This window comes from Pinus tabuliformis, chromosome 1_1 (genome assembly GCF_031772625.1).
Source record: "Pinus tabuliformis cultivar Carrire ecotype Pingquan chromosome 1_1, CPIR1, whole genome shotgun sequence".
Lineage (NCBI taxonomy): Eukaryota > Viridiplantae > Streptophyta > Pinopsida > Pinales > Pinaceae > Pinus > Pinus tabuliformis.
Genome location: NC_142297.1, coordinates 35,282,148 through 35,570,505, shown reverse-complemented (window position 1 = coordinate 35,570,505; position 288,358 = coordinate 35,282,148). Strand labels below are relative to the sequence as shown.

Sequence of the window (288,358 nt, the reverse complement as noted above, 5' to 3'; positions counted from 1 at the left end):
CATACTTTGTAGCATTAGAAATTGCCTCGAAGTTGCATGCATGGTCATCTGGATTGGGGATTGATATTATATTGTCTTAGCCATTCTCTTTTTTTTTATGTTGATCTCAATCGAGAATGAGATCATGGAGTGTTTCTGAGAAAACTAGTGTCTTTTTGATCGACTAGCCCTCTAGGTTTGGAAGCTACCCTAGAAACAACAGTTTAAAGCAATTCAATGATTTCCTCTATGTATAATAGATAAGAGAAATAAAATGGAACCAACTTGGAACTTCCACTTAATCCCTTGCTTGATTTTCTCCCCCTTGACAGATCTTGCAACTCCTCCCCGTACTTGACCCGCTTGGAGAGTACCTGTAGAAACATAGTAACAAAGAACCGTCAAAGCATCTTGATCTATTATAACATAAACATTACAGAATCAAATATATAGTGAACATACAATAGCATTTACAAATGATAGCATTCACAATTGCACAATCATATGGAAGAAAACTTGAATAACTTTATTAAATAGAAGGGAGAATTGCAACCCAGTTGTCTGATCCAGCATCAATCCCTCTTCACCTCATGAAATAGAAAGATCACACCAACAATACAATGCTCTTTTCCTCAATTAAAAACTATCAGCACTTCCTTGCCATTCACAATATTCCAGCCTCCGGATCTCTTAGATGAAGGATCCATTTATAGATGTGTGCAAGGGTGTAAGTCATCTCTGGGGTTTTGATTAGTGTCATTCCACTTGTTACAGTTGGTTCCATTTGGAGATTTCTTGGATCTCTTACTCATCCCTGGGCGAATTCAGAGAGGCAAGTGTCAAAGGAGAAGTTTCTAGAAGATTCCATGAGCAACCACCTAGCAAACTGTCTCGAACATTTGTCCATCCTCTCCCATCGCACCCTATAGAAGGCCCAAACAGTATGCATCGCACCTTGCCAGTGGAGCAGTCAGTATGGTCCAATTTAGGCCATTTCTGGATGGTTTCTCAGGTGGAACTTTTGGAGAATGATGTAATCAGATGACCATGTTCTTTTAGGGTATAAAACAACTCTTTTAGAGGTTGAAAAGCCCTAGTTTATCGACATATAAGTTTTGGGTTGAAGCGCCCAAATATGTCTATAACAGTTGCCCCTTAAAGCATGAATTCGTAAATCTTGATGTCGAGTGAAATGCTTTATCATGAGGATCTGAGGTTTCGAACTGGAAGGTGACCTGCATAAGTTACAATACAATACATCATCATAATATAATTTTCATGATCTAGCTGAGGCAGGCATTCCCATGCTCAGCTTTATAAATTCATTTCATGTACATAGATCAGATGGTCGTTTGTAGATGCAGACTAGTGATTCTTCAGATGTAGAGTCATCGTCCTTGGCTCGAATGACCATCTGTGTAGCGCCTTTGTACATTTGATGTTTTTATATCCCTGAATATATCGCAGCCCGGATGGATGAAACTAGATCTGGGGTCTTCAAACTCGTTCAATCTTCACCCGATGTACAAGTCAATCCATGTGAAGAGATGTTCTGAAGTTGAACATGGAAAGACATCACCTGATTACCAACCAATAATGTGAGTTGTTAACAGATGCGAGAGGAATCACCGATAATGATAATGACCCTCAAGGTACTACAGTACAATTCATGTGGTGTGAATATATGATCTGATGTCGAACACCACGCAAAATCTTTCGGTCGAAGGCCATTGATGTCAACCTGTCGCCGGAAGTGAGAAACTTTCCATTGAGGCATGCAAGCTTCAAAGCACTGAAAGGGGTGTTTCTAAGTCAACTTCTTAGATAATGAGTTGATGTCGACAAGAAGCGACTCGTCATAGGAGGGCCTTGATGTATCCCACATCTACGACACGAAATGAAGCAAATGATTTCTGGAGGTGAAAACGATCTGACGACACAAGGTTCAGGAATGGCAGTCATGAAAAAATGAAGGTTGAAGGTATTGCAGTGGATGAGGCATTAACTGGATTGTGGTTTCTCAACTGAATGACTTCTCTTGAACATGTCGGCGACACTGAGATGGATTGGTAGCGTTAACCCCAAAAGATGGATGGTGTAAATGACCAATGGTGAGATGACTGGTGAATGGAATAACCCAACCCGACTCAATAATAGTGATGGAGTGAAAGTGTCATGTTCAAGAGTGACCTACTACCATAAATTTCTTCAAGTTTTTTTCCTCTTTTTCCCCAGTCATTGCTGACCAGTACCTCTTTATTTTTTTCAAGCTTGAGAAGGATAACATATGCTTGTTCTATAATTTTCCCTTCGGGCAAACCTATCGTTATGTTTTAATGAGTCTAGTGACAGTGAAACTCGATCTTGTCTAGAATGGATAAGTTTGTCACTATAGTTTTAACGAGTTTAACGACAAGGATAACTTGGTCCTTTTCATGTTTAGAGAGTTTGAAAAGGGACGAAAAGAAAACTCCAGAAGTTCTTTTTCGTAAAATAATCCCTTAGGTCTGAAAAAGTATAAAATAATACAAAAGGGATGACCTTTCCAATCACTTTAACGAGCCGAAAAAGACAAGCGCTCACACTTTTTCGTAGGATAATCCCTCGGGTCCGAAAAAGTATAAAATTATACAGGAGGGATGACATTTCCAAGCACTTTAACAAGCTGGAAAGGCCAATTGCTCGACAATCTTTTCAGATTTAACAAGTCTGAAAAGGGTTTAAAGAAGACTCGATTTTGAGGAACGAGTGGTGTCTAGGGTAGCAACTGGTTCCGAGTAAGCTTGGAACTTCTGAAAACATGGTGATTTCTATGAAGAGGTTGGCTAACAAGACCACTCGTCGTAACTGTTCCTCAAAAAGGGTAAACAACCAAGTGAAAGTGTATGATCGGCCAAAAAGAATGGAGGTGATGAGAGGTACACAACCAAGGCTCAAAAGGTTGATAGAAAGGCAATCACAAAGGTTATTTACTAAAGGTGGGTTCATTTTTTAATGAGCTTGAACCATGGGGGAACTATGCTCGGTTTTTAGTTTCATTTTTTATGCAAGCTAGAAATGACAAAACTAAAAAGCTAAAAACGATAAAACTAAAAAGCTAGAAATGACAAAACTGAAAATTGAAAATGGTAAAAAAGGTTTGCATGCCCCCAGCATGATGAAAAGGAGAGTCTCTTGTAACCATATGGAAACTACTGTGGTTAGGAAGGATGGTTTCATCCAGAAGACAAAACACTTCCTTGGCTTCGTCTAGGATAGACAAACGTGAATGGTGTGTCAGACCAATCACATAACCTACAGGGAAACTTATATTTTCAACTAGGTTCGTCCACAGAATAGACAAGGGTGCACGCCCCCTAAGCTTCATTACATTCACCTGACTACTCATGGAAATTAGGAGGATGGAATGAAGGTTCAAGACATACCGCTGATGTAAAAGGACCATTTAGGGATGATGATTGACTTGGAGCTATGCTTGGACCGGGAAATGAAAGCTGGTCAATGGTGACAATTTTGCCTTCATGTGGGAAACACATCACTCGGAAGAGTGTTGAAATAATAGCTTCCATGTTATAAACATAGTCACGTCCAAGGAGTAGATTGTAATCTAATGGTCCTGGGACTACCATCACATTTAGATGAATGGTTTTCCTTCCCAAAGTGATCGGTAACTTAGGAAGGATCCCTAACGGTCGACTGGTTCCTTTGTTAAAGCCTAACAGATTTTGCGTAATAGGCATAAGCGATGGCGAACCAAGCGCTTTCCAAGCAGTTGAGGAAAGGATACTCACTTATGCACCCTCATCTATGATAGTGCCAGGCACGAACATTTTGTAAACTTGTACTATGATCCGAAAAGGTACATAAGAAGGAAGGTGGGATCTTGCTAGTTGATTCCAATCAAAGGAAGGGACTAGACTACTTGGAGGGGGTACCGAATAAATGGGTGAATTAACCTCTTGAGTAACGAGAACTGGGGGGGTTTCCTCCTGTTGTGAAGGAACGGGAAGATTTCCCCCAAGCTCATCGGGATCTGAAATAACAAAGAGAATTTGAACGGTATCATTCTCACTCTCTTCAGGAAGGGTACAATTTTCTGAAGGTAGAACTAGGTCAATTGTCACCTTGACCTGTTGATTTTGGTCGGGTATAGACTCATAAGATTCACTTTCAGAGAGAGTGGTTTCGACCGATGGTTGATTTAAGTCAGTCAGTTTTTCAACTAGTAAAGGACTTGGGAAAAGTTTCTTGTATCCAAATGGAAATCGCTGCGGTGAAGCAGGACGGTTATCCAACACTCTTTTGGCTTCATCCAAAAAAGGACAAAGGTGAAGGGTATGATTCCCTTCACATAACCTACATGGAAACCTATTCTTTCTCATTTTTCCATGAACTTTTTTATCGTTAGTTGAAGGTGTGTTATCAACATGATCTCCAGAAGTTGATGACACAAGATGGTGCGAACGGGGAGACCATTCTCTCAAGATCTGAGGAAAGCAAGGACAGTCTTGAGAAAAGTGGTCACTCGCACAAATTACACATGGAAATTTGGCTTTGGAAAGTATAATGTGCGGATTTTCACCAGATTATGCATTCAAAGCAGTGGTTGCTTGGTTGTCCCCTTGCCGATTTGGCTTCTTCTTCTTCTCCTTCCCTTTCTTCTTCTTCTCAGCCACCTGGTTACTAGCATCACTACTTTCACCAATCGAAGAGGAAGAAGGGGAGGGAGAAACAAACAAAGAATAAGGCGAAGGGTCAACTTTAGTATCAACTAGAGGTTGATTCGATTGCAGAGGAATTACAGCATTTTGAACCACATAGGTTGAAAACAACCATACTGGCAGGCCAATGGTAATTCCTAGAAGGAACAAAGTGGCCATATACAGAGCACCAATATTTCCCCAGGAAGAAAAAGGACTAGGATTCCCCTCAAAAGGGATTCCTTGATTGGTGGATTCCAGATTTGTCTCCATATATCTCAACCTAAGATCGACTCAGGAACAGGGATGTTATTCCAAATTCAATTAATTTTAAAGACGCTTTGACACAACTTTGCTTTTTCAGTTTTTAAGAGTCAAGAAAAAGCTAAAGATGACTCTAGTCCCATTCAATTTTTAATGAGCCTGAAGTGACAAGTGCTTAGATGGACCTTTTATTTTAAAGAGTCGAAAAGGAACGAAAGTGACTACTCTGGAAAATCTAGGCAGAGGGATTACCAAACCAATCACAAAACTGCAATATACACCTTGGTGATAAATTAAAGAGAAATTACCAAGGACTTATGTAGGGCAATCAATCTTCCTGAATGCTATGTTTAGTGCATTGCGATCAATAAGGCGGCAAACTCGGCTTCCTACAGATAAAGGATATAAGCCTATCATGGTCTACCAATATATACGCGACGGTACGGGGAGCACAAGTCCGTGCTAGCACTTGTCGTATCAAGGAGGAGGAATCACCCAACCTTCGATGAAAACGATAGTTACTAGTTTTTACAACGCCGGAACACGTCTCTAGCCTAGACCTCTAGATGTGTTGCGTTAAGTTCCAAAGCGTTGTTAGGTTCATTGAAATTTATTTTAAAGTTGATCTTGTTGAAAGTTTTCCTTTCAATGGTTCACCGCGTGATTTTGATTTTGAAATTCCTAAAATGCAATCTACAATGATAAACAATCTTCGTTTATTTTGAGCAATGAAAATCCTAGCTACTAGGGAAAGAAGATTACAATTCTTTCAAACAAAGAGCAAAGAGCACACACTAGTCCATTTTCCTAAATCATTTTTCGCACAAAAACTAAATGCAAATGAAAGTGCATGTATTTGTTTTCGTTCCCCTTAATGTGAAAAATGCCAAAAAGGAAAACTAAATGTAGCAAAGATCTGAAATATTTTACTCAAAGCGACATTTTCGACAATTTCTTCTTCAAAAGAGAAAGGAAGACTAAACGACACTTTTCAATTTTGAATTAAAAAAAATGCTTTTGACACTTCGAATAAAAACAAATCAAACCAAATACATGACGAAAAGTTCAATCGACTATCCAGGGAAGGAAGAATTCATGACACTTCTCTTTTCGACACAAAACGACAATTACGACACTTTTTGTACCAAAGCAACAGATCGATTTAAGCAAACTTTTCGACAAAGGATTGTAAATGATGGAAAAATACATAAAAACATTTACTAATCCTAATCTATGGAGGCTGATCTATGTGACGCAATCAGGCTTCAGTAAGGAAGTATTGTTCATGAGCAGCAAAGCAACTAAACAAGACTGAAAACAAGGACAAAAACCCCAAATTTCTAGAATGGAAATAGGTTGAGTCAATCATCACACCTAGGCTTCACAGAAACAGGGATGCATCGCACCTTACACACTCAGGAGGTGTGATTCATACTAGTTTATAGTGACAGACAGTGCGATGGGCCAGGGAGTGCAACTGAAGTGGGTTTTGGCTTAGATGCGCAGCTGTTCTCAGTGAATTAAGCTGAGCTATGATGGACAGTAAAGAGAAAAGTATAGAGACAAGTCTTGAGCAGTTACTGAGCTACCAAAAGGGCATCTAGAATGCTTGTAAGTCAAATGTTTAATTCATAAACTAAACCAGAGATTGATTGAAGCAACATTCATCTACCATGCAATTGTAGAGCAAGAGCAGTTCGAAGGCTACCTGGCTGACTTCAGGCTCTATCTATAGTTTATAAAAAAAACAATAACAACAAACAAACATCTATTCATTCCCTAGTGGAGTCGCCAATTTGTTTCTGGGAAAACTAGTGTCTTTTCAATCGACTAGCCCTCTAGGTTTGGCAGCTACCCTAGAAACAACAGTTTAAAGCAATTCAACGATTTCCTCTATGTATAATAGATAAGAGAAAGAAAATGGAACCAACCTGGAACTTCTACTTAATCCCTTGCTTGATCTTTCTCCCCTTTGACAGAGCTTGCAACTCCTCCCCGTACTTAACCCACTTAGAGAGTACCTGTAGAAACACAGTAACAAAGAACCGTCAAAGCTTCTTGATCTATTATGACATAAACATTACAGAATCATATATATAATCAACATACAATAGCATTTACAAATGAAAGCATTCACAATTGCACAATCATATGGAAGAAAACTTGAAGAACTTTATTAAATAAAAGGGAGAATTACAACCCAATTGTCTAATCCAGCATCATCCTCCCAGCATCAATCCCTCTTCACCTCATGAAATAGCAAGATCACACCAACAATACAATGCTCTTTTCCTCAATTACAAACTATCAACACTTCCTTGCCATTCACAATATTCCAGCCTCCGGATCTCTTAGATGAGGGATCCATTTATAGTTGTGTGCAAGGGTGTGAGTCATCTCTGGGGTTTTGATTAGTGTCATTCCACTTGTTATAGTTGGTTCCACTTGGAGATTTCTTGGATCTCTTACTCATCCCTGGGCGAATTTAGAGAGGCAAGTGTCATAGGAGAAGTTTCTAGAAGATTCCGTGAGCAACCACCTAGCAAACTGTCTCGGACATTTTTCCATCCTCGCCCATCGCACCCTATAGAAGGCCCAAATAGTATGCATCGCACCTTGCCAGTGGAGCAGTCAGTATGGTCCAGTTTAGGCCATTTCTGGATGGCTTCTCAGGTGGAACTTTTGGGGAATGATGTAATTAGATTACCATGTTCTTTTAGGGTATAAAACAACTCTTTTAGGGTTTGAAAAGCCATAGTTTATCGAGATATAAGTTTGGGGTTGAAGCGCCCAAATATTTCTATAACATGGAGAAATAGCTCCTTGCATAGTTAAATGCAACAGAATTAGCACTTTCAATGAGATCTTTTTTCTTTTACCATTTATGTATTTAGATCTTTTCTCTTTTCCTTTAGATCTAGCTTTCTTTAGTCTCCCATTGAGTTCTATATGGTCTTTTGGATTCATTTTTATCTCCATTTATATTACTTGCTTCATATCTAAGTTGCTCTTAGATCTGGAGTTTTTTTTTTTGTTTTCTATATGAAAGAATAACATATCTGGAAATTAAAATCAAATTACGGAATTTTTGTAGTGAATTTGATTGAATTGACCACAGATCTGGATTCCTCTCACAATTTCGTCCAAAAAAAAAATAGACCTTGTTTGAATATTTTATGGTCGATTGAATTTAGCTAGCTGAATTTTTTCCCCAATCACTGGCACAACACTTCATACGTGTGACTAGAGCTTTTTGGTCACTCGCTTACCCTTTCATCAGAGCGACTAGTATTTTTTTGCATGGTCAATCTATGTGACTGGCATGTTAGCCTTGAAATTTTGAGATTTACCCTCTGAAAATTTTTCTCTGATGTAGACCTGAGTAAGATTTATGTCTACTTACTGAATCTGAAACAGATCTATTTTTTGGTGTCTCATTTCATTATCTTGGATTTGTTTTGTTTGAGACAATTTTTTGGTTTGTTTTCATCCTTGATTCCTTGATCTTTTTCCAATCTATTGGAGATTTGTTGGGTTTATGGTTTTCTATTGTTGATCAGCTATTGTTTTTGTTTGATTTGATTCATTTTTTATCAGTTTACTTCGGGTCTTCCATCACTCTTGTCTTTCAAGGTGTTCTTGGAGATATTTTGGGTGCTTTGGTTGGGGCTTGGCTTACAACTCTACATCTCATTTTCATATTTGTTTGGTTGCTTTCAGTGACTATTTTTACCTTTTTCATATCTCACTTTTAGCTCTGTTTGGCCTTTGTGGGGCTTTGTCACTTGTTTTCAAGTGATCATTTTTTTCTCTTATTTATTTTTGTCACAATTGGTGATGTTGTGATTAGTTGTGTAGTTGTCATCTAGGAAAGTTCATGTGAATGTGTTTCCATTGTTTTTTATCACTCTCATTTGATATTGTTTAAGCCTTCTGGCCTCTAGGGTCTAGTTTTGACCTTTGTAGAACATTGGCTTTTGTTGAGCCATTGTGCTACAACCCTAGCATGTTGACATTGCCTTCTTTTTCACTTTTGGCTTTATTTTTTATTTCTTGAGTGTGTTTGCCTCTTTGGCTTTGTTTTCCTAGATTTGACGCTTTTAAAGTGCTTGGAGTTCTAGCTTGGGGACTTTTCTTTGGCCTATTTTTAGTTATTTTTCCTCTTTGGTTTGCTTATTGGGTCAAAAAAATTATAAATTTGGGGTATTTTCATTTAAGAATTTAGTGAGAGGTGCATTATCGTAGGCATTGGGGTGTTGTAAAAAACTCTTACCTCCTATAGTTAGAATTCATTGAAGTGAAAAGAAAAAATTGCATATAGTTTCATTAGGGTTACTAATAAGAGTCATTCACACCATCTAAGTTTTGCATTGCATCCCAACTGTGTAAAAAACAACCACTTAAAATTAACGCGATAATAAAATCAACTAGAATCGTCTTTTTCTTTTACTGGTAGTACACAAACAATAGCTTAGTATAGGGTCTTAGAGATAGGTGTGTGAGTCAACTGCTCCAAGATTACAAAACAAACATAGCAGCTTGCGATAGGGAGACAAATCCTTTTACAGTAGTGTGGCCTAGGAATCCCTTCTAAGAAGAGGGTTAAGCATGAGGTCACAGTTGGGCTACGGGAAGTGACATGACCCATTTCACTTAATTTCAGGTGGCACGATATAACGTAATTTCACACATACAAACAATGTTATTAACATTTCTTGTAGCACTTGGGGACCACTTGGGAAGCAACTCTCAAGGGGGTTTCGGTCTTAGATCTCTAAGTTGAGTGTCATGCCCTTGCGTGTGGATTTTTCCTGCGACTGTCCAACCAAGTCGTGTTATTGTCGGTCGTGACCATAGTGGCCTATTTCTTAGGGCTCATACACAAGTGCAGGGTCGAGGTTGTCTTCTCTGTACCTGGGATAAATATTATTAATAATCTCACAGTCCTCTCGAGGGGTGTTCCATGGCTAGTGAGGGAAATTGGACCAAGTTCGTAGATAAAAGGTCTAGGAAGTAGGTCACTAGTATAATTGTTCCACCGACAACTTCTATGTATTTTGGCTTGTGTGTGACTATCTTTTAGGATATTTCTAGTGTGTGTTGTTTGGTCTGAGTCAGTAGTTTTGGTCTTAAGTTGTTTTCACTAACATAATTGTGTTAATTTATCATTCTTCACCCTGACTTAACTTATTTGTCGTTAGTCACGTCATCTTCACAGTTTGGCTCTTGAATAAGGTGGACTTGTCACTCCTACACAGAGAGTGTCTGTCAGTGCTTAAGACTTAAATCAACACATATTTTTGGAATCCTTGCCTGATCCTTCTGGTAGTGACTTGATTTCTATTGAAACTTTAGCAAACAATTTTGCTACTCCTTCCAATCCACTTTTGACCAATCCACTAGGACCTAAGTTGTTTCCGTTGAAGCCCAATGGTTCCACACCTACTTATACTTTTTTACCATTATTAGTAGTTTGTCCTATGGCAGAGTTTGAGACTTCTTTACCTTCTCCATCGACAGTTTCAGCTGCCATGTCATCATTGTCACCTCTTAGTGGGGCCATACCAACTCCTCCATCTACACCTCTCACATCTTCTTGAGGCATCCCACCAATTTCATCTATATCTCCCACAAATTTCTTGAATGTTTCCATGCCTACTCAAGTTTCTATGCCAACCATGGTTATTCCTCCTAGTTAGTCGGTAGGGTCAGGAGTCTTTTCACCTAGCTTTATTCAACCAACGATTCGTATTCCTCAATTAGGTGTTGTAACTTATGGAAATATGTGGCAGGTGTTGTGGCTTCAAATGGCACCTGGAGCACAAGTGCTTTGGGAGACAGAGAAAGCTTCCTAGAGATAGCCTCTGGGTTGATTGTAGACCAGTGCCTAGGACATCTTAAATAGAGGAGTGCATGGAAGATTATCTATGAGGGGGTTTTTGCAGCACTTCAATTGTCACGTAATAAAAAGATAATAAAAGGGGCTTGGTTCAATAGGCCTTCATTAAGGTAGACTTAAGCCAACACATGGATCCAAATGCAGGGGGTATATCGGGACAATATCAAAGAGAAATTTCTTCTTCTGGTGACCGACACACAACAATGAGACAACTTAATACTAAAGTTGTAGTGATGGTGGAAAGGAGGAGAGGAAGGAGGGAAATATATGCATAGGGTTGTAAACAAATAGAATCCTCAACAACCATGTTCCAGCATAAATATGTAAGAGGAAGGAGGTGAAATGGTAGAAACAGCGGTATGCTAATTAAGGTTTCATGCCAGATATAACATGGGTATCATTAGCACCAAATAGCATGAGTAAATCTGGGCTCACACAGGTACTGTAGGTTAATCCAATAACACAAATAAATCTGCAATTACTACAAGTATTGTAGGCTATTGAATAACACAAGTAAATCTATAATATAACTCAGGTATTGTTCTCTATTTAGCAGCCTAAATAAATCCATAAATTAGGGAGAAACCAACAACTTTGATACACTATTTCAGAAATGGGATAACACAAATGAAATGAGATTTACCAAGAGGAAACATGTTGCACATTGATCATGCTTGGAATCACCAGGGAAGTTTCATTAATACTTAGAGGGTCCAAATAACTAGTCCATAACATTCAGCACAACATCAGTCAAGTCCCCCATGAATAAGAAAATAGAACCAAAAGTGGCATCTCAGAATTCAAACCTTGTGGGTGCCTTGAATAAGTGTTTCTTTCCCCTATTTATAAGAAGAGGGGGATCTTGGGCTACAGTTACAAAAATTCCCTTTCCAGAGCTCCATCTATCCTGCTAGACTTGTTGTCTCAACCTTGGTAAGGCAATGTTTCCCAAAATGATTACAATTGGGATTTGATCCCTTCTTGGAAATAAATGGAAATTGAAAAACTAAAAAGAAACCTAGAGGATGATGGAGGAAGTGTCCCTTCTTATGTTCCTATGAATGGCCTCTGATCAAGCCATCTCTCTATCATGTGCGTCCCTCTGCTGCTCAGTCGGTTTCCCTCCATTCTGCCTTAACTGCTTGATTAGTTCTTTCTCTGAAGTCAAGTGGAGCCCCATGTTGAATCATTAAGCACTCCTGAGCCCCCCATATTGGTACACCACCTCACCATACTCTTATTAGATGCTCCAGCTACTGACCCATATGCCTTTACTTCCCTGTATCGTGCTCTTGGAGCCTTGCTGTAATCGGGGCCTTTACTCTTGCAGATGTTGCAGAATGGAAAGTTTCAAAGTTCCTTATCCCCCTTGAGTTTAGCCCCTTATACTATTATTTTCCTCATATGACTAGGGGTTGTGACCAGGGGCTTAGCCTAAGGGTGCTAGAGCCCTTTAAAACCTTTGCGAGGGCCTTTTTCCTTTGTTTCTTGGAATCCTGCATCCTGGTGCTTTCTGAGAGTTGCCACTCAGGTTTCCCTTTGAACCTTGCGATCACTGATTTGCGGGGTCTAGCCCACCGGAGGTATCGCAATCGCACTGTAGGAGTGGAAAGGCCCTTTACCTTTTTTCCATAGCACGGGTTGGCTTTTCCAGGCATGAACTCCTCATGAGATATAACAAATAAAACATATTGCATCCAAGAGGACACAATCACAGGCCGAGAAGGAAAATCGAAGGAGGAATAAACTTTATTTCGTACAATCATTGATTGCTGATCTGTAGGGGTGATGTCATTACTACCACATGTCACCCTATGAGTGGTGACACGATTCACCCATAAATGCCCCCATAGGACCCCTGAAAACGCCGAAACTGAGTGACACATGTCCCACGTATGGCCACATCACCTTCCATACTACCATGTGAAGCAGAGAGAAGAGGTCCGCCCAGCCTTGGTTTTTCCATGAAATTCCTTTGTAAACTGATTTTAGCCTCCCCCAACGCTTTTACACTAGATCACAAAATCGGCAGTATCGCAAGCTTTTTATGGTGGTAGCCCCTTTACTCCGGCGATTGTTGATTGCTGATATCGCAGGACTACAGGACTGCGACATGGTCGATATGTGAGACTGTAGGATGCAGGACTGCGGGAATGTGACATGGTCGATATGCGAGACTGTGAGATTGCAGGAATGTGACATGGCCGATATCGCGGGACTTCGGGACTGCGATATGCGAGATAGCGATGTGCGGGACTAGGAGATGGTCAATTTCTATACCACCACGTGGAGGAGAGAGAAGGGAGTGGCCCGGCCTTGGTTTTTCCATGCATTTCCTTTGTTAATCCTTTTCATCCTCCCCTAATGATGTTACACTATGTCGCAGAATCGCAATAGCGCAAGGCTTTTAAGTTAGACCACGCCAATCATCAATACGCTGATAGTCGATATCACGGGACTGCGATGATGCGGAACTGCGGGTTGCGGGACTGCGATATCAGCATTTAGTGCCATAAACCACCGATAAACCGTGAGCCCGTGCCCAAGACCCCACCAATAGATAATTTTCTCCCGAACCTCTGATTTGCGATTTGCCTTGGTCCTTTGGTGTTTTCTCTTTGTTTTCTGGACTTTCCAAGGGTAACTTCAACATGATCTAACTTCTGATCCCGAAGTCCATTCTTGGACTTCCATATACCGTTGGAAATCTTATCATGAGCATTATGCAATGGAGAGGGACTAATTTGGTTTTGATATTTTTTGTGGCTCAAGAAAGTGGCTTCAAATTTCACTTCTCTTTTTCATTCAGGGCAAATGATAACTTGTAAAGTTGTGAGTGGACAATAGGGGGTCATCAGTTGTTCCTAGTCAACCTAGGGGAAATGTTTCTTCTAGCATGTCACAAGCCTAGTATAGTTCATTGTTTGGAGGGACTCCACCTACCAGTACTTTTCTTGGAGGGGATAGTTTACTTGGAGGAAATCCTATTTCCATTATTTTCACCCACACTGGTTATTCCCCTTATGTCAGTCCTACTACATAGATTAGTCCATCTTATCCTCTTGGTTACAACCCTATGAGAAGTCACGCTCTTAGGGGTCCTTTTCTCTTTGGGGGTACATACCCTGGGGGGGATCCTTTCACCAGTTACTCTAGCCTGCAATAGTCATATGTCGGGGTGAACCCATACCTTCACCATTAATCCATGAATCATAATCCCTATATGGGGGGACCGCAAGGTTGGTCTGGGGCCTATCCTTCCTATTACCCATTCAGTCATCTTCATAATCCCTTCTTATCTTCTCTTGATCTATCGTATTTTTCCAAGTTGACTAATCAACCCATTAGACATTATCACTAGTGGCCACCTATGCCCGCCAAATTACAATCTAATATTCCCAAGTTTGAAGGAAAGCCTAGGGAAAATCCATCCACCCACATTACCACCTACCATTTATGGTGTTCATCGAATTCTTTGGTGGATGATTCTATTAAACTTCGCTTGTTCCAACATACCTTAATGGGGATTCCGCCAAATGGCACATCGAATTAGATACCGCATCCTATAGTTATTTTTCATCTTTAGCTCAAACATTTTTGACACATTTCTGGTTGCCGACACAATATGATATTGATTCAGACCTCTTGTCAAACTTTAAAACAAATGATGGCACACTTATTTTTTACCATATTCGCGAGTGGCATCGTCGCAAGAGAATGGTTAGAACTAAACCCCCTGATGAGATTCTATGTAAATGGTTCATTTTATCTCTCTGACCCCAAATTTCCAAGGATGTGTCCATGTTTTGAGTCATTACCGATGAGAAAGCTATATTAGCTACCCAACAATTGGGTCTGATTTATTCGCAGTCAAACATGCTATACAAAGTCCTCCCTAATGCTCCTAGGCCTTCCATTGACCCACCAAAACTTGTTCCTGGCCCACATGTTGATGGCATGATTGGGCATGTTTCTGATTTCGTGAGCCAACTTTCTTCCCAGCATGGGAAATTGATCATCACATCACAAGCCCTAGCAAGTGCGTCTAACTCTGCTAAAGAAACCTCCCCTGAGTAGTCCATCGACATTCTTATGGTCAAGTCCACTCAACTAAAAAACAACCAACAATCTGGTGGTAAGAAAAACAATAAGAATATACAAAAGAACCAAACTTCTCATGACCCTCAAAATCAGGGAGGGGGCACCAATGAACATCGTCGTAAAATCAAATTCTCTTGTAAAATATGTCAATGTTAACACCTCACTCATGAGTGCTCTCAGATGGATGAAGTCCATAGGCTCCTTTCAGCACCATCTACTCAAAAACCTGTTGTTTTGACTCATCCATTCCTTGCACAACCTCAGCAACAGATGGTTTCTCAACCTCCTCCACCTCCGCAAGGGGGCAACGGGGAGTCATTTTCTCATTCTACCCACAGTTCATCTGTATTTATGTGCAAAGAAGGCATGAATGTGACTAGGCGATCCAAATCATATAATGTTCTTGAGTCGACTTCTTCTTCTAAGGACCCACCCATTACACCTCCTTCCACTAGACCTCTCATGTTAGAATATAAGCCTATGGAACCAGTTTATCGCCCCCCGATGGGTATCATCCATAAGAAAACACACAATCCCTCTGCCTGGGCCACTCAACACTACATTATTGTTGAAGATATTTCCTATGCTCCTTGTTCCATGTCTGCCTTGGAGGTTTTGAAAAGTTGTCCCCAAAAAATGCAAGGCCTAAATGTTTGTGATTAGTGGAGTATATCCTGTTGAATCGAACCTAATCTCATTAAATGCTGACAAGGCTTCTCCTCAACTTTCCCACCATATTTGTTTTTAGATTATCGTGTATGTTTTCCATAAGAATATTCATCGCACCTTGTTGGATGAAATCTCTTCCACATGTGTCATGTCATGTTGGAAGGCTCTTAGATCTCCAGCACTTGATAAGTCTACTACCACTCTTCAAGCTTTTGATGGACACAACTTTGTACCGAAGGGGGTTCTTCCCAAGTATTTCATTGAGTTAGGGAGGGAAATTGTATATGTCAATGTTGAATTTGTCGATACCAAGTTGGATTATAGCCTACTTCTTGGCCATAGTTGGTTCTACGCCATGACCACAATGGTCTCGTCTGTATATCGTTTACTTTTCTTTCCTCATGAAGGCAATATTTTTACCATTGAACAACTTGACTATTATGTGCCATTGGCCCAAATTTCTACTATGGGGAGTTCAATACTGCTTGTGGGAGATAAGCCTAGTCAATTCCAGAGCATTGATGTGGGACTATTTAAAAGTTCAACTCTTATTGGGGTATTTCCTCAGTTATCCCATCCCAACATTCCCTCTACGTCTTCTAAATATCCTATGCATATGATATCTTCTGACACATGTGGACCCCATAGACCTCCTAATCCTTGGGTGGTGTCGCCTATTATTATGGAAGTTGATCAATCTAGTGAGCACCCTTTGCCACCTATTGTGGAAGAGATTGTCTCTCTGGCAGTCCTGTCAGCACCTCCTGATGTTGTTCAAAAACTCCATCGCAATATGGAATATGACTAGGTTCCTTCTCCCATACAGGCCACCTCTCTGCCTGTTCCACATGACTCCCTTGATGACAAACCTCCCCGGCTAGTCAACTTCAAGGTCATGGATCTACCCACTGATAATCTTAGGTAGATTATGCCTCTTTCTACCTCTCGTCTCCCCGATTCGAAACAAGTAGAGATTCGCAATATAAATCTTGAATCAAATAAGGGGCATCTCCTTGACCCTCCTTGGAAGTTACACCCCTAGACCGAGTCAATTCTTGGGCTTCTACTACCAAACTTGCCAACGAATTGTTCAATTCCTTACCACTTGTTGACGAGCTCCTTGTACCTCCTTTATGTTTTGATCCTCCCTTATATCCGCAAGATAATTTTGAGATAATGACTATGTTAGAATGTCCTTGGCATGGTCAACCTTTCTAGATTGGACAGTTTGATTCCTTTGGCATGGCCCCACATTGGTGAGCCATATGATTCACTTGCCTTCCATGAGTTCGCATATATAAACCCTTGGTTTTTGCCCGGTTGTGGGCACACATTAACATGACCTACTGGACTATGTTGCACTTGTACATATTGTACATAGTAGTGTGATGTTTCTACCCTTTTTTAGTTTGGTGTGTGATGCGAGTATTGCCTTATAAAACTCAAAAAACCAAAAAAATATGGTCTTGTTTTTCCCACATCCATGTTTATTTCTTTCATTATGTGATTTAAGCATGGATCTAGTCTTTCTATATGGATTTTATAGGACAAGGTGGCATTTTTACTGTGACATCCATTGGACCTTAGGTTCGTTTCTTTGAACGTGGCATATAGGGGTAGGTCATATATCACCATCATCGATGCATTATTGACTGTCAGTGCCATATTAATGCCTTAGGTCCAAACCTGTCAAGTTGTGACTTTAGAAACTCTCTTTTATGCACATCGTAGCTCAGCATTAGATATTACCTATACGTGGATGCCCTAGTTAGCACCCTTTGGAGTAGGAGTATCCTCTCTATGGACAGAGACGGTCCCCTCTAGCCCAAGAGTGGGTCTAGCCGCAAACAAGACAATCTAATGTAAATTTTGTTAGATTAGAATCGAATAAGCGGGCCTACCTCTTATAACACTAATCCACTTAATGGTGATCTTGCTTCCTTGCTCCAGCTTCCTTTTGTTCCCTTCGTTCAAATACCTGAAAGACACATGCAAGAAACAACAACAAATGTGATAACATAAAATAAAATTCGATCTACTTAAAAGGTCAAGGAGTTTTAAGCTATCAAATGCAATATTACACATGATATAGGAAATAAACCATTATTTTTATTAATATAAACTTTAAAGAGAAATACAATCAGAGCCTTCACGTTGTAGGTTCCCTTTGGCATGTCTGGGTTCCAGCGCCACTATAAGCATCTCATGATTCACCCTCAAAAAAATGGAAGTTCAAGGCCTCTTTCCCTTTGCTCCAAGCCAAACACTATAAGCGTATTCTCCTTTCATACACAAACTAGAAGGCTAAGGTTCTCAAGATGGCTATCAAGATTTGCTGATAATTTCAAGCCCTTTCATTAGCTAGCTGAGGTTGTAAAATGAGGAGTTTATATAACTTTGATAGAGGGGAAATGGATCCTCTTATGGTGGGAAAGGCCTTATCCCTTTTGGTTTGTTCCATTTTAATAGGGGAAAGGAGCCCAAAAAGACTCTCTGAACTCTATCTTGCTCAACCATTTACCAGACTTTCGTTCACGAAGCTTCTAGACCTGGAAGCTTCGACTCCATTTTTAAAACCTTGCCAAAAGAGGGTCGGTGCAGGTCATGAATGGTTGACCAGTTCCATTCAGCAGTAGGCTAAGTGTTAGACTCGGCGCAGGGAAGAAACTGAATGCTATCAGCGGTCTTGAAAACTGAGCTTGAAGGAATATTCTAGGGAAATGATGTAAGAGGGAAATGTTATGCAGATGAAGAGGGATGTAGGGAAATGTTCTTCATGGTAGGGAAACATATGAGGTGTTGAGCAGTAAAAAGGGTCTTTTTAACCTCTATTTACCCTACATTAATTACCAATCCAGGTATGATTTTTTATCTCAAGAGTGTACTCAGTCTGAGGCAGTCACTTGTTCGAGAGTAATGCTAGTAGTATAGTGTTCTACAAAAGTAAATAAATGCTGGAAACAAACTCTGAATGTAATGGCAAGAAACTGAAATGCTTGTAACTAAATCATTCACTTAAGAAACTACAGCAATCATCAGTCAAGGATGCAGTAATGATAACTCTTTCCTTTGTAAACTGATGCAAATGAAAATCAATCAAAGACAAGATCTCCAATCTGGGAACTAGATAGCAATAGTCAATGTTCACTACAGTTGTGGATCTTTCTGTTCACACCAAAGCAAATTCTAGAAATAACAAAAAGGAACAGCAACTAATCTATTAAAAAGATCGAACAGCAAAGCTTAATCTACAGGAATGAATTAAGCAGCAATCTTAACCGAAAGGAATTGAACAGCAACCTTTAGCCAATAAATGAATTGAACAGAAACCTAAGAAAGGAACGGCAAACCTAAGTAAGTCTACGAAATATTGAACAGCAAATTTAACTACGAAATATTGAACAGCAAACTTAATCAAATGGAAACACACAGTGAATCTAGGACGATTGAAACAGTAATCTTATTGTAGCGTACTAAGCATTAACCACAGTTATAAGGGAATAGCAATTGCAATGATAGTGGAATAGCAATCACGGTTATAAGTAAACCATAGCTAAATGAGCAACAATGCCGATCTATAAATGAACAGCAATATCAATCTATGAATGAACAGCAATGTCAATCTGTAAATGAACAGCAATGTCAATCTGTAAAGGAACAGCAATATCCGACTTAGATAGTACGATATTATTTCAGAATGAACAACATAACATTTTTAGTTGCAAATAATAATCTTACCATTCAATTACTAATTCGGCATAACAGAGCAAGTCAATGAAATGTTTAAGAACAGAAGATTACTGAATAGAGCAAGTAAAGGAAATCAAACCACACAAGACTGTAATCGGAAAATAATGATACAGAAAGCAAGTGATCCACTAGGGCCGGGCCCTTAGCCACCAGGGACGCACTGCTGCGGTTACTCCAGAATCAGATAATGGAATAGCAACAAAGTTTATGTATTAATCATAAAAACAGAGTTACAGTGATCGCTCTTTAAGGAGATTCGATGATCAAAGTTCAGATTGCAACAGAAAATTCTATAAATCAACAATAATTTGCCCCTTGGGGTAGCAGCACTGTCCCTTTTTATAGTGGCCAAGTGGAAATACCAAAAATACAGATAGCCTTGAGGTAGCGATCCCTCAGGATCAAAGGATCCTGAGGGATTCACCATATCTTTGATCTTCAGTTATCTTTTCATCCTCTTTCATTGATACTATGTTTCTTCTTCCTTTTCTTGGTCCATGTGCTCCACTCTTGATCTCCTCATCTGGATGTGGTTTCCTATCAAAGGGACAACAGTTGGTTTTTCCTTGTCTTTTCCTCCAGAATGGCGATTTTCTATTTTCTTCACTTTCTGCATAAAAAAAGACAATAATTAATCATTTTACATTAATCACAATTCCCCTTAATTCTATCATAATTCTTTATCATATGATCATCTTAGAATGTAAATAAGTTATGAATTAAATGAAAATATAGAGAAATAAGTGGCAATTACATACCTTTTTTAATGCTCAACACACCCTCCTGCTTACCCTTTTTCATGCCCTCATGAAAACATTGTAATTGATATGCAAGGCAGTTAGGGAATAGGCTGGAGAAGGATTCTCAGTTAGTGGTCTACAACCATGATTCCTAGCTAAGACTTCAAAAATATGCCCTGTTTTACCTTCAGGCAATTCATATAAGGCTCTATACCCTGGTGCAGGATACCAGAGATTGGACTTTGAAACCTACAGCCTAACCAAGACGGGCCTTCTCTCAAAATCAGGTCACCATAGATAACCAAGCAGTCAGCAGCTAGCTTAAAATTCTCATAATTGAATGGCTCTCTGTTTTGGATATTTCGATTGGAAGTCTGGTATCAAGATTTGGCTACTGCTATGGTGAGGTCTTTGATGGTTAGGAAGTATTCTACCCCTTGCTGGATGATTGTTGTGTGAATAGGTCCCAATGTCTGGATCACACCCTTCATTCTCATTAAGCTCCTATGTTTATTCCATAGTTGCAATGGGTTTCTAGGTTCACCCCTTACCCACAGATCTAACCCATTCTCCTGTCTCTGGAAGGTATTGTAGGCTTTAAGCCACTTTATCTGATTAACAGCAAAAGAAATAAATGCCTGAAGCTAGATATCACCCACAAAAGGGCTAGGGTTCTTTTCTGTTTCTCCATCCAACACAAGATTATGTAAATAAAACTCACATAACAATCGTTGGACTTTCACCCCGTAATGCTTACAACAGTTTATGAAATCATCAATGGTTTTTATCTCTATAGGCACCCCTACCTTGACAGCCTTGATTTTCAATTGTAAATACCTTTCCATCAAAAATAAAGCATAGTTTTTGGCAGGTGCCCTACACGCTAGAACATCAGTATACAGAGAACATAAGGTATCCATTTGATTCATAACTGTGTCTAGTCTATGGGTTACCTTTTTAACTTTCTCCTCTACCCTTCGCCATCCATCGAAGGCCTCGCTCTCCGATGCATTGATGTTCTTTAGCTGCTGTTGTAATTTCTGATATTTCTCTTATGGAACATTTTCCTCTATGAGCTTTTCTATCGTTTGTTGGGCCTGTGCCAGATCTTTTTACAGTTTCACTATCCTCAGGTCATTATCCATCATGACATTTTTGGGTTAGAGATCTACTAGATCTCCTTATTGCAACTTTTGGTTTTTATGGTCTGTGTTTCCTTCTCACGAACTGTCCGGTTGGTCATGCTGCTAGAGGACAATGGCTCTATCTAAGCTTCCTTGTCACAAACTGGTGTGTTTTCTGTTTGTGCTTCTACATTTGTAACAGCCACATGTTGTTCCTTGTGGTCCTGGATAACAGGTTTGACTTGAGTCCTCTTGGTCTTCTTCTTATGGGGTTTTTCCTGGGTGGCTACATGCTTTGCTCCAGGGGTTCTTTTTGAGCTTTTCCCCATTTTTAGGACCCTTATTTGTTGTCGAAGTTGTTTAATTACATTAAGCAGTCTCTGCTATTCCTTTCGCAACTTTTTGATTTCATTTGTTTTCTTAGAAGGAACAGCTATTTCTTTTCTTGGGCCTAGGCTTTGTACTTCAGGGATTGTATCCTCGCCTTGGCCAATTTCCATGTTTCCTGTTTGGAACACTTCTTCAGTGTTCTCATCCTGCTGATTAGGTTTTTCAGGGGTAAAAACCCTGGGTTGATCTGCTATCTCCCGGGCAGTGTCTCCTACTTCTTCTTCATTGTGCATTTCTTTGGGTGTACTCTAACTGGGATCAGAGTGATCCTGAGATTGGTCTTCTTCTTCCTCCTTGTCACACATCTCCCCAGTATGCTCTTATCATGAGCAGAGTGTTCCTAGGATTGTTCTCCTTCTTCCTCCTCATCACACATCTCCCCAGATACGTTCTTATCATGAAAAAAGTGTTCCTACGGCCCTTCTTTGGTATCGAGGTTGAGTTGGCTGTGAGGTTGGACATACTCGCCCATATTGGCCAAAATTCGAGCCAATTCATCTTCTTGCAGGGAGTTTTGTACTGGACTCTCACTGGTTTGCTCTGCTTCCTCCCCTTCTTCCTGACCGGATTGCTCAGTTTCCTCTTCCGGTTCCTCTTCTTCATTTTCCTCTAGTTCTTCTTCATTTTCCCCTCCTTCAAGTTGTGGGGGCTGCTCGTCTTCTGAGTCGTGTATTTCTACAAGCTAGCTACTGTTCCCTTGAGAATTTATGAGCATTCCTCTGCTTCTTCCCAATCTGACAGATTGTCTTCGTTTCTGTGGTCTAACTGATGTGCTAGCAATGTGTTTTCGTTTTGGGGTTGGTAAAGCTATTCCCCCATCTATCGAGAAAATCAATTCCTCACAACTACTCTATTGTTGGGCAAGACTGTAACTGACTATCAACCGAATTAAACCATGATGGCTTACTACTAATTCTACATGGTGAGATTTTCTTATACTTTGGGCAACATCATGCAATAAAAAATTTAAGTACGCAGGAAAATTCACAGCACATTTTTGTTTTAATACAGCTAACAGTTTGAGATGGCGTGGTCTTACCACGTCTTTTCTACCATTGCAAGTAATGTAGCTTTGGAAAATTCTAGCCAATTCTGCCCAAGGCTCTCCCAGGGTTGCCAGTAGGACTCCTTTGCCTTTGACAGTAAGGTTCTGCCCTTTGTCCCGGAAGATAGTTATAGTGTCTTGCAGCCTCATCTTTCAGGGTCCATACTGGTCCGACGGCTGGTAGTCCCAAAACTTCAGCAATTATCTCATCTGTTACTACTATTTGTCTCCCTCTCACCATGGAATGATCGTCCTACAAATTCTGTAGAAATTCAATTGCCACCATCTCATTAGATTGTTGTAGACGATTAAGGTAGGCTATCCATCCTGCCCTTACTAGGATTTCGCGTGCAGCGTCAGATACCATTAACACCTATGGTTCGCTGGGAATTGATCTGCCTCCCATTTGTTCAAGCTTAGCAAACTGTAAAAAAAACACAGAGATGTCAATGGAATAGCTAGCTGTTCAAATTTTAGCTCACTGTTAAAAAACACAGAGAAGACAATGGAACAGCAAGTTGTTCAAACTTTAGCTTACTGTTAATTTTTACAGAGCCAACATACAGAAATGGCGTTGGAACAACAAGCCATGCATATTGGGAAATACAATACCGTTAGACTTGCTATTCCCGAGTTTTGATGGAGTCATAATACCTCCAAATGATGAGTTGACACGTATGCCAGTGAATTATGGAGATCACCTGCGCCCCCCTGAAATGTGATAGGTTGTCCTCGGCCATCAAATAAAGGAGCAGCATGCTAAACTGCAATCATACAGTGGAATAAAGGAACAGCGTATAGATCCATGACATGTTTACAAAAATGAGCGGATTACTGAAATCGAGGCTTATGATGGAAATCACTAATAAATATGGAAATGTCATGATATGATGCGAAAAATAGAGGATATGATAGCTGACGTAAGTAAAAGTTCTTATTTTCATGTGTAAAAGGTTCGAAAGGGTTATATAACATAATCTCATTTGAAATCACTATAAAGATATAAGAAGAATGGTTTATAATGACTATTGGTGTATGAAAAATATGACTTCAATACCATCAGCAGAGCTCTGTTGCCCACAGGTGTCCATAACCTTGACAGAGTTGCTTATTTCACCCTTGGAACCATAATCCTTTGTGTATGCGTAGGAAAGTGTTGTGCGATGTCAGATTGGAGGCCATTGTGCTATCTTGGTAACCAGATGAATCACAATTCCATTCACCAGGAAGGAGTGAAAGGTAGGCAGGCCAACTCGTGATAAGACCTCATGTTCCAAGGACTTTTTATTTTTCTGATGTGCCTCTTGGATCATATCCCTGATGTGCCATAGTGGGAATGCCACTTCACTTTCTTCCTTATGATCATGGTAGGCTAGCTCTTGATGAGACCCCCTATCCTTCATCTGGCAAATCATGTTAGTAATCATATAGATATGTATCTTTTATTTTTTCTTTTTTATAGCACTTTCCTATTTATATACAGAGGGTGGCTCAACACTCCTTAAGAGTAGGGATGGTGGAAGAAGTTTGAACATCTCAATAGAGGAAAATATGCCCTTATTCTTATTCAATAATAATGATCAAAGAGAATTATGGGGATTTAGAAAGAACCAACATGATAAAAATAATCAATCAAATTGGTGTTAGTGAAAATAAAGACAGCAAAGTGATATAAATAGTTGTGTCCTTTCTTCTTTTCTCTTATCAATTCAAAGCAATTTCTTTAAAGGTAGTGATTTTTCTTTGGTTCGCTGATTTCAATATCCTCTAGTTTTTGTATTCTTGCATAAATGTATAGCTATGCCTTAAATGACCATCACTCACAAAAATCCTCTAAATGGTGAAACACACATACACACAAAAGAAGAAGAAAAATGCACTCAAAAAGTGTTGTTCTTTAGATGGAATAGCTGCTGACAGCAAAAGAATATCTGCACGCAAAAACCACAATTCCTTTAAGAGGAACAACAAGCAAAAGAAAAAGAAACATACTCGAAACTGCTGTTCGTTAAGAGGAACAGCAGTTGTTCCTTAATTGGAACAGCAAATAAAGTAAGCACGAAGTAAAATAAAAAAAAATGTGAAAATGTTGTTCCTTCGGAAAGGAACTTCAAAAACGGAAGTGTTGTTCCTTCGGAAAGGAACAACAAAAAATGAAAGTGTTGTTCCTTCGGAAAGGAACAACAGAAAACGAAAGTATTGTTCCTTTGGAAAGGAACAGCGAAAATGCAGAAATGTTGTTCCTTTGGAAAGGAACAACAAAAGCGAAAAGTGTTGTTCCTTCAGAAAGGAACAACAAAAATGCAGAAGTGTTGTTCCTTCGGAAAGGAACAGCAAAACATGAAAGTGTTGTTCCTTCATAAAGGAACAGCAAGAAGGTGGAAATGTTGTTCCTTCATAAAGGAACAATAAAAAGGTGGAAATGTTGTTCCTTCGAAAAGGAACAGCAAAATCCAAAAGTATTGTTCCTTTGGAAAGGAACAGCAAAACGGTGAAAATGATGTTCCTTCGGAAAGGAACAACAAAATGCACAAGTGTTGTTCCTTCAAAATGGAACAACAAAACAACGAAAATGTTGTTCCTTCGGAAAGGAACAGCGAAATGCAAAAGTGTTGTTCCTTCGGAAAGGAATAGCAAAACAGTGAAAATGTTGTTCCTTCGGAAAGAAACAGCAAAATGCAAAAGTGTTGTTCCTTCGGAAAGGAACAACAAAACGACGAAAATGTTGTTCCTTCGGAAATGAACAGCAAAAACAAAAAATGTTGTTCCTTTGAAAAGGAACAGAAAAACGGCGAAAATTCTGTTCCTTCGGAAAGGAACAACAAAATGCAAAAGCGTTGTTCCTTCGGAAAGGAACAGAAAAACGGTGAAAATGTTGTTCCTTTGGAAAGGAACAGTAAAAATGCAAAAGTGTTGTTCCTTCGAAAAGGAACAGCAAAACGGTGAAAATGTTGTTCCTTCGAAAAGGGACAGCAAAATGCAAAAAAAAATGCAGAAATGCAAAAATCTGTATAGAAAGTAATTTATACAAGCGAAAAAGAAGAAGTTATGTACAAAATTTAAAAGCAATGAAATTACTTAGTGAACTAATGCCGAGGAAGAATTATTTCCCTCAGCAAGAATCTACATATCAGAATCTTCCCGGAGTTGCTGGTAGAATGATTCCCGAGTAAGCGGTTTATGGTATAGTTGCACTCGGTGGCCATTTGCTTTAAAGGTATGTCCAGATCCGTCAATAGTAGTCAAAGTAATGGTGCCATTGTCATGCACTTTCTGGATTTCATATAGTCCAAGCTAGCGAGTCTGAAGTTTTCCTGGAAAATCCTAAAACCTGGAATCGTATAGGAGTGCCCAATCTCCTTCATGGAAGATTTTCTTTTTAATTAGGGCGCCATGCCATTTTGCTCTTTGTTGTTGGATTAATGCAGTGTGTTGAAGATCCGAGAGCCTAATTTCATCTAGCTCGTTAATTTTCTATAATCTATTAGTTTGGGCCTCATTTAAATCCAGACCGACCTCCTGTGCTGTTCTTAATGTTTGTATTTCGAACTCTATTGGAAAGATGGGTTCCTTTCCAAATACTAGCTGATATGGTGAATAACTGGTGGTGTTTCTCCACGTTGTTCGGTATGCCCACAAGGCTTCCGGCAATCTTGAAGCCCAATCACGCCTGTGTGATGCAATGGTTTTTGTTAATATTGCCTCTATCACTTTATTCGTGCTCTCTACTTGGCCATTTGCCTGTGGGTGATACGGAGTGGTAATTTTGTGCTGAATGTGATAATTTTTTAACGTTGCAGTGATTTTATTACCTGCAAACTGTGGTCCTCCATCCATGATTATGTCTCTTGGGAGGCCATATCGCACAAATATTTGGAACAGGAAATGAATCACAGAGTCCTCTGTAGCTCTTGGAAGTGCCTCTACTTCAACCCATTTGGTAACATAGTCTATTGCTACTAGAATATATGTTTTCTGATTTGATGATGGGTTGATCAGACCAACAAAATTGAGTGCCCAGCGCTCAAATGGTTCGATTACTCGCTGTGGGTTTAAAGGAATTTCATCAGACTGTCCGGGGCATCCTTCTCTTTGGCAACTGTCATAGGCTTGAACAAATTTCTTCGCGTCTTTAAAGATTGTGGGCCAGTAATACCCTGTTTGCAGAACCTTGTGACCAGTTCTTCGGTCTGTGAAATGTCTGCCACATGGTCCGTCATGATTGGCTTTCAGAATGTCAAATATTTCGCCTTCACAGACACATCTTCTGATGTGCATATCTGCCCCTGTATGAAATAGGTAGCCCCCAATCCAAGAAAATCGGGTACTACGTTGCACAATTTGTTTTCGTTCATTGGGGGTCAGATGCTTTGGTAATTTGCCTACTGCTAAATAATTTGCAACATCAGCATACCAGGGTGTTTTGACAGTAACGGCAAATAAATGTTCATCTGGAAATTGATCTTCGACTACTGCTGCATCCACTGGCTTCGGCATTTGTGAGAGAAAATCAGCTACAGGATTCTCTTTCCCAGGTCGATCTTTTATTGTGATGTCAAATTCCTGCAATAAAATCAACCATCTTGTTACTCTATCGTTTGTAATAGGTTTATTTGCTAAATATTTTATAGCAAAGTGATCTATATATAAAACAACAGGATATCCAGTGATATAATGCCTAAATTTATTTACAGCATGTATTACAACTAAAAATTCTTTTTCAGTAACAGTATAGTTTAGCTCAGCAGGAGACAAATTCTTGCTAATATAATAGATTGCATATGGTTTTTTGTCTTCTTCCTGCCCAAGGACTGCTCCAATAGTTGTGTCCGAAGCATCTGATGAAATTTGAAATGGCAGGTCCCAATTTGGGCTTCTGAGCACTGGGGCTGTTGACACAAGCTTTTTCAGATCCTCAAAAGCATGGTCGCATTTATCTGTCCAAACAAAATCAACATTCCCTATTAGTGTGTATAGAGGTGCAGCTATTTGAGAAAAATGTTCTATAAATCTCCTATAATAACCAGAAAATCCAAGAAAACTGTGTACCTTTGTCTGTGTGGTAGGAGTAGGTATTAACAAAATTATTTGAATTTTGGCCGGATCTACCTGTATTCCAGCCGTTGAGATATAATGACCTAGGATGAGTCCTTCAGTCATCATCATATAGCACTTTTCATGGCTCAAGCAGAGCCTGGTGGCGATACATCGTTGCAGCACCTTTTCCAATGTGTCTAGTGCTGGGTCAAAATCATCTCCATATGGTGTGAAATCAACCATATATACTTTGAGCCCTTCATTTATTAAATCGAAAAAGATGTTGAGGATGGCCCTTTGAAATGTGGCAAGGGCATTTCATAGGCCAAAGGGTAGGACTCTGTAGGCAAATGTTCCCCAAGGACACGTAAAAGTAGTTTTGTCCTGGTCTTCAAGGGAAATCTAAATCTAATTGTATCCACTGAAGCCATCCAAGAAAGAAAATAATTTCTTTCTTACTAATGTATCTAATACTTCATCAATGAATGGAAGGGGAAAGTGGTCTTTTTGGGTTGCTTTGTTAATTCTCTATAATCTACACAAATCCTCCACGTTCCATTCTTCTTTGGCACCACTACTAGCGGAGAGACCCACTTGCTATCGGAGATTGGATAAATAAAGTTTACATCCAAAAGTTTTTGTAATTCAGCTTTCACAATGTCTTTCAGGTGAGGGTTGAGTCTCCGTTGGGGTTGGCGAACGGGTCTCACATCTTTTTCTGTATAAATGTGGTGCGTACACAACTGGGGATCGATTCCCTTCATGTCTGGATAATCCCATGCAAAAGCTTCCTTATATTTTCTCAGTAGCTGGACCAGCTTTTCTTCTTGTTCAAGAGTCAGGTTATTATTGATGTTCAAAGTTTTTCCTGGCTCAATCTCTATAGTCTTGCTGTTTGAAACAGAGGTAGTGGGTATTGTTTGATCATGAGTGTCTTTGAGAGGATCTTCTTCTAGTTCATTTTCAAATGTTACCTTTATCATGTGACATTATACATGGGATCTGGATTCAGCTTGGTTAATGAAGTTGTTAATAACATCATCCTCTGTTTGATCTCTAAAATCGAGGGCATCTTCTATGGTTAATGGAGACCTAATTTTTTCTGTGAGGTATGATGCAAGATGTTTGTTAGTTTTTATTATTGTTACACTTGGCTGGGCTAGAGGGTATAGAGCTAGATTTTTGATATTACTCCCTCTACTTATGGTCATACTGCCTTGTCGATAGCCAATGTAAGCATCAGCGGTTGCAAGCCAAAGTCTGCCTAAAATTAACGGGTGTCCATCGAGTCAGTTTTTAGGGTTTATTATCAAAAAGTCAGCAAGATATTCCCAGGAGTCAATGGATACCATGACATCATGCAGTGTACCTTCTAGCCTAACTACTGATCGGTCAACCAGTTCTAATAAGGTGGAGGTTGGTTCTACTGATGTAATGCCCAGTTTTTGACAAGTAGTGGTTGTTAAAATATTAATTGCAGCCCCTAAATCAACTAAGGCATTGGAAAATGTTTGTCCATTGATTTGCACTGTCACTATTGGATTTCCTAGGTCTTCATATTTGATAGGTGCTTCTCTTCCTGATAACAGATCAGATAGGGTGCCAACTACTTGGACTGTTGGGTTATTTGTTATTCTCCTCTTTGGTTTTTTTATACATAGCTTTTTGATGGTTTTTGCATATATGGGGATATCTTGGATAGCTTGGGGGAGTGGGATTTTTACATACAAATTCTTTAGTTCTCCCAGAATATCAAAGTCAAGATGTTCTATAGGGCGCGGTATGATTAATCGTTCTGGGAATGGGGGAGAAGATGTGGTTGCTTGGTCATGAGTCTGTTGTCTGACCACATCTTCTTCCTGTAATGGTTGTTCTGCGGGTAACTGATTTTCAACTTGAGCATGTTTGTCTCCCTCGGTTTCTATAATGTGCCCAGACCTTAATTGAAGGTCGTTGCACTCCCTTAGATCGGTTTCTAGTTCTGGTGTTTCGATTATTTGAACGGATTGAACCGGTCTGTTATTTGGGTTCGGGTTGGGTTGGGCTGGGAGTTGCGGTCTTAGGTTGGACTGGGGATTTTGTTGTAGTGCTGGCAGTGTAGGTTGAGGGAGTGGAATGGTTCCTGTTGGCTGATTCATCAGTCTTTGCCAGTTTGTCTGCCAGGCTTGACTCTGCGAAGTAGGAGGGGACCATTGTGTTGGATATGCATTGTTTTGCCAATATGGTGGAGCGTAGGGAAAATTAGGCCAATTAGATTGGCTTGTTTGATTCAGCCATGGAGATGATGAAGGAAATGGTTGTTGTGACCAATTTGAGAAGGGAGGTTGATTTTGCCACATTGTATTATATTGTTGAGCATGATATTGCAGAGGCTGGAAAGAAGAAGACAGATCGGGGGACATACCTGATTGTCATGGCTGCCATTGACGGCGCTGGTTAAGTAGGTACACCGGTTCTGATTCTTCTTCCGCTTCTTTGTATACTGCTTTCAGACTAGGAAGTGAGGGGCAGTTTTCCATAGAGTGGTCTTTTGTACAAATAGCGCAGACTTGAACTGCATCTAGTGGGCACTCTTTGTGGCTATGTTTCTTTCTGCACCTGGGGCAAAATATTGCCAGATTTTGTTTTGCTTCTGCTTGTTTCTGTTTTGCTTGCATAATATCGAGCTGCATTGTCAGAGTTCCCAATATATCAGTTTTGAAATTCTCCAGTAAATTTCCAATTTCTGCGTGAGTTACTCCTTCTCCAATGATCTTATTATCCCTTGTGAACCTGTCATGTTCCACTGGTTTTAGCCTTGTGTTGCCTCGCGAACTCCTGATACATAAATCAATGATGTTAGCAAAATATTCTTGATAGATGTCTCCTTTTCCCATAATATTTAGTGTTTCAATCCATTGTTCCTTCATGCCTTTAATTAATGTTGTTTTTAATACATTGTCAGGTAAGGGTAATGATGCATAAGGAGATCTTTGAAGATTATACTGAAAACGTTCAACATATTCTTCTAGTGTCTCATTAGGTCTAGCTACCATCTGAAATATTTCATCCTTTAACTCTCTAGACCTACAATAATCCTGATATTTTTTCAGGAAAGCACCTTTCATCTGATCCCAGTCGTTTATAACACCTCCACCTAACCCCATAAACCATCGTAAAGCAGCCCCTTTTAATGTAGAGGGAAATAATTTCAGCTTTTGGGGATCGGTGGTATAGTCGTACCCTCTGCACAGCACATTGAATTCAAACAAGAATGCGTCTGGATCTTCCGATGTTAGGCCATGGAATGTAGGGATATGCTGGAGAGGAATGGCCTTCATAGGTGCATTAACTGCAGTATCTACAATGGGATATTGCAGTGTGGAGGTTTGGGGGGTTTGCTGGTTCTGGGCCATTTGGTCAAATATGTGCCAATATCCTTCTGGGATTTCTAGGAGGGTATTCCTAGGCTGGCTAGAAGGAACAGGAATGGCTTTAATAGGGATGGCCTTAACAGCACTTCCTTTGTCTGGGATGATGAGAGTTCCTTGTTGAACTAATGTCTGGGGGGATTTTATCTCTTCAGGTTCTTTAGCTTCGTTCTGGGTGATTTTTACAGCACTTCCCTTATCTGGGCTACTTAATGGCTGAACTATTCCAAGAGGAGATCTTGGTTCTTCAGTTTCCCCTGTTTCTCCTCTTCCTTCGCAGAGATTACTAAGGTTCCCTTCTTGTAATGATTTTGGGCTAGAATTCTCAATTTCTTGAAAATCTTACTCCTCTGTTTGGCTATGTACCTCAGTAAAGGCTACAGATCGTGATTCTGTGGCCCGAAGGGAACTAGTAGGTTGTCTAGAAGCAACTTTTCTAGTTCCTACTGAAGGCTGAGATTCTGCTTTTTCAAGGATTTCATCTATAAAGGTTGATCGGTCAAGGGTCACCGGCCCCTTAGCTTTATCAGGCTTGGGTAGTGGTTTAAGATTCTTTTCAGGCTTTTTCTGCTTAGTCATGCACACAAATCAAATACTTATTTCTACTCAAAATAACAACAAATCTATAGGAAAGCAGGCAGGGGAGCAGGGCTGTTAAATCCTCCATACGCAGGTTCTTACCTTCCATTTTTAAAACCCAATTCTCTCCTAGCAGGTACTTACATTACTCTCTCTTCAAAAGAAACAAATGGCTACACTCTTCCCCGGCAACAGCGCCAAAATGTTGAGCAGTAAAAAGGGTCTTTTTAACCTCTATTTACCCTACATTAATTATCAATCCAGGTATGATTTTTTATCTGAAGAGTGTACTCAATCTGAGGTGGTCACTTGTTCGAGAGTAATGCTAGCAGTATAGTGTTCTACAAAAGTAAATAAATGTTGCAAACAAACTCTGAATGTAATGGAAATAAACTGAAATGCTTGTAACTAAATCATTCACTTAAGAAACTACAGCAATCATCAGTCAAGGATGCAGTAATGATAACTCTTTCCTTTGTAAACTGATGCAAATGAAAATCAATCAAAGACAAGATCTCCAATCTGGGAACTAGACAGCAATAGTCAATGTTCGCTACAGTTGTGGATCTTTCTGTTCACACCAAAGAAAATGTTGGAAATAACAAAAAGGAACAACAACTAATCTATTAAAAAGATCGAACAGCAAAGCTTAATCTACATGAATGAATTAAGCAACAATCTTAACCGAAAGGAATTGAACAGTAACCTTTAACCAATAAATGAATTGAACAGCAACCTAAGTAAGGCTACGAAATATTGAACAGCAAACTTAACTACGAAATATTGAACAGCAAACTTAATCAAATGGAAACACACAGTGAATCTAGGACGATTGAATCATTAATCTTATTTTAGCGTACTAAAAGTTAACCACAGTTATAAGGGAACAGCAATTGCAATGATAGTGGAACAGCAATCACGGTTATAAGTAAACCGTAGCTAAATGAGCAACAATGCTGATCTATAAATGAACAAAAATATCAATCTATAAATGAACAGTAGTGTCAATCTATAAATGAACAGCAATGTCAATCTGTAAAGGAACAGCAATATCCGACTTAGACAATGTGATATTATTTCAAAATGAATAGCATAACATTTTCAGTTGCAAATAATAATCTTACCATTAAATTACTAATTTGGCATAACAGAGCAAGTCAATGAAATGTTTAAGAACAGAAGATTACTGAATAGAGCAAGTAAAGGAAATCAAACCACACAAGACTATAATCGGAAAATAATGATACAGAAACCATGTGATCCACCAGGTTCGCGCCGTTAGCCACCAGGGACGCACTGCTGTGGTTACTCCAGAATCAGATAATGGAACAGCAATGAAGTTTATGTATTAATCATAAAAACAGAGTTACAGTGATCGCTCTTTAAAGAGAGTTGATGATCAAAGTTCAGATTGCAACAGCAAATTCTATAAATCAACAATAATCCACCCCTTGGGCTAGTAGTGTTGTCCCTTTTTATAGTGGCCAGGCGGAAATACCAAAAATACAGATAGCCTTGAGGTAGCGATCCCTCAGGATCAAAGGATCCTGAGGGATTCGCCATATCTTTGATCTTCAGTTATCTTTTCGTCCTCTTGCGCTGATACCGTGTTTCTTCTTCCTTTTCCTGGTCCATGTGCTCTGCTCTTGATCTCCTCGTCTGGATGTGGTTTCCTATCAAAGGGACAGCAGTTAGTTTTGCCTTGTCTTTTCCTCCAGAATGGCGATTTTCTATTTTCTTCACTTTCTTAGAATGTAAAGAAGTTATGAATTAAAGGAAAAGATAGAGAAATAAGTGGAAATTACATACCTTTTCTAATGCTCAACATGAGGGTCACCGTAGAGGTGCTCCAGGATTGAGGAATGGGGAGTACAGGGACAGTGACAAAATTTTGTGTAATAGATGCCCCCTAAAGCATGGAAGCTAAACAAGAGTGAGGGGTGAAATGATTTATGAGTAGATGCATGGAACCGGAGACCACCATCAGAAGACCTGCAAGCAAGCATAAACACATACATCACTGAAATCTCTTATACATGAATCGTGGTATGTACACATCCATCTAGAAGAAGACCATGTAAATGGATCCAAGGTATGGGTGCAGCCATCCAGTAAGAAGGATCATATCAAACACCAAGGTATAGTTGTAGCCACCCAATAATGAGAAGGATCACATATAACAAACTCATGGTATGGTCGTAGCCATCCATCTAAAAGAGACATATATGTAAGCATGATCATGTCACATTTCTCTGCAACTTGGACTTATGTAATCGGAGCCCAAGGTCTTGCACTCCAACACGACCCGACCAAAGTACAACTTCTAGCATGCAAATAGATGTGTTGATGTCGAACATGCTAGAAAATTGCTTGATTACCAGTCAATGATGTGAATTGTTAACAAGTGCGAGAGAAACCACCAATAATGACAATGGCTCTCAAGGTACTAGAAGCACAATTCACGGAGTGTGAATAAGGAACTAAAGTCGAACATCCGTGAAGTCAATTGATCAAAATCCAATGATGAGAACTTGTTGTCGAGTGCGAAGAAATTTCCATTAGGGCATGCAAGATCTAAGGTAATGGAAGGGAGTCTCTCGGCCAACTTCCCATATAATAAGCTGAAGTCGATAGGAAGTGACCTTGTCTAAGGAGGGACATGATGTATCCCACATCATCGACACGAGACAAGGGATGAAATGATTATGAGATGATAGATAGAATCAGGAATGAGTGTAAACTGCAAAAGGATTAACTCTTGTTCATATCAGCAACACGACTCCAAAGTTTGGCAGCTCTTGGATCCATAGGATCGAAGGTAATGATGACATGGCAGAGATCAGATGGAAAGGAAAAAAATGACGGCACAAACCCAGGAAGGTCAATGATGAAGTGGGAGATATCCCAACCCGACATGAAGCAGAAGAGTGTCATGTTCAAGAGTGACAACCTGCTGACACAACTGGTAAAAATTTCCCATTTTCCCCCACCATTTCTGGCAGGCACCGCAATTATTTTTTATCGCAAGCTTGAAGGGGATAACATATGCTTGCAGTGTAAGTCAGTCCTTTGGATGAATCCAAATTAGTAAGGTTAATGAGCCCTAGGAAAGAGAAGCTCATGTCCGTCATGGTGATGAATCCGATGTCATTTAAATTTTAATGAGTTCGACAAAGGGAAAACTCGGTATCTTTTTCATGTTTAGAGAGTTTGAAAAAGACACAAAAAATAAAACTCCAAAAGGTCCCTTTTCGTAAAATTGTCTCTCGAGCCCGAAAAGTTAGAAAACAATACTCGAAATAACCTCTTGACCATGTCAGTCAAGGAGTACCTTTTTCATAAATAGTTTATCCCAGCCCGAAAAAGGGGTAAACGTATACTAGGTAAATGATGTTTCAAAACCATTTTACAAGGTCAAAATGACAAGAGCTCAGCAATAATTTTTTGTTTCAAGAGTCGGAAAAGAGCTTAAAGTAGACTCCCCATTTTTATTTTATTTAACGAGTCAAAAAGGGAAAAATACTTCGACAATATTTTCATTTGAATTTTTACAATTTGGAAAAAGAGCTTAAAGACGACTCTAGTTTTACATCATCACTGACAATCCATCACCTGTTGCTGCACAAGAAGCAAACGTATTATCCGTTTCAAAGGTAAAATGGCGAAAAAATGCTTTTAAAAACCCTAAAACATGGCTAAAAATTTATAAAAAGGGAAAAAGTAAAATATTTTTTACCATTTACCTATTTTACCTCATTTGGAGAAATTTTTACCCACTTGTGCCCTAAATCTTCAGGAGCATATTGCAGCAGATCGAGGAGGCCGATTGACGAACCGACTGTTGCAGGTAAGAGCTGGGACCCTAAGCTTTGTATTGATACCTCTTTTTCATGCATTTAACCATTTTTTCAAGTTTTTGAGGGATTTTTTGCAAAAAAATCGCCCTCGGTCGACGTGGGATCCAGGCACGAGATCGCGCCAATCGAGGGTTTATAACTCGGGCACTCGCACTGTCGGGGCAGCTATTTTTAAAACAATCGCGCTTGTGGAGAGAATAGAATTTTTTCCATTTTCACCCAATTGTATTGCTTCAAATCCGAAACCTCCTTCAAAGACTGATGTAAAGTTGAATGTAGGTTTTTCACAAGAAAATTACAACACGAAAGATGGTGATCAAATGGAAATAATGTGAGCATGAAGGAATTGATTCATTGGCATTGGAAGATCCAAATTGTCTGGATGCATTGAGGAACTGTGGGCTCCTCAAATTCTTTCTTACACCAGGCCTTCAGGATCAACCTAAGCTGCTACAATACGTGATCATTCTGTGGGATGTTGGATGGGAAGTATTTGTGATCCATGATCAAGAGTTGGAGCTAGAGACTTCAGACATCTACTTCATTACTGGACTGTCCCGTAGAGGGGAAACAGTCCAATTGTATGCAGGAAAACCCATTGGGGAAAGTGTGAACATGCTCCTTGTAGAACTTTGTCCAGAAGCTCTGAAATCTAAAAGCATCAAGGTTGACATCATGACCATATGCGACCTTGTACTCAAGGTGCTTCTCTTGAACATTAACAGGGTAGTTGGGGCTCAAGAATTACATGAGTCAAACAAATCTAAGTTCCAGTATGCCATAGACTACATGGTGCCCACTGTATACAACTGGGCGAAGCCATGAAAGTTAACTTGAAATGCTAATTATCCAAATGCAAGGCAGGGAACCTGAAGCAATTCAGATATGGCTCCATTCTAGTGACTTTCGTCTTGGAACGAATCTCACTATTCCACTATCAGCTAGTGAAGGTGAGCCCCCCGATGCCACAATATCCACGAATGATCCGTTGGGGCGAGCTGATGCCCAGGACTAGAGGGGGCCAGTACATTTCATACAAGCCCGCTTTATTTGTGTGGCTAAGGCATCAGCTAATTGTTGTGGAGGATTGGGCATATAGCAGTATTGACTTTTGTGGCGATCCTGACATGCTGCTCCCATAACGGGAGGATTTTGATGATGGAGGTGAGAAAAACAGTCTTTTGTTTTTATTTTTTATTGTTTTTGAAATATATGCATTCGTGACACTTTGATTTTGTAATTGCAGATGTGGGACCAGAGCAACAAGTTGGGATGTCCCCGATCACTAGACGTGTTTCTTGACAATTTGAGATCGCTCCTTATCAAGAATGAGTCGACAATGAGGAGGAGATTGCATGGAATATCGATAAATTGACCAGAGGCATCCTAGAGTATGCCTAGATGGAGGACATTCCATGCCATTATCAGGGTCACACAGTTGGAGTATCAGATCAGATCCGTCGATTATTGACTTGCATAGTACGAGCAGTAACGTGTTATCATGAACACAATGTCGAGTAGTCCATAGTTTTAGCATTTACAGTTTTGAGGCCTGCGAGCCACGGATGTACTTGGAACACATATATTATTTTTTGGGTTTTGATGTATGACACTCAAAAATTATCGACACACACACACACATATATATATGCTACATTTCCTATTTACGATGATATAATGTTTTGTTTTTCACATATTGCGTAAATGTTTGTATAACACATAATTAGCCAATGCATCTATTAATGTATTCATAAGCCTAGGAATGTGATTATATCTGATATAATCAAAATTTATTTCCAATAAACGAATATGCAAATACATTTTCAATATCTAAGGGTTTCTGACAAAATATTTCCCATTGAGCTGAAGAACAACAAGTTGCAAATCAAGGTTAACAACCATTTCTCGTATGTCAAGAGCAATGGCTTCTGACAAGAGTTCGATAATTGCGCTATATTTAGAAATGTTATTAGTTGTTTGACCCAAACAAATACCTTGAAGATCAATCAACTCACCATGAGGGTGATAAATAACCCATGTCATGGATAATATATTCCGGGAACTATGGGAAGCACCATCAGCGAAACTGACGTAAGGAGTCACAGACATCTGCAAAGCAGGTGAATACATAATAAGCATGAAAGCTTCTTGAAAAACACACCAAACCAAACTGCACAAAATTGAATAACACACTTATGTACAAAAGTAACCATGCGAGATGACTTAGGCATAGTACTTTTTTAGGTACATCCCATTGCGGGGCTTGTCCAAGGGGTTGCCCTCATAATCAATCATCTCATAGGCCCCTTTTTGTAACACACGCTTGAAAATATAGGGCCCATGCCACATGGGTTCAAATTCACCTGCCTCTAGCTTATCATTAGCTTGGTCATATAGCAAGACCATATCACCCTTAGAAAAATCACAAGGAGATACCGATTAATCAAAATGGGACTTAACTCACTTTTTTTGTGCTTCAATGACTAAAGCAACGAGACGGCGGGTTTCATCCAGTCATTCCAAATATGGGAGATGCTCTTCTTGTGGTGAGGCTTCAGTGAGTAATTCGACAGCCAATTTGAGTGAGGTAATTTCACATTCAATTGGTAGGGTAGCTTCTAGACCATAGACAACCTAGAAAGATGTTAATCCATTTGCATCTTTAGTCGAGGATCAGTAGGCCCACAGAGCTGAAAAAAGCATGAGATGCCAATTGGATTTGTGCATCCCAGTAGTGCGTTGAAGCATAGTAACTAACACTTTGTTCACATCTTCAACTTGGCCATTGGCCTGAGGGTAATAAGTGGTTGAGCCATCATGACGCAAGCCCAATGTAGAAGTCATCTCAACCATCATGTAATCGTGAAAATGGGAGCCATGGTCAGTGATAATGGCTTGAGGCACTCCAAACCTAGAAATAACATGATTGAGGATAAATTACATCATCGTTTTACTGTTAGCTGAATATGTAGGCATCGCCTCAGCGCATTTGGTGAAGTAATCCACGGCAACGATGATATAACCATGCCCCTGAGTCGAATTAGGGTTACATGTCATAAACTAAATGCTCCATTTGGCAAAGGGGCCAATGGTAATAACGGGGTGAAGGTGAGCAGGTGGGGTGCGTATTTTTCAATGATAAATATGGCACTTGTGGCATTTGCAAACAGCAAGGATGCAATCCTTAAAGATAGAGGGCCAAAAATAGCTAGTGCGGAGTATCTTTTGAGTAGTGACGTAACCAAATAGATGACCACCACATGCGCCAAAATGGAAATCATTCAAGACTCTTTCAGCCTCATCAAGAGTTAAACATCGGCGAAGAATTGAATCAACACCAACGTGTTATAAAGTATCCTCAATGATGCGGTAAGGTTGGGATTGATGCCGAATGTGTTGGCAATCATCCTTGGACAATGCAAACCAGAAGGTAGAATTTTGGAGATACACGATAATATCACCGTACCAAGCATTGAGAGTGCTAATTAGAAAGAGATCTCATCGGGGAGCTGCTCATCAGCACCAGTAGGAAGAGAAGCAAAGGGAAGAGAGCAAGTCAACTCAACAAATACAAGTGATTTCTTGGATTTGGCCATAGTGAACACCAAATCAAATTCCTGGAGGATGACAATCCAGTTAGAATACTTGCCCCCAATTAACTAATGAGTCAAAATGTAAGTCATGGGGTTACACTCTGAAATCACAGTTGTAGTGTGGAGGAGAATATAATGCCGAAAGCATTGAACAGTAGGCAAAGCCAATTTCTTAACATGATCATAATGGATCTCAGTATCGAGGAGGTTGCGGCTAAGGTAATAAATGACATGTTCATGACCTTTGTCGTCGTCTTGCACCAGCACCATGGAAATAGTGCTAGAAGTTGCAGCTAGATAGAGGAAATAATTGCGATGATAGTTCAGAGGATGCAACAAAGGAGAAATAATGAGGACAGATTTCAAGTCATTAAAATACTTTTGGGCAGCCTCATCCCAAATGAATGGAGTTCCTTGCTTAAGTAATCAGGTGAACCCTGATGCTAGCTCAGCATAGTTAGGCACAAAGCGACGAAGGAAATTCTCTTTCCCTTGCAGACTATGTAACTGATGTAATGAAGCAGGAGGGGGTAGATTAACAATAGCCTCGACTTTGATAGGATCAAGACAAATTCCATCTTTCGAAATGATAAAACCGAGGAGTCATCTGGACTCAATGCAGAAGACACATTTATGTGGATTCAACCGAATTTTATAGTGCCTACAACGAAGAAAGATTTGTCGAAGATGATCGGGATGGTCATGGCGCTTACGTGAATGAGCAGGAAGATCATCAAAATAAGGTTGAACGATGTTTTTAAAGTCATGGAAAGCATAGGATATCACTCTTTGACAAGTAGCCCTAGCATTCTTAAGGCCAAAAGGGATCTTTTTATATGCAAAATTCCCCCATGGACAAATAAAGGTAGCCTTATCTTGATTAGCCAATGCAATTTTTATCTGGTTATAACCAGAAAAATTGTCCATAAAGGAAAAGATCTCACTCCTAGGACATTCATCGATGATCTGGTCTATAAAAGGAGTGGGATAATTATCCTTTGGACAGGCATGATTAAGGTCACGGTAATCAACACAGAGTCGAATGGTGCCTTGTTTCTTAGTCACCGGTATGATATCGGACACCCAATTTTTCTTAGTTTTTCAACTTCCCCTTTAATGGCAATCGCTTTTCTAGGGTGCACTAGGCGAAGTCGTTGATGAACAGGTTTCGCATTAGGATAAGTCGTAATTTCATGCACGAATATACTTGGGTAAATGCCAGGCATTTCTTCATACGACCATGCAAAAACATCTCGAAACTCTTGAAAAAGACAAGTATAGATCTTGATCTCATCAGGAGAACAAGTCACCCCAATATGAACGTTTTCAACGATACAAGGTTTAACAGAAATTTCAATAGCCATCATTTGGGTAATATCACCCATTTCCCTTCCAACCAAACTTCATGGGTCATGATAAGCATCTCAAGTGGTTGGGTCGGGAAACAAGAAGAGAACTTCTCAAGACAAATAGACATGACTGTCGGGCCAGGCAAGAACGAGGAACGATGATGAGTATCATTCCACGGTGCTTCTTCAAGAGACATAACTTCCATGATACTTTCATTAGAGGGAAATGTCTCATTTGAGGGATCAGGAGAATCCGAAGAACCAATCCACGGGATTGAGAATACGAGTCAGGAGATATACTCAAAGCAGTGTGATTAGTAGGTACCAAAGCTGAAGCCGACACAATCTCCACATAATTGATCTCGGCAAGGCTTAACGGCATGACATCACCCCATGTATCCACAAGATCAGGAGAGGGAATGACCCAAGGATCAGACTTAACTAAGATCATGTTGAATGAGGAAACATGTGGAGGTGGGAGAGGAAAAATACCCATCAAGGTGGGATATTTAGAAAGTCTAGCCCCCACACTCTCATATGGAGCACCGGTATGCTTCACGTAAGTAACATTGCCATCCGAGGAGGAAGAAGCAAAGAAGAACAATTGGTCAACCGTGACAATTTTCCCTTGATGAGGAAAACAAAGCATGCAGAAGAGAGAGGAGGCTACAAAATGCATAGCATGGGTCCAACTCCATCTGAGTAGAATATTATAGTTAAGATTTGCATCAACAAATTCTACCTTGGCATGAACTGTCTTACCTTCCAAGGTAATGGCAAGATTAAGAAGGACACCGAATGGTCAAGAATCGCGTCCATGAAAGGCTTCCAATGTGTTAGGTGATTGGTTCAGGATAAGAGAACCAATTTCCTTCCAACAAGACACCGACATGATGCAGGTAGAAGCACCTTCATCAATAATGTTCCTGTGAATTGTCTTCTCAGTAATGATCACCTGAATGAGAAAGGCAACCTGATGAAGTAAGCGCAAAACATGGTTTTCCAGATCAAAACAAATGAGATTGGAATCAAATGGATCAATACCTCCAATAGCCGACAGCAATGCTTTCCACTGAGAAGGACAGCTTTGAAGGACCTCGAGAGTAGACATAGCTAATGGCGCTTGAGCCAAATCCTCAACAATGTTATAATGCTGAGCAGCTCGAGCATTTGGATTATACGAGGACTTTCGCAGCACACCCCGAGAGGGTGGTCGAATAGTAGAATCAAGATTAGGTCGCTCTATATGGAGAGGACCGGAGGTAGACGAGATAGAGGAGGAAGGGGTACCTTCTTTCTCTTTCCCTGCCGTTGGAGTAGGTGTTTGATAATCTTTTGATCTGGTAGCCACATTTATAGGCGTATTCATCATGAACACTTGGGAACCTGTGGAAGCAAAACACTAAGGTTGGTCTACCATTTGGGTCTACTCGGACAGAAAGGTTCTTTCAAGACAGTCGGGGTCCCTTTGAGCAAGCAACTAACTTCGGATCATCGAGGACAATCTTTAGTGTAGTGATCCTCCTCACAGATGAGGCATGGATACTTCGTCTTTCTGTGAGAAGCATCGCCAACAGACAAATTAGGAGGGCCCTATTTCGGGGCATCAGCTTTGGCCTTGCCTTTTCCCTTCTTTTTACCCTTAGAGTATTTTTCCGTTGTGGTAGACTAGATAGTGTGAACCTCAAAGGTTTTACCAGGACCAGGTGAATTTCGAGAGGGATCATCGGAACCAATGTTCAAGACCGATTTCTGCTTGGAAGAATATTTCGCAGGGGTCTGAGACACAGAACCAATCACTCCATCAACGGGTGGCGTATCTGGAGACTTCAATGTTGTCAGATTAGATGATGGTCTTGGAGCATCAAGTAACATCTCATACAATGTGCCATATTGCGAGTAGACGAGGTCTAAATACTAGGCACGAGCAATGGTTTTCTCCTCAGTAACACATCCACCCATGGCTATGTCTTTAGCAATTTTTTTGATGAATGATTTGGTGAACCATTCTATCAACAACTAATCACCAATTTCAAACTTGATCAGGAAATGCTGACGTCTCCATTCGTGGACGTGATCGGAAATATGGTTCACAATATCTTTCTTAAGTGACGTAAGCAGATAGGTGCCAGTTTCATAGCAAACCGACAGCTAGAAATGAGTGAGGAAAGCCATAGCGAGAGTGTTGAAGTCACTATAGGTACCTCGAGGCAACTTGATGTACCATTTCGCGGCAACCCCTATGAGAGTTCTTTGAAAAAGTTGAAGACGAATGGAATCATTGACATACGAATTGGAGAAGCACCAGAGGTGATATGTCATTTTTGTCTTGATGGATCCTGACCCAGGTTCAATGTTAGTCAGCCAAGCAAATCCCTACACTACTGGCCCTTTCGGCATCAATCCACGGAGTGCGGACTGAAATATCACCCAAAGCAATATGGGGGGATGCAGGAACAAAGTTTTCACACCCTAAGATGGTTGTGATGTCGCTTTTACACCCTTACTCTTCCTTTGCACAAATTGATAAGCCCTTTAGGGCTTAACAAAGTACTTCTCTTCTTCAGCTTTAAAACCTTTGCGGAAACCTCCGATCGTCCTTCGCAGACCCTAAATAGTCAATTCAGATACTTACACACCTCTGTAATTACCCTTACTTCTGTGTCTACCTAGATTAACTTAAGTATTAGTTAACTTTAACTTGTACTACGATTATCTTCACGTAAAAAGATATTCTTACTTGCGTTCATATGACAAAGTAAAATACGTAGAATCACACATCAATATAGCATTAAATCATAAACCTAGTATTCAACATAACATTATCACAACATTCATAACAGAAGAAAAATAACTCATACACAGATATCTCCAGAATAATTCTCTTTATTTATGGTTCATATCTCCAGTACAGACGCTAACTTCCCTACGTACACAGCTGCAGGGGTCCGCGCACTCAGCTGTGGACTTCTACCCTAGGCCTCTGCGCACTCAACTGTAGAGCCTCTTCCTATGCTAATACCCTTCACTCTTAGCTCTCACAGACCCAAAAACTTTCTTAGAACTCCACTAACTACTTCCACCCCTTTAGACTCTTCTAAGACTCCCTTTTTATACATTCCCATGGCCGGCAGACCAAGGGAGGATCTCATCAAGCTGACACAAGCTATCTAAACTAAGGGCGGAAACCCTTAATGACACTTTACATCTTCGCGCTTCGCGACCACAAGATGTAGAGACTTTACATTCTTTCATACAAAATTTGGGCCTTTAGCCCCAAAACTTGAGCTCTTAACCCCAAAATTGACCCCAAGGGACCCATTCCCAATAGGCCCCCAACACAAACATGGTGACTTGCCCTCGAGTCACTCTGTTGATGTGAAGATCTTGTCATGAATACCTCCCAGCTCCACCTATACCATTGCGACTTTGGCGGTGCACTGTGTTGCCGCTTGCTTCACCTGATCGACCAACTGCTTCATCATTGGTTCTGTGTTGTCTGCCTGTATTTTCTATTGTGTCACCTGCAGACTAGCCAATTTCCCTTCAATGATGGTCGTGAGCACATACACTTCATCTAGCCAAGGCTTCAATCGAGCCTTCAGAACTTCCTCCTTGTGATGTGTTGTGTCCACCTGTTCTTGGAGCGCCTTTGCTTCCTATAGCTTTGCTAACCTTTTTGTAATGGTGATGGTGCGCACCATCAATTTAACCTCATCATATCTCTGTTGCAGCTCCCGCACCTCAATTTCTAGCCTCTACACATTGAGATCCTCCTGTAAGCTGGTGACTACTTCGAGCGATTTCTCGAAGAGCACAGTGCAATCCTGCATTGCAGCATCTACAGCTACTACTACATCTTTGACAACGACCGCGCGCTGCTCCTTCACCTCTGGCGGATTCAATGGTTGGGCCCTCAACACGAGTTCTATAATATTAAGGTTCAATTCAAACTGAACCTTAACCATCTATGTTCTTGCTTCGCGCACTCTGGCAGCGAGCTTTCAAATTCTCACATCCACTGGCGCATCTTCAGGAATATCTAGCTATGGAACAGTCCTGCATGCCTCAACTAGGACCTTGGTCATGTGCTCATTCTTTTCCGTGGTGGCCTTAAGGAGATCAATGGAAGAATTCTTTTGTACATCCAACTGAGCATTGTTCACCTTCTTCTCACTGATAACGTTCAGGGCGCGCTGTTCCCGAGCCCGAAGTTCCGTGATCACACCATCTTGCAAGGTGTGAAGGGCTTCACTTGGAAGCATGGCCAAATTTAGCCCAACTCTCTTAAGGTTGTTGATAGTGGCCCTGTCAGCTTCTGCTTCTATATTCAACACTCCATCTGGCAGTGCTATGGCCCGGGGATCCAGCGTGTGTACCATTTATGCTGCCTCTAAAGTTCTAGGCGCCAAACTAGTTGACACTGCATTGCCTCACCTAACACTGGTCTGTACCTATGACGCCTGGATCTGTAGCTCACGCAGACCCATCTAAATGGCGCCCAAGGCCTTTTTCTGTTGCTACTCAAACTGCTACAGCAATTCCGCGTCACATCCCTCACCGTATCGCCAATGTCATTCAAATCACCTTCTATCAAGATGATTGGGTCGATGGACATTTTTCTGGCCTTGGACTTCTTTCGCAGCCCTACTTTCTCCTCCTCCCTATTTCGCTTAACCTAAAATAGAGTAGTCTTTGGGTCTGCTCCTCCCTGTTCGGATCACTTCTCTTCCTCTTATGTCTCTGGGGAAGGAGATTTCTCACTCCTGTCAGAGTCGTGCTCCTCCTCTTCTTCCTGCCCTTCTGTCTACTTTTTGGAAGCGCACTCTGCTTTGGCTTTGTCCTCGGCCTCTTTCTTCCTCTTCTCAGCCAATTGTTCCATCTTCAATCTGGCCTCTTCCTTCTTTCGCTTCCATGCAGACTTGCTAGACCCAGCTGTCAAGTTTGAGGTCATGCACCACTCTACTGGCTAGTGGTCGAGGACCGTTGCGATTGCATCGTCTGTGGCCAGGTATGGAAGGTCATACCACTTTTGATTGGGATCCTTCTGCACTCGCATGGAGACACAGTGGAAGTTTTCCTTAAACTCCTCATACTCTGACAATTGCTCAAAGACAGTCAAAGATAACCATGGCTTGTGGTTGATGGCCATGTTGATACTCACCTCCATCAAAATCCAAAATATATTGCTATCCTTGACCCTTTTGGGGTCCTTGGTAGCCCAGAGTGAAGCAAACTTCGTTGCTTGCGGTAAATCCTATGTGACAGGAGGAAACTGACTATCCTCTAATAACTCCCACGCAACCAGTACTATAGACAGCAACAGCCATGCATAGTGAAAAAAATTTCTCTAATCCTGTGCCTCTCTGTAGTTCTCAAGGAACTCACTGCAAAGGTAGCACACCTAGTTGAATTGTACGCCCTCCTCCCACGGGGCCGCTAATGATATTACTAGTGTCTGCACTTCATCTGCATGACACTTCCTCATAATCTTCCCCGCCAAAATCTGAGTGGCTACTTCAACTGCGGGACCCGTTATGCTGGAGATGGAGTAGCCGTGCGGCTTCGTAGAAAGCTTGAAATTTTCCTTCATTTTCTCAGCGAGGTCGTGCTCACCTGTCTTTCCGCCAAATTCCATCACAGGATTGAATCCTGAATGTAGCAGCCGAGTGATCTTATGGATCAGCATGTCAATAATCAGTATTGGTTCTTCTAACCACAGGAACCGATCGTGCACCAAGCATAGAAATTGTTTGATCATTATCATGGTTATGAGGGTGTGGTTGTAATGCAGCACCCATAGCATGTTTAGCAGTCTTGCCTTGTCCACCCCTTTTATCTACTGTCTTGGCTCAAGCGGGATCACACCAGAGTCTTTATAGCAGACATGGTGCATGAATTGATTGGTCACCAAGTGGGGAAAGCACTCTGTATCAGTCAAATCCCAATCCTCCAGCTTTAAAGGGGGCACATGCGCCAGGCGTGGTCCTTCGAATGTGATCTTATCCGGTAACAACGGTGTATGCAGTATGAATTTTCTCTCATCAATGTCCTTCGGGATCTTTGCCTTGCCTCAGCGCGAATGAATGTATTCAGGTAGTTTAGAGGTAGGGTCTGATCCCTCAACGTCAATGTCCTTTGCTCCCATGTCAACATCTTCCCCACCCATATTTATTTCTTCCATGTCCTCTTTAAGTTCCAGGTCAACTACCTTTCCCTTCTCCTGCGCAGTGGGCTTTTCCTTCTATGGGTGTTTTCTAGGTGACACGTGCACCGGAGATGTCGTTTTCTGCTTATCTTTCTTTATTTTTGGACCCTCCTTGGTCGGCATAGACCTCGACTTGGGAAACCTCGGTGATTTGGGTACCTCTTCAGGTACTTCAACACTTGCAACCTCTGGGGCAGCTCCCTCAACTACCATTGCTACCTCCGAGGCAGCTCCCTCAGCTGCCATTGCTTCTCTAGCACTCGCGGTTTCTGCGGGCGTTGACATGATTCTAGTCAAAAACACCTGTGTTTCCTTCAGCAACCTCTCAAACTTTGAACTCACTATCAAAGCTTCAAAGTACTCACAGCTCATACGCGCCTGAGAGCTCAACACCTCAATTCTCAAAATGCCAAGTGTTTTTTGTTGGGTAGCCATCTGTAATTTATAGGCATTTTTTATTCAAATCCAACCATTCCCCCCAAAATTCGTTCATAAATGCTAGATTGGCGGCATATTTTTAAAGATCTTTCCCTTAAATTACGACTTAAGTGACGCCTCCCCCCCCCCCCCCGCCGCTCCATTTACTTGTTTTTTCATCATCAAATCATGAACAGTGACCATAACGGTCACTTTTTGGCTGCCCTGCGGTCCCTTCTTCGATAGCGCAGTTCCCCAATAGCACAGATCCCCAACCCGAGTAGTGTAGTTTATAGTCCCGCGCCTCCTTTCAGCTGCCTGGAGCGCTAAGATTGTGCTTCCATCATGTAGTCATCTAGTCACATCGTCGGTGTATGGCTTCAATCGATTGTCATTCACCTTTCCTAGGAAGGGTTCTCCATTCAATTTTACCAACTGAACTGCTCCACCATCGGTAATCTCCTTGATGATATATGGGCCCAACCAATGCATCCTAAATTTACTTGGAAATTTATCAAACTTAATTTCATATAATAAAACTAAATCATTTACCTTGAAGGTGCGCATTTTGATGTGTCGATTGTGCTATGCCTTTTCCTGCTCCTTTTGAACTTGTTGATGGAATCCAGCTAGAAATCTATCCTCTTCAAGCTCTATTAGTTGTGCGAGCTTCTCCTCTAGGGCTCCGTGATCCGCCATTCCTGTGAATGCTTCTATGCACGGACTAGATACAATGTATTCCATCGGCATCACAGCTTCTATGCCATAAACCAGCCTAAACAGTATTTGTCTAGTCAACTTCTTGCAAGTCGTTCTATAAGCCCATAGCACCACAGGTATGCGCACATCCCAATCATTCCTTTGTGCATTGCAAACATTTTTCAGCATGTTCTCCAATATTTTATTAAACGCTTTCACCGTCCCATTAGCCTGCGGGTGATATGGCCTACTTTTCTAATGGTAAACTTGAAATTCCTTTGTCAACGCACTGATCGTTTCATTAAGAAAATGCATACCACAATCGCTCATCAAAATCCTTGGACACCCAAACCTGGTCAGCACATACTCAAAAATGAACTTCATTGTTGTTTCGCTTGTACAGTCCTTCACGGGCTATGCCTCCGCCCATCTGGTTAAATACTCAGTCACGACACAAGGGGCTATGGCACGACTGTTCAATGGTAAATCGCGTTGGTCGGCGCGACTGTTAAAAAATAAATAGCGCTGATCGAGGGATTCAAAGAAAAAAAAAAATAAATAAATAAAAATTCAGAAATCAAAACTAGGCTTGTCACTCTAAATTCAAGAAGCCAGGCAGTAGATAGTGTAAAGCACAGAAAATCAAAAATAAAGAGTGATGCGACAAAATTCAACACAAATCATGAAATGCAAATAATCTAAAGAGAGGGATGGTTCCCCAGTGGAGTCGCCAATTTGTGGAGTAAGAGTATCTTCTCTGCAGACAGAGGCAATCCCTCTAGCCCAAGAGTGGGTCTAGCCGCAAACAGGACAATCTAATGTAAATTTCCTCATAATAGAATCGAATAAGAGGGCCTACCTCTTATAACACTAATCCACTTGATGGTGATCTTGCTTCCTTGCTCCAGCTTCCTTTTGTTCCCTTCGTTCAAATACCTAAAACACACATGCAAGAAACAACAACAAACGTGATAGCATAAAATCAAATTCAATCTACTTAAAAGGTCAAGGAGTTTTAAGCTATCAAATGCAATATTACACACGATATAAGAAATAAACCATTAGCTGTATTAATATAAACTTCAAAGAGAAATACAACCAGAGCCTTGACGTTGCAGGTTCCTTTGGCATGTCCGGGTTGCAGCACCACTATAAGCATGTCATGATTCACCCTAAAAACAATGGAAGTTCAAGGCCTCTTTCCCTTTTCTCAAAACCAAACATTATAAGCTTATTCTCCCTTCACACACAAACTAGAAGGCTAAGGTTCTCAAGATGGCTATCAAGATTTGCAGATAATTTCCAACCCTTTCATTAGCTAGCCGAGGTTGTAAAATGAGGAGTTTATATAGCTTTGATAGAGGGGAAATGGATCCTCTTATGGTGGGAGAGGCCTTATCCCTTTTGGTTTGTTCCATTTTAATAGGGGAAAGGATCCCAAACAGACTCTCTCAACTCTATCTTGCTCAACCATTTACCAGACTTCCATTCACGAAGCTTCTAGACCTGGAAGCTTTGACTCCATTTTTAAAAACTTTCCAAAATAGGGTCGGTGCGGGTCATGAATAGTTAACTAGTGCCATTTTGTGCTAATCCCAATGTTAGACTCTACAAATCAGCGCAGGGAAGAAATTGAGTGCTAGCGTCGGTCTTGAAAAATGAGCTTGAAGGAATATTCTTGGGAAATGATGTAAGAGAGAAATGTTCTGCAGATGAAGAGGGATGTAGGGACATGTTCTTCATGGCAAGGAAACATATGAGGGTCACTGTAGAGGTCCTCCAGGATCGAGGAACGGGGAGTACAGGGACAGTGACAAAATGTTGTGTAACACACCCTTCTTGCCTTTTTTTTGTCCATGCAGTTATTTTATCCTCTTTTCAAAATCTCTCCTTCTGACCTGTAATGACCTAGAATATGAGCCTCATGTCCCCTTCTTCGTCATTTTTGTATACACCCCAGGAGGATTCCACCACTTTTATCCCTTGTTATTTCCACTCTTTATCATCCAATTTTTGCATGATGAGCCTTGTTTTCTTCTATTCCATCATCATCATCTACTTCACCTACCATTCGCTTTCACTTGGTTCTTTTCACTTTCTTGGAGGAACCGCTTCAATGAGTGGTCCTATTATCTAGCCTCTTGTCCTCTTTATCATGAGTATTTCCATCATTATCGGAACTAGTTGTTATCCTCTATACCACCTGTTCCTCCAATACGAGGTTCCTTTAAGCTCTTTTCAGACTCGTTAATTTAGAAAATATTATCAAGAGAACTTGTCCCCTTCACGCTTGTTAAATTACTTGAAGATTCATCTACCAGATATAAGTTTAACCCTTTTCTGGACTAGGATAGACTAGTTACAAAAAAGGAATACCCTAGTTCTCTATGGCTAGGAGGTTCTCCCTTATAAACTTTTATCTCTTTTTCAGACTTGGGGGACAACTTTACAAAAAAGGGACTTTTAAAAAGAGAAAGGGAGGGAACATTTATTTATGTTAGTCATCAAATGGAAGCATCCTTTGTGTCACCCTTGAACATGGCACATGCCTGCTTCATTATATCACAATTGGGTTTTAGCTTGCCTAAGAGTTGTACCATACATATGAGTTTGTCTACTCCTCTGGTTGGTTACTCTTCCAATCATATGGAGCATGCCTTGATGCCTCCTTCATCGTCATGTGATATCATCTAGTGCTCATTAGTAATGTTGTGAAGTGACTTTTGTGTTGTGTCAATATGTGTTCAAGGGAAGTCTTAGCCTATGTCGGCCATATATAGTAGCTTGTTGAAATTTTTGCGTCAGTCATCCCTATTTAAGTTGTACTTCATCACTTCATGACTTTATCCATACATCACATCATCCTGGTTTGTTCTATGTCGATTCATGGGGGATACATCAAGGCCATCCTTTGACGGATCTTCTCCCATCGACTTCAGCTCATTATCCAGGAGTTTAATCTAGGAACCAATAGTACCTTGGAACTTGTAGACCTCAGTGTTAGGCTTCCTCGCAATCAATAGTGGGTTTACATCATTGGATTCTGATTGACGAAGTTTACTCGTGATCGACGTACTAGGTACCTCGGGGTCCATTTTCCTCATTGGTGGATTCCCTCGCGTATGTTACTAGTTTACCTCATTGGCTAGTAATTAGGTGGTTTCTACCATGTTTGACACCAGTTTACTTATTCACATGATGTAGATTTGTACCATCTGGGTTATGTCGAAGACCCTATATTAGGGACATATCACTCTTCTATGGAATCCTTCCCAGGCTACGTTGGAGTTATGTATCATTGATGTACTTTGACGGCTATCTAAGACACTTCTTTTTCTATCATGTGCCCATAGTCCTGTTGATGTTTACGGTGACATAGATCCACATTGTATTTATCTGTGGCTATGCTATATCTATTGAGCCACATAGATCCAATGTGTATGTCTTTGTGACCATGTTCTATAATTTCATGTCATGGATCCATAGTGTATGTTTTGACTGTCATGTGCAGTGTTTATTTATGACTGAGCATAGGTATTGATCCCAAATGGATCCTAAAAACCCTCTAAGTCTTCAAAAATCAAAAACTATTGCAAAGGAAAAACCTTCACAAAAGGAGGATTACACTATCGGGCAAGAAAAACACGTGGAAACAGTGAAAAACAGAGCCTATCAGAGGCCAAAACAATGATGCACAGGAGCCGTCAAATCTAGTCGATCAACGGTCCAGATCTGATCGGCATATCGCAATCAGCAGTAGGAGGCAGAGTTAATTGGGTGCGGCCTTATGGAAATTGTGATGGCGATCAAGCGCGATTAGACAAGGACCGTCGATCAAGCACACAGATCTGACGGTCCAGATCTATCCACACTATATCGCATCACTTATATGCATGTACAAAGGGACTTAACCGTGACCCGAGGGATTAGCGGTATGTGATATCGCAATATCGCATCACAACTGTATAAAGGGGTGATGCTAAGGGGCCAGCGACCATGCGATGCACCGATAGCCGATAAGGTCGATCGGCGTAATCAGCGATTGAATGCCAAAAGAAATATGCAACTTGCGATATGGCCGAACCCGAAAGGGTTATGAATGCGATATTAAAATATTTGAAGTCCAGAATGAAGCCATTTTGTTGATATTTCTTTGTATTTGGGATTTTTCATAATAAACCCAAATACAAAGGAACCCGCGACTAAGCGACTTGCGATAGCGATCTAAAGGCGGACCCGATGGAGTTTAGGGCAAAGTTAGTAACATTTCAAGTTCGGAAAAAGGCGTTTTGGCAGATTTTTACAGTGTTGTTGTGTATTTCTCTGTGTAAACAGAAAACAACTTTTTTGGGAATTATAATGCACCGAGCATCCCTTCCATTACAAAATAGGTGGCCACCATACCCAGAGACGTTTAACAGTGATTTTTTAATGCTCATAGGGGATTTGAGCAGACAGAGACCAGGAGCCAGAGAGCCCAAAAGGGAAAACGAACAGACCAACGTTGATTGGCTTAAAAGCCACAGAATGACAGAGACAGGAGTAGGCAATGCTGAGACAGAGAGAAGACAGAGACAGAAAATGAGAGGGAGAGTGTGTGTACCCAGAGAGACTTGAGGGATTCAAGTAAACTCTTGTTGTTTTGTATCTGTTGTGTTGAGACTCAAATTGAGCTCACTTTTGTAAAACTCTGCTCTTGAAGACATAATAGAGAGGTCACCACTGAAGGCTGGACCAGGAGATGTAGCCCAAGAGTTTTGGGTGAACTCCTTGATTATATTGATGTGTTATGTGTGTATGTTTATTATGTTTCTCTAACTTCTCATTGTCTATATTATTCTCAATCGTATCGATCCGTTGCACTAATTAATATAGGAAAATCCATGCACATGAGTTTGTAATACCTTAATATTAATCTAAGATCTCATTTTCAGATCAAGTGGTATCAGAGCTTTTGGGTTTTGGTTTGTTAAGGTTAGACAAGCTTGTGCTGGATTTTTTTTTTGAATGCTAACTAGGTCAAAGCTCAAACTAGGAAAAGGAGAACTTGTTGAGGCCAACCCAGAAATTGGAAGAGTCTATCCTAGGAGGAGAATGGCAGAAGAAACTTCATTGGAATCAGAATCTCAGTTCATGGACAGTTTTATGGCCATGCGAGCCATGGTGGAAGAGATGTATCAGGAATTTAAGAAGGGTCGAGGTGAGAGCACTTCGACACCCAAACAAGACAAAGGAGCAGAGGAACCTTCTCTAGATGCCCCTCCAGAGGGCAAAGGGAAAGGGGAAATGCCTCCTCCATCATCTCCTCCACCATCTCCTTCATCATCCTCATCTCCTAGCCCTGATAAGAAAAAGAAGAAGACTTCTTTGATTAAATTAGATGTAAAGTTTGATTTTCCAATTTATGATGGAGAATTAAATGCAGAAAAGCTAGATAACTGGATTAGACAGATTGATGTATATTGCAGGGTGCAGAACATTGATTTAGATAGGAGAAATATTTAGCTAGCTAGCCTTCTCCTTGGAGGAACTGCCCTAGTGTGGTGGGAAGGCAAGACACAAGCTGATTTGAAGAAGCATGGTAAAATTCTTTCTACATGGAATGAATTTGTTTTTGCCATTTAAAAAAAAATCTATCCACTAGCTTATATGCAGCAAGTAATGATGAGTTGGCAAACTCTTCTCCAATTAAAGGGCCAAAGTGGACAAAGCTATACCCAGGAATTTAGAAAAAAAGATTTTAACTCTAGGCATATCTCTAGACTCACCTGAAACTTTCTTGAAGTATATAGGTGGTCTGCATAGCTATTTGAAGCACACCATTCTCATGTTTAACCCCACTAGCCTAGATGATGTATCAGTTTGGGCTACACATCTAGAAGCTAGAGGCAAGAATGTGAACCCAGAGGTTGGGGGATCATCTAAACCCTCTGCAAGCAAGAACAAGGAAAAGAAGAAGCTGAGATGGAAGGAGAGGAAGACAAATGTTGTACAGAAAGACAAACCTTCATGCACTCACTGCAAGAAGGATGGGCACGATGATGCACACTGTTGGTCTTTGCATCCGGAGCTGAAAACCAAGAAGTTCGGTGGTAAGAAGAACAAGATTGTTGCTATTCAGAAAGACTTGGGGTCAGACTCAAGGGATGAAACAACAGTCACAACCACAGGTATAAAAGGTAAAAATTTTGAAGCATCTACAAGTAATTCTGTACAATCTATTGATAATGAAGATAATGAGAGGAAAAGACATGAGCTTTTTCATATTAGAGTTATTTCCAAGCACCAAAATATTGATACTTTATTTGATAGTGGATCACAAGTAAACTTGATTCTTGAAGCAATTGTAAAAAAGTTGGGATTGTAGGAATTTACAGGGTAAGTTCCTCAGACATAACACCAAAGGACACCGCTCGCAAACAGATCACAGATCAATACACCAGTATTGTTGACATGGTTAAAACCATCAAAGAGGGAAATAGTCCACGGCCTGAGCCAACGCGACCACTTCAGGCAATTTATTAATAAAAGAATGAAAATTTACATAAGCTTATCTCATGAATGGTTACCCTACAAATGACCCTCCATGCTGTTTAAATAGAGATCATGGACCAATTAGGTGTTAAGCCACGGATCAAGTGTTGGTAATACCGAGGAGAGAATGAACCGTCGGATCACTTAATGTCTAGAACATATCGTGACCGTCGGATTGTAAGTTACAAAAGTACATAGTAAAGAAACACACTTTACCTAACTCTACACTAGACCAAGTTATACTTAACTATTTCCTATGTGTCGGAATATCCTAACATCCCCCCTTAAGAACAGCTTGGGATAGGATTGAAGGATGTACAAATATGACACAATAGGAGAAGGAAGGAGGCACTAGAGCCTATCCCCCCTTAGTGACAACTTCTTGAACTCCAACCATAAATCGAAGTTTAGTAAACTTCGCCTCTGTGAGAGCCCTTGAAAAGATGTCTGCAACTTGATCATTTATTGAACAATATTTCACTTCAAGAACATGGTCGTGAATGAGCTTTCTGATGAAGTTCATGTGCAGTTCAATGTGTTTGTTGCACTGATGTTGGACTGGATCTTTACATAGTTGAATGGCACTTTGATTATCACACCAAAGTGTAGTCGGATGCTGCTGCTGAAAGCCAAACTCTGACAGGATCTGACGAAGCCACAGGGCTTCCTTACTAGCTTCTACGGCACCACGATACTCTGCTTCTGCTGAAGAAAGAGAAATGGCACTTTGTTTCTTGCAAGCCCATGTAATAGGTCCTGAACCAAGAGTGAACACATAACCTGCAGTAGACTTCCAATCATCAGGGTCACCAGCCCAATCAGAATCAGTGAAACCAACCAATAGAGGAGATGCTTCTGCACTGTAATGAATCCTAAACTAGACTATACCTCGAACATAATGAAGTATTATTTTAGCTTCTTTTCAATGACTTTCATGTGGGTTTTTCATAAACCGAGAAAGAAGGCCAACAACAAAGGAAAGGTCAGGACAAGTATGGGTCAGATACAAAAGTTTTCCTACAAGTTGACGGTATAAGGTAGCATCAACTTCAGGGGAAGTACAAGTGACTGAAAGTTTGGCTCCAAACTGAAAGGGAGAAGGGGCTGGCTTACAGTCTTCCATGTGAAAATGGCATAGAATATCACAGGCATACTTGGACTGGGAAAGGGAAATACCTTCCTTGGATTGCAAGACTTGAAGACCAAGAAAATAATGCAAGTGTCCTAAGTCTGTCATTTCAAACTTCTTTTTAAGGCTGGACTTCACATGGTTGATAAGTTTGGGATCACTACCAATGAGGATAATATCATCAACATAAAGAACAAGAATGATAAGAGACTTGCCCACTTTCTTGGTGTAAATAGTATTATCAGAATGACACCTAGAAAAGCCAAATTCTAAAAGAAAGCTATCCATTTTGGCATACCAAGCCCGAGGAGCTTGCTTGAGACCATAAAGGGATTTCTTAAGCCGACATACAAGGCTGGAGTTTGTTTGTATAAAGCCAGTGGGTTGTTCCATATAGATTTCTTCATGCAAGTCCCCATGCAAGAAGGCAGATTTAACATCCATCTGATGGACTTCCCATTTGAAAGAGGCGGCAAGGGAAAGGACAAGGTGGATAGAGTTCATTTTGGAAACAGGGGAGAAGGTTTCCGTATAGTCAATGCCTTCAACTTGTGAAAAACCCTTAGCAAAAATACGAGCTTTATGTTTATCAACTTTCCCATCTGGTCCATACTTGGTTCTGTAAACCCATTTGCATCTAACAAGTTTTCGTTCCTTTGGTAGAGGAACAAGATCCCATGTATCATTTTCTAATAATGAACGATATTCTTCATTCATATCTATGTCCCAATCTGGATAGCCGTAAGATTCTGCAAAGGTGTCAGGATCATAATTCACTGAAGCTTCAGCCAGTAAAGAAGAGGCTCTATCGAACTGAGAACGTGTACGTCGCTGATCTGTAGGATCACTGGCAAGAGTGCCTGTTGCATCCCGAGTAGCACGGACCCATATTGGAAGCTGAGGAGCTGAAGAAGGATCCTAAGAAGGTTGGGGAGGATTGTTACCCTCGCTTTCATCATCTGAAGAAGAAATATTTTCAAAAGTAGAAGAGATAGAGAGAGGTGGCACATCCGCCGAACTACGCTCGTAGGCCAATATATTTTTAGCAAACTTTACATCTCTTCTAATGATAACATTTTTGGACTTAAGTGGAATAAGTCTATATCCTTTGACATCTTCAGAATATCCAACAAAAATACATTTTTCACTCTTAGGTTCTAAAGCTTTATGTTTCTCATCTGGAATATGGGCCCATCCAAAAACATGAAAGTGACTTACATTTGGTTTAATTGAGCTCCATGCTTCTTTTGGAGTGATATTCTTTAAAACCTTAGTAGGAGCTTGATTTATTATGTAATTTGCACAGTTAATTGCTTCTGCCCAAAAATTAAGATTAAGTCCTTTAAATTGAAGCATACAATTAGCCATTTCCTTTAAGGTGCGATTCTTCCTTTCAGCTACACCATTTTTTTGTGGAGTATATGGAACAGTATGTTGCATTTGAATTCCATTCTCAGTGAAAAAGTTGATGAATTTGTTGTTAGCATATTCTCCACCATTATCAGATCTTAGCTTAAGAATTTGATGTCCAGATTGTTTTTCAACAAAGGCCTTAAAGGCCAAAAACATGTTAAATACTTCACTCTTGAGTTTTAAGAAGTATACCCAAGTGCGTCTAGAGAAATCATCAAGGAAAGTTAAGAAATACTTGTAGCCAGAGAATGAAACAACTGGAAGTGGACCACATAAATCACTATGCACAAGCCGTAAAGGGGCTGAGGCGTGCCAAGAGGTAAGTTTTTCAAAACTATCTCGATGATGTTTTCCGAGTACACATCCGAAACAAACACCATCTCTGCAAGATACCATTGGAAGACCTGTGACCATATTCTCTTTACATATATTCTGAAGGGAGCGATAGTTTAAGTGACCAAATCGCTCATGCCAAAGTTTGCTCACTTCATCATTATGAGCAACAAATACCGAGGGAAGATTTGCTGACCCAAAGTTGTTAAACTTATACAATCTTGTAGAATCATCAGCAATGCCAGTGGATAAAATCTGTCTATAATCTCTTAGGTCCTTAATTACAACATCATGAGGTGAAAATTCAACGATATTACCTTCACCTGAATGAGTTATCTGATATACAGATAGAAGGTTGCAGGATAAGGTTGGAACACATAATACATCATTAAATTAACCATTGTCTATATGAACAGTTCCAGTTCCTACAACACTAAGAGATCTATCAGCACCAACATATATATTTTTGGTGTTACAATCATTTAAAGAAGAAAACATGGCTTTATTTTTGGCCATGTGATAAGAAGCTCCAGAATCAATGAGCCACTCATGAGAATTAGAAGAAGAAGATACATTTAGTGCATATCCAGACCAAGATGTTTGACAACCACATGCAGAGAGTGCCATTCCTGAAGATGAAGTTGAAGTTGAAGAGTGTTCAAAATGGATGTTATGCTTCTTCATTGCTGCTTCCAAGGCTTCCATCTTCTTAAAGCATTTGGATTCTAAGTGGCCATCTCGATTACAAAAGTGGCAATGTCTATCAGTCTTCTTCCCTTTGTTTTTATTTGCCTTATCATTTTGTTGAAATGATTTTTCATTTTGAGACTGAAATTGCTTAGGAACCTTGTTTGGTTTAGGACCATTCTTTTTAGAATACGGCTTCTTAGGATTCTTTGAATTTGGTTGCCGCTGGGCGGCTAAGGCTTTCTTAGAAGAGTTTCCAAGATTAAGAAGACCAAGGTGTAAGAATTTTTCTTGTTCTCTTATTAAAGAATCACAAAATGAATCAAAAGAAGGGGAGTTGTAGGCTTGTCCTTCAGAAATGAAGGCTTCTCTTTTAGAATGGAAGGTGGAAACAAATGTTGGCATTATGTTTTCTGGTATGACTGTATGTTACAGATGTTGTACTTGATGGCAACTCCAGTGGTAAGGCTCTCAGTTTGTTGGAAATTAAGAAGGACGCAGGAAATCGGTTCAGAAAGTGCGTCCCCGCAGGTATACCATGCAGAACCCGCGTCCAGGGACGCCGGCCAGCCGTTCAGGGGGTGCGTCTACCCAGTGCACACATTTCAAGGCAGAGAAAAGCACGTGGGGGTTTCTTGTGTGGTATCTAGCCGACGGTTTTGTGTTTCTATGGTGTCGGCTCGTGGTATTGTTCCATGTTTTGGGGAGGAGCTTGCCTATATAAAGCAAAGGAGTTCATTTGGATTTAGCATTGTCTTTGGTTGAATATCTTATTTGGTGAGATCTAGTCCAGATCTAAGAGGGCGAATCTTCTAATGGACTGTGATCTCTATGGCGCATGATCAGATCTGTAGATCTGACTGTTTGGGTTAGTCTTGAAGTCTTCATATCATTTATATCTGAAGGGACGCAGGTTCAGTGGAAGAAAAGTGCGCCGGGATGCAGGTACTGTAAAGGGCAAGTGCGCCGAGACGCAGCACAGTAGAAATAGACCTGCGTGGGGACGCAGGGCGATCAAGGTTCAGGTGCGTCTCTGAAGTAGAAGGACGCGGCGCGATAGTGTTTTCAGGTGCGTCTCTGTAGCGAAAGACGCGGCGCGATAGTATCTTTGGGTGCGTCCCTGAAGCAACAGAACGCAGAGCAGTCAAAGGAACAGTGCGTGGGCACGCAGCGGAGCAGAAGGATATCTGCGTGTGGACGTAGAGTAGCAGAAGGTTAACAGCGTCTGGTCGCAGGCCACAGAAAGAAAAACTGCGTCTCTGTTTTTAAGATGTTCTGTTGATTGAATTTCTCTATTGATAAGGTGTTCTGGGTTAGTTCTGTTGTTGCTGATCTGATATCTGTAGTGATCTATACCTGTTATGTACTTGTTGATTATCTGATGCTTTATGAAAAGAAGTAGGGGGTTGTAGCTCCCTTCCAGGAGTAGACTGGAAAACGAGAGAGAGAGAGAGAGTTGTAGCTCTCTGCAGGTTGCAGCCTGCGTACTGGTAAAGGACTGCACCAGTACGAAATCATTGTAAAAGAAGTTTCTAAATTGAAAGAAGATAGAGACATATTGCAGCAGGTGGTTTTCACCCACATTGGGTTTCCACCTTACATCTTGTGTTCTTTGGTGTGACTATCTGTTTTTCATGCTCATTATTTTATGGTACTGACATGCAAAAATAATTCAAAGATCAAATAAGGAAGATTTATTAAATTGCTAGATAATACTGATTCCCCCCCCCCCTCTCAGTATTATTTCCAACAATTGGTATCAGAGCAGGTCCTTCAAAGAAGCTTGATCGCTTGAAGGTAGATCGTTCATCATGAGCAACTACGAGAGAGAAGCATCAATCAGGCCACCGATTTTTGATGGGACAAACTTCAATTATTGGAAGGTAAGAGTTACTGCATATCTTCAATCTCTTGGTACAGAAGTTTGGGACATTGTAGAAACAGGCTATGCTTTTCCTTCAGCGACTCCTACAGATCCAGCTGAGAAAAAGAAGTATGAAACAAATGCAAAAGCAGTCAGTACTCTATTAGGAAGTATATCCCAAACAGAATTCATGAAGGTAATGCACTTCAAATCAGCAAAAGAGATATGGGACAAAATGGTCACGAGCTATGAAGGAGATGAACAGGTAAAACAAGCCAAACTTCAAACTCTCAGGATTCAATATGAGACTCTCAAGATGTATAATGATGAAAGTGTTGCTAATTATTTTCTTCGGGTAGATGAGATTGTTAATTGTATGAAAAATCTGGGTGAAGAAATAAAAGAGGCTATAGTAGTTCAAAAGATTCTAAGATCATTATCCCCCAAGTTTGAATCTAAAGTATCTGCAATAGAAGAAAAGGAAAATCTCCGTGTTCTCACTATGTCTCAGTTACATGGAATTCTAACTGCTTATGAAATGAGAAAGGGAGGTCCATCAGACAGAAGGGAAGCTGCTTTTAAGGCATCAGGCAAAGAAGATTACTATGAAGCAAGCCATGTTCCAGAAGAAGAGGAAGAAGAATCAAATTTTGTCAGAAATCTTCAAAGGGGTTCTGGAAGGTTCAGAGGTAAGCTACCTTTCAAATGCTTTGCTTGTGGAAGAGTAGGTCATTATGCTGCAAAATGTCCTTATAAGGATAAAGGAAAAGAACCTGCTAGATGGAACAGGAAACAAAGTGCAAATAAGAAAAGCTACTACACCCATGAAGATAGTGATGGCTTATCAAACAGTGATGAAGATGAACAAGGTAATAAATATAAGTTATTAATGGCATTTGAAGATGATGATTATGAGGATGCTGTAGATGTGGATAATCTCTATGATGAAATTACTAGACTCAAGAGATGCATAGAAGAAAAGAATGTGATCATTGATACTTTGCAATTTCAAATTGATGAAAAGGAAAAACATCTTGAAAAACTAGAAGGTGAAATTGTTGGTCTCAGAAAAGAAATTGAGAAAACAAAAGCTATTAATCTTAAGTTTGTCAAAGGATCTGAAACTTTGGATGAGATTATCAATGTGCAGCGGTCTCCTCTAAACAAGACAGGTTTGGGCTATAATGGAGAAACCTCTCAAGCATCCACCTCAAAAAGTTATCTTGATGCAGCAAGAAGAAATGAGCAGAAGAACAATGAAGATAATCAGGTAAAGCAGGGACGAATTACAAACAGAAACTATCAGGGACAATCCATCCTAAGGGTGAACAAAAGCTACAACCAGCCACAGGTAAAATCTTCTCAGTTTGGTTCAAGAATAGATGAAAATAGAAATTACAATCAGTTGGCTGGTAGATTCAATAACCGCAGAAGCTTCTTCAATGGACAATGTTTTTCTTGCCATAACTTTGGTCACAAAGCAGCTCAATGTGTTGCATATAAAACAATCATGACTAGGGAAGCTCAAAAACAAAGAAGTATGACAGGGATTACAAAGAGGACCTATAACAACTTTTCGGTTCTTGAAAATGAAGTTCAATGTTCTATTTGCAATAATTTTGGTCATGAAGACTCTGAATGCAGGAGCAGGTTTCAGGAGAAAAAGGAACAAGCCACAAGCACCAAAACATGGAGAATAAAGGAACCTCAAACTGAAAGATGTGGGATAGCATTTTATGCAGAAGGACAGGAAAATCTATGGTACATTGACAGTGGATGTTCGAAACATATGACAGGTGATAAAGAAAAACTTGAATCTTATTCTACTTTAGAAAAGGGAAAGAAAGTTTCTTTTGGAAATGATACTCCTGCAACTATAAAAGGAAAAGGTATTGCTCTTTTGAAAGAAAAGGTCAAGGCTGGAAATGTTTTGTATGTTGATGGATTGAAGCATAATCTACTAAGTGTCAGCCAGATGTGTGATCAAAAAACCGAGGTTATTTTCAGATCGAATGGATGTCTTGTTCGTGATCTTGATACAGGTAAAACAGTACTCAAAGGCAAAAGAACTCCAAATAATCTGTACATATTTGAAGAAGGAGAACAACAATGCTATCTTAGCAAGGATGAAGAGCACTGGTTATGGCATCGAAGGTTGGGACATCTAAGCTTCTCACAAATAAGGAAAGCATGCAAATATCAGGCAGTTCGCGATCTTCCAGATATCAAAATTCCTGACAACACCATATGCAGATCATGTCAGTTTGGAAAACAAACCAGGACTAACTTTCCAGAGAAAGAGGGATCAGCTAGCATGCCTCTTGAGCTAGTACATACAGATACATGTGGCCCATTCAGGAAAAGAACACCTAGAGGAGAGGAATACTTGATATTATTTATTGACGATTTCTCCAGGTTTGTCTGGTTAGGACTTATGAAGCACAAAGATGAAGCATTCGAAAAATTCAAGACCTTCAAAGCCTTGGTTGAAAATGAATCAGGTCACAAAATTAAGTGCCTCAGATCCGACAGAGGTGGGGAATTTACTTCAAATGAATTTTTCGATTTCTGTGATGAACATGGGATAAGGAGAGAATTCTCTACAGCTAGAACTCCTCAGCAAAATGGAGTTGTTGAAAGAATGAACAGAACAATCCAACAAATGGCTCGTGCTATGCTTGATGAATCAGGAACTCCCGCAACTTTCTGGGGTGAAGCTGCACATGCTGCGGTTATTATTCTCAACAAAACAAATGTCCGGGTGAACAGCACTCAAACTCCTCATGAGCTCTGGAGTGGTAAAACTCCTTCGGTAAAGCACTTCAAAATCTTTGGGAGCAAATGCTATATCAAGAATACTGATGAGCAGCTTGGCAAACTTGAACCTAGAGCAGATGAAGGCATTCTTCTTGGCTATTCTCCACATAGCAAAGCATACAAATGCTACAATAAAAGACTTGGCAGAATTGTTGACAGCATTGATGTAGTGATTGATGAGAAGGGATATATTCCTAGGCAAGTACATCATGAAGATATAGAAGAAGATGAAGGCTACCCTCAAAGACAGAATGATGAAGAAGAAGAACCCCAAGGAGAACCTCAAGAAGAACCAGAGGAGCAGACAAGAATAGAAGAGAAAACTCCATCCAGATATGTTCAGAAGAATCATCCAGAATCTCAGATTGTGGGGCAGAAAGAAACAGGTGTACAAACAAGAAGAACAGTTGCAGAAGCCTCAAGCTATTTGGCATTACTCTCCTCTACTGAACCACAAAATGTGAAAGAAGCATGCAAAGATGAATGTTGGGTAAAAGCAATGGATGAAGAACTTGAGCAAATCGAAAAGAACAACACTTGGGAGCTGGTTCCTAGACCAAAGGATAAGAATGTTATCGGAACAAAATGGGTCTTCAAAAATAAATTGAATGAAAATGGAGAAGTAATTAGAAACAAAGCCAGACTTGTTTGTAAAGGGTATGCGCAGCAAGAAGGAATAGACTTTGAAGAAACTTTTGCTCCTGTTGCAAGACTTGAGGCCATCCGAATGTTCCTTGCTCTCTCAAGTTTTCAAAACTTCAAAGTATTTCAAATGGACGTGAAATCAGCCTTTCTGAATGGAGACTTGGAAGAAGAAGTGTACATTGAACAGCCAGATGGGTTCATTCTTGGAAATGATCCAAATCTTGTATGCCGATTGAAAAAGGCTCTCTATGGTCTCAAACAAGCTCCAAGGGCCTGGTACTACCGGTTGGACAAATATCTTCATCAACAAGGCTTCTCAAAAGGTTCAGCAGATAGCAATCTGTATATAAAAATTGAAAATGACAAATTACTAATACTTGTTGTGTATGTAGATGACATTATTTTTGGCAGCAATGAAGAAGCTATGAGTCAAAACTTTGCCTCGGTCATGCAGAAAGAATTTGAAATGTCCTTGCTAGGAGAACTGACATATTTCCTTGGTTTGCAAATCCAACAAAAGGAAGGAGGAATCTTTTTATCTCAAGCAGATTTTGAAGAAATATGGCATGGAAGATGCAAAACCAGTATGTACACCCATGGTCACAGGATGTAGTCTCAGTGCAAATGATGAATCTGCAGCAGTACATCAACCAACCTACAGGTCTATGATTGGAAGTTTACTATATTTGACAGGTACCCGACCAGACATCATGCATGCAGTTGGAATAGTTGGAAGATTTCAGGCAAATCCGAAGGAGACTCATCTTCAGGCAGTAAAGAGAATTTTCAAATATCTTCAAGGGACTCAAAATTATGGCTTATGGTATCCTAGAGATACAGATCTTACTCTTCATGCTTATACAGATGCAGATTGGGCCGGAAGCGTGGATGACAGGAAAAGCACAAGTGGTGGTGCGTTCTTTATGGGTTCCAGACTGGTATCTTGGTTCAGCAAGAAACAGAGTTCGATTGCCTTGTCTACAGCTGAAGCAGAATATGTTGCTGCTGCATCTTGTTGCACTCAACTCCTTTGGATGATGCAGACTTTGCAGGATTTTCAAATCACTTGTACACCACCTATCCCCATCTTATGTGATAACACAAGTGCAATCAGCATCTCAAAGAATCCGGTTATGCATTCAAAAACCAAGCACATACCAATCAAGTACCATTTTCTCCGGGAACAAGTGCTTGAACAGAAAGTCAAGTTGGAGTATGTTCCTTCCAAGGAACAAGTTGTTGATATTCTTACCAAACCATTGCCCAGGGACACGTTTGAATACCTCAGGCAAAAGCTGGGGGTTGTTGATGCATCATCTTGTTGAACTTCTTCTTATTGGTGGTACAGGCTCAGGGGGAGCACATAATGCATTGTTGGCATTATGGAGAAGGAGATCTTGGAAATAGCTGCAATATGTCTCTATCTCTTTCATGGTGGTGCGTTGCTGCAGATCTGGTTCATATTCAGGGGGAGCATGAGCTTAGGGGGAGCATACCCTTTGCCCTTGATGTCAAAGGGGGAGAATGAAGCTGAAGTTTGTAAGGTTGCCATCAAGTCCAAAGGGGGAGATTGTTGGCATTATGTTTTCTGGTATGACTGTATGTTACAGATGTTGTACTTGATGGCAACTCCAGTGGTAAGGCTCTCAGTTTGTTGGAAATTAAGAAGGACGCAGGAAATCGGTTCAGAAAGTGCGTCCCCGCAGGTATACCATGCAGAACCCGCGTCCAGGGACGCCGGCCAGCCGTTCAGGGGGTGCGTCTACCCAGTGCACACATTTCAAGGCAGAGAAAAGCACGTGGGGGTTTCTTGTGTGGTATCTAGCCGACAGTTTTGTGTTTCTATGGTGTCGGCTCGTGGTATTGTTCCATGTTTTGGGGAGGAGCTTGCCTATATAAAACAAAGGAGTTCATTTGGATTTAGCATTGTCTTTGGTTGAATATCTTATTTGGTGAGATCTAGTCCAGATCTAAGAGGGCGAATCTTCTAATGGACTGTGATCTCTATGGCGCATGATCAGATCTGTAGATCTGACTGTTTGGGTTAGTCTTGAAGTCTTCATATCATTTATATCTGAAGGGACGCAGGTTCAGTGGAATAAAAGTGCGCCGGGACGCAAGTACTGTAAAGGGCAAGTGCGCCGAGACGCAGCACAGTAGAAATAGACCTGCGTGGGGACACGGGGCGATCAAGGTTCAGGTGTGTCTCTGAAGTAGAAGGACGCGGCGCGATAGTGTTTTCAGGTGCGTCTCTGTAGCGAAAGACGCGGCGCGATAGTATCTTTGGGTGCGTCCCTGAAGCAACAGAACGCAGAGCAGTCAAAGGAACAGTGCGTGGGCACGCAGCGGAGCAGAAGGATATCTGCGTGTGGACGCAGAGTAGCAGAAGGTTAACAGCGTCTGGTCGCAGGCCACAGAAAGAAAAACTGCGTCTCTGTTTTTAAGATGTTCTGTTGATTGAATTTCTCTATTGATAAGGTGTTCTGGGTTAGTTCTGTTGTTGCTGATCTGATATCTGTAGTGATCTATACCTGTTATGTACTTGTTGATTATCTGATGCTTTATGAAAAGAAGTAGGGGGTTGTAGCTCCCTTCCAGGAGTAGACTGGAAAACGAGAGAGAGAGAGAGAGTTGTAGCTCTCTGCAGGTTGCAGCCTGCGTACTGGTAAAGGACTGCACCAGTACGAAATCATTGTAAAAGAAGTTTCTAAATTGAAAGAAGATAGAGACATATTGCAGCAGGTGGTTTTCACCCACATTGGGTTTCCACCTTACATCTTGTGTTCTTTGGTGTGACTATCTGTTTTTCATGCTCATTATTTTATGGTACTGACATGCAAAAATAATTCAAAGATCAAATAAGGAAGATTTATTAAATTGCTAGATAATACTGATTCACCCCCCCCCCTCTCAGTATTATTTCCAACAACAAACATAGAGTAGGCTGGTCCCAACTTAGTAAGAATGGAATAGATAAGGTTACCATCTTCTTTCTTAACCTTAACACCTTCCAAGAGAAGTCTAAGGGTCTTGAATTTGGACAGCAAATCTTCAATGGAAGGAAAATTAATGGGGTCCAATGTAAGAAACTCATTTTCGAGTTGATGGGCTCTAAGTTCATTTTTAATTCCAAAAACTTTAGTGATCTGTTTCATTGCTTCATCAGGAGTATCAAGTTCTGCGATATGGAATCTAAGGTCTAGAGAAATAAACATTCCTATCAACCCACATGCTTGATCTTTCCTATTTTCCCATTTGGCTGCCTTATCTTCATCTTTCAGTTTGGTTTCTTGGCCTGAGGCTATTCGGTAAAGACATTTACTTCTAAGTAAATCCACAATGTAGGAAAACCATTGGAAGTAGTTGGTGCTGTCAAGAATAACTTGGCATGGAATTTCCATTTTTAATAGAAATTGAAGCTGTATATGCTTGAAAAAAGTGTTCGAATGGAAAGATCTCAAAAAAATAGGCTGATTCAAAAAAAACAGCTCTAAAAATGGCTTCCGGATGAAGAAGTTATGGCTTTTTGAAGAAACGTTGTTGAAGATGACTACGAAGTGCGGGAATGTGTGGAAATGAATGATAATGTTATATGAAAAAAAAATCCGCCCCCTTTCCAAACTTAATCTAATAAAGTAGCTTTGGACCAAGAAGGACTTGAACTCAAGACCTCTATTCTCATAAAGTAGCTTTGGACCAAGTGAGCTAGATTAAAAGGTTAGTAATTTTTGGAAAAGAGGAAGACCTCTATTCTCATAAAGTAGCTTTGGACCAAGTGAGCTAGATGAAAAGGTTAGTAATTTTTGGAAAAGAGGAAGGGGTTTTTTTTTAGTCACTAAAGCTTTGGGCTGCGTGCTTACTTGAGAAAGCTCTTTTTCCCTACAAAACAAAAAATACAACACCCAACATGGACATACCTTACGGCTTGAAGTTAGCTTTAGCCGGAAACTGAATATTTTCCTCAATGTTTCTGATTTTCTGAGATCACACTAAGGCGCGGCGGAAAAGAGCATACGCATGAGAAAAATCCTTCCTTTATGTTTCTGATTTTCCCAGATCGCATAGAGTCACAGGGCAAAGAGCATATGCAGAAATGAAAGATATAGATCCAATAATAAAAAAAATCAAAGAGCTAAATAAACCGAAATATACAGAGAGAAAATAACTAGAAACTACAAATAAACACTGTATACCTCCAGATCTTAAAAATGACGTAGCTGGGGCTACCAGAAAAATTTTCGCGTGAAACGAAAGGGGTTCCTCACTGGAACAAATTCTCCTAACACAATAGAGCAGTCCTCTTGGCCCAAAAGCAGTCAGAAATAGTAGATCTAGGAAACGACAGTCAGATGCAGTTCTACCGACTTCAGATTTGGATCACCAACGGATGCGGCCCTCAAATCGCTCTAATACCATGTACGAATTTACAGGGTAAGTTCCTCATACAGAACACCAAAGGACACCGCTCACAAACAAATCACAGATCAATACACCAGTATTGTTGACGTGGTTAAAACCCTCAAAGAGGGAAACAGTCCACAACCTGAGCCAACACGGCCACTTCAGGCAATTTATTAATAAAAGAATGAAAATTTACATAAGCTTCTCTCATGAATGGTTACCCTACAAATGACCCTCCATGCTCCTTAAATAGAGATCATGGACCAATCAGGTGTTAAGCCACGGATCAAGTGTCGGTAATACCAAGGAGAGAATGAACTGTCGGATTACTACATATCGTGACCGTTGGATTGTAAGTTACAAAAGTACATAGTAAAGAAACACACTTTGCCTAACTCTACACTAGACCAAGTTATACTTAACTATTTCCTATGTGTCGGAATATCCTAACAGGGATTACTTACCACACCTTACAAGAAGCCATATCCATAAGGTTGGGTATGTGATAAAGAAAAGTTACAAGTGACAAGACAATGTAAACTTAGGTTTGCTATTGGGTCAACATTTGTAGATGAGCTTGAGTTAGATATAGTTCCCTTGGATATATGTGGTATTGTTTTAGGAATTCCTTACTTGTATGATAGAAAAGCCATTTTCTATAGAGCTGAAAATAAGTATCAACTCACTAAAGATGGAATAGAATATATTGTAAGAGCTCATAAGCTCAAAAATAACTACTCTCTCATAAACTCAAGGCAAATGAAAATAATTGTAAATTCATGCAAGCAATTTTTACTAATGGTTGTAAAGGAAAAGAACCCTGATAAAACCAATGTATTTGAGGGCTGTGATGCTAAACAGAAAGCTGATTTAGTTAAAGTTGTTTCAGAATATGATATCCTATTTCAAGAACCTAAAGCTCTGCCACCCAAAAGGGAAACAGTACATGATATTCATTTGCAGCAAGATGCTCCATTGCCTAACATCGGAATGTACAAGTTATCTGCTTTTGAGAATGCAGAGATCAAGAAGCAGGTACATGAGCTGCTCGATAAAGGGTTCATAATACCAAGCACATCACCATGTGGATCTCCAATCATGTTGGTGAGGAAGAAAGACGGTTTGTGGAGGATGTGCATTGATTACAAAGCACTGAATAAAATAAAAATCAAGAATCGGTATCCTCTTCCTCGCATTGATGATCTATTAGATCAGCTGAAAGAAGCAGTTTACCTTTCCAAGTTAGACTTGCGTAGTGGCTATCATCAGGTCAGAGTAGCAGAACAAGATGCATGGAAGACTGCTTTCAAAACAAAGCAAGGGTTGTATGAATGGCTGGTTATGCCTTTTGGCTTAACTAATGCTCCTACCACTTTCATGAGAATTATGAATGATGTACTCAGACCTTTTATTGATGATTTTTTAATTGTATATATAGATGACATTCTTGTTTTCAGTAAAACATGGGAAGAATATTTGAAGCATGTAAAGCAGACTTTAGATTTTTTGAAAAGAGAAAATATCTATTTGAAGTTATCAAAATGTGAATTTGGCAAAACATCTTTAAATTATTTCGGTCATATTGTAGGGGGTGGTGAATTGAAGATAGATCCCTCTAAGGTTGAAGTCATTGTGAACTGGCCTAAACCCAAATCTACTACAGAAGTTAGGATTTTCCTAAGAGCAGCACAATATTGGAGAAAGTTTATTGCTAACTTTTCCTTGATTGCAGCTCCCTTACATGCTTTAACAGGATTGAAAAAGGTGTTTTAGTGGGGAGGCAAACAGCAAAAAGCCTTCGACACTTTAAAAGAGAAAAATAGTATAGCACCAATACTAGCACTGCCAGATCTTCAACGTCCATTTGAGATTGAAACAGATGCCAGTGACTATGCCATGGGAGCAGTGTTGATGCAACACGGTAAACCCATATGCTATCATTCTAAGACATTTATTTCTGCAGTAGTTAATTATCCCACATATGATAAAGAATTGTATGCATTAGTACAGAGTGTGACAAAGTGGAAACATTACCTAATGGGCAAAGAAACAATTATACATACAGATCATCAACCACTTCAATATTTTCACTCACAAACTAAATTGCAGCGATCAAGACACTATAGGTGGATGGGTTTTCTACAGCAGTTTCATCTTGTCATCAGATATAAGAAGGGCACACACAATAATGTTGCAGATATGTTATCCAGAACGATCATAAATGCATCTACTATACTTAAGCATAACTCAGTAATGCATGAAAGCTACATTGAACAATATGCTCAAGATATAGATTTTAAAGATGTATATGCAACTTTAAGTCATGGAAAACAAGTAGAAGAATTGGATTATTATTTGAAGGACCAACTCTTGTATCATTTTGGAAAGTTATGCATTCCACAAACTGAAAGAGTTAACATAATCCGAGAAGCACATACTTCTCTTATATCAGGTCATTTTGGTGTAAGTAAAACAGTTGCACAGCTGCAAAGGTTCTATTATTGGCCAAGAATGCATGAAACAGTTTCTAGATATATTAAAGGGTGTACCATGTGTGCTAAAAGCAAGCCCAGCAATAGAAAAATAGGTTTGTACACTCCAGTTCCAGTTCCTTCTCGTCCTTGGGAAAGTGTTTCCATGAACTTTGTTGGGGGATTGCCAAAATATAGAAAAGGTCATGATTATTTATATGTTATTGTGGATATGTTCAGCGAAATGTGTATTTTCATACCTTGTAACAAGCAAATTACAGTTGAACAAATAGCGAAGTTGTTCTTTCAGCGTGTCTGGATTCATTTTGGGTTACCCAGTTCCATTGTATCTGATCGAGATTCCCGATTTGCTAGGAAGTTTTGGTCAAGTCTGTGGGAATTGATGGATACCAGATTGAAGAAGAGCACAACATTTCATCCACAAATAGTTGGCCAAACAGAGGTGGTCAACAGGGCAGTGATCCAGTTGCTCAGGGGCTATTGCAGCAAGCATCCCAAGCTTTGGGATGAACATTTATGTTATGTGCAACATGCTTACAACCGTGCTAAGCACTCTTCTACTCAGAGATCTCCTTTTGAGACTTGTTTTGTTTTTACACCAAAGTCTCCCTTGGATTTTGTCTTTGGAAAAGACATAGCAGTTGATGGACACAGTGATGTGGACAAACCAACCAAGCTCATTGAACATATCCAAGAAATTCACCAGGCAGTGCAGGAACAGCTGGAAAGAAGCCAGGCCAAGTACAAGCCAAGGCATGACAAGCATTGAATTGAGCATAGCTTCCAAGTTGGTGATCAAGTCTAGTTGTACATCAGTAAAGAAAGAATTCAAGGTGAAGGTAAGAATCTGAAACCAATAAGGTATGGGCCTTTCAAGATACTTGAGAAAATTAGTGAAAACACTTTTTGCCTTGATTTTCCAGCTTACATGCATATCTATTCAATCGTTAATGTAGAAAGCTTGAGACTGTATGAACCTTCATTGATTGAAGATCCTGAAGAGCAAAGTTAGTTTCCTTCTATTGATGATCTGTTGACTAAATATATCAATGAGTTGCAGGAATACACAGTTCTGAACAGGAAGGTGAGATCTACACGTAGAGGGGATGTTGAGTACCTCAGAATCGGACTCAAAGGTTCAAAACCAAGCAGTGCATGATGGATAGAGATTGGACAAGTGAGGAAGTTGTATCCTCACTTGATTGATGCTTAAAAACCAACTTTTGGTGGTCCAAAAGCTTTTTAGTGGGAAGGCGTGATCCCAAATGGATCCTAAAAACCCTTTAAGTCTTCAAAAATCAAAAACTATCGCAAAGGAAAAACCTTCACAAAAGGCGGATTACACTATCAGGCAAGAAAAACACGCGGAAATAGTGAAAAACAGAGCCTATCAGAGGCCAAAACAATGATGCACAGGAGCCATCGAATATGTTCGATCAACGGTCCAGATCTGATCGACATATCGCAATCGGAAGTAGCAGGTGATCCAAAATGGATCCAAAAGCTCTCTAAATCTTCAAAACCATCGCACAAGAAGAAGTTTTAGAAATCTCGTATTATACTATCGGGAAGCAAAAACATGAAGAAATGACCTAAAAACAGAGCTATCGGTGGCTTGGACAGTGATGCACAGGAGCTGTCAGATCTGGTCGATTAACAGTCCATATCCGATCAGCAAATCGCAATTGGCGGTGGCAGGTGGAGGCTATCGAAGGTTACTACATGGGAAATGTGACAACGATCAGTGGGGTCAACGAGGATCGTTGATCAAGCGCACAGATCGATGGCCCACGTTGCATTGCAATATCGCATCGGCAAACCACAGTGGAGCGCTTACCAAACGGCCCGAGGTTATGTGTGATATGCAATTGTGATCAATTGCATCGCAATATCGCATCGGAGCTGCACAGAAGAGTGGGGCTACATATATATGTGCGATGCGATAGCCGGACCCGACGAGACCATAGGTGATATACGATATATTTTGAGATCCGCCCAACGACATTTTTCTATGTATTTTCGCATATTTCGTTTAATAAACGAAATACGAAGGGAAGCACCGATGTGATGAAACCGGACCCGAAAGGGTTTATGAATGCATATGTATAATATTTCAAGTCTGCATAAAGCCATTTTTGTGATATTTTCAATGTTTTTAATGTATTTTAAAATACAAAGGGAAACCACGAAATGGGCACTTGCGACATGCGACAAGCGATTTCAGGCAAACCCGATAGGAGTATAAAGCAGATTTTAGGACTTTTGAAGTCCGGAAAACTGTGTTTTGGAGGATTTTTCCCATGTTTGAATGTATTTCTCTGTGTAAATAGAGAATGGCTATTTCGGGGATTTCGAAGGCCCGATCGAATTTTTTGTTGCAGAACAGGTGGCCACCTCCCCTGAAGGCGTTATGCCATGATTGCTAATGCTTAGAAGAGGGATACGAGTGGGCAGAGGCCGAGAGCCAGAAAGCCCGAGAAGAGGAAATGAACAGACGGCGTTGATTGGCTTTAAAGCCACAAAATGACAGAGACAGAGGGAATCAGTGCTGAGACAGAGAGCAAACAGAGACAGAGAATCAGTGAGGAGAGTCTGTGTACTTAGAAAAACCTAGGGGATCCAAGTAAAGCCTTGTTGTTTTGTATCTATTGTGTGAGACTCAAATTGAACTCACTTTTGTAAAAACTCTGCTTCTGAAGACATAATAGAGAGGTCACCACTGAAGGCTGGACCAGGAGATGTAGCCTAGGAGTGTTGGGTGAACTCCTTATTAAACTTGTTGTGTTTATGTGTGTTTGTCTATTATGTTCTTTAACTGCTTCATTGTCTATGTATTTCGCAATCTTATCGATCCATTGCACAAAGTAACATAGGCAAATCCATGCACATGAGTCTGTAATACCTTAATAATTTTCTAAGATCTTCATTTTCAGATCAAGTGGTATCAGATCTTTTGGTTTTTGATTTGTTAAGGTTAGACAAGCTTGTGTTGGACTTTTGTTGAATGCTAACTAGGTCAAAGCTCAAACTAGGAAAAGGAGAACTTGTTGAGGCCAACCCAGAAATAGGAAGAGTCTATCCTAGAAGGAGAATGGCAGAAGAAACTCACATGGAATCAGAATCTCAGTTCATGGACAGTTTTATGGCCATGAGGACCATGGTAGAAGAGATGTATCGAGAATTCAAGAAAGGTCGAGGTGAAAGTATTTCAACCTCCAAACAAGATAAAGGAGTAGAAGAACCTTCTCTCGATGCCCCAGAGGGCAAAGGGAAAGAGGAAAATCCTCCATCATCTCCTCCACCATCTCCTCCATTATCCTCATCTCCTAGCCCTGATGGGAAGAAAAAGAAGAAGACTTTTGTGATTAAATTAGATGTAAAATTTGATTTTCCAATAAATGATGGAGAATTAAATGCAGAAAAGCTAGATAACTGGATTAGACATATTGATGTATATTGCAGGGTGCATAACATCGATTCAAAAAGGAGAAAGATTCAGTTGGCCAGCCTTCGCCTTGGAGGAACTGCCCTAGTGTGGTGGGAAGGCAGGACACAAGCTGATTTGAAGAAGCATGGTAAAATTCTTTCTACCTGGAGTGAATTTGTTTCTGCCATTAAAAAACAATTCTATCCACTAGCTTATATGTAGCAAGCAATGATGAGTTGGCAAACTCTTCGCCAATTAAAAGGGAAAAGTGTACAAAGCTATACCCAAGAATTTAGAAAAATATCTTTAATTCTAGGCATTTCTTTAGACTCACCTAAAACTCTGTTGAAGTATATAGGTGGTCTACATAGCTATTTGAGGCACACCATTCTCATGTTTAACCCCACTAGCATAGATGAGGTATCTGTTCAGGCTACACATCTAGAGGCTAGAGGCAAGAATGTGAACCCAAAGATTGGGGGATCATCAAAACCCACTGCAAGCAAGAACAAGGAAAAGAAGAAGCAGAAATGGAAGGAGAGGAAGGCAAATGATGTACAGAAAAACAAACCTTCATGCACTCACTACAAGAAGGATGGACATGATGATGAACATTGCTGGTCTTTGCATCCGGAGCTGAAACCTAAGAAGTTCGAGGGCAATAAGAAGAAGACTGTTGTTGCTATTCAGAAGGATTTGGGGTCAGACTCAAGTGATGAAACAAAAGTCACAGCCACAGGCATAAAAGGTAAAAATTCTGAAGCATCTACTAGTAACTCTACACAAACTATTGATAATGAAGAAAATGAGAGGAAAAGACATGAGATTTTTCATATTAGAGTTATTTCCAAGCATCAAAAGATTGATACTTTATTTGATAGTGGTTCACAAGTAAACTTGATTTCTGAAGCAATTGTAAAGAAGTTGGGATTACTAACCACACCTCACAAGAAGCCATATCCATTAGGTTGGGTATGTGATAAAGCAAAGCTACAAGTGACTAGACAATGTAAACATAGGTTTTCTATTGGGTCAGCATTTGTAGATGAGGTTGAGTTAGATGTAATTCCCATGGATATATGTGGTAGTGTTTTAGGAAGTCCTTACTTGTATGATAGAAAAGCCATTTTCTATAGAGCTGAAAATAAGTATCAACTCACTAAAGATGGAATAGAATATATTGTAAGAGCTCATAAACTCAAAAATAACTACTCTCTCATAAACTCAGGGCAAATGAAAAAGAATTGTAAATTCATGCAAGCAATTTTTATTAATGGTTGTAAAGGAAAAGAACCCTCATAAAACCAATGTATTTGAGGGTTGTGATGCTAAACAGTGTTAATTTTAGGTATGTTCTATGCTAGAGCAATTTATTTAAATTTTCACAATTAGCAATCACATCAGCATTAAGATAAACTACAGATATAACATAAATATAAATCACAGAAGACAAGAGGACACAAGATGTGGCACTAGCCTGGGAAAAACCCCACAATGTGTGGGGAAACCCTTGATCAATTCTTCTTTTATGTTCTTCAAAGTTCAGCAGAGAAAGAGAGAGAGAGATAGTACATTTACAATAGAACTCAACACTTTGACTTATCTAGATCTAGCATATATCATTTCGTATAATGATGAGATCAGTTGAAGACATTCTACTTCAACTGATTCTCCAAGGTGACGGCTTCACCTATCATAGTGCTGCATCTAGTCCACTTGCTGCACCATTGCATGCTGCACTAATCATGATTATCATCATGATGCCCATGTCCATGATCTTATCCATTCTCATGCTTCATGCTGCCCATGATCTCATCATGCTTCATGCTACCCATGATCTCATCATGCTTCATGCTACCCATGCTGCCCATGATCTCATCATGCTTCATGCTACCCATGATCTCATCATGCTTCATGCTACCCATGCTGCCCATGATCTCATCATGCTTCATGCTACCCATGATCTCATCATGCTTCATGCTGCCCATGATCTCATCATGCTTCAACACAATTATACAGCCAAATGTATATCTGCCTTAGCTACTTGCTATGGCTTGCAGCCTAGCAAAGCAGCTAGGCTATGTTCCCGATCACATATAACGTTGCTGCCCATGACTGCATCATATATATATATATATATATATATATATATATATATATATATATATATAGATATAGATATATATATATAGATATAGATATATATATATATGCCCAGATCACACATAATAACAACGTCCTTATCTCTATGCCACCAAAGTTTATATACCTAGATAATATCATTGTTGTTCATTATATTAGGGCTGCGAATGATTCATAATGAACAGCGTATTTGTACCTCCATGAACAGTGTATATACAATCCATGATGACAGCGTTCTGTATGTATATAACTGCGTTCTATAGCATATATATAATCCATGATGACTGCATTCCGTATGTCATCAATATAATTGTGTCCCATAATGAATATGACCTGTCTAATTAAGATCCTTCATTACAGCGTTGACTTTCCACTGTGGATACTGCGGCTACCCTGCATGGTATATTATATTGTCATGACTGCATGTAGAGTAGGGTGTCTAGCGTAGCATATAGGACCTATGCATAGTGTGTAATGCGTTGTACACCTGCATATATAATCTCTTCATGCTACATTGTGTCATTGCAGCTTCATTCCCTATACCCTGCGTATAAAGAGCAGCATATATATATCGTATGTTCAGGGGCTTTCGTGGCTAAGTATATGGCTATAGGCCAGCATTTACCTCATCATCACTGTGGCTATAACCATGACTGTGTTCCATCATGTGACTCCATGATCTGCATGATAGGTCTTCATGACTGCGTGGATATGGTCACCATCTTCCGTGTGGATAGATGTCACTTCTTGTTAGCGTATTAGAATCTCTACAACTACATTGAATATTCAGTGTGTTTTACAGCGTGTATATATATCATTTACAGCGTATTTATACTTCTCATATGCATTGCGGCTTCATCAACTGTGTATACCATAATGTGCATAGATATTGTTTTCATTACAGCGTATGGATAGCATGGAGTTACCATACTATGTGTAGATATTGCCTGAATAGGAACTGCGTGGATGTCTTCAATGTCTGTGGGATTATGACTGCGGCTCCCTCTATTACAGCTACTCCTTATTGTGTTTATAACATCTGTAGCTAGGGCATCCAACGTATTCTTTTTGTGTCTTCTCCTTCTCCAAAAACCCAAGACATGGAGAGGAGGAGTTCACATGAAGAATGTGTCTCTAAATAATGTCTAATCCTCTTCTATTTATACCAAAAACATATAGGTTGAATAGACATGACGTTTGGGCTTCTTGATCCTACGTAAGAGCTCGTCGACTTGATAATAATTACATAATCGAAATAAATTCATATCTCCATAAATACTTATCGGAATTGGATGATCTTTGGATCAATCCTACACCTCTCGACGAGAGGGATCAAATAAAAATATCAGCTACCATAAATAAGTTGACCCACATGGAGTTTGGCCCTAGTTGCCAAATTTAACAAAAAAAAAATTGATTTAGTTAAAGTTGTTTCAGAATATGATATCCTATTTCGAGAACCTAAAGGTTTGCCACCAAAAAGGGAAATTGTACATGATATTCATTTGCAGCAAGATGCTCCATTGCCTAACATCGAAATGTACAGGTTATCCACTTTAGAGAATGCAAAGATCAAGAAGCAGGTACAAGAGCTGCTCGAGAAAGGGTTCATAAGACCAAGCACATCACCATGTGGATCTCCGATCGTGTTGGTGAGAAAGAAAGATGGTTCGTGGAGGATGTGCATTGATTACAGAGCACTGAATAAAATAACGATCAAGAATCATTATCCCCTTCCTCGCATTGATGATCTATTGGATCAGCTGAAAGAATCAGTCTACTTTTCCAAGTTGGACTTGCATAGTGGCTATCATCAGGTCAGAGTAGCAGAACAAGATGCATGGAAGACTGCTTTCAAAACAAAGCAAGGGCTGTATGAATGGCTAGTTATGCCTTTTGGCTTAACTAATGCTCCTGCCACTTTCATGAGAGTTATGAATGATGTACTCAGGCCTTTTATTGATGATTTTGTAATTGTATATTTAGATGACATTCTTGTTTTCAGTGAAACATGGGAAGAACATTTGAAGCATGTAAAGCAGACTCTAGATGTTTTGAAAAGAGAAAATCTCTATGTTAAGTTATCAAAATGTGAATTTGGCAAAACATCTTTAAATTATTTGGGTCATATTATAGGGGGTGGTGAATTGAAGATAGATCCCTCTAAGGTTGAAGTCATTGTAAACTGGCCTAAACAAAAATCTTCTACAGAAGTTAGGAGCTTCTTAGGAGCAGCACAACATTGGAGAAAGTTTATTGCTAACTTTTCCTTGATTGCAGCTCCCTTACATGCTTTAACAGGATTGAACAAGGTGTTTCAGTGGGGAGGCAAACAGCAGAAAGCCTTCGACACCTTGAAAGAAAAAATTAGTACAGCACCAGTACTAGCATTGCCAGATCTTCAAAGACCATTCGAGATTGAAACAAATGCCAGTGACTATGCCATGGGAGCAGTGTTGATGCAACATGGTAAACCCATATGTTATCATTCTGAAACATTTAATTTTACAGTAGTTAATTATCCCACATATGATAAAGAATTGTATGCATTAGTACAGAGTGTGAAAAAGTGGAAACATTACTTAATGGGCAAAGAAACAATCATCCATATTGATCATCAACCACTTCAATATTTGCACTCACAAACTAAATTGCAGCAATCAAGACACTATAGGTGGATGGGTTTTCTACAACAGTTTCATCTTGTCATCAAATATAAGAAAGGCATACACAATAAAGTTGCAGATATGTTGTCCAGACCAATCATAAATGCATCTACTATACTTAAGCATAACTCAGTAATGCATGAAAGCTACATTGAACAATATGCTCAAGATATAGATTTTAAAGATGTATATGCAACTTTAAGTCACGGCAAACAAGTAGAAGAATTGGATTACTATGTTAAGGACCAACTCTTGTATCATTTGGGAAATTTATGCATTCCACAAACTGAAAGAGTTAACATAATTCGGGAAGCACATACTTCTCTGGTATCAGGTCATTTTGGTGTAAGTAAAACAGTTGCATAGCTACAAAGATTCCGCTATTGGCCAAGAATGCATGAAACAGTTTCTAGATATATTAAAGGGTGTACCATGTGTGCTAAAAGCAAGCCCAGTAATATAAAATTAGGCTTGTACACTCCACTTCCAGTTCCTTCTCATCCTTGGGAAAGTGTTTCCATGGACTTTGTTGGGGGATTTCCAAAATCTAGAAAAGGTCATGACTAATTATATGTTATTGTGGACAAGTTCAGCAAAATGTGTATTTTAATACCTTGTAACAAGCAAATTACAACTGAACAAATAGCGAAGTTGTTCTTTCAGCATGTCTGGGTTCATTTTGGGTTACCCACTTCCATTGTATCTGATCGAGTCTCCCGATTTGTTGGGAAGTTTTGGTCAAGTCTGTGGGAATTAATGGACACCAGACTGAAGAATAACACATCCTTTCATCCACAAACAGATGGCCAAACAGAGGTTATCAATAGGACAGTGATCCATTTTCTCAAGGGTTATTGCAACAAGCATCCCAAGGTTTGGAATGAACATTTATGTTATGTGCAACATGCTTACAACCATGCCAAACACTCATCTACACAGAGATCTCCTTTTGAGACTTATTTTGGTTTTACACCAAGGTCTCCCTTGGATTTTGTCTTTGAAAAAGACATAGCAGTTGATGGACACAGTGATGTGGACAAAGCAACCAAGTTCATTGAATAGATCCAAGAAATTCACCAGGCAGTGCAGGAACAGCTAGAAAGGAGCCAAGCCAAGTACAAGGCGAGGCATGATAAGCATCGAATTGAACATAGCTTCCAAGTTGGTGATCAAGTCTGGCTGTACATCAGCAAAGATAGAATGCAAGGTGAAGGAAAGAATCTGAAGCCAATAAGGTATGGGCCTTTCAAGATACTTGAGAAAATTGGTGAGAATGATTTTTGCCTTGATTTGCCAACTTACATGCACATCTATTCAGTGGTTAATGCAGAAAATTTGAGACTGTTTGAACCTTCATTAATTGAAGATCCCGAAGAGCAAAGTCAGTTGCCTTCTATTGATGATTTGTTGCCTGAATATCTCAATGAGTTGCAGGAAGATACAGTTCTGGATAGAAAGGTGAGAACTACGCGTAGAAGGGGTGTTGAGTACCTTAGAAGCGGACTCAAAGGTTCAAAACCAAGCAGTGCACGATGGATGGAAATTGGACAAGTGAGGAAGTTGTATCCTCACTTGATCGATGCTTGAAAACCAAATTTTGGTGGTCCAAAAGCTTTTTCAGTGGGAAGGCGTGATCCAAAATGGATCCAAAAACTCTCTAAATCTTCAAAACCATCACACAAGAAGAAGTTTTAGAAATCTCGTATTACACTATCGGGAAGAAAAAACACGAAGAAATGACCTAAAAAGAGAGCTATCGGTAGCTTGGACAGTGATGCACAGGAGCTGTCGGATCTGGCCGATCAACAGTCCACATCCGATCGGCAAATCACAATCGGCGGTGGTAGGCGGAGGCTATTGAAGGTTACTGCATGGGAAAAATGCGACAGCGATTGGCGAGGTCAACGAGGACCGTCGATCAAGCGCATAGATAAACGACCCACGTTGCATCGCAATATCGCATCGGCAAACCACAGTGGATTGCTTACCAAACAACCCAGGGTTATGTGCGATATGCGATTGTGATCAATCGCATCGTAATATCGCATCAGAGCTACACAGAAGAGCGGGGCTACATATATATGTGCGATGCGATAGTCGGACCCAACGAGGCCATAGGCGATATTCGATATATTTTCAGATTCGCCCAACAGTAGTTTTCTATGTATTTTTACATATTTCATTTAATAAATGAAATACGAAGGGAAGCGCCGATGCGATGAAACCGGACCCGAAAGGGTTTATGAATGCATATGCATAATATTTCAAGTCATCATAAAGCTTTTTTTGCAATATTTTCAATGTTTTTAATGTATTTTAAATACAAAGGGAAACCACGGAATGGGCACTTGCGACATGCGATAAGCGATTTCAGACAGACCCGATAGGAGTATAAAGCGGATTTAAGGACTTTTGAAGTCCGAAAAACTGTGTTTTGGCAGATTTTTCTCGTCTTTGAATGTATTTCTATGTGTAAACAGAGAATGGCTATTTTAGGGATTTCGAAGGCCAGATGGACTTCCGTTGCAGAACAGTGGCCACCTCCCCTGAAGGCGTTATTGTTGGACACAGATTGTCATTGATGTCAATATGGCAATATTCAAGAGGAGGAGACAGAGCATATCGGAGCCAAGAGGATCAAATGCAGCAAACAGAGCCATATATGTCACAGATAACACTATCGGGAGCCATCGGAGGAGAAAACCCAAAGAAGAGGAGCTATCGAAGCATATCAGAGCAAGAGGAGCCATCGGAGGAGCAAATGCAGCAAACAGAGCCATATATGCCACAGATAACACTATCGGGAGCCAGAAATCATATAAACATGCACATAACAGCTATCGGGAGCTATTGGGAGCCATATTAACACTATCAGCGACCAGAAATCATATAAACATGCACACAACAGCTATTGGGAGCTATTGGGAGCCATATATGCCATAAACTCATATATCGGAGGCCAAAACTCATAAAATTCATATATAGACCGGGCTATATACACTATCGGAGGAGTAGAGCTATCGCATATCGCGTATGGCAATAGCAAGGTTCATAAGCGGAGCAACATATATATATATATATATATATATATATATATATATATATATATATATAAACAAAGTAAACAACAACAGAACAATATATATTGCATACAATAAACACTATCGGCGGATTTGAGACCTTATTCACGGAAATATAAACCATGGTTAATATCATATCGCATCCGCAGTGATCGCAAGTCATAAGGGATGGCGCTATAATCTGCCGATTGCGATAGAGGCATGGACCCGATGGACTCATTAAAAACAGTCTATAATATATCGCATCCGGCATTTCGGAGCGGGTATCGGGAGTGGTAAAGGCCCTGCCTCCGATTGCGACAATATATGCGGACCCGACGGGCATATAAATTATGGTTTAATACCATATCGCATCCGGTCCATCGCATCGGCCATCGGCCATTGGTGACTGCAGTTATGTTGCGATCGCCGATAGCGATAGGAGCAGTGGACCCAACAGGCATATACAATATGATTCAATGGAATATCGCGTCCATAGGAGGATCGGCCCATCGGCCATCGGCCCCTTTGCGATCGTCGATTGCGATGAATACTGCGGACCCGATACATTATAGATACGGGTGATATGATCCTTGAAGTCCGCCCTTTAGCACTGTCGCCTGTTTTTTCATATATTTCCTGTGTAATTTGATATTTGGCCTGCGCGTGCCTCTGAGGAAAAAATGCATACGATAACGCTCTCGATAGTTCAGGAGACTGACTCAAGGCGATAATGTTTGCGATTGGGACGTGGCTGTCCGTTAAGCTATATCAACTTTGTGTATGCGGCCTCTCTTTCTCCTGAACGTGTCCTGTGAATATTGGAACGCCCGGATAAACAAAGGAAGCCATGGATTGGGAAGTTGAAGTGTCAAGCGAGCATAGAAGACTAAGCGAGTCAGAGGAAACGATAGCCACTGAGGAGGAAGCCAAAGAGCCAGCGTGTAAGAGGAAATGAATGGTCAGAGGCACAGGAATGTATAAAAACAGCAAAAACAGAGGACTGTGGTGTTGTTGTTGTGGTGAAAAACCAGAGAAGAGGGAACAGAACCAGTGGAGGGTGCAGAGGCAACAGAAGCAGCAGAGACTGTAGAGGCAGCAGAAGCAACAGAGGCAGAAGCAGCAGAACCAGTTTATATCAAGGTTGGGTTGGAGCCCAAGAGGTTGGAGCCCAAGAGGTTGGAGCCTCAGAACTGAACAGGATTGAAGTCCTTGGGAGTTGGTGCTCCTAAAGTCCAAGATTGGTGTCTTGGCAAAACAGAGTTGGTGCTCTGGAGGTTGGAGCCTCACTGAATTCCAAGTTGGAGCTTGCAAACTGTTCACAGTCAGATATACTTATATTGTATTTATTTCATTGCACTGTCTTGAGTCTTAATAAAAGCATTTATTCCAGCTGTCGATTTCTGTGTTCTGTGTATACATATACATATCTATGTATGCTTTTGACAATCATTAGAACAAAAAATAATAAATATTGATTCACCCCCCCCCTCTCAGTATTTCCAACAATTGGTATCAGAGCTAGCTTCTTCATACTAGCCTAACAGCTTGAAGAAGGATCCGCAGCCATGATGAGAAATCACGAAGCATCAGGAAAACCTCCTCTGTTCAATGGCACTAACTTTGGTTTCTGGAAGAAAAGAATGACTTACTACTTAATGTCCCTTGGACCTGAAGTCTGGCATTTTTGTCAAACTGAATACCAAGCGACTTCCACTCTTCCAATAGACCAAGACGAGAGGAAAGCCTACATTGCAAATGCAAAGGCCATGAACTCTATCACTAGTGGAATCACTGATTCCGAGTTTACAAAAATCATGCACTGTACCTCTGCCAAAGAAATGTGGGAGAAGCTAGTTGGTTTGTACGATGGAGACTCAAAAGTAAAAAAGGCAAAGCTTCAAACTCACAGAAGACAATTTGAAAGTTTGAAGATGGAAGATGAAGAAGATATTGCAGCATACCTCCTTCGAGTAGCTGAAGTAGTAAATTCCCTGAAAGGATTGGACGAAAAGGTGGAAGAAAGTACCATTGTTCAAAAGGTATTAAGGTCTCTTCCAGACAGATTTGACTCCAAAATAAGTGCTATAGAAGAAGCAAAGGATCTAGATACCCTCAAAATGGATGAACTCCATGGAATTCTCACTGCCTATGAAATGAGGAAAGGTGGCCCTAGCTCCAAAGATGCAGCATTCAAGGCCTCAAAGTCAAAGGAAGTGAAAGAAAGGAATGACTGTAGTGATGAGTCAGATGTGGAATCCGAATTGGCTCAATATGTACGAAAGCTGAAGAGAGGATCTAAGCTTAAAGGCAAGTATCCTCTTATCTGTTTTAAATGTGGTAAAATAGGTCATTATGCAGCAAAATGTCCTCATAAACATGACAATGATGATGAAGGAAATTCTAAAAGAATGGCACATAAAAAGAAAGGGTTCAATAAGAAAAACTTCTTCTCCAAGAAAGATGAGTCTGATGAGGATGAGTTTATGGTCATCAAAAAGAAATCAAATGAGGAAATTGATCATGATGAAAGCCAAGAAGCATTATTCATGGCACTCACAGATGATGATGACTCAGGACTGGAAGGAAATGTAGATGAACTGTTAATAAGCACCATTGAAGAAAATGAGAAACTACGGAACAAAATCATTTCTATCAAAGTGGAAAACGAGGAAATAAGAAGGAGAGAAGATCTCTTGGTAGCAAAGCTTAAAGAAAAAGAAGAGACTTGTGAGGAACGCGAGGCTGAAATAGTGTCTCTGAGAAAGGAGTTGGAGCAAATGAAAAAGGGCTGTAAAAGCTCTCAAATACTTGAGACTATTCTGAAAAATCAAAAACCTCAACATGACAAGTCTGGAATAGGTTTCAAAGGAGAATCCTCAAGCACTAAGAATAGTGCGAAAAGCTATGCCGATGCACTTTCCTGCAATCCAAAAGATGAAAAAGTATGTTATCAAAAGTGCATCCCAGATTCCAAGAATGAAGAAAGAATTACTCCAAAGAAGAATTTGGAGTCGAATCATGGACACTACAGCAAATACAAACCTGTACTCCACCAAGGGCCCATCAAAAATCCAAAGAACGAGGGAGGAGTAATTCCCAGGAAGGAAATCAACTCAAACTATGGTTGCTTCAAAGCCATCTTTCTTGGACACTGCTTTCACTGTAAAAACTTCGATCACCAAGCTAGACACTGTATGGCTCACAGAAGTGAAAAGATAACGCAAAAGGTACGAGTAGTCAACTCATATGCCCCCAGAAGACAGGGACAAATCAAAACCTTCAATTCATTTGATCCCTTGACCAAATTTGATCTGATTTGCTCTTTTTGCTACAATAATGGACACTATGAACAAGACTACCCACTCAAAGGAAGAAAGACGAGTAGCAAGAACTCCAGCATGGACAAATGCGGCCTGGCTCTATGTGCTCAAAATAATGGAAACCAGTGGTTTGTAGACAGTGGGTGCTCCAGACACATGACAGGGGACAGAGGGAAGTTTGTCTCACTGAGCAAAAAGGAAGGGAATGTGTCTTTTGGAAGCGGATCTGGCAGAATTGCAGGAAAAGGAACAGTTACTCTGATAAATGGAAAAGGAAAAGCTCAAGATGCTCTGCTAGTTGACGGACTCAAACACAACCTTCTGAGTGTCAGCCAAATCTGTGATCAAGGACATAAGGTTGTTTTCAACACCGAAGACTATGAAATAAGGAACTCTGTCTCAGGGAAACTTGTGGCAAAAGGGGTGAGAACACCAGACAATATTTACATTCTGAACAAGATTCAGGAAAATAAATGCTACTTGAGTAAGACATATGAGAGTTGGCTGTGGCACAAGCGACTTGGACATACAAGCTTCGAAAATCTGATCAATATCAGCAAGATCAAAGTTGTACAATACATCCCAAGGTTGTTCAAACCAAATCAAGCAGTGTGTGGTCCATGTCAACATGGAAAGCAGACCAGAACCAGCCACAAGACAAAGGAACACTGTACATCGAAGCCCTTGGAGATCATCCATGCTAATGTATGTGGGCTAACTAGAAATCAAGCACTCCAAGGAGAAAGGTACTTTGTGTTATTTGTTGATGATTATACTAGAATGATGTGGATATATTTCATATAGTATAAATCTGAAACTTTTGAGTGTTTTAAGAATTTCAAAGCCCTTGTAGAAAATGAAAAAGATTCAAAAATTAAGTGCCTCGGAACAGACAGAGGAGGAGAATTCACATCAAACGAGTTCAATAAGTTCTGTAATATTCATGGAATTAAAATGGAATTCTCGGCTGCCAGAACACCTCAGCAAAATGGGGTAGTTGAAAGACGAAACCGAACAGTCCAAGAGATGGCAAGAACCATGCTATTAGCAGCAGACTTACAGCCTAGATTCTAGAGAGAAGCAGTAGGGACAGCTGTCTATACACTGAATCGGACTCAATTGAGACCAAATTGTGATAAAACTCCTTATGAGCTATGGAAAGGAAGACCTGCTTCGGTGAAGTACTTCAAGATATTTGGAAGCAAGTGCTTCATAAAAATAAATGATGGCTCACCCAGAAAGTTTGATTCCCGGGTTGATGAAGGGATATTTCTTGGATACTCTACACGGAGCAAGGCTTAGAAGTGCTACAATTATCGACTGAAGAAAATAATGGAAAGCATTGATGTAAAGGTTGATGAAGATCTTCCAGAAAAGGAAATTGAAGAACATGAAGATGACTTTCTCATTGAAGAAGAAGAACCTACAAAAGAAGAAATAGATGAGAAAGAAGAAGAAGAAGAAGAGGAAAGAGAACCACCTAATACCCCTTCAAAGTTGAAATATGTCCAAAAACATCATCCAGAAGAGCAGATCATTGGCGATAAAGATGAAGGTGTGCAGACCCGAAGAAGGATATCAATCACACCCAAGAGAAAAGTCATTGCCCTCCTATCTATGATAGAACCAGAAACATTTGCAGAAGCAAGTAAGGATCCTCATTGGGTAAAAGCAATGGAAGAAGAAATGTCCCAAATTGAGAAGAACAAGACATGGGAGCTGGTACCTCGTCCAAAGGACAAAAACATAATAGGAACCAAATGGGTGTTCAAAAATAAAATGAATAAGGAAGGACAGGTTATCAGAAAAAAGGCAAGACTTGTCTGCAAAGGCTATTCACAAATTGAAGGAGTTGACTTTGAAGAGACATTTGCACCAGTGGCCCGTATGGAAGCTATCAGGATGTTCTTAGCATTTGCTTGCTCAAAAGGATTCAAAATCTATCAAATGGACGTGAAATCAGCATTTCTAAATGGGGAACTCAAGGAGGAAGTCTACATGGAGCAACCAGAAGGTTTTGATCTAACAGCAGGAAAGGACTTAGTCTGTAAATTGAAAAAGGCTTTATATGGGTTGAAACAAGCTCCTAGAGCTTGGTATGCAAGACTGGATAACTATCTCCAACAACAAGGCTTCAAAAAGGGAGTGGCTGGAAGCAATCTATACATAAAGACAGATCAAGGTAAGTTACTAGTTACTCTTGTTTATGTCGATGATCTGATTTTTGCTAGTAATAATGATGAAATGAGCCATGAATTTTCTCAAAGCATGGCAAAAGAGTTTGAGATGTCAATGATAGGAGAGCTGTCTCACTTCCTTGGACTTCAAGTATCTCAAACCATAATAGGATTGTGTATATCTCAAGCCAAATATCTAAAAGACATGCTCAAAAAATATGGAATGGAGGACTGTGCACCCGTGAGTACACCTATGACCACAAACTGCAAATTGAGCAAAGATGATGACTCCCCTCTAGTAGATGCAACTCATTACAGGTCAATGATTGGAGCCCTTCTATACTTAACAGCTACACGACCAGACATAATGCAAGCAGTAGGAATGGTGGGAAGATTTCAATCTGCTCCCAAACAATCTCATTTATTAGCTGTAAAAAGAATTCTCAGATATTTGAAGGGAACTTCTGATTTTGGTCTTTGGTACCCAAAGGACTCAACACTTACGGTAACTACATACACCGATGCTGATTGGGCTGGAAGTATAGATGATCGGAAAAGTACTAGTGGAAATACATTCTTCCTAGGAGACTGTTTAGTATCCTGGCTCAGCAAAAAACAGTCATCCATATCATTATCCACAGCCGAAGCCGAGTATATTGTTGCAGCATACTGTTGTTCTCAGATACTATGGATGAAGGAAGCTCTAAAAGATCTCGACATATGTACATATCAACCGATTACCGTCTATTGTGACAACACAAGCTCTATCAGTCTCAGCAAAAATCCAGTAATGCACTCAAGAACCAAACACATACCAATCAAGTATCATTTCCTCCGTGAGCAAGTAGCTGAACAAAACATCGTTCTAGAATATATCAGTACTAAGGAGCAGATAGCTGATATTTTCACAAAACCTCTTCCTCGAGAAGCATTCGAACATCTGCGTCAAAAGATGGGGGTTATTTGTTTATCATCACTCAAGTTCATTCATAAAGATGCAGCAAGACAGGGGGAGCAGTTTGACAGGGGGAGTTCGTATGCATTCGTTTGCCATTGATGTCAAAGGGGGAGAGAGGAGAAGAATATTGCCATCAATAACAAAGGGGGAGATTGTTGGACACAGATTGTCATTGATGTCAATATGGCAATATTCAAGAGGAGGAGACAGAGCATATCGAAGCCAAGAGGAGCAAATGCAACAAACAGAGCCATATATGTCATAGATAACACTATCAGGAGCCATCGGAGGAGAAAGCCCAAAGAAGAGGAGCTATCGGAGCATATCGGAGCAAGAGGAGCCATCGGAGGAGCAAATGCAGCAAACAGAGCCATATATGCCACAGATAACACTATCAGGAGCCAGAAATCATATAAACATGCACATAACAGCTATCGGGAGCTATTGGGAGCCATATTAACACTATCGGCGACCAGAAATCATATAAACATGCACACAACAGCTATCGGGAGCTATTGGGAGCCATATATGCCATAAACTCATATATCGGAGGCCAAAACTCATAAAATTCATATATAGACAGGGCTATATACACTATCGGAGGAGTAGAGCTATCGCATATCGTGTATGGCAATAGCAAGGTTCATAAGCGGAGCAACATATATATATATATAAACAAAGTAAACAACAACGGAACAATATATATTGCATACAATAAACACTATCGGCGGAGTTGAGACCTTATTCACAGAAATATAAACCATGGTTAATATCATATCGCATCCGCAGTGATCGCAAGTCATAAGGGATGGCGCTATAATCTACCGATTGCGATAGAGGCATGGACCCGCTGGACTCATTAAAAACAGTCTATAATATATCGCATCCGGCATTTCGGAGCAGGTATTGGGAGTGGTAAAGGCCCTGCCTCCGATTGCGACAATATATGTGGACCCGACGGGCATATGAATTATGGTTTAATACCATATCGCATTCGGTCCATCGCATTGGCCATCGGCCATTGGTGACTGCAGTTATGTTGCAATCGCCGATAGCGATAGGAACAGTGGACCCGACAGGCATATACAATATGATTCAATGGAATATCACGTCCATAGGAGGATCGGCCCATCGGCCATCGGCCCTTTGCGATTGTTGATTGCGATGAATACTGCGGACCCGATACATTATAGATACGGGTGCTATGATCCTTGAAGTCCGCCCTTTAGCACTGTCGCCTATTTTTTCATATATTTCCTGTGTAATTTGATATTTGGCCTGCGCGCGCCTCTGAGGCAAAAATGCATACAATAATGCTCCCGATAGTTCAGGAGACTGACTCATGGCGATAATGATTGCGATTGGGACATGGCTATCCGTTAAGCTATGTCGACTTTGTGTATGCGGCCTCTCTTTCTCCTGAACGTGTCCTATGAATATTGGAATGCCTGGATAGACAGAGGAAGCCATGGATTGGGAAGCTGAAGTGTCAAGCGAGCATAGAAGACCAAGCGAGTCAAAGGAAACGATAGCCACTGAGGAGGAAGCCAAAGAGCCAGCGTGTAAGAGGAAATGAATGGACAGAGGCACAGGAATGTATAAAACAGCAAAAACAGAGGACTGCGGTGTTGTTGTTGTGGTGAAAAACCAAAGAAGAGGGAACCGAACCAGTGAAGGGTGCAGAGGCAACAGAAGCAGCAGAGACTGTAGAGGCAGCAGAAGCAGCAGAACCAGTTTATATCAAGGTTGGGTTGGAGCCCAAGAGGTTGGAGCCTCAGAACTGAACAGGATTGAAGTCCTTGGGAGTTGGTGCTCCTAAAGTCCAAGATTGGTGTCTTGGCAAAACAGAGTTGGTGCTTTGGACGTTGGAGCCTCACTGAAGTCCAAGTTGGAGCTTGGCAACTGTTCACAGTCAGATATACTTATATTGTATTTATTTCATTGCACTGTCTTGAGTCTTAATAAAAGCATTTATTCCAGCTATCGATTTCTGTGTTCTGTGTATACATATACATATCTATGTATGCTTTTGACAATCATTAGAACAAAAAATAATAAATATTGATTCACCCCCCCCCCTCTCAGTATTTCCAACAGTTATGCCATGATTGCTAATGCTCAGAAGAGGGATTCGAGCGAACAGAGACCAGGAGACAGAAAGCCCGAGAAGAGGAAATGAACAGACGGCGTCGATTGGCTTGAAAGCCACAGAACGATAGAGACAAAGGGAAGCAGTGCCGAGACAGAGAGAAAAAAGAGACAGAGAATCAGTGAGGAGAGTCTGTGTACTGAGAAAGACATGGGGGATCCAAGTAAAGCCTTGTTGTTTTGTATCTGTTGTGTGAGACTCAAATTGAGCTCACTTTTGTAAAAAATCTACTTTTAAAGACATAATAGAGAGGTCATCACTGAAGGCTGGACCAGGAGACGTAGCCCAGGAGTGTTGGGTGAACTCCTTAAACTTGTTGTGTTTATGTGTGTTTGTCTATTATGTTATTTAACTGCTTCATTGTCTATGTATTTCACAATCTTATCGATCCATTGCATAAAGTAACATAGGCAAATCCATGCACATCAGTCTATAATACCTTAATGATTGTCTAAGATCTTCATTTTCAGATCAGCAGGAAGTGTTAATCGGGTGCAGCCTTATGGAAATCGCAATGGTGATCAAGCGCGATTGGACGAGGACCGTCGATCAAGCACGCAGATCCGATGATCCAGATCTATCCGCGCTATATCACATCACTTATATGCATGTACAAAGGGACTTAACCGCAGCCTAAGGGATTAGCGATATGTGATTGCGATATCGCAATATCGCATCGCAACTGTATAAAGGGGTGATGCCAAGAGGCCAGCGACCATGCGATGTGCCGATAGCCGATAAGGCCGATCGACGCAATCGGCAATCGGAAGCCAAAAGAAATATGCGACTTGCGATATGGCCGGACCCGAAAGGGTTATGAATGCGATATTAAAATATTTGAAGTCCAGAATGAAGCCATTTTGTCGGGATTTTCTTTGTATTTGGGATTTTTCATAATAAACCCAAATACAAAGGAACCCGCAACTAAGCGACTTGCGATAGCAATCTAAAGGCGAACCTGATGGAGTTTAGGGCAGAGTTAATAATATTTCAAGTCCAGAAAAAGGTGTTTTGGCGGATTTTTACAGTGTTGTTGTGTATTTCTCTGCGTAAACAGAGAACAACTATTTTGGGAATTCTAATGCGTCGAGGGTCCCTTCTGTTACAAAACAGGTGGCCACCATACCCAGAGATGTTTAACAATGATTGTTTAACACTCAGAGGGGATTTGAGCGGATAGAGGTCGAGAGCCAGAGAGCCCAAAAGGGAAAATGAACAGACCAGCACCGATTGGCTTAAAAGCCACAGAATGACAAAGACAGGAGCAAGCAGTGTTGAGACAAAGAGAAGACAGAGACAAAAAGCGAGAGGGAGAGTCTGTGTACTCAAAGAGACTTGAGGGATTCAAGTAAACTCATGTTGTTTTGTATCTGTTGTGTTGATACTCAAATTGAGCTCACTTTTGTAAAACTCTGCTCTTGAAGACATAATAGAGAGGTCACTACTGAAGGCTAGACCAGGAGACGTAGCCCAGGATTTTGGGTGAACTCCTTGATTATATTGTTGTGTTATGTGTGTATGTCTATTATGTTTCTCTAACTGCTCATTGTCTATATTATTCGCAATCTTATCGATCTGTTGCACTAAGTAATATAGGTAAATCCATGCACATGAGTCTGTAATACCTTAATATTAATCTAAGATCTCATTTTCAGATCAAGTATGCCCACCTCGAGGATGCTATCAACATAATTGAGACTTCAGCACTTGAGTTACTCCAATCAAAATTTATGGTATTGGATCCTTCCTCCCATTTTGAGCATTGGGTATTATTGTAATGCATTTCGGCCATCAGTTTCTCTTCTGACCTCATGCATTAGGGGGCATCTGTTATAACCCTATTTGCCACTGCATTATAGCGATAGAAACCTAATATCAACTTACCTCAGTTGTTTGGCTAAAATGCATCCCTTTTCACCCTTTCTTTTACTTATGTTAGATTTACCCCATGATCAAAGGGCGGAATTACATGATTGAGTTATTTCTCACAACTAATTTTCCAAAATATTATAATTATGAGATAATAATAATTTCATAATTGAGATAATTGAGAAAAAGCTCATAATTTTGAAAAAGGTTTCTAGAGTTTTTCATTCCCAAGGAGATAAACTTGACCCACTTGTGTATGAGTTGGTTAAGGGACCATTATTCTAGAAGTTTCCTAACTTCTCAAGCCCCTAGGTGTCTAGATACATTCTCCCAAAGGATATAGTTGTTGAAAATAACAACAAGAAATGCTAAAAATAGAAATACTAAAAATAGCATTGCTATAAATAGCATTTCAGGATATACTCCAACTCTGTTGGAAATAGAAAAAAATAGAAATGCTAAAAATAGCATTACTATAAATAGCATTTCGGGATAGATTCCAATTTTAATTAGTCCCTGAATTAAAATTGATAATTAAAATTTGAATTTAGTCTCACTAGCTGTTTAAACAATAATTAATTAATTCATCTTGAGTTAATTAGTTGGAGAAAATCAAACATGAAGTCTATGTGAAGACATGCAACAGTTATCCCTTTGATTGAGGAAGTTATCCCTTAATTAAGGAGATAAGGATGAGTTGTATTTGAGTTGTAATTAGTTAGCTCAGTTAACTGAGTTAAGTCAAGTTAAATTAGTTCCAAACTGTTTGTGGAACTAATTGTGAGTTCAGTCAGTTAATGCATGCATGCATGCAACTAGTGTTCTCTAGATAACTGAGTATTCTATCATAAATAAATCATGCATGTCAGTTTAGAGAAAGACCCAGTTGAGATTAAAGGAAGGGACAATGTACTATCAGTTGGAGGAATTTTCCTATAAAGGAAACTCATCCATGCAGAAGGAATTATGTTCTTTAGGATTGCACAATTATTTCAGAGGTCAGTGTTGTGTGTGAGGTGAGAATCACACAGGTTGCAGCTAAAGGACCCAGGAGAAACTGCGCAAGGAAATAGGAGGCTTGGAGGACTGAGGGAAGGCATAGGTGTTGTCTATTATGTCTATGAGCAGCAGTGAGGGATTGTACTGAGAGCTGGATAGCTTGTGAGCTAAAGATTTGTGTAATCCTGAGATATTTTCACTTGTATGATAATACATATAGCGGGGTTTTTAGTTGAGGCTTTGCCCTGAGTATTCTTCTGTGTTTCATGTGTATGATTTCTTCTTCTCTGTTATATGTGTTCCGATTGATCTTGCTCAAATTGATTAAGCTTCCACAAAGTTTGATAGTAGAAGTAGATCAAGTATTTTGCATTAGTTACATTGCATTATCAGGTGATCTACGGTGAAATTTCTACAATAATGAGCCTTTATAATCTCACCAAGAGGAAAGGGGGGAGAGGAAGTATCCAAACTATAGCACAAGAGCTTTGTTGTATTAGGAGAGGAGACCATATTACAAGCTTGAGGAGAGGATCTCCTTTACTGGAAGGTATATATTGATGTACTTTAACTTATATGGTTAATAAAAATCTATGTTTTGCAGTAATTTATATGTGTGATTTCTAGATGTTTTGAGTTGGCGATCTTTTGTGGAAGATCACTTGTCATCTCTATTTGGTTGTGTTTATGTGCAGGCTTTGGATCAGGATTGGATGAAAGAGATTGCTTGATTAGATAACAAGGATTCTGCATCAGGCCAAAAACCCTTCACCAACCTACGAGGAGGCAAGGTACTTGCTCATACTTTGTAGCATTAGAAATTGCATCGAAGTTGCATGCATGGCCATCTAGATTGGGGATTGATATTAGATTTTCTTAACCATTCTATTTTTTTCTGGTAATCTCAATCGAGCATGAGTTCATGTATCAATATCTCCTTGCATAATTAAATGCAATAACATCATTTAAAGTTACAAACAAAGGGAAAGAAAAGGAAGAGCCTAAGGAAACAGATTATATTTCAGATGAAGAAGAAGCAAGTTTTGTGAAGAAACTCCAAGTAGGAACTGGCAGGTTCAAAGGTAACCTTCCTTTTAAATGTTTTGTCTATGGAAGAGTAGGTCATTATGCCGCTAAATGTCCTTATAAAGAAAATCATGAGAAAGGGAAGAATGTTCCAAAGAGGAATGTTAAAAGAAATTTTGATAGCAAGAAAAGTTTTTATACTCATGAAGATAATGAATATTCTTCCAATAATGAGGATGATGAATCAGATCAGAATTATCCATTACTTATGGCATTTGAAGAACAATGTATAAAAGAATTTGATGATCTCTTTGTGGATTCTCTAGAAGAAATTGATAGACTTAGGGTTATAAACAAGAATCAAGAAAAATAAATCAATATGTATAAGGAAAACACTATAACTCAACTAAAAAATTGTCTAGAAGAAGCTAAATTAGCTAAAGAAGCTTTGAAGAAACAAGTTCTAGAAAAAGAAAGGCATTGTGAAAACTTAGAACTTGAAATTGTGAGTCTAAGAAAGGAACTTGAGAAAAACAATTCTCTAAATCTTAGATTTGCTAAAGCATATGAGACCTTAGAAGAAATCATTAAAGTGCAACACTTTCCTCTAATCAAGATAGGTCTTGGATACAACCCAAATGGTGAAACATCAAAAACTATGAAATCTTCTGAAACAGGTACAGGACGCTACGTTAATGCGGTAAAAGGAAGCAGTCATCAGAATTATAGAACTCGGAAAAAGGATGAAGGATCAAATCCTTCCCATGCAAAACAACATTACCATGAAAAAAAGGAAAGCTACACAAGAATGTATTATACTCCCAGGTATTCTTACTTTAATGGTCAATGCTTTACTTGTAACAATTTTGGTCATAAAGTAGCCCATTGTCTTGCTTATAAAACAATTATGACTAGAGAAGCAAGAAAGCAACAGAATGCAATCGCAACAAAGAAATCTTCTTATAATGTTTTCTCACCTCTTCAGAATGAAATTGAATGTTCTATTTGCAATAACTTTGGTCATGAAGAAACTAAATGCAGAAGCAGGATGAAGTCATCTTATCAACATGAACAAAAGACAATACCACCCAAGGTATGGAAAAAGAAAATTATTGCCTCTGAAAATTGTGGTCTAGCATTATATGCGAGAAATCAAGAGAATCTATGGGACACTGACAGGGGATGTTCAAAGCATATGACAGGTGAGAGTGGTAAGTTTGTTTTTTTTAATGAAATTAAGAAAGAAAATAATGTGACTTTTGGTAATAACTCACCTACTGCTATCAAAGGGAAAGGATCTATGATTTTAAAGAAAAAGGTCAAGGTTGGGAATGTATTATTTGTTGATGGGTTAAGACATAACTTGTTAATTGTTAGTCAAATGTGTGATCAAGGGCATGAAGTTATTTTCATATCAAAGAATTGTGTGGTAATAAATCTGGATACAGGTAAGATCATAATCAAGGGAACGAGAACTCCAAGTAAATTTTATTTCCTAGAGGGCGGCAAAGAGCACTATTATTTGAGCAATAGTGAAGAAAGTTGGCTTTGGCACAAAAGGTTGGGGCACCTCAGCTTTTCTAAATTATACAAATCAAGGAGGATTGGAGCAGTTTGTGACTTGCCCAACATTTCTCCACCTGAAAATAGCATTTGCAAATCATGTAAATTTGGTAAGTAATCCAAAGTTTAGTTTAAATATAAAGAAGGTACTTCAAGTAAACCCCTTGAACTTGTTCACACTGATTTATGTCACCGTGTGAGAAAAAAATCTCCTCGTGGTGAACAATACTTCATATTATTCATTGATGGCTTTACAAGAATGTGTTGGATTGGTTTACCAAAGTATAAAAATGAGGAATTTGATAAGTTTAAAGTATTCAAGGATTTTGTAGAAAATAAATTAGATCTAAAAATCAAATGTCTTAGATCTGGTAGAGGATGAGAGTTTATATCAGATGATTTTTTCAATTTTTGTGAACAACGCGGCATCAAAAGACAATTTTCCATAGCTAAAACTCCTCAAGAAAATTTAGTGGCAGAAAGAAGGAAATGAAAATACAAGAATGGCAGAAAACACCCCTTCAAGATATGTTCAGAAAATTCATCTTGAATCTCAAATTCTAGGTGATAAGGAAGCGGGAATACAAACTAGAATATTTTTTGTTGGATCATCTAGTCACTTAGACTTATTATCCACAATTGAAACTCAGAATGTGAATCAAGAAAGCAAAGATGAATGTTGGGTTACGGAAATGCATGAAGAACTTGGTCAAATAGAAAAGAACAATACAAGGTAACTGGTACCAAGGCCTTATAATAAAAATGTAATTGGGACAAAAAGGATGTTTAAAAACACGCTGAATGAAAATGGAGAAGTAAGTCAAAAACAAACCAAGACTTGTATGCAAAGGTTATGCTCAACATGAAGGAATAGACTTTGAAGAGACATTTGCACCTATAGCTAGACTTGAAGCCATAAGAATGTTTCTTGCATTTTCCAGCTTTTGTAACTTTAAAGTATATCAAATGGATGTTAAATATGAATTTTTAAATGGGGACCTAGAAGAAGAAGTTTATATTGAACAACCTGAAGGATTCATACTTGGAAATGATAAAAATATTGTTTGAAAACTTAAGAAGGCATTATATGGGTTAAAACATGCTCCTCATGCATGGTATTATCATCTTGACAGGTATCTTCAACAATAAGGGTTCAAGAAAGGATCTGCAGACAACAATTTATATATCAAATATGACAAGGACAGATGTTTGGTGGTAATGGCTTATGTTTATAACATCATATTTGGAAGTAATATTGAATCTATGAATCAAGGATTTGCTTCAGCGGTGCAACAAGAATTTGAAATGTCATTACTTGGTAAGCTCACATGTGTTCTTGGTCTTCAAGTTCAACAAACTAAAGATGGTATATTTCTTTCTCAAACCAAGTATTTCAAGAAGATTATGAAGAAGTATGGAATGGAAGACTGTAAACCTGTATTCAAACCAATGGAAATAGGATGCAATCTCATTCAAAATGATGATTCTCCTTCAGTTAATCAACCCGAATATAGATTTATGATCGGCAACTTGCTTTATCTTACTAGTACAAGACCAAACATTATGCATGTTGTTGGGATAGTTGGATGATTCCAAGCAAATCCCAAGGAAATCCATCTCAAAGCAATCAAGAGAATATTCAATTATCTTCAAGGCACTCAATATTTTGGTCTATGGTATCCCAAAAATACAGATTTTACACTTCATGCTTACACAGATGCAGATTAGGCAGGTAATGTTGATGACCGCAAAAGTACTAGTGGAGGAGAATTCTATTTGGGACCTCGCTTAGTTTCTTGGTTTAGTAAGAAACAAAGTTATATTTCCTTATCGACTGCTGAAGTAGAATATGTTGTTGTTGCCTCTTGTACTCAACTTCTATGGATGATTCAAACATTGCAGGACATTCAAGTCACTTATCCTCAACCTGTGCCTATTCTCTGTGACAACACTAGTGCCATAAGTATCTCTAAAATCCCTGTCATGCACTCAAAAACCAAGCACATTCCAATCAAATACCATTTTCTGAGAGAGCGAGTGCTTGAACAAAAGCTCAAACTGGAATATGTTATTCAAAGGAACAAGTTGCAAACTTATTTACCAAGCCACTTCCACGTGATTCCTTTGAACATCTCAAACAGAAATTATGAATGATTCCTGCCTCTTCACTTTTATTGTCCTATCAGGCATGTCATGTTCAAGGGGAGTTGTGGCTATAAACTCCTACATGTTACTTTCTTTACGCAGATGGTATGAAAGACAGTGGCGTATATACGCGGTTTTTGAACTAGACAGTCACGTATACCTCTCAGTAACAAATTCAGGGGGAGATTCCTATATGCTTTCATCATTTCCTTATTGAATTAATGGTGAAAAGTTTGCACAGGTTCAGGGGGAGCATCTGTTATGCTTTTAATAACTCATTGTTGGCATTATGGTTTCTTGAGCATTTCTTATTGCATGATGGTTTAGAGAAATTGTGCTTAAGACATTAATAAATATTATTTATTGTCACTTGTTTGTCACTTAGATATATGTTGTGTTCTCAAATGAAGGACCTGGAGACTTGGTTTTTTACTCTTAATACATGTATGACCAGAACATCTCAGAATTACATTTGTTACTAGATACAAATGATGAATGAAGAAAGCTTGAAGGAAAAGTTAAAGATAATATGCTGATTTTTCACAGAAACTATTATTCGTCACTTAGAAGAATTATGAAAATGAGAACTGAATCATAGACAATATGTTGCTTAACACGGAAACTACTATCTATGACCCTTGAAGAAGTTAAAGATAATATGCTAGTCATTCACAGAAACTATTATCAATAACTTAGAAAGAAGGTGGAAACTTCAAGTATAGGAGCATTCTTTAAGGAATTTTAACTTTATCTACATAAGAAAATAAAGACCTGCAACTTCATTACTATACTTGAAAGAAGAAAACATAAGATGACACATAACAAAGAGGGTTACAAAATTATACCCGACAATTCATGGAAAGTTCTGATTATTTCATTAATCAACAATTATATCAGGAATATAGTGGCCTAGTCTTTGGGTTCTCCAAAGTTCGAACCCTTTCTTAGTAAATTTTCCTCTTTTTATAGATTGTGGAACAGTTTTTGATTTCTGAAACTGCCCAAATTATCTAACTGCTTTTCTAACTATATGAAGTAAAAACTATTACAGAATTTTACAGAGGGTAAAAGACACTTCAAAGAACATGAAATAACAAAAACATAACTGGATTTAGAAGGGGATGATAACTACTGGCTTGCTCTATTGATCCACTGCCAAATTCCTCTGTAAATGTCGTAATGATGCTTAATTTGTTTTAGCTGTAATGAAATACGTTTAATTTGTGTAATCTTGGGCTTACATAGGCATTTTGATTGACCAAAATGCAAAGAAACATACCAGATTGTCTTCCTGTTCAGCATCGGCTCTAACCCTGATTTTCCACTTTACACAGTGAAATTAACACGAACCTTTGATTAATACAGAACTCAAAAGACTTAATCATGCTTTATAAACCTGTCAAATCCGCCTGTTCAGCGCTTCGTTGACTTCCATCGCAAATCGCAATCGGCCCGATAATCCCTGTAAAACTTAACTTACGCACCCTTATGCCGCATAACTATGGAAGTGTTGGACTTATGCGTAAATCTTTTATACTTGTGCTTTTCTATTGTAAACCTTTTATAATGAAAATATATTATAAAACATGCTTTTTCCGCTTTCAATACAGGCTCTGCACAATTTTCGAGGTATACCTTTCCACCAATACATCCCACCGTAGATCTGCGCTTTTCAAATCAAACGGTCTGTAAAGGTTTCGGGTGGGACATAGGCCCGGAGAATACCTGCCTGAAATGGGTGGTTTCCTCTCTCCACCCGGCTGCTACGTGTTGAATGATAAGTGGGATCGGGTGAGTTCCAATAAAAACCATTTACCGTTTTTGCTTCGCCCAAAAACCTGCCTTATAACTTGAAATCTGCTTTTTCGTACGCCTTGCGGACCTACCGAACTTATATAACATAATATATATCAACTATCGGATCCGGCCCATCGCAAATCGCAATTAGCATGCCATATACATATATATAAAGTGTCATGTGATGATCGTGGACCCGTCGGGCTTATAAATCATAATATGTATATGCTTCGGGTCCGGCCTTTCTATTATAACCCTTTGCAATAGAATACATATAAAACTACGTAAACAAAAATATATATGGAGGGCTTTTATTATAGCGGACCTGCCAGACTTTACAATAAAACATATATATATTTCGGGTCCGCTATCGTGAATTGCGATCGGCAAAAGAACCAACATATATGCATAAAGGCATTGCGGACCCGCTGGAGCTATTAAACACATTATATATACATTCGGGTTTGGCCCTTATCGCAGATCGCAATTCGGCGGGATCACATATAAACGCTCTGTGTTATTTCGGACCTGTCGAAACTTTGCAATGTAATACATATATGTGTCGGGTCCGACCCGCAATCGTAAATCGCAATCGGCGCTATCAACGGAACCAGTCATATATATATCATTGTGGACCCTCCGAACTCTATAAAACACAACTTATAGTATTTCGGGTCCGGCTTTAACCCTTTTAACACTTGTTCCTTTTGCAACTCCGATATATTACTTTGTTTCTTTTGTGCTTTGATTCCGATATACAATTTGTTACATCTCCCTCTTGCCTTATCTTTTTTTAAAATATTTTTCAAGTGATTTTTTGAATGAAACAAAAAGATACATGTTACAACATCTAGCTCCACCTGGGGATAGTGCTTTTGCCACAGAAGCACTAAGAACCGCAGATTAGTGCCTTCACTTCGGGCATGGAGTCATATATTGTTTTGCATAAACTGAAATGCTATGGCATTTGTACACTGATTTCACTCCGGTATTTACAATGAAATGATGCTTATTCTTTAGAACTGGAAGTAGTGCTTTAAGTATTGCCCATTAACAGGCAGTTGTAGAGTTTCACCATCAAGATTCTCAAGGATGAAGGTATTATTGGATCTCACTTTAGAAATTCTAAAAGGACCATACCAAAGAGGATCAAACTTCCCATGTTTACCCTTATCTTCTCTTTTGGTATCCCATCTCAATACTAAATCTGCAACTTTAAAATCAATTTCCTTGGCTTTCCTGTCAAAAATATTTTTCATCTTGGATTGATACATAATCAAGTTGTCTCTTACCTTGTCCCTGTTCTCGCTTAGCTCCACCACTTTGTTCATTCTTCTTATCAAATCATTTGGTTCTTCTTTCGCCTCTTGAATCATTGCAATCACTGGCTTTACAAGTTGACTCGGAAATAGAGCCTGAGTTCCATATATTAATTCAAAAGGTGATTTCCCTTTGTAGTTACTCTAGCATCCCACAGAGCAAACTTTAACTTAGAATCCCAATCTCTTTGATTTTCTGCAATGGTTTTCTTAAGGATCTTCATCAAAGTTTTGTTAGTAGATTCAGCTAATCCATTTCCCTGAGGATGGTAAGTTGTTGAATGGGACAAAATAACATTATACTTGTGACAAAAAGTAATGAACTTACTTGAGTTGAAGACTTGAGCATTGTCTGTTATAATTTTAACGGGGCATCCAAATCTGCTGAAAATATTTTCTTCCAGGAACTTCATTACTATCTGATCATTTGCTCTCTTAGTAGGAATTGCCTCTACCCATTTGGTGAAGTAATCAGTTGTTGTGAGAACCCACTTGTGTTGTCTGCTTGAAGGTGGATTGATTTCTCCAACAAAGTCCAATCCCCATTGTCTAAATGGCTCCTCTATGAAAATTGGAATCAAAGGTAAAGGGGCTAACCTCTTTTTCTCAGCAAAAAGCTGGCACTTCTGACAACTTCTAACAAACTTATATGTATCACCAAATAAAGTAGGCCAATAAAATCCTGCCTGAAGGATCTTATGTGCAGTTACTTTCCAACTGTAATGTCCTCCACAAAACCCCTCATGACAATCTTTGATTGTTTCTGTAAATTCATCTTCTGTTAAACATAGCAATAAAATTCCAGTAGGATCTTTCCAGTACAATCTGCCTTCCACAATCACATATGGTTGTGCCTTGATCTTTAGTGCCCTATATTTTGTGCTATCTAAGGATTGAGGACAAGAAAGAAAGCACAAATAATGAATTATATGCTTATACCATTCTGAACACAAAAATTTATACCTGATCTTCATACCTGGATCTTGCTCTCCTTCACTTTCTTCAGCTGCTTTTTCATCCACAAGTGCCAACAAGTTAATTCCCAATGCCTGAAAGTTTGATTCTGTTAACATTTTTGCCAATCCTTGTCCCTTCACCAACTTTGTGGGTTTTATGTCCAAATCATATTCTTGGATCTTGGCAATCCACTTTCCTCTTATGCCTTCTACATCTCCCTATAATAATACATCTTTCATTGCAGCATTTGGCACATAAGCAATGATTTGGGACTGCAGCACATAAGTTCTAAAAGCTTTCAGGGATTTTACTAAAGCATACACCTGTTTCTCAAGAATATTATATTTCAGCTCAGAGTCCCTAAGAATCTTACTGAAGAATGCAACTGGTTGTTGTCTCTCTTCATCATTCTTCTGCAGTAAGACAACAGCTATTGAACTTGATGATGCAAATGAAAAAACTTGAAAAGGCTTTTGGTAATCAGGACTGATTAAGACTGGAGCTGCCTGTAATGCCTCTTTAATCCTGAAAAATGATTCTCTAGCTTCTTTGGTCCAACTCACTTCATTCTCCTTCTTTAGCATATTAGTAATTTCTTTTAAAAATTTTGCATAGTTGGATATAAATCTTCTCAAGAAGTTTGTCTTTCCCATAAACTTTTGAATATCCTTTTTACTCCTGGGCAATGATATTTTCTGCACAGCTTGTACTCTAGCTGGATGTATCTTCACTCCTTCTCTGGAAACAATGTGTCCCAATAGTTTTCCTTCTTCCAGAGCAAAAAAGGATTTCTTGGGATTTAAGGAAAGTCCAAATCTTCTACATTTATCAAAATTCCTTCTCAAATGATCCAAATTTTCTTCATAAAACTTTGAGAAAACAGTAATATCATCTAAATATATTACTACAAACTTATCTCCAACAAAAGCAATGTCCATAGCCTTTTGAAATGTAGCACCTGCATTCAACAATCCGAAAGGCATTCTGGCATACATAAATGTTCCCCAGGGAGTTGTGAACATTGTTTTCTTTTGATCCTCCTTATCCACAGCCACCTAGTTATAACCAGAAAACCCATCTAGCTTTGACATTCTAAAAGATCCTGTTACCTTTTGCAACACATGATCCATCTTAGGCAATGGATAGTTATCTTTCAAAGAAGCCCTGTTGAGATTTCTGAAGTCCACACACAACCTTATTTCTCCATTTTTCTTTCTCACAGGTACTAAATTAGCCACCAAATCAGAATACCCGAGTGGGACTATTATTTTGGCATCAAGCAACTTCTTGACCTCCTTTTCAATTGATGGCAGAAGCAGAGGATTTATTTGTCTAAGCTTCTGTTTGTAGGGTTTAACCCCCTCCTTCAAAGGAATCTTATGTTGAATAATATTTACATCATAGGTTTTGAGATCTTCATAGGACCATGCAAAGACATCAACATAATTATTGAAAAGTTTAATATATCTTTCTTGAAAATTAGGTGAAACTCCAGCATATAATTTGACTAACCTGGGATTCTCCTGAGTTCCAATGTTGTGATCCTGAATATGTTCATCCTGTGATATTTTCCCTAAGTCCATAGCCACATCATTGGAATTAAAAATCCTTTCAAGAGGAACAAGTCCCTTTGGCAGAATATTATCTTTCAATTGAAAGATCTTCTAATTTGCTATTGAATCTTTTAAACCACCGGCTTCTGCAATCTCTATTGTCTCTTCTTCATCCTGATCAATTTTTGTGCCCTAGAACTCTTCAACCATAGTCAAAAACTCCTTAATCTGTTGGTCAACTTCAAAAACTTGTCAGTTCTTAACATTATCAGGAACAGAAGGTTTGTGTCTCATTTATACCTCATATCTTAGTCTTGGATTAATAGGAGGCTTGAAAGTGCTAGCAGCCACAGCCAATGAATCTGCCAATCTATTCTCATCTCTTCGAATGAATTGAATGTTAAAAGCTTCAAAGAAGTTTTCAATCAAATCCCATACTTCATTTCTGTATGCCCGGAGCCTAGGATGCTTTGTTTGGCAGTGATCTTTTATCTGCTTAATAATTAGCTTCGAATCTCCAAAAGTAGAAATTGACTTGACTCCCATCTGTTTGGCTATTTGTAGAGCAATAATCAAGGACTCATATTCTGCCACATTGTTAATTTCCTCAAACTCTAATTTAAAATAAAAAGGGAACATATTACCTCTAGGTGCAATTAGAAGAAAACCAGCACCTGTTCCTTCCTTGGAATAAGCTTCGTTAAAGAAACATTTCCACACTTCTTCCGTTTGCAGCTCTGTAATTACATTGGTTGAAGCAAGTTACTTTTGATTATCTTCAGCCAGCTCTGCATTATCATGCAGTGTGAAATAAGCAAAGTCATCCTTCTCCTGACTATATACAGGTGAATTGCTTGCTCCATTTTTCGTAATTGTTTTTACAAATCTAGTTTCTCTATACAATCTCCTATCCTCCACACCAAAAATCGGTATAACAACATTTGTAAAATCTAGTTTCAGAACACCTCCCAATTTAGCCCCCCAGGACCTAGATAGAAGCATTCCAAATCTAGTAGGAATATATGCTACTACAACATCCATGAACAACCTTCTAGCTAGAATTTGGGCTAGTGACACTGCCAGATCCTTAATAACACCCAGACACTTGACCTTGTTCGAATCGAAAGAATACAAATCCCTATAAGGTTTGGTCACTTGTAGATTTAGTTGCTTCATCACTAACAGAGGCATAAGATTATGTGAAGCTCCCGAATCAAACATACAATTATGTAGGAGGAAATCATGAACCAATAGGGAAATATAAAAAGGAGGTATTGAAGAATCTACTTCCTCTACATGTGGACCAAAAACCACTACTAGTTTATCTTCCTACAGATTTATAGTGTCACTCTCATTTTCTTTTAAATTAATAAACTCAGCAATCTCCTTTTGATAAGTAGGTGTTTTTGCCAATTCTGTAAGGGGAACTTGTATTCTTACCTTTTCCAACTCCTTAGTAAGACTAAACAAGTGACCCTGTTTAGCAGTCTTTTCATTCTCATCTTCACCTTTCTTCATGACTGGAATTACTTGAGGAATTGAAACAAGTTTCTCCAAAGGAATTTTTCCAGTTTGATCTTGTGAAGGCTCACCTCGAAGTATCTGTGTCTTGTCATTTGCATTATGTTTCTGCTTCCCTTTATTTACTTGTTTTATAGGCTGAGATTCTTGTGGAGTCGCCTTTGGTGAGGAAGTTGAAACTTGTTGCTCACTTTCATTTTCTTGATTTCTTGATCTTTTCCTAGATCTCAGGTCGTATTTCTTATGTAGTTCAGCCTGCATAAAATCAGAGAATTGTTTCCAATATTCATCAATTTCATTTTCATCACGAATAGCATCTGCGTCATCACACACATACTCTTCTCCTTCAATACCAAGTTCATCTTCATCTACTGCCTATAATGTAGAAATTTGATCTTTAGGTTGTTCTTCACCAGGACCTTCTTCTATATATAATGGTGCTTGAATTTGATTTTGATATTTTCTTTCCTTTTGCAAGATTTTCAAAGGTTGTCTTCTGTATTGGGGATTAAAGTTCTTATTATACTGTGTTTGTCTTTGAGAGTTCTTATTTCTAACTCTAATTTATTTACCTTATTTGACAAAATTTTAATTACATCACACATATCCTCCAATGATTGACTCTGAGAGGATTCTATCTTTGCCTTTCCCTTGTCTTTGGTAGGCTGTGTTTCTAGTGCTTTTCTTGCAGCCACCAGATTCGCTTCTATCTCTAAAGCATCTATTTGGATTTGATCAAGGGTTGGAGCTCTTCTTTCCCTTAATGTGAATCCAAAATTTGATTCAAAAGCCCCTGCAAAAGTTATTTTTGCACCAGCAGGAGGAGGCTTAATCTCTGCTGGGAGACTATTGTACAATTTGTTAAATCTTCTGACAAATTCGGCCACAGTTTCATTAGACTTCTTCTTTATGGCATTAAACTCTGTTAATGAATATCCATGGTCTCTTTTTTCTCCCCATCTCTGAATAAACACACGTTCCATCTCTTCCCAAGAAGGAATGATATTATTGGGAAGTCCTTTGAACCATTTCCTTGCTTCTCCATCCAAGGACTGAACAAAGAGTCTTAGAACAACATCTAAATGTTCAACATTTAGGCTTTCTGCAAAATTACAAAATACTACTACATGATTCTCTATTGTTTGTTCATCTTCTCCTGAAAAACGAGGAAGAGTTTTGAGGTAATCCTATGGAATTTGATTGAACGGTTGTGGTAGTTTAAGAGGTGCATACCTATTCACTAAGAATGCAGGTGTTGCCATGTTTACTGAACTTTGATTACCAACAGATGTGGAACCTGATTGAGAGGTAAATGAAATGTGCACAAGTGGTAATGTGGCTATTGGTTGAGGTTGAATGATTATAACATATAAATGAAAAGTAACAGATTCTAAAGATTGCTCTTGACAGTTAGGTTCCTGAAATGAAGATGATGAAAAAGATGACTATTTATCAGATGAATGTTCAAGTGATTGCTGCCTGATGCAGAGAATGTAGGAATTGGTGTAATTGGAATCCTAGACCTTCCAACCCTCCTAGAAACTAGCCTTTCAGGATCTGAAAGAGCTTGAACCTTTTGTTATGAAGTGTCTGATCTAGTATGGGGCATTCTTGAAGCCAGAGTTATTGATTTGATTCAAAATAGCCAAATATTTTCTCCTTACTGAACAACCAGAGGAAAGTATTGAAACCCAGGGAAAGGTCTTCTTGTCTTCTCTCCCCGGCAACGGCGCCAATTAAAGTTGTACCTTAAGAAACCAATTTCCTAGCTGTAGAGAAATTGTGCTTAAGACATTAATAAATATTATTTATTGTCACTTGTTTGTCACTTAGATATATGCTGTGTTCTCAAATGAAGGACCTGGAGACTTGGTTTTTTACTCTTAATACATGTATGACTAGAACATCTCAAAATACCATTTGTTGCTAGATACAAATGATGAATGAAGAAAGCTTGAAGGAAAAGTTAAAGATAATATGCTGATTTTTCACAAAAACTATTATCTGTCACTTAAAAGAATTATGAAAATGAGAACTGAATCATAGACAATATGTTTCTTAACACAGAAACTACTATTTGTGACCCTTAGAGATGTTAAAGATAATATGTTGGTCTTTCACAGAAACTATTATCAATAACTTAGAAAGAAGGTGGAAACTTCAAGTATAGGAGCGCTCTTTTAAGGAATTTTAACTTTATCTACATAAGCAAATAAAGACTTGCAGCTTCATTACTATACTTGAAAGAAGAAAACATAAGATGACACATAACAGAGAGGGTTACAAAATTATACCCGACAATTCATGGAAACTTCTTATTCTTTCATTAATCAACAATTATATCAGGAATACAGTGGCTTAGTCTCTGGGTTCTCCAAAGTTCGAACCCTTTCTTAGTAAATTTTCCTCTTTTTATACATTGTGGAACAGTTGTTGATTTTTGAAACTACCCAAATTATCTGACTGTTTTTCTAACTATATGAAGTAAAAACTATTACAGAATTTTACAGACAGTAAAAGACACCTCAAAGAACATGAAATAACAAAAACATAACTGGATTTAGAAGGGGATGATAACTGTTGGCTTGCTCTGTTGATCCACTGCTGAATTCCTCTGCAAATGCCCTAATGATGCTTATTTCATTTTAGTTGTAATGAAATACGTTTAGTTTGTGTAATCCTAGGCTTACATGGGCATTCTGATTGGCCGAAATGCAAAGAAACATACCGGATTGTCTTCCTCTTCAGCTTCAGCTCTAACCCTGATTTTCCACTTTACACAGCGAAATTAACACGAACCTTTGATTAATACGGAACTCAAAAGAGCTAATCCTGCTTTATAAACCTGTCAAATCCGCCTGTTCAGCGCTCCGTTGACTTCCATCACAAATCACAATCGGCCTGATAATCACTGTAAAACTTAACTCACACACCCTTAGACTACATAACTATGGAAGTGTTGGACTTATGCATAAATCCTTTATATTTGCACTTTTCTATTGTAAACCTTTTATAATGAAAATATATTATAAAACATGTTTTTTCCGCTTTCAATACGGGCTACGCACAATTTTCAAGGTATACCTTTCCACCGATACATCCCACCGTAGATCTGCACTTTTCAGATCAGACGGTCTATAAAGGTTTCGGGTGGGACATAAGCCTGGAGAATACCCGCCCGAAATGGGCAGTTTCCTCTCTCCACCCGGCTGCTACGTGTTGAATGATAAGTGGGATCGGGTGAGTTCCAATAAAAACCATTTACCGTTTTTGCTCCGCCCGAAAACCTGCCTTATAACTTGAAATCTGCCTTTTCGTACACCTTGCGGACCTGTCGGACTTATATAACATAATATATATCAACTATCGGATCCGGCCCATCGCAAATCGCAATCGGCATGCCATATACATATATATAAAGTGTTATGCGATGATCGCGGACCCGCCGGGCTTATAAATCATAATATGTATATGCTTCGGGTCCGGCCTTTCTATTATAACCCTTTACAATAGAAATACATATAAAACTGCGTAAACAAAATATATATGAAGGGCTTTTAATATAGCGGACCTGCCGGACTTTACAATAAAACATATATATATATATATATTTCGGGTCCGCTATCGTGAATCGAGATTGGCAAAAGAACCAACATATATGCATAAAGGCATTGCAGACCCACCGAAGCTATTAAACACATTATATATACATTCGGGTCCAGCCCTTATCGCAAATCACAATTCGGCGGGATCACATATAAGCGCTCTGTGTTATTTCGGACCCGCCGAAACTTTGCAACATAATACATATATGTGTTGGGTCCGGCCCGCGATCGGAAATCACAATCGGCGCTATCAGCGGAACCAGTCATATATATCATTGCGGACCCGCCGAACTCTATAAAACACAACTTATAGTATTTCAGGTCCAGCTTTAACCCTTTTAACACTTGTTTCTTTTGCAACTCCGATATATTACTTTGTTTCTTTTGTGCTTTGATTCTGATATACAATTTATTACATCTCCCACTTGCCTTATCTTTTTTCAAAATATTTTTCAAGTGATTTTTTGAATGAAACAAAAAGATACATGTTACAACAGTGTGGATGAGGATGTTCATGTTGCTTTCTATGTTGTTGTTATCAGATGATTATGATGCAAATTCCAATATGGTGTATGGTAGCTATTGATGCTTATCATAAAGTTGTTGCTTCATTGTTGAGATCCTTGTTTTTGGTTATAAGTGTCATATATGTCTCCTGATGTAAAGGTCGTAAAAAGACCCATGTTGTAAATCAATGTAAAATTTAGTCACGTATGGGCTATTGGAGAAAGTCATGTCATGTATGTAATTCTATTATGTTGGGACATTGATGTAAAATTTTGGTTTAATATGTAAACCCCATATGTTGGGTAATTGATGTAATCATGGCAGCATAGAGTCATTGGTCATAGGAACAGTCATATTTGGTTGACTCATCAAGTCTTGAAAAGGTTCAACATATGCTTAGGTGGGAGAATGGTCAATGTGCATATTTCATGATTTAGATTCAATAGATAAGTCCTACAACAATCAACACTACAAGGGAATTTCTTCATTCAGCCTGATTCATCCCTTTGCCCTTGATGTCAAAGGGGGAGAGAAGTTTGGTGTTTGGTGTCTGTGGATGTGTTTATAGGTGTTTGTAGGTGGTATCCAAACACCAAAGTGGTTGTCATCAAGTCCAAAGGGGGAAATTGTTGGTGTTATGGCTAATGTGTTGTCCTTGATGGCAACCTACTTGATAAAGATGTCAACATTGTGATAATATGACGATTATGGAATTCATGCAAACTGGTGTAAATGTTGTAGATAATATGGACAAAGAAATGGCAGTTCAGTGACAATGGATGATAAAAGTGAAGTTTGAGAAAGTGTAATTGGATCTTATGAAGGGTCATGTACATACGCAAGACTTGTAAGTGAAAGTTGCATACAAAATCTGAACCATGGTAATCTAGATATTGGGGGTATTTACCATGGTATTGGCCCATAGTAATTGGAGTTACAACGGTTATTTGATCCCGTCAAAGAATACTAATGACATTACCAAGGGATTTACCTAAGGTATTGGCTAAGGCTAAAGCTACGTAAGGAGATGGAGATAAAAGTGTTAGGTGTGCAAATAAATGATCTATCTATGTGCAATTTGATCTAGAATAGGTGTGCACCAAGAAACAAAGAAATGGTTCGGATCTGATAGATCTGAAATTGTTGTGAAGACTAATGAAAATACTTGTTTGATCTATGTATGCTTGTAATGTTAAATTTGTAGTTATGATGATGGTTTGATCTAAATATAGAGATGTGTGTCGAGATCTGGGTTTAACAGATGTTGGGAATTGCATAAAAGATTTGATTTGGTAATTTTAAGATATGTACGCTTGTTTGCTTCTAATTTGTCAGGTATATGTGGCCCTAGTTTAGTAAAGTAGCGTATAAATTATGTGATAATTTACTTAGTAGATTGAAATATATGTGTGAATGCCATGCACGGTGGTTGTGTACATGCATTGATTTGTTTTATGGAAGTAGCGTATATATACTATGGTTTGTAGTGCTACTTGATGATGACTTCTTGGTTAATGAATTTTGTTCTATATTTTACTATCTATCAATGATGTCTTGATCGATATCTGGTAGTGGTTGGGTTAATTGGATTGTGGCTTGGTATATTGATCATTGGTGATGTTGCATTATGATTGGGCTTTTAGTGAGACAATATTGATGTAACTGTTGTGATTCAGTGACTCGGTTTGACAATAGTTTCAGTTGTCAATGATTTGAGATCTATACGCAAGTTTTGTGCAGAGGAAGTGTCTATATACATAGGTTCTCTTAAGAACAGTCACGTACATATTCTGATATTTATTTGTTCTGGTTGGTTTCTACATTCAGTGGTTTGATGCTTCATAAATTCATTTGATTTATAAGTGCTTCAATGACTCAGATTCAGTGTTTCAATTTGTCATGTTGGTTTGGGTTTATAGTCTATATGGGTCCAATTTGAAAATGTGTTGAAAGATATCCTACAGATTGTTTGATGATTATTAGATAGGTGGATCCAGTCTGAAACATTCTGAAAAGTGGTCCACAAGGAGCTGAGGGTTACAACTTTTAGTAGGGGGGTAGGAGCTCCCTTCCAGTAGTAGTCGGTAAAAGAGATTAGGGGATTGTAGCTCCCTTCTAGTAGGAGCTGGAGAACAAGTGGAAGTTGTAGCCTCCTACAGGTGGGTGCATGCGTACTAGTAAGAGTTTGCATCAGTACAAAAATGAAATAAATATTTTCTTTATATAATAAGAAAGAAAACAAAGACAGTGGCAGTGGTGATTTTCTCCCACATTGGGTTTCCACTAAAATCTTAGTGTTCTGTGTGTTGCTTATATGCTCTGATTTTTCTGTTCTTTACTGCATACTAGAAAGTTATTTATTTACTAATGCAATGGTTAAAGACAATCATTTGATGGAACACATGAAAAATTAGTAAACTGGATATATGTTGTTTTCCTTTTTTGAAGTCGTGTGCATACACAGGTTGTTTTAAGAATAGTAGCGTACATAATTCTATATATAGATCTGAAAGTTAAAGTGAATTAAAATACTAATTCAACAACCCGCCCCTCTGTATTTTTCACAACACTTGGATGAAGGGAACATGACAAAATGATGCCTTGTAAAAGAGTGTAAGCCTTCATTAAATTATCAGATAGCACCCCCAACTTCTATGCAAATTGTCCTTCAATTGTTCCTCCAAGGTGCAATACTACCTCTCTTCCAATATTTGCCTCCCCTATATTATTATTATTATTACTAATCAAATCTTGAGTTTAATTCATTAATTTCTTAATTGCTTTAAATCTTAACTAGACTGATGTGATACATGTTTATTTCATTAAGGCTAGATCAACTTGGATAAGGTATTACATCATTGAAGCATTGGATCCTTTACTTTTTACGTGTTATATCTTTGTGGGGTTCATTCATTCTATTATTAGGGTGAATATTGACATCACTTTGGTTAATCATAATTATTTACTCAAAAGCTCAAAAAAGGTATTTTTTCCATCGGTTTTCAACAATTTCATCACAGTTTCCCTTTTCATAGCTTTATGGTGCATTGTGTTTCAGCTCATGGTTTTTTAATTTCGGTTAATGAATTAAAATTGGACTCTAAACGAATTAATGGATTATGGGTTTTAAATGTTGTAAGATCCTATATTTTGTATTGTAAAGTGCAAGAAAGTATTGTGTACTCAAATCAAATTAACAGATTAGGGGTTTTAAATGTTGTAAGATCCCATATTTTGTATTGTAAACTGCAATATATTACTTTATATTGTAAATAAGGAAGTTGGTTAATGATTAAAAAAAATAAAGTATGACTAAACAATTTGTTAGTTTTCATGATTTGAATTCTAAAGTAAATCTCTATGTAATAGATGATTGTGTGTGTGTATATATATATATATATATATATATATATATATAAAACAAGAGAATATGTATATGTATTACATTATTGTAAATTGTTAATTACTTATATAAAACAAATTTAAATTATATTAACATAATATAAGTCAAATATGAAAATTCCCTCAATATGATTATTGTTTAACTTATTATTAAAAAAAAATGGTATTGTCTTTTAAAATTCATATTTTGTATCTAATGGTAAGTTGATTTTATTTTCAATTGGCATTGATTTTTAAAATTCATATTTCTTATCTAATGGTAAGTTGAATTTAGTTCTATGTTCATAATATCCACATACCTTTCATTTAAAGTTGTTTTATTTTTATTTTTTCTTTAAATTATAATTTAGACATATTTTAGATTTCATATGTTCATAATATCCACGTACATTTCATTTAAAGTTGTTTTATTTTTATTTTTTCTTTAAATTATAATTTAGACATATTTCAGATTTCATATTTCTTATCTAATGGTAAGTTGACTTTATATTTGTGTTCATAATATCCACCTACCTTCTCAGATTTCATATTTCTTATCTAATGGTAAGTTGACTTTATATTTGTGTTCATAATATCCACCTACCTTTCATTTAAGGCAATTTTATTTTTTTCTTTGAAAGTATAATTTAGAAATATTTTAGATTTCATATTTCTTTACTAATTTATTTTTTTTCCAGGAAAAAAGCGTAATTTTCATTAAGTTATTAAAAAAATTATTTCTTTACTAAATTATTGTTAAGCACTTGTCTTTTAGTTAGGTGATTCCTTATTTTTTGCAAATCTAAAATTGTATAGTATATCACCAATAGATTTGTAATCTAACTCTAAATTTTAATGCACTATCTTTAAAAAAATGAAAATTTGCCTTAATTAAATATTATAAATGAAATCTAAGTTATGAAACTAGATCAACTTACATAAAGCATTAAATCCTTTATGTTTTGCATGTTTTATTTATATGGGTTCTCTTCATTATTTTGGTTAATTATATTTATATTTCTTTGCTCAAGTTTTTATAATAATCATTGATTAATTAAAAATGAAAGGATTGTATTGAGATAGTAATATAACTCTATTCATTATCTCAATTTTATTTTTTTATTAGAAATTTTCCACTTTAATATTACATTATTTATTTGTATATATCCCCTTTCCTATAAAATAAAATAAAATTAGTAACATATTATATATAAATTGTTTTTAAATATTATTAACCCATCAACATAGATCCATGTTAACCCTACATCTATTAAACACTAATAAAATGCCCATCTTGTTAACATGCTAAAATGTTTTAATCATAACAAGTTTTTTATTTCATCTATTTTATATAGCATATACATAATTGATATTAAAATATTATACTCAACATAGGCATTGAAATATTTTATTATCTACCTTATATTATGCATTGAAGAAATTACAAATCTCCCTCATACCTACAAGGCACATATCCATATAAATAAGAAAATTCTATAGATATATATATATATATAAATACCCTCTCATATATATAACAACTCCATATTAAAAATTGAATAAATCATACATCTTCTCAACTTGGAAACTGAAAAGGCAAAAAAAACATTAATTTCATTTACTTTATCCTTTTTCTATATGAAGTTTGATATATATATATATAGAGAGAGAGAGAGACTGGTTTTTGGAAAAAATAACATTATTTTATATCATTTTTTGGTATATGTAATTGAAAACTGAATAAATTACACACTACATATTTTCTTTTACCCAAAAAAGATATAAAATAATGTTATTTTTTCCAAAAACCAGTCTCTCTCTCAGCTGGTAACTAGGCCAAATCACAAGTATATTCATTTAAGAGTTCACAAGACTCAAAGCCAACTACAACAGTGTTTATCGGGTCATTATAGCTCATGTCACTAGCATGGATTTGAACCTAGGTGGAGAAGATAATAGTCATTCTACCCAAACACCCAAGATAACCCCAATTGACATAAAATTATGTTACTTAATATAAGCATTAAAATATTTTATTATAATCAACACTATATATATATATATATATATATATATATATATATATATAGATATAACCAAAACATAAAATGAACTACACCTCTTTCATAGTAAAAAAATATAAAATAATCATAAATAAACTCAGAAATTTATTATTTTCAGTTATTTTATCTATAATAAATTATGTAAAATTATAGTGAAACTTTATATATGATTGGCACATAGCTTATTTTTAGTTTATTAATGTAAATATTATTTTATTTAATTTATTAAGATAATTTTACTAAACATCATCTTTAATACTTTCATTATTTTGTATTTATTATTATCTTTTAATTGAGCCAATATTTACTTTCCTCCCTACTAAGTTGTAAACTATAGATTAACCATTCTTTAAAATTTTATAGCTATTTATTTAATTTCCTTAAACAATTAATCTAAAATTTTATAGGTACTTATTTAGTTTCCATAAACTATATATATATATATATAAATGTGGCCACTTACCAAACAAAATTTAAGGAACTATAGATTAACCATTCTTTAAAATTTTATAGCTATTTATTTAATTTCCTTAACAATTAATCTAAAATTTTATAGGTACTTATTTAGTTTCCATAAACTATATATATATATAAATGTGGTCACTTACCAAACAAAATTTAAGGAGTTGTGAGACTTTTTGGAGTTTCTGGCAGATTTCTGGCCGAAATCCAGCGAAAAAAATTGTGATAAAATCTTAACTTGTGTTGTTTACACTGGTTTTTTTACTTCATATATGGATTCAGCACTATCAAAAACCTTTGAGGCACTTTGATTGTGAAGAGTTCACTTGTCAAATTTGTAATTTCAATGAATCCCTACTAGATTCTAAAAAAAATAGATTAGAAAATAAACCAGAAAACTTTTCAAAAAATCTCATTTATAAACAACATCAAAATTTAATCGCCAGTGCTACACAGCTTATACTACACACTGCTTATATACTACACACAGCTTATAGACCAAATAAATCTCAGTGCTTCATATATTGGCTCATGGCTTCAACAGCTTTCAGCTTGAAATATCAAACCTCGTAAAAAACAAAATTCAGCTCTCTTAAAAAATCACAATTTAACCCGCTTATCAAAACTATTCTTCACCTTTTTCATAAAATAATTCCATATAACCAAAACAAAAAAGGGGTGGATTTTACATTTTATAAAGTTTAATTAACCTCCACGTAGGTCAACTAAAATCTAAGGTGCAGGCTGTTAAGCTCCTTTATGATCAGGGCTGTCACGCCACGGAGAATGTGCTGTTCCTCTGAAATTATTGCCATAAACAGGGTTAAGGCAGGAGGGTTCCCACACTTCGGAACCTTCATTCTACTACAGCAACACCAAGTAGCATGCCACTTATTTGAATAGTCTACACAAACAGCTGCCGTCGACTCAACCGCAGCTGGGGCTCACAATACACTGCCATTAGCCTTTGCTATTTTTTTAAACCAATGAAGCGACGTCACATGAATATGATTTTTTCTCTGCCTTCACAGATCGAATACTGGACAGGTGTTTAATTTGCCGCACGACTGTAAAAACTCTTCACGATTCTGCCATAACTGCAAGGTGTCTCACGACTCGACAACACTTCGAATTACACCATGGAGAAAAAATATATTGCAAAAGTCGAACGCATCCACGACAGACCAGGTCATAAAAGGGCATAAAACAGGCCAAGAAATACATCTGCAGTACAAAACAGCAAGAGCCCTCCAACGTGAATCCTCGTGATCGCCGAACAATCACAATGCTAAAAATGCAATGCTCACATAGCCAATATATATGCAGAGAAAAAAGAAGGGCATACAAGAGATATAGAAATCCTTCCAAAATTAGGAATGCACCAACTCTGATACCGTGTGAAATAGAGTTAGAGTTGCAGTTAAAATAAATAAATTTTACAATTATACCAAAAATAAAAACATGTAACTAAAGCTGGAAAATATATTCAAATCCCCATAAAGAGTACATTTGAACATCAACAGTAACTTTTCTGACTGATCGAATCCCCATGTCCATTTGGATTCATTTTCTATAAGACACCTCGTCTACCTACGTCACATATATAAACAAACACACACACTATTTTCAAAGGTGATCAATACAGCATTTTAACAATCCAGAGACAATCCTGAAACATAGGAAGCCCTACTAGTAAAAAGCACTTTAGCGAGAGCCAATTTGTCCAAATGCTAATATATTATATAACACCAATACCCAGGCTAGAAATTTCGAAGGGTGTAGCAATGGGAATAATTAACTATGAATGCAGTAACGGCAATGCAGCGTCTCGACGCCATAACGATTCCTGAAAATGCATTCAAACATCTTCTATTTGAAGACGGAAAAAACTGTCGCTAGAATTAGCAAGTTCAGAATTAATCTCACCTCCCCTGTTATTGTCTCTCTAAATGAAACCATAAATCGGCCATCTCTGTTGGACATCCTTCTATTGGTACTTGATACGTGCCATATCTGTTTATGAGAATCTATGTACTTTAGTTATATCCATTGGAGAAGCTAAATAGACCATTAGTTACACTTCGCTGATATCAGTTAAATAATCACAGAAGTTTACTCATTTCTCTTGACAGAGAATTGAGATATAGGGATCTGTGAAGACATTCAAATTTATGAAGAATAATTATGCAACTGATTTAAAGATGACAAAGGACCATATATGACAGTAGAATATTCCTTTTTTTTCTTGGAAATAGTTATTTCTCCACAAGCTTTTCTGTCCCTACCCTGAACTGTCTTGAAATTTTTTAACTCTAATTACGGATTATTCGATTTCGTATGTCGTGTCCCTATTAAATGAACTAGCACAATGTGTATACTACACTTAGAATTGGCATTTTCTCAAAAGGATAAAAACATGATTGGCATAAATAAAATATATTAATTCGGTTTCAACTTCTGCGTTGGCTTTGTTCAGACACGATATTGAGGCATAGGGACTCCCACCTTAGAATTAGAAAAATGACTTTGTAAACAATAAGATCCCTTTTCGACTAAACAATGAGGTCAGATACATACCAAGACGGCACTGTTAGCCATATCTAAAGCCTCTTTGGCAATGCTTGTATTGATCTCCTCCATGGATCCAAGCAATCCTATAATACATTAAGAAAATACTAACCCGCATCATTGCTTCCTTAATCTCTTTATTCTCTCAAGTGCACCCATTGGTTCCTCTCGTTCTCTCCGCTTTGCAACATCATCACCATCCTTATCATTTTTGTTCGCTTTGTTTGCTAAATCTCCATAAACAGCGGCTGGCACATCCTTTTGTGCAACTTCAACTCTTTCCTCAGAATCATCCTCTGCATCACTCTCCTCCTGTAATTCAATATCCTCTGGGTTAGCAGTTATCTTCCGGCCCTCATCCGCAGCGCGTATCACCCCTGCCTGTGATTCTACTCCAGCACTAACAAATCCCAATGCTCTCATGCCATCTTTCTGAGCCGTGTTAGAAGCAGCTGCAGGGGCTAACTGTCTTTCCAGTGCAGCCATTTCATCTTCAGGCACACCAGCCCGCTTAAGTGTGTCAACCGTCTCCTCGAGAGTTAATTTGCCTTGATCCTTTTGCATCAAATACTCTGGAAGTATAAAATGTGTCTGTACAAGATAGCACGCGCAAAGTTAATAAAAACAGTTTTATCAACCATAATAATCGTGATTATGTTTATTAACTCTGATAGGAATGGCAGAAAGCTGGAAGCAAAATACAACTAGGCAAAAATTCAAATAAAGTTCTTATAACAAATCAAAAACCGATTAGAGTTTCAAGCATATTTATCAAATGATAGGCATTCCATTAAAAATTCTATACACTGGTATAAATGCAGTGCATCATAATTCTTTCCGAATTTTTATTTAGAGAATAAACATATATGATGGATTATTGAAGAATACAAACCTGGCTGTAGCTAGCTGATACACTGCGCTTAATTCGAAGCATTTCTCTGAAGGTATCCTCATTTCCATGTTGCACTTCAAATTCATGCCATTTATTCCAAAATTCAGGGTCAGAACGAGGATCAGCCAACTGTGAAGCATAGACATAAATAGCCCGAGCCCTATCAATCTCTCCCAGTTTCCTCTCCAGATCAGCATAATTCATACTCATTATTTTGACATATTTATCTGGAAGCCCTGATTCAATGGCTTGCTGCAATAGAAAGACACAATATTAGAACGTGCCAAATTATCAATGAAAATTAAACTCTATTAAATTTATCTTCGCTAGCAATAAAAACACACAAGTTCTTACAAAATAGCCCAGTTGTAAAATTAACCTCGTATATTTCCCTAGTTTTTGGAACACCAAAGTTTTCTGCTGCACGTGCAATATAAAGGTCATAAATCTCCATCTTTTCGTGGTCAGGAACAGCCTTTGTAGCACGATCGTAAACCTTCATTGCATGTCGTGCAAGTCCATAGTCCTCTTCCAACTTCGCATATTGCAAATACAACAGTTTCACATCTTCCGCAGGTGCCTGAAAGGGTATAAGAAAAACAGAAATACATGAGATGTCAGCATAAAAGTCGAAGGCATGAACTCTTCAATAAAATAAAAAACACAGATTAAGAACTTAAAGGTTAAGAGCGAGTCATATTTATAAGACCTCATATGTTGTCAAAAAATCAATAAATGAGACTTGACGAGAATAAAACAGCAAGTCGTTAGAAAAGGGGCATATTACATAAAGATACAAAAGTTTGGAAGCAAAAGCCACACAAATGGCATATTGGGTCTAGTTCAGGTGGTTGAGATGAGTATTATTCTCCTTTCCCAGAATTGATTCCCACAAGTGACATGTTGAACTCTTAATGAAATATATTGTTGTATCAACCTTGAGCCCTGAAGAATCCAGTTTACCTTAGGTACCATCCTCGGAAAGGGGATGAGCTCGGTGGGTTTCCCCAGGAAATATATTTCATAGAAAGGAAAAATAAAGAAAAAAAAATGGCATTCTATGCTGTGGTTTCTTGATTCCAAAGGGGCTTTAAAGAAAGGAACGAATAAAACTGTACTTGATAGATTGAGCAAGATTTATCAAATGTTTGTGGGGTGGGGATTCTGTCATGGATGAGAAGTGAGAACCAATCTGGATGAGTGCAGAAAAAACAAATGAAAGGAAAAGTTAAAGCTGTGTGAAAATAAGTGCAAACCAGATGCATAGAATAGTAAAATATTTTCAATATATAAATAAAGGAGCAACACCTAACTTTGAAGAAGTGAAAATGTAATCAATCTAACGCCAAGTTGCTTGAGTTGTGAACATAAGTGCAAACGCGCAAGTGTCTCACCATTGGGGTGTTAGCCATCGTAGTGGATTAAAAAAATAATTAAAGTAACTACAGCTGAAATTTATAAAAAAAACGTTTACTGGAATATCTGAATTCCTTATATAAAATAAAATACCAATAACATTATATGATAGTCAAACTACAGGGGCACCTAACTTTGAAGAAGTGAAAATGTAATCAATCTAACAGCAAGTTGCTTGAGTTGTGAGCATAAGTGAAAACGTAAATGTCTCACCATTGGGGTGTTGTTGGCCATCCTGGTGGATTAAAACAATAATTGAAGTAACTACGGCTGAAAGTTATAAAAAAAAAGGTTTATTGGAATATTTAAATTCCTTATATAAAATTAAATAGTAATAATATTATATAGTTGTCAAACTCCATGACAAGTCAAACAAATGTTAGAATATGGAAGAATGTGCTGCAAGGCCCACTCGAGAAGTCAGTAAGTGTGCCCTCCCAGATGCACAAGAATAAACAATATAATAATCCCCCTGGAAGAATACTTCACAACAACACTTGCAAAAATAGCAAGAGGTCCACAAAGAAACATGCTACCAATCCACGTGTGAATCCCAACTCAAAATGCCAACTAGATGGAATGCTCCACTAGAAATGTAGTTAAACCCCCAAAATTGCATGAAATAATAAAATATATATCTCCAAGACTAAGTTGCAGGAAAAGTTGGAGAAGGGTCCGTTTCCAGCCGGAAACGAAACAGAAATGAGGAAATTCGTATCGTACGACTCGTTTCCAGCCGTACTGACCCGTTTCTCGAGGAGGAAACGTGGCCAGTGCTGCCAGAAATGAGTTTCCAGGCCATATGGCAGAGTTTCCTCTTCTAACTCGACTTTTTCTTGTAATTTCTTTTTTATTTTTTGGCTTCTAATTTTTTATTGGGCGACTAAAATATCTTATGGATGCTTCTAGATGCCTCAAGTTATAAAAAAAAATGAATTTTTTTAGTGAGGCAACCTATGGCCAGCGACATTCTCCTTTATTTTTCATTTTCATCTACTTAAATTTTTAACATTACCATGAAATGACTCAGGATGTTTGAGAGTGGTTTTGCCCTCATTGGATTTCATATGCAGAAAGTAGAATTTTGGATCTCACTCAAAATCCAGCAGACTTACCTGTTTTTCAAGATTTCAGCATTGGGGGGATTGCAATGTTTCCATTGGATTTTATAATGTACTAGGATATGGAACTTGTATTTAATCAAGAGAACCAACCCTTCTATGCAGGGGAGACTCCCAATAATCAAGAGCACGTAGGGTACTAGGGTATGGAACTTGTATTTAATCAAGAGCACTAAAGTCATTCAACCATGTAGGAGGAGACTCCCAATCAAACACGAGACAAGAAATTAGAAATTTCTCGTGGCTGATTTTGAATATTGTTATTTTCATTATGTGATCATTCATGAGTAATAAATGTGATGTAAATTTAGAGACTTATAATTTATGCATTGACAATTGACAATTTAATCATAATGTAATAAATTAGAATGCATCATATATGCTTTATGATTGCACATTATTTCTTAAATGTCCTAATATATATATATATATATATATATTGTGTTTCCCCGTTTCCAAAATTTGGAGGGGTCACGTTTCATACCTGTTCCCATTTCGGAAACTCGTACCCGTTTCCCCATTTCGTGCAACTTAACTCCAAGAGTAACAAGAAGTGTCTCCAGGTAATATGTTCAAAAATAATATGCAAAAGCCACACATGGCCCTCCAAGTATGCCACATGCCCTCGCATAAAACTCCTCCCTAACCACCTCCAATAAAATAATATATAATGACAAATCAAAAGGTGAGGGCATTCTTCTAATGAAGGTAAAATGATGACAAGTGTAGCTGAAATATCCATTCAATAAAGATGAGAAAGCACCTTCAAGAGGTATAACTTAGAAAAGTGTGCCATGTAACTACCTCAACCACCCCAAATAATAAAATACTCTCCAGTGAAGTGTGTGTGAAAATTCCAAAACTGGAATCCTATTGCAGCAACTGGAATTTATTTTTCTAATTGTTAATTATTTTAACAATTTATCTGCTACAGCAAATATCAAATAAATCACACTGCAACCTTCACAAATAAAATTGAGGAAACAATAGCGCTAGAAACTGAGAAAACACTAGCAAACACAGTAAAATTGACATCGTTATTTTTGGACAATTGTCCCCGAAAAAACCCAACTTGGAAAAATCGATGTAGCAATGAGGATTTTATTATTATGCAGCAGTGAAAATCTAAGTACAATCTATGGATGCCCAACTAACAATCCAAACAGCAAGAAAATCTGGGAAAAATTATTTTAAGGGAATTGCCCTTCTTCCACAAGCAATCCCGAAATAATTTCCTTCAGAAACTCGACCTCCTGGACCCTCTGCATTGCTCTACGCAGACCCTATGACGTCAAGCCTCCAACTTGCCTCTGATGAAGTTGTTATGCCTGTCTCTCTTGAGGAAATCGCCTATCTAGCACTCTAGACCCTCTGCGCAGCTTCTGGCACTGAGACCAAATTTCTCTCCAACAAATCGAACTGCTTCTCTGAAGCAACTGCACAGTCCTCTGTGCTGCCTCACTGGGAATAACTCGACCCATTTGATGTTGCCTCTCTGGATCTGGAAAACTTCCTTCGAATCATTGTTCCTACCCCTCACTATCTTTGTTGCCTCACTGAAACTCGAACTCTCTGGAAACTAACTGTTGCTACTCTGGAAAATCGAATACTCCAAGTGACTCTTTTTCCTTCTCCATCACCACATCGATCTCTTCTTATATCTTCATGTTGGGACTCCAATGGCCAAGATTAAATCTTAATCGATGGCCTTGATCATTTTTGGATCGATCCATGGGAATTTCTAGAGAATTCTCACCTTGACATAATTAATTCTGATTAATTAACTATATTCCCTAAGTTTAGAATTAGGAAATATTTAAAAATTGGCTAATAATCTAATTAAGCCATCTCTAAGTGGAATTTCCAAAAACGATTTCCGGGTTTTGGAGATCTCATGTATTCTAGCCTCTCCACCAAATTTCATGGCTAGAACACATCCAATGCTACAGAAACTAATACTCCCTCTTAGCGAGTACTGTGTTCTCGCTAGCGCTGCACATCCTGCCACAATACCATGTCCCTGTATCACCTCCTGTCACGCAGCTAATGTCTGGTAGTTGTTGCCCACCCGAACTACTGCGCAACTCTGATGTTGCATTTGTGCTACTGCTGACACTGCTATATTGCTGCCAACTTTGCATCTGCAATGCATCTCCTCTCATTTGTTGTTGTTGCAACTACAACTACTGCAACTCCCTCTCATTTGTTGTTGTTACAACTGAGAAGCATCCAAAATACTAAATCAACTGTGTTTAGTATGATGCATCTGTCTTCCGAGTCTTGACCGCTACTAGCCTCTGCACTGTCTCTGAAAAATCTGCGTTATTGCTGACTCTGCACTGTGCCACTCTGCATTGATGCCAACTCTGCACTGCACTCTCCAGCATCTGACTGAAACTAGTCTACAACTGCCACTTCGGAATTTTGACTGCATCCTGCTACTAAATATTATGGGCCCCTATAGCCAGTTAATGATCCCTGAGGTGGACTCCTCAAGGACCTTGCATGAACTTTGTAGCTCTTTGGGGCTACAACTCCAAGTCACCCCACCTCACTCCTGGAGTTATGGCTGCCAACATCGCAAAGTCTTCTTCCAACTTGGAGGACAACTTGTCGATCTCAGCAAACGCTGCCCACTGGTCTCGCTTCTCCGATTTGTCCTTCTTATTCCTTCTCTGTTCCCCTTGGCCCTGACTGGGACCCTTAGATGCGAGGGCCACATTCTCCTCTTCTTTCACCAACTTTGATCCGTTGCTACTGCTCCCACTAATGGAGCTCTTCAGCAGAACTCGTCTCAACTCCTCCTGCTGCAAATCAACCCACATTTTGTCCCATCCTGGTAGCGTGTCTCTACCCAATATACTTTGGACGAAGACCTTCCAATCCTCTGAGACACTATTGAGTGCCAATCGTACTAGCTCTGAAGGTTGAGGTGTTGCCCCAACAGCAAAAAGTTGGTCTCAGAGTCCCTGAATGTTGGTGAGGAAAGGATCTATGCCTTCCCCCTTCTGCATCTCAGTTTCTCCTCTAGGAACATCTTCCGCTACTCGAAAGTACCCTGGTATAACGTGGAGAGAGCATCCCACATCTCTTTGGTTGTTCCCTTGGCCGCTATATGTGAGACTATATGATTCCGGACTCTATCCAGGATCAATCGCTTCGCCCGTACCATCTCTTTCCTATATTCCTTGAGTTGGTTTGCATCCTAAGGAACTACCACCACATTATCTATGTAGGCTTTCAGGCCATTGTCATCTAGAAGGAAGGACATCCTAGCCTTCTAGGTAACATAGTTGGAAGCACAATCCAACCTATCCTGATCTCTAAGCCCAACTGTGGCCATCTCTGAATCTGTGGAAAACTCCCTCTTTCCCTTTGCTTGGCTCAGCGCAATAGACACCCATTCAGCGCATTCAACATTTATATATTGGCATTCGTCCTCTCCCTTTGGGCATCAATTCAAATCACTTTTGTTCACACGTAAGGGATGAAAAGGACGAATCCGAGGCAAAAATAAGAGGACTGAAATTTTGGGCAGCAAGATGAGTTTCTGGGAAGCGGATCAAAGTTCTTAGCAAAAGGTCAAAATTTTGGATGGATTTATCTTTCGCTGACCAAGTTTAAATTGGGTTTGAATACTGGTTAGTTTTACTTGATTTGACTAGAAAGTTCAGATGGTATTCCTTGTTGAAATGGAAAAATTCTCTAAGAAAAGATTGTTGGGTTTTTCCCCTGGTTTGGGGTTCTCCCAAGATAAATTTTGAGTCCCTTGTGTTTGGTTGTCTCTACTTTCATTATTATTTTACTGTTGGTGATTTTCTTGTATAATTACTTAATGATGAATGTGGTATAAGATGAATTGGTCTAAGAATCATTGAAAGTAATTATCAGTTCAGAAAATCCCTAAAAATCAACAACTAACACATCTAGTCCAACTCAGATGACTCACCACCTTACAACAAATCATGTATTTGTCTAGATCAATAACCCAAGCAGACTTCCACATCTTGTTAGAAAATTATATATTACAGAGCAATGGAACACATAAAATATTGCAGAAATATAAACATAGAAAATACATAAAACAAGGAAAGACACAGTTATACATGATTCACCCAATTTGGGCTACGTCCGAGGAGACACAGTCAATCCTTCCTTTTATATTATCCAGCAAAATGAAGAGATACAACCTACATCCAATCCGCTGTAATTTCCTCTTCACTCTCACACAGTCTCTTCTCTCTTTCTCGCTTAGAATACACATATTTCTAGCTGCAATACAATTCCCTCATATATAGTGAGGGGTTGCTTTCTACGGAAAAAACCCTAAATTAAACATAACCTCTACTGTCAGATCGTCTACCTAATTAACAGCCCAGATTTACTATGAAATTACAATATTTTACATGGCAATATTACATCTATTTTTAGCTTCAGGGGCGCTGCCCCTGAACCCCTGCTAGGGGGCGGGGCTCAAAAAATCACCATCGCCCCCCTGAGGGCAATTAAATGACAGGCAGCGTTGTTGCCTCATTATGAACTGAGGTCCAATGCAGTGATACCTCTGAATAAAGAAGATAATCAGGCTCCACACCCAACAATCTCCCACTTGGAGACTGATGATAGCAACTCCATCATTACTTCATTTGCTGGACAATGACTCCATTTTGGACCTGGTTGTTTCTCATCTTCATCATCAGACTTGAAGACAAATTGAAACTAAAAAGAATCTCAGTTTCTCACTAGTTACAACTTTTGTTAACATACCCGCAAGATTCTGGCTAGTGTGTATCTTTTCCAGCTTCAACTGTCTATCTTCCAACACTTAACGTATGAAATGGTATTTGAGTTGTATATGTTTAGTCTTAGAATGAAATGTTGAGTTCTTTGCAAGATGAATGGCACTTTGGCTATCACTGTATAACATGCCCAACTCCTGCTTCTCACCCAATTCATCCAGAAACCTTTGTAACCAAATCATTTATTTACTAGCCTCTATAGTAGCAACATAATCTGCTTCTGTCGTTGAGAGTGCAACAACACTGCAATTTTGAAACTCAACTGACAGTTGTTCCACCCAGTGTTGCGAAAATCGCAATATTACCACGATAATATCGGAAAATCGCGATTTTTTGATATTGGCGATATTATCACCCAATTTTTACGTTGATTTTTTTTCAAAAAAAATCGCGAAAAAATCGCGATTTTTTCGTAAAAATCACGATTTTTTGGGAAAAAATCTTTGGAAAAAAAAAAAATAAAATAAAATATATATATATATATATATATATATTTCTTCTCTGATTTTTTGATGAGGAGGAGCAGCAGGAGGAGGAGGTGACACAACCTACCCAGGCTACCCATGTCACCAATAGAGGACGTGGTCTACCTCCTGTAGCTCGTAGTTCTTCAGCTTCTAAAGCACAGCAGAGTCGCCTGCCAACTCCACCGGCATCTACATTTAGAGGGGCAGAGGAAATCAGTCGTATTAGACTTTAGTTATTTGGTTTATTTCATTGTATATGACATTATGACTCATGATATAAGATACATTATTATATTTTTTGTTGATATTTTGAGATTGAGTTGGGACTCAGGAGTCAGGACTTACAATTTAGGGCATGATTCACTGTTATGTGTGATGTAGCACTAGAAATTATATTACACATCTTATATATTAGTTCTTTTATCATATTTAAGTGTCAATGTATTTATTTATGTTGTAGATGCTTTAGATATTAAAAAAATTGAAAAAAAATGAATATTTTTTATGTTACGATTTTTTCCCTAACTTTTACCGATTTTTTTTTTCCGATTTTTACGATTTTTTCCGATTTTTTCCCCTCGCCGATAATATCCCGATAATGATTACTGTGAAGCGAACAAAGTTCCTTCTATAAATTAATTACTCCAAAAGACTTGGAATATAAATATATCCATGAGGATACAAATATTATATATTAAATATGTGAATAAGAATGATAATGATAATGATTTACAATGAGAACGAGAAGCTTGCTTATATACCACACGTGTCTCTTCATGAAGAGTCATGTCCTATTAGACATGCCTTTTCAACCTAATTACTAGCTTAACTAACTATTATTTATGATTATTATCTTTTACATTATATTTATATTATTTATATATTTTATTCGTTACATTGCTTCCTTCCTCAAAAAGCTTTGTCCTCAAAGCTTGTCAATGAAAAAAGGCTTGATCTCTTTTTCAGCTTCGAAAGTCTTTCTGTCTCGGAATGGTCATCCTCATCGATACAAGTTGATATGATCTTCTTAGTGACAAACAAAATTGTCGCACCGAGAAGGGATCAGACCATCCCAGATTAATTTTCTGTATAGTACTCTGATCACTGGAATTTTGTAACAACTTGTTAGCATAAGACTGGATTGATGTTATGTCATTATTCTCTGGAACATTAGTTTGTTGTCTCTAGTCTGAATGGTCCCAATATGTAGCTTGGTTGAGTTGTCTAATCTTGTGATTCGGATGCCGATATAAAGTTTTTAGATTTTCTTCTGGTGAGGATGTTATTGAATTAGTTATGGAACATTCACTTGGGACGTCCATTGTCTAAACTGCAACATCTAAGTGTGTTGTTTCTTCAACTGACTTGTCTTCTTGAGTTGTCATATTAACTGGATTGGTATTCGTTCCCTTTTTTTCAACTTGAACGGTTGCGACTGGAGATTCTGATACTTCTACTTGAGTGGATTGCTCCAACTTATCTTTTAATGCTTTCTTATCATCCTTAAGCTTCTTAATTTGAGTGAGTAGACTTTGATTATGGTTTTTTAGTCGTAAAATTTCTTCGGTTTCTGATTTATCAAACTTTTTTTCAGCGTTTTGAATTTTAAGATTTTCATCTTTTAGATCTCTGATTTGTTCTAATAAATTTTTATTAAGGTTCTTTAAACGCAAAGTTTTCTCTTCTTGTTCTAATAAGTGCTTCTTGAGTTCATTTTTTGTGACTTTAGTCTTCTTCACTTGTGCCAGTAATTTTTTGACGTGGTCCTTAAGACGAGAAATTTCTTCGTCCTTTTCCATTATTTCTTTGTAATGTATATCCACAAGATTTTTATGTTCGCGTTCTAACACTTCCTTGCTTTGTTGAATTTTGGCTATTTTGTCATTCTCTTGATCTTTCCGCTGCACTTTCTCGGTACACTAGATAACATCATTCTGTGGTAGGGATGATGGATGTAGAGAATGGAAGAAGGAATCCATTCTCTTTCTCTCCTCAGCGTATCGCTCCATTATTGTAATTAATTGTTCTATATCTCTTGCGATTGATTGTTTTTGTTCCATACTCGAAGATTCCATATTTTTTCTTTTTCTTCACTTCTTTTAACTTTGTATGGGATTTTCCCCGGATGCGGGTGACACGACGGATAGAAGTGAGGAGCCACATGGAAGCCATGTGCTGCCTCAAGCCTAAGACAGGCATTCAATGTGAAACGCCGCCAAGGAATATATGTGTGGGTTCTCATGGACGACAATTCAATGCTCTGTCCGGGGTTCAGGTGCGACTGCAGCGAGCAGTTATGGCGTTCAGGGTTCGAGGAGGCGATGAAGAGTTTAAGAAAGGTGATGGGGCGGATTGTAATGTGCTGGTTCACGCTCAGAATCTGGTGTTTGGTGTTCAGGCTCCTGCCTGGTCTATGGTTTACGGAGCAACAGCTCTCGCCATCCCTCTGTCAGTTGAACGATGTATCAAGTTTGAAAGGTTGGTTGGGTGGTGTTTCAATTCCTCCTATTCTGCTTTGTTCTATCCCCCTGGTACTTTTGCAAAGATGGTCAGGCCTCGACAGCGCCTGCTCAGCCGTCGAGGCTCTGGCCGAGGTGGGTCTTCTCGTCCTTCAACTGAAAATCCCCAATCCCGCTGCTGTCGATGCCTTTGCCATCGAATTGCTGAAGCCAACCCCCTCCAATCAAGCCAATTCATGGACTCCAGAAGCCCAGATTCTGACTCGGCACCTCTGCCTGCTTTTGGTACTGCCATCTTCTCCTTCAGCAGCTCCCAGGAAAAATCTCGTATCAACGCCCACGTCTCGGTCCTCTTCCTTGAAGAACCTCAGGATGATGGCGAGGAACACCCCAGCAAGGGGATGCACCAAGCCGGGAGCTCAAAGGACGTCGAGGAGACACCAGAGGCTGCTCCAGAGCATGCCGCCAACCCACCTTAGACTCAGGCAGTGTTTTCACCCACGGGGGACAAGAACAACATGGATTCTTTCCCTACGGCAGAGGAAATGGAAGAATATGGCTGGTGCAGGATCGTCGAGGAGAAGCCGGACGATTAGCGTCCATTCGCTCAGCATCACTCGCTCAGGCGCTGCTCAGGTCCTTCTTTGATTTTCTGTGTTTGTTATGTTGGCCTACTGTATGCTCTTGCTATGTTTGTTTGGTTCGAAAGGGATCTTGATGAAGGTTTTTTGATGCCCCTGCGTGGGATCTTGATGAAGGTTTTTTTGAGCCCCTGTGCGGGTTGGGTTGTTAATTATGAACTGGTAGCACTTATGTGGTTTAAAGCCCCTGCGTGGGCGATTTTGCTCAGTCGCGGTGCCCCTGCGTGGGCTGCTCTATCTGATAACTTTCAGTCCAAAGCGCCATCTGTGGCCTTTGGCAAAATGACTCAGTGACTGTAAATGTTTTTCCTGTTCCTGTATATAATAGAATAGTATAGTTTTATCGAGAAAAAAAAAAAACTTTGTATGGGATTTATTTTTTTTTGTAACTTCTTTTATCTCCCTTTTATATATATATATATATATATATAAATACTTTCTTGATAAATTTTTAATGTCACCCCCTTAATAAATATAAAGGTCACGTCTTTTCATATGACACGTTCACGATGTTAAAATACCATGGGCTATTACCATGGGTTGTTTCTAAAACCTCTGTTAAAATGTTCTCCACGTAAAAAGTAAAACGTATTCCTTTTGTTTTTGTTTTTTTTTAACTTTTTAAAATACCATGGGTTGTTTTTAAAACCACGGGCTTCTCCACGTAAAAAGTTTTAAATATACTTGGTATGAGATTTTGTATCCGTTTTGTTTTTTCTTTTACTTTTTTTTTCTTGGCTTCTACCAGGTGATTTTAATTCTTTTTTTATCTTTTTTAATTTATCTATTGGTTCCACCTACAGTGAACAAATACCATGTGGTGCTATTCCTGTTATCTCTATCACCTGCCATATCTGCATCAACATATCCCTGTAGAGCAATGTTTGAACCACCAAAGCATAATGTTTGATTTGTGGTACCTCTCAAATACTTAAGAATCCACTTCACTGCTATCCAATGTTCCTTTCCTGGATTGTTCATGTACCTACTTACAACTCCCACTGCAAGTGCAATATCGAGCCTTATGCAGACCATTGCATACATTAAGCTTTTGACTGCTGATGCATATGGAACTTTAGACATATAAGCCATCTCTTCCTAAGCCTTGGGACACATCTCCTTAATTTGAAATGGCTAGCCAAAGGTGTAGTAACTGGTTTTGCATTTTGCATATTAAATCTTTTCAACACCTTTTGTATGTACTCACTCTGAGACAATGTTAATTTGTGATTTTTCTTGTCTCTAGTTATTCTCATACCAAGGATTTGCAGTGCAGCACCCAAATCCTTCATTGCAAATGAATTTGTCAATTTTCCTTTGAGCACATTTATTTCTTGCATGTTAGAACCTGCAACAAGCATATCGTCTACATACAATAACAATATAATATAGTTGTCATCATTTTTCCTTTTGAGATAAACACAATGATCAGAGTGACATTTAGTATAACCTTGTTCAGACATAAACCTATGAAATTTTAGATACCACTGCCTTAGAGCCTTTTTTAAGCCATACAAGCTCTTCTTCAACCTGCACACTGGTTTCTCCTTCCCTTTGACCTTATATCCTTGTGGTTGTTGCATATAAGCCTCTTCCTCCAAATCCCCATGGAGAAAGGTTGTCTTTACATCTAATTGCTCAAGACGCAAATCTTTTGCTGCTACTAGACTTAAAATAATTCTGATTGAAGTCATTTTAACAACAGGCGAAAATATCTCATCAAAATCTATACCTTTTTCTGTGCAAACCCCTTCACCACAAGTCTAGCCTTATACATTTTTCTACCTCCATCTTCTTCCTTCAACTTGTAAACCCATTTATTCTGCAATGCTGTTTTACCTGCAAGCAACCTGACTAAGTCCCAAGTTTGGTTATGTACCAAGGAGTCCATCTCTTCTTTCATTGTTAGCTCCCACTTCTTCCTGGTTTCTCCCTGCACTACTTCTTCATAACATTCTGAGTCATCAGAATCAGTGAACAATACATAATATAATGAACGAAAGTATCATTCAGAGAGTCTACTTATCCTGGTAGATCTTCTAACACCACTTTCAAGTGTTTGAGGTGCTTGTTGCTGTTGTGGTTGTTATTGTTGTTCTGGTTGTTGATCATTATAATTCTCAGGCACCTTTATTTTTTCTCTGATCTCATCAAGCACTGTGTATTCTACGTTTTCTTTTTCCTGCATATGATCCTTATACAAAACCTTTTCATTGAATATGTCATCTCTGCTCCTAATGATTTTGTGTTTTTCATAATCATAAAAGCGATAACCAAAATCATTAACACCATATTCAATAAAGGTACATTTCTTTGATTTTGCCTCAAGCTTTGTTCTATTTTCTTTATTAATGTAGGCAAAGGCTTCACAACCAAAAAGTCTTTAAAAATAAGTAGTTTACATTTTTTTCATGTCCATGCCTCCTCTGGAATACCACCATCCAAGGAACTTGAAGGCCTTTGGTTTATTAGATTAACAACAATATCTACAGCATCTGCCCAAAATTGTAAAGGCAATCCTGCATGCAATCTGATGCACCTTGCATGCTCCATGATTGTCATGTTCATCATTTCTGACACACCATTTTCTTGTGGTGTTCCCGGAACTATCTTCTCTCTGTGAATTCCATGCTCTGAACAGTGCTTATCAAACTCTTTGCTGCAATATTCTCCTCCATTGTCTGATCTGAGACACTTCAACCTTTTTCCTGTCTCATTCTCAACCAAAGCTTTCCATTTCTTGAAAGTATCAAATACATCAAAGTTATTTCGAATACAAAAAATCCAGGTTTTTCTGGTTGCATCATCAATAAAAGTAACATAATAGCGAGAGCCACCGAGAGATGATATTTGAGTAAGTCCCTATACATTTGTATGCACAAGCTCTAATTTTTCACTCTTCTTTTCTTTCCCAACTCTGAGGAATCTGACTCTCTTTTGTTTTCCATAAACACAATTCTCACAAAATTCTAAATCAACATGCTTCAAACCTGGCAACAAATTTCTTGAGTGAAGAAACTGCATCCCCTTCTCACTCATGTGTCCGAGCCTATGATGCCACAATGTTGTTTCTACTCCTGTAGAGGTAAAGCATTAACAAAATTAGAAATACCAGTGCATAAATACAATGTAACAACATTTTCTTCTTTTGTTATTACCAAGGCTCCTTTGAAGAAATTTCAACCCCCACTCCGGTTATCAATTTTCCTTATCACTCCATGCATTTAGTTTTAAATCCAAACATGATAAAAATTCTAAATTCTGGAAATGACAATATTTTCTGAAAACACAAATTTAGAGATTTTACAATCACTGAAATTGCAGAAATAGAACACAGCAAAATTATGACAGCCACACACAGAAAATAACACAGTGATTTTTGGTTTATGTGATCCTTAAAAAACCCCCTACAACTCTTGGGGAAAACCAGTTTGAGAGCTCTTCTTTACTTCTGAAAAAGCTTTTACAGAGAAACTGAAATACACAGTAAAAATTCCAGCATCCACAAATTACAACTTATCTCGATTTTTGTGCTTGAACTCCACCTCGAAAATCATGTCAATCAGCAAATAGCCAAAAATAGAAATTTTACAGCAATAAAACAGCGTTAAATGCAATACGGCCTGCGTTGAAAAATGTGCCCATAACTTGTAGTACAACCTGTACAAACCGTGCGGATTTCAGCAGTACAGCTGCCTTGAAATTTCTGCCCTTGTTGTTGTCCCTCTTCCTCAATATCCGTGCCTTTCTCCTACTATATGATTTTTCCTTGGGATGCATGCCAATAAACGTTGTTGCCCAAATTTGTTGAAATGTCTTCTTGGTGCTCTCCTTGATCTGCAATTTATCGAAGACAAAGAATTAAAGGTATTACAGACTCGCGTGCATGGGTGTGCCTATGTTACTTTATGCAACAGATCGATAAGATTGTGAAATACATAGACACTGAAGCAGTTAGAGAAAACATAACAGACAAACATATAAACACAACAAGTTTAATAAGGAGTTCACCCAACACTCCTGAGCTACGTCTCCTACTCCAGCCTTCAGTGGTGGCCTCTCTATTATGTTTTCAAAGCAAAGTTTTACAACGGTGAGCTCAATTTGAATCTCACTAAACAGATATAAATCAGTAGGATTGGACTTGGATCCCCCAAGTCTCTGGAGTACACAGACTCTCCTTACTAAAATTTGACCTCTACTGGTCACAGTCGTATGAGCCCAATTTGAGACTCATACATGACAGGCTATATACAGAGGAGTTCGCTTGAATCTCTCAAGCCTTCTCTGGAGTTCATAGACTCTCTGACTCTCTCTAGCTCTGTCTGGCTCGATGTTGCCCTCAGGTCAGCTTGGCGTTCTTCTGTTCTCTGCTCTCGGCTTCCTGCCTTAACTAACTCTCTTGCTTCTTCCCTGCTTCTTCGGTCAGTTCATGGCTTTAAAGCCATTCTACTTTCTAATTGTTCGTTTCCGCTTCCCAGCATTCTGGTTCTCCTACCTCTCATCCGTCAGAATTCCTCTGTTCTGCGTCATCATCACTGTGTAACGCCTCACAGGGAGGTGACCACCTGTTTCTCAACGCACTGAGTGTCAGTTCTCTTGGAAATATTTGAATGGTCGTTATTTCCGTTTAACTCCTCGATTGCCTGCGAACATGATTCCTCTACCAACTCATCATTCACGCCGAACTTCAAACCTTATACAATTCGGTCTATTTACCCTGTTGGGTCCGGTCATCCGTCGGATCGCTCGTCCGCCGTTGATCTGGAGCCTCCAGATCCTACGGTCTCCGTCCATATCGGGCGGGTAAGTTGCATGATGTTTACCCGTCAGATGTGAGCGGTTTTCTCTCTCTTCCACCAGACGCGTGGCACCCGTTGTGTGGCATCGCGCAGGACTCGGTTGAAACCGCTTACCGCTCGAAGCCCTTCCAATATCCTGCCGGTTTTTGCGTAGGACCCGCCTCTGACGGAATCGGCGAATTCCGTGCAGTTTTTGACTTTCAGGTTGGGGTCGCTCGGGGCCTTTTCTTCACCAAGGGTTTTGCCCGGCGATATGTGATTAGCGACTTGTTATGCGATTAGAAACTTCCCCCGTTCTTCCAACAGGCTCCCCGTTTTGCTGTTTTGTGACAGCGCGCGTTACCATGGGCCAACGATTTGCGCACTTGATCGAGGGTCCTCGTTGCTCAGCGTTGCTCACAATTTACAACTGTTCAAGGATACTTCTGATAAGCTCGACCTTTGTAGACTTAGAAACTTTGGCATGAGTTTTACAGAGTTATGAAAACTTAGAGAGTTCTTTAGGATCCAATTCGGATCACGGCCTTCCCACTGAAAAATCTTTTGAACCACCAAAAGTTGGTTTTTAAGCACCAATCAAATGAGGATACTGTTTCCTCGCCTGCTCAATTTCTACCCATCGGACACTGCTTGCTTTTGAACCTTTGAGTCCAATCCTCAGGTACTCAACATCCCCTCTGCGAGTCGTTCTCACCTTCCTGTCCAGGACTGTCTTCCTGCAACTCATTGAGATATTCAGGTAACAGATCATCAACAGAAGGCAATTGACTCTGCTCTTCGGGATCTTCAATTAACGAAGGTTCAAATAATCTCAAGCAGTCTGCATTAACAACTGAGTAGATGTGCATTTAAGCTGGTAAATCAAGGCGAAAAGCATTCTCACCAATTTTCTCAAGTATCTTGAAAGGTCCATACCTTATTGGTTTTAGCTTCTTACCTTCACCTTGCATTCTCTCCTTGCTGATATACAGCCAAACTTGATCACCAACTTGGAAACTATGCTCAATCCGATGCTTATCATGCCTTGCCTTGTATTTGGCTTGGCTCTTTTCTCGCTGTTCCTGTACTGCCCGGTGAATCTCTTGGATTTGTTCAATGAACTTGGTTGCCTTGTCCACATCATTGTGTCCATCAATTGCTATGTCTTTACCAAAGACAAAATCCAAGGGAGACCTTGGTGTGAAACCAAAACAGGTCTCAAAAGGAGATCTTTGTGTAGAAGAATGTTTAGCTCGGTTGTAAGCATGCTGCACATAACACAAATGTTCATCCCGAAGCTTGGGATGCTTGCTGCAATAGCCTCTGAGCAACTGGATTACTGTCCTGTTGACCACTTCTGTCTAGCCATCTATTTGCAGATGAAAAGCTGTGCTCTTCTTTAATCTGGTGTCCATGAATTCCCACAGACTCTACCAAAATTTCCCAACAAACCGAGAATCTCGATCAAATATAATGGAAGTGGGTAATCCAAAATGAACCCATACATGTTGAAAGAACAACTTGGCAGTTTGTTCAGTTGTAATCTGTTTGTCACAAGGTATTAAAATACACATTTTGTTGAACCTATTCACAACAACATATAAATAGTCATGACCTTTCTTAGATTTAGGCAGTCCTCCAACAAAGTCCATGGAAACACTTTCCCAAAGATGAGAGGGTACTGGCAGTGGAGTGTACAAGCCTAGTTTTCTATTGTTGGGTTTGCTTTTAGCACACATGGTACACCCTCTTACATATCTAGAAACGGTTTCGTTCATTTTTGGCTAATAACAAAATCTTTGCAACTGTGCAACTGTTTTACTTACCCCAAAGTGACCTGATATTAGAGAAGTGTGTGCTTCTCGAATTATCTTTACTCTTTCAGTTTGTGGAATGCATAACTTTCCAAAATGATACAAGAGTTGGTCCTTTATGTGATAATCCAATTCTTCTACTTGTTTGCCACGACTTAAAGTTGCATATACATCTTTAAAATCTATATCTTGAGCATACTGTTCAATGTAGCTTTCATGCAATACTGAATTATGCTTAAGTATAGTAGATGCATTTGTGATTGGTCTAGACAACATATCTGCAACTTTATTGTGTATGCCCTTTTTATATCTGATAACAAGATGAAACTGTTGTAGAAAACCCATCCACCTATAGTGACTTGATTGCTGCAACTTAGTTTGTGAGTGCAAATAATGAAGTGGTTGATGGTCAGTATGTATAACTCTCTCTGCCCATTAAATAATGTTTCCACTTTTTCACACTGTACTAATGCATACAATTCCTTATCATATGTGGGATAATTTACTACTGCAGAATTAAATGTCTCAGAATGATAACATATGGGTTTACCGTGCTGCATCAACATTGCTCCCATGGCATAATCACTTGCATCCGTTTCAATTTCAAATGGCCTTTGAAAATTGGGCAGTGCTAGTATTGGTGCTGTACTAATCTTTTCTTTCAAGGTGTCGAAGGCTTTCTGCTGTTTGCCTCCCTACTGAAACACCTTATTCAATCCTGTTAATGCATGTAAGGGAGCTTCAATCAAGGAAAAGTTAGCAATAAACTTTCTCCAATACTATGTTGCTCCTAGGAAGCTCCTAACTTCTATAGCAGATTTGGGTTTAGGCCAGTTAACAATGACTGCCACTTTAGAGGGATCTATCTTCAATTCACCACCCCCTACAATATGACCCAAATAATTCAAAGATGTTTTGCCAAATTCACATTTTGAGAGCTTAACATGCAAATTCTCTTTTTTCAAAACATCTAATGTCTGCTTTACATGCTTCAAATGTTCTTCCCATGTTTTACTAAATACAAGAATATCATCCAAGTATACAATTACAAAATCATCAATAAAAGGTCTGAGTACATCATTCATTACTCTCATGAAAGTAGCAGGAGCATTAGTTAAGCCAAAAGGCATCACTAACCACTCATACAATCCCTGCTTCGTTTTGAAAGCAGTCTTCCATGCATCTTGCTCTGCAACTCTGACCTGATGATAGCCACTATGCAAGTCTAATTTGGAAAAATAAACAGCTTCTTTCAACTGATCTAATAGATCATCTATGCGAGGAAGAGGATAACGATTCTTGATCGTTATTTTATTCAGTGCTCGGTAATCAATGCACATTCTCCATGAGCCATCTTTCTTTCTCACCAAGACAATTGGAGACCCACATGGTGATATGCTAGGCCTTATGAATCCTTTCTCGAGCAGCTCTTGTACCTGCTTCTTGATTTCTGCATTCTCTAAAGCGGACAACCTGTACATTCCAATGTTAGGCAATGGAGCATCTTGCTACAAATTAATATCATGTACTATTACCTTTTTGGGTGGCAAACCTTTAGGTTCTTGAAATAGTATATCATATTCTGAAACAACTTTTTCTAACTCAGCTCACTGTTTAGCATTATAGCCCTCAAATATACTAGTTTTATCAGGTTTCTTTTCCTTTACAAACATCAGTAAAAATTGTTTGCATGAATTTACAATTCTTTTCATCTACCCTGAGTTTATGAGAATATAATTATTTTTGAGTTTATGAGCTCTTACAAAATATTCGATTCCATCTTTAACGAGTAGATACTTGTTCTCAGCTCTATAGAAAATGGCTTTCCTATCATACAAGTAAGGACTTCCTAAAACAATTCCACATATATCCAAAGGAATTATATCTAACTCAACCTCATGTACAAATGTTGACCCAAACGAAAACTTAAGTTTATATTGTCTAGTCACTTGTAGCTGTGCTTTATCACATAACCAACCTAATGGATATGGTTTCTTGTGAGGTGTGGTTAGTAATCCCAGCTTCTTTACAATTGCTTCAAAAATTAAGTTTACTTGTGAGCCACTATCAAACAAAGTATCAATCTTTTGATGCTTCGAAATAACTCGAATATGAAAAAGCTCATGTCTTTTCCTCTCATTTTCTTCATTATCAGTGGATTGTGCAAAATTACTAGTAGATGCTTCAGAATTCTTACCTTTTATGTCTATGGTTGCAATCGTTGTTTCATCCCTTGAGTCTGATCCCAAATCCTTTTGAATAGCCGCAGCAGTCTTCTTCTTCTTGCCATCGAATTTCTTGGGTTTTAGAGCCAGATGCAAAATCCAGTAGTGTTCATCATCATGCCCATCCTTCTTGCACTAAGTACACGAAGGTTTGATCTTTTGTACAATGTTTGTCTTCCTCTCTTTCCATTTCTGTTTTCTCTTTTCCTTATTTTTGCTTGTAGTGGGTTTGGATGATCCCCCAACTTTTGGGGTCACATTCTTGCCTCTAGCTTTTAGATGTGTGGCCTGAACAGATACCTCATCTATGTGCTTTAAATAGCTATGTAGACCACCTATATACTTCAACAAAGTTTCAGGTGAGTCTAAAAAAATTCCTAGAATCAAAGCTCTTTTCCTAAATTCTTGAGTGTAGCCTTGTACACTTTGCCCTTTCAATTGGCGAAGAGTTTGCCAGCGCATCATAGCTTGCTGCATATAGGCTAGTGGATAAAATTGTTTTTTGATTGCAAAAACAAATTCACCCCAGACAGAGAGAATTTTACCATGTTTCTTCAAGTCAGCTTGTGTCCTGCCTTCCCACCATACCAAGGCAGTGCCTCCCAGGCGTAGGCTGGCCAGCTAAATCTTGCTACTGTCTAAATCAATATTCTGTACTCTGCAATACACATCAATCTGTCTGATCCAGTTATCTAGCTTCTCTGCATTCAACTCTCCATCATAAATAGGCAAATCAAATTTAACATCTAATTTAATCAAGGATGCTTTTCTTTTATTTTCAGGACTTTCAGGAGGAGTGGGCAGTTTTTCTTCTTTCCCTTTGCCTTTAGAATGGTCATGGAAGAAAGATTTTTTTGTTTCTTTATCTCGTTTTGATGAATCTTCATCTTTCCTTTTCTTAAATTCTCAATACATTTCTTCTACCATGGCTCTCATGGTCATGAAGCTTTCCAGGAACTAAGGGTCTGATTCTAGGGGAACTTCTTCTTCCGACATTTTCCTCCTAGTATAGACTCTTCCTATTTCTCGGTTAGCTTCAACCAACTCTCCTTCTCCTAATTTAAGCTTTGATCTAGTTAGCATTCAACAATAAATCCAGCACCAGCTTGTCTAACCTTAATAAACTTTGAGCTCTGATACCACTTGATCTGGAATTTATCCAAGACAACGAATTAAAGGTATTACAGACTCGTGTGCATGGGTGTGCCTATGTTACTTTATGCAACGGATCGATAAGATTGCTAAATACATAGACACTGAAGCAGTTAGAGAAAACATAACAGACAAACATATAAACACAACAAGTTTAATAAGGAGTTCACCCAACACTCCTGGGCTACGTCTTATGGTCCAGCCTTCAGTGGTGGCCTCTCTATTATGTTCTCAAAGCAGAGTTTTACAACGGTGAGCTCAATTTGAGTCTCACTAAACAGATGTAAATCAGTAGGATTGGACTTGGATCCCTCAAGTCTCTGGAGTACACAAACTCTCCTTACTGAAATTCGACCTCTACTGGTCACAGTGGTATGAGCCCAATCTGAGACTCATACATGACAGGCTATATACAGAGGAGTTCGCTTGAATCTCTCAAGCCTTCTTCGGAGTTCACAGACTCTCTGGCTCTATCTGGCTCAATGTTGCCTTCAGGTTAGCTCGGCTTTCTTCTATTCTCTACTCTCGGCTTTCTGCCTTAACTAACTCTCTTGCTTCTTCCCTACTTCTTCGGTCAGTTCATGGCTTTAAAGCCATTCTGCTTTCTGACTGTTCGTTTCTGCTTCCCGGCGTTCTGGTTCTCCTGCCTCTCATCCATTGGAATTCCTCTGTTCTACGTCATCATCATTGTGTAACGCCTCACAGGGACGTGGCCCCCTGTTTCTCAACGAACTGAGTGTCAGTTCTCTTGGAAATATTCGAATGGTTGTTATTTCCGTTTAACTCCCAGATTGCCCGCGAACATGATTCCTCTACCAACTCATCATTCACGTCGAACTTCAAACCTTATAGAATTCGATCTATTTACCCTGTTGGGTCCGATCATCTGTCAGATCGCTCGTCCGCCATCGATCTGGAGCCTCCAGATCCTATGGTCTTTGTCCATATCAGGCGAGTAAGTTGCATGACGTTTACCCGTCCGATATGAGCGGTTTTCTCTCTCTTCCGCTAGACGCGTGGCACCCATTGTGTGGCATAGGGCGAGACTCGGTTGAAACCACTTACTGCACGAAGCCCTTCCGATATCCTGCTAGTTTTTGCGTGGGACCCGCCTCTGACGGAATCGGCGAATTCCTTACGGTTTCTGACTTTCGGGTCGGGGTTGCTCGGGGCCTTTTCTTCACTGAGGGGTTTGCCCAGCGATATGTAATTAGTGACTTGTTGCTAATCGCATATTAGAAACTTCCCCCGTTCTTCCAACAGGCTCCCCATTTTGCTATTTTGTGACAGCGCGCATTACCATGGGCCAACGATTTGCGCGTTTGACCGAGGGTCCTCGGTGCTGCTCACAATTTACCACTGTTCGAGGATACTTCTGATAAGCTCGACCTTTGTAGACTTAGAAACTTTGGCATGAGCTTTACAGAGTTATGAAAACTTAGAGAGTTTTTTAGGATCCAATTCGGATCACTCCTTCACTTCCTCACTGCTCAAAAATTTTCTCCTTGCTCTCTCTTCTCTTTCTCTCAAATGCTCATGAAAGAATGAATTGATATTTTCTTCTCTTCTCATTTTATTCTCTAAATGACCTTTTGAGTTACCTTAAGATCTAATGGCTGAGATTCATTTAGATCTAGGGATGAAAATAAATTTGCATTTAATTCTCATTTTCTATTTTTTAACTTACTCACTTAAATAAAAACCCACTTAGCCTTTTATTTCCATAGTCACTTTTTCACTTTCTAATTCGTCATTGACTTTAATAAAGTCACCTTTAAATTAGAATGTAACTTTACCACCTATAAAGTCACGTTTAAATTAAAATGTAACTTTACCACTTATAAAGTCATTTTTAAATTAAATTGACTTTACGACTTATAAAGTCACTTTAGAAGAAAAGAAAAAAAATAAATTTGGACACTTTTCCTTAGGCCAAAGATCAAAGCCTTAGGGAACCACTTGTCCTCTCTTACCCAAATTTTAACACTCCCTCTTACCGAAGAAAGTGTTCCTCAACACTCCCATCTTGTATCTGAAGTAGATACGCTTGCCCCATGGTAAGGCTTTGGTGAAAATGGCTACCTGCTCATTTGTCGAAATGTACTCAAGCTTGACAGCGTCATTTTGGACATAATCTCTAATGAAGAGATACTTGATCTCAATATGCTTTGACCTGTCATGAAAAACTGGATTCTCTGTGAGTTTTATGCAACTCTGATTATCACAGTAAATTACTGAAGGTCTTAATGCCTGACCAAATAGACCAAACAACATCTTGCGAAGCCATATGGCCTCACAACTAGCCAAACTAACAGCCATATACTTTGCCTCAGCTGAGCTCAATGCAGTTGACTGTTGTTTCCGGCTGATCCACGACACCACTACCGAACCCAACCTACCAATCTGAATCCGTGTACCCTACCAGTCTCACTCCATCACCCTGTCTATAATCCAGACCAAAATCCACAGTCCCCTGCAAGTAATGAAGAATGTGTTTTGCAGCCACCCAGTGCACTCTCCTGGGCTCAAACATGAACTGACTCATAGTGTTAACTACAAAACATATATATGGTCGAGTGTTGAGCAAATACATCAAACAACCAATCCACTGTTTTTATAGAGTGGGATCCACCAACTTGGAATCAGAAGCGTGAAGCTTCTTCCAATTAGTGATCATAGGTGTAGACATGGGTTTGCAATCCTCCATGTGAAATCTGCTAAGAATATCCACAATGTACTTCCCTTGTCCCAGAAAGAAATGCCCCTCCTCCTGCCACACCTCCAATCCCAGAAAATAATGCATCAAGCCGATATCCTTCATCTCAAACTCTGAAGCAAGATCTCTCTTGCAGCCCTCAATGAGTCTCTCTGCACCAGTGATGATCAAGTCATCAACATAAAACACCAGAATGAGAGGCTCCTCACCCACCACAATGAAATATAGGTTCGGATCAGCCTCACTCTTTGTGAAACCCAACTGCTGCAAGTATGTATCAATCCTAGAGTACCAAGCTCTAGGAGCTTGCTTCAGGCCATAGTGCCTTTTTCAATCTGCATACATGGCACTCCTTCCCATGCACCTCAAAGCCCTGCGGCTACTCAATATAAACCTCCTCCTGAATGAAGCCATTGAGAAATGCGGTCTTCACATCCATCTGGTGGATCTTCCAACCCATCTCTACTACAATCGATATAATGGAGCGAATAGATGTATACCGAGCTACGGGAGCGCAAGTCTCCTGTTAAAATTGGCAACTAGGGCCAAACTCCATGTGGGTCATCTTATTTATGGCAATTGATATTTTTCTTGGATCCCTCTAATCGAGAGGTGTAGGATTGATCTAAAGATCATCCAATTACAATAAGTATTCATGGAGTTATGAATTTATTTGAGTTATAAGACAATTCGTCAAGGTCAACCAACAACCAAATAAACCCCACATGTGCTCAATGTTTTAGTATAAAAGGAGATGACTTGAGAGTCATTTCTCACACACACTTCTATCTTGATTTCTCTCCACTTGTCTTGGGTTTTAGTGAAAGAGAAATCTAGGAGTTGAAGCCCTAGATTTTGGAGGAAAAGATGATGCCCTAGACTCAGATAGAAAGCAGCCCTAGATGCAGATGGAAGGCAACCTAACACTATCCTAAGGCAGCCCGAACCTATGTTATCTCAAGGGTAACCTAGCCGCAGTCAAGATAACAATAGACGTTGCCCTAATAGGTCCTAGCCGCAGTCAAGATAAGGATATACGTTGCCCTAATAGGTCCTAGCCGCAGCAAAGTCATGGGCCTTTTGGAGGACTGAGCTGTTGTTAGGAGGGCCTAGGAGTCGGGCTAGAAGGCAGCAATCCAAGGCCTACTTCAGCGAAGGAGAAGGGACGTTAAGGTCACCCTTGTGACCACTTGAAGTGGCAGCAAGGTCCGTATGAAAGCCGCAAGCCTGTAAGTATTGTTTTGATGGTCAAAACAACCCTCTACATGGAGCTCTAGGTGTCTCCTCAACCAGCGAGGTCACCTACCTTGTAAAGAAAGGGAGGTCGCATAATTCAAGGTGAGTTATGGGCTGATCGTTGGACTGTTGTAGGTTACAGGAGGGTGCCCTAACCAGTGATCGAATTCTGTCCATGAACAACAGTACAGAGATGTTGGATACTGCCACATAGGAGTTGCAATGTCACTAACAAATAGGACAATGGGACAGCAACTTTGATGGGACAGCCCAATGACATAGGACAACTATGAAAATTGTGCAACAGTGGCACAAGTGGGACAGCTGCTAACTAGTGCAGCAAAGTAAATAGGACAACAAGGTACATAGTCTTGTATAGATACATGGGACAGTTGTGACATGGCAGCAAAGGTACATGGGACAGCAACAAGCATGGTGAAGCATGGACAACAACAAGCATGGTGAAGCATGGACAGCATGGCAAGCATAGTGCAGCATGGAAAGCATGGACAACATGGATAGCAGTGGCAAGCATGGTGCTGCAAGCACATGAGACATGTTGTATAACAACATGGTTATGATACATGACACAGCAGTGTAGCATAAAGTGCAGTAGTATGATGTGTACAACATGGTCATGAGGTCCATCATTGTGATGATGGGTGCAGCATGGTGCAGCACGGTGAGGTGCAGCATGATGACAAGATGCAGCGAAATGATAGGTGGAGTCACCTTGGAGAATCAGTTGAAGCAACATGTCTTCAACTGATCTCATGTATCATCTTCTTAGAGACGATCTATGCTCTTATCTTGATAAGTCAAAGTGTTGACTTCTGTTGTAAATGTACTATCTCTCTCCCTCTCTGCTGAACTATTGAAGAACATAAAAGAAGAATTTATCAAAGGTTGCCCCACATTGGGGTTTGTCCCTGGCTTGCACCACATCTTATGTCCTTTTGTCTTGGCTTGTCTTCTATGATTTATGTTTATGTTCTATCTGCAGTTTATTTTAATGTTGATGTGATTGCTAATCTAGAAAAGATATTGATCTAATTGTGAAAATTGAAATAAATTGCTCTAAGCATAGAGCATACCTAAAATTAACATGGTATCAGAGCTGAGGTAAGGACAATGCCCAAGCAAGAGTGAAAGAGCAATCACCGAAGACAGTTGGGAAAGGACAAAAGGATCAATGGATTCCTCATCCCTCTTCAAATTCGCCAAGGGTGAAGTCGAAGCAGAGAACATTATCAAAATGGCGCAGCGGAAGTTTCTAATGGCCTACCTAAAGACCACTTCATTGGGAAGTCTGGATCTAAGGGTGGAAAGAAAGACAGATGCCTTGTTTGTAATAAGTTTAGCCATTATGTGAAGGAGTGTCTAAATGGCAGGGACACATCTCTTGATGAAGATAACAATCATTCCAAGGACATCTTCAATGATCAGGGGAATGACAGGTAATGCGGGTCATCAAGGAAACGGCCGACTCTTCAAGAAAAAAAGGAACCCCAGGTATGAAGAATCAAATGTTGTTTCTGATAAGATAAAGAAGCGTTATCTTGTATTGGCCCTCTCCTTCAGATTCTTTGGGAATCTAGCTTATTGATTGTAGTGCTTCAAGGCACTTCATCGGATAGGAGGGTGCTCTCTCTAATTTAGTAGAGATGGAAACAATCGTGGGATTATACTTGGAGCCGATGCCACCTATCCCGGAAAGGGTGTAGGGAATGTTACCCCTCAATTGAATGAGGGTAACTCGATTCATTTACAAGAATCTCTTTTGTGTACCTGATCGCAAGAAGAACCTGGTGACCATTTCGGAAATGGAAGTCAAAGGTTTCAGGGTGGCATTCATCGATGGAAAGGTACGTATTTGAAAATGGAATTTTTCACAGATGCTTTTGAGTTCAGGGTTGTATCAAGTTGCAAGAGGTCCATTGGGGATCATGTCAGTTGTCACATCTCATCTATAGCACCAAAGGTCTACTTATCATGGGACCCTACCCGATGTGAGTCAGATGATGACAGGAATGCTTGAATTCAAAAGGAGCATGAAGGTACATGTCTGAGATGTGCTGAAGGAAAATCTTACAAGGGGACCATTCCCCTCATGTAGCAAGTCCACAGGTTTGGAACAACCCGAGGGGTCTGAGATTCATAATCGATAATCTCATGTATGCAGGTGGAAGCAAAACACCCCAGGCATAGTATGAGAGGATTGATAGTTGTCTGATGAAGCTGAGACTCACTAGCAATGAAGTCGATCCAAACTATTGCTCGAAGGTTGTGGATGATAGACCTCTCATACCGGCACCTTCTGAGGACGACCAATTTATGTCAGGCGCAGACCCTCTCATTTGCAGAAGTAAGAGGGACTTAGATTCCAGATTTGGGATGGTGAACAGCAAGCCCGCAACTACCTCGATGGAGCTTAACTTTCAGAAGTTATGTGGCAGGGATACTGAACCTGATTTGGGAAATGCCTCTGAGTTTCACAAACTCATACTAGCATTGATGTTCTTGGTGAACTCCCGTCCGGATATATGTTTTGCAGTTAGCATGATGAGCTCATATATGGTTGAGCCTCACTGGATTGGTGCCAAGAATTTTTTGAGATATCTTCAGGGCACAATCTCTCATGGATTGAGATACACTACCGGAAATGTGAAGCTACATGATTATTCGAACACTGACTGGGCAGGCAATGTGGAGAATCGCAAGAGCACTTCCAAGTGTTGGTTCTCTTCAGGTTCTGTTCGATATCCTGGATGAGCAGGAAGCAAAAGTCGGTTGCTATAAGCACCGCTGAGACAGAATACATAGCTACGAGTATGATCTCGTGTGAAGCTGCCTGGTTGTGGAAGCTCTTCAACAAGCTGTTTGTACACATGATGGATACCACCAGGATCCTCTGTGTCAACCAGGGGGGGATTCGATTGTTGAGGAATCCCGTATTCTATGATTGCTCCAGCATATAGACATCAAATACTACCTTATATCTGGCATATGGTATGTCGATGAGCGAGGAGGCTCTATCGCATTAAGACTGATGTACAGGTCACAGACATTCTGTCAAAGCCCCGGGGAAAGGTCAAATTTGCGACTTTCCTGAACGACTTGGAGTCGTTGAGAGACCTTATAAAGGACCTGCATGATGCATGCATTGAGCTCTGGCAGCTCCGAGGGGCTTGGGGAACTGCTTGGAGCAACAAGCGACCATAGGGCGACTCACCCTCCCCTGATGGTGCGTCGTGTATAGGGCATAGTTTTAAAAACCGGTGGAAAAAACCGGTTACCGGCCTAACCGGCCGGTTGGAAGCCTAGCCGGTCCGAACCGGCCCTTCTAACCCGGTTTAGACCCCCTCGTGCCCAAAAAAAGGCCCTAACCGGTAAAAACTGGCCGGTTTAGGGCGGAATCGGCCGGTTTATGGACAGGCCGCCGGTTAAAGCAAAAAAGCGCAGCGGTTTTGGAAATGAGGGCGGTTTAGGGGTTTTGGGGGTGAGGGAAAGGTATTTTCCCTCCAAAAACACCCTCACACTTGCTATAAGACACCCCTCTCACTCTCATTTGTCTCACACAACTGATTTGGAGTGTTTGTGAGTGTTTGTGAGTTTGTTTGTGAGCTTGGAGAGTGTGGAGTTTTTGCTGAAGTAGTCATCTTGGAGTTGGAGTTGGAGCTATTTTGGAGATAGTGTGTAGCTGTCAGTGGAGTTGCCATCATCAAGAGGAGGCTAAGGGAGCTACTTTGCATTTCCAGGTAAGGATTTGCACTTGATAATTCCTCATTTGAGTCTGCTGTCCATGAATTATTTTTTTTGTGCTATAAACTTCTCACTTCAATGATCTATCATCTATGCTAAGCCTATGAACTCTCTAGCTCTATGCTATCAAATTTTGTAGCTTGCATGTGCATTTTTTTCCTACATTTATCATTGGTTTTCCATGTTCCTTAGCTGCAATTTTTTTTTTAAATGGCAGATTTATTTGCAAATTGTTATTATTTCAAGCAAACATGGCTCCAAAAGGAAAGGACAGTGCATGGGTTCATTGTGATGTAATTGAGGGAAAAATGATATGCAAATTATGCCATAAATCTATTGGAGGTGGGGGTATTCTTAGGTTGAAACAACACTTGGCTGGGGTAAGAGGCCAAGTAAAGCCATGTGATGCACCAAAAGAACTGTTAGGTCCTATTAGGGCAGAATACATTGCCAAGCTTGAAAAATTTTATGAGGAGAAGGCTAGGGAGAAGGCCATCCAAGATGAAATTGCAAGGAAGAGGGAATTAATGGAAACCATGAATGTTTTGAAACAGAGTGGGTATGATGATTATGAGATTCAAGACTCCACTTCTATCCCTTCCACCAATGACCCCTTTCACTATGTTCATCCTTCTGTTGGAGTTGGCCAACCATCAAAAGGAACAAAGAGACCAAACATCCAAAGTTATTTCTCATCTTCTGCCACCATTGCCTCTTCTAAATCTAATCCCACTTCCTCCCAGCCAAGTTCTCAACCCACTTTGGATCAGCATTGGAAAAAACAATGCAAAGAAACTTCTCACCAATACATTGCTAGATGGTGGTATGATTCAGATATCCCATTTAATGCTGCTCGCTCACCTTATTACCAAGCTATGTGGGACTCTGTTATAGCTGCAGGAAAGGGCTTCAAAGGCCCTAGTATGCATGACTTGAGGGGAGCTCTTTTGCAAAAAGAGATATCTTCCATTGATGAGTATTTGGTTGAGTTTAAAGAGTCATGGGTCAAAACAGGTTGTTCCATTATGTCAGATGGATGGACCGATGGAAAGAACCGCATTATCATTAATTTCCTTGTTTCTTGCCCTCAAGGAACCATGTTTTTGAAATCAGTTGATGCATCTGATAGGGTAAAGGATGCAAGCCTTCTATTTGAGCTTTTGGATAACATTATTCAGGAAGTTGGGGAGCAGCATGTTGTGTAGGTCATCACTGATAATGCCTCAAACTATGTTCTTGCTGGAAAGATGCTTGAGGCCAAATATAAGACCATATTTTGGACTCCATGTGCTGCACATTGCATAGACCTCATGCTTGAGGATATAGGCAAGGTGGAGTGGGTAAAAAACACTGTAGAGCATGCCAAGTGCATTACAAAATACATTTACAACCACTCATGGGTATTGAGCCTAATGAGGAAACACACTGGAGGCAAAGAGCTTGTTAGGCCTGCAATTACGAGATTTGCAACTCACTTCCTCACGTTGCAATGTCTCAATGGTCAACATAGAAACTTGCAGAAAATGTTTTCCTCTGATGAATGGTCTGAATCTCGGTGGGCTCGTAGACCAGATGGAAAAGACACCAAAAAGAAAGTGTTAGACACTTATTTTTGGAAAAGGTCTGTAGAGCTTGTGAAAATTACCGAGCCCCTTGTTAAGGTGCTAAGGTTGGTGGATGGGGAAAGATTGGCCATGGGCTACATTTATGAAGCTATGGATCAGGCAAAGGAGCAGATACGGGCAGCTTACAATGACAGGTTAGCTAAATATGGCCGTATATGGGAGATCATTGATAACAGATGGAACAATCAACTCCATCGTCCTATACATGCAGCCGGGTATTTTTTGAACCCAAGGTATCACTATAAAAATCGGCTAGGAGATCAGCATGATGGGGAGGTCAGAGCTGGATTGATTGATTGCTTGGAGCGCATGGTCCCTAACCATGTAGACCAGTTGGATATACATAGACAGCTTACTATTTTCAATCAAGCAAGTGGTACTTTTGGCAAAAACTTGGCAAAGATGGCAAGAGATGTGGACCAACCAGGTAAGCAATTCCAATTTCCATTTTGTTTTTCATTTCAAGTTAAAATTGTTTACGTTCTTTACAATTCAAATTATAAACTAAGTTACTAATTATTGTCTTTTTCTTTGCAGCACATTGGTGGGAGTCATTTGGTGGCCAGTGTCCTCAATTGCAAAGGTTTGCAATTAGAGTCCTCAGTCAAACTTGCAGTGCTTCAGGTTGTGAGCGCAATTGGTCTGTTTTTGAGCGCATACACACGAAGAAGAGAAACCGTTTGGAACAAAAACGGTTAAATGATCTTGTTTTTGTGCAATACAACCTTCGACTGAGGAGGAACCAAATGATGAGCAAATCACCTGATCTAGATCCCATTGTGTTGGACGATATTGATCCAACATCAGAATGGGTGGAGGAGACTGAAGATCCTGTGTTTGAGGCTGATTTTGATATCGACATGGCTTTAGCGGAGGATGAGGCAGATTATGTGGCGGCATCAGAACCAGGATCAGTAGCGGCATCAAGGAAAGGCAAGGAACCAATGGAAGGCACTAGTCGTGCAGGTCGACAGACTCGTGCTTCCATTAGGTCCACTTCTATTGTCATTGGTGGCATTGATACTGATGTTGCAGATGAGGCAGAGGCATCCTCAGACTCTGAACCAGATGATGTCTATGTAGCTCCTGATGATGATCATGTGTCTAGTAGTGGTGATGGACTTGATGATTGATCATGTGTACACTGTAGACTTGTAGTAGGCCAATGGCCTCATAGCTTGCAGCATTGTTTTTGGACTTTATAGGCCATTTAGAGCCTCATTTCTTATGTATTTTGCTATTTTGTCGATGATATGTATTGCACTCGGTGCCATTTTGATATATTCACCTTTGCATGGTATATAAATGAGCAAACTTTGCATATTTTGTCTCTATTGGCTTGGAATCATGGTTTTACATCTTAAAAATAGTTTTGTTTCATTAAAAATTAATTATTTAATGTATTTTTTAAAAACCGGTTCGTTTAGACCAAACCAGTCCCGGTTAGACCGGTTCCGGTCGGTAAACCGGTTCATTAGGTGGACCGGTTCGGTCACCGGTTCCGGTTTTAAAAACACTGGTATAGGGTGAATGGCTCAGCCTTCCCCTGCGATACCACGAGGCGACTTAATGACAAGATGACTGGGTCTCCTGTCGAGGCATCCTACCCATGGAGTCTGGGACTCATGGGAAGTACCTCTCATCTGGCCAATGATCAGGGAAATGGGGTTAGGGACCATAGTAGTACTATCGATGGACGCATCGTTGTATCTACCATACTCCCTATGCTAGGATGTCCTCCATTGATCTGGGATCAATGAAACTGATTTAAGATCAGTATGAGTGGTTTGAGACGCTCTCTTGTGATATTGATCTGGGATCAATAAAACTGACTTTAGGCCAGTAGAGAATGGTATGAGACATTCTCAAACAATTCTTCTTCTTCATGGTTCAGCAGAGCAGTGCAGGGCACTGATGGCAGAGATAGTACAGTCAGACATATGGATCAGCGGATGGAGTTCTCCCTAGTTGAGAGGGAATGTTAAAATTGGCAACTAGGGCCAAACTCCATGTGGGTCATCTTATTTATGGCAGCTGATATTTTTCTTGGATCCCTCTAATTGAGAGGTGTAGGATTGATCTAAAGATCATCCAATTCATAAAAGTATTCATGGAGTTATGAATTTATTTGTGTTATAAGACAATTCGTCAAAGTCGGCCAGCAACCAAATAAACCCCACATGTGCTCAACGTTTCAGTATAAAAGGAGATGACTTGAGAGTCATTTCTCACACACACTTCTATCTTGATTTCTCTCCACTTGTCTTGGGTTTTAGTGGAAGCCCTAGACGTTGGAGGAAAAGATGTTGCCCTAGACGCAGATACAAGGCAGCCCTAGACGCAGATGGAAGGAAGCCCTAACACTATCCTAAGGCAGCCCTAACCTATGCTATCTCGAGGGTAACCTAGCCACATTCAAGATAAGGATATCGTTGCCCTAATAGGTCCTAGCCGCAGCAAAGTCATGGGTCTTTTGGAGGACTGAGCTGCTATTAGGAGGGCTTAGGAGCTGGGCTAGAAGGCAGCAATCCAAGGCCTACTTCAGCGAAGAAGAAGGGACATTAAGGTCACCCTTGTGACCACTTGAAAGGCAGCAAGGTCCGTGTGAAAGCCACAGGCCTGTAAGTATTGTTTTGATGGTCAAAACAACCCTCTACATGGAGTTGTAGTTGTCTCCTCAACCAGCGAGGTCACCTACCTTGTAAAGAAAGGGAGGCCGCATAATTCAAGGTAAGTTATGGGTTGATCGTTGCACTGTTTTAGGTTACAAGAGGGCGCCCTAACCAGTGATCGAATTTTGTCCATGAACAGCAGTACAAAGATGTTGGATTCTGCCACATAAGAGCTGCAATGTCACTAACAAATAGGACAATGGGACAGCAGCATGTTGGGACGGCAACTTTGATAGGACAGCCCAATGACATTGGACAGCTATGACAATTGTGCAGCAACGGCACAAGTGGGACAGCTGCTAACTAGTGCAACAAAGTAAATAGGACAGCAAGGTACATAGTGTTGTATAGATAAATGGGACAGCTGTGACATAGCAGCAAAGGTACGTGGGACAGCAGCAAGCATGGTGAAGCATGGACAGCGTGGCAAGCATGGTGGAGTATGGCAAGCATGGACAACATGGATCGCAGTGGCAAGCATGGTGTTGCAAGCACATGAGACATGTTGTATTACAACATGGTTATGATACATGGGACAGCAGTGCAGCATGAGGTGCAGCAATATGATGTGTACAGCATGGTCATGAGGTCTAGCATTGTGATGATGGGTGCAGCATGGTGCAGCACAGTGAGGTGCAGCATGATGACGGGATGCAGCAAAATGATCGGTGAAGGAGTCACCTTGGAGAATCAGTTGAAGCAGCTTGTCTTCAACTGATCTCATGTATCATCTTCTTAGAGATGATCTATGCTCTTATCTAGATAAGTCAAAGTGTTGACTTCTGTTGTAAATGTACTACCTCTCTCTCTCTTTCTACTGAACTATTGAAGAACATAAAAGAAGAATTGATCAAGGGTTTCACCACATCTTGTGTCCTATTGTCTTGGCTTGTCTTCTGCGATTTATGTTTATGTTCTATCTGCAGTTTATTTTAATGTTGATGTGATTGCTAATCTGGAAAACATATTGAGCTAACTATGAAAATTGAAATAAATTGCTCTAATCATAGAACATACCTAAAATTAACATCTCCTCATAGTCAACTCCCTCTAACTGTGAGAACCCTCTCACCACAAATCGAGCCTTGAACTTCTCAATGATGCTATCTGCAACATGCTTTATCTTGTAGAGCCATCTGGAAGTAATAACTGATTTACCTTCAGGCCTCAGCACTACCTCCCAAACATCGTTCTTCATAATAGAAGAATACCCCTCCATCATGGCCTCTCTCCAGACCTGCTGGCAAGCTACCTCTTCATAACTAGAAGGCTTAGAGTCAACAATGCTTGTTACCAATGCCATGTAACTACAAAACCGCTCAGGTCGTTTACTCTCTCTAACCTGTCTCTTTGGCCCAACAACTGATGTGGCCTCGTGCAAGGTATCTTGAAGCCACTTGGGCTGCCTCTTCCCTGAGCATACTTTTCCCACCGGAGTGAAGGAATTCCCATCATCATCAGAAGCCTGAACTCCTGAAGGCCTACCAACTGACCTCATGCCTGAATTTGTGCCTATAAATGTTGATGTACTGTGCAAACTGTCCATTAGAGGACTACCCTGTGAACTGCTCTGCGGACTGCCCTACATGCTCCCCGAAGAACCACCCACCTGACTCTGAGAGCCACTGCTTACTAATGGACCTGACACTGTAATCGATGTACCCTTTGATCCCTGACCACCGGATCGGTATGATTGACTCAACTTCTCCTGAGGGTCTGGTGACTCTGGATACTCTAACTCCAGTGACCTCCTGAAAGCTCTCTCCTCCTCGAACTTCACATCCCGCCTGACAACCACTTTCCTCTGCATAGGAATATAAATCCGATAAGCTTTCGAGGTCTCGCTATAACCCACAAAGATGCCCTTGTCTACAGTGGGCTCTAGCTTGGTCTTGTTCTCCTTGGGGACATAGGAATATATAAGGCATCCAAAGATACAAAAGTGCCCAACATCAGGCTTCTTCCCAGAAAAAGCCTCCTCCGGAGTTACATTCCCCAAGGCACGATGTGGACTCCTGTTCTGCAAGTACACAGCAGTGTTGCAGGCCTCTGCCCACAAAAATAAAGATAACCCCTGCAATGGATCTGTTCTCTCTCTCTACAACCCCAATCTACTAGGGGTAGTAAGGAACTGTGAACTCCCTCCTAATCCTTGCCTCAACACAAAAATCAACAAACTCACCAAGGGTATACTCCCCTCCATTGTCCAACCTGAGGACCATGATCTTCCTACTTGTCTGAGTCTCCACAAGAGCTTTGAACTCTTGAAACTGCTTGAAGACTTCACTCTTGGTCTTCAAGAAATAAATCTAGGTCTTCCTGGAGTGGTCATCAATGAATAAAACATAGTACTCATAGCCACTCAAGGATACATGAGACATCCGACCACTCACATCGGTATGAATCAAGTCAAGGATCCCAGTTGCTCTGTTGTCACTACTGGGAAAAGGGGATCTGGCAAACTTCCCCATAGCACATCCTCTGCATACATCAAGGTGATTAGAACTGAAATTTGGCACACCAGTGGTGATCTCCCGCAATGTGCTCAAGGCCCCATGATACATGTGCCCCATCCTGCGGTGCCAAATCTCACACAACTCTGAACTGCTAGATCTGTTGTCGGTCTTGTCTCGGGTGCTGCTACTCAATGCCATCAGGGGCTGGAATGAGAACTTGTACACCTTGGCATGGTGCACACCAATCTCTCTAGCTGAAGAAGCTGGAGTTCCCCTAGGATATATAAGCACCTGCCCTCTCCTGAACAACACATCATACCCTTTGTCCTCAAGTGCTGAGACGGATATCAGGTTCTTCATTCCAGGCACATATAGAACATCTGACACTTTCAAGGGAGGTTTGGGTCCCCTATCAAATGTCAATGTCCCCACACCGAATACTCTAACAATGTTTTCATCACCAAGTACTACCTCCATATCAGTATCACCGTCTAAAAGCTCTGAGAAGTACTCTCTGACTCCTGTCATGTGGCAGGAAACGCCACTGTCAACATACCAAACGCTAGAAGATGCTCTGCTAGTAGCGGGGAATGCACACTCCCTCTGAACGTGTATGGCAGGTGATCCTGCACTAGTGGCCTCACAAGCTATGAACCCAAACTCCCGATCAAAGCTCTCTAAAAATCTCTCTATCTCTGCAGAAGCTGCCATGGGTTTGCCTTTCCCTTTCTTGTTCTTCTTCTCTAGACACACAACAGCATAGTGTCCCAACATTTGACTTTGGAATAGTCCTCCTTGTTCTGTTGCTTGCCTTTACCTTTGCCTTTGCCTCCACTATTGGAAGCTTGCTTCTTTACTCTGCCCTTCTTGCCTCTTGCTAACAATGCCACATTGTCATCCTCCTCCACTTGTTTCGCTGCCCCAAGATGGTTCTTTCTGATCTCATTCTGAATGCAATCATCCCACAACCTCTCCCAATCGGGAAGGTTTTCCCGTGCAACAATCCTATTCACAAAATTCTCCCAAGTCTTGGGAAGACCATTCAAAGCAATCCTCACCAACTCAGTGGATGCAATGATCTCACCTACGGCTGCCAACTCATCTCTTGCTGAAGTGATCTTTGTGAGGTATGTTGTAGCACTGTCAGTCTTAGCCATTCTAATGGCCTTCAGTTTCTCCTTTAGGACCATTTTTCTATTTTCATTTGAGCTCTGGTAAAGACTAGTCAAGGTTGTCCACATCTCATGTGCATAAGTCTTTCCTCTCACATGAGGAATGACATGGGCTTCGATTCCTTCCAGAATCAATCTTTTTGCCTTAGCATTATTTTTGTTAAACTCTGCCAACTATACAGGGTCAGCAGGTACTACTACTAGGTTCTGTGTGGTAATTACCATAATGTCGTAAACTTCTGCTTCCTCAAAGATGCTCTAGATTTTCTCCTTCCATGCACTATAGCTGTTCTACCCATCCAATCTGTCTTCCACTCTCAAACCCAAAAACATGTTTCACTGTCCTACCAAACTGAAATTTTCAAATCTGTGGTAAAGGTTTCTGTTTTCTGTGTAAAAATCAGCTTGCTGTAATTTTCACTTTGTTGTCCCAAACTGCACTTTTCAGCCAACCAAGCTCTGATACCATGAAGAAATTTCAACCCCCACTCTAGTTATCAGTTTTCCTTATCACTCCATGCATTTAGTTTTAAATCCAAGCATGATAAAAATTCTAAAATCTGGAAATGACAATATTTTCTGAAAACACAAATTTAGAAATTTCACAACTGCTGAAATTGCAGAAATAAAACACAGCAAAATTATGACAACCACACAGAAAATAACACAGTGATTTTTGGTCAATGTGACCTTGGAAAATCCCCCTACAACTCTTGGGGAAAACCAGTTTGAGAGCTCTTCTTTATTTCTGAAAATTCTTTTACAGAGAAACTGAAATACATAGTAAAAATTCCAGCGACCACAAATTACAACTTATCTCGATTTTCGTGGTTGAACTCCACCTCGAAAATCGTGCCAATCAGCGAACAACCAAAAACATAAATTTTACAACAATAAAACAGCATTAAATGCAGTACGGCCTGCCTCGAAAAATGTGCCCAAAACTTGTTGTACGACCTGTACAAACCATATGGATTTCAGCAATACGGCTGCCTCGAAATTTGTGCTCAAATCTACCTCGAAATTTTTGCCCTTGTTGTTGTCCCTCTTCCTCGATTTCTGTGCTGCCCTCTTCCTCAATATTTGTGCCTTTTTCCTGTTGTACGATTTTGCCTTAGGATGCTTGCCAATAACATTTGCTTAAATGTCTTCTTGTTGCTCTCCTTCACTTCCTCACTACTCAAAAATTTTCTCCTTGCTCTCTCTTCTCTCTCTCAAATGCTTATGAAAGAATGAATTGATTTTTTCCTCTTTTCTTCTCCTCTCCTTTTATTCTTTAAATGACATTTTGGGTTACCCTAAGATCTAATGGCTGAGATTCATTTAGATCTAGGGATGAAAATAAATGTGCATTTAATTTTCACTTTCTATTTTTTAACTCACCCACTTAAATAAAGACCCACTTAGCCTTTTATTTCCATAGTCACTTTTTCACTTTCTAATTCTTCATTGACTTTAATAAAATCACCTTTAAATTAGAATGTAACTTTACCACTTATAAAGTCACTTTTAAATTAGAATGTAACTTTACCACTTCTAAAGTCACTTTTAAATTAAATTGACTTTACCACTTATAAAGTCACTTTAGGAGAAAAGTAAAAAATAAATTTGGACACTTTTCCCTAGGCCAAAGATCAAAGCCTTAGGCAACCACTAGTCCTCTAGTACCCAAATTTTAACATCCTTTAGTGATCTTCCAGGTTTTATATGTAAAAGTAGTTACACAACCTTCACTTCCCAACTACCTTGTTGAAATTAGATTTTTCTTCAGATCTGGAACATGTCTTTTCTCTTTTAATAGCCATTGGTTTCCATTCTACTGTTTTATGGAAACTTTACCCATTCCAATGATTTTACAGGGTTTATCATCATCCAAACGAACTTGTCCAAAATCTCCTTGAACATAATCATGAAAATGTTTCCTATCAGGGGTGGCATGGAATGAGGCTCCTGAATCTACCACCCAGGCATCAATAATATTTTCTAAAGAAAGAAACAAAGCATCTTGCAACACATCACCTATCACATTCGGTTCATGATTGTTTTTTTGTTGCGCGTCTCCTTATTTTCCCTTCCTAGACTTACAATCTTTCATCAGGTTTCAATTATTCCCGCATTTTCAGCACACTATCCCTGATCTAGACTTGGATCTGTCTTTCCTTGACTTACTACGAAATCCTGGGCTCTTTCCTCTTTCCATTTTTCTTCCCCTAGTCTTTGCAGTCAAAGCATTACCTGATGTCTCACCAGAGCTTTTCTGTCGCATTTCCCTGCTAAGAATTGTACAAATTTACAGGGTAAGTTCCTCAGACAGAACACCAAAGGACACCGCTCACAAACGGATCACATATCAATACACCAGTATTGTTGACGTAGTTGAAACCCTCAAAGAGGGAAACAGTCCACGGCTTGACCCAACGCGGCCACTTCAGACAATTTATTAATAAAAGAATGAAAATTTACATAAGCTTCTCTCATGAATGGTTACCCTACAAATGACCCTCCATGCTTTTTAAATAGAGATCATGGACCAATCGGGTGTTAAGCCACGGATCAAGTGTCGGTAATACCGAGGAGTGAATAAACCGTCAGATTGCAAGTTACAAAAGTACATAGTAAAAAAACACACTTTACCTAACTCTACACTAGACCAAGTTATACTTAACTATTTCCTATTTGTCAGAATATCCTAACATCCCCCCTTAAGAACAACTTGGGATAGGATTGAAGGATGTACAAATATGACACAATAGGAGAAGGAAGGAGGCATTAGAGCCTGTCCCCCCCTAGTAACAACTTCCTGAACTCCAACCATAAATCGAATTTTAGTAAACTTCGCCTCTGTGAGAGCCTTTGTAAAGATGTCTGCAACTTGATCATCTGTTGAACAATATTGCACTTCAAGAACATGGTCGTGAATGAGCTTTCTGATGAAATGCATGTGCAGTTCAAAGTGTTTGCTGCACTAATGTTGGATTGGATCTTTGCATAGTTGAATGGCACTTTGATTATCACACCAAAGTGTAGTCGGATGTTGCTGTTGAAAGCCAAACTCTGACAGGATCTGACGAAGCCACAGGGCTTCCTTACAAGCTTCTATGGCACCACGATACTCTGCTTCCGCTGAAGAAAGAGAAATGGCACTTTGTTTCTTGCAAGCCCATGTAATAGGTCCTAAACCAAGAGTGAACACATAACCTGCAGTAGACTTCCGATCATCAGGGTCACTAGCCCAATCAGAATCAGTGAAACCAACCAATAGAGGAGATGCTTCTGCACTGTAATGAATCCTAAACTGAACTGTACCTCGAACATAACGAAGTATTCTTTTAGTTGCTTTCCAATGACTTTCATGTGGGTTTTGCATAAACCGAGCAATAAGGCCAACAGCAAAGGAAAGGTCAGGACGAGTATGGGTCAGATACAAAAGTTTTCCTACAAGTTGATGGTATAAGGTAGCATCAACTTCAGGGGAAGTACAAGTGACTGAAAGTTTGGCTCCAGACTGAAAGGGAGAAGGGGCTGGCTTACAGTTTTCCATGTGAAAATGGCGTAGAAGATCACAGTCATACTTGGACTGGGAAAGGGAAATACCTTCCTTGGATTGCAAGACTTGAAGACCAAGAAAATAATGCAAGTGTCTTAAGTCTGTCATTTCAAACTTCTTTTTAAGGCTGGACTTCACATGGTTTATAAGGTTGGGATCACTACCAGTAAGGATAAGATCATCAACATAAAGAACAAGAATGATAAAAGACTTGCCCACTTTCTTGGTGTAGACAGTATTGTCAAAATGACACCTAGAAAAGCCAATTTCTAAAAGAAAGTTATCCATTTTGGCATACAAAGCCCGAGGAGCTTGCTTGAGACCATAAAGGGATTTCTTAAGCCAACATACAAGGCTGGAGTTTGTTTGTATAAAGTCAGTAGGTTGTTCCATATAGATTTCTTCATGCAAGTCCCCATGCAAGAAGGCAGACTTAACATCCATCTGATGGACTTCCCATTTGAAAGAGGCAGCAAGGGAAAGAACAAGGCGGATAGAGTTCATTTTGGCAACAGGGGAGAAGGTTTTAGTATAGTCAATGCCTTCAACTTGTGAAAAACTCTTAGCAACAAAAAGAGCTTTATGTTTATCAACTTTTCCATCTGGTCCATACTTGGTTCTGTAAACCCATTTGCACCTACTAAGTTTTCGTCCCTTTGGTAGAGGAACAAGATCCCATGTATCATTTGCCAATAATGAACAATATTCTTCATTCATAGCTGCGTCCCAATCTGGATGGCCTGAAGCTTCTACAAAGGTGTCAGGATCATAATTCGCTGAAGCTTGAGCCAGTAAAGAAGAGGCTCTATCGAACTGAGAACGTGTACGTCGTTGATCTGTAAGATCACCGGCAAGAGCGCCAGTTGCATCCCGAGTAGCACGGACCCATTTTGGACGCTGAGGAGTTGAAGGAGGATCCTGAGAAGGTGGGGGAGGATTGTCATCCTCGCTTTCATCATCTAAAGAAGAAATATTTTCAAAAGTAGAAGCGATAGAGAGAGGTGGCACATCCGCCGAACTAGGCTCGTAGGCCGATATATTTTCAGCAAACTTTACATCTCTTCTAATGATAATATCCTTTGACATCTTCAGAATATCCAACAAAAATACATTTTTCACTCTTAGGTTCTAAATCTTTATGTTTCTCATCTGGAATATGGGCCCATGCTTCACTTCCAAAAACACGAAAGTGACTTACATCTGGTTTAATTGAGCCCCATGCTTCTTCTGGAGTGATATTCTTTAAAACCTTAGTAGGAGTGTCATTTATTATGTAATTTGCTCAGTTAATTGTTTTTGCCCAAAAATTAAGACTAAGTCCTTTAGATTGAAGCATACAATTAGCCATTTCCTTTAAGGTGCGATTCTTCCTTTCAGCTACACCATTTTGTTGTGGAGTATATGGAACAATATGTTGCATTTGAATTCAATTCTCAATGCAAAAGTTGAAGAATTTGTTGTTAACATATTCTCCGCCATTATCAGATCTTAGCTTAAGAATTTGATGTCCAGATTGTTTTTCAACAAAGGCCTTAAAGGCCAAGAACATGTTAAATACTTCACTCTTGAGTTTTAAAAAGTATACCCAAGTGTGTCTGGAGAAATCATCAATGAAAGTTCAGAAATACTTGTAGCTAGAGAATGAAACAACTGGAAGTGGACCACATAAATCACTATGCACAAGCTGTAAAGGGGCTGAGGTGTGCTAAGAGGCACATTTTTCAAAACTATCCCGATGATGTTTTTCGAGTACACATCCGGAACAAACACCATCTCTACAAGATACCATTGGAAGACCTGTCACCATATTTTCTTTACGTAGATTCTGAAGGAAGCAATAGTTTAAGTTGCCAAATCGCTCATGCCAAAGTTTGCTCACTTCATCATTGTGAGCAACAAATACCGAGGGAAGATTTGATGACCCAAAGTTGTTAAACTTATACAACCTTGTAGAATCATCAGCAATGCTAGTAGCTAAAATCTGTCTAAAATCTCTTAGGTCCTTAATTACAACATCGTGAGTTGAAAATTCAACGATTTTATCTTCACCTGAATGAGTTATCTAATATATAGATAGAAGGTTGCAAGATAAGGTTGGAACACAATACATCATTAAATTGACCATTGTCTATATGAACAGTTCCAGTCCCTACAACACTAAGAGATCTATCATCACCAACATATATATTTTTGGTGTTACAATCATTTAAAGAAGAAAACATGGCTTTGTTTTTGGCCATGTGATAAGAAGCTCCAGAATCAATGAGCTACTCATGAGAATTAGAAGAAGAAGATACATTTAGTGCATATCCAGACCAAGATGTTTGACAACCACATGCAAAAAGTGCTATTCCTGAAGATGAAGTTGAAGAGTGCCCCAAATGGATGTTATGCTTCTTCATTGTTGCTTCCAAGGCTTCCATCTTCTTAAAGCATTTGGATTCTAAGTGGCCATCTCGATTACAAAAGTGGCAATGTCTATCAGTCTTCTTCCCTTTGTTTTTATTTTCCTTATCATTTTGTTGAAATGAATTTTCATTTTGAGACTGAAATTGCTTAGGACCCTTGTTTGGTTTAGGACCATTCTTTTTAGGATACAGCTTCTTAAGATTCTTTGAATTTGGTTGCTGCTGGGCCACTAAGGCTTTCTTAGAAGAATTTCCAAGATTAAGAAGACCAAGGTGTAAGAGTTTTTCTTGTTCTCTTACTAAAGAATCACAAAAGGAATCAAAGGAAGGGGACTTGTAGTCTTGTCCTTAAGAAATGAAGGCTTCTCTTGTAGAATGGAAGGTGGAAACAAACACAGAGTAGGTTGGTACCAACTTAGTAAGAATGGAATAGATAAGGTTACCATCTTCTTTCTTAACCTTAACACCTTCCAAGAGAAGTCTAAGGGTCTTGAACTTGAACTAAAAATCTTCAATGGAAGAAAAATTATTGGGGTCCAATGTAAGCAACTCATTTTCGAGTTGATAGGCTCTAAGTTCATTTTTAATTCCAAAAAATTTAGTGATCTGTTTCATTGCTTCATTAGGAGTATCAAGTTCTGCAATATGGAATCTAAGGTCTGGAGAAATAGACATCCCTATCAACCCACGTGCTTGATCTTGCCTATTTTCCCATTTGGTTGCCTTATCTTCATCTTTCGGTTTGTTTTCTTGGCCTAAGGCTATTCTGTAAAGACCTTTACTTTTAAGTAAATCCACAATGTAGGACCACCATTGGAAGTAGTTGGTGTTGTCAAGAATAACTTGACATGGTCTTTCCATTTTAACAGAAATTGAAGCTGTAGATGCTGAAAACAAGTGTTCCAATGGAAAGATCTCGAAAAAATAGGTTGATTCAAAAAAAAACGGCTTCTAATGAAGAAGTTATGGCTTTTTGAAAAAAAGTTGTTGAAGATGCCGACGAAGTGCGGGAATGTGCGGAAATGAATGATAATGTTATATTTAAAAATAAAAATAAATCTACCCCCTTTCCAAACTTAATCTATTTAGCTCAACAAAAAGAAAGACTTGAACTCAGGACCTTTATTCTCATAAAGTAGCTTTGAACCAAGTGAGCTAGATTAAAAGGTTAGTAATTTTTGGAAAAGAGGAAAGGGGGGGGGGGGGTTTTTTTTTTAGTCACTGAAGCTTTGGGGTGCGTGCTTACTTGAGAAAGCTCTTTTTTGCCTGCAAAACAAAAAACACAAAACCCAACACGGACATACAAACAAAAACAAACCTTATGGCTTGAAGTTAGCTTTAGCCGGAAATTAAATATTTTCCTCAATGTTTCTGATTTTCCGAGATCACACCAAAGCGCGGCAGAAAATAGCATACGCATGAGAAAAATCCGTCCTTTCTGTTTCTGATTTGCCCAGATCGCACAGAGTCGCAGGGCAAAGAGCATACACAGAAATGAAAGGTATAGATCCAGTAATTAAAAAAACAAAGAGCTAAATAAACCGAAATAAACAGAGAGAAAATAACTAAAAACTGCAAATAAACACTGTATACCTCCAGATCTTAAAAATGACGTAGCTAGGGCTACCGGAAACCTTTTCGCGTGAAACAAAAGGGTTTCCTCACTGGAACAGATGATCCTAACACAATAGAACAGTCATCTCGGCCCGAAAGCAGTCAGAAACAGTAGAAACGACAGTCGAATGCAGTTCTACCGGCTTCATATTTGGATCACCAACGGATGTGGCCCTCAACTTGGCTCTGATACCATGTACGAATTTACAGGGTAAGTTCCTCAGACAGAATACCAAAGGACACCGCTCACAAACATATCACAAATCAATACACCAGTATTGTTGACATGGTTAAAACCCTCAAAGAGGGAAACAGTCCACGGCCTGAGCCAACGCGGCCACTTCAAACAATTTATTAATAAAAGAACGAAAATTTACATAAGCTTCTCTCATGAACGGTTACCCTACAAATGACCCTCCATGCTCTTTAAATAGAGATTATGGACCAATTAGGTGTTAAGCCACGGATCAAGTGTCGGTAATACTGAGGAGAAAATGAACCGTCAGATCACTACATATCGTGACCATCGGATTGTAAGTTACAAAAGTACATAGTAAAGAAACACACTTTACCTAACTCTACACTAGACCAAGTTATACTTAACTATTCCCTATGTGTCGGAATATCCTAACGAGAATTGCACCGACAACATCATCAAACTTTGAAGTACTAGATCCAGAGACGGAATTACTAATGGCCATAACTAAACCCTTCCAACTTTCTGGCAATGAGCACAGAAATAACAAAGTCCTAACTTCATCATCAAAAGTTACCCTACAGAAATTAACTGACTGGTAACTGTATTAAATTCATTTAAATAATTAAAAATAGATCCACCTTCCGACATCTTCATATTAAATAAACGCTTCATAAGAAATACTTTATTTGAGGCCGAGGGTGTTTCATATAATTTGGCCAATGCCGACATTAAACCCTTTGTTGTCGTTTCTTTTGAAATATTAAAAGGCTACCAACGCTGCTAGGCACAGTCGTATTGTTCCAAGTGTCTTTCGATCGAGAATATCCCATTCTGTCTTTCATACTCGTCGGCTTCTTTGTCTTTCCACTCAATGGTAGATATAGATCTTTCTGATACAAATAGTCTTCCATCTACATCTTCCACAACTAGTAGTTTTGGGCGTTAAATTTTTCGACCCTAAACCTACCATCTTTTGCCATTGCTCCCACTCGAACCAGGAACCCTTATCTCCTGCGAGTTTATTAGCCAAATAGCCCTTCGGCTCCGATACCAGTGGTTAGAAAATTATATATTACAGAACAATGAAACACGTAAAATATTGCAGAAATATAAACACAGAAAACGCATAAAACAAGAGAGACATAGATGTACGTTGTTCACCCAATTTGCGCTACGTCCACAGAGAAACAATCAGTCCTTCCTTTTATATTATCCAACAAAATGAAGAGATACAACCTACAGCCGATCCACTGTAATTTCCTCTTCGCTCTCACACAGTCTCCTCTGTTTTTCTTGCTCATAATACACATATCTCTAGCCGCAACACAATTTCCTCATATATAGTGAGGGATTGCTTTCTAGGGAAAAAACCCTAAATTAAACATAACTTCTACCGTCAGATCATCCGCCTAATGAACGGCCCAGATTGACTATGAAATTACAATATTTTACAAGGCAATTTTACATCTATTTTTAGCTTCAGGGGTGCTGCCCCCGAACCCCCGCTAGGGGGGCTCATAAAATCATCGTCACTCCCCCTTGACGGCGATTAAACGACAAGCGAAGTTGCCTCCCCGTTACGAACTGAGGTCCAACGCAGTGATACCTTTGAATAAAGAAAATAATCAAGCTCCACACCCAATAGTACTTAGTCTCTCAACATCTAATAATACTCAAGAACACATCCTAGTAGGCTCATATGATCATAGCAAAGGTTTAAGACAATACAAGGAGGTTGTGTAACTTCTTGACAAACTTTTTCACAAACAATTCTGTCCAAAACATCTTACTGTTGAAGATTAGAAACGTGCTTAGATTTGTTTGAACCTTAGCCATACATCACATCCAATTATCAATGTTGATATTATACTAGGTGTCTAGTGGCTGGAAATTCTTGGCGTTTTCAAAAAGATTTTCTTATTGTCTTTCAGTCTGCCTGTTGTCACAATAGATTCCAATATTAACACCTTCAGAAGGTAACCCTTCTTCTTCAGCAAACAGATGAGACATGAATCCAGAACTTCATTTACAAGGCCTTACAACAGCGTACTTGATCAACAAACTATGTTATGCACAGTTGTAAACAAAATCCAATCTGTTAGACATCATCGCCTTGCGCTAAGGCTACCTTGATTTTCATGAGGCTTCAATACCGTTGGAACGTGAGCGATGAACAACTTTATGAACAGGACCTCTATCAATATATAAGAGTAACTCTAATCTTACTGCAATGCGCCCACAGACCACTCCTTTAGCCAATCAGTCAACACATCTTGCCATTGCAGCAGCACTCACTGCCACAGGAGTACATTGTTTCAAGTCTAATCACACTTCAAGTTACACATGGAATATGAGTGACCAAAAAAATTAACATCCCAAAATATGCATGCCAGCGTAACTGCAAGTGCTCTGCCAAGTGCAGTGAACATAGGTTATTCCTTGAATTTGTCAACAACTGTTGGAAGTCACGTGTCAGAGTCTATTATTTTAGCTCGTATATATTGAAGCCCGTCATATTCCTTAGCATGTCGTTGTATTGTCAATTCCAGCGTACCCAAGATCTGAGTTTTACTTTGTGGAAACGAAAAATCTTCTCAGCAAGTTGAAACCGGAATTAATCCTTAAAACCTCAGTGAATAGAACCACAGAAAGGAACAAAGATTTGCCAACAAAAAAGTGCAAGAATTTTCAGATCACAGTGCCAAAAACTGATACCACTGAATTCGCATTTAGGACTCAGAAAGGGCTGCAAGTATGTGGTCTTGGAAAATCAAAATGCCCTCAGACAAGTTGCTTCAGAAACCCACAACACCCAATATCCAAAAATAAAATATAAACCAAAAATATTTCTTCAAATTCGCGCCAATAAGCAAACATTAATCTTCAGATGCCCAGAACTGTTCACCAAAGAGCTCGGCCCATTCCTTTTAGAAACACACAGAAATATGCTTGATCAGTCGTTGGATGCTTGTATTATGAGGGAGACAAGTTCAATTATATAGATTTTGAAGAGGAGCCAACTAACACAGCTTGGAGGGATCAATTGAAATTTGAATTTTGTTTTGGAGCCAAAACCCATCTTTTGATTTTGGAGCTGATTTGTATTTTGGAGTGTTAAAATTGGAAACTAGGGCCAAACTCCATGTGGATCACCTTATTTATGGCTTCTGATATTTTTCCTAGATTCCTCTCATTAAAAGGTGTAGGATTGATCTAAAGGTCGTCCGATTCCGATAAGTATTTATGGAGATATGAATTTATTTTGATAATGGACAAATTGTCAAGGTCGGCCAGCGAACTTATGTAGGCTCAGAAGCCCAACAATCATGTCTATTCAACCTCAACGTTTGCATATAAATACAAGGAGCATTCTCCTCATTTGGACAATTCAATTCACTCATCTTCTCTCTCTCTCCTACGCATAAAAGGAGCCTCTCTCTCTCTCTCTCACGTGTGGCTGAAAGGAAAACGTCCTAGGGCAAAGAAGACGCAGAAAGAAGGACATTAGGGCAGCAGGTCATCTCTTTGACTAGTGTTGACCTTCCAGAAGTGCGGATTGGGTGTGGTTGTCTCTCCTAGGTAGGCCGCAATTTTTCGCACGAAAATTGAGGCGATCTGACCTCTAGTTTGACCGGTATTGACTACCCTACTTTAGGGCTACAGTTGAATTTAGAAATCTGCAAATTGACTGAACTTTGGGGCTGTTCAAGGGCTGTTTCTTCAAGCTGTTCGAGGACAAGTTGACCGGAAATTGACCAAGTATTTTAGAGGTCAATTTCAGCTAGTTTGACCAAGTTTGACTTTGTTGATCTAGGGTTTGCTGTTGCTGATATAAAATTACAGAATTCAGATTTGTACTATTTCCCTCTGCTGAACTATTGAAGATAAAATAAGATTTGATCAAAGGGTTTCTCCGCATTGGGGTTTGTCCTTGGCTAGCCGCCACATCTTGTGTCTCTTGTCTTGGCTTGTTTTCTGTTGATCATTTAATGTTCTATCTGCACTTTACTTAATGTATATGTGATTGTTAATCTGTGGATAATAAGAAGAAAAATAAGTAAACTGCTCTAAGCATAGAACATACCATAATTTAACATGGTATCAGAGCTAAGTAAACTGCTCTAAGCATAGAACATACCATAATTTAACATGGTATCAGAGCTAAGTAAACTGCTCTAAGCATAGAACATACCATAACTTAACATGTTATCAAAGCTGGGGTGAAGACAAAGCCCAAGCAAAAGCAAGAGCAAGAGCAATCACCGAAGAGAAGGTAGGAAAGGCTAAATCTGCAAATTGACTGAACTTTGGGGCTGTTCAAGGGCTGTTTCTTCAAGCTGTTCGAGGACAAGTTGACCGGAAATTGACCAAGTATTTTAGAGGTCAATTTCAGCTAGTTTGACCAAGTTTGACTTTGTTGATCTAGGGTTTGCTGTTGCTGATATAAAATTACAGAATTCAGATTTGTACTATTTCCCTCTGCTGAACTATTGAAGATAAAATAAGATTTGATCAAAGGGTTTCTCCGCATTGGGGTTTGTCCCTGGCTAGCCGCCACATCTTGTGTCTCTTGTCTTGGCTTGTTTTCTGTTGATCATTTAATGTTCTATCTGCACTTTACTTAATGTATATGTGATTGTTAATCTGTGGATAATAAGAAGAAAAATAAGTAAACTGCTCTAAGCATAGAACATACCATAATTTAACATGGTATCAGAGCTAAGTAAACTGCTCTAAGCATAGAACATACCATAATTTAACATGGTATCAGAGCTAAGTAAACTGCTCTAAGCATAGAACATACCATAACTTAACATGTTATCAAAGCTGGGGTGAAGACAAAGCCCAAGCAAAAGCAAGAGCAAGAGCAATCACCGAAGAGAAGGTAGGAAAGGCTATCTTAAAAAGAAATCATGGGGTTCTCAAAACACTTCCCTGCTGAAGACAAACTCTGTGAGAAGTCTGACTATCACGGATGGAAGATGTCTCTCGATCTAACATTAAAAGAGCAAGAAGTGTTGGACCATGTGAGAGGGGGGATTGTTGAGCCTCTATCAAATGCATCCGTTGCTGCTAGGAACAAATGGACCAAGGGAGAAGTCAAAGCAAGGAAGATCATCCGGGACTCTATCGACAAGCGCTTGGTGGCCTATGTTTCCGAGCTGAACACCTCCAAGGAAATCTACGATAGACTGGTGAGTTTATTTAAAGTTAATAATGCAAATCAAGTCTTGTTTCTTAGAAATAAGCTGAAGGAAATTAAGAAGGGCAAAAATGAGAGTATGCAAGCATATTTCTTAAGGACCACCGCAATCAAGAACGATCTCCTATCTATTGGGGAAGTAATTCCTGACAGGGAAATGACACTCACAACTCTTGGAGGACTGCCATCTGAATGGTATATATTCAGGACTACTCTTCTCAACAATAACGTAATTCCTGGATTTGAGGAATTAATGGCCAGATGCATTCAAGAAGAAACGAGGATGGAAGAGCAAGAAATGCCCAAACTTAAAGGTCATCCCTCTGCCTTTTCTTCTCATACTAAAAGAAGAAACAATTCCGAGGCTAAATTCAAAGGAAAAGTTGGACCTAAAGGTGGAAGAAAAGGACGATGTTACAATTGCAATAAAACGGGTCACTATGCAAGGAAGTGCCCTGATAAAAGGGACTCACATCGGGACGATGATCAAAATCCCTCTCAAGGCAATCAAAGGAATCGCAGGTCAAATGGCAGAGGTAAAAGAAGTGCTGGAAATCAAGGAAGAGGACAACCATTCAAGAAGGCAAGAAATTCCAGGTATGAATCTAACACTGTTAACAATAAGCAAGATGAATGTTATCTACCAGCAACTCTATCTACTACTACTCCCCCAGACTCCCTGGGAAATTGGCTTATTGATAGTGGTCCCTCAAGGCACTTCACTGGTTACAAAGAAGCTCTCTATAATCTCATAGAAAAGGAAACCAACCTGGAAATTGTTCTTGGAAATAATTCAAAATATCCCGTGGAAGGCGTAGGAAATGTCACTCTTCAATTGAATCAGGGTAATACCATCCACTTACAAGATGTATTATATGTACCTGATCTCAAAAAGAACCTGGTGTCCATTTCGGCAATGGAAGACAAAGGCTACAAGGTGGCCTTCAGCAATGGCAAGGTACGTGCATGGAAGAATAATTTTAAAGATGCTTTTACTCTTGGGTTTCGAGTTGATTCATTATATCAGGTCGGTGAAAGTCCATTGGGTGTCATGTCTTGCAACACATCTCTTCAGTTCGAACTATGGCATCGAATGTTTGCTCACCTTCATTATAAATCTCTACCCGATGTAAGAAAAATGGTGACCGGGATGCCTGAGCTCAGATTAGAGCAAGAAGGTGTATGTCCAGGATGTGCCGAAGGAAAGCTCAAAAGGGGACCATTCCCCTCAAGCCAAAGCAAGACCTCCGATATATTACAGTTGGTTCACTCATACATATCCGGTATGATGCCTGTGAACTCCTTGGGAGGATATTTATATTACCTCACTTTTACAAATGATTATTCTCGCAAGACTTGGATATACTTTTTGAAAAAATAAGGATGAAGTGTTCCCCTGGTTCCGACACTTCAAAGCCTTGATCAAGAATCAAACCGAAAAGAAAATCAAGACCTTAAGCACTGATAATGGGACTGAATATGAATCCAATGAGTTTCATGACTTTTGTAAAGAGGCTAGCATTAAGAGGGAGACTACTAAACCATATACTCCTGAGCAGAATGGTGTGGTGGAAAGGAAGAATCATACAATTGTGGAAGCTGTCCATGCTATGCTCCATGATCAAAGACTTCCGAAGTTTCTATGGGCCGAAGCTGCAAATAGCGCCGTATATGTACAAAACCGATGCCCTCATCAAGCATTGGGTTCCAAGACTCCCAAAGAAATGTTCACGGGTAAGAAACCTAACGTATCTCATTTTAGAATTTTTGGAAGCCCTGTATAATTTCATGTGTCGAAAGAGAAAAGGAATAAATTGGGTGCATCTGGAAAGAAGGGAATCTTCGTGGGCTATAGCAAAAATACTAAGGGCTATAAAATCTATGTAGTTGGTCAAAGGGAAGTCGAGATTAGTCATGATGTCACCTTTGACGAAGATATGGCTCTTAGCAAGGTAGACAATATTCCTACTTTAAGGGGATCTAAAGAAGTTGACACCAGGGAACCGAAGGAAAAAGAAGATGAGACGATGCCCGATGTGCAAGAACGTATGGATCCTATTGATACTCCTCCGCAAGAGCCTTCGTCTTCTAGGAAGAGGCCTTCATGGCTTAGGGGGACACTTGATGATGCTGAAGGACACATTGCACCCCGAGGAACCTTCTGTGAAAGTAAGAAGCCAAACAAGTATCAGGGATACCTGACCATCATGAGAACGATCATCCAAAATGAGCCTTCATCATTCACAGATGTCGTCAAGCATCAAGTATAGAAGGATGCTATGACCGAGGAATATGAGTCCATTATGAAAAACGATGTTTGGGATGTGGTCCCCAGACCCCAGAACAAAGCAGTTGTCACTTCAAAATGGCTTTACAAGATAAAGCATGCAACTGATGGAAGTACGGAAAAGTATAAGGCTCATTTTGTCGCTCATGGCTTCTCCCAGAAGGAAGGTATAGACTATGACAAGATATTTGCACCTGTTGCCCGATATACCACCATCTGCTCAATCATAGCCCTTGCTGCTTCGCAAGGATGGAACCTACATCAGATGGATGTCAAGACTGCGTTCTTACATGGTTCGATCAAAGAGGAGGTCTATGTGGAGCAACCCAAAGGATTTGAGATTTATGATCGAGAATCTCATGTGTGCAGGTTGAAGAAGGCCCTCTATGGGCTAAAGCAAGCACCCGGAGCATGGTATGAGAAGATCGATAGCTACTTGATGAAGCTGGGATTCACTAGGACTAAAGTCGACCCTAACCTTTACTTTAAGGTTATAGAGGACAAGCCTCTCATACTGGTGCTATATGTTGACAACCTCTTTCTAACAGGTGCAGACCCTCTCATTCACAAATGTAAGAGGGAGCTGGCTTCTGAGTTCGAGATGAAAGACCTAGGACTTATGCACTATTTCCTAGGACTGGAAGTCTGGCAGAAACCGGGGGAGATTTTCCTATCTCAAGGAAAATATGTGGTGAAGATATTGGAAAGATTCGGCATGGTGGACTACAAGCCTGTAACTACCCCGATGGAACTTGACTTCAAGAAGTTAGGTAGTAGTGCGGCCGAACCTGTTTTACGAAATGCTACCGAGTATCGTCAACTCGTCGAAGCATTAATGTTCTTGGTGAACTCCGATCCGGATATATGCTTTGCAGTCAACACTTTGAGTCAACATATTGTTAAGCCTCACCACTCCCATTGGATTGGTGCCAAGAATCTGTTGAGATATCTTCGTGACACAATCACTCATGGGTTGAGATACAATGCCGAAGATGTGAGACTACTTGGGTATACTGATGTTGATTGGGCAGGTAGTGTGGTGGACCGAAAGAGCACTTCTAGGTGTTGTTTCTCTTTGGGATCTGCCTTGATATCTTGGATGAGCAGGACGCAGAAGTCGGTGGCTTTGAGCACCGCCGAGGCAGAGTACATTGCTGCTAGCATGGCCTCCCGTGAGGCAGTCTAGTTGCGAAAGCTCTTCAGTGAGCTGTTTGGATTGACACTGGATACCACCGTGATTCTATGTGATAACTAGAGCGGGATTCGTTTATCAGAGAATCTCGTATTTCATGATCGCTCCAAGCATATCAATATCAGGTACCACTATATTCGAGATATGGTGCGGCGAGAAGCAATAAGGCTCCAACATATCAGTACAGATGAACGAGTCGCCGACATTCTGACAAAGCCCCTAGGAAAGGTCAAATTTCTAACTTTCCGAGAACGACTTGGTGTCGTTCAGAGACCCTCTTATGAGGGTCGAGTATGATGTATTGAGCTCTGGGAGCTCCAAGGGGCGTGAGGTACTTCTTGGAGCGACTTGTGACCACAGGGCGACTCACCATCCCCTAGTGGTGCACTATGTACAGGGTAAAGGTTCAACCTTCCCCTGTGACACCCCGTGGCGACTGTGGCACAGGATGATTAGTTCTCCTGTGGGCCAGGATGATTCGTTCTCCGTGGTGACTGTCGAGCAGGATGATTAGTTCTCCTGTAGGCCAGGATGATTAGTTCTCCGTGGCATCCATTGGACAGGATGATTCGTTCTCCTGTGGACAGGATGATTAGTTCTCCTGTCGAGGCATCCCACCCATGCAGTCTAGGACTCATGGGAAGTACCTCTCATCTGATCAATGAGAAAGGGAAATGAGGATAGGAACCATAGTAGTACTATCGATGGACGCATCGTTGTATCTACCGTACTTCCTATGCTAGGATGACCTCCATTGATCTGGGATCAGTAAGAGTGGTTCACACTCTGAGATTGACTTCGGGTCAGTGGAGGATGGTATGATACATCCTCGATCATTTCTTCTTCTTCATAGTTCGAGCAGAGCAAAGCAGAGCAGAGCAGAGTGGGGTCAAGTTGTACAGGTCAGTGCATTTGATGGATGGATAGCAGCGACCATCTGACAGATGAAGTTCTCCCTAGTTGAGAGGGAGTGTTAAAATTGGAAACTAGGGCCAAATTCCATGAGGATCACCTTATTGATGGCTTCCGATATTTTTCCTAGATTCCTCTCATTGAGAGGTGTAGGATTGATCTAAAGATCATCCGATTCCGATAAGTATTTATGGAGATATGAATTTATTTTGATTATGGACAAATTGTCAATGTCGGCCAGCAAACTTATGTAGGCTCAGAAGCCCAACAGTCATGTCTATTCAACCTCAACGTTTGCATATAAATACAAGGAGCATTCTCCTCATTTGGACAATTCAATTCACTCATCTTCTCTCTCTCCTACGCATAAAAGGAGCCTCTCTCTCTCTCTCTCTCGTGTGGCTGAAAGGAAGACGTCCTAGGGCAAAGAATACTCAGAAAGAAGGACATTAGGGCAGCAGGTCATCTCTTTGACTAGCGTTGACCTTCCAGAAGTGCGGATTAGGTGTGGTTGCCTCTCATAGGCAAGCTGCAATTTTTGGCACGAAAATCAAGGCGATCTGACCTCTGGTTTGACCAGTATTGACTGCCCCAATTTAGGGTTGCAATTGACTTCAGAAATCTGCAAATTCACTGAACTTTTGGGGTTGTTCAAGGGTTGTTTCTTCAAGCTGTTCAAGGGCAAGTTGACCGGAAATTGACCAAGTATTTTAGAGGTCAATTTCAGCTAGTTTGTCCAAGTTTGACTTTGCTGATCTAGGGTTTGTTGTCGCTGATATAAAATTACAGAATTCAGATTTGTACTATTTCTCTCTGCTGAACTATTGAAGATAAAAAAAGATTTGATCAAAGGGTTTCCCCGCATTGGGGTTTGTCCCTAGCTAGCCGCCACATCTTGTGTCTCTTGTCTTGGCTTGTTTTCCGTTGATCATTTAATGTTCTATCTACACTTTACTTAACGTATATGTGATTGTTAATCTGTGGATAATAAGAAGAAAAATAAGTAAACTGCTCTAAGCATAGAACATACCATAATTTAACAGATAGAAAATTTGAATTTCATTTGGAGCCAAATTTTCCCTGCAAGTTTAGGACCATTTTGAATTAGTACAATTTCCTTTTGACTTCAATAATTAAATTTACCCCTTTATTAAAAGATCACCATAGTCTAGCCAATAATATGTTGCCACATCAGCGCCCTTTGGGGATTTTGACCACAACAATTGACCTTCTGAACGGCAAGCTTGCAAACCGTGAGGAATTTCATGACATGCTATATATCATTGGAATCAGCACAACGAGGAGCATTCAATGATGACGATTGTAGGAGCAACCCAATTGATCTTCATCCTCAAAAACATTAACAAGTGCGAGGCTTCTACGATTTTCCAGAGCTTCTAGAGATTTGGAGCTTCAATCATTGCAATCCAGACAAATATTAATGGTGTTCAAGAATTGACGTTGGCACCAATGAGAACACCATTCAACAAGATAAACCCTTCCTAGCTAAGTTGCAAGAAACGTTGCCCAAGGGTCCGTTTCCGGCCGGAAACGAGGAAACTCGTACCATACGACCTAGAAACTCGTTTCGCGCTGTACGGGCCCATTTCACGAAGGGAAAACGTGGCCAGTACGCCCGGAAATGAGTTTCCAAGCCATACGGCGGAGTTTCCAGTTAACACTTGACCTTTTTTTGTCTTTTTTTTTCTTTTTTCGCTTCTAATTTAGTTGGGCAGCCTAATGCTCAAGCTTATGGCCCTAGTGTTGATATGCAGTTCATGGTAATGTTAAATTCTGTTAAAATTTGGGTACGAGAGGACAAGTGGTTCCATAAGGCTTTGATCTTTGGCCTAGGGAAAAGTGTCCAAATTTATTTTTTACTTTTCTCCTAAAGTGACTTTATAAGTGGTAAAGTCAATTTAATTTAAAAGTGACTTTATAAGTGGTAAAGTTACATTCTAATTTAAAAGTGACTTTATAAGTGGTAAAGTTACATTCTAATTTAAAGGTGACTTTATTAAAGTGAATGAAGAATTAAAAAGTGAAAAAGTGACTATGGAAATAAAAGGCTAAGCGGTCTTTATTTAAGTGGGTGAGTTAAAAAATAGAAAGTGAGAATTAAATGCACATTTATTCTCATCCCTAAATCTAAATGAATCTCAGCCATTAGATCTTAGGGTAACCCAAAAGGTCATTTAGAGAATAAAAGGAGAAGAGAAGAGGAAAAGATCAATTCGTTCTTTCATGAGCATTTGAAAGAAAGAGAAGAGAGAGCAAGGAGAGAATTTCTAAGCAGTGAGGAAGTGAAGGAGAGCAGCAAGAAGACATTTCAACAAATCTGGGTAGCAGCATTTATTGGCACGCATCCCAAGGAAAAACAGTACAGCAGGAGAAAAGCACAGAAATCGAGTAAGGAGGACAGCAAGTTTTGGGCACATTTTTCGAGGTTGGTCGTACAACATTTAATGTTGTTTTATTGCTGTAAAACATTATGTTTTGGCTGTTTGCTGATTGGCACGATTTTTGAAGTGGAGTTCAAGCACGAAAATCGACATAAGTTATAATTTGTGGTTGTTGGGATTTTTACTGTGTATTTCAGTTTCTCTGTAAAAGCATTTTCAGAAATAAATAAGAGCTCTCAAACTGGTTTTCCCCAAAAGTTGTAGGGGGTTTTTCCAGGGTCACATTGACCAAAAATCACTGTGTTATTTTTTGTGTGTGGGTGTCATAATTTTGCTATGTTTTATTTCTACAATTTCAACAATTGTGAAATCTCTAAATTTGTGTTTTCAGAAAAATATTATCATTTCCAGATTTTGGAATTTTTATCATGCTTGGATTTAAAACTCTCAAACTGGTTTTCCCCAAAAGTTGTAGGGGGTTTTTCCAGGGTCACATTGACCAAAAATCACTGTGTTATTTTTTGTGTGTGGGTGTCATAATTTTGCTATGTTTTATTTCTACAATTTCAACAATTGTGAAATCTCTAAATTTGTGTTTTCAGAAAAATATTATCATTTCCAGATTTTGGAATTTTTATCATGCTTGGATTTAAAACTAAATGCATGGAGTGATAAGGGAAACTGATAACCGGAGTGGGGGTTGAAATTTCTTCATGGTATCAGAGGTTGGTTGGCTGAAAAGTGCAGTTTGGAACAGCAAAGTGAAAATTACAGCAAACTGGTTTTTACACAGAAAACAGAAACCTTTACCACAAATTTGAAAATTTCAGTTTGATAAGACAGTGAAACATGTCTTTGGGTTTGAGAGTTGAAGACAAGTTGGATGGGAAAAACAACTACAGTGCATGGAAGGAGAGAATCCAGAGCATCTTTGAGGAAGCAGAAGTCTGGAGCATTATGGTAAATACCACACAGAACCCAATAGCAGTACCTACTGACCCTATACAGTTGGCAAAGTTTAACAAAAAGAATGCTAAGGCAAAAAGATTGATTCTGGAAGGACTCAAAGACCATGTCATTCCTCATGTGAGAGGAAAGACTTATGTACATGAAATGTGGACAACCTTGACCAGTCTTTACCAAAGCTCAAATGAAAACAGAAAAATGGTCCTAAAAGAGAAACTGAAGGCCATTAAAATGGCTAAGACTGACAGTGCTACAGTATACCTCACAAAGATCACTTCAGTGAGAGATGAGTTGGCATCCGTAGGTGAGATCATTGCATCCACTGAGTTGGTGAGAATTGCTTTGAATGGTCTTTCCAAGACTTGGGAGAATTTTGTGGATGGCATTGTTGCACAGGAAAACCTTCTAGATTGGGAGAGGTTGTGGGATGATTGCATTCAAAATGAGATAAGAAATAACCATCTTGGGCCAGCCAAACAAGTGGAGGAGGATGACAATGTGGCATTGTTAGCAAGAGGCAAGAAAGGCAAAGCAAAGAAGCAAGCTTCCAACAGTGGAGGCAAAAACAAAGGTAAAGGCAAGCAGCAGAACAAAGAGAAGGACTATTCCAAAGTCAAATGTTGGAATTGTCAAAAGTTGGGACATTATGCTATTGTGTGTCCGGAGAAGAAGAACAAGAAAGGGAAAGACAAACCCATGGCAACTTCTACAGAGATAGAGAGCTTCTCAGAGAGATTTGATTGGGAGTTTGGGTTCATAGCTTGAGAGGCCACTAGTGCAGGATCACCTGCCATACAGGTTTAGAGGGAGTATGCCTTCCCCGCTACTAGCAAAGCATCTTCTAGCATTTGGTATGCTAACAGTGGTGCTTCCCGCCACATGACAGGAGTCAGAGAGTACTTCTCAGAGCTTTCAGAGGGTGATACTAATATGGAGGTAGTACTTGGTGATGACAGCATTGTTAGAGCAGTCGGTGTGGGGACATTGACATTTGATAGGGGACCCAAACCTCCCTTGAAAGTGTCAGATGTTCTATATGTGACTGGAATGAAGAACAACCTGATATCTGTCTCAGCACTTGAGGATAGAGGGTATGATGTGTTGTTCAGGAGAGGGCGGGTGCTTATATATCCTAGGGGAACTCCAGCTTCTTCAGCTAGAGAGATTGGTGTGCGCCAATGACAATGTGGCATTGTTAGCAAGAGGCAAGAAGGGCAGAGCAAAGAAGCAAGCTTCCAATAGTGGAGGCAAAAACAAAGGTAAAGGCAAGCAGCAGAAAAAAGAGAAGGACTATTCCAAAGTCAAATGTTGGAATTGTCAAAAGTTGGGATACTATGCTGTTGTGTGTCCAGAGAAGAAGAACAAGAAAGGGAAAGACAAACCCATGGCAACTTCTGCAGAGATAGAGAGCTTCTCAGAGAGATTTGATCAGGAGTTTGGGTTCATAGCTTGTGAGGCCACTAGTGCAGGATCACCTGCCATATAGGTTCAAAGGGAGTGTGCCTTCCCCGCTACTAGCAGAGCATCTTCTAGCATTTGGTATGCTGACAATGGCGCTTCCCGCCACATGACAGGAGTCAGAGAGTACTTCTCAGAGCTTTCAGAGGGTGATACTAATATGGAGGTAGTACTTGGTGATGACAGCATTGTTAGAGCAGTCGATGTGGGGACATTGACATTCGATAGAGGACCCAAACCTCCCTTGAAAGTGTCAAATGTTCTATATGTGACTGGAATGAAGAAGAACCTGATATCCGTCTCAACACTTGAGGATAGAGGGTATGATGTGTTGTTCAGGAGAGGGCAGGTGCTTATATATCCTAGGGGAACTCTAGCTTCTTCAGCTAGAGAGATTGGTGTGCGCCATGCCAAGGTGTACAAGTTCTCATTCCAGCCCCTGATGGCATTGAGTAGCAGCACCCGAGACAGGACCGACAACAGATCTAGCAGTTCAGAGTTGTGTGAGATTTGGCACCACAGGATGGGGCACATGTATCATGGGGCCTTTAGTACATTGTGAGAGATCACCACTAGTGTGCCAGATTTCAGTTCTGATCACCTTGATGTATGCAGAGGATGTGCTATGGGGAAGTTTGCCAGATCCCCTTTTCCCAGCAATGACAGCAGAGCGACCGAGATCCTTGACTTGATACATACCGATGTGAGTGGTCAGATGTCTCGTGTGTCATTGAGTGGCTATGAGTACTATGTTTTATTCATTGATGACCACTCCAGGAAGACCTGGATTTATTTCTTGAAGACCAAGAGTGAGGTCTTCAAGCGATTTCAAGAGTTCAAAGCTCTTGTGGAGACCCAGACAGGTAGGAAGATCAAGGTCCTCAGGTCGGACAATGGAGGGGAGTATACCCTTGGTGAGTTTGTTGATTTTTGTGCTGAGGCAAGCATTAGGAGAGAGCTCACAGTTCCATACTACCCCCAGCAGAATGGGGTTGCAGAGAGGAAGAACAGATCCATTGCAGGGGCTGCCAAAGCCATGCTTCATGATCAGGGGTTACCTTTATTTTTGTGGGCAGAGGCTTGCAACACTGTTGTGTACTTGTAGAACAGGAGTCCACATCGTGCCTTGGGGAATGTGACTCTGGAGGAGGCTTTTTCTGGGAAGAAGCCTGATGTTGGGCACTTTCATATCTTTGGGTGCCTTACATATTCCTATGTCCCCAAGGAGAACAGGACCAAGCTAGAGCCCACTGTAGACAAGGGCATCTTTGTGGGTTATAGCCAATGTTCCACCAAGGTTCCGGGACGAGGGGGCGAGGGGGCGAGGGGGCGCAGGAGCGGCCTATGCAAAAGCTCCCTACCATTTTTTAGGAAACGTGGGGGAGCGTCAGGGTCTTAAAAATTTATAAATATAAAATATAATTTATTAATTGAGTCCACTATGACAATTTGGTTTGAATTGAAAAGCTGCAAAGCATGATCATTGATATGAATATCATTTGACATTATCCAAATTTATAATATCATATAAAATAATAAATTTAAAATTCTAATTCAGCTTGGTCAAATTCTAATTTAGATTTTGGTCAGACAGAGGGAGAGCTTCAGCTTGATAAGGTAGCCACTGAATTCTGTGAAAAGGTAAATGAACAGATCAGGAACACTGCATTGGCAGTAGAAGGGGCAACTACAATGGGTTGTCCAGCTGTATTGGATCCAACAGCTAGAAAGTTTGTTATATTATATATAATATAGACAGTACACCATATGCTGAAAGAAGAGTTTTAGTTCCAGGAGAGATGAGAAGATCACATGAAAGAGTTTCTGACAGTTTACTATCAAATGACATTGACTGCAGGATGACCATCTGCGAACCAACTTGGGTGACCAACAATGGCATGGATAATTTGTCTACCTTATTAGAGCAATGCCATGCAGTTCAAACTTCAAACTAGCAGTGTATTTCAGGGGTGAAAATAATTTTCAGACCTGAGAATTCAAGCTGAGCAACTGTGGTCTATGTAAATTTTGTAACTGTATAAATTCATATATAACGACAGTTCCTGAGATTTCTTGTTGCCCATAGTATTTTGTCATGCTTGCAGTAAACGCATGTTAGTCTATAGTCCACCCAATTATTTCCCACATGACATAGGTGCTGCTTCCATAGTTTGTATGTCAAATGTCATGCAAATTAAAAACACAAACTGAATGTCTCATATTCTTTGCCTGTCACTCCAGTTATCTCCCCACTGTAATCCAGCCATCACTTGAGAAAAAATGGAGAAGTTTTAAAAGGGAAAATTCATGTACGTGCTATATGGTCCAACAAATTTCCATGATACTGACCCTCTAAAATAACGCTCTTTGAAACCAAAAGACAGCACAAGACGTTATCCCCATACAGAACATGAGTAGCTTTGTACCACTTTAGGTCTATTAAATCATAAACTATAAGCAAGGCCATTTTTTTGGGAGCGTGGGGAAACGTCCCCTCTGGGAAGGGAAACGTTTCCCTGGCACGTCCCCCTGCGTTTCCTCCATTTTGGGAGCGTGGGGAAACGTCCCCTACTCGTCCCCAAGTCCCCGGAGCGCGGGGGAGCGAGGAAACTAGACCCCTAAGGGGGGGGGCGAGTCCCCGTGGAACACTGGTTATAGCAAGACCTCGAAAGCTTATCGGATTTATATTCCTGCGTAGAGGAAAGTAGTTGTCAAGCGGGATGTGAAGTTCGAGGAGGAGGGAGCTTTCAAGAGGTCACGAGAGTTAGAGTATCCAGAGTCACCTGACCCTTAGGAGTAGTTGAGTCAGTCACAGCGATCCAGTGGTCAGGGATCAGGAGGTACATCGATTACAGTGTCAGGTCCATTAGTGAGCAGTGGCTCTCAGAGTCAGGCGGGTGGTTCTTCGGGCAGCATGCAGGGTAGTCCGCAGAGCAGTTCACAAGGTAGTCCACTAATGGACAGTTCGCACGGTACTTTAGCATCTACAGGCACAGATTCATGCATGAGGTCAGTTGGCAGGCCTTCAGGAGTTTAGGCTTCTGATAATGATGAGGATTCTTTCACTCCGGTGGGAGAAATATGGGAAAGGAAGAGGAAGCCCAAGTGGCTTCAAGATACCTTGCACAAGGCCGCATCAGTTGTTGGGCCAAAGAGACAGGTTAGAGAGAGTAAACCACCTAAGCGGTTTTGTAGTTACACGGCATTGGTAACAAGCATTGTTGACTCCGAGCCTTCTAGTTATGAGGAGGCAGCCAGCTAGCAGGTCTGGAGAGAGGCCATGATGGAGGAGTATTCTTCTATTATGAAGAACAATGTTTGGGAGGTAGTGTCGAGGCCTGAAGGTAAATCTGTTGTTACTTCCAGATGGCTCTACATGATAAAGCATGCTGCAAATGGTAGCATCGAGAAGTTCAAGGCTCAATTTGTGGCGAGAGGGTTCTCACAGGTAGAGGGAGTTGACTATGAGGAGACCTTCGCTCCCGTAGCTCAGTATACATCTATTCGCTCCATTATATCGATTGCAGCAGAGATGGGTTGGAAAATCCACCAGATGGATGTGAAGACCACATTCCTCAATGGCTTCATTCAGGAGGAGGTTTATATTGAGCAGTGGTAGGGCTTTGAGTTGCATGGGAAGGAGTCCCATGTATGCAGATTGAAAAAGGCACTCTATGGCCTGAAGCAAGCTCCTAGAGCTTGGTACTCAAGGATTGATAAATACTTGCAGCAGTTGGGTTTCACAAAGAGTGAGGCTAATCCGAACCTATACTTCATTGTGGTGGGTGAGGAGCCTCTCATTTTGGTGTTGTATGTTGATGATTTGATCATCATTGGTGCAGAGAGACTCATTGAGGGCTGCAAGAGAGATCTTGCTTTAGAGTTTGAGATGAAGGATATCGGCTTGATGCATTATTTTCTGGGATTGGAGGTGTGGCAGGAGAAGGGGCATTTCTTCCTGGGACAAGGGAAGTACATTGTGGATATTCTTAGCAGATTTCACATGGAGGACTGCAAACCCATGTCTACAACTATGATCACTAACTAGAAGAAGCTTCACGCTTCTGATTCCAAGTTGGTGGATCCTACTCTATACAGAGAGTTGATTGGTTGTTTGATGTATTTGGTCAACACTCGACCAGATATATGTTTTGCAGTTAACACTATGAGTCAGTTCATGTGTGAGCCCAGGAGAGTGCACTGGGTAGCTGCAAAACACATTCTTCATTACTTGCAGGGGAATGTGGATTTTGGTTTGGATTATAAACACGGTGATGGAGTGCGACTAGCAAGGTACACGGATTCAGATTGGGCAGGTTGTGCTTCAGATAGGAAGAGTACTTCCGGGTGTTGTTTTGGGTTGGGTTCGGCAGTTGTGTCGTGGATCAACCGAAAACAACGATCAGTTGCGTTGAGTTCAGCTGAGGCAGAGTATATGGCTGCTAGTTTGGCTAGTTGTGAGGCCATATGGCTTCGCAAGATGTTGTTTGGTCTATTTGGTCAGGCATTGAGACCTTCAGTAATTTACTGTGATAATCAAAGTTGCATAAAACTCACAGAGAATCCAGTTTTTCATGACAGGTCAAAGCATATTGAGATCAAGTATCACTTCATTAGAGACTATGTCCAAAAGGGAGTTATCAATTTTGAGTACATTTCTACAAATGAGCAAGTAGCGGACATTTTCACCAAAGCCTTACCACGGGGCAAGCATGTATACTTCAGAGACAAGATGGGAGTGGTGAGGAACACTTTCCTCGGTAAGAGGGAGTGTTAAAATTTGGGTACCAGAGGACAAGTGGTTCCCTAAGGCTTTGATCTTTGGCCTAGGGAAAAGTGTCCAAATTTTTTTTTTTACTTTTCTCCTAAAGTGACTTTATAAGTGGTAAAGTCAATTTAATTTTAAAATGACTTTATATGTGGTAAAGTTACATTCTAATTTAAAAGTGACTTTATAAGTGGTAAAGTTACATTCTAATTTAAAGGTGACTTTATTAAAGTGAATGAAGAATTAGAAAGTGAAAAAGTGACTATGGAAATAAAAGGCTAAGTGGGTCTTTATTTAACTGGGTGAGTTAAAAAATAAAAAGTGAGAATTAAATGCACATTTATTCTCATCCCTAGATCTAAATGAATCTCAGCCATTAGATCTTAGGGTAACCCAAAAGATCATTTAGAGAATAAAGAAGAGAAGAGAAGAGGAAAAGATCAATTCATTCTTTCATGAGCATTTGAGAGAAAGAGAAAAGAGAGCAAAGAGAGAATTTCTTAGCAGTGAGGAAGTGAAAGACAGCAGCAAGAAGACATTTCAGCAAATCTGGGCAACAGCATTTATTAGCATGCATCCCAATGAAAAATCGTACAGCAGGAGAAAGGCAAAAAAATCGAGGAAGAGAGACAGCAAGTTTGGGCACATTTTTCGAGGCTGGCCATACAGCATTTAATGTTGTTTCATTGGTATAAAAATTTCAGTTTTGGCTATTTGCTAATTGGCACGATTTTCGAGGTGGAGTTCAAGCATAGAAATCAAGATAAGTTGTAATTTGTGGTTGCTGGAATTTTTACTGTGTATTTCAGTTTCTCTGTAAAAGCATTTTCAGAAATAAAGAAGAGCTCTCAAACTAGTTTTCCCCAAGAGTTGTAGGGTGTTTTTCCACAGTCACATTGACCAAAAATCACTGTGTTGTTTTCTGTGTGGCTGTCATAATTTTGTTGTGTTTTATTTCTGCAATTTCAGCAGTTGTGAAATCTCGGGATGTTTGAGAGTGGTTTCGCCCTCATTGGATTTCATATGGAGAAAGTAGAATTTTAGATCTCACTCAAAATCCAACTGACTTATCTGTTTTTCCGGATTTTAGGATTGGGGTGATTGCAATATTTCCATTGGATTTTGTCATGTACTAGGGTATAGAACTTGTATTTAATCAAGAGAACCAAGCCCTCTATGCAGGGGAGACTCCCAATAATCAAAAGCACCTAGGGTACTAGGGTATGGAATTTGTATTTAATCAAGAGAACTAAGGTCATTCGACTATGTAGGAGGAGACTCCCAATCAAGTACGAGACAAGAAATTAAAAATTTCTCGTCGCTGATTTTGGATATTGCTATTTTCATTATGTGATCATTCATGAGTAAATGTGATGTAAATTTAGAGATTTATAGTTTATGCATTGACAATTGACAATTTAATCATAATGTAATAAATTAAAATGTATCATGTATGCTTTATGATTGCACATATTTCTTAAATGTCCTAATATATATATATATATATATATATATAGCCCCACGGGGGTAGGCGAGTTGGTAATCACAATGCGGTGAAGTTCGTTAGAAAGGCAGGCTCCGTACTGAAGGTCACGAGTTCAATTCCCCCAGACTAACCCGGAGCTGTGGAGAGGGGCAGGCGTAGTTTCCCAAGGGTTATAGTGGTAGCAGTCAGAATCGACCCCGTGTAACGCAAGTTGCGAGGCTGCTCCAGTTGCCGATTCCTCTGTTAACAAAATATATATATATATATTGTGTTTCCCCGTTTCCAAAATTTGGGGGGGTCACGTTTCGTACCCGTGCCCGTTTCGGTAACTCATACCCGTTTCCCCATTTTGTGCAACTTAGCTTCCTAGAGAAGAGCGCATGTAACATACCTCGACTATGTTATTCAGATTACTAAATGTAATGCAGGCTCATGACCTTTTAGCATAATAGTGTTCAGGTATTATATATGACAGTCTTCTTGACTGCCTATAAATCATTCACATTTAGTATTTATTATTGTTGTCCTTTGGACAATATAGGCCTGTCCCTTTTCTTATGAATCCCTATGGCATCCCATGAGCATTGCAAGGTACATCACAAACAAAGTAACAAAAGCACATGATCTTGACAATCAGGCAGGTTGGAACAGAAGAGGACATATATCAAAGCATCAGTTCTCCTTAGTTCTGAATGTTGAAGTTAAGTATAAACAGCACTGCAACTAGAAAGAGTTGAAAGGTTAGAAGAAAAAATAAGATAAACAAAAATAACAATGCTTGCAACTGTGGTTATAAATTCAGCATCCTCTAAAGAGAAAATAATGGTTGTCATGGGACAATATGCAACAATGACTCCAATTTAGATGAAACATATTTGCCACATTAAACAAGAATTCTCGAAGAATCAATATTGTTAATATGTTTCTGACAGTTGACAAAATATCTACAAACTTCCAATGCACAAGATAGCAAAGCCTTTAATACTCCAAAAAAAATGAGAATTGCATTTTTGCTAAAAAAGTGACAAACCTTCTCAACAGCCTGCTCAAATAAGTCCCTAGCTCTTTCCAGCTTTGAACCTTTATATCGATTTACAAACTTTGAGAGATAGGTGACCCAAATATCCTTGACGTGTGGATATTTGAAAATCTTTACACCTCTTTCATAAACCTTGAATGCATCCTCAAAATATTTATTCTCCTGACAGCCAAAAAATAAAAAATAAATAAATATATATGCATATGGCATCTGTGAACAAGATTTGTGTTAAAGCATCAAATACAAAAGAAACTTCAAGGGACAAAACGTTCTTTACCTCCAAAAGGTGTGCATAGTTTATAACAATTTGTGGAGTAGCAATCTTCAAGTCAAGTATCCGTTCATAAACTCCACGTGCTGACTCTAGTGTTCCAAGACTCTCCTCCAAGTCAACATAGAATGTCCAAATCTTCAATGACTTATGCAACTTCATTTGCACTGGTTCATTTTGATCTGCAGCAACTGTAAATTGAAAGATTGACAAATCAATATCAGGATTGGTGGAAAGTATATGCAAGAATTGCTTGGTAGACAAAAACAGAGAGCCAGACCTTCGGAAAATTCAAAATTTACTACCGAAGACAAAACATATATAAATTTTTTGACTGTCGATAAGCCACCATTCAACAAATATTGATCTAGGCTCAGCAAATTCACACTTTCCATGCTTTTCTGGGTAAGGACTCAGAGGGCATACTAGCAAAATAAACCAAAAATATTAGATATTAACAAAAATATTAGGAAATAAATCGAAAGTTTAGAAGATTAATATTGCAGCCTGCCTAAAGGTGTACATACTATTGAAGGTCAAGAAAGAAGAGTATCTAACATATAAAATACAGAACCTTCTAATTTCTAAACTCTTACACCTTTTTTTTCTCTTTTAAAAACTAAAAAAATAATAATAATAATTGTAAAACTTCTACCTGAAGACTGCTTGAAACTTCTGCCACAAATCAACAGTCTGGAAATGGCCAGGAACTGTTGGGTAGATTCCAGAAAAATAAATTAACTGCTGGAATATTTCAGGAATTGTCAGAAAACACTACATAGTTTAAACTTTACAGGCCTTCCAGAAACGTCCCAGCAGTGGTTTATGGCAATCTAGGTGTTTTTCAGAATCAGAAATCTGATCTGGAAAAACTCAAAACCTTTTCAGGTGGATATATGGCTTATACCATAATCCTTTGTAGATGAACTCCATACAAAGGTTTATCCCTGTCAACAACTCAGAATTGAGACAAGAAGCTTGCATGCTTTTCAGACTCAACCCTCTCAAAAAATGCATGCCCTAAGGCTTTTCTGGTGGATATTTAACTTATAGCTTATACCCTGAGCCCTCAAAGTTAGACAAGCACCAAACAATTTTTTATTTCGATCAACAATTATTAGAATTAAGATGAGAAGATTGCATGATTTCAGTTTTAACCCTCTCCAAACATGCATGCCCCAAGACCATGGTTAAATTTAGGTATCTTCTATTCTAGAGCAATTTATTTCAATTTTCACAGTTAGCTCAATACCTTTTCCAGATTAGCAATCACAATAGCATTAAAGTAAACTGCAGATAGAACATAAATATAAATCATAAAAGACAAGCCAAGACAAGAGGACACAAGATGTGGCGCTAGCCAGGGACAAACCCCAATGTGGGGAAACCCTTGATCAATTCTTCTTATATGATCTTCAATAGTTCAGCAGAGAGAGAGATAGTACATATACATCAGAAGTCAACATATTGACTTATCTAAATAAGAGCAGAGATCTTCTCTACGAAGATAGCATATGAGGTAGCTGATCTGAGCTGAGTAGAAGGCATACTGCTTCCACTGATCCAAGGTGACTCCATCACCATGCTGCTCCTCACTGTGCTGCACCTCACTGTGCTGCACTCAATCATCATGCTGGACCTCATTACCATGCTGCACACATCATACTGCTGCATCATCAAGCTGTACCTTATCATCATACTGCACCCACCAGTGCTGCCTCATACTGAACCTCACTGTGCCCATCATGCTGCATCTCATTGTAGCATTTATTTATCAATGCTGCACTACACTTCATCATGATGCCCATCATTATCTATTTGCTGCATTAACAGCAGATAGGGCAGCCTTCATTATGTCAAGGCAGTCCTATCTAACGGTCATCAAATCCTTGATTGTGGTATCATGGCCTGCGGCCTGACACACAGTCTTCCTGTAGCTTCTAGGCAGCACAAATATGATCCTTGATCCTCCAATGATGCCTCAACGGATCTAATCCTAAGCTCCCCTAATTCTGCCCTCCTAAATAGCCTCACTGTCTTCCTGAAATAGCTTGAGAGCAGCCTTATTTCTCCACGCTGAATACTCCTTTTAGCTGTTGCTGTCACGCTGTTCCTTTAGGGCAGATTCAGGCGTAATGTATGGACTTGTCACCCTCAAACAGTAGCTGTACCTTCCAGCAAACCCTCCTTGTCTTGGCCTCCTCCAATCAGTCATACTGTCCTCTAAACAGACCCCTGAAATAGCCCTCAAATGTCCACGCTATCCAGTCCTTTCCTTGCTGCAGCTAGGGCTTCCTTTTGGACAGCGAAATAGGGTCTTTAGACTATGGATGGATGACCTTGGATTAGGTCTCTCTAGACTGTGAATAGGGCTTTCTTTAGGCAGCGGATTAGGGCAGGTTTGGGCAGCGTATAGGAGCCTCTTTAGGCTGTGTATATAAGCTCCTCTAAACGTGGATAGATCTCCCTTCAATGATCTGTCTTTTGCTGCGGCTAGGAGCCTCTTTTGACTGCGGTTAGGGCATCCCTTTTTGCTGCATCCAAGGGCTGTCTCAAACCCTTTCAAAACAGCGTATAGGATTAGGGCATGGCTGCGTTCAGCTAGGGCATGATAACACCTGCAGCTAGGGCATGATAGGACTGCATTAGGGTCAGTTGTTAGGCCTCCTTCACCATGCTAGATCTCCCTTCTTGGACTGCAGCTAGACCACCTTCTGCGGCTAGGGCATCATCCTCTAGGACTGCGTTTTTCCCTTAGAGATTCTTCTTTCCACTAAAACCCAAAACAAGTGGAGAAGAAGAAATCTCAAGAGAGTTGTGTGTTCAAATGACTTGCAAGGCACTTGTATTTATACCAAAACGTGGAGCACAAGTGGGGGCAGTTTAGTTGCTGGCCGACCTTGACGAATTGTCCCATAACACAAATAAATTCATATCTCCATGAATACTTATCAGAATCGAATGATCTTTAGATCAATCCTACACCTCTCGATGAGAGGGATCCAAGAAAAATATCAGCTGCCATTAATAAGATGACACACATGGAGTTTAGCCCTAGTTGCCAATTTTAACACTCCCTCTCAACTAGGTAGAACTCCATCCACTGATCCATATGTTCGACTATACTATGTCTGCCATCAGTGCCCTGCACTGCTCTGCTGAACCATGAACAATGTCACATGGTTCGGGTTCGAATTCGAATTCGAGTACAATTAAGTTCGATTCGAGTTCGAATTTTTTGATGAGGTTCGTATGAGGTTCGCCATTAGGTTCGTTCATGTATATAATTTTAAAAATATATATAAAATAATTAAAATTACATAAATCTTTTATATTCATTTAATTAATATATATTTATAATTTTTCATATACTATACCAATAAATTTATAATATTTATAATTTTCCAGAAATATAAGTTATATTAATTTATAATATTTAAAATAACAATACCCTAATTTCGTTAATGTAATATAATTTAAAATATATTAAAAATAATTCTCGTAAAATATTTAAGACTCTGAGCGGCCCGGTCCAACGTATTTCTTTTCTAAGTTCCAGTGATTTGAAATTAAAAGATTTGAAATCATGCCTTAGGGAATTCAAATGGCCTGTATTAAAGTCTTAAAGGCATTGCCATAAGGTTTGTATATAATTTATTATGAGATTTAATTTGTTGTTTTTCAAGCGTGACCTGTGACATTAACTTTTATTCCCCCACATCTCCCTATCGGCTTGCGGCAGGTCGTCGTTTGTAATGTGGGTCCCGGCCTTAACCGTTGCAGACTACCAAGGTAATAATTATTAATAATTATAGTCTTGATAATAATAAATCGCGTCTAATACTGCATACCGTAATTTGATTTAATCGAAATTGGTTAAATAATGTTTTGTAAGGTTAAAGCAATTTAATTTAAATGTCGATCTCAAATAAGGTTAACGTAATTTAAGGTTAAACATCAATGTATGTAATTTAACTTGAAGTATATCGATGTTTAATTTAATTTAAACATCGATATTTTCGATTAAATAATGTTTTGTAAGGTTAAAGCAATTTAATTTAAAAGTCGATGTCAAATAACATTAAAGTAATTTAAGGTTAAACATCAATGTAATTTAATTGGTGCCAGGAACTAAGATAAAGGCGAACCTGCGCGAACCTAATTGAACTTTAAGATTTTTTTTTGAAATTCGCCGAATTTCGGACCTCAACCTTTAGGTTCGACGAACCCTGTGACACTGACCATGAAGAAGAAGAATTGATCGAGAATGTCTCATACCATTCTCTACTAACCCGAAGCCAGTTTCATCTGAAGAGTGTGTCATATCACTCTTACTGACCCGAAGTCAGTTTTATTGATCAATATCACAAGAGAGTTTCTCAAACCACTCATATTGATCCCAGATCAATGGAGGTCATCCTAGCATAGGGAGTACGGTAGATACAACGATGCGTCCATCGATAGTACTACTATGGTCCCAAACCCCATTTCCCTGCTCATTGATCAAATGAGAGGTACTTCCCATGAGTCCCAGACTGCATGGGTAGGATGCCACGACAGGAGGACTAATCATCTTGTCCATTGGTCGCCAAGGGAGAACTAATCATCCCGCCCCACAAGAGAACTAATCATCCTGTTCCATAGTTGCCACAGGAGAACTAATCATCTTGTTCCATAGTTTCCACGGGAGAACTAATCATCCTGTTCCATAGTCGCCACGAGGTATCACAGGGAAAGGTTGAACCTATCACCCTGTACATAGCTCACCACCAAGGGAGGGTAAGTAGCCCTGTGGTCGTATGTCACTCCAATAAGTACCCCAAGCCCCCCAGAGCTCCCAAGGCTCAATGCATGCAACATGTAGGACCCTTATACGAAGGTGTCTCAACGACTCCAAGTCGTTCGGGAAAATCACAAATTTGACCTTTCCCCGAGGCTTTGACAAAGTGTCTACGACCTGTACATCAGTCTCAATGCAATGGAGCCTCCTCGTTCATCGACTTACCATATCCCTGGAAAGGTAGTATCTGATGTCTATCTGCTAGAGCAATCATTGAATACGGGATTCCTCAATAATGGAATCCCCCCTGGTCGTCACAAAGGATCACAGTGGTATTCATCATGTGTACAAACAGCTCACTGATGAGCTTCCACAACCAGGCAGCTTCACACGAGATCATACTCGTAGCTATGTATTTGGTCTCAGGGGTGCTTATAGCAATCGACTTTTGTTTCCTGCTCATCCATGATATCGAAGCGGAATCCAGAGAGAACCAACATTGGGAAGTGCTCTAACGATCCTCCACACTGCGTGCCTAGTCAGCATTCGAATAATCATGCAGCTTCATATTGTACCCTGAAGATATCTCAGAAGATTCTTAGCACCAATCTAGTGAGGCTCAACCAAATATGAGCTCACCATGCTAACTACAAAGCATATATACGGACAGAAGTTCACCAAGAACATCAATGCATATGAGTTTATGAAACTCAGAGGCATTTCCCAAATCTGGTCCGGCATCACCACCATATAACTTCTTAAAGTTAAGATCCTCGAGGTAGTCACGGGCTTGCAGTTTACCATTCCATATCTGGAATCCAACTCCCTCTTACTTCTACAAGTGAGGGTCTGCACCTGTCTGAAATAGGTCGTTTCTCAAAAGGTGCCGGTATGAGAGATCTATCATTCACAACCTTAAAACAATAGTTTAGATCGACTTCACTTTTAGTGAATCTCAGCTTCATCAGACAGCTATCAATCCTCTCATATTAGGCCCAGGGTGTTTTACTTCAAGCCATAGAGGGCTTTCTTCCACCTGTATACATGAGATTCCCAATCATGAATCTCAAACCCCTCGGGTTGTTCCAAACCTGTGGACTTGCTACATGAAGGGAATGGTCCCCTTGTAAGATTTTCCTTCGGTACATCTCAGACATGTACCTTCATGCTCTTCTTGAATTCAGGTATCCAAGTCACCATCTAACTCACATCGGTTAGGGCCTCATAAAGTAGATCTCAGGTGTTATAGATGAGATATGTCATGATCCCCAATGGACCATCCTGCAACTTGACACACACTGCCAACCTTGAACCCATCAGTAAAAACATCTTTGAAAATTTCATAAACACGTACCTTTCCATCGATGAATGCCACCCTGTAACCTTTGACTTCCATTGCAGAAATGGGCACCAGGTTCTTCTTGTGATCAGGCACATAAAAGAGATTATGTAAATGGATCGAGTTACCCTCATTCAATTGAGGGGTAACATTCCCTACACCCTTTCCAGGATAGGTGGCATCGGCTCCAAGTATAATCTTGCGATTGTTTCCATCTCTACCAAATTAGAGAGAGCACCCTTCTATCTGATGAAGTGCCTTGAAGCACTATAATCGATAAGCCAAATTCCCGAAGAATCTGAAGGAGAGGGCCAATACAAGATAGCGCTTCTTTATCTTATCAGAAACAACATTTGGTTCTTCATACCTAGGGTGGTTCCTTGCTTTCTCTGAAGAGTCGGTCGTTACCTTGATGACCTGCATTACCTGTCATTCCTCTGACCACTGAAGATGTCCCTGGAATGATTGTTATCATCATCAAGTGACGTGTCCCTGCGATTCGGACACTCCTTCGCATAATGGCCGAACTAGTTATCTGCATTTCCTTCCACCTGAGATCCGGTCTTCCCAATGAAGTGATCTTTAGGTAGGCCATATTTCGTTGCGCCATTCTGATAATATTCTCTGCTTTGATTTCACCCTCCGTGAATTTGAAGAGGGATGAGGAACCCATTGATCCTTTTGTCCTTTCCCAACTATCCTCAGTGATTTCTCTTTCACTCTTGCTTTGGGCATTGTCTTCACCTCAGCTCTGATACCATGTTAAATTTAAGTATGTTCTATGCTAGAGCAATTTATTTCAATTTTCACAGCTAGCTCAATAGCTTTTCCAGATTAGCAATCACATCAGCATTAAAGTAAACTCCAGATAGAACATAAATATAAATCACAAAAGACAAGCCAAGACAAGAGGACACAAGATGTGGCGCTAGCCAGGGACAAACCCCAATGTGGGGAAACCCTTGATCAATTCTTCTTATATGTTCTTCAATAGTTCAGCAGAGAGAGAGAGATAGTACATATACATCAAAAGTCAACATATTGACTTATCTAAATAAGAGCAGAGATCTTCTCTACGAAGATAGCATATGAGGTAGCTGATCTGAGCTAAGTAGAAGGCATACTGCTTCCACTGATCCAAAGTGACTCCATCACCATGCTTCTCCTCAATGTGCGGCACCTCACTGTGATGCACTCAATCATCACGCTGGACCTCATTACCATGCTGCACACATCATACTGCTGCATCATCAAGCTATACCTTATCATCATACTGCACCCACCAGTGCTGCCTCATACTGAACCTCACTGTGCCCATCATGCTGCATCTCATTGTAGCATTTATTTATCAATGCTGCACTACACTTCATCATGATGCCCATCATTATCTATTTGCTGCATTAACAGCAGATAGGGCAGCCTTCATTATGTCAAGACAGTCCTATCTAACGGTCATCAAATCCTTGACTGTGGTGTCATGGCCTGCGGCCTGACACACAGTCTTCCTGTAGCTTCTAGGCAGCACAAATATGATCCTTGATCCTCCAATGATACCTCAACGGATCTGATCCTAAGCTCCCCTAATTCTGCCCTCCTAAATAGCCTCACTGTCTTCCTGAAATAGCTTCAGAGCAGCCTTATTTCTCCACGCTGAATACTCCTTCTAGCTGTTGCTGTCACGCTGTTCCTTTAGGGCAGATTCAGGCCTAATGTATGGACTTGTCACCCTCAAACAGTAGTTGTACCTTCCAGCAAACCCTCCTTGTCTCGGCCTCCTCCAATCAGTCATACTGTCCTCTAAACAGACCCCTGAAATAGCCCTCAAATGTCCACGCTGTCCAGTCCTTTCCTTGCTGCAGCTAGGGCTTCCTTTTGGACAGCAAAATAGGGTCTTTAGACTGTGGATGGATGACCTTGGATTAGGTCTCTCTAGACTGCGAATAGGGCTTTCTTTAGGCAGCGGATTAGGGCAGGTTTGGGCAGCATATAGGAGCCTCTTTAGGCTGCGTATATAAGCTCCTCTAAACATGGATAGATCTCCCTTCAATGATCTGTCTTTTGCTGCGGCTAGGAGCCTCTTTTGACTGCAGTTAGGGCATCCCTTTTTGCTGCGTCCAAGGGCTGTCTCAAACCCTTTCAAAACAGCATATAGGATTAGGGCATGGCTGCATTCAGCTAGGGCATGATAACACCTGCGGCTAGGGCATGATAGGACTGCATTAGGGTCAGCTGTTAGGCCTCCTTCACTGTGCTAGATCTCCCTTCTTGGACTGCGGCTAGACCACCTTCTACAGCTAGAGCATCATCCTCTAGAACTGCGTTTTTCCCTTTAGAGATTCTTCTTTCCACTAAAACCCAAAACAAGTGGAGAAGAAGAAATCTCAAGAGAGTTGTGTGTTCAAATGACTTGCAAGGCACTTGTATTTATACCAAAACGTGGAGCACAAGTGGGGGCAGTTTAGTTGCTGGCCGACCTTGACGAATTGTCCCATAACACAAATAAATTCATATCTCCATGAATACTTATCGGAATCGGATGATCTTTAGATCAATCCTACACCTCTCGATGAGAGGGATCCAAGAAAAATATCAGATGCCATTAATAAGATGACCCACATGGAGTTTGGCCCTAGTTGCCAATTTTAACAACCATCCTTTGAATATATTGGAAAAAAAATCCTCTGGAAAACTTCAGATTTGCCCATCTTCTACACAAACAGTTTGTGTAAACCTGTTTTCTCTTTGAACTCCTTTTGCTAAGTAAAGAAATTTGTGATAAGACTCATGTCAACAGGGAAAAGCAACTCATAAGCAATGGTTTTAATCCAGTTCAGTTATGATAGATATACTGATAGAAAATCTGTCATATGTTTTCGACATTGAACAATGTTAGCACACCTGCAGTATAAAATCTTTGGTTGAGCTCTTCAGAAGCTCTTCTCTACTTCCACATCCACATAACTAGTAATTTGGGCAGGTTCAGCATAACCCAAACGGAAAATGTACTTGTTTGTGGGTACAGTAACCTCCATTGAATTTATCCAAATTATTAGACGTGTATATGTTCTTCCATTTTACCAGAATGATAGAGAAGGCTTGTTTTATTACCAGGTTCCCAGTTTGAGACATCAAAACTATTCATGTATACCGCAAGGGTTTATCATTTATGAACACTCACTTGCAAAATTACCATGCAGGTTGGACACATAATTTACTGGCAAAATGGCTGGAAGGTTAAAGGCTCTGTTGTAAAGAACATGAATATATTCCTGGTAGGAATGCTGCTGCAAGTTTAATTTATATAGGAAATTCCAGATTAGGAATTGAGGTGCTGTTTTAACATTTCTGAAAGCGAATGTTGCAGGAGATATGTCCAACTCTGAAGATCAAGTGACACACTGACATGTCAAATGCCAATAATGGACCATGCAGGTTTGCAATATCAAACAAGGGTCCAGCAGTGCTTCCCACTGTTCATCAAAATCAAGTTTAGCACTGAACACTGAGGGCAGGTGCTTTGGTCTAGGAAAACCTAATTCATTGGGTACCACGGAGATTGGACATCCAGTTGTGAGAGGTATCTCGCCTTATGGAGGAAAGATGGTATATTACATAGTATGGGAGAAAACAAAGGTCTTGAGATCCAGTGATTTTTGCTGTAGAAATTTCGAGATTCGGGAAATTAATGCAACTTCCAAAATTTCACCTCAACATTGAGATTTTCCAAATTTATTCCCTGTGAACTTCCAGAGTTGCAGCTGATCTGAAATATTAAGTTACAGTAGTAATATTTCACTTCTTTTCAACCCAATTTCACACAGCAACCCAAGAGAAAAAAACCATACACATGTAGTTCAATACCACGATGCTGCAGCCCTTAGGTCACAGATCTAAATTCTCTTATTACAGCAACAAATATATACCTTTAACTTCGAGATGTGTTAAATCACTTACCAACATGTCATGTCAAATCAGCATGACCAACAAGTGGCAAGTGCTAGAATCTACCCAATCAAGAGGATAACATAAGTGAAATTCTAGTGAAAACAGTAATTACTCATTTCACAACAAGAATCTTCAAGACATTTAGCTGAAAACAATAAATGCTTAATCACACAAAGTATTCAAGTAATTTTGGTCAATGACCAGGGCAAAAACCCAAAGAGGAAAACCCAGCGAATGATGGCTTTATTTTCTTCTTCATCTTGGAATTTACAAGGCAGAATTATCAGAGAATTTACAGCAGAATTGATGAGAAAATTATAGCAGAAATTACTCAGCAGAGCCTGGCCGTAATGTCATAAATGCACTGTCTTTTTTCCTAGAAATTTGTGCCCGCAGATCAACAGCAGAGCAGAATTCCTCGAATTTTCTGCCCATTCTTCTCAGTTTCTGAACTGGTAATAAATGCAGATGACATCACTGTACCATATGACTGATGTCAGGACTGTACAGTCCTCGATTTCTGTGCCAAAACTGCAGCAGAAAACTCACCCTCCTCCAGAAATTCGGCCTCCTCCTTCAGAAAATTCAGCTCCTCCGAGCAAGCTTCAAACCCTCATTCTCTCCTTATTAATGATTCTCTCGTTAATTTCTCATCGTCACATGAATCTCTCAAGGATGAATGCCCTCGTTAATGATTTGCCTCTAACCCTCACTGTGCTTTTATAGGATTTCATAAGAAATAAATGGCTCAGGTTAAATCTTAATTGATGGATAAGATCATGATTCAAGTCATGCTCACATGGATCACTAAATCTCACTTTATGAGAAAACACACTTGTAGCACAACTTTTACTTATAAAAGCACATTGATTTTGTATCTCACAAAATCAACTTCTGGGTCCTCTTTGCCCCTGTCAATTTGGTGCTAGGCCATGCATTAAAGATGGTTAAACACTTTCTGAGGTACAAAATCTCAACACTCCCTCTTTCCAATGAAAATGTTCTTCACAGCTCCCATGCTTGTCTCTGAACTAGACTTTGAACAACCTCTTACTCATGTTCTCAGACATGCATGCTTCTCACACTTCCCACACACTTAGTTAAGTCCCTTCCACTTTTTATGTCCCTCCATGCTAGGCATTGTAACATGAAGAGGACCTCCTGAACAACACAAGCTCAAAACTCCCTTTGAGCGAGGAAGGTTGTGATATCCCCTATCCATAAAGTTGCTAAGTGTAACAATTTTTTGTAATTTTGACTTTGGAGGTATTTTTTAGCATTTTGGGAACTTAGGTGTGTAGGTGAGTGGACCCCACACTCACACAGCAAGCCACATGGAGGCAATGCACACCTCTAGAGAGAGAGAGGACGAGTTGGAGGAAAGGCGGGGGCCACCGAGGAGAGTGTTTGGGCCAGCAAGTATAAATGCTAAAGGAGGCCTTCCTTTGGGGTCTTTTGTCAATTGAATTTCAGAATTTGATATAACTTGGAGTTGTTTAACACAAGGGCTAGAGTGTTGTTGAGCACAAAGAGTCTCAAGCAAGATTCCAAGCCAGTTTCGGAGAACTTCAAGTGTCTCCCTAGCTGGTAGATTGAGGAGTCCATCATAGGGACTTCCACAGAGCTGAACCTTTAGTTATTGGGCCAGACTGAGCAATGTGCATTCTAGGGGCGCAAAAGAGAAGTGTTATGAATAAAAATATTCATAAGACATCAAGTAAATAATAAATATTAAAATAGCAAATATCAATAAATATAAATTAATTAAATTAGTTAGAGTAGTTGTGAAGAGACATGGGTCAAAAGTTGTGTCATTCTATCGTCGTGGCCAATCAATGCCTATATAGGCACACCGCCACAAAGATTTGTAGGCACCATTCATTTTTTATAATACAATTACTACTTACTTACACATACATATATCATCTACACACAAATACTCGTATGACGTGGTAAAACCATGCTTCAGTGGCATCAAAGCCAACAAACAACACGTCTGTCGGGCCTCAGTCCGCATTCCAGTTTGGCATTTGACTGTTATGCTGCCTTCAGGGACACGGACACATTGTGCGACAACCTATCAACACTCGCTCTCGCGTCATTCCGTCCACTGCCAACTAACCTATCACACCCTGCCATCATAAAACCAAACAAGTTGTTGTCCCCACTGTCGATCGGTCAACCTCCTCGTTCCACAAGTTATTGATTCCACTGTCTCTGCCATAAGCCGCCATTTCTTCCGACCAAACTCAATCGAAACATCCCCTGCCAATCGACGTGCCGGTCAAAGGATCAACAGCGTTCGTTTGATGCATATTAAATCGGGATTCGGTGACATAATTCAAGCTGGTCAAACCCTGTCGACGTGCTTCGACTACCCACTGTCCATTTTTTTGTTCGTTGACCCCACTGTAGCATTACCCACCCATCACCGTGCCACTGTACCGACAACCTGACAAGGTATTCCAACATTCGTTCGATGCATATTAAATCGGATTTGATGACATAATTCAAGCTAGTCAAACCTTGCTGACGTGCTTCGACTACCCACTGTCCATTCTGTTGTTCGTTGACCAGGCTGCAGCGTTATCCACCCATCACCGTACCACTATACTGACAACCCGACAAGGTATTCCTGTTTTTTTTTTCTCCGTCATTATTCCATCCCAGCAGTGAACTAGACTGAGTGCTTTGCAGTCCAAAAAACGCACGTGGAATTAGAAGCGGGGCGGTCCGTACATAGTGATAATTAAAAAAAAAAGGAAACCATATAATATAAACATTAACTATTATATAGTTTGATAATTATTATATATATTAAAATATATATATATATATATATATATATATATATATATATATATATATTAATTATTTAAAAAAAAATGGATCCACAAGGAAATAAAAGAACAAAATGGGAAGCAGTAACAGTGACGATGTAAAAACAATCCAAGAATAACTCAATAAGATAAACAAGCGCCTTGATAATGTCGAGAAGAGATTTAGTAAACAAGACAAAATGGTCGATGATATCACGGAATTAAAGAGCATGGTGAGCCTGTTTATGGGAGGAACAACCCACCTTTTAATCCCTCAGAGACGCAAAGTCCAAAAACTCTGGAAGGCGAAATTTTTTCAAATCATGAAATTCCATCGATGCACGAAAAGCCGTGAATACCGCATATACAGTTTGAAGGGAGTCAGTACCATACAAAGTTCTCCGACAAAGATTACCTCAAAATTAAAAGAGAATTACCTAAATACGATGGTAAGGACCATAAAGGCACCATTGTATGGGTAAATAAGATGGACACCATTTTCGGAGCAAATCCACCAATAGGTGAACAAGAGAAGGTCATGACCACATCCAACTACCTAGAAGCAGAAGCGTATGATTGGTTCCTATGGTGGTCTAACAAATGCACAGCTCACTCGTTCAATTGGCAAAATTTTAAAAACGCCTTGTTAAAACGATTTCACGACAAAGAAGAAGATGATGTTTACAAAAGATTCGTTCATCTCAAACAGAAGGGATTGTTAAGTGAATACGCACATGAATGGGAAGTGTTAGCGATAAGGCAAATGGGATTCTCAGACGAAGAGCTATTAAAAATGTATCGTTGTGGCCTTAAGGATTACATTCGAAAAAAATTAAAATTATATGAACCCCAAACCATTGAAGATGCCAGACACGAAGCCATAATTATTGAGAGAAAATATAAGCTTAGAATGTCATCATTCAGGGAAGACGAAGACCAACAACAACACTCGGGAAGAAAAGAAACTAACAAATGTATGTAATATGGAGACAAATGGACATTATGACACAGATGCCTTAACAAGAAACTATATACTTATGAAGTCGAGAAGGAATCAGACACTTCAAGTAACGATCATGGAAAAAAAAAAGATAAAACAAGTAGTTGTCGCAAATGTGGGGAAAATTGGACGCTCAGTCATAAATGTGAAGACGCATCCCTACACTACTATAAAATAACATATGGGAAGCAAATTGACGTACAAGGACATGACAAAGATATCGTTGTCACATACAGTGAAGATTCAAATTCTGAGGAACCATCATTAACTGCAATCTCATGTGACTAGAAAATCCTTGATGAAAATAGTAACTCTTTCGAAGATCAAGAACAAGAAGCAACTACGAAATACATTCCACCACATCTTCGGAAGAACAGCCTTCCCAAAAAGGAACATTAAACTTATTAATCTGTCAACTAACATGAGGAAGAGTCTATGTCCTAAAACCCTAAGACTCAAAGGACTCATAAAAGACGGAAATATCAATATACTTATAGATTTTGGTAGTACTCACAATTGTATAAACATTGATCTTGCTAAACAAGTGGGTCTTTTTATATGCCCAATCAAGGACCTGACCATGTCTGTCGCTACTGGAAAGAAAATCAAGGAAATAGGAGAATGTCAAAAAGTTTCAATCCAAATACAAGAACTGAAGCTACAAACAAACCTATTTGCCCTACCACTCAAAGAAATGGATGTAGTTCTAGGTGCAGAATGGTTAATACAATTAGGGAGCTATATTACAAAACTTGAAGAACAATTCATGGAGTTTAACTAGCAAGGATGACATTATAAATTAAATGGTGTTAACACTCCCAGCTCCAAGGAAGGTACAAGTACTCGTGAAGAATGCACCAGTCAATGAAAGGATGCCATTCCATCACAACAATGTTCAACTAGAGAAAACCCTTCTGGTTGTGCTTTGAGGACAAAGCATCTCTAAAGGGGGTGGCAATGTTATGAATAAAAATATTCATAAAACATCAAGTAAATAATAAATATTAAAATAGAAAATATCAATAAATATAAATTAATTAAATTAGTTAATGTCTCATTAGTTGTTGTAGGAATTTACAGGGTAAGTTCCTCAGATAGAACACCAAAGGACACCGCTCACAAACAGATCATAGATCAATACACCAGTATTTTGACGTGGTTAAAACCCTCAAAGAGGGAAACAGTCCACGGCCTGAGCCAACGCGGCCACTTCAGGCAATATATTAATAAAAGAATGAAAATTTACATAAGCTTCTCTCATGAACGGTTACCCTACAAATGACCCTCCATGCTCTTTAAATAGAGATCATGGACCAATCGGGTGTTAAGCCATGGATCAAGTGTCGGTAATACCGACGAGAGAATGAATCGTCGGATCACTACATATCGTGACCGTCAAATTGTAAGTTACAAAATGTACATAGTAAAGAAACACACTTTACCTAACTCTACACTAGACCAAGTTATACTTAACTATTTCCTATGTGTCGGAATATCCTAACATCCCCCCTTAAGAACAACTTGGGATAGGATTGAAGGAATTACAAATATGACACAATAGGAGAAGGAAGGAGGCACTAGAGCCTATCCCCCCTTAGTGACAACTTCCTGAACTCCAGCCATAAATCGAAGTTTAGTAAACTTCGCCTCTGTGAGAGCCTTTGTAAAGATGTCTGCAACTTGATCATCTGTTGAACAATATTGCACTTCAAGAAAATGGTCGTGAATGAGCTTTCTGATGAAGTGCATGTGCAGTTCAATGTGTTTGTTGCGCTGATGTTGGACTGGATCTTTGCATAGTTGAATGGCACTTTGATTATCACACCAAAGTGTAGTTGGATGCTGCTGCTGAAAGCCAAACTCTGACAGAATCTGACGAAGCCACAAGGCTTCCTTACTGGCTTCTACGGCACCACGACACTCTGCTTCTGCTGAAGAAAGAGAAATGGCTCCTTGTTTCTTGCAAGCCCATGTAATAGGTCCTGAACCAAGAGTGAACACATAACCTGCAGTAGAATTCCGATCATCAGGGTCACCAGCCCAATCGGAATCAGTGAAACCAACCAATAGAGGAGCTGCTTCGGCACTGTAATGAATCCCAAACTAAACTGTACCTCGAACATAACGAAGTATTCTTTTAGCTGCTTTCCAATGACATTCATGTGGGTTTTGCATAAACCGAGCAACAAGGCCAACAGCAAAGGAAAGGTCAGGAGGAGTATGGGTTAGATACAAAAGTTTTCCTACAAGTTGACGGTATAAGGTAACATCAACTTCAGGGGAAGTGCAAGTGACTGAAAGTTTGACTCCAGACTGAAAGGGAGAAGGGGCTGGCTTACAGTCTTCCATGTGAAAATGGCGTAGAAGATCACAGGCATACTTGGATTGGGAAATGGAAATACCTTCCTTGGATTGCAAGACTTGAAGACCAAGAAAATAATGCAAGTGTCCTAAGTCTGTCATTTCAAACTTCTTTTTAAGGCTGGACTTCACATGGTTTATAAGGTTGGGATCACTACCAGTGAGGATAAGATCATCATCATAAAGAACAAGAATGATAAGAAAAGCCAGATTCTAAAAGAAAGTTATCCATTTTGGCATACCAAGCCCGAGGAGCTTGCTTGAGACCATAAAGGGATTTCTTAAGCCGACATACAAGGCTGGAGTCTGTTTGTATAAAGCCAATAGGTTGTTCCATATAGATTTCTTCATGCAAGTCCCCATGCAAGAAGGCAGATTTAACATCCATCTGATGGACTTCCCATTTGAAAGAGGCAGCAAGGGAAAGAACAAGGCAGACAGAGTTCATTTTGGCAACAGGGGAGAAGGTTTCGGTATAGTCAATGCCTTCAACTTGTGAAAAACCCTTAGCAACAAGACGAGCTTTATGTTTATCAACGTTCCCATCTGGTCCATACTTGGTTCTGTAAACCCATTTGCATCTAACAAGTTTTCGTCCCTTTGGTAGAGGAACAAGATCCCATGTATCATTTGCCAATAATGAACGATATTCTTCATTCATAGCTGTGTCCCAATCTGGATGGCCTGAAGCTTCTGCAAAGGTGTCAGGATCATGATTCGCTGAAGCTTGAGCCAGTAAAGAAAAGGCTCTATCAAACTGAGAACGTGTACGTCGCTGATCTGTAGGATCACCAGCAAGATCACCTGCTGCATCCCGAGTAGCACGGACCCATTTTGGAAGCTGAGGAGCTGAAGGAGGATCCTGAGAAGGTGGGGGAGGATTGTCATCCTCGCTTTCATCATCTGAAGAAGGAATATTTTCAAAAGTAGAAGAGATAGGGAGAGGTGCCACATCCGCCAAACTAGGCTCGTAGGCCGATATATTTTCAGCAAACTTTACATCTCTTCTAATGATAACATTTTTGGACTTAAGTGGAATAAGTCTATATCCTTTGACATCTTCAGAATATCCAACAAATATACATTTTTCACTCTTAGGTTCTAAAGCTTTATGTTTCTCATCTGGAATATGGGCCCATGCTTCACTTCCAAAAACACGAAAGTGACTTACATCTGGTTTAATTGAGCTCCATGCTTCTTCTGGAGTGATATTCTTTAAAACCTTAGTAGGAGTGCGATTTATTACGTAATTTGCACAGTTAATTGCTTTTGCCCAAAAATTAAGACCAAGTCCTTTAGATTGAAGCATACAATTAGCCATTTCCTTTAAGGTGCGATTCTTCCTTTCAGCTACACCATTTTGTTGTGGAGTATATGGAACAGTGTGTTGCATTTGAATTTCATTCTCAGTGCAAAAGTTGATGAATTTGTTGTTAACATATTCTCCGCCATTATCAGATCTTAGCTTAAGAATTTGATGTCCAGATTGTTTTTCAACAAAGGCCTTAAAGGCCAAGAACATGTTAAATACTTCACTCTTGAGTTTTAAGAAGTATACCCAAGTGTGTCTGGAGAAATCATCAATGAAAGTTAAGAAATACTTGTAGACAGAGAATGAAACAACTGGAAGTGGACCACATAAATCACTATGCACACGCTATAAAGGGGCTGAGGCGTGCCAAGAGGCACGTTTTTCAAAACTATCCCGATGATGTTTTCCGAGTACACATCCGGAACAAACACCATCTCTGCAAGATACCATTGGAAGACATGTCACCATATTTTCTTTACATAGATTCTGAAGGGAGCGATAGTTTAAGTGACCAAATCGCTCATGCCAAAGTTTGCTCACTTCATCGTTATGAGCAACAAATACCGAGGGAAGATTTGATGACCCAAAGTTGTGAAACTTATACAACCTTGTAGAATCATCAGCAATGCCAGTAGCTAAAATCTGTCTAGGATCTCTTAAGTCCTTAATTACAACATTGTGAGGTGAAAATTCAACGATTTTACCTTCACCTGAATGAGTTATCTAATATATAGATAGAAGGTTGCAGGATAAGGTTGGAACACATAATACATCATTAAATTGACCATTGTCTATATGAACAGTTCCAGTCCCTACAACACTAAAAGATCTATCATCACCAACATATATATTTTTGGTGTTACAATCATTTAAAGAAGAAAACATGGCTTTGTTTTTGGCCATGTGATAAGAAGCTCCAGAATCAATGAGCCACTCATGAGAATGAGAAGAAGAAGATACATTTAGTGCATAGCCAGACCGAGATGCTTGACAACCACATGCAGAAAGTGCTATTCCTGAAGATGAAGTTTAAGTTGAAGAGTGCTCCAAATGGATGTTATGCTTCTTCATTGCTACTTCCAGGGCTTCCATCTTCTTAAAGCATTTGGATTCTAAGTGGCCAAATCGATTACAAAAGTTGCAATGTCTATCAGTCTTCTTCCCTTTGTTTTTATTTGTCTTATCATTTTGTTGAAATGATTTTTCATTTTGAGGCTGAAATTGCTTAGGACCCTTGTTTGGTTTAGGACCATTCCTTCTAGGATACAACTTCTTAGGATTCTTTGAATTTGGTTGTTGCTGGGCGGCTAACGCTTTCTTAGAAGAGTTTCCAAGATTAAGAAGACCAAGGTGTAAGAGTTTTTCTTGTTCTCTTATTAAAGAATCACAAAAGGAATCAAAGGAAGGGGACTTGTAGGCTTGTCCTTGAGAAATGAAGGCTTCTCTTGTAGAATGGAAGGTGGAAACAAACACAGAATAGGCTGGTCCCAACTTAGTAAGAATGGAATAGATAAGGTTACTATCTTCTTTCTTAACCTTAACACCTTCCAAGAGAAGTCTAAGGGTCTTGAACTTGGACAAAACATCTTCAATGCAAGAAAAATTATTGGAGTCCAATGTAAGCAACTCATTTTCGAGTTGATGGGCTCTAAGTTCATTTTTAATTCCAAAAACTTTAGTCATCTGTTTCATTGCTTCCTCAGGAGTATCAAGTTCTGCAATATGGAATCTAAGATCTGGAGAAATAGACATCCCTATCAACCCTCGTGCTTGATCTTGCCTATTTTCCCATTTAGTTGTCTTATCTTCATCTTTCGGTTTGGTTTCTTGGCCTGAGGCTATTCTGTAGAGACCTTTACTTCTAAGTAAATCCACAATGTAGGACCACCATTGGAAGTAGTTGGTGTTGTCAAGAATAACTTGGCATGGACTTTCCATTTTAACAGAAACTGAAGCTATAGATGTTGAAACTAAGTGTTCCAATGGAAAGATCTCGAAAAATTAGGCTGGTTCAAAAAAAACGGCTCTGAAAACGGCTTCCGGATGAAGAAGTTATGGCTTTTTAAAGAAAATTTGATGAAGATGCCGACAAAGTGCGGGAATGTGCGGAAATGAACGATAGTGTTAAAAAAAAATCCGCCCCCTTTCCAAACTTAATCTAATTAGCTCAACAAAAAGAAAACTTGAACTCAAGACCTCTACTCTCATAAAGTAGCTTTGGACCAAGTGAGCTAAACTAAAAGTTTAGTAATTTTTGGAAAAGATGAAGGGTTTTTTTTTTTTAGTCGCTGAAGCTTTGGGCTGTGTGCTTACTTTGAGAAAGCTCTTTTTCCCTACAAAACAAAAAACACAAAACGCAACACAGACATACAAAAAAAAACGAACCTTACGGCTCGAAGTTAACTTTAGCCGGAAACTAAATATTTTCCTCAATGTTTCTGATTTTCCGAGATCACACTAAGGCGCGGCGGAAAAGAGCATACGCATGAGAAAAATCCTTCCTTTTTGTTTCTGATTTGCCCAGATCGCACAGAGTCGCGGGGCAAAGAGCATACGCAGAAATGAAAGGTATAGATCCGGTAATAAAAAAAACAAAATGCTAAATAAACCGAAACCGAAATAAACAAAGAGAAAATAACTGTAAACTGCAAATAAACACTGTATACCTCCAGATCTTAAAAATGACGTAGCTAGGGCTACCGGAAACCTTTTCGCGTGAAACGAAAGGGGTTCCTCACTGGAACAGATGCTCCTAACACAATAGAGCAGTCCTCTCGGCCCGAAAGTAGTCAGAAACAGTAGATCTAGGAAACGACAGTCGGATGCAGTTCTACCAGCTTCAGATTTGGATCACCAACGGACGCGGCCCTCAAATAGCTCTGATACCATGTAGGAATTTACAGGGTAAGTTCCTCAGACAGAACACCAAAGGACACCGCTCACAAACAGATCACAGATCAATACACCAGTATTTTGACGTGGTTAAAACCCTCAAAGAGGGAAACAGTCCACGGCCTGAACCAACGTGGCCACTTCAGGCAATATATTAATAAAAGAATGAAAATTTACATAAGCTTCTCTCATGAACGGTTACCCTACAAATGACCCTCCATGCTCTTTAAATAGAGATCATGGACCAATCGGGTGTTAAGCCACGGATCAAGTGTCGGTAATACCGAGGAGAGAATGAACAGTCGGATCACTACATATCGTGACCGTCGGATTGTAAGTTACAAAATGTACATAGTAAAGAAACACACTTTACCTAACTCTACATTAGACCAAGTTATACTTAACTATTTCCTATGTGTGGGAATATCCTAACAGTTGTGAAGAGACATGGGTCAAAAGTTGTGTCATTCTATCTTCGTGGCCAATCAATGCCTATATAGGCACACCGCCACGAAGATTTGTAGGCACCATTCATTTTTTATAATACAATTACTACTTACTTACATATACATATATCGTCTACACACAAATACTCGTATGACGTGGTAAAACTATGCATCAAGGAGCTAGACATCTAGTGTGCAGTTGTGGATGGAGTTCGTGGGTTAGATTTGCATAGAAGTTCCATTGCGGAGAAGTGAAGGTTTAGGGGTGTTTTGCCAGAGAGATTTGGGGCTAATTCATGGGGCCAATTTCATCATCTTTAGGCAGTGCGCGGGCATTGTGCAATACAAGTTGGGGAACTAGAGGAGTTGGAGATTGGCGGTTTTTCGGAGATAAATCGTCAGGTGTCTTGGAGACTTCTTCAGTGGTGGATTTGAGGTGCTCAAGCAACAGTATTTTCCAATAGTGCACTCAGCCAACCAAAGAGGTCATTCGCACCACCTGGAGGGTTTCCTCACTGCTTGGAGTTGGGCCAAACCCTTTCCGCGTTTTTATGGGTTTTCAAAGAGGAGTTCAAGGGTGGAGTTTCGAGTTGATCCGAGCAGTATTCAAAGCAGAAATCATCATCTCAGTTGGCACCGAGAAAAACATTACTCACTGGGCAGTGCACATTTTTTGTTCAGGGCTATTCCTCACCTGGGTCAGAGACATCTTTCTAGGTTTTGCATAGCTTGCTTGACAAGCCCATGTTCTATCATTTCATCTCATTCTATGCACCCAGATCCAGTTTATTAATAAAATGGCTCAAAGTATTTTGTTGGTGTCCCTTGTGTTCGAATTTTGTGGTTGTGTTCTTTATTTACTTGTTCCAAGTTACTGTTTTGGTATACACTGTTAATTTTTCCATTAGGAATATTACAGAAGTCCTTCTAGCACTACCATCACCAGGATCATCCTCCAAACGCAATACATTGTCTGTTATAGAACTCCCTCTGACTTTGAGGCTTGTCTCTCCACCTGTCCTAGGATACCAACAAAAGACCCATGCCAATCTCTAATGCTTTGTCCTTGAGCGTCACCCATCAGTCTCATATCATACTAGCTGGTCCTCCTAGCAGTACTGGAATGAGCCTCTCGCCTGTTGTTGCCTAAAATTGTTTTAAATATAATTTATATAAATATAAATAATGATTATAATTGTAATAATGATTAATTAATTAGTAATTAGTACTGAAGAGGCATGTCTAATGGGACATGACCTTCCATAAAGAGGCAGCTACCTAAGTATATAAGCGAGCCTCATTTGTAACAATCATACATCTTTGTACATTCGACAATTTTTATATACTATATATTACTTATCCTACTATGGATACTTTTTTGTTCCAAATATTTTGAGAATTCTGTTGCATATACGAACTTTGTTAGTTACATTGGTATTAGAGTTGTTCGATCCTTTGGTCGCTCCACCGTTGCACAAAGAACCAGTCTAATCCGGTCTTTGACCATCAATTTTCATCAACCTTGTTGTCGTTACAATTCAAGCATTTCGCTACATAGTTGCAGGTTCTCCATTCTTGCTGGGTTCGTCGTCAAACCTTTGGCCAATAAAAGAAAATATATATATATAACAAAAAGTGGAAAAGAATATATATCAAATAAATAAATAAATAAAGTAAGTTTAAAAGATATTTTTCCCGAATTATTAAAAAAAAATAAAAAAAAATGTGATTAAACAAAATTTTTAAAATCCAAAAAAAAGGATTATTAAAAAAGAGTATATGGAATAAAAAGTAAAAAAAAAAAAAAAATTGCAGCCAACCGCCACCATACACTAAGCCGTCATCTAACAAATTAGCCGACAAACTCCGTGGCTGCCGACAAACCGCCACTCTAGCTAAGTCGCCATAGGCCACTACACCCACCTACGCAATTGGCATACGTCGCCACCATCCCCATGCCATACATCACAACCCTTCCACTGCCAGCCACCGTGCCATCCATCACTACTACAATCTGTGTTGTCGTTGTGCATATAGTTAAAATAGAAACAACACACTCCACAAGATCAACCATTCAATGATTGTATCATCCACATCAATTAGGCTTCCATATATAGCAATTGTGTGTGGTATATTAGATGGGATTCAAATTAAACAACAACTATTGGTCGAGCCATAAAGGGTTTCATAGAATTTCAGAAATACTAAAATTCGTGGAGGAGAAATAGAATGAATTGATGACATAGCAGTGGAACCATCGTGACTATCAATAAATAAGATGCTACTTTCCATAATTAGAAGAGATCAACAAGTTATTATATTTGCCATAAAATAAAATATTATGAGTAGTGGTACAAAGAAGTCAAGTTATTAAAAGAAAATTTAAAAAAAAAAATCGAAGTATTTAATTATAAAGGGAGTAAAAGATATTTTTTTAAAGTAAATAAGTAAAGAAAGAAGAGGAGAAATTGTAAGTTTAAGACTTGCCAAGTATTGAAGTTTTAACTGAAAACATTGAAAAAAAACAAGAAGGAAAGAAGAGTGACCAAGTGAATAAGTCAAATAAAGTTGAATATTAAAAGGGCATTTAAGGTTTTTTTGAAATATTATTGATAAGATTATTGACAAACGCAAACGGAGACCTATAATGGAAGATTTCTTAAGGTTTTTTTGAAATATTATTGATAATATTATTGACAAACGCAAATGGAGACCTATAATGGAAGATTTCCTAAAACTTTTAGGATGTGTGTTAATGCACTATTTAAAATCAAAGGATCACTTGCAAGAAGGAAACATTATAATCTCTATTGATCCTACTCAAGATAATAATTATGTTAGTACTGAATGTGCTAACCAATTAGTGATCCCTGAATCGAACATAATTGAAATGATAGATTCGATGAATAATAAACAATATAACATAAGCAATCTACAACTAAACATTGAAGACTATATTTTTGTCTCACAATTCACTATTAAAACCTTATTTTGCGACAATAGTGATATAATTTTGGGTTCACCCTAGATGGAATCACTAGGGTCTTTTATCCTAAATACGAAAAATAAGTTTTTGACATTTTCCTACAAAAAGAAAAAAATAATGCTACAAGATGTCACATTGAAACCAAATTTAGTAACACCAGAAGACATACAAGATATCTCAAAAGTAATTTCTCAAGAAAGTAAAAAAATGATACAAAATATGCAAAGGGAAGTTGACAAAATCACTACTGACAAAAATGAAGAAGTTACTCACCTCAAGGACCACAACAAGAAATTATTGACGCAAATTAAGAAACTTAAAAATGACAAGAAATTGTTGAAAAACAAACTAGAAGAACTCAACACGAAAAATGTATCGAAGTCTTCAGACGTAACTGTCCAAGTTGAAGAAAAAGGAACAATTATTGATCTAGTGAATATCACAACTCAAGAAGAAGACAAGCCAGTTGAAGAAAAAACATGCTCAAATGTTGCAATTCAGACAATGAAAATTCCAAGTGAGGATTTTGTAACCAATTCAACAACATCAATACATGAAGTAAATCAGAATATTGCCACACACACGATAAGGGAAAATCAAACCACAAAAACTCTTCATCGACATATTCAAACCACTCAATCAGTCTGCATATTCGTATCACTCAAAACATAAACAACAAACTTATGTTCCGAAGAATATTGAAGTGTGCACAATTCAATCCAGTGATAACAATTCATCACAAGTTTCCAATAACTGAAAGATTCCACAAAAGATTGATTTAAGATGGTCAGATCCCTTCTCAGTGCGACAATTTTGTTTATCACTTAAAAGATCCTATCATCATGTATCAACGAAGATGACAATTCGAAGAGCACCGAAAATTACAAAAGACAAGGAAATAGATGATACACCTTATCAACAATAAGCTTTGAGGACAAATCTTTTTGAAAATGACGGCAATGTGATGAATATAATTTATATAAAAATAACTTAAATATAAATAATGATGATAATTTTAATAATGATTAATTAATTAGTAATTAGTACCGAAGAGGCATGTCTAATGGGACATGACCTTCCATTAAGAGGCACCTTCCTAGGTATAAAAGTGAACCTCATTTGTAACAATCAAACATCTCTGTACAATGATGTGTGGTTAAACGGTTAGTCTACTTGGGCGAAGCTCAAGAGACCGCAGTTCAAATCTCATTGAGTACATGACCTGCTGTGGTGGTAGCTAAAGGAGCAGATTCCCCAATCTCGTCTTGGCGGCACGTGAGTCTCGCTCTTGCTAAAATCATAGGATCTTAGTATATCTGACTTGCAGGTAGTTGGATGTACTCCTGGTGTTATAGAGGCAACTTCGAGGATTGACCTTGGGTCTCCCATAGATTAGGACTGGCAGTTACTGATTCACCATGTGTTAAAAAAAAAAAAATCAAACATCTCTGTACATTCAACAATTCTTATATAATATATATTACTTATCCTATTATGGATATTTTTTTATTCCAGATATTCTGAGAATCCTATTGCGTATACGAACTTTATCGTTACAAAGAAGTACCCCTAAGTGTGGGAAAAGTTTCTAACCCCACAAGGTAGTCTTTAAGAAGGGGTTGTCACCTATTCTCAAATCTCTTTGTTTAAGCTCTCTCCTAGGCAAGCTAAGGGGGGTAGTCCCTAAGGTAATTGGTAAAGGAAAACTTGTTGAAACAACAAGCTCTAGGAGACAAAGGGCAAGGCAATTACCATTCAATATAACTTGAATTAAGGATTAATTAGCAAGTACAATTATTAATGAGCAATGTAGATATCAAAAGATAGATTCGATTAGATCAATATGACATCCAACAAGATATATCAGTAGAGAGACCAGTTGCTTTATAAACAATGTTCAAACAAAACTATAATACTTGCAAATGAAAGTAATATTTCAAGTTACAGGAATAGCAATGCTACAAGACAAGCGTTAGTACAAGAGATTAAAAGGTGAGCAATAATATATAACTTGCAATGTAAATGAAAATTGTACTTTAAAGAAATGGTCAGAAAAGATAGAACAATATCATAAGCCAATGAGCAAGCAATCCAAATGACAAGTACAAGAGAAATATGATGCAATATTGCAAGTAAAATTAAATACTCACAAATCAACAAATGCAAGATGAAGCAATGTTAGATGAATGAATGCAAGACTAGACTAGACTATGTGTGATGCAAGAATCTTGGTTGATTTTAATTAAATGCTTAATCTATTGTTGAAAATATTAGCGAGATAAGGGTTCCTTGATTTTTGCCTTAATCATACGAGCCAAAACAAGTTGCTTCTTGTGCATAACTCGAGTTGCTAAAAATTAGGAGATTCCCTATAAATTAGGACGAGATCGTATAATTAAGGAATTAGTGCCTAAAAATTAAGACGAGTAAGTGGCAGTTAACTGATGTGTTGAAATTGAAGGTTGAGTTCTTGATTTTCTAGTGTGAGTTAATTGAAGAAAAACACAAGTGATTGAGTTTCAAGTGGTTGACTTGAAATAGGATGAGTTGCATGAGCAGTTAATTCATGTTAACTCAATCAATCACAAAATCATTCCTTAATTAGAAAAATCACTAATTTTAACCATTCGAATTGCCTTTAAAAAGGAGGAGCAAAAGCACAAGTTTAATTATTGTTTTGGTGAGCACGAGTTGGTGAGACCAAGCAATAGGAAGCACGAGTTTGTACGTGGGGATTGTGAGAGGAAGAGTGTGCAAGAGAAGTTTGTGCACAGACTGGTAGAGGGAAGCAGAGATCAGCGTTCTTATAAAGGCTTCAAGCCTGGTTCAAGGCAGTAAAACTAGGTTGTTTTCAGATTGAAATAGTTGTATTTGTAACAGATCAATTGCTCAGTTTTTGCTATCAATAAAATTCTCATCAAGCAAAGGGTTTTCGCAGTTGAGTTCCCTAGTAAAAAAAAATTGTCTTGATTTGTGTGACTATGTTTTACTCTTTGTTCCTATTCTCCCGCACTCTAGTAGAGAATTTTGTGTCTTATGAATAGAACTAGGTTCAGAATTGTTCATTAAGCAATTGCAAAAATTTGTGGAAAATCTACATGGTATCAAACTGTGGACCACAATAAAGACCAACACAAGTGCAACACTTCATAGTAGAAGACACTTCTGTGATAGTCGCAACCGAGAAAAGCCTAGCGAAGGAGGAAAAAGGGACTATTTGTGGTGCTATTTTTCTCATGACAGCAACCTGAGTTATTGGAGATGGCAACCAATGAGAAAAGGAAAGTTCTGGGCTAATTTTGTGCTAGTTTGAAGGTGTTATATCTTTGTCTAGTGTTGAAAAGTGTAACTAGGTTCGGTCTTCATAATGACATGTAATTGTGACTTGTGTAAATTATGTAATAAAGGAAATAAAATTATTTTTGTAAGCCTTACTTCATGGATTTTATGAGCAAGTAATTTTATTTTTAGATGGCTCACATTGAGAGCCTTAGAACTGGTCATTAAATGTCAGAGTCTATGTCATGTATGAAGAGCCCTTCTTGGGCATGTAACAAATGTATTTGAGTTAATAGGACTGTCTAGAAGCTCTCCAATGACAAGCGCTAGCTCTCTTCCTTCATGTCGGCTTCAAGTTAAACAAAGATCATGTCGGCCCTACCTTATGGAGTCACAACGTTTCACATGGCTCATGAGCAGCTCATTTATGTAGACCAACAACTATATATACCAGGTAAAGGCACTTCACATAAATGCAGTGCAGAAGTTTGATGTCTCTTGAGTTTTTCAAATCACCATCACATAATTCGGATCAAGGTAAGGAAGGAGCTCGGACTTGCGAACAAAAACAGAGATTGGAACTCGGATCTCTCTAAAGTCTGTCTCACAGTGGCAGCGAGAAAGGATAAGACACAAACTCGGATTCCTCTATGAAGAATAGTGAACAGAAGTCAAACATCTATGTGATTTAGAAGGAGAGGACAGTAATGAATTCGAACTCCTAGCACAGTCACAGCAGTTCAGATCTCTGTGTTGATGGACAGTTTCGGATCACAGTATACAGTTCGGTCTAAGCAGAAGTGATAGCAAGATAGATGATGAATAGAAGCCACGGTTTGGTGATGTGAAAGAGTTGCCCTTAAGAGAAGTATTACAGTACTATAGGAAGGACAGTTTTGTGACAAGACAGTGATATGGTACAGTGCCATCTCAAGTATGTCAACTGAAAGAAGATGATCTCAATGCGTAAGAGGAACCGAAAAGAGGAAGGAGAAGACAGTCAAGAGAGCTAGTGTCTTGATCTTGGATGCAGCTAATAGGTCAAGGGTCTCGGTCTTGGTATTCGTCAATTGGAATCTCTAGAAGAAGAATTTGTGCGGGTTTTCCTCTCAAAGAGTGGGAGGTTTTGGCCCTGGCTCATAGCCTACATGTTGTGTCTCTTGTCTATTTATGTTCTTGCATTGGGTACTGTTTGATGAAAAAGAACACTAAGAATCTAACATAACTAAGATCCTAACCTAATCATGTAAAAAGCATTCGCAAGCAGGCACCAAAGAAGAGAAATCATCTAATTCTAATGCCCTAGATTTCTCAACATGGAATCGGAGCTAAGGTGTTGGAGTCAAAGAAAGGGCATATAATCAAAGAGACATTCAAGGATCGAGTTTCAAGAAAGACATCAAAGCAAGTCGAAGGTTATCAAAGCAAAAGATCAAGATCCACATTGAAGAATCAAACCCTAGATTAAAGAATCAGTCTACAACAACAAGAGATTTTGATTCTATAGTCATCATCAAAAGACTACTAAGACCCTCATCAAGTTATCTACAAAGCAAGGTAGCTCAAAGAACTTTAAATTTGACAATCACATCATCTTGGAGAGAATGGAAATCCTAGAAGCATTTTTTATTTACACTACGAGAGAAGTAGAAGTATCTTGAAAGATAGAAGGCATTATCCTCATCTCCAAAGCTATAAGGCAAGTTCCCTTTTATTAAAGCAAGAATCATATCCTTGTCCTTGAAGAAGATCATCCAAGGAAGCAGCAAATACATCTTCTTCAACCATCATTAAAGTGATCAAGTAGAAGAGTCCATCTTCACTTGTCAAGTAAGTATCTTTCATTCTTTAATTAAATTTGGTAAAATGAATTCGTATTTGCAAGGAGATCTATAAGTTGGTTGGGTCATCAAAATTCCTTGCATGAAAAAGGAGGATAGACATGGTCCTTTAAGAAGGTGAAGTCATTGAACGTATCAAAAGGTCTCCTCTGAAATCATGAAAAGGGATTCTTATGAAAGATCCCCTCCTATAGCAATATTGGAGATATCAAAGAGATGTATATGATAAACTCGTAAGAATACTCTCTGAAGATGCGGTAAACAGGGTCACATGACTTAGATATGATCTACACAAAAATTAAAGGTATCAAAGGATGAAGGATATCTTCATAAGATCTCGTCTATGAGATCTGGGAGAGATGATAAGAAGATAATCATCAATGATCTAAAATGCACTAACTGATGAACAAGGTAACAAGTATCTATGGAGATAAGAAAGTTACCTCATTCAACAACTTGTGGTTTCTAAGCAAGATAGAAGAAGACAAGTTGAGGGCAAAAGTGTTGAAGGTTAAAGAACTCAAACATTTGCTGGAAGGAAAGGAAGTTTGGAAAATTCTGGCCTTCAGAAAAGAAAGAAAAGCATAGTTGAGATTCAATAAAGACTATGGACTTTAAAGATTGTCCTAAAGGGACAATATCAAAAGAAAGAAAAGAAGCTCATATCACCGAAGAAGTGGAGGAAGTTGAAGAAAGGAAGTCCAAGAAAAGAGGAAGTAAGAGATCTCGACTGAGAGTCTCCCTCACAAAAGGTCTTGTCATAGCTCCTAAATCTTGTGTTATAGGATATGGCTATAATAAATAGTAAGGTGCATCGTGGCATCATGAAAGCATTAGAAACAAGAGCCCATGACATCACCATAAGGAATCATGGAGGACAGACGAAACAAAACCCATGGCAGTCAAATATGAAGGATATAGCTCTTGGGAACCTCATTGCAAACTTAAGGAAAAGAAGAAGTCATCCAGGACAAGGTTCATCATACATCTACCAGATAGGGATATGAAAGATTCTCAAGATTCTCTGATGGAATCCTCATCAGAGGGTTGACCGATCTAGAGAGGAAGCAAGTGTTTCATCGGGAACTCCAACTTGTGAAGTTCATGGGATGATGGTATGATGACATGAGAGATGAAGCAGATCAAGGGGTTGAAGATCTTTTCAATCAAGGAAGCTATTGAAAGAAGCCTAGATGACCTAAAGGTAAATAAGGTATGTATGTTTGTATTTAATATTATAAAGTCATGTCGTATGGTTGCAGGTAACAAGGATCACTACTTCTATTTTGAGAAGCATGATCAAAGGAAAGGAGTCTCCTCCTATGAAAGAATGTCGGAAGGCATGAGTCACACTAGATGAAATCAACATAATATGTCCTCATATGAAGTATGAGGTGGTTGACTACGATTGAGGAACTTTGATTGGAAGCCCCTGGGAATGAAGTGTGTGAAAAGATAGGAAGAGATCGTGATAATATGCAACAAAGGTAGAAGGCATTCAACATCTGAAGTCCAAGAAGATTTGACTAGAAGATCTCCCGGAAGGATGTGAAGACTTTGATGGAAGTCAGAAAAAGATAGAGACCCTTGACACTGAATATTTGTGGGAGATGTGTCAATCTGCATGCAGGATGCTGATACTTACAGGAAGATGTCATGGTGAAAGATCATCACAAAGGTAACTTTGATTTGAAGTGTTCATTGATTATTTTTTTACTAACATCTAGTTGGGCTTATGTAGGACTGTCAAAGGGAAGATTTGTAAATGACTTCCAAGCAGACCATATAGAAGGATGTAATGTCCTTCCAAAAATATGGCATGAAAGCAGAATGACATGAAGCAAAGCCAGATGGAAAATCTGATGGATCACTTTCTGATGAGTTGAAGACATGACTAACTCATGAACAAAGTGATGGATGATCTGTGCCCTATATAGAAGTTCCCAAAGATGAAGACTCCTTGACGAAAAAGAAATTTATGACATCGAAGGAAGGAGCTCTTCAAGTAGTCGGTTGTTTCAGGATCTCCACATAAGGAGTTGTGATAGGTCCCTGGTTAAGAGGGAGCCTGAAAAGAAGTTTCTTACTTGGAAGAAACTTGGGAAATTCCTAAGCAGGAAGCTTAGGTACATTCCTTTGTGATAGGAATGAGTACATTCCTTTAATGGAATAAAACCTCCTAGTTTGAAAAGGAGAGATAGACACATCGTTTTGTTCTTCACCTAGGAAGACAGAATGGAGGATTGTGTAGTCATTTGGCAATTGATGCTCTTTGAGGATGAGATAGGGCATCCAACAATAAGAGTAGTCGTGGAGGACCGATATTCTTTGTCCGACTGGGGAGTCTAAGAAAAGAATAATCCTTATGGAGCATATCTTGAGTGAACCCGGGTGGGGTATGTTCCTAGAGAGACAATGATGAGTATGTCTATAAATCATTGGTCTCGCCAGCATTGTGCTCTGATCTTGTGGAGAGATAGAGTTGTTAGTCAAGGCCTTGCTATATAACAATGTTGGTTGATATGATGTTATACAAATGAGTTACAAATCCGAATTCTTCTTATGAGAAATTCTTCAGATTGAGAATGACCAAGTACCATTATGAATACCTCCCTAGTTAAGAGGGAGTGTTGAAAAGTGTAACTAGGTTCGGTCTTCATAATGACATGTAATTGTGACTTTTGTAAATTACGTAATAAAGGAAATAAAATTATTCTTGTAAGCCTTGCTTCATGAGTTTCATGAGCAAGTGATTTTATTTTTAGATGGCTCCCATTGAGAACCTTAGGATTGGTCATTAAAAGTCAAAGAGTCTATGTCATGTATGAAGAGCCCTTCTTGGGCATGTAACAAATGTATTTGAGTTAATAGGACTGTCTAAAAGCTCTCCAACAACAAGCACTAGCTCTCTTCCTTCATGTCGGCTTCAAGTTAAACAAAGATCATGTCCGCCTTACCTTATGGAGTCACAATGTTTCACATGGCTCATGTCAGCTCATTTATGTAGACCAACCACTATATATACCAGGTAAAGGCACTTCGCATAAATACAGTTCAGAAGTTCGATGTCTCTGAGTTTTTTGGATCACAGTCATAGAATTCAGATCAAGGTAAGGAAGGAGCTCGGACTTGGGAATAAAAACAGAGATTGGAACTCGGATTTCTCTAAAGTCTGTATCACAGTGGCAACGAAAAAGGATAAGACACAAGCTCGGATTCCTCTACGAAGAACAGTGAACAAAAGTCAAACATCTTTGTGATTCAGATGGAGAGGACAGGTAATGAATTCAGACTCCTAGCACAATCACACACCAATTCGGATCTCTGTGTTGATGGATAATTTCGAATCACAATATACAGTTCATTCTAAGCAGAAGTGATAGCAAGATAGATGATGAATAGAAGCCATGGTTTGGTGATGTGAAAGAGCTGCCCTTAAGAGAAGTATTACAGTATTGTAGTAACGACAATTTCGTGACAAGAAAGTGATATGGTACAGTGCCATCTCAAGTATGTCAACTGAAAGAAGATGATTTCAATGCGTAAGAGGAACCGAAAGGAGGAAGGAGAAGACAGTCAAAAGAGCTAGTGTCTTGATCTTGGAAGCAGCTAATAGGTCAAGGGTCTCAGTCTTGGTATTTGTCAATTGGAATCTCTAGAAGAAGAATTTGTGCGGGTTTTCCTCTCAAAAAGTGAGAGGTTTTGGCCCTAGCTCATAACCTACATATTGTGTCTCTTGTCTATTTATGTTCTTGCATTGGTTATTGTTTGATGAAAAAGAACACTAAGAATATAACGTAAAGAAGATCTTATCCTAATCATGTAAAAAGCATTCACAAGCAGTCACCAAAGAAGAGAAATCATTTAAGTCTAATGCCCTAGATTTCTCAACATCTAGCAGGTCGAATTTTTGTGTGACCTCAGGCTGGACAGAGCTCTATTTTAGTTCAATTTTGAGCTAATTCAAGTTTATTATAACAACCTAGAAGGAGGTCGAGTACAGTGGAAAGCCAAGGCTGGATGGGAGGAAGGACAACGCAGAAATTGTGGAGGTTTGAGGTCGTGTTGAGGGTTGTTACAGTGGTACAGAAAGCCCTAACCAGTGGAGCAGAAAAACTCAAAACCAAGGGCACATGACCGAGTTGAATCTCAGGCAGAAGAGTATGTATTTGTCTTCTTAAGTTGTTCTTTTGCTAAGTGGAAATTGTTCAAATTGGACAGTGTGTGTTTGGCATCAATGAAGAGTGCTGCTAGCAGGTGTCAAAAGGAGCCCTAAGAGCAGACCTGTGAAGGATTATTAGGTTTGCTAGGAGAGACAATTTTAGAGGCCCTGAGTACAGTGTTTGTTAAGGACTACACCACTCTCAGTGGGCAGGTTTTAGAGAGCTCTCAAGGAAAGCAAAATGGCTTACCAAGGTTTAAGAGTAGATCACTGTTGAAATTTGATGACTAAAATAAAGCTTCCTGCAATCCCAACCCGATTTTAATTTCACCTTATCACTCCCATTCAATTAAATGCCCTTTCCCATAAACATACATTCAACATATAGAATTCTGGAAATGAAATTTTCAGATTTAAACACGTGGGACTGTCAACACATGCTGAAAATAAATATGGACATAACCAGACTAGCAACACACATAAAAATAGACAGATTTTTAGTCAACTTAGACCCAGGGAAAACCCCTTCAATCTTCTCCGGGGAAAACCTGTTAGAGAGCTCTTCAAATTTATTTATCTTTCAAGTTCAGGAAAAATACATTTGCAGACAAAACAAAACAGCAAAATACAACTTATCACTTTAGCCCAAAACTCCTTGGAAATCGTGCCCACTTTGCCTCGATTTTCGTGCCCACTTGAAGATGAAAATATGTATTGTATGGACTGCACTATATGGATTTCCGTACCATTGTACGGATTGTACGGGTTTTTTCAAAAAAAAATCAAAAACCTCTTTCGAATGGCGTGCAACTCACAGCATTCAATGATGTTCATACTATACCTTCTATTATCTTCTATGCCTTGATTTCCATGCCCATCTTTGCCCAAAAATCCACTCCTTCAGCTTACTGCAACAAATTTCTCCTTCAGAACTTTTCTCCAACTCTCAGCCTCGTTTCTCCAATCTGCTCATGAAAAATGAATGTAGTCTCTCTTTTCTTTTCCCCCTTTTGTTTCCCTAAATGACTTTTGGGCAACTCTAAGATCTAATGGCTCAGATTCATTTAGATCGAGGGATGAGAATAAATGTGCATTTAATTCTCACTTTCTATTTTTTAACTCACCCATTAAATAAAGTACCCACATTATACTTTATGTCTAAAGTCAATATTCACTTTATAATTTAGCATTGACTTTACCACTTATAAAGTCACTTTCACTTTATAAAGTCACACTTGGGAAAAGAATTATTTTGGACACTTTTCCCTAGGTAGACACTAACCCATGGGAAACCACTTGTCCAAGGTACATTAAAAATCAACACTCCCTCTTGCCGAGGAAAGTGTTTCTCACCACACCCATTTTGTCCCTGAAATGGACATGCTTGCCTCTTGGCAAAGACTTCGTGAGAACATCGACCACCTACTCATCTGTCGATATATACTCCAGCTTCACTGCCCCCTTCTGAACATAGTCCCTGATGAAATGATATATGATGTCAATGTGCTTTGACCTGTCATGAAACATTGAATTCTCCGTGAGTTTAATGTAACTCTGATTATCACAATGAATAACTGTCGATCTCAACACCTGATCAAATAGGCCATACAACAACTTGCGAAGCCAAATGGCCTCACAACTAGCCTGACTAGCAACCATAGACTCAGCCTCAGAAGAGCTCAAAGAAACTAACTTTTGCTTTCGACTAAACCATGACACAACTGCCGAACACAATTCGAAGCAACACCCTAAAGTGCTTTTCCTGTCAGAAGCACAGCTTGCCCAATCTGAATCTGTGTAACCTGCCAACCTCACTCCATCTCCCCACCTATAGTCCAAACCATAATCAATAGTCCCCTGCACGTAGCAAAGAATGTGCTTTGCAGCTACCCAGTGCACCTTCCTAGGCTCAACCATGAATTGGCTAAGTGTGTTCACTGCAAAGCATATATCTAGCCTAGTGTTGACCAGATACATCAAGGACCCAATAAGCTGCCTATACAATGTGGGATCCACCAAACTAGAATCTGAAGCATGAAGCTTCTTCCAGTTGGTGATCATAGGTGTAGACATGGGTCTACAGTCTGCCATGTGAAATCTGCTCAACACATCCACAGCATACTGCCCCTGCCCCAGAAAGATATGCCCCTCCTCCTGCCACACCTCAAGCCCCAAAAAGTAATGCATCAGCCCAATGTCCTTCATCTCGAACTCCATAGCAAGATCCTCCTTGCAACCACTAATCAGTCTCTCTGCCCCAGTAATGAACAAGTCATCAACATACAACACAAGAATGAGTGGATCATCCCCTACAATAATGTAGTATAGGTTCGGATCTGCATCACTCTTCGTGAAACCCATCTGTTGCAAGTAAGTATCAATCCTCAAATACCAAGCTCTCGGAGCTTGCTTAAGTCCGTAGAGTGCTCGCCTCAACCGGCATACATGGGTCTCCCGCCCAAGTACCTCAAAGCCCTGTGGCTGCTCAACATACACCTCCTCCTCTATAACTCCGTTCAGAAATGCAGTCTTCACATCCATCTGATGGATCTGCCAACCCATTTCTGCAGCAATAGAAATAAGGGACCAGATAGAAGTGTACCAAGCTACGGGAGCGAAGGTCTCATCATAGTCAACTCCCTCTATCTGTGAGAACCCTCTAGCCACAAACCTCGCCTTGAACTTCTCAATGCTGCCATCCGCAGCATGCTTGATCTTGTAGAGCCACCTGGAAGTCACAACTGACTTGCCCTCAGGCCTAGGCACCACTTCCCAGACATTGTTCTTAATGATAGAGGCATACTCCTCCACCATAGCCTCTCTCCATACCTCCTGGTTAGCAGCCTCCTCATAGCTAGTAGGCTCAGAGTCAACAATGCTGGTAGCCTTGGCTACATAACTGCAAAACCACTCAGGTGGCACACGCCCCTTGTTCACCCTCTTCGGAGGACCAGCAGACTCTGCTTCCTTCAAGGTGTCTTGAAACCACTTGGGCCTCCTCTTCCCTGAAGAAGCTTCCCCATAGGGAACCTCATCCTCTGCCCCCAGTCTGGTGAACCTGAAGGTCTGCCAACTAACCCTGGTGTGCTTGTACCAGCACCTGTCCTCGAAGAACCTATACCGGCACCTGTGCCTGTGTCAGCTGAAGTGCCATGTGAACTCTGTACTAGTGGACTCCCTAAAGAAGTGCTCGGTGAACTCGCCACTGGTGCCCCAGATGTCACTGACACTGAAGTACCTCTTGTACTAGTCGATCCAGAACCCTGAGGTCCTGCTCCCTGTACCTGACCTCCTTGCTGAGGAGAAGTCTGTGACTCTCTCTCATCATACTCTCGTGATCTCCGATAGGCCCTCTCCTCCTCGAACTTCACATCCCTCCTAATCACCACTCTCCATTTAGAAGGAATGAAGATCCAATAGGCTTTCGAAGTCTCGTTGTAACCCATAAAGATACCCTTCTCTGCCATGGGTTCCAGCTTTGTCCTCTGCTCCTTGGGGATATAAGAATATGTCATACATCCAAAGATACGAAGATGTCCCACATGAGGCTTCTCTCTAGTGAAAGCCTCCTCCGAAGGCATATTCCCCAATACTCTATAAGGACTCATGTTCTGAAGATAAACCTCAGTATTCCAAGCCTCAACCCACAAAAACAAAGGCAACCCCTGATCATTAATCATCGCTCTAGCAACCCCAACAATAGCTCTGTTCTTCCTTTCAGACACCCCATTCTACTGGGGGTTGTAAGGAACCGTGAACTCTCTCCTAATGCCCTCCTGTGCACAGAAGTTAGAAAACCCACCATCGATGTACTCACCACCATTGTCTGACCTCAAGACCCGAATCTTCCTACCTGTCTGCTTTTCCACAAGAGCTTTTAACTCTTTAAAGCAACTGAAGATCTCACTCTTGGTCTTCAAGAAATATATCCAAGTCCTCCTAGAGTAGTCATCAACGAATATAACATAATACTCATAACTACCCAAAGACACATGAGACATACGACCACTAACATCAGTATGAATCAAGTCTAGTATACCCGTAGATCTATTGTCGCTCGCTGGGAATGATAACTTGGTGTACTTGCCCGAAGCACACCCTCTGCAGACCTCATAGGCTCATAATGCTCGACACTGAAATCAAGAACTCCAGTAGTGATCTCCCTCAGTACTCTCAAAGCTCAATGATGCATATGTACCATCCTCCGGTGCCATAACTCGCACAAGTCTCTATTGTTGGTGGTACTAGTGTGAGTGCTACCAGATGTGCTACTCACCAATGCTCCTGCCGACTGAAAACTGAACCTGTATAGTTTCCCAGAGCGGACTCCAATCACTTTGGCCGAAGTGATGGAAGCTCCCCTGGGATGCATCAATACCTGCCCTCTTGAGAAAGTGACGTCAAACCCCTTCTCCTCCATAGTAGACACTGAAATCAAGTTCTTCTTCATCCCCAGAACATACAAAACATCCATGACCTTCAAAGGAGGCAAAGACTCCCTCTCAAAGGTCACAGTCCCCACACCAACAACTCTCACAGTGCGGTCATCTCCTAGTACAATCTCAATATCAAGTGCCCTCTCTGCAAGCTCTGAAAAGAACTCCCGTGCACCTGTCATATGGCGGGAAGCCTTGCTGTCTATGTACCACACATCAGATGATGTACTCCTACTAGATGTAGAAGTAATAAATGCAAAGTCCTGGTCAAACTATGAAGCAAACTGCTCCACCTCTGTTGAAGCTACAGTACCCTTCTTCCCCTTGTTCTTCCTCTCAAGACACATAGCAGCATAGTGTCCATCTTCTGACATGCCCAACATTTGACTTTGGACATATCCATATCTTTCTTCTTCTTCTTCTCCTTTCCCTTAGCCCCATCTGATGAGGCCCCTTTCTTGGCCTTCCCTTTGTTCTTCCCCCTGGCTGTCAAGGCTACATCCTCCTCATCTGCTATCTTCACCCCACCACTGCCAGTCTTCCGTATCTCATGTTGCACACAATCATCCCAGAATCTGTCCCAATTGGGAAGATTCTCCCTAGAGGTAACAGCATCTCCAAAGACCTCCCAAGACTTAGGAAGTCCCACTACAGCTATCCTGACTAACTTTGTGGGTGCAACTGCCTCACCAATAGCAGTCAAATCATCACTTACTTATTTGACCCTGCCAAGATAATGAACTACACTTTCAGCCTTTTTCATCTTGATGTTCTTCAATTGTTCTTTGAGTACCATCTTCATGCTCTCATTGGTACTCTGATAGAGAGTGGTTAGAGTTGTCCACATCTGATATGCATATGTGTTTCCTCTCACCTGAGGAACCACATGATCCTTCAGATTGTCTGTCAAAATCATTTTTGTCTTTGCATTATTTTTTGTGAATTCAGCGAATTCATCTGCAGTAGTAGGAGGTACAACCACTTGCTGCACTGTGTTCCAAACTACTGCCTCCTCAAACACTATCTAAATTCTGTGCTTCCAAACGACATAGTTGGATATCCCATCCAGTCTATCCTCTATCCTTAAGAACATGGCCATCATAGCTGTCCAAAATTTACAAAACCAAGAATATGAAAAATGAACTTTCCAGCACACTTTGTTGTCCCAAAAGTTCAGTCTGTGTGAAATTTCACCTTGCTGTCCCAAAATATCAGTTTGCTGTCCAAACTGAGTTTGTTGTCCAAAAAAATTAGTTTGTTGTCCAAACCACTGTTTGTTGTCCCAAACTACTGTTTGTTGTTCAAACTGCAATTTTCAGCCTGTACCTCTTATACCATGTTAAAATTTGATGACTAAAAAAAATTTTCCTGCAATCCCAACCCAGTTTTAATTTCACCTTATCACTCCCATTCAATTAAATGCCCTTTCCAATAAACATACATTAAACATATAGAATTCTGGAAATGAAATTTTCAGATTAAAACACATGGGACTGTCAACACATGCTGAAAATAAATATGGACATAATCAGACCCGCAACACACATAAAAATACACAGATTTTTGGTCAACTTAGACCCAGGAAAAACCCCTTCAATCTTCTCCAGGGAAAACCTATTAGAGAGCTCTTCAAATTTATTTATCTTTCAAGTTTAGAAAAATATATTTGCAAACAAAACAAGATAGCAAAATACAACTTATCTCTTTAGCCCAAAACTCCTTGAAAACCGTGCCCACTTTGCCTCAATTTTCATGCCCACTTGAAGATGAAAATATGGACTGTATGGAATTTTTTTCAAAAAAAAGCAAAAACTTCTCTCGAACAATGTGCAGCTCATAGCATTCAATGGTGTTCGTACTGTACCTTCGGTTGTCTTCTACGCCTTGATTTCCATGCCCAGCTTTGCCCAGAAATCACTCCTTCAGCTTGCTGCAACAAATTTCTCCTTCAGAACTTTTCTCCAACTCTCAGACTCCTTTCACCAATCTGCTCATGAAAAATGAATGCAATCTCTCTTTCTTTCCCCCTTTTGTTTCCTTAAATGAATTTCGGGCAACCCTAAGATCTAATGGCTCAAATTCATTTAGATCAAGGGATGAGAATAAATGTACATTTAATTGTCACTTTCTATTTTTTAACTCACCCATTAAATAAAGTACCCACATTGTACTTTATGTCTAAAGTCACTTTTCACTTTATAATTTAACATTAACTTTACCACTTATAAAGTCACACTAAGGAAAAGAATTATTGTGGACACTTTTCCCTAGGTAGAGACTAACCCATGGGAAACCACTTGTCCAAGGCAATGTTTTTAAAACCGGAACCGGTGACCGGACCGGTCCACCTAATGAACCGGTTTACCGACCGGAACCGGTCTAACCGGCACTGGTTTGGTCTAAACGAACCGGTTTTAAAAAAATACATTAAATAATTAATTTTTAATGAAACAAAACTATTTTTAAGATGTAAAACCATGATTCCAAGCCAATAGAGACAAAATATGCAAAGTTTGCTCATTTATATACCATGTAAAGGTGAATACATCAAAATGGCACCGAGTGCAATACATATCATCAACAAAATAGCAAAATACATAACAAATGAGGCTCTAAATGGCCTATAAAGTCCAAAAACATTACTGCAAGCTATGAGGCCATTGGCTTACTACAAGTCTACAGTATACACATGATCAATCATCAAGTTCATTACCACTACTAGACACAAGATCATCATCAGGAGCTACATAGACATCATCTAGTTCAGAGTCTGAGGATGCCTCAACCTGATATGCAACCTCAGTATCAATGCCACCAATGACAATAGAAGTGGACCTAATGGAAGCACGAGTTTGTCGACCTGCATGACTAGTGCCTTCCATTAGTTCTTTGCCTTTCCTTGATGCCACTATTGATCCTGGTCCTGATGCCACCACATAATCTGCTTCATCCCCCGCCAAAGCCATGTCGATATCAAAATCAGCCTCAAACACAGGTTCTTCAGTCTCCTCCACCCATTCTGATGTTGGATCAATATCGTCCAACACAATGGGATCTAGATTAGGAGTTTTTCTCATCATTTGGAGCTCTAATTGCATTTATTGTTTACCCCCAAACCATGAAATCCTGAAAACCATTAAGTCCGCTGAATTTTGAGTGAAATCTAAAATTCTAGTTTCTCCATATGAAATCCAATGAGGTCGAAACCACTCTCAAACATCCTGAGTCATTTCATGGTAATGTTAAAAATTTAAGTAAAAGGATGAAAATGAAAATTAAAGGAAATGTCACTTTTACTTTAAGTTACAAACCGGCCGGTTCCGTCCTAAACCGGCCGGTTTTCACCGGTTAGGGCACAAAAATGGAGAAGTCAGCATTCAAACCGGGTTTTTTGGCCGGTTTAGACCGGCAGGCTTGCTAACCGGCCGGTTAGAACGGTAACCGGTTTTTAAAAACGGTTTTTAAAACACTAGTCCAAGGTACATTAAAAATCAACAATCACTATCTAGAGGGAGCATCGAACTTCATAGCTTGGAAAGGGAGGATTATGATAGTGTTGGAAGATAATGGTGTGGGAGAATTCATGAACCAAGCTATCCCACCACCACAAGATGCCCAACAATTAGCCTAGCACAATAAGAATGATATCAACGCAAACAGGATCATTCTAGAAAGGGTCAAAGGTCATAGAGTGCCTCATATCCATGAGAAGAAGACAAGGTATGAGACGTACGACACAATCCTAAAGTTGTATCAGAGTACTAGTGATACCAGGAAGCTTTCTCTTAAGGAGAAGTTGAGGATTATCTAGATGAGCAAGGATGAGCCCATTGTCCCATATTTGACAAGGTTCACTCAGGTACAAGATGAATTATGTGGGGTGGGCGTGGTTGTATCTCATCATGATCTTGTGAGTTTTTCCTTATATGGACTTCACACGTCGTGGAAAGGGTTCCAATATGTTGTTAGTGGGAGAGAGAACTTCCCAAGTGGGAAAGGTTTTGGCCTGACTCCATACAATAAGAGATCCGGAGAGGAACCATAGAAGGAAGATCAATTATGATCATAGTATTAAAAATCAATCGGTCTGAACCAGAAACTGGTCAAACCAGTCGCTTCACTAGCTAAACCATCCATACCAGCCAAAAAGCCCGGTCACACACCCATTTCGCCCTTTTCTCAAAAAAAATGGGCCTAACCGACCAGTTTATGGGTAAACCAATCGGTTCCATCATAAACCGGTCGGTTCATTGCCATGCCGGTTGCAGACCCACAGGGTGGTTTTTTGGAAGCTTCGGAGGTGGTTTGGAGGGAAACTAAGGGTTGTTTCCCTCCAAAAACACACCCTCCAAACCAATAAAAGGAGAACTCCCCTCTCATTTGCCTCACACATCTCATTTGGAGTTTTTGTGAGTTTCAATGGGAGATTGGAGAGTGTTGAGTTTTTGTTGGAGTAGTCATCTTGGAGGCTTGGAGCCAGACTTTGAGCTATTTTGAAGATAGTTTGGAATTGTTAGTAGAGTTGGCATCGTCAAGAGGAAGCTAAAGAAGCTAGTTTGCATTTCCAGGTAAGGATTTTCGCTTGAAAAAATCTATATTTCATTGTTGTCCATGTATTTAAATTTTTTATGTGTTCTGTGCTACATTGTTATCAAATCTCTAGTTCTTTGCTATCAAATTTTGTAGGCTAAATATGCCCCCATTTTTTTTCCAATTTTATCTTAGGTTTTCCATTTTTCTTAGTTGTAATTTTTTTAATTGGTAGATTTCTTTGCAAATTTCAAATATTTCTAACCACCATGCCTTCACAAGCCAAGGAGAGTGCATTGGCTCATTTTGATGTGATTGATGGAAAAATGATATGCAAATTTTGCAATAAATCTATTGGAGGTGGGGGTATTCTCAGGTTGAAACAACACTTGGCTAGGATAAGAGGCCAAGTAAAGCCATGTGATGCACCAAAGGAAGTGATAGGTCCTATTAGGGAAGAATACCTTGCCAAGTTTGCGGAAAATAATGCTAGGGAGAAGGCTATCCATGAAGAAATTGCAAGGAAAAAAGAAATTTTACAAGCCATGAAAGAGAGTGGGTATGACAATTTTGAGATTCAAGACTCCTCTTCTATCCCTTCCACCAATGACCCCTTTCACTATTTTGCTCCTGCTCTTGGGTCTTATCATCAAGGCCAACAATCTAAAGGAACAAAGAGGATGAACATCCAAAGTTATTTATCATCCTCTACCACCACTGCTTCTACTAATCCCACTTCCTCCCAGCCAAGTCTAACTCAATGCCAACCAACTTTGGATGACCATTGGAAAAAAAAATACAAAGAATCTTCTTTTCAATACATTGTTAGATGGTGGTATGATGTAGATATCCCATTTAATATTGCTCGTTCACCTTATTACCAACCTATGTGGGACTCTGTTATAGCTACAGGAAAGGGCTTCAAAGGCCCTACTGTTCATGACTTGAGAGGAGCTCTTTTGCAAAAAGAGATTTGATCCATTGATGAGTATTTGGTTGACTATAAAGAGTCATGGCTCAAAACAGGTTGTTCCGTCATGTCAGATGGATGGACCAATGGAAAGAACTGCACTATCATTAATTTCCTTGTTTCTTGCCCTCAAGGAACCATGTTTTTGAGATCAGTTGATGCATTTGATAAGGTGAAGGATGCAACCCTTCTATATGAGCTTTTGGATGACATTATTTAGCAAGTGGGGGAGCAGAATGCTGTGCAGATCATCGCAGATAATGCCTCAAACTATGTTCTTGCTGGAAAGGTGCTAGAGTCCAAATATAAGACCATATTTTGGACTCCATGTGCTACACATTGCATAGACCTCATTGCTTGAGGACATAGGCAAAGTGGAGTGGGTAAAAAACATTGTCAAGAGCATTACAAAATACATCTACAACCACTCATGGGTATTGAGCCTAATCAGGAAAAACACTAGGGTCAAAGAGCTTGTTAGGCCTGCAATTATGAGATATGCAATTCACCTCCTCACGTTGCAATGTCTCAATTCTCAACAAAAGAACTTGCAAAAAATGTTTTCTTATGATGATTGAACTCATCCCGGTGGGCTCGTAGACAAGATGGCAAAGACACCAAAAAGAAAGTTTTTGACAATTATTTTTGGAAAAGGTCTGCAGAGCTTGTGAAAAATACCGAGCCCCTTGTTAAGGTGCTACAAATGGTGGATGAGGAAAAACTGGCCATGGGCTACATTTATGAGGCTATGGATTAGGTAATAGAGTAGATACAAGCAACTTACAATAATAAGTTAGTTAGATATGGGCATATTTGGGAGATCATTGATAACAGATGGAGCAATCAATGCCATCATCCTATACATGCAGCTAGGCATTTTTTGAACCCAAAGTATCATTATAAAGCTCGGTTAGGAGATCTGTAGGTTGGGGAGGTCAGAGATGGATTGTATGATTGCTTGGAGCGCATGGTCCCTAACCATTCTGATCAGTCGGAAATACATAGACAACTTACTCTTTTTAGCATGGCAGCAAGTACTGTTGTCGCCCAGATTGTACAAGCACTGCGACAACCGCTCAGGGCAGGGGCTGTCACTTTGAACCCCACCCACTCTGTTCTAGTTGTCTCCCAACAGCAGGCTATGGGGGGTAGTCTGTTAGTTTTTGGTAGCATCGGATGTGCACTAGCCATGAAAATTGGTGGAGAGGCTAAGGCAAGTGAGTTCTAAAGAACCCAGAAATCGTTTGGTGAAATTCCACCCGGATTGTATTTTATTAAAATAATTAATATTTTTAATGGGGTTCCTAAGTCTAAAGTTAGGAAACTTAAAATATTAATGAGTATTAATCAAAATATGGGTGAGAATGTTCTAGAAGACGGATTGATTAGAGACTTAATCTCGGTTGTTGAAATCTCAACAAGAAAAGTATAAGAAGGAGGCTTGGGGTTCATTTGAAATATATAGAGGGTTGATTAGTCAGTTCGATATTCCTAGGGCGGGGTTGGCTAAGGAATTCGAACAAGTGATCAAGCAGTGAGGATCAGACGCAATACTAGAAGGAAGTGATTTCCAGTTCCATTGAATATACTTCAAAGAAGACAGTGAAGGATCAGAGAGGCAACGCAGTGCCAAGGAGGGACAGCACAGCAACTATAGGAGGTTGACGCAGAACTGTTGGGGGATAGCAGAGATCAGTGCCAGGAATCACTGTGGGTGATTGACAGATGAAATCTCGATTTCTCAACAACAGACGCAGTAGCAACAAGGGTGACGCGGTCAGAGGGAGTCTCCATGCAGAAGCCATACGGTGACTGCGTAGGCTCACCCAGAGACTACGCAGTAGGTCATCCAGGAGCGGGGGCCAATGCAAAATCTCCCAATTCGGTGTGAGAAAAATCTCACTATTTTTTTATCAGTTATCTTCTCTAATTGGATTGCCATTTCTCTGGGGCATCCAGATTGTATTCAGAAATTTACTGCCAATAATAGAAAACCATCAGATCTATTGCACCGCATTGGGTTTTTCCGGGGACTATTGTCCAAAAACAAGTGTCAATGTGATTGTTCATGTGTTGGTGTTTCTCTTGCTTTTCTCAGTTCATAATTTGTGAAGTTTGCAGCTGAATTTATTTTGATATTTGCTAAACCATTGGGAAATAACTTATTATTGTAAATAAGTAGGAAAAATAAATCAATCACTGTAGCATAATTTTTTCACATGGTATTGGAGAGAAAATCAGGCAAGATGGCAGTACTTTCTATAATATAGGGTTGGTCGTGCCACATTGGCAACAAATCGATCTCCAAAAGATTCACGCAATCCCTTGTAGAAATTACCAGCAGAGAAAAATAGCATGGAGAACAGTAGGGATCATAATATTTCTGAATTAGCTTCCAGGCTGGAAGAGGAATTTGCTTGCTTATCGAGTTCTGCATCAGCCGAGGATTGGTACATTGATAGCGGGGCTTCAGCTCATATGACTGGAGAACGAGAATATTTCTCGAGCTATCAGGAGGAACAGATGAACTTCCAAATCACAATGGGTAACAGGATGAAATGCACCCCAGTAGGAAAGGGAACCATTACATTCCAGACAGTAGCAGGAGACAGTCTTCGGGCCACTAACGTACTGCATGTGCCAGGTATGGGAATGAATTTGATTTCAGTGTCTCAATTACAAGATAAAGGATATGATGTATACTTCATCGGTAACAGAGTATATGTCAAGCATCCTAAGTGGAAAAAGAGGGCCCAGATTGGAACTCGAAGCAACAGGTTATATAAGTTGCAGCTCGAGTCTCCTATGGCACTGATAAGAAATAATGTCAGTGGAGAGAAAGACTTGAATGAACTGTGGCATAGAAGGATGGGATACTTACATCATGGGGCATTAAGGATTCTCAAGGAAACTGTTACGAGGGTTCCAGTGCTTACTACCAAGCATGATGATACATGCAGAGGCTGCGTACTAGGCAAGAACACCAAAGCATCTTATTCCAGAAGCAACAATAGATCTCACAGAGTATATTGGGTTTAATACACTCAAACATCTGCGGTCCAATGTCTACAAGAGCTATTAGGGGTGTTGAGTAATTTGTCACCTTCATAGATGACCATTCCAGGAAAACTTGGATTTATTTCTTAAAAACCTAGGATGAGGTCTTTGATAGGGTAAAGGAGTTTAAGGCTCTAGTGGAAAACCTGACAGGAAGGAAGATCAAAATATTGCACTCAGATAATGGTGGAGAATAGACTGATAAAAACTTCACAGATTTCTGTGCAAGAGAAGGGATCAAAAGAGAATGGACAGCACCTTATAATCCAGAACAGAATGGGGTTGCAGAAAGGAAGAACAAAACTATTGTTGGAGCAACAAAGGCGATGTTATATAATCATAATCTACCCAATTTTTTATGGGCAGAAACGTGCAGCAAGGTTGTATACATTCAAAATAGGACCCCTCACAGGGCTTTAGGAAAGAAGACATCGGAGGGTGTTTTCATGGAAAAGAAGCCAGACGTGAGTCACCTCGGGATATTTGGAAGTGTGGATTATTGTCACATTCCAGATGAGAAGCGGAGCAAGTTAGAGCAGACTGTCGAAGTTGTATATCTCATGGGTTACAACGAGACTTCAAAGGCATACCGGATCTACATTCCGAGCAATAGGAAAATTGTAGTAATGTGGGATGTAAAGTTCATGGAAGATAGAGCTTTCAGGAAATCTCGAGAGATGCCTTTTGAAGAACAGGCTAAGGATGTTCCTCTGGTCCAGCAACAAGGAGCAGATCTAGCAGGAAGACAGGTATCTAGTTCGAGCACTATAACCAGTACTAGCATCTCCTCAAGAGAAGAGGAGCCAGGAGTGTCACAGCAGGTACAACAACAGGAAGAAGAACAAATGGAACCTCCCACCACCAGTGGAAGGACTAGCCGAGAGGTACGACAAACTCTGAGGGACGCAAAGGAATTTGTTGGAGCTCCTAGAGCCGAGAAAAGGCAACATAGACAACCTAACAGGTACCAAGCATTGGTAGCTCAGGTCGAAGAACCCTCTAGTTTTCGTGAAGCCGTACAGCACCAGGTGTGGGTGGATGCCATGGTAGAAGAGTATAGTTCCATTATGACAAATGATGTCTGGGAAATTGTACCAAGACCAGAGAATAGATCAGTTGTGGGTTTGAGATGGATCTACAATATCAAGTATGTCGCAGATGGCAACGTAGACAAGTATAAGGCTAAGTTCGTCGCGAAAGGGTATGCTCAAAAGGAAGGAATAGACTATGAAGAGACCTTTGCCCCAATAGCTCGGTATACCTCTATCAGATCCATTATATCCCTTGCAACACGGATGGGATGGGAGATTCACCAAATGGATGTCAAGACAACATTCTTGAATAGGGTGGTAGAAGAAGAGGTATATATCGAACAGCGAGAAGGTTTCGAAACACATGAAAAGAGAACTCATGTGTGTAGATTGAAGAAAGGCTTGTATGCGCTGAAACAAGCACCCAGAGCTTGGTATGGTCGAATTGACAACTACTTATAGCAATTGGGATTCATGAAGAGCAATGTCGATCCCAATCTTTATTGTCTGTTAGTAGAAGATGAGCCGTTAATTCTGGTATTATATGTGGATGATCTATTTTTTATGGGATCATCCAGATTCATAGAGGATTGCAAGAACCTGGAAAGGATTTGGGGCTAATGCACTACTTTTTGGGATTGGAAGTTTGGCAGCAGGATGGTGAGATCCTTCTTGGCCAAGGTAGATATGCGTCAGAAATTTTGAAAAGATTTAGAATGCGAGATTGTCGACCTATGGCTACACCTATGATTACCAATTGGAAGAAAATAGATGCATTCGGAGACAAGGAAGTGGACCCCACCTTATACAGACAGCTCATTGGGTTGCTTATGTATTTGGTCAACACCAGGCCAAACATATGTTATGCTGTCAACACCCTTAGTCAGTTCATGGTGGAACCAAAAAGGGCGCACTGGGCAGCAGCAAAGCACATTCTCAAGTATGTGCGGGGAACAGTCAATTTTGGATTAAGATACACCAAGGGCGATGATATCAAATTGAGTGGATTCACTGATGCAGATTGGGCAGGAAGTTCAGTAGACAGGAAAAGTACCACTGGGTATTGCTTTGGTATTGGATCTAGGATGACCTCCTGGTGCAGTAAGAAGCATAAGTTTGTAGCACTGAGCTCAGCTGAAGCTGAGTATATGGCAACTAGCACAACAACATGTGAAGCTATATGGCTCAGGAAACTGCTTGTAAATCTATTCAGGAAGAGGATGGAAGCGACAAAAATCTTCTGTGATAATCAAAGTTGTATCAAGCTCTCTGAAAATCTAGTGTTTCATGATCTCTCAAAACACATTGATATTTAGTGTCACTTTATCAAGGATTGTGTTCAGCGTTGGGCGGTACAATTGGAGTATACTCCCACAGGAAATCAGGTAGCAGATGTACTCACCAAGGCTCTAGGAAGAACAAAATTGCTCAATTCCGAGAACAAATGGGTATGTTGGAAAATCCCTTTCAATAGCGTGATGTAGCATTTGAGAGGGAGTTGTAGTACAGATGCAGCAATGACAGTTGCAATGTCATGGGCAGCAGTACAATAACAGCAACAGCACAGTGTTGGTGGCAGCAACAGTGAAGAAAAGAGATACTTCAGAGACAAAGCAGCATGCAGTTGGACATTGTTGCTAGAGCACATTCCTCGCTAAGAGGGAGTGTTAGTTTTTGGTAGCATTAGATGTGCTCTAGCCATGAAAATTGGTGTGGAGAGGCTAAGGCACATGAGTTCTAAAGAACCCAGATACCGTTTGGTGAAATTCCACCGGATTGTATTTTATTAAAATAATTAATATTTTTAATGGGGTTCCTAAGTCTAAACTTAAGAAAATTAAAATATTAATGAGCATTAATCAAAATATGGGTGAGAATGTTCTAGAAAACGAATCAAGTCAAGTTTTAATCTTAATCGTTGATTAGAGACTTAATCTCGATCGTTGAAGTCTTAACGAGAAAAGTATAAGAAGGAAACTTAGCGTTCATTTGAAAACACACAGAGGATTGATCAGTCAGTTCGATATTCCTAGGGCAGGGTTGGCTAAGGAATTCGAACATGTGATCAAGCAGTGAGGATCAGAGGCAGCACTGGAAGGAAGTGATTTCCAGTTCCAGTCAATATACTTCAGAGAAGACGGTGAAGGATCAAAGAGGTAGCGCAGTGCCAAGGAGGGACAACACAGCAACTGGAGGAGGTTGACGCAAAACTGTTGGGGGATAGCAGAGATCAGTGTCAAGAATCACTGTGGATGATTGACAAATGAAATCTCGATTTCTCAGCAACAAGGGTGACGCAATTAGAGGGAGTCTCCACGCAAAAGCCACGCACTGACTGCGTAGGTTAACGTAGAGACTGCGCAGTGGGTCATCCAGGCGCTGGGGCCAGTGCAAAATCTCCAGATTCAGTGTGAGAAAATTCTCACTATTTTTCTATCAGTTATCTTCTTTGAGTGGATTGCCATTTCTATGGGGCATCCAGATTGTATTCAAAAATTCACTGCCAATAATAGTAACCCTCAGATCTGCTGCACCAGTTTTCTCGCAATGGGTTTTTCCGAGGACTATTGTCCAAAAACAAGTGTGTCAATGTGATTGTTCATGTGTTGGTGTTTCTCTTGCTTTTTTTCTCTGTTCATAATTTGTGAAGTCTGCAGCTGAATTTATTTTGATATTTACTGAAGCAATGGTAAATAACTTATTATTGTAAATAAGTAGGAGAAATAAATCAATCACTACAGCATAATTTTTTCACAAGATCTTCTATGTAACCATGGAGGATGGAATCCTATGATATCGAAGATCAAGTTATTCATTCTTTTAATCAATAACAGGACTTTACTTGACATCCTGGATTACTTGTAAACCCTAGAAGAGAAGGATTAATGTTCTAATATGTTATCTAGAGAGTACAATCTTTATCCTAGACTAGTTATAAACAAGGATCATTAGAGATAATAGAAATTTAAAAGCTCATAAATGTACCTTGTGTTTACATACCTTTGATTTGATAGCTCATTAGACTTGTTGCAATTGCATCTTGTTAAATACTTACTTGATTTCCTTGAGTTGGTACCTTGTGCTTGTACTTGATAGATCTCCACAAGCAGTTGTACCAAGTTCCATTTCTTCAACGAATGGAAGATAGAATATACTTTTTCACTGTTTCAACCTTACACATAGCAATGCTTCATCTCTTATACATATCAGTACTTTGACCATATATCACTGAGCCTGAATTCTCCTTTATGACTCTGACTGTGATTTACATTGATCTTCGCACTGAGATCACACAAATTCATCACTGAAGTTGATCCAAATTTGACTCCTTTGTAGTCTGTCACTTGATTTTACCAAAACTCCTCTCTGAATTATATTGACCTTTCTACTAAACGTGTTTTCTGAGGATGCACTAAACTTGTATAACCGATATTGCACCGAACTTGATCACCCATTCTCTGAATTGTCTCACTATGATTTTTATACTAAACTAACACATGTAGTGTCCTCACCACACTTCTGAGATCTTGTCACTGTATTTCCACGAATTCTTCTTTCTGAAACTGATCCGAACTTATCTTACCAAAGTGTACCAAAATTCATTATTGTGACATCACTGAGAATACTTCAAAGATGTATAAGTGGTTTTCAAACTACCTTTGACCATGACCATAGCTCTGATACCATGTTGAGAAATCCAAAGAGTGGCAATTACACAATTTCTCTTATTATGACATTATCTTGTGATGTTTTTCATTATTATTATTTGTTCTTTCGAATTATCTTTTCTTATCATCAAGACTAATGCCAAGCAACAAATAGAAGAAAACACAAGATGTAGGCACGTTTCCAGAGCAAAACCCCACTCTAGGGGAAATCCCGGTCAAAATTCAGTGGATTCACGATGAGACGACCAAGACCCTTACAACTTAGACTCGAGACTACCTCCATCCATCAAGTCAACCTTGTCATTCTTCAATTCTATTGCTCTTGTAGCAATCATTCTTCTTCACACTTTGATCCTTGCAATGGCATCGAACTTGTATCTTGAGATAGCAATGATCTCTGAACCATCCTTGTGTGATAGCACCGAATTTACTCACTGAGATAGCACTAAAAGTTGTCCACTGTGATAACATCAAAGTTTATCCATTAGCATCAATACCTTATCACTGTAACAACACTAGCATCGAGACTTCATCACTGTGATAACACCGAGACATTCACTGTGGTAGCACCAAGATATATCCACTGTAATATCACCAAAATGTATTCATTGTATTAGCACCGAAACTGTGATAGCACTGAAATTTGTTTACTTTGATTGCACCGAAGTCTATTCCTGTGATATTCGATTTGTCACACTGTGAATTACACCGAGATCATCTCTGCAATCAATCTGAGTTCCTTCACTGTAATAATACCGAAACTTGTCTCTGAATTATTATCCGAACTTATCTCTATAATAGGACTAAATTCTATCTCTAAAATTGTCGAGCTTTTGTACTGTGATTTGAGTAAAGGTCATACTCCTATATATAGTTGTTTCCATATTGAAATGAGCCAACATGAGCATATGAAGAGATGTGTCACTGTATTAGGTCGATATGAGCATATGAAGAAATGTGTCATTGTATTAAGCCGACATGAAGATATGAAGAGATGTGTCACTGTATTAGGCCGACATGAGATTATGAGGGAAGCCGACTTGATGATGACTCCTTCAACAGCAAGGAGACTTTGGAGGAGTCTTCAAACAAAATTGACTTTGACAATAACCTAAAGCCTACAATGGAGGCTTGACCTATAACAATTGACCCAAGCATGAAACCCATGCTTTAAGAAGTCAATTAAAATAATAATAATAAAAAAATTGCTTTCTTTTGACAAATATATTACATTTTGACTTCAAGTACAATTATGAAGAGCAAACCTAGTTACATTCTTCAACACCACAAACCAAAATCTTGTGCAAAAGAATAGAGAGAAAAGGGAAATATTGGTCAACTAGGGTGGAATATTTCACCACCGAACTTGACAGAGAGATTGGGATCTTAAAACCCTCAGAGCTAATGCTCAACAAATCAATAAGATATTCCACAATGATGCTCTCAAATGAATTCAATCCTCCTTTATTTATAGCTTTTCTAGAGGGGTTTTCATCTTCTTAAATGTTTAAGTAACCATTACTCAAAACACTAAATTTGGGTTTTTTCACCTCGCTGCCACAAAACTTGCCCAGTAATGGGTATTTTGGGGTTTTTCCCCTTTATGGAGGACTATAGCCTACAGGGATGGATAGGCTAATAAATCCCATTTGTCCTCAATTCGTAGAGGACGTAGAGGACAGTTCATGTTGCCTTACAATTTGTTGCATTATCAGTGATCACTTGAACCACATTATTAGGACCTATATCTTTGATTGATTTCAATAGGAGATTTGCAAAGTTTTGGGAAGTTGCATTGATGGAGGAGGAGTCATGGCTTGCAAGAAACATTGTACCGTTAACAGAAACACCAAGAACATTTATCAAATGTTGGTTTTTGTTGACGGTGCTGGAAATCCGTGTTAGAATATTCCGACACATAGGAAATAGTTAAGTATAACTTGGTCTAGTGTAGAGTTAGGTAAAGTGTGTTTCTTTACTATGTACTTTTGTAACTTACAATCCGACGGTCACAATATATTCTAGATATGAAGTGATCTGAAGGTTCATTCTCTCCTTATTATTACCAACACTTGATCCGTGGCTTAACACCCGATTGGTCCATGATCTCTATTTAAAAAGCATGGAGGGTCATTTGTAGGGTGATTGTTCATAAGAGCATAGTTTTAAAAACCGCTCACAAAAACCGGTAACCAGTCAAACCGGCCGGTTAGACAGCTGGCCGGTCCAAACCGGCCTGAAAACCCAGTCAGCTCCCTCGTTTGCCCGAAATTTGGCCCTAACCGGTAAAAACCGGCCGGTTTAGGACGGAACCGGCCGGTTTATATCAAACCCACCGTTTAATGAAAAAAAGCGCAGTTGTTTTGTGGTTTAGGGGTTTTGGGGGGGAGGTAAAGGTATTTTCCCTCCAAAAACACCCTCTCCAAGCTATAAGAGACCCCTCTCACTCTCATTTGTCTCACACAACTGATTTGGAGTGTTTGTGAGTGTTTGTGAGTTTGTTTGTGAGCTTGGAGAGTGTGGAGTTTTTGCTGAAGTAGTCATCTTGGAGTTGGAGTTGGAGCTATTTTGGAGATAGTGTGTAGCTGTCAGTGGAGTTGCCATCTTCAAGAGGAGGCTAAGGGAGCTAGTTTGCATTTCCAGGTAAGGATTTGCACTTGATAATTCCTCATTTGAGTCTGCTGTCCATGAATTTTTTTTTAATGTGTTATACTTATAAACTTCTCACTTCTATGATCTATCATGTATGCTATAAACTCTCTAGCTCTATGCTATCAAATTTTGTAGCTTGAGCCTTGCATGTGCATTTGTTTTTCTACATTTATCTTTGGTTTTCCATTTTGCTTAGCTGCAATTTTTTTTTAAATGGCAGATTTCTTTGCAAATTGTTATTATTTCAAGCAAACATGGCTCCAAAAGGAAAGGACAATCCATGGGTTCATTGTGATGTAATTGATGGAAAAATGATATGCAAATTATGCCATAAATCTATTGGAGGTGGGGGTATTCTTAGGTTGAAACAACACTTGGCTGGGGTAAGAGGCCAAGTAAAGCCATGTGATGCACCAAAAGAACTGTTAGGTCCTATTAGGGCAGAATACATTGCCAAGCTTGAAAAATTTTATGAGGATAAGGCTAGGGAGAAGGCCATCCAAGATGAAATTGCAAGGAAGAGGGAATTAATAGAAGCCATGAAAGAGAGTGGGTATGATGATTATGAGATTCAAGACTCCACTTCTATCCCTTCCACCAATGACCCCTTTCACTATGTTCATCCTTCTGTTGGAGTTGGCCAACCATCAAAAGGAACAAAGAGAGCAAACATCCAAAGTTATTTCTCATCTTCTGCCAACATTGCCTCTTCTAAATCTAATCCCACTTCCTCCCAGCCAAGTTCTCAACCCACTTTGGATCAACATTGGAAAAAACAATGCAAAGAAACTTCTCACCAATACATTGCTAGATGGTGGTATGATTCAGATATCCCATTTAATGCTGCTCGCTCACCTTATTACCAAGCTATGTGGGACTCTGTTATAGCTGCAGGAAAGGGCTTCAAAGGCCCTAGTATGCATGACTTGAGGGGAGCTCTTTTGCGAAAAGAGATATCTTCCATTGATGAGTATTTGGTTGAGTTTAAAGAGTCATGGCTCAAAACAGGTTGTTCCATTATGTCAGATGGATGGACCGATGGAAAGAACCGCACTATCATTAATTTCCTTGTTTCTTGCCCTCAAGGAACCATGTTTTTTAAATCAGTTGATGCATCTGATAAGGTAAAGGATGCAAGCCTTCTATTTGAGCTTTTGGATAACATTATTCAGGAAGTTGGGGAGCAGCATGTTGTGCAGGTCATCACTGATAATGCCTCAAACTATGTTCTTGCTGGAAAGATGCTTGAGGCCAAATATAAGACCATATTTTGGACTCCATGTGCTGCACATTGCATAGACCTCATGCTTGAGGATATAGGCAAAGTGGAGTGGGTAAAAAATACTGTAGAGCATGCCAAGTGCATTACAAAATACATTTACAACCACTCATGGGTATTGAGCCTAATGAGGAAACACACTGGAGGCAAAGAGCTTGTTAGGCCTGCAATTACGAGATTTGCAACTCACTTCCTCACGTTGCAATGTCTCAATGGTCAACATAAAAACTTGCAGAAAATGTTTTCCTCTGAAGAATGGTCTGAATCTCGGTGGGCTCGTAGACCAGATGGAAAAGACACCAAAAAGAAAGTGTTAGACACTTATTTTTGGAAAAGGTCTGTAGAGCTTGTGAAAATTATCGAGCCCCTTGTTAAGGTGCTAAGGTTGGTGGATGGGGAAAGATTGGCCATGGGCTACATTTATGAAGCTATGGATCAGGCAAAGGAGCAGATACGGGCAGCTTACAAGGACAGGTTAGCTAAATATGGCCGTATATGGGAGATCATTGATAACAGATGGAACAATCAACTCCATCGTCCTATACATGCAGCCGGGTATTTTTTGAACCCAAGGTATCAATATAAAAATCGGCTAGGAGATCAGCATGATGGGGAGGTCAGAGCTGGATTGATTGATTGCTTGGAGCGCATGGTCCCTAACCATGTAGACCAGTTGGAAATACATAGACAGCTTACTATTTTCAATATGGCAAGTGGTACTTTTGGCAAAAACTTGGCAAAGATGGCAAGAGATGTGGACCAACCAGGTAAGCAATTCCAATTTCCATTTTGTTTTTCATTTCAAGTTAAAATTGTTTACGTTCTTTACAATTCAAATTATAAACTAAGTTACTAATTATTGTCTTTTTCTTTGCAGCACATTGGTGGGAGTCATTTGGTGGCCAGTGTCCTCAATTGCAAAGGTTTGCAATTAGAGTCCTCAGTCAAACTTGCAGTGCTTCAGGTTGTGAGCGCAATTGGTCTGTTTTTGAGCGCATACACACGAAGAAGAGAAACCGTTTGGAACAAAAACGGTTAAATGATCTTGTTTTTGTGCAATACAACCTTCGACTGAGGAGGAACCAAATGATGAGCAAATCACCTGATCTAGATCCCATTGTATTGGACGATATTGATCCAACATCAGAATGGGTGGAGGAGACTGAAGATCCTGTGTTTGAGGCTGATTTTGATATCGACATGGCTTTAGCGGGGGATGAGGCAGATTATGTGGCGGCATCAGAACCAAGATCAGTAGCGGCATCAAGGAAAGGCAAGGAACCAATGGAAGGCACTAGTCGTGCAGGTCGACAAACTCGTGCTTCCATTAGGTCCACTTCTATTGTCATTGGTGGCATTGATACTGATGTTGCAGATCAGGCTGAGGCATCCTCAGACTCTGAACCAGATGATGTCTATGTAGCTCCTGATGATGATCCTGTGTCTAGTAGTGGTGATGGACTTGATGATTGATCATGTGTACACTGTAGACTTGTAGTAGGCCAATGGCCTCATAGCTTGCAGCATTGTTTTTGGACTTTATAGGCCATTTAGAGCCTCATTTCTTATGTATTTTGCTATTTTGTCGATGATATGTATTGCACTCGGTGCCATTTTGATATATTCACCTTTGCATGGTATATAAATGAGCAAACTTTGCATATTTTGTCTCTATTGGCTTGGAATCATGGTTTTACATCTTAAAAATAGTTTTGTTTCATTAAAAATTAATTATTTAATGTATTTTTTTAAAACCGGTTCGTTTAGACCAAACCAGTCTCGGTTAGACCGGTTCCGGTCGGTAAACCGGTTCATTAGGTGGACCGGTCTGGTCACCGGTTCCGGTTTTAAAAACATTGCATAAGAGAAGCTTATGTAAATTTTCATTCTTTTATTAATAAATTGCCTAAAGTGGCCGCGTTGGCTCAGGCCGTGGACTGTTTCCCTCTTTGAGGGTTTAACCACGTCAAGAATACTGGTGTATTGATCTATGATCTGTTTGTGATCGGTGTCCTTTGGTGTTTTGTCTAAGGAACTTACCCTATAAATTCCTACATGGTATCAGAGCTATTTGAGGGCAGAAGCAATTAACTGTGCAAATTACATAGTAAATCCCGCTCCTACTAAGATTTTAAAGAATATCACTCCAGAAGAAGCATGGAGCTCAATTAAACCAGATGTAAGTCACTTTCGTGTCTTTGGATGTGAAGCATGGGCCCATATTCCAGATGAGAAACATAAAGCCTTAGAACCTAAGAGTGAAAAATGTATTTTTGTTGGATATTCTAAAGATGTCAAGGATATAGACTTCTTTCACCTAAGTCCAAAAACGTTATCATTAGAAGAGATGTAAAGTTTGCTGAAAATATATCGACGTACGAGCCTAGTTCGGCGGATGTGCCACCTCTCTCTATCCCTTCTACTTCTGAAAATATTTCCTCTTCAGATGATGACAGCAAGGATAACAATCCTCCCCCACCTTCTCAGGATCATCCTTCAGCTCCTCAGCTACCGAAATGGGTCCGTGCTACTCGGGATGCAGCAGGTGCTCTTGCAGGTGATCCTACAGATCCGTGACGTACACGTTCTCAGTTCGATAGAGCCTCTTCTTTACTAGCTCAAGCTTCACCGAATTATGATCCTGAAACCTTTGTAGAAGCTTCAAGCCATCCAGATTGGGACGCAGTTATGAATGAAGAATATCGTTCATTACTGGCAAATGATACATGGGATCTTATTCCTCTTCCAAAGGGACAAAGACTTGTTAGATGCAAATGGGTTTACAGAATCAAGTTTGGACCAGATGGAAAAGTTGATAAACATAAAGCTCGTCTTGTTGCTAAGGGTTTTTCACAAGTTGAAGGCATGGACTATACTGAAACATTCTCCCCTGTTGCCAAAATGAACTCTATCTGCCTTGTTCTTTCCCTTGCTGCCTCTTTCAAATGGGAAGTCCATCAGATGGATGTTAAATCTGACTTCTTGCATGAAGAAATCTATATGGAACAACCTCCTGGATTTATACAAACATAATACAGCCTTGTATGTCGACTTAAGAAATCCCTTTATGGTCTCATGAAAGCCCCTCAGACTTGGTATGCCAAAATGGATAGCTTTCTTTTAGATATTGGCTTTTCTGGGTGTCATTCTGACAATACTGTCTACACCAAGAAAGTGGGTAAGTCTCTTATCATTCGTGTTCTTTATGTTGATGATCTTATCCTTACTGGTAGTGATCCCAACCTTATAAACCATGTGAAGTCCAGCCCTAAAAAGAAGTTTGAAATGACAAACTTAGGACAGACTTGCATTATTTTCTTGGTCTTCAAGTCTTGCAAACCAAGGAAGGTATTTCCCTTTCCTAGTCCAAGTATGCCTGTGATCTTCTACGCCATTTTCACATGGAAGACTGTAAGCCATCCCCTTCTCCCTTTCAGTCTGGAGCCAAACTTTCAGTCACTTGTACTTCCCCTGAAGTTGATGCTACCTTATACCGTCAACTTTTAGGAAAACTTTTGTATCTAACCCATACCCGCCCTGACCTTTCCTTTGTTGTTGGCCTTATTGCTCGGTTTATGCAAAACCCACATGAAAGTCATTGAAAAGCAGCTAAAAGAATACTTCGTTATGTTCGAGGTACAATTCAATTTGGGATTCATTACAGTGTAGAAACATCTCCTCTATTGGTTGGTTTCACTGATTCCGATTGGGTTGGTGACCCTGATGATCGGAAGTCTACTGCAGGTTATGTCTACACTCTTGGTTCTTGACCTATTACATGGGCTTGCAAGAAGCAAAGTGTCATTTCTCTTTCTTCAGCAAAAGCAGAGTATCGTGGCGTTGTAGAAGCTAGTAAGGAGGCCTTCTGGCTTCGTCAGATCCTGTCAGAGTTTGGCTTTCAGCAGTAGCATCCGACTACACTTTGGTGTGATAATCAAAGTGCCATTCAACTATGCAAAGATCTAGTCCAACATCAGCGCAGCAAACACATTGAACTGTATACACATGCACTTCATCAGAAAGCTCATTCATGACCATGTTCTTGAAGTGCAACATTGTTCAACCAATGATCAAATTGCAAACATCTTTACAAAGGCTTTCACAGAGACGAAGTTTACTAAACTTCAATTTATGGTTGGAGTTCAGGAAGTTGTCACTAAGGGGGGATAGGCTCTAATGCCTCCTTTCTTCTCCTATTGTGTCATATTTGTACATCCTTCAATCCTATCCCAAGTTGTTCTTAAGGGGGGATGTTAGGATATTCCGACACAAAGGAAATAGTTAAGTATAACTTGGTCTAGTGTAGAGTTAGGTAAAGTGTGTTTCTTTACTATGTACTTTTGTAACTTACAATCCGACGGTCACGATATGTTCTAGACATTAAGTGATCCGACGGTTCATTCTCTCCTCGGTATTACCAACACTTGATCCGTGGCTTAACACCCGATTGGTCCATGATCTCTATTCAAAGAGCATGGAGGGTCATTTGTAGGGTGACCGTTCATGAGAGAAGCTTATGTAAATTTTCATTTTTTTATTAATAAATTGCCTGAAGTGGCTGCGTTGGCTCAGGCCGTGGACTGTTTCCCTCTTTGAGGATTTTAACCACGTCAAGAATACTAGTGTATTGATTTGTGATCTGTTTGTGAGCAGTGTCCTTTGGTGTTCTGTTTGAGGAACTTACCCTGTAAATTCCTACAATCCGTCAACCAAGGGGATCTCCCCGATATGAGGTCCCAACTAGACCTCACATCATTTGATGTAGGAGTCTCATGCAGTATAAAGGCTCGGTTTCCAAATCCTCAAAGATCTACCTTGGCTCTAGCTGTCAAGAGTGATGCAATGGTATCTTCAAACAGCAAGGTAAGTGTGCCTGGTGAGTGTGCAACGCAACTGTGTCAAGGTTCTCTTAGTGCAAAAGGGGGGAAAAAAGTGAGAGGTAATAGTACCACCCAAGAAGAGACACACGCGAACCAGAAAGGTATGTCCAGCATCCAACGGAATAGTCCACGGCAGATGCGGCAGTCGTTAAATCCAAAGTAAAGGGAAAGATTCGTCCACCATCCAACGGAATAGTCCACAACAGATGTGATGGTCGTTATAACTAATGAGTGAGAAAGGTTTATCTAGTATCCTACGGAGTAGTCCACAAGGATGAGACAGCAATGATAATCATTACAGCACATATCCAACAAAGTAAGCACTAAAACAACCGAAATAGTTCAACTATCTTAGTACATGTGAAACAAACATGAATTACAAATGCTCAAAAAATAGTGTTACAAAAATCCATTAGTCATGCATGGAAACGTGTTGGCCTGAACGGGCTTCTGTATTAAGCAAAAGTTCTAAGACACATATTTACATCATACATCACCAGCCCTAGTAGTGGGACAATGGACCCACTCCTCGCTCCTCAAAGAACTAACTGAAACTCTCTATGCTTTGTGGGAGGAGCCAAGGTAACAAGTCATTTGCTCATACAATGAGGGGATATATATAACCAAGGGTGATGCTTGACCCTTGTGAATCTTCGACTACCCTCATGACTGTTCAACTTCCTATGACTTTTCAACTGACATGACTCTTCATATTCATGTGTGTCCATTGGACTTCTAATTTACATTACATTCGATTTACAATAGACATGGCCCATAATAGTGATGTGCCCTTTGACAACTCGTGACACTACTTGACATGACACTGCTAAGATGGACTAGTTTGCTAAGGTGGCAATGTCAAGTCATTGTTGCTACTGAGTGATAGATGTGTTCTTAGATGTGCTTTCTCTTTTCCTCCGCATAGCTTGATGATGCGGGATCTTCAATGATCTTTGGTCTTGCGAGGTGGTTACATGCACGTGTTCCCTTTGCTTGTGCTTGATAAGCTTCTTTGTCCGCCCAACTGTAAGTGAGTCTTCTAGCATGTTCACTCCTCCTTCTTCATCATCTCGCCATGATAACTGTGTACCTGTTCTTGCAATTCACTCATGATGGGATGACATCAAATCCAAATGTTGAAATTTGGTACCGGAGGACAGGTGGTTCCCTTAGGCTTTGATCTTTGGCCTAGGGAAAAGTGTCCAAAAGAATTTAATTTTTCTCCTAAAGTGACTTTATAATTTTATAAAGTTAAATCTAATTTAAAAGTGACTTTAAGTGATAAAGTTATTAAGTCTAATTTTAAAGTGACTTTTATAAAGTCAATGAAAAATTAGAAAGGAAAAGTGACTTTGGAAATAAATGACTAAGTGGGTCTTTATTAAAGTGGGGTGAATTAAAAAATAGAAAGTGAGATTTAAATGAGCATTTAATCTCAACCATTGATCTAAATCTATTTCAGCCATTGGATTTAGAGATCACCCAAAAGTCACTTGGATCACCCAAAAGTCACTTGGAGTTATATTAAAGGAGGAAAAGGTCATTCATTTTTTCATGAGCAGATTGGGAGAAGGAGAGCAAGAGAGCAAGAGAGATTTCTGAGCAGGAAGGAGAAGGAGACAGCAGCTTGGCACACATTCCAAGGCAGCAGTTGAGCAGATTTGTACAGCTGATTCAGCACATAGTGAAAGGCAGATTTTTGCACAAAAATCGAGGAGCAGTTTGCTGATTTTTCTGCACACAAAACGGAGGTCGTACAGCATTTATTGCTGTCCTGTTTGCTGTAATTTCCAGATTGCTGTGAGGCACGGGAAAGGAGATAAGTTGTAAATTTGCTCGCTGATTTTTTGCTGAATAATTCTCACTGTAAAAAGACAATTTTCAGAAATAAAGAAGAGCTCTCAAACTGGTTTTCCCCAAGAGTTGTAGGGGGTTTTTCCAGGGTCAAGTTGACCAAAAATATCAGTGTTTTAATGTGTTTTAATGGCTGTTTTTAATTGCTGATTTTTAATTCTGCAATTTCCAGCATTCTGAAAAATTTCCAGAATTTGTGTTTTCAGCAATATTTATTTTTTTCAGTCTGTTAAATGTATGGTTATGGGAATGGGCATTTAACTACATGGGAGAAATAAGGAGAAACTGAAAACCGGGGTGGGAAAACAGAAATTTTTACATGGTATCGGAGCTTGAGTGCTGAAGGGCAGTTTGGGACAGCAAAAGGAAAAATTACAGTTGCTGATTTTTCACTCAGAAAATTCCAGCAAGCTGATTTTTTCATAAACAGCAGTTTTATCTTTACTACAGCAGTGCTATTTTTCAGTTTTAGGACAGCAGGATGTCATTGGGATTGAGGGTGGAGGATAGGTTGGATGGGCATACAAATTACAGTGTTTGGAAGGAGAGAATGCAGAGTATCTTTGAGGAGGCAGAAGTCTGGGATATCATGGTGCATACCGCACAGAACCCTGTTGTTGTGCCCACTGATGTTACTCAGTTGGCTGAGTATAAAAAGAAGAACAATAAGGGTAAGAGGCTGATTCTAGACGGAATCAAAGACCATTGCATTCCTCATGTGAGAGGAAAGAGCAATGCCCATGAGATGTGGACAGCATTGTCCATTCTCTACCAGAGTACCAATGAGAACCGGAAGATGGTCCTGAAGGAGAAGCTGAAGAACATTAAGATGGGGAATGATAGTGCAGCTGGATATCTCACAAAGATTACCAATGTGAGAGATGAGTTGGCAGCGATTGGAGAGGCCATTCCACCCACTGAGTTGGTGCGGATTGCAGTGAATGGCCTCCCCCGTTCATGGTTGAACTTTGCTGATGGGGTTTGTGCACGTGAGACCCTTCCCACATGGGAGAGGTTTTGGGATGATTGCATTCAGACAGAGATCAGGAAAGGTCAGCTTGGGGCAGCCAAGCCAGTTGAGCAGGATGAGGATGTAGCACTGGTGGCAGGAGGCAAGAAAGGCAAAGGGAAGAAGCAGGCTTCCACAAGCAGTGGTGGGGGCAAAGGCAAAGGTAAAGGTAAACCGGGGAACACACAGAAGGACTATTCCAAGGTGAAGTGTTGCAATTGTCAAAAGATGGGACACTATGCAGTTGTGTGTCCGGAGAAGAAGAAGAAGAAGGGAAAGAACCAGGACGTGGCAGCTTCAGCTGAGATTGAGGACTTTGCAGGTCGTTTTGACCAGGAGTTTGCGTTCACTACATGTGAGTCCTCTAGTGCAGGATCACCTGCCACACAGGTTCAGAGGGAGCATGCTTTTCCCTCGATTAGCGGAGCATCTTCAGGTATCTGGTATGTGGACAGTGGGGCTTCACGTCATATGACAGGAGTCCGTGAGTACTTCTCAGAGCTTTCAGAGAGTGGCACTGATATTGAGGTAGTACTCGGTGATGACAGAGTTGTTAGAGCAGTCGGGGTGGGGACAGTGACATTTCAGAGGGAGTCCAAACCTCCCTTGAAGGTGTCAGAGGTTCTTTATGTGCCAGGGATGAGGAAGAACCTCATATCCGTCTCAGCTTTGGAGGACAGAGGATATGACGTACTGTTCAGGGGAGGACAGGTGTTGATGTATCCCAGGGACACTCCAGCTGATTCAGCTAGAGTGATAGGTGTACGCCATGCAAAGGTGTACAAGTTTGCATTCCAACCCCTTTTGGCATTGAGCAGTAGTACCGACAGCAGAGCTAGCAGTTCTGAGCTGTGTGAGATTTGGCACCGCAGGATGGGACATATGTATCATGGAGCCTTGAGGACATTGCGGGAGATCACTACAGGTGTGCCAGATTTTAGTACTGATCACTTTGATACTTGCAGAGGTTGTGCGATGGGCAAATTTGCCAAATCCCCTTTTCCCAGCAGTGACAGCAGAGCGACGGGGATACTTGATTTGATTCATTCCGATGTGAGCGGTCGGATGTCTCATGTTTCCTTGAGTGGGTATGAGTACTATGTTTTATTCATTGATGATCACTCCAGGAGGACCTGGATTTATTTCTTGAAGACCAAGAGTGAGGTCTTCAAGCGGTTTCAGGAGTTCAGAGCTCTTGTGGAGACACAGACAGGCCGAAAGATCAAGTCCTTGAGGTCGGACAATGGAGGAGAGTACACCCTTGGAGAGTTTGTTGACTATTGTGCGGAGGCAGGCATTAGGAGGGAGTTCACTGTTCCTTACAACCCCCAGCAGAACGGGGTTGCGGAGAGGAAAAACAGATCCATCATAGAGGCTGCCAAAGCTATGTTACATGATCAGGGGTTGCCATTGTTCTTGTGGGCAGAGGCCTGCAACACAGCTGTTTACTTGCAGAACAGGAGTCCGCATCGTGCCTTGGGGCACATGACTCCGGAGGAGGCTTTCTCTGGGAAGAAGCCTGATCTTGGTCATCTCCATATCTTTGGATGCATTACATACTCCTATATACCCAAGGAGAAGAGGACCAAACTAGAGCCCACCGCAGAGAAGGGTATCTTTGTGGGCTACAGTGAGACCTCAAAGGCCTTTCGGATTTACATTCCTGCACAGAGGAGAGTTGTTGTCAGACGGGATGTGAAGTTCGAGGAGGACAGGGCCTTTAGGAGGTCACGGGAGTTAGAGTATCTGGATCAGCCAGACCCTCAGCAGCAGTTGAGTCAGTCGCAGGGATCCAGTGGGCAGGGATCAGGAGGATCCGGAAGTACATCTATGAGGATGTCAGGTCCGTCAGTGAGCAGTGGCTCATCGAGCCAGAGGGGTGGTGCTCCGGGCAGCATGCAGAGCAGTTCACAGAGCAGTTCACTAGGGAGTCCACTGATGGACAGTTCACACGGTACCTCAGCTTCTACAGGTTCAGGTGCAGGCAGGAGGACAGCAAACAGACAGTCAGGAGTTCAGGCTACTGATGATGATGAGGAGGAGGAGTTTCATTCTCCGGTGGAAGAAGTGCGCTCAGGGAAGAGGAAGCCCAAGTGGCTTCAGGACACCTTGAGAGATGCCACATCTGTTGCTGAGCCGAAGAGGCCGGTCAGAGAGAGTAGACCACCTGAGAGGTTTTGTAGCTATATGGCGATGGTTACCAGCATCCTTGACTCTGAGCCTTTTAGCTATGAGGAGGCAGCTAGCCAGCAGGTCTGGAGAGAGGCCATGCAGGAGGAGTATTCTTCTATCATGAAGAATGATGTTTGGGAGGTGGTGCCGAGGCCTGAGGGCAAATCCGTGGTTACTTCCAGATGGCTTTACAAGGTAAAGCATGCTGCAGATGGCAGCATTGAGAAATTCAAAGCGAGGTTTGTGGCTAGAGGGTTCTCCCAGGTAGAGGGAGTTGATTATGAGGAGACCTTCGCTCCCGTGGCACGATATACTTCGATCCGCTCCATTATATCGATAGCAGCAGAGATGGGTTGGAAGATCCACCAGATGGATGTGAAGACCGCATTTCTCAATGGCTTCATACAGGAGGAGGTGTACATTGAGCAGCCACAGGGCTTTGAGGTGCATGGGAAGGAGTCCCATGTGTGCAGATTGAAGAAGGCCCTTTATGGCCTGAAGCAAGCTCCCAGAGCTTGGTACTCCAAGATAGATGCATACTTGCAGGGGATGGGTTTCACAAAGAGTGAGGCAGATCCGAACCTTTACTTTATTGTGATTGGTGAGGAGCCTCTCATTCTGGTGTTGTATGTGGATGACTTGATCATTACAGGTGCAGAGAGACTCATAGAGCACTGCAAGAGAGATCTTGTGGCGGAGTTTGAGATGAAGGACATCGGCTTGATGCATTACTTTTTGGGTTTGGAGGTGTGGCAGGAGGAGGGGCATTTCTTCCTGGGGCAGGGGAAGTATATTGTGGACATCCTTAACAGATTCCACATGGAGGATTGTAGACCCATGTCGACACCGATGATCACCAACTGGAATAAGCTTCATGCTTCGGATTCCGAGTTGGTGGATCCCACATTGTACAGGCAGCTGATTGGTTCCTTGATGTATTTGGTCAACACTAGACCAGATATCTGTTTTGCAGTCAACACGATGAGTCAGTTTATGTGTGAGCCTAGGAAGGTTCACTGGGTGGCTGCAAAACACATTTTGCGGTACTTGCAGGGGACAGTGGATTATGGTCTGGACTACAGGCAGGGAGATGGAGTGAGATTGGCAGGATACACTGATTCTGATTGGGCAGGTTGTGCTTCTGATAGGAAGAGCACTTCAGGGTGTTGTTTTGGGTTGGGTTCAGCAGTAGTGTCATGGTTCAGCCGGAAGCAGCAGTCAGTAGCACTGAGTTCAGCGGAAGCAGAGTATATGGCAGCCAGTCTAGCTAGTTGTGAGGCCATCTGGCTTCGCAAGATGTTGTTTGGCTTATTTGGTCAGCCGTTGAGACCTTCAGTGATTTACTGTGATAATCAGAGTTGCATTAAACTCACGGAGAATCCAGTATTTCATGACAGGTCAAAGCATATCGGGATCAGATATCATTTCATCAAAGACTATGTTCAGAAGGGAGCTGTGAAGCTTGAGTATATTTCCACTGATGAGCAGGTTGCAGATATCCTTACCAAAGCCTTACCACGGGGCAAGCATGTCTACTTCAGAGACAAGATGGGTGTGGTGAGGAACACCTTCCTCGGTAAGAGGGAGTGTTGAAATTTGGTACCGGAGGACAGGTGGTTCCCTTAGGCTTTGATCTTTGGCCTAGGGAAAAGTGTCCAAAAGAATTTAATTTTTCTCCTAAAGTGACTTTATAATTTTATAAAGTTAAATCTAATTTAAAAGTGACTTTAAGTGATAAAGTTATTAAGTCTAATTTTAAAGTGACTTTTATAAAGTCAATGAAAAATTAGAAAGGAAAAGTGACTTTGGAAATAAATGACTAAGTGGGTCTTTATTAAAGTGGGGTGAATTAAAAAATAGAAAGTGAGATTTAAATGAGCATTTAATCTCAACCATTGATCTAAATCTATTTCAGCCATTGGATTTAGAGATCACCCAAAAGTCACTTGGATCACCCAAAAGTCACTTGGAGTTATATTAAAGGAGGAAAAGGTCATTCATTTTTTCATGAGCAGATTGGGAGAAGGAGAGCAAGAGAGCAAGAGAGATTTCTGAGCAGGAAGGAGAAGGAGACAGCAGCTTGGCACACATTCCAAGGCAGCAGTTGAGCAGATTTGTACAGCTGATTCAGCACATAGTGAAAGGCAGATTTTTGCACAAAAATCGAGGAGCAGTTTGCTGATTTTTCTGCACACAAAACGGAGGTCGTACAGCATTTATTGCTGTCCTGTTTGCTGTAATTTCCAGATTGCTGTGAGGCACGGGAAAGGAGATAAGTTGTAAATTTGCTCGCTGATTTTTTGCTGAATAATTCTCACTGTAAAAAGACAATTTTCAGAAATAAAGAAGAGCTCTCAAACTGGTTTTCCCCAAGAGTTGTAGGGGGTTTTTCCAGGGTCAAGTTGACCAAAAATATCAGTGTTTTAATGTGTTTTAATGGCTGTTTTTAATTGCTGATTTTTAATTCTGCAATTTCCAGCATTCTGAAAAATTTCCAGAATTTGTGTTTTCAGCAATATTTATTTTTTTCAGTCTGTTAAATGTATGGTTATGGGAATGGGCATTTAACTACATGGAAGAAATAAGGAGAAACTGAAAACCGGGGTGGGAAAACAGAAATTTTTACACCAAAAACTCCCTAATCTAAGATGATGCATTGTTATCCATGGACTGAGCCCAAGATAGGTGACAGACTGGGAAAGATGGCTCAATAACTGTGCATTAGGCAGTTCCAGGTGACACGGAGGGACACTGGTCACTGAGATTACACAGAGCACAGCTCAGGCTTGGTTGAGGAACTCCTAAGCACAGTCTTCACTGTCGGGTAAAATTGCGCAGAGGCCACTGGGAGACAGGATTGCGCAAATGAGACCATTAGTGGCTACTGCAAGATGGGACCCTGGGACGCAGGTTTCCGCAATTTTCAGAAGCAATGCAGAACTGGGCAGCAAAGGGGCCTGGGAGGACATGTTTGTGCAGTTCTGGAGATCAGTGAGTCCTGGTTGAGGGAGGACACTGGGAGACACTTTTGCGCAGTTCTGGAAGGCAAGGTAGGCTTGGTTCTCTGTGCATTGTGGGGTTCCAGCAGGCAGGGAGGAAGCTTGATGATTGAACTTGAGAAATGTGCAATTCAAGTCAGGCTAGGAGAAGCTACTACGCAATTCTGGGGATGAAGGCAGTCTACTTAGCTCTGGAATTGCGCAGTGCAATTGCCCTGGGGGACAATGACTGCGCATTACGCAGTTCCAAGAAGCAGGGTTGCATCATTAAGGGTTGAGACTGCGCAGTGTGTAGTTCAGTCGGGGTCCGGTGAATGAGAGTTGCCCGGTCGGGAGGATTTTCGGAAAAATGGCTGTGTGGGACGCAGGTGAACTTGTAAGGAACTTGAAATTGTAATCACACACTTAGCATACTTCGACGACACAACAACACAGACCATTGGAACAACAAGACAAAGCATTACCCTATGTGATACTGTCTACATCAAAAAGTGACAAGTGCGACACTTGAGATAGGCCTTAGGGCGACTGTGACGACACTTGTGCGATAGTGCTTAAAACTTTGTGTATGAATGTGACAGGTGTTTACATGGCTAGGACAACTTGTATACACAAAGACCAACCTTCGAGGTCACCAGAAAGGTTCGCAAACATGCCAAAAGATGACAATTGGTCCCATAAACAAAAGGGAGCAGGACACTTAGCGGAAACACATGGAATGGCTTTCAGTGCTTGTAGCCATGCATGTCATTGAAGACAGAATGATATGACAATGATAAGCGGTCCTTCATGATACACTAAGAGGTGTACTTCAAAAAGATGTGCTTTGTTTTCCATACCTACCCTCCAAAGGGTTATGCATTAGATGGAGTCTTCATGTGGTCCCGATCTTCCATCATACCCTAGGTTCCTTGGTCTCCTTATCTTTTCTCCTCAACTCCTTGAGAGTCATCTAGCATGTCATCCTTCTTAGTGGCCACTGAGAGACAAAATTGCGCAGTTTAAGTGAGTAGTGATTGTTGTAGGATAAGGCCCTGGGAGGACACATCTACGCAATTTCAGGAGGCAAGGTGGACTGGGCAGTTGAGATGCCTGAGGGACAAAACTGCGCAATTTCTGGAGACAATGGGTTCCGGCTGAGGGAAGGACACTAGAGGAAGCCACTGCGCAGTTTTGGATGCCAAGGGAGGTTGGGCTTTCTACGCATTGCGCAGTTCCAGCAGGCAAGGGAAAAGCTTGAGGGTTACAGATGTGAAGTGCGCAGTTCAGGAAAGTTGGATGAGGCTAGGTTGCTAGGGAAACTCCAGAATTTGGCTAAGTGTGGGATTAGTGGAACCGATGTGAACAGTGATAGAACTTAATTACGATCACACACTTGAACACTTAATGATACAACATAGACCATCCAGAACATATAAAACATACTTCGCTTAATGCAACAACCTTTGTGGTAGCTTACGACAAGTGTGGCTCCGATGATAGACTTTGAGAGGATAAAGGCGACACTTGTGCAAGAGTGCGTGAAATGAGTGTGAAACATGTCTATGTGATGAGAACAACCCATTCTCACAAAGATTTCCCCTTGAAGCAAAACAAACTTCCCTTTGCATGACAAGCGATAATCCCCATGCCCAAAGATGACACATAATATATAAAGATAAAAGCGCGAACGACTCTTAAGATCGAAAAAGGGACTAAGAAACAATCGATCACAGGATCCACAGTACGCTCCAAAATTCAAGTATAGGCCAAAATTTTGGAGGGTGTTACAGCGGCTACTATTGATTTGTAGTAGCATCGGATGTGCTCTAGCCATGAAAACTGGTGGAAAGGCTAAAGTACATGAGATCTCCAAGACCTGGAAATGGTTTCGGGAAATTCCACCCGGTTAGAGAGATATTAAAATAATTAATATTTTTAGTGGGGTTCCTAAGTCTAAACTTAGAAAAATAAAATATTAATGGGTATTAATATATAATTGGGTGAGAATGTTCTAAAAGACATGGATCAAGCCAAATCTAATCTTAGTCGTTGATTAGAGATTTAATCTCAGTCGTTGAAGACTCAAAAGAAAAAGTATAAGAGGAGGCTTGAGGGTCAGTTGGAGATACTCCAAGATTGATCAGTCAATTCGATTTTTTGGAGCGAGGTTTGATGAGAAAATTCGAACAAGTGATCAGAGTTGCAGCGAGGGGCAGTAAGTGCATAGCAGAGAGGCAAAGATAGTGTCGAAGAACCAGTGCAGAGGCAAAAGAGGCTATGCAGACCCAGCAGGAGTCACACAGAGGGCCAGAGTGACTGCGTAGAGGCTAGCAGGGCCTGCGTGGGTGACGCAGAAGGCCAGAGAGCCAGCGCAGAGCAATAGAAGGCTAACACAGGGGGCTTCTGAGTGACACAGAGGCCAGGAGGGCTGACGCAGAGCTTCAGAGAAGTGTTGGAGAGATTTTCGTGGAGCAAATTTACTGAATATCTGCTTCCGAAGAGAGATATTACTGCCAGATAGATTTCTCTGTTGGGTGAGCTAGTTTGGCACCCTAGTTGTACTCAAGAAAGTTGCTTAATAATAAAACCCTAAGAACTGTTGCATCGGTTTTCCCGCGTTGGGTTATTTCCAGGTCTTTTTGTGAGCTGGTTTCATAACAGATTGTCCAAAAATAACATTGTCCCTGTGTATTTGCCTGTTATTTTCAGTTGTTGATCTGTAGATGGTTGAGACTGCATTTGTGTTTATTTTCAGTATTTATATGGTTAAATAACTTGTTGAGTAATAAACAAGTAGGAGAAATAAACCAGATAATGCAGGAAGAATTTCTAACGTGTTAGACTTAGAAATTTCAACATGGTATCAGAGCATTGCAGATCACAGGAGAGTTGAAGGCACCAGCTAAATTAAAAAATTAGCAGCAGAAATAGTTGTCCCGAGAGACAGAAATTGTTCCTAAGCAGAAAGCAGCAGGGAAGGAGTGACGCAAAGGGCCTACGTCATCATTTCGAGCTAGATAGAGGATCAGTGCAGAGGCAGAGAGAGGCAGAAGAGGCTCACAAAGAGCCACATCATCCTACTCAGTCAGGTAGGCTTGACGCAGTTGGCCAGAGGAGCAATTCAGCCTTGCCGGGATTGTGCAGAGCGAAGAGCCTCAGTTTCTTCAGTTATTGCGGCCTACGGAGCTGTGGGCAAATTGTGGATTGGGACGCTGGTGGGGCGTTGTTGCTATCGAAACAAAACAGTACCTAACGGGACAGAACCAAGGTAAAGGGAGTCGTTGTCTTGACAGATTTTTAGCCAAGAAATCCAGATCCAAGTTTTGCAAGTGGAAACAGGATCAGAGAGGAGCAATTCGACAATTGGCAGGAGAGAACTTCCAGGAGGGAAGTCGAGACTCAGAGGAAGTCTAGGAGAAGAGCGGAGATGGCAATGAACGAACTGAGGGATCAGGACAGGTTGGACAGGGCATCCAACTTTGTCATCTGGAAGGCCAGGATCCTGTCTGTTCTGGATAGACATCGCATCAAGGGCTTCGCCTTGAGAACCGTGGCTATCCCAGTCGACCCAGCTGATAATGAAAGGTATGAGGATGCAATGGCGAAGGCAAAGTGCATAATCCTTTATGGAGTCAAGGATCATGTGATACTGCATATTGCTGAGAAGAAAACGGCAAAGGAGATGTGGGATACCTTGACGACATTGTATCAGGGCACTTCCATGCAGAGGAAGATGTTGTTGGAGAATCAGCTGTGGACGTATCAGATGCAGAAGGGGGAGCAGATAGATCTATACCTCAACAGGTTGCAAGAGATTTGGGACCAACTTACTTCCATAGGGGCCACACCGGATCAAGAGTTCATGGTGAGGATCGCCCTGAATGCAGTCTCTGAGGATTGGGAGACATTTGTCCAAAGCATTTTGGGCAGAGCTGATCTTCCAGGATGGGAAGAGATGTGGGCAGCTCTTCGCCAATAAGAGATCAAACAGTTGACCAAGGTGGTAAGTAGCAGCAAAGGAGGTCGAATCAAGAAAGAGAAGGAGGAGGATGCAGCTCTGGCATCTGCAGGACAGCAGGGGAAGAGGAAGAAGAAGGACATCTCCAAGGTAAAGTGCTTCCATTATGGGGAGCTAGGTCATTATGCAACCCAGTGTCCCAGGAAGAAGAATAAGGGAGAGGCTTCTGACTCCAAGGAAGCTCCGGCTAAGGCAGAGAAAGAAGTCGAGATGGATAACGATTGTGCCATGAGTGCTCATGCACCTCTAGAGAAGAGGTGGGGTGACATCGAGCTGTAGTCAAGAGGACTACAGGAGATGTGGGGCAGGATCCTTGAGGTACCCAAACTCTTGGATCATATCCGGCTATGGGAGCCCTGAATGTTAGTAGCAGGATGATTGATGTCAGGTAGAAGCAAGATGTGGATGGAGCGGCAAAACGTTGCAGCAGTGCAGAAAGGCACAAAGGTGTTTGCATCAGTGCGAGAGGCACAGAGTTGTTGCAACAGCGCAGAGGCAGTAGAGGGAACAGAGGATACCTGCAGAGGGAGCTTCAGCATCAAGAGGGCTTCTAATCTGACAAAAATGTCAGTAGTTGGGTAGATCAGTTACTTACTTCTCAGTAACTAAGTTGCAATGCAGCAATTAGCAGTGGTAGTGCTATGGGCAGCACGATGCAGCATGATGAGAGAGCGCTACAGTGCAGACGCAATGTTGGGAGGAAGGACCAGTGGCAACACGGATACAGAGGGAGCTGCAGTACAGATGTAGCAGTGGTAGTGGCAAAGCCATGGACAGCAGTACAGGAGGCAGCAGTGCAGAGGATGTTGGGCAGCAAGACAAGCATCAACATAGGTACCGGTGCTGGATGATCAGTGTGATGTTCAATGGTGAAGCATTACTAGAGCACATTCCTTGCTAAGAGGGACTCTTGATTTGTGGTAGCATCAGATGTGCTCTAGCCATGAAAAATGGTGGAGAGGCTAAAGCACATGAGATCTCCAAGACCCAAAAATGGTTTGGGAAAATTCCACCCGGTTAGAAAGATATTAAAATAATTAATTTTTTAATGGGGTTCCTAAGTCTAAACTTAGGAAAATAAAAATATTAATGGGTATTAATATAAAATTGTGTGAGAATGTTCTAAAAGACATGGATCAAGCCAAATCTAATCTTAGCCGTTGATTAGAGATTTAATCTCAGTCATTGAAGACTCAACAGAAAAAGTATATGAGGAGGTTTGAGGGTCAGTTGGAGATACACCAAGATTGATCAGTCAGTTCGATTTTCTGGAGCGGGGTTTACTCAAAAAATTCGAACAAGTGATCAGAGTTGCAGCGAGGGGCAGTAAGTGCATAGTAGAGAGGCAGAGATAGTGTCGAAGAACCATCGCAGAGGCAGAAGAGGCTACGCATAGCTAGTAGGAGCCACGCAGAGGCTAGCAGGGCCTGCGTGGGTGATGCAGAAGGCCAAATAGCCAGCGCAGAGCAGCAGACGGCTGACGCAGTGGGCTTCTGAGTGACACAGGGGGCAGAAGGGCTGACGCAGAGCTTCAGAGAAGCGTTGGAGAGATTTTCGTGGAGCAGACTTGCTGAATATCTGCTTCTGAAAAGAGATATTACTGCCAGATAGATTTCTCTGTTGAGTGAGCTAGTTTGGCACCCTAGTTGTACTCAAGAAAGTTGTTTAATAATAAAACCCTCAGAACTGTTGCACCGATTTTCCCGCATTGGGTTTTTCCGGGGACGATTGTCCAAAAATAACGGTGTCCCTTGCGTGTTTGCCTGTTATTTTCAGTTGTTTATCTGTAGATGGTTGAGACTGCATTTGTGTTTATTTTCAGTATTTATATGGTTAAATAACTTGTTAAGTAATAAACAAGTAGGAGAAATAAACCAGATAATGCAAGAAGAATTTCTAACGTGTTAGACTTGAACATTTCAACAGCTACAACAGTTTCTAACATTTTTCCAACCATCTGATACAATGAATACCCCACAATCCACCCACTCATTTGTAAAACGTGTCAAAGCTCTTTGAACCTTTGTTTTTTCTCTTTCTAATAACATGGTTCTAGCTTTCTCACAGTTGGGGCTCTTGTATCCTTTTGGGGCTTCATTGATGCCCTTAACCATATCATGCCAATAGGAAGAGCAAAACACATTGAATGGTGCACCACAAGCATAAAGCAACAGGACCACCTTTCCATCCACATTATTCCTCCCAGCAACATTCAGGAAATCTGCTATTGTTCTTCTATTTTCGGAGGTTGTAGAAGTACCAAGAGAAGATGAGCTACCAAATCTAGAAGTTGCACTTCATTCAGGATGAGTTTTTTGTTTTTTGTTTTTCTTTTGTACATCCTCCTCTATTTGGACACATTTTCTTCTTTGTTCCATTGAAACCTTAGGGCAAATTGCTATCCCCACAGGACCCTTTTTCTCATCACTGTCCATCACCCCACAAAGATGCAACACTGGTTTTGCTACAGCTGATAAATTTCTATGTAAAGTTCTCCTAGGGATTGACCCTGATTTTTCTTATTAATATTAAAGAAAGGAGGATTGTTCTTTGTCATTTCTCTGTTGTTTTATGTCTTATTTCTCTTGTTATTTCCACTGCAAATTAGTTTTCAGAAGTTAAAATACCATGCTATTTATTTTACAACAGTTTCAGAAATTTTATTTGGGTAAAAAATTTCTGGGTTTTGTGTAAATTGTTGAGATAAAATAGATTTCATCTGGTATTTAAGGATTAACATTGCCTTAATGAATCCAATAAATATGTATGGCTGCAAGGATTCAGACAAGTGATTAAATGTTTTGAGATAACAATTCAATAACAATAGCACGGAACCACAATTATCCACTTAAGAGATATGAGTTAGAAGTTGGTGGGTGTGTGTGCCAAATTCTATTGTAAAGTGTGAAATAAGAACGACTTTATAATTGCAATAGAATGATTGCCATTCCAATAAATAAAACTTAGAAGAGGCTACTTGAAAGAAACCACTTTAAGCTATCTTAAACCACTAGAAATGAAATCCGCTAGCATAAAATGATTGTGTGGCATGCTTCAGGTGACAATCAAGTATATGTTGAATTAGAGACAAGCATAAGGCTGTTCCACACTTCTAAATCTGTTTTATTGATGAATTTATGTAGAATCCCATGTTTGAAGTGAAAAAGAAACCAATGCAAGAGAGACATTCCCACTTTTAGGCAAGATGTATTAGATATTTAGCTAGGGTTTAAGATATGCAACAACATAACCCTAGTCGCTTAGAACCAAGCTCATAAATACATATGCCGATGAACTAAGCAAGAACTTGAAATGCAGAGATGAATCCACATTTGGGTTATTCGACATTAGCTCTAGAATTCACCAAGATAATCCCTAAAATAAATGTCATTAAGAACAAATTAGAGATGAATGATAAAACATGTAACAACCTTCTAGTAAACGAAAAATATCCTAGGACTAAGGATCATATTCAATCATTTAAATATTCATTAATTAATTATAATTTTTGGCTTATGACAGAAAGCAAATCAATATGAACTCCTTATTGTAAAAACATAGGCCGTTTTAGTTTCAGAGAATAGAATCCTGCCAACAAAACCTCCTACATGATAACCCACCAGCCATTGGCACGCAACTCCAGTAGGAGATTCTTTATCAATCACAGAAGTTAGATGTATTGGGTAGTTCAACACAACCTATACTTTGAAATATTGAAATAAAAGAGAAAATGAAATTTGGGAATATTATTTTTGTTCTAGAGCAATTCAACTTTTCACTGGTGACTTTAGAGATGGCTGTCCTGCTATTGAAAAAAAAATCAAGGAATAAAACTCACCTCTACGCTTGATTTCCACAGAAGGTTCTGCTGTTGCTCGGCGCATAAGTTCAAGTGCACCTTTGAAATTCTTCTGCCTCAACTCCATTTCAGCCCATTCACACCACACACTAGCTAGATCATCCACTGTTTTGTAATTTACTTGCACAGCTTTCTCAAAAATGACCCTGGCATTTGCAACATCTTTGTGATTTTCATATAAACGTGCAAAGGAAACCCACAATGTATGTGGTTTTCCTGCTGCTTTGAAAGGATCTACAGTTTTTACAGCCTCTGTATAAGTTAAAATTTGTCTAGCCGGGTTATCTTTGAAAAGCCGCACCCTCTTATGCCATTCATGCACGTTGTGAGGATTCTGTCTTAAGAGGACACTGCTGACAAGCTCTGGACGCCTATTCATCAGATGTTCCAGCCTAGCCAGCCGAAGATCTATGTCATTCTCATCATTCAGCCAAAAACCTGAGAGATAGCTTTTAGCCAATTTATCCACTGATATTTTCTGCACATCCTTCTGGTCTTCTTTAGTTTCCTTGAGCATTACACCATTTTGCAGTCTTTGCTCATTTTCTTTCTCTCCCTCATCATCGCTGATATCCAAAGTTTCCATTTTAGCTGCCAGCATGCTCTCTTCAAATTGAGCATAGGCATCAAAGATTATGCTAAAATCACGCACAGTAATGACAGTCGTCATACCCTCCTCATATATGTCTCTGGCCTTCTCAAAAAGCCCTCTCCTAATGTAATAATCTGCAAGTGATGTCCAGAGACGACCGACTTCATCCGTAAACTTGCGAATGCCTCCTCTGATTATAGCATCAACCTTCAGTCCTGAGACCTCATTAGCGTGTTTCGTGAGCAAGTCACAAAGCTCGAGCCATAGTTGATGCTTTGTCTTCCCTTTAATTGAATAAAAGTTTGAATCATTCAAAACCCCAGCTAACCTCTCTGCAGCCTCTTGCCAGAGCTCCGAGTTGACAAGAAATTCAATAAAATCCTCTATATGTGTGGGGTCAAACATTAAGTACCTTCGATAAACACGCAAGGACGTCTCCACGGGCACTCCCTTCTGGCTTACAAACTGTAAATAAGGCTCCCAGATCCGGTCATGCTGAGTCACAGGCAACGAGCACAAAGCACGATCAAATGTCCGCCGAGTTCGAGTCAAAAGCTTCTGCTCTGTCAATACTTGAAGGTACATAATCCATATCCTTGGCATCCTGTGCATTGTGACCAAAGCCCTCTCAAAAGTATTGTTCAAGTTCTCGTATCGCCAATGAGTTATAGGCAGTCCTCTGACCAAATCCATCTTCTCTCTTAAATAAGCGTACCATAATTTGTAACTGCCAGGCAGGGCTTTCACTGCTCTTTCGTATAAAATGGCCTTCTTCTCGAAAGGGGCATCTCGGCGTGCCACTAAGTACCGCCACCATAGCTTCAATGTGAAAGGGTTCCTTAAAATTTCTTCTTCGTAGACCAAATCCTCCTCACCAGGGTAGAGCTCCTCAGAAATCATTGCGGAGGAATTGTTCTGGACAATTACTGACCAAGAAAAGAGATCAACTTCAGTGCTCTTCTTAACTCTAGCGATTAAATGTCTGTATATGTGTCTCACCATCAGAAAGCGTGTTCAATCATAAAAATCATGTACATGAACTCCAAGGTATATAAAAACAGAAATATAAACATACGTGTATACAGAAGTATGGTAAGTACACTCAAAAGATTTAATAAGTAAATAATAATAAATAGAATAACAGAAAATGCAAATCCCCCACTTCCATTCACGAGGCAGGAAATTTGGTTTTCAACAACCAGGTACCCAGTTTTTTGGCATGTAACCACACGATGCCTGTGAGATTTACTATAGGGTTTTCGAGTTTCGTTTCAACAAATAATTAGCATTTGTCCTGTGTGAAGGTGCAGTATCAATGATAAAAATTGTAACCTGCAGTGTACCATTCAGAGGCTATTGAACAAGGTAAAATTCTCCTTCAAATTTTCAGTTTAAAAGATCACCCTTTAAATCCAAAGAAAAGCCCTTCATTCAATTTCCTTTCTGTCGGGCAGTTGTTCAACATGAAACCGCTCATTTGATATGGATTAGTTCTATTTAATCGAATGATATTCATATATAAGATGCTATTAGAATTACAGAATTGTTGAGGAAATGTGAGAACAATACCTTCAAAAGAAAACTCCGGGATGCAAACAGATCGTATACTCTTCCAAATCTTCCTGGAAGTTTAAATTTCAGGTCACAGAAGGGGGCTCGAAAATGTCCCACCTGAGATAAAATTGTAAGTGTGTAGAGCCGAGTAAGCAAGAGAGAGGATCGAACGCATGACCTCTTTTGAAACCGCGACCTGGTAGCCTTCTGCTTATGGACTTGTATGGAACGCGCCTCACACGCCCGATGGCTTTTCCGCGACGATGTTAACGACTTTTAAAATGATGTCTACACTGATTATAATTAATAATATGATGTTTTTATATGAATATGTACTAAAAAAATTAATAATAGAATTAAATAAAAAATCAATGATAGAATGAATATGTATGGATAAATAAATAAAATTATACCTAAACAAAAATGAAGGGAGTAGAAAGATACGTACTAATTGTCCAGTTTTATATATAAATAAATAAAATTAATAATGGAATTAACAAACTAAGTTGTAACAACTATATTTTCTCCTTATTCTTCTATAACTTGAATTTAATTTCCAAATACATATTTAATATAGTTGGCTTACTAAAAAAATTAGTCATATATTTATCTAACTAATTAGGTGATCTGTTTAATAAACTTTTATTATTTTTCTTATTATTTCATATAATATTGATAATATTTATTTCATATAATACTTATAATATAAGTTTTATTATATTGAATGGAATTAATAAAAACTAATTATCCCGATATATCTTTAAAAATATAAATAAATTAGATTAATAAGGGATTTAACAAACTAATTGACTTGAATTTATTTGCCAAATGGGTTAGTCAAACATTTATCTAACTAATTAGGTTATCCACTTAATAAACATTTATTAATTTTTTCTTATTATTTCATTTAATAGTAATGATATAGGTTTTTATATAGTCTATATGGTTTTAAATAATAAAAAAGGTTTATTAATTAATTATTGATTTATAGGTGATGGAGCCTGAAGATTAGCTAGGTAGCCTTTGAAACGCTTTTGTTTTGCATTAGCGCAAGTAGATAAATGCTACTTCAGTCAATCTCTGGTCTAGTCTTATAAACGGAATATCTAACTTGCAAATCACCCTAGTACATCTGATAATTCTAAGCTTTTGGAGAAAAATTGGAAAATTAGTGAAGACTATCCTGAAAGGTAAACTACTGGACGAGAGATGGCCAACGCTGAGAGTTTCTCCTGCTCTGGAAATGAAACCACAGACATTGCGGTCGTTGGAGGCGGCGTTGCAGGGCTGGCCACAGCCACTGCCCTCCACAGGATCGGCCTCAAGAGCGTGGTGCTGGAGCGCTCTGACTCTTTTCGAGCTGCCGGCACGGGTTTGGTTATGCGGCCCAACGCCTGGAAAACACTTGACGCTCCTGGCATAGCAGATACCCTTCGTCCAAATCACCCTTTGCTTGATGGGCCAAACGTATCAAAGGCGGATCTGAAAGAGAAGCTCGCGAAGATGTACGAGGTCAGAGATTCGCACACAATAATTGTCTTTGGGTTCAGAACCCAATTCGGAGGTGGAAAATCGTCAGGGTTTGGCTTGATCGTTCACGCCAACACTGTCCCTCTTCTCCCGCCTCCTGCATGCAAAGATGGGGGACTGCATGTTGCAGATCTGCTCTATCACATAATTGCATGGCCCAAACTCTGCAGATCTGGGCCGGATCTACCCGATCTGAGCAAGAATCAAGAATACCCAGAACCCAGGCAGCAGATCGGTGGAAATATGCATCGATTGAGCAGAGGGTACGCAGACCGCGACATGCAAATGGAAGAACGACCCAATAAGAGGTCAGATCTGGAAGATTGCGTTCAGCCAGATCACATGGCAATCAGCAGCGACAATGGTCCAGGCAGAACAGGAACTCAGCCAAAACGCAGACATCAGGTAACAAAAACTCGATTTCAGATTTTTATTAAAACCCCTGAGAGGAAATCCTTTTTAGTATGGGTACATGCAGAAAGCACTATTTTGCAGCTAAAACAGCAAATTTGGGCTTTGACCGGATATCCTGGTCAGATCCAACATTTAGTCAGTGGCAGATGGTCTCTCCAGGACAACAGAACCTTGGGAAGCTACGAGATTAGTCCAGGAGAAACCATTGTTTTGAACCTCAGGCTGAGAGGAGGGGCCATACCTCAGGGACAGCCAAGCAGCTCAGGAGGAGATAAGGGGAAAAAGACAGCACCTCAGCATCAACCCAAGGGAGGATCCTCCTACAAAAACATTCTTCAAGGCAACAGAGATGCAGGGTCCTCTCCAGAGCAAGGTGGATATACACCCAGGCCATACATAGTAGATCAGCTAGGGCAAACTCCAGCCCTTAACTTTGATTCCACAGGGCTTGACGATTATGTTAAGTCCTATGAAACACAGGCCCTAATATGTCGTTTCAACAGTTTCTGGCCAAAACCAATGGATTTATTTCATTGGATTTTCACCACTTGGACCATGGAATGTGATATACACTTATGCTCCAAAGGGTTTTTCATAATCAGATTTGCATCCAGGGAAGTCAGAGATAAAATCATCAGTGCTGGGCCTTGGTTCTGGGGAACGTCGGGGCTGTTTATGACTCCATGGTTTCCAGATTTCGACCCAAACAAAATGACTGTATCCAAAGTGCCGGTATGGGTTCGTCTATATAACCTTCCCCTTCACTTTTGGAGTGAACGAGTCTTGGAAGGAATTGGGAACAGCATAGGGAAATACATCAAAACAGATCTGGAGAGGATTGATGAAAGGGTCTTTACTTTTGCACGCATTTGTGTGGAAGTAGATCTAAGCAAAGGGCTGCCAGACAACATAAGGCTGATCTACAAACAACAAAATTGGTTGCAAGCACTAGACTATGAAAATACTGCTTTCAGATGCAGGCTCTGCAGACAGACAGGACATTTGCAAAGCACATGCCCAGAAGCCAAGAAAGTAAATAGTAAAAGAAAGCAGAAAGGGAAGCAGAGGAAAGGATGGCAATTCCCCCCTCCTAACTCAGAGGATGAAGAATCAGAAGCAGAAGAGGAAGATTCTCCCACAGAGAATGCTGAGGTATCCCAAGAAATGGGGACACAGAAGGAAACCACATCAGACAACAAGGCTTCACAGCTTCACCCAAATCAGGCAGAAAAGACAAACGAGGATCAGAGCATGGGAGGGTTCAAACGGCATCACCAATCAGATACTTCAGATTCAGACAAGGAAATAGGCTCGCAGAAAGCAGAAACACAGTTAGTCATAGCCTCGATCGAACCCACTCAAGGAGAGTGGCGCAAGGTCGAAAAGAAAAAGGGCAGGAAAACTTGAAGCGTGAGTTTTACTCACAACTGAAATCAGTTTTTCTTGCCTCCTCCCTTCTTCTCTCTCTCCCTTTCTTTTCTTCATTTTGCACGTTAGTTGTGTAACGTTGCGAGGGGTGCGAAAGCACCCGAGCCCAATGGGCAGCTTATGGAATGCTTCATTGCATCTGCAAATGTAACTTTTCATTTTTTAATAAAAGGTTACAGATTTTTTCTTCGGAAAAAAAAATAAAAAAAAATAAATAAATAAATAAATAATAAATAAATAAATAAAATTAATGATTTATAGGTTACATTTAATCAAATAATGGAAATAAATATAACAAAAATAAATTATTTTTTTTTGTCCCTATCTCTTGGTCCTATCCAGTTACCCAGTCCAATATGGTCGTTTCATGGTCAAATTTAGTCGTTGAATGATCTGCTTTCTCTATTTAACCGATAGCCATGATCTAGTTCTCCAATATAATCGTTTCTTGGTCAAATATAGCTGTTGAATGATCTGCTCTCTCTATTTAACCTGTAGCCATGATCTGGTTCTTCAACTTGTCTTGACAATGAACCACATTTTTTGGTTCAAAACGCGTCGACAAATGAATTACGATGTGATTTTCACCGAAAACTCTTCTCTATAAACTTTTACATTTCCTAGTGGCCTTTATTTTTAAAATATTATTATTATTATTATTATTTAATTTTAAGGTCACGTTAATTACACTAAATTGGTGTGTAGAAAAAAGAAAGAAAGAGATTGTTTCTTCACCTGCGTGATGTATTCGACCTTTTTTCTATGGAGCTTCAAAATAAATACTCTCAACTTCTCAACAAACCCCTCGCTAAATAGATTATCCCAAGAGCTAGCTGCGAGCATATCTGCATAACTTTCCATGTTGTCATTGAAGGTATCACATTCTAAAATGAAATGTTTTTCTCTTTCCACTTTTCCGTTAGAACAAAAAATGCATACTCTTTCCTCCCACACTTCTTTTGGCCTTTTCGAGCACTGTATGAGACTCTTTGTTTGTGGGATAAGAGACTCATCTCGGGGTAACGATTTGACTGCGTCTACAAAGGCATACATACTCTACCTTTTTCTGGTTTTGAAATTGTAATTTTTTAGGAGGAAACAGATGCTCTTAACCATTAGGCCCACTCAAACACATGCTCTTAACCATTGGCTCACTCACACTGTAGGTTAATTAGGATTTTTGGTCATGATTGTTTTTTCTTTTTTCTTTTTAAATTTTGGTTTGAAATATTACAATTATATTTTATTTTTTATTTTTGTTTGAATTTTTGTTTTTAATATATTAGTTATGTGTTGGAATTATAAGTTTGAATTATGTTTTTAAAAGTTTTTGAAGTTTTTTTATGGTGTTGAATCCATTTATGCATTCAAAACACATTTTAAACAAGAGCCACCACTGCTTATTTGTATACGTCATTCATGTGCATGTAGTTTGTAGTTATGATGTTATGTGCTAAGGAGAAGATGAACTTATAGCTTAAGTTCATATATGCAAGGAAAGTTTAAACCTATGTAGTTGATAAAAAAAAGGCCTAATATTTTGAAAGTAAAACCAAACTATTCCATTGTAGTTTGTAATTTCAAAGTATTGAATCTTAATTTCTAAGTGTAATTTTATAAATTGTTGTTAATTGAAGAAAAACACCATGTTTTGATAGTATCATTTTTTCTTCTCAGCTCATTCTATTTGTATTGGTATTTGTTTACATGAAATGAGAACATTTTTTTGCAAGAATTACTTTTAGCTATCTTTTTGCAAAATGACATTTGTGTTGTTTTTTTGTTTAATTGTGTACTGATATTTATAGTGGGTAGTTTGATAAATAACTAATTTGCTAAAACAAATAAGTAAGCAGCTACATCAGTTTGACATTTGCTTCACTTTGCATAAGATTGGCAAACAAGAATAGATGCTAGAAAGGGGTATTTGTTGGTTATTAGTTTTTAGAAGTTTTATTATTTGTGTCATAGTATCACCAAAGGTTCTAGTATGAGTTGTATTGTAAAAAGAATGTACACATGTTGTAATATTTGGAATAACAAAACAAAGAGGTGACTGAGTCTGAGGACATGGATTGTAGAGCCAAGAATGTAGAATTCCTCGTATGGATGATACAATTTATTGTGCAAAGAAGAAACCTGTGTTGAAAATAGCAACAAGAAATGTTAAAAATGGAAGTGCTATAAATAGCATTTTGGGATACATTGTAGAGCTAGGAATGGAGAATTCCTGGTAGGGATGATACAATTTATTGTGCAAAGAAAAAACATGTGCTGAAAATAGCGACAATAAATGTTAAAAATAGAAGTGCTAAAAATAGCACTGCTAAAAATAGCATTTCGGGATACATTCCAATTTTAATTAGTCCCTCGACTAAAATTGAGAATTAAAATTCGAATTTGATCTTAGTAGTTGTTTGTAAAATAATTAATTAATTCATCTTGAGTTAATTAGTTGTAGGAAATCAAACATGAAGTCTATGTGAAGACATGCAACAGTTCTTCCATTGATTGAGGAAGTTATCCCTTGATTAAGGAGATCATGATGAGTTGTACTTTGAGTTGTAATTAGTTAGCTCATTTATCTGAGTTAAGTCCAGTTAGATTAGTTCCAACAGTTTGTGGAACTGATTGTGAGTTCAGTTAGTTAATGCATGCATGCATGTAACTGCTGCACTTCAGATAACTGAATATTCTCTCATAAATAACTCATGCATGTCAGTTCAGTCAGAGACCCAGTTGAGATCAGGTGATGGGACAGTGTACTATCAGTTGCAGGAATATTCCATGGAGGATATCTCTTGCATGCAAAAGGAATTCATTCCTTAGAGATTGCACAGTTACTTTTGAGTTTGATGGTGTGTGATGAGGCCAATTCACACAAGTGGCAGCATTAGACCCCAAGAGAAACTGCACAAGGAAATAGGAGGCTTGGAGGGCTGGAGGAAGGCATACGTTGTGTCTATTCAGTCTGTGAGTTGTATTGTTCGGTTGTACTGAGAGCTGGATGGCTTGTGAGCTAAAGCTTTGTGTAATCTGAACATATTTCCACTTGTATGATATTACAGAGATTGGGGTTTTAGGCTGAGGCTTTCCCTAAAGTATTCTTCTGTGTTCATGTGTGATTGCTTTCTCATTCTCAGTTATATGTGTTCTATTTGATCTTGCTCATAATCGATTAAGCTTCCACAAGTTTGTTGTAGAAGTAGATCTTGTATTTTGCTTTAGTATATTGCATAATTTGTTGATCTATAGTAGGAAATTCTACATGGCATCGGAGCAAAGGTGATCAAAGGAGAAGAACAGTATACAAGAAGGGAGAAGTTCGAAGTTTGAAGTTCCTGAATATAGAAATTGAGTTCTTATCACATCTCAATTTCACCAATGGCGTTCAATGGTTTAAGACTCGAGTATGCCCTTGATGGCAGCTCGAATTATATAGCCTGGAAGGATCGCATGGAAGCAGTATTAGAGGACAACGGTCTAAAGGACTTCATTGATCAAGAAGTCCCCAAGCTAGCAGCGGCTAATGCTACAGAATTGGCGGAATGGAAGAAATGTGTGGCTAGAGTGAGGAGAATCCTTCTGGAGGGAGTTCGAGACCACATAGTCTCGAGTCTCCATGGGAAGGAGACATCGTTTTCAATGTGGAAAACATTGAAAGATCTATATCAGAACAACAGCGATCAGAGGAAGTTGGCGCTGAAAGACAAGCTTTGGAAAATCAAGTGTGAAAAGGGCGACACGATCTCTACATATCTGAACAAGCTCACCACCTGCAGGGATGAGCTTGGAAGTGTAGGGATCACGACAGCCGATGATGACATGGTGAGTCTAGCTCTCCTCGGTCTTCCTAAGAGCTGGCATAGCTACCAAGACCCAGTAAATGGAAGAGAAAAACTGCCAAATTGGGAACGACTTTGGTCGGATCTAATGCAGGAGGAGATAAGAAAAAGCACCAGAGATGGATCCTCATCAAAGCAAGATGATGAGGAAAATCTAGCCTTAGCGAGTAAGGCGAGGAAATGGAAAAGGAAGGCGTCCCATTCCAAATCCAATTCTTCCCATGGTGGGAAGAAGTTTGACAAATCGAAAGTGCGATGCTTTCATTGTCATGAGGTGGGCCATTATGTTACGAATTGTCCACAAAATAAATCCAAGAAGGGATCCTCGAAGGGATCAGACGGTGAGGCACTAGCCTCACAGTTTGAGTTGGATTTCTCTCTCATCGCATGCATGGCTTCATCCATGGTGGGATGTGTTTAGTACCTGGATAGTGGAGCTTCGTTCCACATGACCAGCGAAAAGGATCTTTTCAGTACCTTAGCGGAGAAGGATCTCCAGATGAGGATCGAGATGGGCGATGATGGAAAGTACCGTGTTTCAGGTGAAGGTACGCTTGTGTTTTAGAGGGCGCATGGAGCTCCTCTCACCCTAACTGATGTAAAGTATGTACCAGGTCTGAAGAATAATCTTGTGTTCGTTGCTATGCTAGAAGATAAAGGCTATGATGTAGTCTTTAGTAAAGGAAAGGTATTCTCGAGGCATATCGGCACTGGACAGACCAAGAGGATCGGGATTCGAGTAAAGAATCTCTACAAGCTGGAGGTAGACGACTGTGCTGCATTGAGTTCCAAAGCTAAGTTGGTGCAGAGCCAAGATGTTGGCGAGCTATGGCATAGAAGATTGGGCCACTTGCACCATGGAGCCTTGAAGATCATGCAACAGATTTCTACCGGACTTCCCAAGGGAAAACTGGAGCAAATGGATGCATGCAAAGGTTGTACCTTGGGTAAGTATGCGAAATATTCCTTTCAGGATCGAGACAGTAGAGCTGGAGCAATCCTGGAGTGAGTTCACACAGATGTTTGTGGACCATTCTCTACAGCCTCCACCACTAAACAAAGGTACTATGTTATTTTTATTAATGATTTTTCTCGTAGATGTTGGTTCTACTTTATGCAAAATAAGGATTTGACCTTCTTGAGGTTTTGTGAGTGTAAAGCCTTGGCAGAGACAGAATCTAGAAAGAAAATAAGGGCCTTGCATAGAGACAATGGTGGAGAGTATGTCTCCCAACAGTTTAAGGACTTCTGCGTTGCAGAAGGAATTAAACGGGAGTTGATGACACCTCATAACCCATAGCAGAATGGGGTGGTCGAAAGGAAGAACAGATCGATTGTGGGAGCAGCTCGAGCAATGTTGCATGACCAAAGCCTACCACTTCATTTGTGGGTTGAGGCATGCAATACAGCAGTATACTTGTAAAACAGAAGCCCAAACCGTATACTGGGAATGAAGACACCAACGAAGGCCTTTTCCGGGAAGCGACCAGATGTGAGTCACTTCAAGATCTTTGGATCATCGTTTTATTGCCATGTGACTAAAGATGCCTGAAAGAAGCTATATCCAACAGCTAAGTTGGGAATACTTGTGGGGTACACTGATACACCCACAACTATCGGGTGTTCCTGCCTACCAGTCAGAGGACAGTGGTATGCAGAGATCTGAAGTTCGACGAGCATAAAGGCATGCGAGTATCACTTGAGAGGGAGCTCAAGTTGCATGCAGAGGAGGAACTTTTAGTTCCTAAGGAGGAGGAGCCTCAGATTGATGCGGAGCAGCCACATGCAGAGGATCCGGGAGTGGAGACATCCACTCATGCTGAGTCTTCCAGAGATGGGTGGAAACGCTCAAGGGAAGCTAACAGGTTGATGCTGGATGCGCGGGAGAATGTGGGACATCCATCTTCCTAGCGCAGACAAAGGAGGTCACTCGAGTGGTACACTGGTTACATGGCCCTGGTTGGGGAGTGTGTAGAGTTCGAACCTTCTTCATTCGAGGAGGCATTGCAACAACCAGTCTGGGTTGATGCAATGGTGGAGGAGTACGGCTCCATCATTCGAAACTGTGTTTGGGATGTTGTCCCAAGATCTCTGGACAAGTCAGTGGTGAGTTCCAGATGGCTTTACAAGGTAAAGTAGGCAGCTGATGGCAGTGTTGAGAAACATAAGGCAAGGTTTGTTGCTTGTGGTTTCTCATAGGTCAAGGGGATCGACTACGATGAGACTTTTTCTCTTGTAGCAAGGTACTCATCTATCAGATCGATGTTGGCACTATCAGCTCAGATGGGTTGGAAGATCCATCAGATGGATGTGAAGACAATGTTCCTCAATGGGAAGATTGAGGAAGAGGTGTACATTGAGCAGTCGGAAGGTTTTGAGACCTTCGATTGTGAGTCGCATGTGTGCCGACTCAAGAGGGATTTGTACAGGCTGAAGCAAGCACCTGGTGCTTGGTACACTAGGACCGACAGCTATTTCACCGAGTTGGGCTTCACCAAGAGTGAAGCAAATGCAAACCTTTACCACATCATGGTAGAAGGTAAGACATTGATCATTGTTCTTTATGTTGATGATCAGATTTTGGCAAGTGATGATTAGGTGATCAAGTCTTGCAAGGAGGACCTTGCAAGAGGGTTCGAGATGAAAGACATGGGTCTTATGCACTACTTTCTAGGTGTGGAAGTGTGGCAGAAGGATGGGGAAGCTTTTGTGTCTCAAGGCAAGTATGCCAATGAGATACTCAGGCGGTTCAACATGGAGAAGTGCAAGCCCATGTAGACTCCTCTAGCTGGTAACTGGAGGAAGGAGGATGCTACTTCAGGTGAGGTAGTAGCTGCTATTGTTTATCAGCAGCTTGTGGGTTCACTTATGTATCTAGTGAACACATGACCACACTTATGCTTTGCGGTGATCCAGCTGAGTCAAGCTATGGTTCAACCTACCAAGCTGTTTTGGAAGGCAGTGAATCATGTGCTGAGATACCTCAGAGGAACATCTCAGTATGGATTGTGGTACAGACAGACAGAGGGAGTGAAGCTTCAGCGCTTCATAGATGCAGATTGAGCAGGGAGTCCATCAAACTGGAAGAGCACTTATGGAGGAATCTTCAACCTTGGTTCAGCTACAGTTTCCTGGTACAACAGGAAACAGAGGTCAATTGCACTTCACTCAGCAGAGGCTGAATACATGGCTGCCGGTCAGGCAGCATGCGAGGCAATTTGGATGCGGAAGATTCTAGTGGGATTGTTTGGTCAGGGGATGGATCCAACTATGATCTACTGCAATAATCAGAGTTGTATCAAACTCTCTGAGAATCCAGTTTTTCATGACAGGTCCAAGCACATTGATATTTGGTACCATCATCTTCGAGACTGTGTGGTGAAGAGGATCATGTTGTTGCTGTATGTTTCGACCGAGGAACATGATGCAGATATTTTGACTAAGGCATTGTCAAAATGCAAGTTCGAGTTCCACAAAGACAGGATTAGGGTTACTGATAATCCCTTTCTTGTTGAGAGGGAGTGTTGAAAATAGCAACAAGAAATGCTAAAAATAGAAGTGCTAAAAATAGCACTGTTATAAATAGCATTTCGGGATACATTCCAATTTTAGTTAGTCCCTGAACTAAAATTAAGAATTAAAATTCGAATTTGATCTTAGCAGTAATTTGTAAAATAATTAATTAATTCTTCTTGAGTTAATTAGTTGTAGGAAATCAAACATGAAGTCTATGTGAAGACATGCAACAGTTCCTCCATTGATTGAGGAAGTTATCCCTTGATTAAGGAGATCAGGATGAGTTGTACTTTGAGTTGTAATTAGTTAGCTCAGTTATCTGAGTTAAGTCCAATTGGATTAGTTCCAACAGTTTGTGGAACTGATTGTGAGTTTAGTTAGTTAATGCATGCATGCATGTAAATGCTGCACTTCAGATAACTGAATATTCTCTCATAAATAACTCATGCATGTCGGTTCAGTCAGAGACCCAGTTGAGATTAGGTGATGGGACAACATACTATCAGTTGCAGGAATATTCCATGGAGGATATCTCTTGCATGTAGAAGGAATTCATTCCTTGGAGATTGTGCAGTTACTTTTGAATTTGATGGTGTGTGATGAGGCCAATTCACATAGGTGGCAGCATTGGACCCTAAGAGAAACTGTGCAAGGAAATATGAGGCTTGGAGGGCTGGAGGAAGGCATATGTTGTGTCTTTTCAGCTTGTGAGTTGTATTGGTTGATTATACTGAGAGCTAGATGGCTTGTGAGTTGAAGCTTTGTGTAATCTGAACATATTTCCACTTGTATGATATTACAGAGATCGGGGTTTTAGGCTGAGGCTTTCCCCAGAGTATTCTTCTGTGTTCAAGTGTGATTGCTTTCTCATTCTCAGTTATATGTGTTCTATTTGATCTTGCTCATAATCGATTAAGCTTTCATAAGTTTGTTGTAGAAGTAGATCTTGTATTTTGCTTTAGTGTATTGCATAATCTGTTGATCTACAATAGGAAATTCTACATGGTATTGGAGCAAAGGTGATCAAACGAGAAGAACAATATACAAGAAGGGAGAAGTTCGAAATTTGAAGTTCCTGAATATAGAAATCGAGTTGTTATCACATCTCAATTTCACCAATGGCGTTCAACGGTTTAAGACTCGAGTATGCCCTTGATGGCAGCGCGAATTATATAGCCTAGAAGGATCGCATGGAAGCAGTATTAGAGGACAACGGTCTAAAGGACTTCATTGATCAAGAAGTCCCCAAGCCAGCATCGGCTAATGCTACAGAATTGGCGGAATGGAAGAAATGTGTGGCTAGAAAGAGGAGAATCCTTCTGGAGGGAGTTCGAGACCACATAGTCTCGAGTCTCCATGGGAAGGAGACACCATTTTCAATATGGAAAACATTGAAAGATCTATATCAGAACAACAACGATCAGAGGAAGTTGGCATTAAAAGAAAAGCTTCGGAAAATCAAGTGTGAAAAGGGCGACACGATCTCTACATATTTGAACATGCTCACCACCTGCAGGGATGAGCTTGGAAGTGTAGGGATCATGACAGCCGATGATGACATGGTGAGTCTAGCTCTCCTCGGTCTTCCTAAGAGCTGGCATAGCTACCAAGACTCGGTAAATGGAAGAGAAAAACTGCCAGATTGGGAACGACTTTGTTCGGATCTCATGCAGGAGGAGATAAGAAGAAGCACCAGAAATGGATCCTCATCAAAGCAAGATGATGAGGAAAATCTAGCCTTAGTGAGTAAGGCGAGGAAAGTGAAAGGGAAGGCGTCCCATTCCAAATCCAGTTCTTCCCATGGCGGGAAGAAGTTTGACAAATCAAAAGTGTGATGCTTTCATTGTCATGAGGTGGGCCATTATGCTATGAATTGTCCACAAAATAGATCCAAGAAGGGATCCTCGAAGGGATCAGACGGTGAGGCACTGGCCTCATAGTTTGAGTTGCATTTCTCTCTCATCGCATGCATGGTTTCATCCATGGTGGGATGTGTTTGGTACCTGGACAATGGAGCTTCATTCCACATGACCGACGACAAGAATCTTTTCAGTACCTTAGAGGAGAAGGATCTCGAGATGTGGATCAAGATGGGTGATGATGGAAAGTACCGTGTTTCAAGTGAAGGTACGATTGTGTTTCAGAGGGAGCATGGAGCTCCTCTCACCCTAATTGATGTAAAGTATGTACTAGGTCTGAAGAAGAATCTTGTGTTTGTTGCTATGCTAGAAGATAAAGGCTATGATGTAGTCTTTAGTAAAGGAAAGGTATTCCTAAGGCATATCGACACTGGACAGACCAAGAGAATCGGGATTCGAGTAAAGAATCTCTACAAGCTAGAGGTAGACGACTGTGCTGCATTGAGTTCCAAAGCTGAGTTGGTGCAGAGCCAAGATGTTGGCGAGCTATGGCATAAAAGATTGGGCCACTTCCACCATGGAGCCTTGAAGATCATGCAGCAGATTTCTACCAGACTTCCCAAGGGAAAACTGGAGCAGACGAATACATGCAAAGGTTGTACATTGGGTAAGTATGCGAAATCTTCCTTTCAAGATCGAGACAGTAAAGTTGGAGCAATCCTGGAGCGAGTTCACACAGATGTTTGCGGACCATTCTCTACAGCCTCCACCGCTAAACAAAGGTACTATGCTATTTTTCTTGTAGATGTTGGATCTACTTTATGCAAAAGAAGGATCTAACCTTCTTGAGGTTTTGTGAGTTTAAAGCCTTGGAAGAGAAAGAATCTGGAAAGAAAATAAGGGCCTTGCGTAGCGACAATGGTGGAGAGTATGTCTCCCAACAGTTTAAGGACTTTTGCACTGTAGAAGGAATTAAACGGGAGTTGATGAAACCCCATAACCCATAACAGAATGGGGTAGTCGAAAGGAAGAACAGATCGATTGTGGGAACAGCTTGAGCGATGTTGCACGACCAAAGCCTTGCACTTCATTTGTGGGCTGAGGCATGCAATATAGCAGTATGCTTGCAGAACAGAAGCCCGCACTGTATACTGGGAATGAAGACACCTATGGAGACCTTTTCTGGGAAGTGACCAAACGTGAGTCACTTTAGGATCTTTGGATCATCGGTTTATTTCCATGTGACCAAAGAAGCCCGGAAGAAGCTAGATCCAACAACTGAGTTGGGAATAGTTGTGGGGTACACTGATACACCCCACAACTATCGGGTGTTCCTACCTACGAGTCAGAGGATAGTGGTACGCAGAGATCTGAAGTTTGACGGGCAGAAAGCCATGCGAGTATCACTTGAGAGGGAGCTCAAGTTGCATGCAAGGGAAGAACTTCCAATTCCTAAGGAGGAGGAGCCTCAGATTGATGCGAAGTAGCTGCATGCAGAGGATCCGGGAGTGGAGACATCCACTCATGCTGAGTCTTCCAGAGGGGCAGAAACGCTCAAGGGAAGCTGACAGGTTGATGTCGAATGCGCGGGAGAATGTGGGACAACCACCTTCTGAGCGCAGACAGAGGAGGTCACCTGAGCGGTACACTGGCTACATGGCCTTGGTTGGGGAGTGTGTAGTGTCCAAACCTTCTTCATTCGAGGAGGCAGTGCAGCAACCAGTCTGTGACGTAGGGTCACCCCTGCTTTACCCACAGTTTGCATGGATTATGCACACATCCTGTCTGTCCCAAGAATTTTAACTCTCTGCCGAGTTAAATCTTCATCCATCAATGGCTAAGGCCCATTCATCAATTCCTATGCTGAAGGATTTATTAAAACCCCAACATAGTCTAGTCCTCCATTCAATATGTATGTATCGGGACTTTTAATCACCCCTTATCCTTCATTTAGTACTTTATTAAAAACTTTCTTTTAAACATTCCTATTGGGACATTATAACCCTTCTAAACCTTCATTAACTTTATATTGGGACTTATTCAACCCTTATAACCATTCATTAATTCTTATTCCCACATATATAACCAAACCCCACATTTTCCTTTGGTTAATTCGGAGTTAACCCCCAATTCCTTCTATCGGTGCTTTAATCCCTTTAAACCATTTACAAAGGAATTTAACTACAAAACATACCTTTCTGCCTTTATATGGTCCTTGCACGTTTCCCGATGCTACACCTTTATCGCAATTGGCAATCGCTCCTCCACGGGTCACATTAACATGTGTTCCCCCATCTCCTCCGATATGCGATTAACCTCCGGACTTCAAATAACACTAACCGCGCTTCATTTCCCTACCGGGTCCGCTCCTATCGCATGCTTTAATACTCCTCCGCTGATAAAGCACCGTTTACCTGTTGCGATGCGATATTTATTAACAATCGCCATCGTTGATCCTCCTTCCAATCTGACGGTTCTTAGCCTTCCCGATCAACAAACTTGCATTACAATTCTTTGTCGTTGATTTGCATTTAGAAGATTCGACGGTTCACACTGATTTCGGGATGACAACAAGCTCGACAATTAACCGGCTATACGGACCCGAAGGGAATTATAAATTCCCAATCTAATAAAGTTCGGGCCTGACTTCTTAATTAAAGTCTGATTTCTTTGACGCTCGATGTCCATTGGATGATGAGATCTCTCAATCCTACGGTCTCCGATAATTTCAAAAGGATTCCACCGATGTGATTTAATCCTGGCCGTTGATCATAAAGATCCAACGGCTACGATTTGCCCATACTTCATTCCTTCGCTCTTCCACCTCACTTAAACGTTACGCCATTTCTTTAGGTTTCTGTGGTTTCCGGGTTTTTCTTCAAAGGTTTTCTTTTCACTACTCTGTTGCGCATTCCTCCTGGGCTTTACTCTGTGAGTTCTTTACTCACAAACGATTTGGTTCCGCAATCGTTCAACGCCACTAAGGTCCTCTGCCTCTTCTCTTCCTCTATGTATTCACCTCGACTCTGCCTACATATATTTATATTATGCAAACTCTGATAACACCTAATTCATCACTCAACACTCGAAATACACACTTATACAGATTCTAATCAATCTCTGTATATACAAATACAAACAAATAATTACATATTGAGACTCTGTCTCTTGGCCTGATGTTCTAATATCAGTGGCCTCTGTTACACTTTGCCGTAGGCTTAAATCCCACACTCTAGCTTAACGAGCTAATTATCTAACTTTCTAACCCCTGTCTTTGCCTTTTTGGCTTACATTTATACAAAGGATTCTAAAACCAATTTCTGGTTTAGATTCATAAATCCCTTAACAAAATTCCTAAATCTCATCCTTGTTCCTTAAACTCACCTCTAATCCCTAAATTCATGAACTGACTCCTAATCTGAGATTTACAATCAATTCTCAAATCCCTCAATCTCTCAATTATCCTAAATCTCTCATGTTCTCCTATATTCGAGAACATTTACAAATATGCCTCACAACATTCAATTAATTCCCTACTCTAGCTTCTCTCATTAAAATCACTCAAAACATTAATAATTACATTTAATTCACTCTTAGGAACCCAACTTCCTTGAAAACAAAATACCCCTATGTCTACTAAAACACAATGGGTTTTCTTGGGCTGAATGCTCCTGCATCAGACTCCCAAAAGTAGAAAATTTTCATGATCTCCTGATCATGTGTCTTCATAAGTTGATAAAAAAAACCTCCAGGGTCCCAAACTTTAGTTTGTAGCTGTCCGAATGCTTTGTTCCTTTGCTGCTGTTGTACTTCTGCTGTCTTCTGCTCCATCTTCTTCTCCTTGTCAATAAGGTTCATACTCTAATTGATCATTCTTCCTGCTGCTGTTAATCTCCTCGATATGGATTGTTTTATCATCAGCTGCCATAATTCTTTAATCTCCATCTCCAGCACATCCTTGGACTGGTCTATACTTTGCCATTCACTGTTATTTCTTTCTCTCTGCTTCAAGTTGTTACTGTTGTCGCTAACTCTTCAAACTGTTGTAGGTTACTTTCAATTTGTAGTTGCTGGTTCCTTACTTTTTCTTCTACTTTTGCTCTTGCTTTGACTCCTACGCTTACTTTGACTGCCTCCCTTTCATCCTTATCCTCTGTCAAGATTATCTCTGTCTGCACTGAATCCTGACTTTCCAACATTCTCTCCAGCAATTGAACATCTCTGTTCCATGGATTAAATTCTTCCATAGAATCTTCTTCTTCCATTTTTGTTTAGTTGTCCATCTGTGCCAAATTTCCTCCAGCACCTGCAACTAAACCTGCACTCATAAAACACTTGTTAGAATAAAAATCATAAGGCCTCTGTGCCTTATATCCCTTTGGCAACACATCAGTATGTTGCTCTGATTTTTTCTCCTTTATCAGCACATCAGTATGCTGATTTGAATTCCCAATAGAATTCACGAGACTGTCAGCTAGTCTCTCCTCCATACCATCTGCTTCTATGATTTCTTTTTGCCCTTGTCCACCGAAATGAACTTCTTCCCCTGCAATCACACTGTCATACTCTGAATTTCCCAGCGAATACTCCAGCAATTCAAGTTCTCTGTGACACTTCATAAGTACTTCATCATTACTTATGATTCCTGCATTTATACAGAAATTATCAATTTGAAAATTACAAGGTTCAACAGTCTCAACTATTGCTTCACATATCAACTCTTCTGACTGAATTTCATCTCCTTCTTTCACAAGAAATTGTTCCTGTGTTGTCACAGTTTCAAATATCAATGCATTATCAAATTCTTTTTGCTGCAATACTTCACTGCTTCTCTCATTTAAGAGATATTATCCATCCTCCCTTACTTTAGAGTTCTTATATTTTGAAATATACTCTTCCACACTTCTAAAAGTTTCAAAAGATTGCTCATCCTCTGCAAAACCTGTAATTACATCAAAATTATTAGATTCAACAATACAAGGTTTTACCTTTTCCTGCTGGTCTGCATTTGTCCAACAGTTCAGAAAGTCATCAATAATTCCTTCCTCTTCACCTAGAACTTCACCCTGCTCTGGTTCACAAAAGGATACTTCCATTTCCAACTCAGCCTCTCTGAGTTCTTCAGATCTCAATTGAACACCTAGTACTTGTTCAAGTTTCATCATCTCTTCTGCTAATTGCATATTCACCTGCTGACTCCTCTTCTTTTGTAGCCTTCTTTGTAATTTATGCCACCTCACTGGCTTCTTCTTTAAAACCCAACCTAATATCTAGTTTTCCTCAAGTATCATCATCAATACATTGAGTTGTTCTTTCATCTCTACAATCTCTTTGTTAAGCTCCTCTTGACTCATCCTCATGCCATTTGCCTTAGCATCCTCTTCCTTCATCTTTCCTCTGCTGTGGTCTTCTTCAGAACCTCTGCTATGACTATCAGTAGCCATCTTCTTCTCTATATTTGTGAGCTCTTCACTCACTTACTATGAGTTGCATTAAAGCCTCTACAACAGCAAGTCCTCCTTGTTGCCACTTACCTCACCAAGCTCTCCTCACTTAGTCTTTTGGTAAGCCCTTGGTTCTCTATCTCTGGAACCTCCTTTGAGCACTCTTCTCTGCTCCTTTAGGCTTCAACTCATCTGCACCTTCTCAAGAACACAACTGTCCTCTTGTATTTCAATCACCATGAAATACTTGGTTCTGACCACTTTTTCTTTCACTTAGAAAGTCTTACCAGTTTCCTTCATTACCTTGGCAATTCTACCCACATCCTTTGTGGAATTACCTTTGTGAGCTGCAACAATACCTCTGCAGTAACAAGTCTCCTTCTTGCTACATATGCCTCACTAAGCTTCTCTCCTCTGAGCTCAGTCTTTTAGCATTTCTCTGGTTCTTTCCTTTGGAACCAATTGAACACTCCTTGCTTTAGGCTTGCTGCAATCTTCTCACCTCCTTATGCTGTCACCTGTGTGTCAATATAAAAAAAACCACAACTCTCCAGTATTCAAATCAAATTAAACAAAACATGTCATCTCACCTTCAAGATCTCTGCATGATCTTGTTCTACCATTTCCTGTACTTTGAATGGATTGTCCTTTGTCTTTTGCATCTGCAAGTTCTGCTGCACTTTATCTCTGTGTGCCTACTATTTGTCAGATTAAAATCTGATCTCCCTTGCCTACATACACATTTTAAAACACAACTTTGTTCTAAGTCCTTTTCTACAGAATTGCCTTATTATGTTCTGCTATCAATTGTTCCAATAACAATTATGCTTTGATACCAAATGACACAAGGTCACCCCTGCTTTACTCACAGTTTGCATGGATTATGCACACATCCTATCTGTCCCAGGAATTTTTTTAACTCTCTGCTGAGTTAAATCTTCATCCATCAATGGCTAAGACCCATTCATTAATTCCTATGCTGAAGGATTTATTAAAACCCCAACATAGTCTAGTCCTCTATTCAATATGCATGTATCGGGACTTTTAATCACCCCTTATCCTTCATTTAGGACTTTATTAAAACCTTTCTTTTAAACCTTCCTATCGGGACATTATAACCCTTCTAAACCTTTATTAACTTTATATCGGGACTTATTCAACCCTTATAACCTTTTATTAATTCTTATTCCCGCATATATAACCAAACCCCACATTTTCCTTTGGTTAATTCGGACTTAACCCCTAATTCCTTCTATCGGCGCTTTAATCCCTTTAAACCATTTACAAAGGAATTTAACTACAAAACATACCTTTCTACCTTTATATGGTCTTTGCACATTTCCTGGTGCTACACCTTTATCGCAATCGACAATCGCTCCTCTACGGGTCACATTAACATGTGTTCCCCCATCTCCTTCGATATGCGATTAACCTCTGGATTTCAAATAACACTAACCACGCTTCATTTCCCTATCGGGTCCGCTCTTATCGCATGCCTTAATACTCCTCCACTGATAAAGCACCGTTTACCTGTTGCGATGCGATATTTATTAACAATCGCCACCGTTGATCCACCTTCCGATCCGACGATTCTTAGCCTTCCTGATCAACAGACTTGCATTACAATTCTCCATCATTGATCTGCATTTAGAAGATCCGACGGTTCACACCGATTTCGGGATGTGTTGTACTGTACAACAACCCCCCATTTCTATAAAAAATTTACACAAAACTTTCAATAAGAAATAGGTCCATTTTAAAATAAACTTAGTTAGATTTATGAATTAATGAATAAAACTGGTATTGACCTTATTACTAGGAAAATCTTTATCAAAAGGTCCGATGTAAAGAATTCATTTTATAAAGCCTTTTGATAAAAAACAAAGTGATCCTTTAAAAATATTTTAAATAATTCTACATTGCGATAAAGTGATCGAATATCGCATATCGCAATGATAAAGGGACACTTACAAACAAAGACTCATCAACTCCCCCGAGCCGATTAAGGAAATTGCAATCGGCAATCGACGATGTCAATGATAAAGGGACATACGACAAAGCCTTCTCAAATCTTCCGATCCGATATCGCAATCGGCAATCGGCGATATCAAATGACAAAGGGATAAAGCGTAAGCCAAACCCCGATTTGCGATCAATCAATTGGGTGTGCATCTCAAAAGGTAAACATACGATAAAACGATTTGCATGCATAATACTCCGCTCCATTATAATATTACTTTTCGGCAATCGGAGATATTCATTGCAAGTCACTAAGCCTCTCCCTTTGAAACTCCCGATTGCGATTTGCGATTTATAGCCGATCGCCGATTGAGGAAATCTGAAACATGCTTGAAATAATCATTTGGTATACGATCAATGAGATGGGTATTTATGGTATTAATTCACCATGATTGGTGGCTCGAACGGCTATTAAATTTTACAGTTAAGAATACGTCCTTCAAAAAGATTTCATTCGTGGTAATTCTTAATTGTATCTCATTTGTCATACGATAATCACCGTAATTTTGTTCATTTTCATATTAGTTTGCAGCAGCAGTATCTCTGTGTTATGATTTGCATATTGTCTGTGCAGAGTCTCTCCGAACCCATAAATCCAGAGAAAATGGGGAAGAAATCAAAGAAGCCCACAGTAACTCCTACGGCCAAAGACCCAGGACCAAGCAAGAAAGGATTGATATCATATACAACATGTCTCGGTCTGGGAAATACTAGCTGGGAAAGAATTTATAATCTGATAGAAGCAGAGGAGCCTGAGGAATTATGAGAGGAAGCAACAACCGATTCAACCAACAAGTCAGAGGAAACTCTTAAAGAATTGGCTTGTTCTTATCTTCACAGGATAGCGGCGCGAGCTAAAATCTTGCCATATACTGATGTGGTTAGATGGGTGGTTGAGAAAATCCCAAATTCAGATAGAACATTCTCTATGGAAAATGGAAAGATATTCGGCTCATTCAAGCCTGAAGACCTCGGGCAAATGTACCATCTACCTCCACCCGAAAAGCGATACAACAAGGCATTCCTAGAAGCATTTGCAAAGAAAAATGACTTGGAATCGGACCCGATCAAGCAATGGCGGCATTTCCCGGAGAAACACAAGCATGATTCATCGAGTAAGTATTATGTCGACTCATTAGCTTCTCCTTTTGCTATGCTGGAGCTATGATGTGTAGATTGTGGGGACAACATGATTCTGCCAAATTTACTATTGATTTTGTCCCATTAATGGAGGCTACGATTAATGGTTATGTCATGGATTGGGCAAATATTTTGTTTGATAGGCTAGCCATTGAGATATTAGAGTACAGAAGGAAAGCATATACAACTTCCCGGATCATTCCCCATTTCTACTACAGTGCATATATTCTGGATATTATTTGTTTTAATTCTGAATACCTGATATTCGAATGGAAGTGGACTTCCCAAGATCCGAACCCCATTCACATTTACCACAAACAGTTGTGGAAGGCACATTATAAAAATCACCTGTATAGAATTTGCAATGACTTTGTTTTACCTGTATATTATTCTATTTTCAATAAGCCTGCTTCTAGGATATCCCAGGAAGCAGAAATTGACTTGACAATAGTAGGCAGTTGGTTCAGAGAGGAGAAATTTACCTATGTGAGGCTTTTTGGCAGTCTCACTAAACCTCATGTCCTCCCCTTGTATGTTTCCAATAAATTGTTAGCACGAGAATTGACATATCAGATAACAGTCGAAGGGACATCAAGAACCCTTAGGGACTCTAAGAGATAGATGTGGCCTAGATTTCCCTTACAATGTGGCATGTTTACCCTACATGACTACAAGCATGCAGGAAAAGAGACAGAGAAGATTCAGATGTTGAATCTTGCCACCATTCCTAACAGGCAATATGACCCAAACAAGGTTGCCCATAATGTTACTGCTCAAGCTAAATTTGCCAAATTCGATCATGAAGCGGATGACTTTCATGATTTATTTTCTTCGGCTGATACATTTTTTCAGGTTAAAGGATTGGCTAGGATCATGTATGAAGAAGAGGGTTTAGAAACGTTCAATAGGCTCAGAGCCCAGAGGTTGCAAACTCTGCCTTTAGACCTATTAGCTACAACTCCTACAGTTCAACCACCAAGTCAAACTGAACAGAAAGCAGCGAACAAGACCTCTGTAGTGGAAAAGATTCCTGAAAAAAAAAATTGCCAGAGCAGGAGCAGGGACAAGGAAAAAGTGGCGAACTCATTGATTCAAATATTTATGTTGATTCCAAACTGCTCAAAGAATGGCAACAATTTGATTCTATCATCAGTAATACTGAAAGTCTACAAGGATTCAGCACACCTGAGGTGACAACTGGTCAGAAATGAGCAATCAATACAGTTCCGACTGAAGGAACTAGTGGTCCACCCATAACACAAAAGGATGTAGAAATAATTCCCGAGAATCAAATCGATGAAATTGTTTTACATGTAGAAGAAATACCACCCTTGGATGTCTTCCACAGCACTAAGCATAGGGCTGTGATTAAGAGACAAAGGAAAAAGAGGAAAATTGATCAATCTCCTCTTTTGCCTTCACAAATGGAGATAACAAACGTGGTATGGGGAGAAGAAGTCAACCCTTCTGAAGATCTCACTAAACTCTCTTAATATGTTGGAGCATACACAACAGCTACAATGGACAAAGCATCAGAGGTAAGCAACTTGCTTAAGGAAAAGGATCAAGCAATCATTTTGCTGGAAACACAGGTACAAGAGAAGCAGCAGAAGATAGAGTAGTTAGAACAGTAGTTAGCAGCCCAGAGGCAGTCAAATGATCAATTGAACGAGCAATTGCTCAAAGAAAAACAAAGGATTGATCAACATGCAATTCAGAAGCAATAAGAGCTATCCCAAGCATTGAGAAAGTTGCGATCATTAAATGAACAGTTGAGCAAATCAAAAGAAGAACAGATCGCTCAACTATCACTACAAATAGAAAGATTCAAAGAATATCCCCAAGTGGGAGAATTCAGATCGGAAGCTCTCCAAATTACCAAAGCATTATCTAATCAGTTGAGCTTATTATGTCATAATATCTCTCTCATTCTTCCCCTATGTGAAATTTCATCATCTATGATTGATAAGTCAGTTGATGCAAGACAGAAATTGGAGCAAGCAGATGAAAGATTACACAATTTCTCTCTTGGCAAGAAACCAAAAAAGGAAAAGTTGCAAATCTACCCCAAATTCTGGAGTCGCATAAAGAAATCCTATTCCTTGAATGGTAATCTCAACTAATGAAAGCAGAAAGGGTGACATCAAAATGCAAATCGACAACAAGTAATCTGGTTGAATTGATTAACGATACTCTTTATTTATCAAATTTAATTTCAGAATGTTCTCCAGGGAAACTTCCATCGGTGAAAGCATTAGAACAGACATGGAAACAAGAGCTGGAGCAGAGGGAAAGATTAATCGCAGGCATTCAAACTTTAACATGGGAAACCTTTTGGTTCTTCCTTGTTAAACCACATAGTCAGCGAATAGCGATGAAATGCCTCACCGATGCAATCGGTTATATGATTCCCGAAATTATTGATGCCACATACACTGCCCAGTTACATTCGCGCATGAGTCATCCACCAGAACTGCAACCGATGCTTGCCATTTGCCAGCTCAAGTCACAAGATAGTCAGCCAAAACAGTGAACCATTCTGACCGACTGCAGCATGCCTATTTTGAGAAGATTGTCACAATTTTTGTGATTTGGTTATACCAGCACATAGCACATTTATTTCATAGTTTGTTAGTTTAATAGTATTTATAGACCCTTTCATGTTTTTAGAAAGGGTCCTCAAATTTTTGTATTAAGACTTGGATCAGAAGTTGCACTACTGTGCTTCTGATATATTTATTTTTATAAAAACTGGACCTGAATTCTGAGTTTTGATGAAGAATACTTTTATATGATATGCACTATTGCTTCCTGTAAAAGAATTTCCAAGTTGAAAAGCGGGATCTGAATGCAATTCATATCGGAGGAGACTCAAATACATATGGTACTACTATCTATGTTTTTGTTTCATGCTTTTATGTGAATCAACATTTATTCATTTTGCTATTATCGATGTATGTATATGCTTTCACGGCAATTCTTTGGCTTATCACTATTGAATGTTTAAGAGTTGTTATTTTTCATACATATGTATGTCAATGATATATAAAGAATAGTGCGATAACGTTTTAATTATTACTTTGTTCAACTACTTGAACAAAGTAATTATTATATGGATAAATATTTTTGTTTATAAGTAGAGTCATTTATATGCCTACTTGTCAATAAGAATCATCAAAAATTGCACTAAGAGAAAAGATTTCCCGGGATAGATTAGTTATCTATATTGTTGCATTTTAGAATAAATCATCCATCATTCCCATTAGATATTAGAAAATCAATCACTTATCTATCCCATTTATAAATCATTGGGAAACTGGTCTTTTTATATCCAGTCGGAACCACCATACCAAACAGAAAAGGAGCTGCCTTTAAGGTCTGGACCGGATGGTTTTCCCCAATGTTGATGTAGCGATTTTCGAGGCATCAACCATTTTGGTGCTACTGACACTGTTTTAATCGGAGATAGATCAAATTCCCATACTCCTCCTTTTCTCTTGACCTACGAGATTTATAATAGAAACCTGCACAATTGCTTGATAGACTCAGGGGCTTCATCCAATATAATGCCTGCCTCGGTTTGTTCTAAACTGAATATTGAACCCCAAAAATCTGCAGTGCATATTGTCCAGTTGGATAGAACTAAGGTCCAAGTATTAGGAGAGATCAACTCAGTTACCATTAGGTTATCAGTTGATCCAAGAGTGGTTCAAAGAATTGATATATTAATCGCTGATATTCCTAAGTTCTATGGTTTGATTTTAAGTAGAGACTGGTCTGAGAAACTTCATGGTTACATTTCTACCGATTGGTCTCACATGTGGCTGCCCTATAAAGGAAAGCCAAATCAGATTAAGATTGATCGGGAGAAGCATATGACTCACACTGTAACCGAATTTGAACAAGAAAACCAGCCTATAGCATTCAACAATAACATTCTTGGTAACTACTCATCTGAATCATTATTTGGTAATTTTACTGCTCAATCATCACCTTTCTCAGTTAATAGTTTCACATCTCAAATCGAAATTTTTTCCCAAACAGATACATCAAGGTGTGTTAAAATTGCTGAGGAAATTGTAAATAAAACTGTAGATAAACCTTTATTTTGGTCATTATATTTTGATGGGTCTAAATCTAATGAAGGTGCAGGAGCGGGATGTATTTTAGTTAGTCCTGAGGGAGAAAAGACCATGCTATCATGTAGATTAAAATTTGAGTGCACAAATAATACTGCTGAATACGAAGCCTTGATTCAAGGACTTTACAAAGCAATTAGTCTTAAGGTACAATATTTGAAAGCGTTTAGTGACTCTAAAATTATTATAAAACAAGTTAGAAATACTATACATTGTCTTTCCAGTCACCTTAAACATTATCAATCCTTGGTACAAGACCTTGTATCTCATTTTCTAGCATTTAATATTTCTCCCATTCCTAGGTCTCAGAATGCAACAACAGATTTACTAGCCAATGTTGCTTCTAAGCTCCTTCCATCTGAAGATTACGTGCCGATAGATTTTCAGTAGAGTTAATTTTCAGACCATCTATTCCCGATAATGTCACTAACTGGCGAGTATTCAATCATGATGATGACATTTTAAACTTTTGAACTTCTGATAAGTCCTATGATGATCAAATTATTGATGAAAGTGAGCATGATCTTCAAATGAAAGAAAAACTTGAAGAAAATTCAATACCTAAACCAGTGGTCAAACTTGAGGACCTTTATGACATCAAAGATAGGTTTAAACAAGTTACTAATTCAAAGCTTCAAAGTTATACTTTGAGATTTGAATTAATAAACCTTGGTACAGAGGACAGGCCACAAAACATCAATCTGAGATTAGGACTACTTCAGAAGAAAGAACTGCATTTATCAGATTATTGCATAGATATAAAAATGTCTTCGCTTGGAAATATGATGAATTGAAAACATA

General features: G+C 39.8%; 2 protein-coding genes and 1 long non-coding RNA gene across 3 annotated transcripts; 1 reads left to right on the top strand and 2 right to left on the bottom strand.

Moving 5' to 3' along the window:
• Positions 1 to 115,483: 115,483 nt before the first annotated feature.
• On the bottom strand, positions 115,484 to 117,449 carry LOC149211466 (uncharacterized). Its single transcript, XR_016250711.1, has 3 exons — positions 117,371 to 117,449; positions 116,720 to 116,806; positions 115,484 to 116,017 (listed from the first exon to the last, which is right to left on the bottom strand). It is a non-coding gene; the product is annotated as an uncharacterized LOC149211466 (long non-coding RNA).
• LOC149211464 (Tetratricopeptide repeat (TPR)-like superfamily protein) lies at positions 117,214 to 262,511 on the bottom strand. The gene is made up of 7 exons (XM_089391506.1): positions 262,239 to 262,511; positions 260,057 to 261,595; positions 184,526 to 184,710; positions 184,240 to 184,410; positions 118,633 to 118,833; positions 118,254 to 118,505; positions 117,214 to 117,952 (listed from the first exon to the last, which is right to left on the bottom strand). The coding sequence occupies exons 2-7, from the start codon at positions 261,567 to 261,569 to the stop codon at positions 117,479 to 117,481; spliced, it is 2,796 nt and encodes a 931-aa protein (XP_089247632.1). The 5' UTR covers positions 261,570 to 261,595; positions 262,239 to 262,511; the 3' UTR covers positions 117,214 to 117,478.
• LOC149211465 (uncharacterized) lies at positions 147,993 to 149,933 on the top strand. The gene is made up of 2 exons (XM_089390447.1): positions 147,993 to 148,894; positions 149,005 to 149,933. Exons 1-2 carry the CDS (start codon positions 148,090 to 148,092, stop codon positions 149,598 to 149,600), a joined length of 1,401 nt encoding a protein of 466 aa, XP_089246573.1. The 5' UTR covers positions 147,993 to 148,089; the 3' UTR covers positions 149,601 to 149,933.
• Positions 262,512 to 288,358: the final 25,847 nt, after the last annotated feature.

Excerpts from the sequence above, each read along its gene's own strand:
- LOC149211465 (XM_089390447.1), top strand. The coding sequence starts at position 148,090 with ATGCTTGAGGCCAAATATAAGACCATATTTTGGACTCCATGTGCTGCA. Across the intron at positions 148,895-149,004 it reads AAGAGATGTGGACCAACCAG|CACATTGGTGGGAGTCATTT; the intron begins GTAAGCAATTCC and ends TTTTCTTTGCAG.
- LOC149211464 (XM_089391506.1), bottom strand. The coding sequence starts at position 261,569 with ATGATTTCTGAGGAGCTCTACCCTGGTGAGGAGGATTTGGTCTACGAA. Across the intron at positions 118,834-184,239 it reads TTGAGCAGGCTGTTGAGAAG|GCACCTGCGGAAGATGTGAA; the intron begins GTTTGTCACTTT and ends ATACCCTTTCAG. Across the intron at positions 117,953-118,253 it reads TATCAGCTAGCTACAGCCAG|ACACATTTTATACTTCCAGA; the intron begins GTTTGTATTCTT and ends TATCTTGTACAG.